At 41.4% G+C, this 288358-nt stretch overlaps 2 protein-coding genes, 1 non-coding gene and 5 pseudogenes across 27 annotated transcripts; 4 read left to right on the top strand and 4 right to left on the bottom strand.

Annotated features, from left to right (window-relative positions):
- Positions 12172 to 12816, top strand: Gm18242 (predicted gene, 18242; annotated as a pseudogene).
- On the top strand, positions 45461 to 46669 carry Gm4930 (predicted gene 4930; annotated as a pseudogene).
- On the bottom strand, positions 70535 to 71742 carry Gm7719 (predicted gene 7719; annotated as a pseudogene).
- Positions 141728 to 163034, top strand: Fbxo33 (F-box protein 33). 2 transcript variants are annotated; one of them, NM_001033156.4, is made up of 4 exons: positions 144206 to 144829; positions 157598 to 157708; positions 158693 to 159378; positions 161010 to 163034. In NM_001033156.4, the coding sequence occupies exons 1-4, from the start codon at positions 144210 to 144212 to the stop codon at positions 161279 to 161281; spliced, it is 1689 nt and encodes a 562-aa protein (NP_001028328.2). In that variant the 5' UTR covers positions 144206 to 144209; the 3' UTR covers positions 161282 to 163034. The 2 variants fall into 2 exon arrangements, with proteins under 2 accessions (XP_017170672.1, NP_001028328.2); XM_017315183.2 differs by lacking the exons at positions 157598 to 157708; positions 158693 to 159378; positions 161010 to 163034 and adding an exon at positions 147086 to 149883 and having other exon boundaries at positions 141728 to 144829.
- Positions 163035 to 173468: 10434 nt separating this feature from the next.
- On the bottom strand, positions 173469 to 268107 carry Mia2 (MIA SH3 domain ER export factor 2). Of its 24 annotated transcripts, none has more exons than NM_001329047.2 (30): positions 267775 to 268098; positions 262085 to 262218; positions 259128 to 259214; positions 254638 to 255853; positions 244133 to 244315; positions 243882 to 243982; positions 227494 to 227625; positions 226087 to 226108; positions 225903 to 225991; positions 218919 to 218990; positions 217327 to 217353; positions 216732 to 216842; positions 215766 to 215837; positions 214121 to 214225; positions 209211 to 209333; positions 205322 to 205436; positions 204052 to 204098; positions 203423 to 203513; positions 200670 to 200808; positions 194654 to 194755; positions 193371 to 193431; positions 192697 to 192732; positions 191097 to 191164; positions 189501 to 189583; positions 187230 to 187358; positions 183681 to 183839; positions 179386 to 179502; positions 177902 to 177960; positions 175144 to 175378; positions 173469 to 174053 (listed from the first exon to the last, which is right to left on the bottom strand). In NM_001329047.2, exons 1-30 carry the CDS (start codon positions 267887 to 267889, stop codon positions 173890 to 173892), a joined length of 4194 nt encoding a protein of 1397 aa, NP_001315976.1. In that variant the 5' UTR covers positions 267890 to 268098; the 3' UTR covers positions 173469 to 173889. The 24 variants fall into 24 exon arrangements, with proteins under 24 accessions (NP_001315976.1, NP_001355768.1, NP_666146.3 ...); NM_001368839.1 differs by having other exon boundaries at positions 254638 to 255850; XM_030246785.1 differs by lacking the exon at positions 187230 to 187358 and having other exon boundaries at positions 173513 to 174053; positions 267775 to 268107.
- Gm24233 lies at positions 229496 to 229617 on the bottom strand. The gene has a single exon (XR_003950369.1). It is a non-coding gene; the product is annotated as a small nucleolar RNA SNORA26 (small nucleolar RNA).
- Rpl21-ps3 (ribosomal protein L21, pseudogene 3) lies at positions 269113 to 269662 on the top strand (annotated as a pseudogene).
- Positions 281747 to 282696, bottom strand: Gm5786 (predicted pseudogene 5786; annotated as a pseudogene).

Below are 288358 nucleotides of genomic sequence, written 5' to 3'. Positions count from 1 at the left end.
CTGAAACTCAGGAGAGATTTGGTCTCACAGGTCTGCTGATAGAGGCTAACAGAATCACGAGAGAAACAAGCTCTAACCAGAAACAACTATAACAACTAGCTCCAGAGAATACCAGATGGCAAAAGGCAAACGTAAGAAGTCTACTAACAGAAATCAAGACCACTCACCATCATCAAAACGCAGCACTCCCACCCCACCTAGTCCTGAGCACCCCAACAAAACCGAAAAGCTAGACCCGGATTTAAAAGCATATCTCATGATGATGGTAGAGGACATCAAGAAGGACTTTAATAACTCACTTAAAGAAATACAGGAGAACACTGCTAAAGAGTTACAAGTCCTTAAAGAAAAACAGGAAAACACAATCAAACAGGTAGAAGTCCTTAAAGAAAAACAAGAAAACACATCCAAACATGTGATGGAAATGAACAAAACCATACTAGACCTAATAAGGGAAGTAGACACAATAAAGAAAACCCAAAGTGAAGCAACGCTGTAGATAGAAAACCTAGGAAAGAAATCTGGAATCATAGTTGCGAGCATCAGCAACAGAATACAAGAGATGGAAGAGAGAATCTCAGGTGCAGAAGATTCCATAGAGAACATTGGCACAACAATCAAAGAAAATACAAAATGCAAAAGGATCCTAACTCAAAACATCCAGGAAATCCAGGACACAATGAGAAGACCAAACCTACGGATAATAGGAGTTGATGAGAATGAAGATTTTCAACTTAAAGGGCCAGCAAATATCTTCAACAAAATTATAGAAGAAAACTTCCCAAACATAAAGAAAGAGATGCCCATGAACATACAAGAAGCCTACAGAACTCCAAATAGATGGAACCAGAAAAGAAATTCCTCCCAACACATAATAATCAGAACAACAAATGCACTAAATAAAGAGAGAATATTAAAATCAGTAAGGGAAAAGGGTCAAGTAACATTTAAAGGCAGGCCTATCAAAATTACACCAGACTTTTCACCAGAGATTATGAAAGCCAGAAAATTCAGGACAGATGTTATACAGACACTAAGAGAACACAAATTCCAGCCCAGGCTACTATACCCAGCCAAACTTTCAATTACTATAGATGGAGAAACCAAAGTATTCCACGACAAAACCAAATTCACACAATATCTCTCCACGAATCCAGCCCTTCAAAGGATAATAACAGGAAAAAAATAATACAAGGACAGCAACCAAGCCCTAGAAAAAGCAAGAAAGTAATCCCTCAACAAACCTAAAAGAAGACAGCCACAAGAACAGAATGCCAACTCTAACAACAAAAATAATAGGAAGCAACAATTACTTTTCCTTAATATCTCTGAATATCAATGGACTCAACTCCCCAATAAAAAGACATAGACTAACAGACTGGCTACACAAACAGGATCCAATATTTTGCTGCTTACAGGAAACCCATCTCAGGGAAAAAGACAGACACTACCTCAGACTAAAAGGCTGGAAAACAATTTTCCAAGCAAATGGTATGAAGAAACAAGCTGGAGTAGCCAGATATATATCTAATAAAATTGACTTCCAACCCAAAGTTATCAAAAAAGACAAGGAGGGACATTTCATACTCATCAAAGGTATATCTGCCAAGAAGAACTCTCAATTCTGAATATCTATGCTCCAAATGCAAGGGCAGCCACATTCATTAAAGAAACATTAGTAAAGCTCAAAGCACACATTGCACCTCACACAATAATAGTGGGAGACTTCAACATACCACTTTCATCAATGGACAGATCATGGAAACAGAAACTAAACAGGGACACAGTGAAACTAACAGAAGTTATGAAACAAATGTATTTAACAGATATCTACAGAACATTTTATCCTAAAACAAAAGGATATACCTTCTTCTCGGCACCTCATGGTACCTTCTCCAAAATTGACCATAAAATTGGTCACAAAACAGCCCTCAACGGATACAAAACTATTGAAATTGTCCCATGCATGCTATCAGATCACCATGGACTGAGGCTGATCTTGAATAACAACATAAATAATAGAAAGCCAACATTCACATGGAAACTGAACAGCACTCTTCTCAATGATACCTTGGTCAAGGAAGGAATAAAGAAAGAAATTAAAGACTTTTTAGAGTTTAATAAAAGTAAAGCCACAACATAGTCAAACTTATGGGACACAATGAAAGCATTTCTAAGAGGAAAACGCATAGCTCTGAGTGCCTCCAATAAGAAACTAGAAAGAGCACACCCTAGCAGCTTGACAACACACCTAAGAGCTCAGAGTACCCCCAATGGAGGAGCTAGAGAAAGTACCTAAGGAGGGAAAGGGATCTGCAACCCTATAGGTGGAACAACAATATGAACTAACGAGTACCCCCTGGAGCTCGTGTCTCTAGGTGCATATGTATCAAAAGATGGCCTAGTGGAAAGAGAGGCCCATTGGTCTTGCAAACTTTATATGCCTAAGTACAGGAAAACACGACGGTCAAGAAGTGGGAGTGGGGGGGGGGTGAGGAGAGTGGGGGGGAGAATGGGGGACTTTTGGGATAGAATTGGAAATATAAATGAAGAAAATACCTAATAAAAAAGAAAGAAAAAATATTTTTGATATGTTCATATTTAAACCTTACTAAATATTTTCCATGACTGAAAAGAAAAAGAAACTAGAGAGAGCACACACTAGCAGCTTAACAACACACCTAAAAGCTCTAGAACAAAAGGAAGCAAATTTACCCAAGAGGAATAGAAGGCAGGAAATAATCAAACTCAGGGGCAAAATCAACCAAGTGGAAGCAAGAACAATTCAAAGAATCAACCAAACAAGGAGGTGGTTCTTTGAGATAGATAAGCCCTTAGCCAGACTCACTAGAGGGCACAGGGACAACATCCTAATTAACAAAATCAGAAATGAAAAGGGAGACATAACAACAGATCCTGAAGAAATCCAAAACACCATCAGATCCTTCTAAAAAAGGCTATACTCAACAAAACTGGAGAACCTGGATGAACTGGACAAGTTTCTAGACAGATACCAGGTACCAAAGTTAAATCAAGATCAAGTTAATGATCTAAACAGTCCTATATCTCCTAAAGAAATAGAAGCAGTCATTACCGGTCTCCCAACCAAAAAAAAGCCCAGGACCAGATGGGTTTAGTGCAGAGTTCTATCAGACCTTCAAAGAAGATCTAATCCCAGTTCTTCACAAACTATTCCACAAAATAGAAACAGAGGTACTCTACCCAACTCATTCTGTGAAGCCACAATTACTCTGATAAAAAAGACCCAACAAAGATAGAGAACTTCAGACCAATTTCCCTTATGAATATCGATGCAAAAATACTCAATAAAGTTCTTGCTACCGAATCCCAGAACGCATCAAAACAATTATCCATCCTGAACAAGTAGGTTTCATCCCAGGGATGCAGAGATGGCTCAATATACGGAAATCCAGCAGCATACTCCAGTATATAAACAAACTCAAAGACAAAAACCACATGATCATCTTGTTAGATGCGGAGAAAGCACTTGACAAGATCCAACACCCATTCATGATAAAAGTCTTGGAAAGATCAGGAATTCAAGGCCCATACCTAACCATGATAAAAGCAATCTACAGGAAACCAGTAGCCAACATCAAAGTAAATAGTGAGAAGCTGGAAGGAATCCCACTAAAATCAGGGACTAGACAAGGCTGCCCACTTTCTCCCTACCTTTTCAACATAGTACTTGAAGTATTAGCCAGAGCAATTCGACAACAAAAGGAGATCAAGGGGATACAAATTGGAAAGGAAGAAGTCAAAATATCACTTTTTGCAGATGATATGATAGTATATATAAGTGACCCTAAAAATTCCACCAGAGAACTCCTAAGCCTGAAAAACAGCTTCAATGAGGTAGCTGGATATAAAATTAACTCAAACAAGTCAATGACCTTTCTGTACACAAAAAATAAATAGGCTGAGAAAGAATTAGAGAAACAACACTCTTTTCAATAGTCACAAATAATATAAAATACCTTGGCGTGACTCTAACTAAGGAAGTGAAAGATCTGTATGATAAGAACTTCAAGTCTGTAAAGAAAGAAATTAAAGAAGATCTCAGAAGATGGAAAGATCTCCTATGCTCATTGATTGGCAGGATCAATATTGTAAAAATGGCTATCTTGTCAGCATCCAAACACTGACACCATTGCATACACTAGCAAGATTTTATCGAAAGGACCCAGATGTAGCTGTCTCTTGTGAGACTATGCCGGGGCCTAGCAAACACAGAAGTGGATGCTCACAGTGAGCTAATGGATGGATCACAGGGCTCCCAATGGAGGAGCTAGAGAAAGTACCCAAGGAGCTAAAGGGATCTGCAACCCTATAGGCGGAACAACATTATGAACTAACCAGTACCCCGGAGCTCTTGACTCTAGCTGCATATGTATCAAAAGATGGCCTAGTCGGCCATCACTGGAAAGAGAGGCCCATTGGACACGCAAACTTTATATGCCCCAGTACAGGGGAACGCCAGGGCCAAAAAGGGGGAGTGGGTGGGTAGGGGATTGGGGGTGGGTGGGTATGGGGGACTTTTGGTATAGCATTGGAAATGTAAATGAGCTAAATACCTAATAAAAAATGGAAAAAAAAAGGGAAAAAATGGCTATCTTGCCAAAAGCAATCTACAGATTCAATGCAATCCCCATCAAAATTCCAACTCAATTCTTCAACAAATTAGAAAGGGCATTCGGCAGATTCATCTGGAATAACAAAAAACCTAGGATAGCAAAAACTCTTCTCAAGGATAAAAGAACCTCTGGTGGAATCACCATACCTGACCTAAAGCTATACTACAGAGCAATTATGATAAAAACTGCATGGTACTGGTATAGTGACAGACAAGTAGACCAATGGAACAGAATTGAAGACCCAGAGATGAACCCACACACCTATGGTCACTTGATCTTTGACAAGGGAGCTAAAACCATCCAGTGGAAAAAAGACAGCATTTTCAACAAATGGTGCTGGCACAACTGGCGGTTATCATGTAGAAGAATGCAAATTGATCCATTCCTATCTCCTTGTACTAAGGTCAAATCTAAGTGGATTAAGGAACTCCACATAAAACCAGAGACACTGAAACTTATAGAGGAGAAAGTGGGGAAAAGCCTCGAAGATATGGGCACAGGGAAAAAATTCCTGAATAGAACAGCAATGGCTTGTGCTGTAAGATCGAGGATTGACAAATGGGACCTAATGAAACTCCAAAGCTTCTGCAAGGCAAAAGACACTGTCAATAAGACAAAAAGACCACCAACAGATTGGGAAAGGATCTTTACCTATCTTAAATCAGATAGGGGACTAAAATCCAATATATATAAAGAACTCAAGAGGGTGGACTCCAGAAAATCAAACAACCCCCTTAAAAGATGGGGCTCAGAGCTGAACAAAGAATTCTCACCCAAGGAATACCGAAAGGCTGAGAAACACCTGAGAAAATGTTCAACATCCTTAATCATCAGAGAAATGCAAATCAAAACAACCCTGAGATTCCATCTCACACCAGTCAGAATGGCTAAGATCAAAAATTCAGGTGACAGCAGATGCTGGCGAGGATGTGGAGAAAGAGGAACACTCCTCCATTGTTGGTGGGATTGCAAGCTTGTACAACCACTCTGGAAATCAGTCTGGTGGTTCCTCAGAAAATTGGACATAGTACTACAGCAGGATTCTGCAATACCTCTCCTGGGCCTATATCCAGAAGATGTTCCAACTGGTAAAAAGACACATGCTCCACTATGTTCATAGCAGCCTTATTTATAATAGCCAGAAGCTGGAAAGAACCCAGATGCCCCTCAACAGAGGAATGGATACAGAAAATGTGGTACATCTACACAATGGAGTACTACTCTGCTATTAAAACGAATGAATTTATGAAATTCCTAGGCAAATGGATGGACCTAGAGGGCATCATCCTGAGTGAGGTAACCCAATCACAAAGGAACTTGCACAATATGTACTCACTGATAAGTGGATATTAGCCCAGAAACTTAGGATACCCAAGATTAAGATACAATTTGCTAAACACATGAAACTGAAGAAGAACAAAGACCAAAGTGTGGACACTTTGCCCCTTCTTAGAATTGGGAACAAAACACCCATGGAAGGAGTTACAGAGACACAGTTTGGAGCTGTGATGAAAGGATGGACCATCTAGAGACTGCCATATCCAGGAATCCATCCCATAATCAGCTTCCAAACTCTGACACCATTGCACACACTAGCAAGATTTTGCTGAAAGGACCCAGATATAGCTGTCTCTTGTGAGACTATTCAAGGGCCTAGCAAACACAGAAGTGGATGCTCACAGTCAGCTATTGGGTGGATCACAGGGCCCCCAATGGAGGAGCTAGAGAAAGTACCCAAGGAGCTAAAGGGATCTGCAACCCTATAGGTGGAACAACATTATGAACTAACCAGTACCCCGGAACTCTTGTCTCTAGCTACATATGTATCAAAAGATGGCCTAGTCAGCCATCACTGGAAAGAGAGGCCCATTGGACTTGCAAACTTTATATGCCCCAGTACAGGGGATCGCCAGTGCCAAAAAGTGGGAGTGGGGGGGAGGGGAGTGGCGGGGGGGAGGGTATGGGGGACTTTTGGGATACTATCTCAATGTAAATGAGGAAAATACCTAATAAAAACATTTTTAAAAAATCATTGCACAAAAGCAAACTGTAACAGAACTGTTGACTAACTATTCTTCTTTTGAAACTTAAACCTAACTAAACATTTCCCATCTATCTTTCTCACCACAAGTTCATTGTAACCCCAACACAATAATTCTTTCATCATTGATTAACAAAGCTTAAACAAGCCAGTCTATATAGCAAGTTTTTTCCTGTGTTTATTGACAACAATTTGTATTTACCAAGAAAGAGATCATCATCTACCTTGTATCTTATTTTTAAAGTCTTATTCAACTAAACTGGCTATCTATCCTATATTCTTCTACTCATTATACATTACTTATTCTTTATTCATAATCCTGTCGTTTCATGGTGCACACCAAAACCTGTGGCCACATCCCTAGAACTGAGACCCAACCTAGAATGAAGTGTGTGTGTGTGTGTGTGTGTGTGTGTGTGTGTGTGTGTGTGTGTGTGTGGTTTTTTTTTAATCATTAACTTATTCTATTTTTTTTTCTTCCAAGTGCAATTACATTCTTGTAACACATGAAAGCTCACTGTACTTCTTTTCTAACCTATGTAGTTCTCACTATTCTACAAGGAAGGAGGCACATTCTGCTCTTAATTCCAACTTTATTATATCTTCCTGGCAAAATAACTTAAACTCTCAATCCACTTCTTTAACTTCCTAAAACTATTTAAAACATATCAGGAAATCTGTAGAATCATTAATTAATCTAAACAACAGTATATTATGACAATTTATCTACATAATGATCTGCAGGAAAGTTGCCCACAAGAGAGGGCTATCTCCCAAGAAGCAATCACACCAGACTATAGGCAATAAGGGACTCCCCTCGACCAATCACACCATGCAGGAATACAGCATACAGGATACAGGAGGAATACAGCAATGAAGAACATGAGAAGGCACAGTAGCAGCAAGAAGCAGTCCAGAGATGAAGCCCCAGAGCTGTGCCTTTCCAAGTTAAATCCATCACAGCTATACAAAATGGCAGATTGTCTCCAGGAATCTCACTGGCCCACAGCAGTTCCTCCTACATGACATCCCAGTACTTAGTGTTAGAATAATTGCTTCATGTGTTCCAGGCCTTATGTTCTATCCCCAACCCCCAACACTCACACACACACACACATACACAGAGAGGGAGGGGGATGATAGGTAGGTACCTATATATGTAAATAGATGGTAGATAGCTTACTCTTATTCTAAGGAAATACATACTAAAATATTGACATATAGTAGGCAATTAACTCTATAACTTACACTCAAATGGTGTAGAGGGAGAATGTGTGTGTGTGTGTGTGTGTGTGTGTGTGAGAGAGAGAGAGAGAGAGAGAGAGAGAGAGAGAGAGAGATCCTTAAAAAGTTTTTTCTTGCTCTCTCCACCAGCCGAGCAAGATGCCCAAAGGAAAGAAGGCCAAGGGGAAGAAGGTGGCCCCGGCTCCCACCGTCATCAAGAAACAGGAGGACAAAAAGGTGGTCAATCCTTTGTTTGAGAAAAGGCCCAAAAACTTCAGCATTGGGCAAGATATTCAGCCCAGAAGAGATGTAACTTCGTCAAATGGCCCTGCTACATCAGGCTGCAGCGGCAAAGAGCCATCCTCTATAAGCGGCTCAAAGTACCTCCTGCCACTAACCAGTTCACCCAGGCCCTGGACAGGCAAACAGCTACTCAACTGCTTAAGCTTGCCCACAAGTACAGGCCAGAGACAAAGCAAGAGAAGAAGCAAAGGCTACTGGCCCGCGCTGAGAAGAAAGCTGCTAGCAAAGGGGATGTCCCAACTAAGAGACCACCTGTCCTCCGAGCAGCAGTCAAATACAGTCACCACCTTGGTGGATAACAAGAAGGCTCAGCTGGTGGTGATGGCCCATGACATAGACCCCATTGAGCTGGTGGTTTTCTTGCCTGCCCTGTGTTGAAAGATGGGGTTGCCCTACCCCATCATCAAGGGAAAGACCAGGCTGGAGTGCCTGCTCCACATGAAGACATGCCCCACTGTTATCTTCACACAGGTTAACTTGGAAGACAAGGCGCTCTGGTTAAGCTGCTGAAAGCTATTAGGACCAATTATAATGACAGATATGACGAGATCTGTTGCCACTGGGAAGGCAACGTCCTGGGTCCTAAGTCTGTGGCTCGCATTGCCAAGCTGGAAAAGGTAAAGGCTAAAAAACTGGACACTAAACTGTTAAATGTATACTAACTTTTCTGTACATAAATATAATTATAAAATTGACTTCCAAAAGAAAAGTTTTTCCTTTAACTTAGAATTATTTCCAAATAAATCCTATGAAAAATACTAATTATAGGGTAGATTATGCCAGAAGATTCAGACTTTATTGTTCAAATTTGCATAAAAATTATAACAAAGGAACAAAGAAAACTAATAATAATGCAAGATAGTCTCAAACCCAGCGTTGGGACTGAAGATAGATGAAAGACAGATAAAAAGAAGCTGTGCCTAAGAGCACAGTCACATAGTCTCTGAGAATGAAGCCAACCACGAAAAGTGTTCCAAAGAACAGTGGGGTTTGCACACTTTGTAAGTTAAGCTGATATCAATTTAGGTCACCAATTCTATAGTCAAGACTATTAGAAAACACATTGGATTGTGTTATGTGATGGATAAAAGGAAATAATGGAACAAAAAAGATTAGATGCTGTAGGAAATGGGAGGACATGGTAGAGATAGGTGTGGATATTTGATACTAAAGACATTTTTAAAATGCCATATGGAAAACAACTATTTCAGAAGTTTTCTAAAACACAGACATACACACAGATATAAAGAGTTTAAAGAGAGTTACCCTATATCAGGGTGATAATGCCCCTACTAGACACCACAAGCTAACAAATAAAAAGCCTAGTGCCAGGAGTGGTTAGCTCCTTTGGTATTGTTGGCTAGTGAAATTCCAAAGGCCCCACAAATATTACAGGCTATTGATAATGCTCTTGGTTATCCTCCAGAATGTGCTGGCTACCCTCCAGCATATGATAATGATAACACACTGTTGCTAAAGATGCAATATACTTGAGTCGTCGAACATGGAGAAATCAAACTAGGATACACCTAGAAACTTTATCCCTACTAGCTAGCAATCACAGTGCTGGAAAAGAAAAGCAATCATCAGATGCGACCCCTGTAGGCTACAATGACGACCAGCCTGTCAAGACTATGTCACTGGTACAACAGTGACATAGGCACCATGGAAGGAACAGTCACTTCCTGATTGGGTTTAAGGCCCAATTCACAAGATGAACCCTATACCTGATACTATTATGAGGCAAAGAACCTGTATGTAGACAGGTCATAGGCCCTAAGAGTCTATTGCTATTCTTCTGCTAAATGGACATAGCATTAAGCCAATCATAATAATAACTTATCGCTATACCTATCAAGCAAAATGTCTCTGAATGAAAATAAAAAAGCTATCAAATGCTTTTTAAAGAGTAAAGTATATTCAGTAAGTCAGAAAACTTGGAAGTCAAAGTCAAGATGTGTAAAGTAGCCATGTGTCTATATAATTAGGTTATCTCCTATTCCAGAACATATAGTCAAATGACATCTCAAAATTCTTGACAGAGTCTTCAGATATTTAAATCTATAAGGCACGCAATAAGAGACTACGACATTCTTCTTACAGTTCATGAGAAATCAAGTGCAGAGTGTAAGTGGAAGATACGGATTTTTTTAATGAGACAGTAGAGTTCTGACCTAATTAACAACCAGGAAGAAAAGGAACAGAATATGAAGTGCTTACTCGGTCATGCTGACTAGAATCCTAGTCACCATCCCACAGTTCATGTGAGTCTTTTCCAAATGCGTTTCTCATACTGAAGGCTGTCCCAAGTCCATCATTCGTAACACTATTAGCCAAATCCTAGCGAACAGCTCCATCCGAGAGCCTTGAAAATGGAACCTCATGAAGATGAATAAACATGTCAGGAGAGAGAAGAGCTTCGGTCTGAAGGGATGGCAGGAAACGGTGGCAGATGGTAAAGCCATTCTTTGACATGGAGAACTGGAAAGCACGTGCCTGCACTGTGGGAAGTAGAGCACATGTCTCACTTTATTCCCAGTTTAAAGGTGGAACGTAAATTAGTATGACCTTTTAAAGTCATTGGCTCACTAACAACTTCGACATTTGTACTCACAGCATCTGTTACAAGCCATTCATTCTTTCCGTTACTGTTCTGTGCACAAATAACTATGTTATCTTGCTCAGCAAAGTTGATTCAGTCTGAATGAGACTCAAAGCTATCATGCCCCAAGTTGTAAAATACTTTCTGAGGAAAAATGTCTTAGTTAACTCATTAAAAAAAAATTAACTAAACAAAATGATTTTTCAAAAATAGTGGTAAATTAAGGATACTATCAGGAATACAGAAACTGAGTTTGTTGCTAGTATACCTGCCACACAAAAAAATACTAAAAGGAAGTTGACAAGTAACTCAGAAGCTACATGGTAAATACTTGGAAAGTGAAAGAATTCATTCCTATGAACTCTATTCATATGATCATATTCATATGGCCAGTGTGTACCTTGTTCAGTTTAATGAATTATCCAAAAGGGAATAGTAGAAAACATTATTTAAGATGATTGTTTCATTAATTATTTCATATTTGTAATGTATATTTCAAGTATCTTTAGGCAACTACTATTTTTGGAACCTTAAGTTCTAAAGCAAACCAACTGTTATATATAAATTATGTCCCCCAAAAATTCATATGTTGTTGACTGAGTCATCTCTCCAGTTCCCAGATACAACAATCTTTTAAGGCCTATAGAAAGCAACTAAATACTACCCAATGCCTCTGGGTGTGACCATATTTGAAGGTAATCTTCAAAGAGATTTTTCATCTACATTGAGCCTATAGGGTGAGGACCCGGATCCAGGATGGTCACAGAAGAGGAAGAGATGGGGTAAGATATCTATAGGAAGAAAAGACGTAGGAAAGATCTTGCAAGAGAACAGCCAACTACCAGCTAAGGAGAAAGGACACAGGAAAAGTCAAACCCACCTTGTATTAATATACAAAACTTAAGAAGAAATAAATTTCTGTTGTTTAAATCAGAGCCTCTTAAACTTTTTCTCTTCCTGACATGTGTATATGCCTGTGAGGGTGGTGGTGAATACGTGTATACTCATATTCATATGTATATGTATATATGTGTAGGTAGGGGTGTGTCTGTGTGTCTGTGTGTCTGTGTGTCTGTGTGTGTGTGTGTGCGTGTGAAGGCCAGGAATTGATATCAGTTATCTTTTTAGATCATTCTCCACCTTATATATTGAGCAGGGCCTCTTACTTGAATTCAGCTAGCTTTTAAGACGTTTCTCCTCAGTGCTATAATTACAGGCAGCCAGGCCATCATGCTCACGTGACATTTCCATGAATGATGGGGATCCAAACCCTTGTCCTCAGGCTGAACCATCTCCCTGATCCTGTTCATGATAAATTTTTGATCAAGAAATATTTATTCAAAGACACAAGAATTCACACTGGAGAGAAACCCTATCTATGTAAGCAATATGGGAGAGCCTTCATTACTTCTACTAACCTTCAAATACATGAACAAATTCACACTGGGGAAAACGTTATGTATGTAAAGAGTGTGGGAACGCCTTCACCCATTTGATTCAACTGCAAAAGCATGAAGTAATTCACAGTGGTGTGAATCCCTATGTTTGTAAGTAGTGTGGGAAAAGCTTTACTGCCTCCAGTTCCCTAAAAACACATGAAAGAATTCACACTGGTAAGAAGCCCTATATGTGGGAATACTGTGGGAAAACCTTCTAGTACTCTTAAAAAAAAAAAAAAACATGGAAGATTTCACACTGGAGAGAGACTCTATGTGTGCAAGCAATCTGAGAAAGCTTTTGTTATTCTTTATATTTTCAAAGGCACAAACAAATCCACAGAAAAGAGAGAGCCTAAGAATGTAAGCAATGTGGGAAAGCCTTTCATTATGCTTCTATGTTGAAATACATAAATGAATCCACAGCAGCAAGAGATCTTATGTACGTAAGCAGTATGGGAACGGCTTCTTGACATCATACCATTAGCAAAAATATGCCCCAATTTATAGAACAGATAGGATGTTTGTAAGTAACTTGAGAAAGTCTTCTCTTCGACTGGAGAGATGGCTCAGCCGTTGAGAGCACTGACTGCTTTTCCAGTTTTCAGTTCAATTCCCAGCAACTATACGGTGGCTCACAACCATCTGTAATGGGATCCGATGACCTCTTCTGGTGTGTCTAAAGACAGCAACAGTGTATTCATATACATAAAATAAATAAAATTTTTAAGAAAAAGAAAAAAAAGAAAAGAAGCTATTCTTTTGAATCTATGTAGCAACTAGTAATAGAAAATCCCAGATAATACATTGAAGCAGACACACTGGAGAAAAGCCTTTAGGGGAAAAAAAAGCTGCAAGCAACGAGATATAAAGTCTTCTGAGTTCTTTTCATTGTGGAGAAGATGTGACATAGTTCACACTGGAGGAAAACTTTATGCACACTATGGGGAAAGCCGTTAGCTCTCTTGGGGCTAAAAAGTCACTGAAGTTAGTAATATTTCAGAGAGCAATCCTTCATATGCAGGAAACCTTCCAAACTTTTCAATTACCCCAGGTTTTTTTCACACACATGAATGTACTCATTGTAGGGTATTTCAAAAATATAGAATTTGTGAAGTCTCCCTCATCACTTTCTTAGTTCTTAAAAGACCAAATCATGAGGACTCATGTGTGGAAAGCATGTGTGAACATTTCTTGGTTCTACTCAAAAATTAAGAAATGAGGTTTGGGAAACAACTTTGATTAAAAGTGACAGTTGGGTTCAATTGCACACATGTCCAAACAATCCACATCAAATGATTTTTCTGGTACAGAAATAACAAAACACGGGATCATATCAAGTGTAAGAGACTCCAAATACTGGAGAAGTTCCTTGAAAATTTCTCAGGTTTTGAAGTGGCCACCTCCTGTAACCAGGCAGGATCCCCAGTGGAGGGAAAAGGACACCAACCCACCCACAACTTTTGACCCAAAATTTGTCCTGCCTACAAGAAATGCAGGGACAAAGATGGAGTAGAGATAAAGGGGATGGCCAACCAATAACAGGCCCAACTTGAGACCCATCTCATGGGCAAGCACCAATCCCTTACACTATTAATAATACTGTTATGCTTGCAGAAAGGAGCCTAGCATAACTGTCCTCTGAGAGGCTCCAACCAGCAGCTGACTAAAACGGGATACAGAGACCCATAGCCAAACATTAGATGGAGCTCAAGGAGTCTTTTAGAAGAGTTCAGGTAGAATTGAGTGAGGTGGAGGGGGTCACAGACACCACAGGAACACCAGCAGAGTCAACTAACCTGGACCTTTGGGAGCTCCCAGAGACTGAGCCACCAACCAAAAAGCATACATGGGCCAAACCTAAAGCTCCCCACACATATGTAGCAGACATGTAGCTTGGTCTTTATGTGGGCTCCCCAACATAGAGGGGACCTGTCCCTAAAGCTGTTTGTTGCCTGTCTGTGGATCCCATTCCCCTAACTGAGCTGCCTTATTTGGCATCATTGAGAGAGGATTCACCTAGCCCTGCAGAGGCTTGATGTGCCAGGGTGATAAGATACCCAGGAGGTCCTCTGCCCTCTCAGATGAGATGGAAAGGAGGAGGAACTGTGTGAGGGTGTCTTAGATAGAGTTTTACTGCTGTGAACAGACACCATAACCAAGGCAAGTCTTATAAAGAATAACATATATTTGGGGCTGGCTTACAGGTTCAGAGGTTCAGTCCATTATCATCAAGAAGGGAACATGGCAGCATCTAGGCAGGCATGGTGCAGGCAGAGCTGAGAGTTCTACATCTTCATTTGAAGGCTGCTAGTGGAAGACTGATTTCCAGGCAACTGGGATGAGGGTCTTAAGCCCATGCCCTCAGTGACAAACCTACTCCAACAAGACCACCCCTGTTAATAGTGCCATTCACTGGCCCAAGCATATACAAACCATCACAGAGGGGGACCTGGAGGAAATGAGGAGTGATATGGATGTAATGTGAATGAATGAATGAATGAATGAATGAGTAAGTAAAGGAGGAAACTTCCTCAGGCTCATTCTGATAAATGCCAGCAAGATGAAGAACTGGACCCTGTTTGGCTGGTGCATGTTTGTTTTGCATTATCCAGAAAACACACATTGTGAGCGAAATGTCATATTTGTTGTTACAAGTTGACCTGGAACCAGTCATCTCCTGGCTTTAGCTTTCTCGGTGTATTTTTCTCGGTGTATCCGTGTAAGGAGTCTGCCTTCACATCCAGCATCGGTAAATTACTTTCTAAGGTCCATCTCTGGTGCCCTGATTTCCAATTTTTACTGTAGAAAGTTAGCACTGATCCACGTAGGTGATGTGAAAGGATTACTTAACCCAGGAAGTGAAAACTACAACCCTGAGATTCCACCTCACACCAGTGAGAATGGCTAAGATCAAAAATTCAGGTGACAGCAGATGCTGGCGAGGATGTGGAGAAAGAGGAACACTCCTCCATTGTTGGTGGGATTGCAGGCTTGTACAACCACTCTGGAAATCAGTCTGGCGGTTCCTCAGAAAATTGGACATAGTACTACCGGAGGATCCAGCAATACCTCTCCTGGGCATATATCCAGAAGAAGCCCCAACTGGTAAGAAGGACACATGCTCCACTATGTTCATAGCAGCCTTATTTATAATAGCCAGAAACTGGAAAGAACCCAGATGCCCCTCAACAGAGGAATGGATACAGAAAATGTGGTACATCTACACAATGGAGTACTACTCAGCTATTAAAAAGAATGAATTTATGAAATTCCTAGCCAAATGGATGGACCTGGAGAGCATCATCCTGAGTGAGGTAACACAATCACAAAGGAACTCACACAATATGTACTCACTGATAAGTGGATACTAGCCCAAAACCTAGGATACCCACGATATAAGATACAATTTCCTAAACACATGAAACTCAAGAAAAATGAAGACTGAAGTGTGGACACTATGCCCCTCCTTAGAAGTGGGAACAAAACACCCATGGAAGGAGTTACAGAAACAAAGTTTGGAGCTGAGATGAAAGGATGGACCATGTAGAGACTGCCATATCCAGGGATCCACCCCATAATCAGCATCCAAACGCTGACACCATTGCATATACTAGCAAGATTTTATCGAAAGGACCCAGATGTAGCTGTCTCTTGTGAGACTATGCCGGGGCCTAGCAAACACAGAAGTGGATGCTCACAGTCAGCTAATGGATGGATCACAGGGCTCCCAATGGAGGAGCTAGAGAAAGTATCCAAGGAGCTAAAGGGATCTTCAACCCTATAGGTGGAACAACATTATGAACTAACCAGTACCCCTGAGCTCTTGACTCTAGCTGCATATGTATCAAAAGATGGCCTAGTCGGCCATCACTGGAAAGAGAGGCCCATTGGACACGCAGACTTTGTGTGCCCCGGTACAGGGGAACGCCAGGGCCAAAGGGGGGGAGTGGGTGGGTAGGGGAGTGGGGGTGGGTGGGTAAGGGGGACTTTTGGTATAGCATTGGAAATGTAAATGAGCTAAATACCTAATAAAAAATGGAAAAAAAAAAAAAAAAAAGAAAAAAAAAAAGAAAAAAAAAAAAAAATAAAAGAAAATCACAAGAAAAAAGTAAAGTATAATAAAATAATTTTGTAAAATTTGCTGAGAAACTATATAAGTTTAATGAGTGTTTTTATATATGAGGTAGTTTTATCTTATGATTTTGTGTTTTACTTAACAGCCCATTTATATTCAAATATGCAAATATTCATTAACAGTATTTTGTTCCATCACTGTGATTAATGGGCCATTGAGTTATTTTTGAATATTGAGATTATTCTGCTGGTTTAATAGGGCAGGGTCTGATATTCTTGTGTGTAATTTCACTCTTTCTGCTTTTGTTGATGTTGGGCTTTGTTTTTGAGATAGGCTTTCACTGTGTCGCACTGGATAACCTACAATGTCTTGTGTAGAAAACGCTGATCTCGACTCCCCCAAGATCCATCTACCTATGTCCTGTGAATGGCCACCTCATTGCTTCTCATGAATAAAAAATACTTTCAGAATTGAAAAGAATTCTATGCAACTTGTCTTATGAGAGAATATGAAATAGTTATATAAATCATTTACTGATCTAAGTCATAAAGAAATTTACTTTAAAATAGTTCTTTGATGCACACATGCTCTTACCACTTATTGCACATAAAAGTAAAGTTACATACTGGTGAGATGGGTGGGCTTGTTCATCTAATATGACCCAAAGATACAGTAATATAACACCTACATATTGAAGAATTATAGTCTTCTTTCCATAATTAAACCTTTATGTTTCTGGAAGAGTAGTAAAAATGCTCCAGTTTATAATGTGAGCTGAAGCATTTGAGGATGTGTCTGTTGACTGCCGCATGGTGTGAAGACATGCTCAGTGCAAAGTCTATAAGCCATGTGTTGAGAACCACCGTGAAGTCACACAATACAACACAGGTGATTGCTTCTGGAAACACTTGAAATTCATTGCACATGCACTTTCCACTTAAGTCTTGGTGACTGTCTCCAGAAACCTTTTACTGTTTTCAGTGTTTTTATGATCCCCACATACTCACATTCAGTTACCCAACCCCACAATACCTACAAATCAAGAAACCAAAGCTACCTAGCCTAAGGCATTTTGCTCTGGCATTGCTTAGCAAACTAACATGCCCATAAATCAACCTTTAAAAACAATTTGAATTCTTATGAATCAGCAATAATGAATGTTCAAGATACTTTAATATTGAATCAAGTGCTTTGATTTTCCGGAAGTGGTCAGAGATCCCAAGTGAATGTAAGTGGTGTGCATAAGCAAAGCTCATAGTAAATAACAAAATGAATATTGGCATAAACTAATGCTTATCATTGTAATTATCAAAGGGGTCGGAAATCTTGGGTGTCTATCCTGAGGTAGAACAGAGTCTGGTATGAATAAAGCAGAAACGTTATTTAGCAGAAAAAGTTAAGTAAATTAAATACCATAATCTTTTTGTGTGTGTATGTGTGTGTATATGTTTGTGTGTAGACATGTGTGCACGTGAAAGCCAGGGGTTAATGGTGGGTATCTCCCTCTATCACTCTCCACCTTGTCTGGGGGACAAACTCTGGCTGGGTCAGCAAACCCTCAATGTCCTAACTCTACTTTCCCAGTGGTAGGGTTGCAGGTGTGCTGTCAGGATCAGCTGTTGAGGCACTGAGAATATGGACTCAGGTTCTCATGCTTGTGTAGCAGCCATTTGATTAACTGAGCCATCTCCCCAGTCCTCAGATACTACAGTCTTTTAAGAGTGATAGAGAACAACCAAATACAATCACCATCAACAACACAAAGGTTGTTAACATCCTTAGCCATCAAAACAATGCAAATCAAAATAGCTCTAAGATTCCATCTTACCCCTGTCAGAATGGCTAAATTCAAGTGACAGCTCATGTTGAGCAAGAAGAGAGCTCCTCCACTGCTGATGGGAGTGAAAACTTGTACAACCACTTTAAAAATCAATATGATGGTTTCTCAGAAAATTGGAAAACCATCTACCTCAAAACCCAGCTATACCACTCCTTGGCATATACCCAAAGGACACTCCATCCTACCACAGGGACAATTGCTCAACTATATTCATAGCAGATTTATTCATAATAGCCAGAAAGTGAAAACAACCTAGCTGTCCCTCAACTGAAGAATGAATAAAGAAAATGTGGCACATCTACACAATGGAATAGTACTCAGCTATTAAAAAACAAAAGCATGATGAAATTTAGACATGGAGGAAGAAGCAGATGGGACTAAGAAGAAGAGATAACTAATAAACCATGTGGCAGAACTTAGAATAGAATAAGTGGGTTAATAATTTATGAGCTAGTTGGGAACAAGCCTAGCTATAATAAATTCATAATAAATACACGTCTCCGAGCCATTATTCAGGAGCTGGTGGTCCCAAAGAAAGTCCATTAAAATGTAGGAGGAAGATGAAAGAGAGTGCTGAGAAAGGCAACTGGAATTGAGGTGCATTTCTGGGGCTAGGCAAAAACTAAGTGCAATGAAAACTCCCAGGAATCTATGAGGAAGGCCCTAGCTAACACTCCTAGTAATGGTGGATACAGAGCCTGAACCAGCCATCCCTTGTAACCAGGCAAGACTTCCAATGGAGGGATTGGAACACCAACCCAGCCACAAAACCTTCAACATACAATTTATCCTGCCTACAAGATGTGCTGTGGTAAAGTTGGCACAGAAATTAAGGAAGTGCCCGACCAATGACAACCTGAGACCCATACCACAAGGGGGAACCCACCTGACACTGCCTGGAGGGCCAGGACCAAGAGGCTGGAGAGCCCAGGGACCCACAACTGAACCAAACACAACTGGAAAAAAATAAAAATAAAGTCAATGAAATGATTCGCAGCACCCACACGGCAGCTCACAGTTCTCTGTAACTCCAGATCCAAAGCATCCGATATGCTCTTTACGATAAAGATTAAATTGATCAGAGAAAAATACATTGGATGTAATTATATGTTGTTTTTGAGTTTTTAATTCCCAGATTTAAAACAATTTCTCTAATCACCAAGTTTCTTGTAAGGGAAGAATCTGCTTGTCTTCTTCTTGTTGTTAATATGCAAAATATATTTACCAACAAATAAAATACTACTTTTACTACTCATTGCCAAGATGTTTCTGACAGTACTACAGCACTAACTGCCGCACGTGTTCGGCTTCACAGAATCCCACAGAATTGTGAGACAGTTCCCTGATCTGCTGCTGCTCCGTGTGATTTGCCAGATGCATGCACTCTTTAATGGTATGTTTAACTTTTAAAAAAGAAAAGAAAAAAAAAAGAGGCTGTGAGGAAAGTACATTTGTATGCTTTTGCATTTGTGCATCAACATCTTTTATGTTTTAAGTGAGTACTGCGTGAGAGACAGAACTTTCTGTTTGTTTCATAAATAACAGTGCATGTAAAAGGAAGTCTATTGCTATAATTTGGCCATATGCTGGTTGGAACCACATTACGCAGATTTAACAGGAATTTTATCTTGACAGGTGGTGTAGCTGTATATATAATCCCAGCACTCAGGAAGAATATCAAGAGGTCTAGGCCAGTCTGAGTTACATAGCAAGATGCTATCTTCAAAAACAAAGTAAAAAATATATATTTTATTTAAAGCAAGGAATCTTGTCTTAAACAATCTACATGTATATGTATTCTGTTTGTCTGTAGGTTGAACAAAAATGTTACAAAAATGTTGGTAAAACTAAGAAAGTTCTGCCTTTAGCATACTTACTCAGAATTGGCCTTATAAAAGTTTTTCTTCCATGGGGGTGCATGTGTGCACATGCCAACACAGACATATGGTAGGCAGAGGACAACTTGTAGAAGCTGATTGTTCCCTTTCATCAGTAGGTGGAAAGAATCTAACACAGGCACTCAGGCTTGGAGGCCAGGGTCTTTACCAGATGAGTCACCTTGGGGTTTCTAACCTAAAGAGTTCGGGATGGTTTTATTTCTCAAAGTTCTTTCCAAGACCTACTGACTCTATGTTGTAGAATGGGGTCTATAATGAAATCAAGGTACATTGCCCAAACCTTCTATGGAAAATATAGAAATTCCTATAGTGTTTCTCTAAGGAACCAGTTTTGTTCTCTCTACCTACCCCAGTGTATAACTCTCCTGTGCTTTAGTGATGGTGTTGTGTATCTCAGTCTAGCTCTCTGAATGCTCCATCAGTTCCCATGACTCCCTTTGAAATCTCTCTTGCTTAAATCATCTAGAGTTACTTTCTTCTCTGTAAAATTTAAAACATGGTTACATTTACAATGTTGGAAATGCTGTTTGTGAGACTTTAACTTTTAAAACGAACCTAAAACCAAACCCAAAATAAAATTTTTGTCACTGAATTGATTTTTAATGGCAGGACCCTGAAGGAGGTGTTGTAGGACATTGTACATTCAAAGATCTCTGTAAAAGGCAGTTTCCCAAAAAGAAAAATGACATTTACAGAATAGTGCCTAAATCTAGAAAGCCTTGTGTTAATAGAATAATACAAGCACAGAAAGTCAAACACTACATGTTGTCTCTGCAGAACTGCAGTTTAGGTGGGGGGAGGGAGGGTACAATGCCCACTTCTGGCTGCCTCAGGCACCAGGCATGCATGTGATACACAAACATATATACATGCAAAATACTTATACACATAAAACTAAATTCAATTACATTTTAAAGCCATAATGAAATCTGTTACTTTGTATGCTAACTTAATTAACAAATAATAAATAAGTAAATGAATACCAGCCAAACATATTGATAAATGTTGAACATTATCACCATGTGTGTTATATTCTCCATAATGTAGACAAAGAACTCTTCTAGAAGGAAGCAAAAGTCACATGTGCTGTAGAGATGGGGAGACACAAGTGATATCAGGAGTCCCCGGTTGGAAGGAGCTGTAGCTCTGTACCTTCCCAATGTTAAATTAACCTTTACTGAGTCTTCTCTATCTCATAAATCAGTAGTATCTCTTAACCACCTAACAGAGTTCCTACACACTGTCTCTCTTGGCCTTTCCTGGGAAGGAGATAACTTCTTAGTCAGGGTAGCTGAGTTTTGTCAAGTAGCAAGCACATGCACTATTTCCGAGAACCTCACCCTTCAGGACTTTTCCCTGATAAACACACACTCCGAGCAGGTGTGCTGCACTTTAACCATGCAATTACCTTGCTGCCGCACAGTTTCATGTCCTTGTGTTCCTCAAGTTGGAACTAGGTTTCTCCACAAACCATTTCACAAGCAAAAGCAAGAGTCAAGAAGCTAATGTCCTGATTCCTCATGATCAGGAGACACTGACTTACAGTTGAAAGAATAGTTAATAAGAGCATGAAAAGTTAAGGAAAGAAATCAGTCCTTTGAAAAGCTAAAACTAACATAATGTTTGAATTATATTAAAATGGGTATGAATTAGAGATAAGTAAATAAGTTAAAATTGTTCTAGTTGGAAAATAAAAGCTCTATTGGTTTTCTATTACTGCGCCAATTTCTTATCTGGCCATCTGTGGATCCCCCTCGGAGTCTCATTGTGCTGAACTTGAACTGCCAGCCAGAGCTGCAGTCTCATCTGAGATGGACTATTTCCCAGCCACTTAGCTATTGGCAGAAGTCATTCCCATGCAGTTGTGTGGCTAAAGCTGGCACTCTCCTGCTGCCAACCCCAGATTGCTCTCTTCTCCAGAAGTCATTCTTAGGTCCTTGTCATATGACCCTCTTCTTTCAAATCATAGAAGCTCAGTTCTTGAAGGCTAGTAGAACTTTTTCAGAAAAGTGCAGCCAGCCCCTCTTTGGAAAAGTTCGCCTGCAAAAAGCAAGTACATCCAAAATGATCAATCTTTCTTTAAGGGCCAGCTGATCAGTAACCGTGGCATTGGAATACTGCCCACATTATTCACAGATCCATTTATCCTCAAGAGGAAGGAATGACATACAGACCACAAGAATAACCAACAGAGATAAATGGAAGTGGGGGGAGAAATGGAGAAACAGGCACACTTCTTAAACATATATTTCATCTTCTTACAACCAAGAAGACAGTTAAGCATGACTTGCTTTTGAGGAATGTACTTGGTCAGAGAGGCAGACTGATACCTTCTATCAAGTTTTCATATAAAATTTTGTTAAGCATATTCATATTATTCTGATAAAACCAATTGAAAAACTGTAAGGGGCAAGTGAGGGCCTGAGGGAATGTGTAATTGCTCACCATGGGCACAGCCATGTTAAGGACCCCAAAACCTCAGCCCCATGAAAGGGGCAAAGCCATCTCCAGGTGAAGCTCAGAAGGATAACCAAAAGCCTTCCTCTGATCCAGTTGGGAATATTGATAGTGTATACAGAAAAATATCTACTGTAGCTTCTTTGGCTGGATGTTTACAGCCTGAAGACTGCTCCCTTATAGAGACTGTTCCTAGTAAGATTAGCTAAACCTGCCTCCTTAGTCAGCTGAACACCGTAAATCCCACCTCCCAGTTCGACTGTATATAATAAACACACTGGGCTTCCAGGGTGCTGCAGCTTCTCCATCAGGGAACACTAACCATGAATTCTAGCTGTTCTGTGTACTATGTCTGTCGTATCTTTAGTGTCAATTATTTCTTGATTCCATTTTTGCCGAGGGTCAGGTTCTGGGACCCAAGCTATGCAAGGATACAATACAAAGAAAAGCTGTTCTAGTAACTCTGCGTGGTGATCAACAAACCCTGTGATTTATTTACAGTTTGTGTGTCATCTAAAGCTCTGAACACCCCTAAGTTTTCATCCATTTCCCCTTAACTTCCTAACAAGTTTCTTCTGGGTTTCCTCCTATATCAGTTGAGATATTTTTTTCGTTTGTTTTTGTCTTACCTTCTACTCCACAAAAACTTATGCAATTATTGAATTTTTTAATTATGGGAGGTAATGAAAAGAATCACATGTTCCTAGATTTGTGACCCTGGTCTCTGAGGGTGAATGTTGGTAAACAAAGGGAAGCTGTACTGACTAAACTAACTGATTTAGCAAGTCTTAATAAAACTGGATTTTTTTTTTTAAAAAGGTTCACAGGCCTGAAAAAGATTCAGGCACCTGATTAATGTTTGCCTACACCAAGACTCTCAGTTGGACTCAGAGAATCCTTGATCAGGTGAAGGTAGGGAGGAACTTTCTGTGAAAGAAATAGTTGAGTCCTGGTACAACTGGAACAAAAGCATTTCAACTAGAAAATGCAATAGCAGAGGACTTGGGGAAAAAAGGACAGCCAGCATGATAAAGTGCTTTCTATCCATCAGGTAACAAAGAAAGGGAGTAGATCTCTCAAAGCTCTGCCAGAGTTTTTTGTTTTACTCTGAATAATAAAGGGAACCACTGTTTTTAAGCAGGAGACAAGAAGATAAAGTTGCACGCTTAAATCCTCTTCTTCATGCATGGTAGAGAGCGGGTAGCAGACATGGGAAGAAGTGGGGTGGGGATTCCCTAGGATGCTTCATAGTGATCCAGATGAGACGTATCAGAGGCTGGAACAAAGTGCCAGCCAGAGCCGGGGAAGGGGAGCTGCTACCTAAGGCCAACTCCTGGAAGGCTTTCACAGATAACCTTCTGGGTGTGATCCCGGGAATATATTGTCTATACAACAAAACTAAAATTACGTAAACTCCAAATGTCTTAACATTACACTGAATTGCCATTTCTTCAGGTTCAAATCTTCAAAGCAACAACATTACAGTGCTTAAAGGACACATTTTCATGGATTTTTTTAAGAGCCAGGCAGTATTTAGGTGATAAAAAGAGAGACTGCAATAGAGAAAATGAGATTGCAATACAGAGATGAACTCAATTCCAAATATATATCATGGAGGAGTTGAAGGTCTGTGGATAAAAAAATTACTGAGAGAAAGCATGGAGAGGGATAATCCTTATACAGACAACTTGAGAGGATTCCTGCAGAAAGCAGACAAAGCTAGAAAAATATCTCCTGGGAAGAATGGCAAACAATGAGTTTGACTGGATGTAGAGAGCCAACAGAGATTAAGGGTGAGAGAATCTTATAAAACTAACTTTAAAAGAATTTTGTGGAAATTATGATGTTCAAAGACAAACGTAGAAGCCCAAAGATCAATACTTACTAAGATAAGGGCTTGGACCTGGTAGCACACAACTCTAATGCAGGCACTTGTTATTAAGGTAGGAGACTGCCATAAGTTCAAGCCCAGCCTGGGCTATACAGTGAATTGTAGACTCACTGGGGTTATTGAGTGAGTCCCTGTCTCAAAGAAAGGAAGCATGGAAGAAGGGAAGAAGGGAGGGAGGGGAAAGAAGGAGAGGACATAGGGTTAAATGGGAGTGGTGGTTCACCACAGTAATCCTACCACTCAGGAGACTGAGCCAAGAGAACTACTATAGATTCAAGGCCAGTTTGGGCCACCCTGTGAGGCTATCTCTGATATAAAAAACAAATAAAAAGGGATCAGAGAAACATAACATAAGATTTAGTCAAGAGAAGAGTCTTTGTCAATAGACACATGAAAAATTCTACTCTTTTGTGTTTTAAGATCATGATCTCCAATATATAAAAAATTATCTATGTTTGTAAATAACTCCTTGAAAAATTTTGACTGTCATAAATATTGAATATTTCTGTAAATAGTTGAAAAGTTTGTTATTTAAAGTAATCCTCCTCAAATCATATTCCATTGTCTATAATGTCTGTCTAAGAAGAGGACATATAGACTAAAATATCTCATACTCTTTTTTTTCTTTTTTTCTCCTTTTACTGAAAATAGATTTTTTTTCCTTATATAATATCTCTTGATTAAGGTTTCTCTTCCCTCTACTCCTTCAAGCAACCCCTTCCTCCTCTCCAATCCAGATCTACTCCATTCTATCTCTCAGAAAACAAACAGGCTCTTAAAGGATAAGAATAGAATAGACCAGAATAATTTAAACCAAAACTAACATGTTGAAATCAGACAAATCAAGCAAACAGGAGGAAAAAGGTCTGTGGTGGTTTGAATATGCTTGGCCGATGGGAAATGACACTATTAGGAAGTGTAGATTTGTTGGAGTGGGTTGCGCCTTGTTGGAAGAAAGTGTGTCACTATGGGAGGTGAGCTTTCAGGTCCTATGCTCAAGCTCCACCCAGTGCAGATGAGAGCCTCTTCTTGGCGGCCTGCAGAAGAGAGTTTCTTCCTGGCTGCCTTCAGATCAAGAGGTAGAACTCTAAGTTCTCCAGCACCAAGTCTGCCTACACAATGCCATACTTCCCACCATAATGACAATGGACTGAACCTCTGAAACTGTAAGCCAGCCCCAATGAAATGTTTTTTTTTTTTCTATAAGAGTTGCCTTGGTCATAGTGTCTCATCACAGCAGTAAAACCCAAACTAAGACAAAATCCAAGAGAAGACACATGAATCAGAGACCCATTCGTTCATATACCCGAGTCACATAAAAACATTACACTGGAGCCATAATCTATATGCAGAAGACCCAGGTCAGAACTGTACAGGCCTTTGCATGCTACCTCAGTCTCTGTTTTCATATGCACTATGCTCATGTTGATTTAGAGAGTGTGTGTGTGTCCCCTACATCCCCTTTGGTTCTTATACTCTTTCAGCCGCCTCCACGGGACTTCTTGAGCTTTATCCAAATCATGATGTCCTTTGCAGTACAGAAGCTTTTCAGTTTCAGAAGGCCCCACATGTTAGTTAGTTATTGATCACAGTGCATATGCAAACAGTGTTCTGTTCAGAAAGTTTCCTGTGTCAGTGAGTTCAAGGGTGTTCCCCACTTTCTCTTCTATCTGGTTTTATGTTGAGGTCTTCAGTACATTTGGAGTTGAGTATTGTACAGGGTGAAAAGTATGGATCTATTTAGATTCTCTTACGTGTATCCATCTGGTTGGACTAGCACCATTTGTTAAATATGCTTGTCTTTTGTCTGGTGTATATTTGTTAGTGGTGACTTTATAAGTGTTTTGGTTTTCTTTTAACCCAGTTAGCTCCCAAATAATAGAGACAGGACTGTTTTTATTGATTTAACAGCTTTAAGACACAACAACTGAGCCATGTTGTTCTATCTCAAGCCTCTAACCTAATCTGGCTACCTCCCAGTCAAAATCCCTGAGATATTTGCATTTTACAGTTTTCTCTGCTCCAGCTGTTTTCTCATGATGTCTTCTGGTCCCTCTCCTTATGGCTGAATCCCCATTTCCCCTCTCTCTCCCTCCCCTTCCCCTAGCTGGAAGAAAATCCAGACCTGTTCTCTCCCCTACTCAGTCATTGGCTGATAAGTTTTTTTTTTCCTCTCTCTTTTTTTTAAAGTATAAATTCCATTTATTTTTCCAAGATGTTTTTCCTTCTGCCCTTATGAAGCCACCTCTTTACATGAGCTGTGGTGGAGGTTGTGGTGCAGTGCCAGCAGGTCTAAATCATGGTGAGAGTGTGATTCCTGATGACCTTGCTATGAATGGCACAACTCACACAGTAATGCAGATTGGCATAGAACTTGGGAAGCGCACAAGCGTCAAAGACACTTGCTTCAGCTATGTACCTGACAGCAGAGGCTTCTCCCTGGGGAGCCTGTTGGTGTTTTGTCAACTTAATACAAGTCCAGTATGTCTGGGAGGAAGGAACTTCAACTGAGAAAATGCTTTCATTAGATTACCCTGCAGGCAAGTCTATGGGGCATTTTCTTGGTTAATGATGAATGTGGGAGATGCTAGCCCATTGTGGGTGGTGGTCCTAAAGTGTATAAAAACAGAAACCGAACAAGCCATAATGAACAATCCAGTAAGCAGGATTCCTCCATGGTCTCTGCTTCCATTTCTGCTTCCAAATTTTAGCCTTAAATTCCTGCTATGACTTCCCTCGGTGATGAGTTTACCTGGAAGTATAATGATAAATAAATCCTTTTTTCTCTAAGTTGCTTTTGGTCACGGTCTCTATCACAACCATAGAAACTGTAAGCTACTTAACCAGATGATTGGCCAGCCCAACTGGAATGTTATGTCTCCACCTAGGCCAGAAATTGCATTTCTTGACCAGGAATAAATAGTTTTTCTTAAATGGGCTTTTAATGCCTCTGTAACATTACTCATTTTTTTTTCACAAAGATCATATAAATGAGGTAAATGCAACTATCAACGTTTAAAAATAGCCTATGTAGAAAAGTAATCAAAATATAATACAAACAGACCAAGATATATGCATAAAGTTCGAAAGAGATTTGTTATTTTCTTAAGACTTGAAAGCCTATTTATTATCAATTGCATAAAATGATTCATAGCTACTCATTATAATGTATATTTCAGTTTGTAATGAAGCATGCCACAATTATTTAAAGCTTTAATTGCCAAATACATTAACTAAAATGAATGGCAAGTGAGATCAATTATAAATGTGCGTCATAAGAATAATGTACCTTTTAATAAAGATGTCAAAAAAAAAAAAAAACTTGAGCAGCACTTGTTGCTCAGCTAGTACCATAGAAGATTGTGACAATGACAGAGGATCCAAGTAACATTGTTTGACCATCCATGTCAGTATGTTTAGAAAGTAACTCTTCAATAGGACTGTAGTGAATAAACATATTCTATAAAGATCTTTGTGGTCCTCCCTTTGGCTATCAGACTATTGAAATCATGACCCTCAAGGAGTTGAAATTTCCTCAGGAATCTCCTGTTAGGAGGAGGAAAAGGCTCAAGGCAGGTGTCAGCCAGAAGAGAAATTTTTCTCCCAGGAAGAAATTTCGCACAGTTGGCAACCTATCAAACATCATTAAGTGATACTAAAGCCAAGATAACAATGAGTCAGTGATGGGCAGGCCATACCAAGGCCATATCTGCTTCATTATGCATATCTGTTGCTCTATACTTAAGACTGGATTCCCTGTCCAAAAAGATAGACTTGATGGCATATGAAGTGTGGGGAAGTCATGACCTTTTTATTTGTTTTTTTGTTTGTTTGTTTTCCAATTAGAATGATTCTAGTTGTCCTTTCTCTGCTTTGCACTATCATTTGCCTCTTTCGTTGGCCTTCTGAGGACAGACAAATGGCTGTACCTCATCTATGAGACTCAAGGGACCCAGGCTCTGACTCTGATAACTCCAATAACAATTTTGAGAGTCAGCCACCTGCAGCAAGTCGACCAAAGTATGAGAGTAAAGACTGAATGTTCTCCAGCAGCTGCTGGGGTCACTTTATTCCAGGGGCTACTCATATCTTCCCATTTCAGCTGGCATCAGCTGTTTTCTAACCTCTATTTGGTAAAGCAGAGAAATAAATATTTGCATTTCTTCTGGACTCTCAAGAAATCTGATACTTGCACAGTTTCTCCCCAATCAAAGCACCTCAGGCTTTACCATCCATTTGTATTGTGAACCCCTTTGTCCAGATATTATTGTGGCATAGCTCATAGCCTATGCCCTAAAAAGATCAGGTTCAGCCATACATCCTTGATAAGCCAATTGAAATGCCCAAATTAATAGTTAAAGGCAGAAAGAAGAGATTTATTCAATGTGTCTACATTAGGAAGGGGGACAGATATCCAGAGACACCTCTCCCCTAAAAACCATCTTTAGGGTTTTGAAGCAAAGTTGATGTTTTAAATAGAGGGCCAGAGTTAAGAACAGCCAAGCGGTCCTAGTCAAGATGTGGTTCTACTCAGCACTAGCCCATCATGGTCTGTTCTGTAAGGTGGTCTAAAGTTGCAATCTCTTTTAGAGAGAGATTTCCCTTCGGGGTATCCCATATTTTAACCTTTCTTTTCTTGTGTCATGAGGTTCCTAGTGTAACTCCATAGTTTCAATAGCCAAAGTAAGAGACACAAGTGCCTCTTTTGAATATCTTTATCTGGCAGCAATAATTTGGCTCAATAGGTGTCTTAGTCAGGGTTTCTTTTTTTTTTTAATTAGGTATTTTCCTCATTTACATTTTCAGTGCTATCCCAAAAGTCCCCCATACCCACCCACTCCCCCTTTTTGGCCCTGGGGTTCCCCTTTACTGGGGCATATAAAGTTTGCAAGTCCAATGGGCCTCTCTTTGCAGTGATGGCCGACTAGGCCATCTTCTGATACATATGCAGCTACAACAAGAGCTCCAGGGTACTGGTTAGTTCATATTGTTGTTCCACCTATAGGGTTGCAGTTCCCTTTAGCTCCTTGGGTAATTTCTCTAGCTCCTCCATTGGGGGCCGTGTGACCCATCCAATAGCTGACTGTGATCATCCACTTCTGTGTTTGCTAGGCCCCGGCATAGTCTCACAAGAGACAGCTATATCTGGGTCCTTTCAGCAAAATCTTGCTAGTGTATGCAATGGTGTCAGCGTTTGGAAGCTGATTATGGGATGGATCCCTGCCAATCCTGAAAAAAAACATCATGACTAAGAAGCAAGTTGGGGAGAAAAGGGTTTATTCAGCTTACACTTCCACGTTGCTGTTCATCACCAAAGGAAGTCAGCACTGGAACTCAAGCAAGTCAGGAAGCAGGAGCTGATGCAGAGGCCATGGAAGGATGTTCTTTACTGGCTTGCTTCCCCTGGCTTGCTCAGCTTTCTTTCACATGGAACCCAAGACTACCAGCCCAGAGATGGTACCATCCACCATGGGCTCCCCCCCCTTGATCACTAATTGTGAAAATGCCTTACAGCTGGATCTCATGGAGGCATTTCCTCAAGGGAGGCTCCCTTTTCTGTGATAACTCCAGCTTGAGTCAAGTTGACACACAAGACCAACCAGTACAGTAGTTTTTTGTTTTTTGTTTTTTGTTTTTTGTTTTTTGTTTTTTGTTTTTTTTAGTTACATGAAGATGGGAGGAAGACATGATAGTATAGTGTTTAGGGGGAGGCTGAGGTGAGGGACTGGATATGACTATAATCAAAACACATTGTACACATGTACGAAATGCTCAAAAGATAATTTTTAAAGGATATCTTTATTCCTGCCATGTCAGTTACATTTTCCTATTTTCTCTTTCAATACCTCAATACTGAGGTAGAATATGTCTGTGTCTGAAACAAATATCATAAATAATGCAATAGGAGCCAAAGTTTGAATGCATTCGATTAATGGCAGGTAGCCATTCTTAAGTGCCATTTCTCTAAAACCTCTTTACGTTTGTTATTTTTCAAAAGGCTGGCACAAGCAATTCTATCTTGTTGGTTTAAAATGGGGGTCTTGTCATGAAGCTTAGGCTAGGAAAAATTTTTGATCCTCCCACTTTTGCTATCTGAGTGATGGGATTACCAGCAAGTACTACCATGACCAACATGAGTGCATTTCAATTCTGATGACTTCTCCCACTTCTCTCTGAACAATAATATATCTTTGGAAATATCAGTGATTAGTCATCTGACAGGTTTTTTTCTCTACCTTCCTTTGATGGTTTTTCTTAGTTGTCAACTTGACTACATCTGGAATTAACTAAAATCCAAGATGCTGGGTACACCTGTGAAAGATTTTTCTTAAATTAATCATTTGAAATGGGAAGACTTATCTTTAATCCAGATCTTTTGAGATGGTAAGAGCCACCTTTACTATGAGTCACATCTTCTGGTGGCAGCCTATATGGAGGTTATGGAAGAAGAAAGCATTGCTCTTTTTCTGCTTGCCTTTACTCTTGCTTGTAAGTTCAATTTCTCCAAATGAAACCTGTTTCTTCAAGATTCCAGCATATGCTAAAGTCTATCTGAGATGTCCAGCATTACAGTCCAACAACTACTAGATTCTTGGGCTTTTTGTTGGTAGACCACCATTGTTGGACTGGATAGACCACAGCCTGTAAGCAACCCTAATAAATCCCATAGATAGATAGATAGATAGATAGATAGATAGATAGATAGATAGATAGATAGGTGTGTGTGTTAGAGAGAGAGAGAGGAAGAGGGAGAGGGGGAGAGAGAGAGAGAGAGATTTTCTATAAGTCCATGTTCTATTCTTTTAATGAACCTTCCAGATAAAGTATGTACTGATCTGTGTGAGTCATGTTGAGGGAGTAAGTGACAGATGTCAAGGAATTACTACCAATGAACCCTTTATGGCCAATTCAAGCAACTAGAAGATATAGAAGGAATGGCTCTTAGGTTAAATATTCTGCCTGTGATTCATTCTGTATTTCTGGTGAGAGGAGCCCCAATCTCTCAAAAATATTGTTCAGTTTCCTTTTTCAGGAGCTGTATTTCTTCAGAAAGTTAACAGACGATAGTTTGTCATAAGGTTTTATAAAAATACAGCTATCAATAGCAAATGCCTTGATGGAGTGTTAACAGACAATAGTTACAAAGCTTTAAAAAAACACAACAAATAGAGTAAACATATTTCAAAAATTAAGTATTTGTTTACAGACTTACCAACATTCAATATCTTTCAATTTTCAGGAGGCCCAGAGTTAGGGCCTGTCTAATTGCTTTGCTGAAGAGGAGAATCATAATACAATTAGGAATACACAAAGTTAATATTTGAAAACATTGAACGTCATTAGCAGTTCTATTTTAGAAGGCACCATCTCTGTAAAGTGTTTTCTCAAGCTTTGTATCTAAGAAGGCATATAGATAGATAGATAGATAGATAGATAGATAGATAGATAGATAGATGTGTGTGTGTATATATATATGAATGTATGTATTGTCACACAAAAAAATTGTACAAAACATATATTATAAAATAGGTTTCTACTGTTGATGCAAAATTCAGAATTCTTGGCACAGTAAGATAATACAGTTTCAGCACTAACAAGAAATTTTTTCAATTAAATCTCTTATAAAATATGGAACAGTGCTATTATAAATAGATTATACTCAACATTACCTCATAAATACAATAACAAAATATCTATTTTATCAAAGCAAACAAATATATACCAGGGTTTCAAATAGCAACTTATCCAGATGGAAGATTTTTTTTCTCCAGGTGCCCTTTAAATCTAAAAGACATGAAGAGGTGAGCATTATACCACAGATTTATTGGAACCTCTTTATAAAGAGAGGGAAGACTTTCCAAACACCTATCATTATCCATCTTAAGTAGGTCCCACTGGTTTCAGGAGTCAGTAGCTAAGAACATTTAAGAAGCCTGGCATGTTGGCACACACCTTTAATCCCAGCACTTGGGAGGCAGAGGTAGGTGGATTTCTGAGTTCGAGGCCAGCCTGCTCTACAAAGTGAGTTCCAGGACAGCCAGGGCTAAACAGAGAAACCCTGTCTCGAAAAACCAAAAAAAGAAAAAAAGAAAAGGAAAACTTAAGAAACTAACAAAGTCAAAGCAATGTAAAAACATGCCACCATTTGAATCTGCTGTTCCTTTAAAAGAGCAAAGGTAGGTACAGCTGTGTGTATGGGAGGAGCCTTCTTGTTAGCTTTCCATAGTCCACAGTCTCCATGAGTTGTCTTTTTTTCTTCATTCAAGATGCTGTCCTGGAGATGTGTTGCATATTCAATGAGGTGAGTACAAGCTATTCAGCAGGGCACAGAGCCAACCAGAGCTGTGCTCTAGCCTGCTATGCCAGTTTAAATGCAGTCACTGTTATCCCCACTCGTTCAACCACCCCAGCTGCTGAGAAAAACCCGTCCCAAGTGGAAGCATTTGCTGCTTTCTTGGTATGCATTCACCTTGGCATGTATTGACAGAATTTTGCACATAGCTTTTTGTTTTGTTTTGTTTTTGGAGACAGGGTTTCTCTGTGTAGCCCTGGTTGTCCTGGACCTCACTCTGTGAACCAGGCTGTCCTCGAACTCAGAAATTCACCTGCCTCTGCCTCCTAAGTGCTAGGATTAAAGGCGTGCGCCACCACTGTCCGGCAACACAACTGCCTTGTATTTTTCCCATTTCTTCAATTGGCAAATACTATATAAATCACACAAACTATTATTTTTTAAACTAATTATTCATGTTTATCTATTATACAGCTTAAGAAGCAAGAATCTGAACAGTCAACTATCTCAGCCTCCATTCATTCTGAATGGACTATGGTACAGTTAATGGGTGCCTAGAAAAGAAAAAGCAAATGGAAGATGTGTTTTGGGACAATCATTATCCACAGTTTGAATTTTTTAAAAGCTCAGATTGGATCTAATTTTTAAGACTTTTACAAAGATCAAAGGGTTAACAAAAAGTACTGTGGGGTTTTTTTTCATATACCAATAATCAGTTGAAGTTTGTGATAATTTTAATGAAAAAGGCCCCCATAGGCCCATAGACACATAGGGTGGTCTTTAAGGTTTTAGATATTCACATCTGGCCCAGTATCACTATCTCTTCCTACTACCTGCAGATCCAGATGTAGAACTCTCAGACACCTCTCCAAAACCATGTTTTCCTCTATGCTGCTGTTTCCCACCATGCTTCCCACTCTGGTAATAATGGACTAAACTTCCAAGCCTGCAAAGTAGCCCCAATTAAATGTTGTCCTTTATAAGACTGGCCATGGCCATTGTGTCTCTTCTCAGCATCAGAAACCCTAACTAAGACAAAATTTTTAAGTGATAAACTTTCTATAGTTTGGCAAAATCAATGCTTGCAAAACTGGTTGATTAGGGCCTGCCTTTATTCCTAGTACTTGGGAGACAAATACAGATGGACCTCTTTGAGTTCAAGGTCAACTTGGTCTATATAGGGAGTTCCAGACCAGCCATGGCTTTATAATAAAACCTTGTTTCCAAAAAAGGTAGGGACATGGCCTGGTGAAATGGCTCAGCAGTTAAGAGGACCCGAGTTCAGTTTCCAGCTCACAACCACCTGTAACTCCAGTTTCAGGAACTATACCATGTGCATCAAGTTCTCATGTAGTTCACATGCATTCACACAGTCTAAATAAGTAAATAAATAGATTTTAAAAGCACACACACACACAAAATGTGGACTAAAGGGACAGGTCAGGATTTGGGAGTGCTTGCTACTCTTGCGGAGAACCTGAGTTCAGTTCCCCACACCCACATGATGGCTCATAGCCATCTTTAGCTGCAATTTCAGGAGATCTGATACTCTTTTCTGGCTTCCACAGATACCAAGTTTATAATTAATTATACAAAAGAGTCATCACAGTCTGTCGCAATCCTAAATTGTTCAACAGACAAGTTTCAGTGCTCCAAAGAAATATAATTATTTTAACAAAAGAATAAAAACTGAATGTTGTCTCTGGATTTGAGTGGACACATGGCACTAGAATTTCTCTCCAGGATTATAGCATCATGTGTTATTTTCCCTTTTCTTGCTGTATCCACTTATAGAACTTCATTGTCAAGCTCTATACATTTCTTGAGTCAAAAATTCACCCTTTTCTATTTCTTCTTTGGATGCAAGAATCAAGTAAAATCCTAAGAAGATCTGCCTGACACTCTGAATTCTCTCTCAGAAGAGACTATTCCTCCAGGCAGCCTCACATAGACCGCTATCAGGGACCTGCCTGCCTCAAACTCCAACAAAAGGGTACTTGAGTTTCCTTCTGAAACCATTTTCAAACTCCTATATTAACAAGAGCTCAGAAAATGGAAGCCCAATTCCTAACAACATATTTAGATATTAAACGCCTAACCTCTATAGCATTATTTACATATATCATCTATTAGCAATTATGCCAAAAGCAAATTAGCTCCTTTTAACATTGACACATTATGGGTATTCTAAACAGACTAAGGTTCAGAAATCAAGTAAAAGTATCTCTACACATAGGCTGATACTAAAAGTGGAAGTTTGCCTAAGCAAAAAGCAGTATTTTTTATAAACGTGGTGCCTTAGATTTTTTTTCTGATAAAAATAAGTCTAAATAATCATTCTTCTGCTTCACCAAGAAAAGGCAAAACGGATTTGATGTTGTCTGAAGTTGGAAGATTAGAGAATGTCTCTCAGCCAGGTGTGATGGCCCATGCCTTTAATCCCAGCACTCAGGAAATAAAGGAAGGCAGATCTCTGGGAGTTCAAGGCCATCCTGGTCTACATAATGATTTCCAGGACAACCAGGGCTTCATGGTGAGTCCATCTCTCAAAATAACCAACAGAGAAAAAAGAAAAGGAAGGAAGGAAGGCAGAACGAAAGAAAGAAGGAAAGAAAATGGATGGAAGGACAGGAGGGAAGGGAGGGAGAGGGAGAGAGAGAGAAAAAAAATGGAAATGTCCCTGGAATGAAACTATCCCAGTAGTGGCCAGGATGTTCAATATTTTCTCTTCACATATGGTTAAATTTCTGCAGATAGCCCAAACTGTGCGTTTTGCTCACTTCATGGTTGTCATAAATGTTACTAAGCTTAGGGTCACAGTCTGTGCTCCAACAAGCTAGGTGAACCTAGCTGTCCTCAGTAAGCCATTAAGACAGCCAAATTCACAGTGAAAATCATCAGACAGAGGAGAGTCATCAAATGTGGTCACATCAGGAAGGAAAAAACAATGAGCTCTAGTATCCCCAAGTCCATCTTTGGGTTCTTAAGGTAAAGTTAAAATTCAAGTAGGAGACTAGAATTATTGATATCTAAGGAGCCCTGGTCAAGGTATGTTCACAGCTACATTGACCTATCATTGTCTCTTCTGTAAGGAATTCTAATAAGTTGTAAGTCTCTTTTAGGGGGGGAGGTTTCCCTGCTCTGGTTGGTCTAAGCTTTAGGCTTTCTCTTCTCTCATAATGAGATTCCTAGGAGAACTGCAGTCTCTTGGGGTCCACAGATCCCAAAATCTAATTACTAAGCCACGGCATCTCTTTAGAATATCTTCATCTGCTTAAGTACAATTTTTTATTTATTAATCATTTTATTTGTTTACATTTCAAATGTTATCCCCCTCATCAGTCTTCCTTCCATGAACTTCTCACCCCATCCCCATCCCCTTTGCCTCTAATAGGGTACTCTCTCACCCACCCACCCACTCCCACCTCAACCCTCTAGCATCCCCCTTCTTCTGGGCCATCAAGCCTCCACGGATCTAAGCACCTCCCCTCCCACTAATACCAGATGAGTCAGTCCTCTGCTACCTATGTAGCTGGAGCCATGAACCAGCTCAAGTATGTTCTTTGATTGGTGATTTAGTCCATGGGTGTTTTGAGGGGTCTGGTTAGTTGATTCTCTTGTTCTTCCATTTGTTGGCTGTGAGTATCTGCATCTGTCTTAGTCAGGTGCTGGCAGAGCCTCTCAGAGAGCAGCCATACCAGGCTCCTGTTTGCAAGTATATCTTGGCATCAACAACAGTGTCAGGGTTTGGTGTCTGCAGATGGAATGGATCAGATGGTGGGGAAGTCTCTGGGTGGCTTTTGAACTGTTTCAGTGACTATTATTTGGTGACTGGTCTTGTCTTTCAGAGTTCTTCTATGTTGTTTCAGTGCCTTGGAACTGTTTGGGATATTGTACCCTTTGTGCCATAGACTTGTCAACTTGCAAACTGTTTTGAAGAAATTGGAGTTCGATGTCTTCCCGAAGACAGAGAATGTAAATTGTGTTGGTCCTTTGAGGCTCTGTTGAGCCATTGTGGTTCTGTTGAATCTTTTGAGACATAGAAGTAAAGGTGTTGAGTAGATCTCCATTGTAACTGTATAACAAAATACACACACACTCATCACAGCACATCAAATTTGTGCTCTCTTGGTGTCTGTACTGGCTAGTTTTATGTCAACTTGACACAAGCTAAAGTTATCAGAAAGGAGGAAACTACAATTTAAAAAATATGCCTCCATAAATTCTAACTGTAGGGCATTTCCTTAGTAACTGATGTGGGAAGGACCAGTCCATGTAGTTGGTGCTATCTCTGGGATAGTGGTCCTGGGATCTATAAGAAAGCAGGCTGAGCAAGTCAAGAGGAGTAAGCCAGTAAACAGCACCCCTCCATGCTTCTGCATCAACTCCTGCCTCCAGACTCCTGCCTGTATAAGTTCCTGCCCTCACTGCTTTTGATGATGAGCAGTTATATGGAACTGTGAATGAAATAAACTCTTTCCTCCACAAATTGCTTTTGGTCATAGTGTTACATCACAGCAATAATAACCCTAACTAAGTTCCTGTAGGGAGAATTTTAGATGATTAGGTTTTTTTTATAAATGTTTGTGTGTTATTCTACTTCCAAGCAGCATAAGGCAAAACTAAATCCACCCCTAGAGTTCCTAAAAATAACTGATTAAAACCCTCTGGCTACTTCATTTTTTTTTCTATATTTCTTTTCTAAACTTATGTGCTGACGTCCAAGAAACATGGCAAACTAAAGACTGCCTCTGTGTGAGCTAGGGAAAGAATCAGAAGAAAGGTAGGCTTAACTTCACAGAGAAAATAAAAAGAAAGCTCCAGAAAGCCACAAAAGAACTGAAAAGATTCCAGAAAAGAACAGGGAAAGGATGGTATGACCCAGAGAAGTCAAAAATAGCTGCATCAACACAGCTCCTCAGTTGGGGTTCCAGGGGAACAGGGAGAGGGAACAAGCCACTTCCAACAGTGAATAGTATGAAGAAGGCTCAGCAGATGTCACAGCAGAGGAGAAAGAGGAATGGCAGAGGACACTAAAGCGTGGATTTCAGCAATGTGGAAATCAGGCCATGGAGCATGGAGACTCTAGCAATGAGGAGCACACCACAGGAGGCCAGCCTGACAACACAGTAGGTCTGAGAGAAGGGTTATACCTGAGAGCAATCTGATGAGTCCAAGAAACCACTGACCAATTTGAAGCAGAACTACACAGTCGCCCCAAGTGGTAGAAGCAAGCTTGTCAGAGAACAGTGGAGAGCTGCAGAATGCCATGTCAAGAAGACCCTTGATGCCAAGATGTACTTGCAGACAGAAACTTAGTATGGCTGTCCTCTGAGAGACTCTGCCAGCACCTGACTAAGACAGATGCAGACACTCACAGCCCAACTATTGGACTGAGCCCGGGGACCCCAATGGAAGAATTAGGGGAAGAGCTGAAGGAGCTGAAGGGGATTGCAACCCCATAAGAAGAACAATATGAACTAATCGGACACTTCAGAGCTCCCAGGGACTAAACCACCAACCAAAGAGTACACATGGAGGGACCCATGGCTCCAGCAAGATATGTAGCAAAGGACTGTTTTATCTGGCATCAATGGGAAGGGAGGCTTTTGATCCTGTGGAAGCTTAATGCCCCAATAAGTAAGGGGATGTTAGAGGGGTGACTCGGAAGTGGGTGGGTGGGTGGGTGGGTGGGAAAGCACCCTCTTAGAGGCAATGGGGAAGGGGATGGGATGGGAGATTCATTGAGGGGAGACTGATAATGGGTATAACATTTGAAATGTAAACAAATAAAATGATTAATAAATGAAAAAAATTTAAAAACAAAAAGACCCTTGCTGAGTTGGCAGCTCTGCACCCTGAGATTCTCTGTGATCTGCACTCTCAGGAAACTGAGAGCAAGGAGCATGTGTGTGTGTGTGTGTGTGTGTGTGTGTGTGTGTGTGTGTGTGTATGTGTGTGTGTGTGTTATGGTTATTTGTTTGCATGCTTTTTTCACTTTTTTTCTACTGTCCTTTTCCAACAGCATAGGCTGGCAAGAGTTGGAGGAATTTCTGTGTTTTAACATCCCAAGAGCTGGGACTAGCATATGTCACTTAACTATATCTCTACTTCTTCCTTTCCAGTCATCCTTCAGCGAAATCTGCCTCCATCTTCCTTCCTTGATCCCTACTGTCCCCTCCTCTTTCTCTCTGTCAACCCAATATTCACAACTTGTCTTACCTTGGGTTTTCTTTTCTTACTGCTGTCGTTTTCCTTCCACTCACCCAAATTAACTAATATGTTAGCACACACACACACACAGAAATTCATTGCTTCCTAGAATGTATGATGCTTAAGAAATGGCTGACCCCTTCCGGTCCAAGCAGCACCGGGTAGCTAGGGCGCACAGTCGGCTGACTACCTCCAGCTACCCACAACACCCGCCAAGTGATCTTAAGACTTCTGGTGAGTGGAACACAGCATCTGCTCCAATCCAATCGCGCGGGACTTGAGACTGCATTAGTCAGGGAAGCAAAAACCCCAGTCTGAGTAGGGGCACAAGCCCCTTTCGGTCTGAGCAGCACCGGGGTAGCTAGGGCGCACAGTCGGCCACCAGATACCCACAACACCAGCCACGCGATCATAAGAATTCTGAGGATTGGGATCTGCCCTGCATGGGAGCTCTTTGCCTGAGCATCAGCAGCAGACATCTCGGTTCCGGGACCCCGCCAAGTGTATCCTGCACAGACAGCTGGCCTATTTCCCGGCCAGAGGATAGGGATCTGCCCAGCATGGGAGCATTTTGCCTGAGCATCAGCAGCAGACATCTTGGTTCCGGGACCCTGCCGAGTGTACCCTGCACAGACATCTTGGTTCCAGGACCCCGCCAAGTGTATCCTGCACAGCTCCAGAGAATACCAGATGGCGAAAGGCAAACATAGGAATCCTACTAACAGAAATCAAGACCACTAACCATCATCAGAACGCAGCACTCCCACCCCACCTAGTCCTGGGCACCCCAACACAACCGAAAAGCTAGACCTGGATTTAAAAGCATATCTCATGATGATGGTAGAGGACATCAAGAAGAACTTTAATAACTCACTTAAAGAAATACAGGAGAACACTGCTAAAGAGTTACAAGTCCTTAAAGAAAAGCAGGAAAACACAACCAAACAGGTAGAAGTCCTTATAAGAAAAACAGGAAAACACATGCAAACAGGTGATGAAAATGAACAAAACCATACTAGACCTAAAAAGGGAAGTAGACACAATAAAGAAAACCCAAAGTGAGGCTGGAGATAGAAACCCTAGGAAAGAAATCTGGAACCATAAACTCGAGCATCAGCAACAGAATACAAGAAATGGAAGAGAGAATCTCAGGTGCAGAAGATTCCATAGAGAACATCGGCACAACAATCAAAGATACTACAAAATGCAAAAAGATCCTAACTCAAAACATCCAGTAAATCCAGGGCACAATGAGAAGACCAAACCTACGGATAATAGCAGTTGATGAGAATGAAGATTTATAACTTAAAGGGCCAGCAAATATATTCAACAAAATTATAGAAGAAAACTTCCCAAACCTAAAGAATGACATGCCCATGAACATACAAGAAGCCTACAGAACTCCAAATAGACTGGACCAGAAAAAGAAACTCCTCCGGACACATAATAATCAGAACAACGAATGCACTAAATAAAGAGAGAATATTAAAAGCAGTAAGGGAGAAAGGTCAAGTAACATATAAAGGCAGACCTATCAGAATTACACCAGACTTTTCACCAGAGACTCTGAAAGCCAGAAGAGCCTGGACAGATGTTATACAGACACTAAGAGAACACAAATGCCAGCCCAGGCTACTATACCCGGCCAAACTCTCAATTACCATAGATGGAGAAACCAAAGTATTCCACGACAAAACCAAATTCACACATTATCTTTCCACGAATCCAGCCCTTCAAAGGATAATAACAGAAAAGAAGCAATACAAGGACGGAAATCACGCCCTAAAACAAGCAAGAAAGTAATCCCTCAACAAACCAAAAAGAAGACAGCCACAAGAACAGAATGCCAACTCTAACAACAAAAATAAAAGGAAGCAACAATTACTTTTCCTTAATATCTCTTGATATCAATGGACTCAATTCCCCAATAAAAAGACATAGACTAACAGACTGGCTACACAAACAGGACCCAACATTCTGCTGCTTACAGGAAACCCATCTCAGGGAAAAAGACAGACACTACCTCAGAGTGAAAGGCTGGAAAACAATTTTCCAAGCAAATGGTCTGAAGAAACAAGCTGGAGTAGCCATTCTAATATCGGATAAAATCGACTTCCAACCCAAAGTTATCAAAAAAGACAAGGAGGGACACTTCATACTCATCAAAGGTAAAATCCTCCAAGAGGAACTCTCAATTCTGAATATCAACGCTCCAAATGCAAGGGCAGCCACATTCATTAAAGACACTTTAGTAAAGCTCAAAGCACACATTGCACCTCACACAATAATAGGGGGAGACTTCAACACACCACTTTCATCAATGGACAGATCGTGGAAACAGAAACTAAACAGGGACACAGTGAAACTAACAGAAGTTATGAAACAAATGGATCTGACAGATATCTACAGAACATTTTATCCTAAAACAAAAGGATATACCTTCTTCTCAGCACCTCATGGGACCTTCTCCAAAATTGACCATATAATTGGCCACAAAACAGGCCTCAACAGATACAAAAATATTGAAATTGTCCCATGTATCCTATCAGACCACCATGGCCTAAGGCTGATCTTCAATAACAACATAAATAATGGAAAGCCAACATTCACGTGGAAACTGAACAACACTCTTCTCAATGATACCTTGGTCAGGGAAGGAGTAAAGAAAGAAATTAAAGACTTTTTAGAGTTTAATGAAAATGAAGCCACAACATACCCAAAACTATGGGACACAACGAAAGCATTTCTAAGAGGAAAACTCATAGCTCTGAGTGCCTCCAAGAAGAAACGGGAGAGAGCACATACTAGCAGCTTGACAACACATCTAAAAGCTCTAGAAAAAAAGGAAGCAAATTCACCCAAGAGGAGTAGACGGCAGGAAATAATCAAACTCAGGGGTGAAATCAACCAAGTGGAAACAAGAAGAACTATTCAAAGAATTAACCAAACGAGGAGCTGTTTCTTTGAGAAAATCAACAAGATAGATAAACACTTAGCTAGACTCACTAGAGGGCACAGGGACAACATCCTAATTAACAAAATCAGAAATGAAAAGGGAGACATAACAACAGATCCTGAAGAAATCCAAAACACCATCAGATCTTTCTACAAAAGGCTATACTCAACAAAACTGGAAAACCTGGATGAAATGGACAAATTTCTAGACAGATACCAGGTACGAAAGTTAAATCAGGATCAAGTTAACGATCTAAACAGTCCTATATCCCCTAAGGAAATAGAAGCAGTCATTAATAGTCTCCCAAGCAAAAAAAGCCCAGGACCAGATGGGTTTAGTGCAGAGTTCTAACAGACCTTCAAAGAAGATCTAGTCCCAGTTTTGCACAAACTATTCCACAAAATAGAAGTAGAGGGAACTCTACCCAACTCATTCTATGAAGCCACTATTACTCTGATACCTAAACCACATAAAGATCCAACAAAGATAGAGAACTTCAGACCAATTTCCCTTATGAATATCGATGCAAAAATCCTCAATAAAATTCTTGCTAACCGAATCCAAGAACACATTAAAGCAATCATCCATCCTGACCAAGTAGGTTTTATTCCAGGGATGCAGGGATGATTTAATATACGAAAATCCATCAATGTAATCCATTATATAAACAAACTCAAAGACAAAAACCACATGATCATCTCGTTAGATGCGGAAAAAGCATTGGACAAGATCCAACACCCATTCATGATAAAAGTTCTGGAAAGATCAGGAATTCAAGGCCCATACCTAAACATGATAAAAGCAATCTACAGCAAACCGGTAGCCAACATCAAAGTAAATGGTGAGAAGCTGGATGCAATCCCACTAAAATCAGGGACTAGACAAGGCTGCCCACTCTCGCCCTACCTCTTCAACATAGTACTTGAAGTCCTAGCCAGAGCAATTCGACAACAAAAGGAGATCAAGGGGATACAAATTGGAAAAGAGGAAGTCAAAATATCACTTTTTGCAGATGATATGATAGTATATATAAGTGACCCTAAAAATTCCACCAGAGAACTCCTAAACCTGATAAACAGCTTCGGTGAAGTAGCTGGATATAAAATTAACTCAAACAAGTCAATGGCCTTTCTCTACACAAAGAATAAACAGGCTGAGAAAGAAATTAGGGAAACAACACCCTTCTCAATAGTCACAAATAATATAAAATATCTTGGCGTGACTCTAACTAAGGAAATGAAAGATCTGTATGATAAAAACTTCAAGTCCCTGAAGAAAGAAATTAAAGAAGATCTCAGAAGATGGAAAGATCTCCCATGCTCATGGATTGGCAGGATCAACATTGTAAAAATAGCTATCTTGCCAAAAGCAATCTACAGATTCAATGCAATCCCCATCAAAATTCCAACTCAATTCTTCAACGAATTAGAAAGAGCAATCTGCAAATTCATCTGGAATAACAAAAAACCTAGGATAGCAAAAGCTCTTCTCAAGGATAAAAGTACCTCAGGTGGAATCACCATGCCTGACCTAAAGCTTTACTACAGAGCAATTGTGATAAAAACTGCATGGTATTGGTATAGTGACAGACAAGTAGACCAATGGAACAGAATTGAAGACCCAGAAATGAACCCACACACCTATGGTCACTTCATCTTCGACAAGGGAGCTAAAACCATCCAGTGGAAAAAAGATAGCATTTTCAACAAATGGTGCTGGCACAACTGGTTGTTATCATGTAGAAGAATTCGAATCGACCCATTCCTCTCTCCTTGTACTAAGGTCAAATCTAAGTGGATTAAGGAACTCCACATAAAACCAGAGACACTGAAACTTATAGAGGAGAAAGTGGGGAAAAGTCTTGAAGATATGGGCACAGGGAAAAAATTCCTGAATAGAACAGCAATGGCTTGTGCTGTAAGATCGAGGATTGACAAATGGGACCTCATGAAACTGCAAAGCTTCTGCAAGGCAAAACACACCATCAATAAGACAAAAAGACCACCAACAGATTGGGAAAGGATCTTTACCTATCTTAAATCAGATAGGGGACTAAAATCCAATATATATAAAGAACTCAAGAGGGTGGACTCCAGAAAATCAAATAGCCCCCTTAAAAGATGGGGCTCAGAGCTGAACAAAGAATTCTCACCCGAGGAATACTGAAAGGCTGAGAAACACCTGAAAAATGTTCAACATCCTTAATCATCAGAGAAATGCAAATCAAAACAACCCTGAGATTCCATCTCACACCAGTCAGAATGGCTAAGATCAAAAATTCAGGTGACAACAGATGCTGGCGAGGATGTGGAGAAAGAGGAGCACTCCTCCATTGTTGGTGGGATTGCAAGCTTGTACAACTACTCTGGAAATCAGTCTGGTGGTTCCTCAGAAAATTGGACATAGTACTACCGGAGGATACAGCAATACCTCTCCTGGGCATATATCCAGAAGATGTCCAACCGGTAAGAAGGATACATGCTCCACTATGTTCATAGCAGCCTTATTTATAATAGCCAGAAGCTGGAAAGAACCCAGATGTCCCTCAACAGAGGAATGGATACAAAAAATGTGGTACATTTACACAATGGAGTACTACTCAGCTATTAAAAAGAATGAATTCACGAAATTCCTAAGCAAATGGTTGGACCTGGAGGGCATCATTCTGAGTGAGGTAACCCAATCACAAAAGAATTCAAATGAAATGTACTCACTGATAAGTGGATATTAACCCAGAAACTTAGTATAGCGAGATATAAGGTACAATATGTAAAACATATGAAACTGAAGAAGAACGAAGACCAAAGTGTGGACACTTTGCTCATTCTTAGAATTGGAAACAATCACCCATGGAAGGAGTTACAGAGACAAAGTTTGGAGCTGAGACAAAAGGTTGGTCCATCTAGAGACTGCCATATCCAGGGATCCATCCCATAATTAGCCTCCAAGCGATGACACCATTGCATACACTAGCAAGCCTTTGTTGCAAGGACCGTGATATAGCTGTCCCTTGTGAGACTAGGCAGGGGCCTAGCAAACACAGAAGTGGATGCTCACAGTCAACTATTGGATGGATCACAGGGCCCCCAATGGAGGAGCTAGAGAAAGTATCCAAGGAGCTAAAGAGATCTGCAACCCTATCGGAGGAACAACATTATGAACTAACCAGTACCCCAGAGCTCTTGACTCTAGCTGCATATGTATCAAAAGATGACCTAGTCGGCCATCACTGGAAAGAGAGGCCCATTGGTCAGGCAAACGTTATATGCCCCAGTACAGGGGAATGCCAGGGCCAAAAAATGGGAATGGGTGGGTAGGGGAGTGGCGGGGGGGGGGGGGGGACTTTTGGGATAGCATTGGAAATGTAATTGAAGAAAATACGTAATAAAAAAAGAAAAAAAAGAAAATTAAAATATATTATTTTAATATTGAAAAATAGCCCCATAGGCTCATTTATTTGAATGATTGGCACTACTTAAGAAGAATTAGGAGGTGTGGCCTTGTTAGAGTAGGTGTGGCCTTGTTGGAGTAGGTGTGGCCTTGTTGGAGGAAGTCTCTGGAGAGGATTCAAAAGCTCAAGCAGCTCAAGGGACTGTGCAATTCACTCTCAGCTGAGACACAGGATGGGGAGTAGCAAGCGGCAGAGATACGGGTCAGGCAACGCTTTGGTGTCCGTGGTGGTGAAGCAGGAGCGCCTGAGCCCCGAACCCAGCGCTCCAGCTGCTAGCCTGTCCACCGCCAAGCCCAATGCTAGTCGGTCCCCAGACAAAAAGAAAAGGAAGTCCTCCGGGAGAAGAAGCAAGTCCCCTCCAACTAAGAGAAGCCGGAGTCCCCACTACTCCATGGTCAAAGTGAAGCAGGAACGTGAGGACCATCCGCTGAGAGGACGAGAGGATCCACAACCCCGGGAGCCATCAGAACAGGAACACAGGAGAGCTAGGAACAGTGATGAGCGAGCCCGGCACCGGAGCCATTCCCGCCAAAGGAGGAGCTCTGATGAGAGGCCTGTCAGTGGACAGGGCCGGGATAGAGACAGCCAGAACCTGAAGGCTCAGGAAGAAGAGAGGGACTTTCATAATGCCAGGCGCCAGGAGCATCGCCAGCAGAATGGAAGTGCTGGCAGCGGTGAGGTTCAAGAAGAGGTGATCCCTCACCCTGCTGGTAACAGAAGCAAAGAGGTGCCCGTTAAAGAAAAACCATGCTTTGAACTTTCTGGGGCACTTCTTGAGGACACTAATACCTTCCAGGGTGTGGTTATTAAATACAATGAGCCCCCAGAAGCCCGGATCCCCAAAAAACGGTGGCGTCTCTACCCCTTTAAAAATGATGAGCTGCTTCCAGTCTTGTACATCCATCGGCAAAGTGCATACCTTCTGGGTAGACATCGACGCATCGCAGACATTCCCATTGACCATCCCTCTTGCTCAAAGCAACATGCTGTCTTCCAGTACCGGCTTGTGGAGTCCACCCGTGCTGATGGCACGGTTGATCGGAGTGTGAAGCCCTTCATCATTGATCTCTGCTCAGCCAACGGAACGTTCTTAAACAACAAGCGTATTGAGCCACAGAGATACTATGAACTGAAAGAAAGTGATGTACTTAAATTTGGATTCAGTAGCCGAGATTACGTCTTGCTTCATGAGTCTTCAGACATCTCTGAACTTGAAGAAGGAAGATGAGGGGGAGGAGGAGGAGAAGGAGGAAATGGTACCCCACAGCTGGCAGATGAGAGGCAGCCTCCAATATTAGAAACCATCCCTATTGGGGCTGGAGAGATGACTCAGTGGTTAAGAGCACTGACTGCTCTTCCAGAGGTCCCAAGTTAGTTCCCAGCAACCACATGGTGGCTCACAACCATCTGTAATGGGATCTGATGCCCTCTTCTGATGTGTCTGAAGACAGCTACAGTGTACTCATACATAAAATAAATAAATCTTTGTTTAAAAAAAAAAGAAAGAAATGGCTGACATTTTATTTGATTGTTACCATACTTTGACATTATGATGCTTCTTTGAGAGTGACTATTTTTACAAATAATATTCTAATAGTAGAGGAATATTGGAAAATGTGTCTGGTGCCCCAAGACTAGGTATGAAAGTCTATAACACCTTAGTCCCTCTTGGGCAATGCAACCACTTTCTTTGTTAGAAAAAGAGTAATTTAAAACAGAGAAGTAAATAAAAAATTAAACAATAAACAAAATAAACCAACAACCTAACTCCATATCTGAAAATTCCAATACAAACCACAAGAGCATGAAAGACCAAATGACTCCATCAAACCTTACTAAGCTGACAGTATCAGCCTACATTCAGAATGGATTGGATGTAATGCCAGACAAAAAAAATAAAGAATGATTATGTTTTTATGTTCAAAAAAAATCAAACAAAACACAAACTCCTGAATGGATTCTAAGAAAATACAGAAAATCATCTCAATGAATAAGAAAGTGAGTCTAAAATATGAAAAAGGAATTCAATAAAAATACTTTCTTGAGGGACACTGTCCCAATCACAAAACCTAAAATCTACAGTTTGTCCTGCCTGCAGAGTATGCTAGGACTGGAACCTAGCAGAATCATCATCAAAGAAGACAAGGAGACATCTGTCTTCCAGCAATTGACTAAAGCAGATTCAGAACCCCATAGCCAAACATTAGGTGGAGTTCTGGAGTCCTCAAAAGGAAGGAACAGAGGAACCAGAGGGGTCAGGGACATACCAGGAGAACTCGGCCCACAGAATCAACTGATCAGGACTCATGGGAACGTGCAGAGGTCAGGAAGACTGTAGGGATCTGTTCTAGGCCCTCTGTTATGGCTGAGGAGCTCCATGCTCTTATGGAAATCCTAACAGTGGGCTCAGAGCCTCTCCCTGACTCTTTCGCCTACTTGAGGGATCCTTTTCCTTCTACTGGGTTTTCCTCCTTGTCTATTCCTCATGTGGTACTATGTGTCTGGTCTTATTGTAGCTTATAACGCCTTGTTTGGTTGATGTCCCTGGGATAGGAGCTGGATCTCAGGTAGAGGGGAGGTATGCAAACAGGGCCGGGGACAACAGTAGATGTAATATATGATATAAGAATAAAAACAAAAATAGAATGCCCTCTTGAAGACTTCAGCAATAGAATGGACCAAGGATGGAAGAGAGTATTGAGCCTGGTAAGAAGTTACAGCAAAACTTTTCAGATACATGAGACACTATGACAAGAACAAAACTTTTTAGATATATGAAATACTATGAAAAGAACAATCTATAGGTCATGGGTAAAAAGAAAGGGTGTAACTCTAATGGCATAGAATATATTTTTAACATAACCATAGCAGAAATTTACCAAGAATTATGAAAGAAAATGCCAATTCATATATAGGAGGTGTTTTGAACATCACACATAGGAGACTACAAAAGAAGTTCCCATTGTTGAACTATACTAAGTCACTAAGTGTACAGATCAAAAGGAGGGAAAGATTTGAAAGCAGCCACAGAGGAATGCCAAATCACATATAAAGGTAGAACAATAAGAATTAGATTACTAGATTTCTCTCCAGAAACTATAAAATCAGGGAAGACTTGGAATGTATTTCAAGTTCTGAAAGACAAAAAACTGCCAATCCAGAATATGATACGCAGCAAAGCTATCTGTCATAATTGAAAGAGAAATAAAATTTCCATGACAAAAACCCTTAGAGCTGTTAAACATTTTTGGCAAAGTGGTAAGATTAAAAGCATCAATAAATAAAAATTGGTAGTTTATCTATATAACAATAAAAATAATGACAAGGAAATAGCTAAGGAAACTATCCCCTTGACAATGAACACAAACATATGCACTGATCTGTGGGTATAATGATATGTTATTAAGAGTCATTTTATTGCTATTTTCCTTTAACATAATAATAGCATTTGTCCCCTAGGCCTGTGGCCTGTCTGGTCTCAGGTTCTTGACCCCTTTACCAATGTAAAAAGTATGGGTTCCATTTCACAGAGTGGGCCTTAAACTCAATCAAAATGTGGTTGGTTGCTCCCATATATACTAGTCTTTTAAGTGACCACTGAATAAGCAAGTATTTTAATATAACTTTAGTATTTAATATTCTGTGTATTTATGACTAGAAATGTATAAAGTGATATGCCTGAACTTTGTGTTATGCAAAGGTTTGGAGAATTATAGACATGAGTTTAATACATACAAAATGCATGCAATGTGCCCAGTAAGGGGTCTGTTTTATGCAATATGCACTATATTTGGACTGTTAACATTTAAGACATTCAATGAAAATCTTTTAACATTACTGATTTTTTTTTTCGGTTTTGATTTTTCTGAGACAGGGTCTCTTTTTGTAGCACTGGCTGTCCTGTAACTCACTAGGTAGACGAAACTGACCTTGAACTTGTGAGATCCACTTGTGTTGCCGGATATTTGATCACATGTGAACCCCAAGATTGTGCCATTTACTGAAAAAAAAAAAAAACTGTTCCTAGTTGTGGTGTGGCTCAGCCCTCGGCACACACTGTTAATCCCTCTTCCTGGAATGCAGACATGCCCTTAGTATATACCTTTAATCTCAAACAATGAAGGTAAAGTTAGTTTGTAGAAGGAAGCACCCATGTTTGAAAGTGATGTCTAATTGAGTGGCAGACAAAGTGATGCATCAGAAAATGATTTAATAGAATAGGATCTGCCCAACTCTCACGAGAAGAGAAGAAAGGGAAGCTACTTAAGGGGCAGTGCAGAAAGCCGGGCAGTGGTGGCTCATGCCTTTAATCCCAGCACTCGGGAGGCAGAGGCAGGCGGATTTCTGAGTTCAAGGCCAGCCTGGTCTACAGAATGAGTTCCAGGACAGCCAGGGCTATACAGAAAAACCCTATTTCAAAAAAGGGGGGAGGCAGTGCAGAGAGAGAGAGGAGAGAGAGAGAGGAGAGAGAGAAAGAGAGGAGGGAGAGGAGGGAGAGGAGGAGGAAGAAGAAGAGGAGGCAGTTTTGCTGGGGCAGTTGTACAGAGACAAGTTAGAGAGAGAGAGAATAAGGTAGACAGACACAGGTGAAGATAGAATGAGCCAGAGAATGAGAAGGAATCGGAAAATTAGAACATATTGCCAAAATTAGTACAAGGCCAAGTAGAGCAATTTAGGAAAGGCTGAGAGAGAGAGAAGCTAGATTGAATCAGTCAGCTTGGAGAGAAGTGTGATCCAGAACAGCTGCATTAAACCGGACAACTAGAGGTCAGAAATTTAAAAAAAAAAAAAAAAAAAAAAAAAAAAAGGTGAGCTTATTCACCAGCAAGTCTAGGCTGAAAACATTCTAAGGCTAGATTAGATTGTACAGTGGCTAGAAGCTTCCAGGACTAAGCCTCAGTTGCAGACAGAGGCAGAAAGCCTCAGAGATGACAATTAACTCAGGTGAATAAAAGATACTTTTACATACATGCCTCCCTTTGTCTCCCAGTGTTGCAATAAAGGTATGCACCAGTATACCTGGCTTGTTCTCATTACTTTTAACCAGCACAATTCAGATGAAAATCTTGGCATCTGAGCAATCCTCCTGTTTGAAACCCTGGTCTATGTCTCTGTGTCTTGGTAAAATGTGTGACTTGAAATTGTATGGTGCATTTTTACATTGGAAGTGAGTGTGTTTGTTGTCACTAGCACAGTTCCTAACATGTACAAGAGCTCTGAAGTTCTGGTTTTGTCACCGATACAGATATGCTACTGGGATGTATGTGAAAAGTGGAAGCTGAGTTAATATAGTGGTCTAAATAGAAATGGTCCCCATAGACTCACAGGGAGTGGCATTATTAAGATAAGTCACATATCTTCATATGTGATACTTGAGGAGTAGGTGTGGTTTTGTTGGAGGAAGTGAGCACTGGGTGGACTTTGAGTTCCCAGATGTTCAAGCCACATTAAATGTGGCTCTCTCTTCCTGCTGCCTGCCAATCCGGATGTAGAACTCTCAGCTACCTATCTAGCACCATCTCTGCTACTATGCTTCCTGCCATGATGATAATGGACTAAACCTTTGACCTGTGAGCCAGCTCCAATTAAATGTTTTCCTTTATAAGATTTGACATGGTCATGGTGTCTCTTCATAGCAATAAAACCCTAAGACAGAGGTTGGTACCAGGAAATGGAATGGAGCTAATTCCTCTGATCTAGGAAACAAACAGATTAAAGAAAATCCTGTTCTTAACTGGAGTAAAAGGAGTGGTGACCTGAGGGAAAGATTCTACCCAGCCAAGCCTCCAAAGTACGAAAAGGAACTAAAGAAATGCTTAGAGCGAGGTATGGTGGTACACACCTTTAACCACAGCACTCCAGAGGCAAAGGTAGGCAGATTTCTGAGTTTGAGATCAACCTAATCTACAAAGATAGTTCCAGAACAGTCATAAATAGGCAGTAAAGGAAACCATAGAAAACAGAAAGCTGATAAAGGTATATTTCAGTGAGGGGAGTAATCTTCCAGCCCCAACAAGCAGCAGAATTTAGCAGCTTCAGCCTCATAATTCTGGATATAAAGTCATGGATAGATGAAAGGGATTATAAAACATTTCTCTGAGACTCAGGAAAGCCACTTAGGCCTAGAAAGGACATTGTGTAAAGCTATGAAGGTGAAGCCTGAAGTGCCTTGGAGACAACAAGATGTTGGAGATGCCAGAGCTGTGGGATACCTGCCCCAAAAAACTATTAATCAGTAGTGGAACCAGCCAAAGAGAAAGAACTGTGTTGTAGTCAACAAAGCTAAAAGAAGTTGGAAATCTGAAGAGCCCTTTGACATCAGTCATAGAAATACAGAGGTTGGAGTTTACTCAGCTGGTTTTTAGTCTTGCTTTGTTACAGTATTTCTTCACTATGCTCCTGAAAGACTCTGAGAGGAGCCCCTTGCTCAGGCCTCAGGACAATAGCAGACCCCCAAGAACTCACAAGAGACCAAGCTTGATGCAAACCACATGAGGCTTTATTCGGGGAAAGCCAGAGCTCTGGGGACGACTTATATCCCACACAAGGGTAGAGGAGTTGACCCCAAGGGGAAAGGGGTCCCAGTTTTTATAGGCCCTCAGGGGGGAAAGCAGAAGGGGGGAGTAGGGGATTTCCAGATCTAAACAATGTCTATTCTCAAGAAATGGGTATGGGAGGGGTACAAGGAAAGAGTCTGGTGCAGGTGTAGCAACTCCGGATTAGCCCAACTGTGGTTGCTGGGGAGATTTTCTGACTCTTTCTCAGCAACCAATATCACAAACACCTGGCAATGGGCTTCATCAGTGGGCACACACATGGGTTCAAGGAACGGTCAAAACATTGGCAGACACATGGGTTCAAGGAGTGGCCAGAGCATTGTGCACCTCTATTTTTCTAAATCAGTGAAGCTAGTTCTGCAAACAATGAAATCAATTTTGCCAATTTCAGGGCTTCTGTGGCCCTTTACATTCTGTCAGGATCTTTCACTCCCTTTCCACCATTTGGGGTGGTAATATATACCCTGTGCCATTATATGTGATCTGCTTTTTTATTATGATTTTATAGGAGATTACAGTTAAGAAATTGCATGAATCTCAGGTGAGACTTTGGACTTTGAATCAAGTGTTTGGGGCTGTTATAGATTATGAGGACTCTTGAATTGGACTAAGTGCATTTTGTATTATGATATGGCCAATGAATGTAATGTGGTTATTTGACTAAAAATGCCCCCCATAGGCCCATATGGAGTGGTTCTATTAGGAGGTGAGGCCTTGTTGAAGAAGTGATCACTGGAGATGGGCTTTGAGGTCTCATATGTGCAAGCCATGCTCAGTGTGTTGCTCTCTTCCTGCTGCCTGACAATCTGGATGTAGAACTCTTGACTGCTCTCTGACATCATGTCTGCCTGCACTTCCCACTACTATACTTCCCACTATGAGGATAATGGACTAAACCAATTAACTGTGAGCCAACCCCAATTAAATATTTTTCTTTATAAGATTTTTGGTGGTCTTGGTGTCTCTTCACAACAATAAAACCCTGAGAGTTAGTATATATAGAACTTCGTTGTCATTCTACTATATAATCAAGCTAACTACGTCTAGAGAGATGGCACAGGTTCCAGAGTTTGACTCCCAGAACCTGTTGGGAACAAAATAAAGGGAGGCCTGGGGTGGGAGGTGGGGGAAGGGAAAAGAGGCCCACACCCCACCAGAGTTTCCCTATTCCCTGTCAGTCAGGCATGGGAGGGCTGCTACCTACCCTATCCACTCATCCCTGGGTGAGCATTCCTCTATCCCACTCTTCAGGGGGTAGCCAAGGGGCAGCAATGCCTGGGGACACCAGAGCTACTTTGCTAGCGCCACCAGGGTTGTAGGAGAGAGGGATGAGGGAAGGAGTTCCCAACACTGACCAGAGTGCGCAGCAGGTCTTGAAGCAGAGACTCTCTATGGTTTAAGAGCTTTATTATAGAAAGCACAGAGAAAGAGAGAAGGTAGAGGGGGGAGGCTATAGAGAAAGAGAGAGAAAGAAGGAGAGAGGAAAGAAGAAGACAAAGAGGAAGGGAAGAGGAGAGAGAAGTGAGAGATTAGAGGACAAAGGAGAGAGCAAGGTGGGGGCTGAGCAACCCTTTTTATGGTCTTCACTGTTGCTAGGTAAATGGGGAGGAATTTAGCCTGAAGGTCAGAAGCTTGGGCCATTGCCTATGTGACTACTGACCATGCTTCTCTTGTGGGGGCTGTGGGAGGTGGTACCTTAGGCAGGGGCCAGAGTTCCAGGAGCATGAGGGAACGCCTACTGTGTCATGTAGGTGAATTATGACCATTGGGGTTCAGACCTCAGCTCGACTGGAGACCAGCCTGCAATTCCTCACAAGAACCTATATCCCATAGCTCAGAAAAGCCTATAACTTCAGCCCCAGTACTTGGCTCTGGCACCCTTGTCTGTGAATGTGTGTACACACACGCACAATTAAGATTTTTAATTAAACTATAAAATAAATCATCCTAATTTTAAATATCTCCTTTATGTATTGAATCTATCTCTGATCTATTCTATAAGCTTTCCTCTTTATTATTGATCATGTTATTTATTTACATTTCAAATGTTGTCCCCCTTCCCCTGTGCAATACCCCCATCCCATCACTCCTCCCCTTTGCCTCTAAGAGAGTACTCTCCCAACCACACACTCACTCCTACATCACCCTGACCTGCGGTCAGGTCTTAGCAATTCCTTCACCTGTTTGATTGTGTTTTCCTGTATTTGTTTAAGGAATTAATTTGTTTCCTCTTTAAGGGCTTCTACCTGTCTAACTGTGTTTTCCTGTATTTCTTTAAGTGAGTTATTTATATTCTCCTTAAAGGTCTCTATGATCTTCATGAGATGGGATTTTAGGTCACCGTCATGCTTTTCAGGTGTTTTGGGGTGTCATGGCTTGCTATGGTGGGAGAGCTGGATTCTGATGCTGTCAAAGTATATTGGCTTCTGTTGCTTATGATCTTGCACTTGCCTCTCGCCATCTGGTAATCTCTGGTGTTAGCTGGCCTGGGTGACTCTACGTGGAGCCTGCCTCCTGTGTCCTTGGGTTGCTGCAGATCTCCTGGGGGATCTGTGGCCCTAACTGCAGCCAATCATCCGGGAGAGTTGCAGACAGTTGCCCTGGTTACAGCAGATCTCCTGGGAGCCCTGCAGACTTCGGTGCTGAGACTAAGGGGGAGAGAGAGGGAGACAGGCTGATCTGCCCCCACACAGGTGCACACCGTAAAGGAAATGACTTTCCTGCATAGAGGAGGAGTCCCACTTCTGTTGGGCACCTGGGGGGGGGGCAGCGGGGGGGGGGAACGGGACTCCCAGCTCCTGCGGTTATTTGGGTGACTCTCCTACCTGTTGTCCTGGCTGCAGCAGATCTCCTGGGAGTCCTGCAGACTGTGTGGTGTTGAGATGGGGAGACAGGCTGATCTGCCCCCTCGAAGGTGCAGACCAGCTTCTATAAGCTTTCTAAGATTCAAAGTTAGGAGAAAACTTACTGGTACTCTCCAAACAAGAATTGTTAGTGGCACTTACCTATCCCAGGTCTGTGTATTCATGTGTTCCTAGTTGTACTGTGAGTATTCTCCTTAAAGCAAGGATAAGCTGCGTGCTGCAAGCAGCGCCTCCTAGCAAGTCAAAGGCATTGGGCATCACTCACTTAATAAATATCTCTGTAAGCATCTGTAAACAAGTACTTGTTTTTAAACAAATTTTCTTTAAATATTTGTTCTTGTTGGTTGTATTTTTGAAAAGCTTTATAACAACTTCCTATTAAGAGTCTGCAAAAGTACAGCTTCTAACAAAAGAACATGAGCAGTATTTTTTAAGTTGCTAGGACATCACCCACAAGGACGGTCAGAATGAAACCATAAAAATAGACTCCAAATAGATATAGCCTAAGAGCCATTGTTTCTAAACTTCTTAGTGGCTTAGAATTGGTAAAAAAGCAGTTACTGGCACTAACTCCTTTACATCTGTCACTTACCCCTAACAACAGGGCATCAAGGAAGACTGACTAGGACAGATCACATCCCAGAGGTGAGAGTTGAGACCAACCACCATGGGATTAATCAGAGATGTCTTCATCTAATACCGTTCAGAAACAACAGGGAAGTTGTCAGAATCTAAATGTCACATAGGACATGTTGACACTTGCCTTTAACCACAGCACTTGGGAAGTGAAAGCAGGAGATCTTGAGTTTGTGGCCAGACTGGGTTTCATAGTAAGACCCTGTCTCAAAACTAATAAGAAAAAAGTCACTTGTACCAGACCTTCCAAAAGCAACTGAAGCCAAGGAATTATGGAGAGATGGTTCATACACATAGTTGCCTAACTGCTGTGGGATGTCTACCAGAGAAGACTGCTTGAACATGAATGTAAGCCCATAATAAGATTGTTATTAGCCAGCCAGACACTGGACATTCCGGATTCCAGCGCCTTGCCTTTTTCCAGATACATATCATCAATATCATGTTCTGGGTTGACATAGTTCAGTTAGCAAGAACAGTTAGGCAGAAGCTGAACTACAGAAGCCAAAAGCAAGGTTAATACATTTAGAGACTTTCCTAAAACTATGGACTTTGAAGGATTAGGCCTTTGTTTTAGTTTTGGTAGGTGGTACTGTATAAATCCAGACTTTTACACCCTAAATGGTACTTTCATCATGGAGTCAGTCATCCTAATAGAGTCTGGTGCCCTGTTCCAGTAACACTGAATAATTGTCTTCTGCCTCCGCTCGTCTTTGTAATAGCAGCTTGCATTCCATTTGTATTTGTTGCAGACACAGGTGTATTTTACCTGAAGACTGATGTAAAAACTTATAGCACGAGGAATAAATTGTCACCAGGGTTGTTAAGGTCACAGTCTAGACAATGCTAAAAAGCTAGGTTCTCAGTAAGCCAATAAAAGAGACAAGGAATGTTGAAAAGCAGACAAAGGAAACTTATTTTGTATTCACACTAAGAAAATGAACAAACATAAACGTGAACACATACCCAAAGAACGGGGCTTACATTTAAGTAGAAGGCAGCAAGTATAGATGCTTAGCAGTCACATCCAAGGTGTTATCCTGACCATCACTGGCCCAGCATAGTCTTGGCTCCAGTCCCTTCTGCAGTGGTATGACAAATTATCAGGACTCTCTGAAATCTTTTCCTGGGAGACAAGTTCTTCCCCTGGCTAACTAGCATCAGGAGTTGGCCTTTTCATTTTCCCAGGTTGTAAATCCTAAGGAAATTCCAGTTTCTTGGGAACCATTGTTTAAATAGTCTTCTAGACAAGGGGAGGAGCTCAAGGGTCCCCTGAGGGCATCTTTATTTCTGCTTACAATGTTATAAACACTAACTTTCTTAAACAAACATCTATATAAACTTAAATGAGCAATGCAGATATTCCTTGGCCTCAAAATCCTTTTATCCTCTTACAATTACGGAAGAGGTAGGCAGGATATATATCCAGCTTCTTTCACAACTGCCTGTAACTCCAGCTCCAGGGAATCTGACACCTTCTTCTGGTGTCTGAGGGCACCGGAACTTGCAAGTTTGTATACCCACACATAACCATATACAAGTGTGTATAATTTAAGGAAAAAATAGGGCACAATTCCCTCCTCCTTATCCAGTATCTAGCCTGATTAGCCATCCATGCCTCCTTCTCAACCTGCCAATCTAGCCCTGATCCCTCAACCTACTCTGGCCTCCCCAATGACACTGCACATGATCTCCAGGCTTTGGGAGGGGCTCTATTTACCTATCCCTCAACCCACAGGACCTTCGCATGCAATATCAAACCTTTCTACTTATCTTAGCTTTAAAAATAAGATGGACTAAAATAATCCCATCAAATGGGACCAGAAAGTAAGCAGGCATCACTATCCTGATATGATTTAAAGAGACAAAATATACCACTCATTTAGAAAACTTCTCTTTGTAAAAGAGAGAGTCCATTACAGAAAACTACAACCAATCAACATTCGGAGTTGTAGAGTCCTGCTCTAAATTTTACGTCTGTAAAACACTACCATGCCTAAGGCTCACAGAACATTTCAGAAAAGGAGGCAGAAAGATTGTAAGAGCCAAAGAATCAGGGCTATATAGACCTCCCCACACATATCCACACATATGTAGCATATATGCAGCTTGAATAACTGGAGCGGGGGGGCTATCCCAAAAGCTGTTCCCTGTCCATGGGCTATGTTCTCGCTGGACTGCCTTGTCTGGCCTCAGTGGGAGAGGAAGCACCTAGCCTCACAAAGAATTGATGTGCCAGGGTAGGGGGGGACCCAGGGGAGCCCCCCACCAGCTCAGAGGAGAAGGGGAATGGAAATGAGAGGAAGGATTGTGGAAGGGGTGGCTGGGGGGGCAGTGAGCAGGATGCAAAGAAAATAAATAAAATAATAATAATAATAATAAAAACAACTAAAAATGAATCAGGGCTATGAGACTCTGTCTTCTAGAAATGTCAAAAGCTATACCCATAAAGTCTCACCAACATTACTGCATAAACATGAACTAACAAGAACAAATAGACAAGCTAAAGTAGGGAGGGGAATGCCCAAGAGGCCTCAATGCTACACAAGGAACTACGGCTTCTAAGGAATGCTGAGAGCAGCAGAAATGGTCTCCAGGGCAGAGAACACTAATTGTTTGTCCAACACCAAAGGGTCAAATGTGAGGAGATGCATACAAATGGCATTGTTCAAACTGAGCAGGTTGTATTTGGGATATATATGTATATACATATATACATGAATCAACAATTAAAAGAAAGATATAAATTTTAAAGAGAGTAAAGAGAAGTACATGTAAGCCTTTGAGGGAAGAAAAAGAAAGGAGAAATGGAGTACCTATATTATAAGCTCAAATGTAAAATAAATAAATGGAAAAAAATCTAAAACATATGGAAGTCCTCAAAAGAGCTTTATGTAAGATTTATCCAATATCCTAATACTGGAAATTTAAGCAAAAAAAAAGGAACTATGTATATAACTTTTAATTCATTCATTTATAATAAAAATAATAATAGCTGGGTGCGGTAGCACACGCCTTTAATCCCAGCACTTGGGAGGCAGTGGCAGGCGGATTTCTGAGTTTGAGGCCAGCCTGGTGTACAGAGTGAGTTCCAGGACAGCCAGGACTACACAGATAAACCCTGTCTCAAAAAAAACAAAATAATAATAATAATAATAATAATAATAATAATAATAATAATAATAAACAACTCACTGCATGTTAAAGTCAGAATGACTATGCCACATGTCATGTAGCTTCTGGCAATGAGTGCAGGATGGACAGGGAGTCTGCGTATTATAAAGATAGCCTTGATTTTTCAGACTTCCTGGAGAACCACTGTTTTATGAAATTTTGGGTTTGTCTACTAATATGAAAATGCAATTTTCAGATAGCAAAGTTTTGTTGCTGCGTAGTAACCAGACCACCATAGAATTTGCACGAACATACCAGACCAATGGTCAAAAAAAAAAAAACGAGGGCTGTAATTTCCAACCTGAATTGGCTCCCGGTGCTGACCCAGCAGCAGCACAGCATGGCTCTATTCACAGATGGGAGTAACATTTATGAAATGCAAATGGACAGCAGTGATTAGTTAACTGTGACAAGGCTCCGTTTTTACATTCAAATTAATGACTGTTGGATTCATTAGAGTTGATTACATATCAATACCACAATTAACGTACAATAGTGATAAACTGCTTCTGTCCATTTTGTGTTGCTTAAAATATCTTCTGTGTGCTCTGCTTCCCAAGGATGATAAAACTGGGATCTTGAAAAGCATTTGTTTAAGAATACTTTTCACTGCACTGCATCTGTGTGTATATACACAGATACCCAATACGTTTATGTGATCATATAAATATGCATAGATATTTTCACACATTTCCTAAATTCTTCAATTTGCATTTTCTTTCCTCTAGCCAGAATCAAAATATGATCACTTCTCTGATTTAAGGAATTTCAACATGAAACTATACTTGTTTTATATTTCCATGATAAACATTTGTCTACCATGGACCCTGTAGTGGCTATTCCTGGTTGTCAACTTGACAATATTTGGAATGAACTACAATCCGGAATTGGAAGGCTCACCAGTGACCCTTATCTGGAGGCTTGGAGATCCTTATCTGGATCTTGGTTTGAAGATCTTGAGCCATAGTGGCTATGGATTCCAGAAGATTGAATCTCCGAGTTAAGGAACACACCTTTAATCTGGGCTATGCCTTTCATCTGGGATTAAAGGTGTGGTGGAACACACCTTTAATCTGGGCTACACCTTTTGCTGGAGACAATATAAGGACATTGGAAGAAGGGAGTCTAGCTCTTGCTCTTGCTCCTGCTCCTTCGCCTGCTTGCTGCGTGAGACTGAGTAACTGCTAGATCCTTGGACTTCCATTCACAGCTGTGACTGAACGATTGTTGGGAATTGAGCTGCCGACTGTAAGTCATCAATAAATTCCTTTATTATCTAGAGACTATCCATAAGTTCTGTGACTCTAGAGAACCCTGACTAATACAGAAGTTGGTACCAGGAGTGGTTCTAGAGTAACAGAAGTACAAGGATGAATCTTTTAAAATTCTGGAATTGGCTTGTTGATCCACCAGCACTTTCAACTATTGAAACCTCTCCAGATTCTCTCCCTCCTGGGAGCTCAGAGAATTTTGAAGACCCATGGTTGAAACTATATTCCGAACTTAAAGAAGCTAATGCCCTTGATTTTCTTAATGAATTAGGTGATTCAGTGCACAAAGCTTTCTACAAGATGGGGAAAAAATCGAAAAATGATTTTACAGGCTGGCTGCTCTTAGTATCTGTGGAAAAAATGATGAATGAAAGGAAGGAGTTGTGTGATAAAATCGAAAGGCTCCAGACACAAGTAAACGATCTAAAAGTTGCTAAGTGTGTCCTTGAGGAGAATCTTCTCTCTTGTAGCAATAGAGCTCAAGTTGCAGAAAATCAAACAGAAACTCTCATTGTAAGGTTGGCTGAACTACAGCGAAAATTCAAGTCTCAGCCTCAGAGTGTGTCGACAGTTAAAGTAAGGGCTCTAATTGGCAAAGAATGGGATCCTACAACATGGGATGGGGATGTGTGGGAAGACCATGTTGAAGCTGAGAATTTTGAATCCTCAGATTCTCAAGGGTTTGCCCCACCTGAGGAAGTAGTACCCTCAGCCCCACCTCTTGAAATAATGCCTTCCCCACATGAGGAAATTAATTTTGCAGAGTCTGCTCACGGCCCACCAATAGTTTCTTCTAGACCTGTAACCAGACTCAAAGCAAAACAGGCTCCTAGAGGGGAGGTAGAAAGTGTAGTCCATGAGGAAATTCGCTACACTACTAAGGAGCTTAATGAGTTTGCTAATTCATTCAAGCAGAAACCTGGTGAATATGTGTGGGAATGGATTTTAAGGGTGTGGGATAAGGGTGGAAGGAACATAAAACTAGAGCAGGCTGAGTTTATTGACATGGGTCCTCTGAGTAGAGATTCTAGGTTTAATACGGAAGCTCGCATAGTTAAAAAAGGTGTCAAAAGTTTGTTTGAATGGTTGGCTGAGGTGTTTATCAAAAGATGGCCTACTGGAAATGACTTGGAGATGCCTGATATTCCGTGGCTTAGTGTTGATGAAGGGATTTTAAGACTTAGGGAAATTGCAATGCTAGAGTGGATATATTGTGTAAAGCATAATTGTCCACAATGGGAAGGTCCAGAAGATATGCCTTTCACCAGCTCTATAAGACGCAAATTGGTGAGAGGGGCACCAGCACATTTGAAGGGTTTTGTTCTTTCCCTTTTCCTTGTGCCAGATCTTAGCATTGGAGATGCTTCTGCTCAATTAGATGAATTAAATTCACTGGGTTTAGTTGGATTCCGAGGTAACAAGGGCCAGGTGGCAGCATTGAATCGCCCGAGACAAGGTGATTCTAGTTATTATAATGGACAGCGTAGACAAAAGAATGTTTATAATAACATACCCAGTAATGGTCAGCACAGGAGAGGTGAAATTTATAATGGCATGACTCGGTTGGACCTTTGGTACTGGCTAACCAATCATGGTGTTTCCAGGAATGAAATACATAGGAAGCCTACTGCATATTTGTTTGATCTGTATAAGCAGAAAAATTCTCAAACAAATGAAAGAAAGGCTACATTAGATCGTGGTAAACAGCCAAATGAAAGAAAGGCTACATTAGATCGTGGTAAACAGCAATCTCGGCCAGTGAGTCAATTTCCAGACTTGAGACAGTTTGCAGATCCAGAACCCCTTGAATGAAGGGGTGGCCAGGTTCCTCTGAGGAAGGATCTTGATAAGACACTCAAAGGTTTTGCTGTTACCCTTTCTCCAGTTCTTCCCCAGAGGGACCTACGGCCTTTTACAAGGGTAACTGTACACTGGGGAAAAGGAAATAATCAGACTTTTCGGGGTCTGCTGGATACTGGTTCTGAGTTGACACTGATCCCAGGGGATCCCAAGAAACATTGTGGCCCTCCAGTTAAAGTAGGGGCTTATGGAGGGCAGGTGATTAATGGAGTTTTGACTGATGTCCGACTCACAGTAGGTCCAGTAGGTCCCCGGACACATCCTGTGGTGATTTCCCCAGTTCCAGAATGTATAATTGGGATAGATATACTCAGAAATTGGCAGAATTCTCATATTGGTTCCCTGAACTGTAGAGTGAGGGCTATTATGGTTGGAAAGGCCAAATGGAAGCCTTTAGAGTTGCCTCTGCCAAAGAAAATAGTGAATCAAAAACAGTATCGTATTCCTGGAGGAATTGCAGAAATTACTGCCACTATCAAGAACTTGAAAGATGCAGGGGTGGTGGTTCCCACCACATCTCCATTTAACTCTCCTATCTGGCCAGTGCAGAAAACAGATGGATCATGGAGAATGACAGTTGATTACCGAAAACTAAATCAGGTAGTAACTCCAATTGCAGCTGCTGTACCAGATGTAGTTTCCTTACTTGAGCAAATTAACACATCTCCTGGCACCTGGTATGCGGCTATTGATCTGGCAAATGCCTTCTTCTCAGTACCTGTCCATAAGGACCACCAGAAGCAATTTGCTTTCAGTTGGCAAGGCCAACAGTATACCTTCACAGTTTTGCCTCAAGGATATATTAACTCTCCTGCCCTGTGTCATAATTTAGTTAGAAGGGATCTTGATCGTTTGGATCTTCCACAAAATATCACATTGGTGCACTATATTGATGACATTATGCTGATTGGACCAAGTGAGCAGGAAGTAGCAACCACTTTGGACTCATTGGTAACACATATGCGTATCAGAGGATGGGAAATAAATCCAACCAAAATTCAAGGACCATCTACCTCAGTGAAATTCTTAGGAGTCCAGTGGTGTGGGGCATGCAGAGATATTCCTTCTAAGGTGAAAGATAAGTTATTGCACCTGGCCCCTCCTACAACCAAGAAAGAAGCACAACGTTTAGTGGGTCTATTTGGATTCTGGAGACAACACATCCCTCACTTGGGTGTGTTACTTAGGCCTATTTACCAAGTGACTCGGAAAGCTGCTAGCTTTGTGTGGGGCCTGGAACAGGAGAAGGCCCTTCAACAGGTCCAGGCTGCTGTGCAGGCTGCTCTACCACTTGGACCATATGACCCAGCAGATCCGATGGTACTTGAGGTGTCTGTGGCTGATAGAGATGCTGTTTGGAGCCTCTGGCAGGCCCCTGTAGGTGAATCACAGAAAAGGCCTTTGGGATTTTGGAGCAAAGCTCTACCATCATCTGCAGACAACTATTCTCCCTTTGAAAAACAGCTCTTGGCCTGCTATTGGGCCTTAGTGGAAACTGAACGTCTGACAATAGGACACCAAGTCACTATGCGACCTGAACTACCCATCATGAGCTGGGTACTATCAGACCCTGCAAGTCATAAAGTGGGACGTGCACAGCAGCAGTCTATTATCAAATGGAAGTGGTATATACGTGATCGGGCCAGAGCAGGTCCTGAAGGCACAAGCAAGTTACATGAAGAAGTTGCTCAAATGCCTATGGTTTCTACTCCTGTTACAATGCCATCTGCTGCCAAGCATGCACCTATAGCCTCATGGGGTGTTCCCTATGATCAACTGACCGAAGAGGAGAAGACTAGAGCCTGGTTTACTGATGGCTCTGCACGTTATGCAGGCACCACCCAGAAGTGGACAGCTGCAGCATTACAACCCCTTTCTGGGACAACCTTGAAAGACACAGGTGAAGGGAAATCTTCACAGTGGGCAGAACTTCGGGCAGTACACATGGTATTACAGTTTGTTTGCAAGAAGAAATGGCCAGATGTACGATTATACACTGACTCATGGGCTGTAGCCAATGGATTGGCTGGATGGTCAGGGACTTGGAAAGATCACAATTGGAAAATTGGTGAGAAAGACATCTGGGGAAGAAGTATGTGGATAGATCTCTCCAAATGGGCAAAGGATGTGAAGATATTTGTGTCCCATGTAAATGCTCACCAAAAGGTGACTTCAGCTGAGGAGGAGTTCAATAATCAAGTGGATAAGATGACCCGTTCTGTGGACAATCAGCCTCTCTCCCCAGCCATCCCTGTCATTGCTCAATGGGCACATGAACAAAGTGGCCATGGTGGTCGAGATGGAGGTTATGCTTGGGCTCAGCAACATGGGCTTCCACTCACCAAGGCTGACCTGGCTACAGCTGCTGCTGATTGCCAGATCTGCCAACAGCAGAAACCAACACTGAGCCCCAGATATGGCACCATTCCTCGAGGTGACCAGCCAGCAACCTGGTGGCAGGTTGACTACATTGGACCACTTCCTTCATGGAAAGGACAGCGTTTTGTTCTTACTGGAGTAGATACTTATTCTGGTTATGGATTTGCCTTTCCTGCACGTAATGCCTCTGCCAAAACCACCATTCACGGATTGACAGAATGCCTCATCTATCGTCATGGTATTCCACACAGTATTGCTTCTGACCAAGGAACTCATTTCACAGCCAGAGAAGTACGACAGTGGGCTTACGATCATGGAATTCACTGGTCTTACCACATTCCCCATCATCCTGAAGCAGCTGGTCTGATAGAAAGATGGAATGGCCTTTTGAAGACGCAGTTACAGCGCCAATTAGGTGGTAACAGCTTGGAAGGCTGGGGCAGAGTTCTTCAGAAGGCAGTATATGCTTTGAATCAGCGCTCAATATATGGTACAGTTTCACCCATAGCCAGGATTCATGGGTCCAGGAATCAAGGGGTGGAAAACGGAATAGTTCCACTTACTATCACTCCTAGTGACCCTCTAGGAAAATTTTTGCTTCCTGTCCCCATAACTCTAGGTTCTGCTGGCTTAGAAGTTTTGGCTCCAGAGAGGGGAGTGCTCCTACCAGGAGCTACAACAAACATTTCATTGAACTGGAAGCTCAGACTTCCCCCTGGTCATTTTGGGCTTCTAATGCCCTTAAACCAACAGGCTAAAAAAGGAATAACAGTGTTAGGAGGGGTGATAGATCCAGATTACCATGGGGAAATTGGATTACCTCTTCACAATGGTGGTAAGCAAGATTATGTCTGGAGTGCAGGAGATCCCTTAGGGCGTCTCTTAGTACTACCATGTCCTGTGATTAAAGTCAATGGGAAACTACAACAGCCTAATCCAAGCAGGATGACAAAGGACGCAGACCCATCAGGAATGAAGGTATGGGTCAATCCTCCAGGAAAAGAGCCAAGACCTGCTGAGGTGCTGGCTGAAGGTGAAGGAAATACAGAATGGGTAGTAGAGGAAGGTAGTTATAAATACCAATTAAGGCCACGTAACCAGTTGCAGAAACGAGGATTATAAAGTAATATGAATGCCCATTGTAAATTTACTAATGCGTTTGCGATTGTACGAGGGATAGTTATATCATGTTAGGCGTATTTACAACCTTGTTATTGTTTCATGTGAACATGAGATATTATTTGTGTCAAGTTGACAAGGGGTGGATTGTAGTGGCTATTCCTGGTTGTCAACTTGACAATATTTGGAATGAACTACAATCCGGAATTGGAAGGCTCACCAGTGACCCTTATCTGGAGGCTTGGAGATCCTTATCTGGATCTTGGTTTGAAGATCTTGAGCCATAGTGGCTATGGATTCCAGAAGATTGAATCTCCGAGTTAAGGAACACACCTTTAATCTGGGCTATGCCTTTCATCTGGGATTAAAGGTGTGGTGGAACACACCTTTAATCTGGGCTACACCTTTTGCTGGAGACAATATAAGGACATTGGAAGAAGGGAGTCTAGCTCTTGCTCTTGCTCCTGCTCCTTCGCCTGCTTGCTGCGTGAGACTGAGTAACTGCTAGATCCTTGGACTTCCATTCACAGCTGTGACTGAACGATTGTTGGGAATTGAGCTGCCGACTGTAAGTCATCAATAAATTCCTTTATTATCTAGAGACTATCCATAAGTTCTGTGACTCTAGAGAACCCTGACTAATACAGACCCCCTACAACCCCATCCTAAAATATTACCCTAAAGGGCCTAGTCTAGACTCTGAAAAGGCTTCAAGTAGTCTAAACCCAACAGGAAGAAAACTGAATTAACAAGTCCAGAAAGTACTCATTCTAAAAAAGGTTGTAAGTACTTCAAGAGCAGAAATGTTTATCTATTTTCTTAACTGATGAATCTCAAGTACTAGTATAAAACATGGAACATAATGCCATGAAATAAAACCTTATTGAATTAATGAACAAACAATGAAGTATCTACCTTCTCATTGAAATGTATTATTCACATTTTGATACTGGAATCTCTGGCTGTCATGTGGATCACATGGAACAAACCACTTCGGTAATGCATTTGCCCAAATCTAGACTACCATGGCCCTGAAGCATTGAGTAACTAACGTTATTTCTCCTTTGAGATGGTAATATGTCTATAACACATTGTCATATTTCACACATAAATGAAATATGTGTGATGATTAATTTTACGTATCAAACTGACAAGGCTAAAGGATACCCAGTTAGCTGGTAAAATACTAGGCTGGGTGCCTGAGAGTGTTTCTAAAAGATATTGGCATTTAAACGAGTGGATTTAGTGAAGAAAGTCTTTTCTCAACAATGATAGGTACCATCAGATGTTAAAGACACTCCACACCTACCAATCCCAAAATCACACATACACACACACACACACACACACACACAGACACACACACACAAACACCTCCCACCTCATGCCTCTCCTATTCCACTTAGAACTAAACAGCAGGGGATGTGGGGATTAATTCATTTTCTCTGCTTGAGCTGAAACATCTTTCCTTCCCTGTCCTTACATGTGACCATTCCTAGTTCTCAGGCTTTTACATTCAGACCACCATCTATATCATCACTCCCCATGCCCCAGTTCTCAAGCCTTTGGGCTGGGACTGAATTATACTTTCCTACTTTTCTAGTTGCAGATGGGGAGTCATGGGATTTCTTGGCCTCCATTAATATATGAGCAAGTTCCAGAAACAAAAATCAATATATCTACAATGTATCTTATGTATTGCTTAATGATGTAGATACATTCCGAAAAGTTGTTAGGTGACTTTTTTTTCCCATAGATGAAGGCAGGTTCCTAGAAAGAAGCAGTACCTACAAAGGCTGACTGACTGATCAAACACTGACTGGTCAGTGTTTAGGCAGAGTTGAAATTGTGTCCTGTAAAATGTCCTGTAAAGAAGGCATCCTTTCTTGACCACAGAATAATCACAACTTCAAAGACTGTGTAAAGGATGGAATATTACAGGTTTAGAACCTAATTACAAATTATTCTGTGCTATTTTGGCTTCTCAATAACCATTTATATCCACCTCTGCATGTGACCTAACATCTTTATGAAGATGGAATCCTTTAAAATATACAAACAGACCACCTGGCTTGCACCAACCAAAGGCTAAAGATGGCATCAGATATCACCGAGGCCTATTGTTGAGATTCCCACCTTTCTCTATAACATGCCTTCCTAATGTTTCTCGTGGTATACTTAAAGGTATTTTTATTTCATGATTTTCTTTTTTCTGTTACTATAAAAAGTTTATAAGACTGTTATCACATTGTAACACAGAATTTGAGGTACATTGAATCTGTGTTTCTAGGCCACTCATATTCTGGCTACAGAAGAAATTATTTCTTGTCACTGTTGAGGTGAGAATTGTGATTTTGCATCAACAAAATATTGCAGAGCCATAGCCTAAGTATAAATTATCTGGACCATCTTTAGCACCTTTCCATGGCCATTCATTGTCTGCCTCTCTATGGGGCCTGATATCCTTGTAACTCCTGGGCAATTCCTTTAGAATATACAAAGCAACCCTATCTACCACCAACTCAAGCTAAAAATGGCATCAAATAGACTCTGAAACATACAGAAGAGATTTCCTCATGTTCTATAGCCCGCTTACCCACCCACCAAGGTGTTGATATCTCCATAGTTAACATTTGTTCACCTTCAATCCCCTACAACCTTGTTCTATGCCTTAACTTACAACTTTTTTGCTCTGCTAATATAATAAACTTCATTAAATTGCTAAACACATTGGAACATGAAATTTGGATCCAGAATAAACTATCTCTTGCTGCTTATACATCCTGCCTGACAGCAGTAAAGATATTCTTAAAAGACACTTATAGCTCTATCTTTGGCCATTACAGTATTGAAATGATGGCCAACAAATTTTACACATACTTATCAAATAATAACAAATAATGATTTTCTTTTGAGACAGATTTTTACTGTGTAGCCCTGCCTGTCCTGAAATTCACTCTGTAGACCAGGCTGTCAATGAACCTACAGAGATCCATCTGCCTCTGGCTCCCAAGTGCTGGGATTAAAGGTGTGCACCACTACAGCCTGGCAATGATTTTTTTAAATGATATCATGAACTTTGGCAGCACTGCCATCGAGAGAACTCTTCCCCCAAGTGTTACAGCTCAATAAAACAGCTACCCTCAAACGTCCATCAGTTAAATAGCTTCTGTGCTTTACTCCATGGGGGCAGGCACTATATAAACATTGAGGAGTAGAGTGGGATTTAGGGATAGATATCTCCTATTGGCTTAGTTTGAGATGTTAGTGATGCTCTATTTGCATGGAGATAGACTCTGGGTGTTATGCTATGTAACTGATTGTCATGGTCCTCTTAGTGGGGTGTCATGGTTACAAGTTCCAGAGTAGGTAGAAAATGGCTCCACTCCTACCATTCTCAATTCTGAGATTTACAGGGTCTGAGCTCACCCAACCTTAACAGTTCTTTTGTCTGGTAGCACAGTCCACTTGCCCCACACATCTCTGCCCCTTTGTGACAAATTAACAAATATTTTATTATGTTTTCATCACCAAGATTATTTATGGAGTTTCTAGCAAATATTGACAAGCTTTATAAAGTAGTAAAAATAAATGACTAAAATCATTGAATTTTTATAGTTACATGCATTTAAGACAACCTATTTGACATGTGTCTAAATTTAGGCTAATGGCAAGATGGAACCAAGTCCTGAAAAGATCAATAATCTTTGATTTAAATAAACATTATTCAAAATGATATGTTCAGACAAAGAAAGGTTCATAAAAAACTATAGAACACTACTGATTTCATTAATAAATACAGAAAAGTCAATAGCTCTGTACTTCAATTAATTTTTTAAATCACTAAAATTGAAAGGATACAGTAAGCAATTCAAAAATAACTTAGGTAAGTATTGGGGATTAAATGAGAATTTCCCCTCCCCATAGGCTCATGTATTTACATCCGTGGTCCTCAGTTGGTGTTGCTGTTTGGAGATGTTATAGAATCTTTAGAAGGCAGAGCCTTGACTGAAGAACTACATTAAAAGTGGGCTTTGAAGTTTTGCAACCTCATCTAACTTTCCAGTTTGGTCTCTCTGTGTACTCTGTGCAGTTGAAATGCAGTCAGCCAGCTTCCCTTTTCTATTGCTGGGCTGCTTCTTCCATTATGGACTCTCTATAGACCCATAAGCCAAAATAAACTCTTTCTTAAGAAATTCTAGTTGTGTGGTTTTTATCATAGCAACAGAAAAGCAACAAATACAGTGAGCTCTTAGATCATGTGCTGGTTAGTTTTGGTCATCTTGACACAAACTAGAGTCATCTGGGATGAGGGAACCTTTTTTGAGGGATTGCCTCCATCTCCACACCTATATTGGTATTAATCTGAATCATGCATAATATTGCCCTATAAATTAAACTATTATGAAGACATGCCTGAGCTAGATCAATTCCTGAGACCTTATAATTTAGACATTAAGAATTAAGCATTGCTAGTTTAGTAGTTCAAAGACAAACAACTTATAGACATACAGGAAGAGGCTCTGGATCACAAAGATGTGTTCCAAGAAAAGCACAGACAAGATTATATGCCATGACTTAGAAGAAATAAACTGTGTTAAGCAAACTAGATAGAATGCAAGAATGGTTGTTGAGGTGGGGTTGTTGTTGTTGTTGTTGTTGTTCTTCTTCTTCTTCTTCTTCTTCTTTTTCTTCTTCTTCTTCTTCTTCTTGTTAATATCTCTTTATGTTTCACTGGGCAATTTCAATAAATAGGCAGACTGCCTTTGGACCTCCATGTTTACACAGAACTGCTTCATTTGATGTCCTGACTTGACCAGCATCTCCAGCATCAGCAAAGTCCAAGGAAGGAGCTCTTTCTACATGGGCTTCTTCTCCATGAGACCTTCATATGATAACTCACATCTCACTTTGTAGATTTATAAATGATAAAGGCTGGAAGCAAATTTTAACCACACTGAAGATTTCCATCTTATATAGTAAAAGTCTCATACCAAAAAAACAATGTCCTCTCAGAGATTTTAAAATTGACCAACCCAAGCTAAGGTATTGTGATTGGCACTTACACTGCAGCTCTCAGAGGCAAACTCAGAACTTAGCCTGGAGATGCAGAGCTCAGAAATGTCAATTATATCAGTTCAACTTGTGAGTCCAGGCTGACATGAAACATTTTAATTTAAAGCCTGGTGGTTTTTATGAAGTAGATGGTCCCCAGGTGACTTTCCACGGGGCAGCAAGACACTGACCAAATTCTCATCAGTCCTCAGCCACATGAAAGGAATGAAGACAAAGCAGAAGATTTTCAAGAATCTAACCTCAATTATTAATGTCATTTGTTTTTGTGGGTGCAGCGAACTTTATTGATGGTATTCAAGAGAGTAGGAAGTGCTCCCTAGGTTCCTCCTGTTATTATGGGTTCTGGGATGGAAATTGTGAGGGAGATGTTCAGTGTCAGGGACCGAGTTGGGATAGGGACTCCTCAGCAACCGAGGACCTCTATCTTGTTCTCAGTATCCTTGTGGGGGGCGGGGGGAGGGGTAGTCCAGGGTTTCTTACTCCTTGAAGGCCATGTAGGCCATGAGGTCCATGACCCTGTTGTTGTATTCATTATCAGGCCAGGAAATGAGCTTTACAATGTTATCATTGAGAGCAATGGCAGCCCCGGCATCAAAGGTGGAAGAGTGGGAGTTGCTGTTGAAGTCGTAGGAGACAACCTGGTCCTCAGTGTAGCCCAGGATGCCCTTTACTGGGCCCTCAGATACCTCTGCTTCACCACCTTCTTGATGTCATTGTACTTGGCAGGTTTCTCCAGGCGGCATATCAGATCCACAATGGATACATTGTGGGTAGGAATATGGAAAGCCATGCCAGTGAGCTTCCTGTTCAGCTCTGGAATGACCTTGCAGTCTTAGCAGTACCAGTGGATGCAGGGATGCTGTTCTGGGCAGCCCCACACCCATCACACCACAGCTTTCCAGAGGGGCCATCCACAGTCTTCTGAGTGGCAGTGATGGTATGAACTGTGGTCATGAGCCTTTCCACAATGCCAAAGTTGTCATGGATGACTTTGACCAGTGGGGCTAAGAAGTTGGTGCAGGATGCATTGCTGACAATCTTGAGTTGTCACTTTTCTCCTGGTGGGGGCATTGGCAGAAGGGGCAAAAATGATTACCCTTTTGGCCCCACCCTTCAGGTGGGCCCCAGCCTTCTGCATGGTGGTGAAGATGCCAGTAGACTCTACAACATACTCAGCAATAGCATCACCCCATTTGATATTAGCAGGATCTCGCTCCTGGAAGATGGTGATGGGCTTCCCATTGATGACAAGCTTCCCATTCTCGGCCTTTACTGTGCCATTGAATTTGCCATGGGTGGAGTCATACTGGAACATGTAGATCATGTAGTTGAGGTCAGTGAATGGGGTCATTGGTGGCAACAAAGTCCACTTTGCCAAGTGCAGAGCAAAAGGCAGCCCTGGTAACCAGGCACCCTATACAGCCAAATCTGTTCACACCAACCTTCATCATTTTGTCTACAGGACGAGACTGCACAAGAAGATACAGCTGTCTCTGGAGCAGGTATGAGCAGAGAGCCATCTCAGTTAATTTCTATTTCTATTTATTTTATAATTAATCTGAGGAACACATGCCATTGCTATTCTCTGAAAAATAATAGTGTATACTACATAGCATATATAGTTAAAATATGACTTTAAACTATATAATTTTTCCAATCAATTTGGAAATTGTATCAGTGTAATTTCAATAAGGATGAAAAACTCATTTTAGCTGAGGCAGGATAAAAATACAGAGAAAATTATAGGGACATGAGACTGAAAGGAGTCCCTCACCACAGAGTCTGGCTGAAGCCTCTCTCCAGAAGAAAACAAGGATTCCAGCATAGGTAGTGACTGAAGAGTGCCTTTCTCCATTTCCCAATATATACCTGAGAGTTTTCTAAGAATTGCACCAGAAACTCTGTGGCATTGCCCTGGAGTCCTTGTGCTACCTATTAGGGCCTAGTTTACCTTACCAAACTATACTTCCATCCAAGAGACTTCTGAAGCTACCTCATAATCTCACATATTAAAAAAAAAAAAAAGATAGAGAAGAGGAATTTCAGCAATTCCTTGGGATGTAACTTGAGAGCCACCAAAATTGTGTATGTGGCCAATGCTAAGACAATTAAAGTCTATATTAAAATATCTTTAATAAAATCTCCAACTCCACTTCGTACTGGCTATCCTAAAATTCTTGTCTTTGTTGAAATCATCAGTCCTGAGTCGAGATGCCTAAAAGACTATAGGAATTTCTCAGGCTGCTGAGGGTGATAATGTAGAGCTGTGTCTCTGTCCCTTCACAGGTGACAGTCAATAGAACCAAGGGGATTCTATAGAAAACATTAACTAGATGTGTAAAGCCCTCTAACATTCCATGAATTTCATAACTACTGGAAATACCTACCCCCATTTGAGTTAGAAGAGTAAGGGAAAGGTTTTTAACACCTTAAAAAGTGAAGGAAAATCCATAGGGATTGAGACAGTGTTCCTAAAGAGGAAACACTGAAGAGTGTTGAGGTGCAAGCATTTAATGCCAGATCTCAGAAGCAGATGGATCTCTGTGGTTTCAGGTTCCACCATTCCTCCTAGGGTGTCCAGATACCACCGGTACCAGGGCTAGGAGTGGACAGTGCAAGAATCCTAAATGGGTGAGGTCCACAATTTGCCTCTTCTCTCCCTGGCATCAGATGCTGCTGCACACTAAGACAGAAGAGATAAAGTAGAATCTAGGATGAATGAGATCAGCAGAACTCTAGTGTTACAGCTCTTAGAAAAGGAGTAAAGAGGTTTGGGCGGCTACCACGGGGCCAGGGTCCTAGGTCCCTGCTGCAGTTGTGGCAACTGTGCTAATGTCGAGCCAGAGCTCTGATGCAAACCTCTGCAAGCAGCTGGAGCCTGAGGCCATTGTACCTGATAAACTTCTCTCTACATTTCCTGGAAAATTATCATCCTGGTTTCCAGATACCCAAGAAGGGAAGGAATCATGGCTGACTAGTAACATCACTGGGCTGAGGCTCATGGGAACACAAAGAAAGCTGGAAGTCCACAGGAAAGATCAAACTCCTTCTTTCTTCTACCTCCCAATGTCCCTCCTATACCTCCTGCTGGCAAAGTCTGATGTGACAAAATCCAGGATGGTGTCTACAGAGTTCGACCCCTAGAGCACAAAAAAAGTGGGGTGGGCAGGCTTAGAACCAAGTAACTTAATAATTGACATAACTATGTTAATTTCATTTTTTACTAAAAAGCATATTTGCATATAAAAAAATCGCTTGGTGTCATCAGTTCCAAAGACCTCACCTTACTTTTAATGTGCTTTAATAAGAAAAAGGATAACAGGGGCAGTTTGTTCTTTCATAACTCTCTCAACACCGAGTCTCATTTGATTCCTACAGAGCAGATGATCTCAAACACTGTATATTTCTTTGTTGATAGCTCTGCTTCACAGAAAATGGAACAACAAATAAAGAATTGCTATCCAAACTTAAGTCTAAGAGAAATTATGTGTCAAGAGCTTATGGAAGAACAAAAGTTCCATCTCTTCTTACCTTGGAATCCATGCATCAGGAGATGGTCTATGATTCACTAACGAATGATATCCCAGACTGGAATAGTATGTAAATTCAAAGAGTGTTTTATTCTGTAGAAATCCAGCATATTGGGGGTCTATCATCTACAAAGATGGAGAGACCCCAAAATGAGCTCACAGGGTCAATTTAAAGCACATTAGGGGAATTCCTGGGAGGGTTAAGTGGCCTCTATCTTACTCTTGGCTCTATCTCTAGGGGCATTCCAGAACCATTACTGTGGTCTGGAGGGATGGAAACTGTTGCTGATTAAATCTGGAAATGGCTGCTGACCCATTGTCCTTGCCTCAGAGCAGGTGGTGGGCAGCTTCTGAGGCCTGGACTTGCCTGGTTCTTGGAAACAGAGATTTAGGCCTACTCTCCTGAAGTGCCAATGTGAAGCCTGTCATTGAATCAGTCCAGCCTTCTCAACGGGATGCTGAATTGCTCCCCTCCCCACTTCCACTACCAGATATTTTTTAATATCCTTCAAGGACATCCTCACCTTTGAAGCTCCACTGATGTGAGGCCTTTGAGAACAGCAGAACCTGGCTTGGCTCCGATGGGAACTAGAGTGCCAGCCACTTTCCTAAGTCCGTTGTTTAGTGCCAAAGAAAAATGAGAACAAAGGAGTGAGCAACGTGACTGGATCAAACTGGAGCAAAGTGATCCTATTAGGAAAACAGTGAGGACAGCAAGGGGAAGGAGCCTCAAGAGAGGCTCTTTGTCTAGGGGCCTTTCGCTGGACTTGCAGTGGCAGGAGATAAGGAATGAGGCAATCTTTACTGAGGTTGGTTATTTTTCAAGAACATTTTGAGTCAAGCCCACACAGAGACCACATACACTTTGCTTGTACTCTCATTTGCCTTCCAATCATAGGTTAATTCACCATGGACCCTTACTTCCTGGGAGGAATTAACTCCTGTCTCAGCATCACAAAACATACCAGCTATTCTTCCCAATTCTCCCCAGTATCTACAATTCTTGGGCTCCTCCTCATCATACCCTAAGTCTACACTGGTACACCATGACCCACATCCATTAAAGGTTCCTGCATCCTGCTCAGGACTACCCTTTACACTTCAAGTCTTGGCACAATGTAGCTGATTGAATCCTACACATGAATGCACACTAATCCACTGTCTAACCTAGACCCCTAGCACGATCAGCTTCTCACAGTAACGCTGCTTTGGGAGTACCCTCAAAGCTTAGTCCTCATACAGAACTGAATGAGATCAACAAACATTTCTGTCATTTTGAACTCCAAAACTCAACTCCATCTAAATTCTCTAATGGTTTTGCTCATATTTCTTGTTACACTTCAGTAAAGATGCCTCTCTAGTCACTTTCCCAATCTATGAGCCCCTTCTTTTTAGCTGTGTCCCTGTAACTCTATTAGAACAGTGAGTGTGCACATACAAAAAAAGATGACAGTGGATCTCTGAGCTCTCCCACCCTGGGCTCTGTACATTTCTGTCAGGGGGTATCCTCTACTCTCTGAGCACAGGACAGCAACTGCTCACTGCTGAGTTCTCACCTCTCAGGCTTTTATCTCTCTTCCTACCTATCAGACTTCCTGCTGTCTGATCTTTCTATTCCTTGAATGTCGGTATTGCAAAAGGATCTATCATTAACTTTTCCTCTACAGTGTAATCTCCTTTTTAGATCTTTTTCTGCTCCATGACTCGTGAACTACTTGTCAGCAGTTACCAACTCTGGTTGTGTGTGTGTTAGAATCACATAAAAGGCTTTATAAAATATACAACCTACCCCCCAACACACACACACAATCAGTCAAGCCAATTTAAAAAGCTGTCTAGGATCCTCTCAATTAAATCAGAACCTCTGGATCTAGGCCTCTATTTTTTTTTAAAGCTCTTTGGGTTCAACTAATGTGAAAATAGATCACAGACTACTACTCAAAGTGAATGGATTGTAAATCTATGCTTTGAGTTCTCTCTTTTCTTCTGACCACATTTCCAAATTTGCTGGACATTTCTATTGAGTCCCACTAGTATTTTCACTTGAAACATCCAAAATTAAACTCATTACCTATGCAAATTACATTACACATCGTATTTCCTATGCAAACATATTGCTATCCTTCTGTAAATTTAATAATAGAATGATATTTCTTAGAACCTAGGATGGAGACATCAGAATAATTTGATTCCTCTTTCATCATTACTGTCAGCTTCTGTTCGTCCCTTCTCTGTTGCTGTGATAAAAATCCCAAGACAAGAAACATCTTATAGAAGAACATATTTCTTTTACATTTCCAGAGTTTCATAATGGTAAGAGAGGCATAACAGCCCGCCAGAACAAGAAGCTAGAAAATTACATCTCCATTCATCCAAAGGAAGCAGGGGGAAAAAACAGTGAACTCTCAAAGCCTGCCCCCAGTGATGAACATATTTGAGCAAGGCTGTAGCTTTGCTCAAACAGCACCACTAACTGGCGACCAAGTGTTTAAATACCTGACCCTGTGTGAACATTTCTCATTCAAGCCAAGACAACATCCAATCAAATGTTAAGAACTCCTGAGTATAGCTTCATGTCCAGTTCTCACTGCTACCAAGTTTCAATGATCTGACACTACTTCTCAATGGTTCTATTAGAATAGCCTCCAAATTAGCTCTAGTCCAATTTGTTCTGTAGCCCTGGAGACATGAGATACCCTAAAAAATAGTATTCATAGAGCATCCCACAGAGTTCTCATCCAGCCATTCTCCTGAGAGCATCCCAGGGTGCCCTACCATCTACAGAAGAAACACAAGTGATTTGGAATGATGTTCAAGGATCCAGCCATATTTTTCTCTTGTAACAGGCCCCAGACCTTAGCACAACTGACACCATGTTAGAGGCACCACTCTGACCTTAAAACCAAGCATGTAGGCCCCAACACCTGCCAAAACAGGAACAAAGACCTAATCTAAGATCTAGTCTACAGTTCCAAGTACCAGGGAAGACCCTAAATCTACTAACCTTACATGTTGGCTTCTGCAGTTCTGCTTCTTGCTAACTGAAATGTGACAACCAGGATGTGAGTTTGTGCATAAAAGACAAAGAACTGTTATGATCAGGGCTGCATGATTTGAGCAAGTTCCCCATGCAGATGCCAGCCTGTAATAAAGACTCTCTCTCTTTTTTTCTTTTTTTCAGCTTTAAGTGTGTCCATTTGTTTTGTTTGATTGGGTTTTTTTGGTTTTTTGAGACAGGGTTTCTCTATGTATCCCTGGCTGTCCTGGAACTCTGTAGACCAGGCTGTCCTGGAATTCAGATATCCTTCTGACTCTGCTGAGAGAAGCCAGAGGCCTCAAACCAGACCAACGGTTCATTGCAATAAATATTTGCAAGTAAAAACTATTGGAGCAAACTGGTATACATACAGTGTGATGCACTGCGACCCATCACAGCTTCTATGATGAGAGAGATGGTTTTGTTGTTGCTGCTGCTGCTGCTATTTTGTTTTGTTTTGTTTTGTTTTGTTTTGTTTTGTTTTGTTTTGTTTTGCAGGGGAAGGGGATTGCAAGGGTGGAAGGCAGATATGCAGGGACAGGGAGAAGAGTGGGATTGGGATTCACGATGTGAAATTCACAAAATCAATAAAAAGTTTAAAGGGGGGTGTGTGCATGGTGGGCTTACCTCGAAGTACATTTCTCAAAAGTCTGACAGCCTGAGTTCAATCCCTGGAACCTATTTAAAGGTAAAATGAGAGAACTGACTTCACACAGTCATCTTCTGACGCCCAACACATGAGCCATGGCACATGCACGCCCGAGCACATATAAAGATGATAGCTTAAAAATGTTTGAGTGCCGGGCGTGGTGCCGCACGCCTTTAATCCCAGCACTTGGGAGGCAGAGGCAGGCAGATTTCTGAGTTCGAGGCCAGCCTGGTCTACAGAGTGAGTTCCAGGACAGCCAGGTCTACACAGAGAAACCCTGTCTCAAAAAACCAAAAAAACAAAAACAAAAAAAAAAAGTTTGTAAACTACTACTCAATTTTCTATTTAAACTAGATTTACTTCTGAAGTTCCTCAGACAGAATCAGTCTCTCCCCTAACTGAAATGTTACCCTCTATATTCTTTATTTTCTACCTTGTAAATAACTGGATGTGTACTTCAACTCTAATAAATCGATATATATTTGATATATAGTATCAAATATAGTATATTTGACTCTGTGGTTTATGTATCTGCCCATTATAATCTTATTGTAGTAGTCAAATATTTCTTTTAAATCAAATAATGAAGAAAGTAGAAAAATCAGTCAAGGTATGCTGGCACAGACCTGTAGTTCTAGCACTTGGAAGAGGAGGAAAGAACATTATCACTGTTATTAGGGTCGAATCCTGGACTCTAATGACTCTGACAAGCTGGCTTGGCCATTTTTCTCAGTAATCCAGTTAATAGTGAATACCAGAGACAGAAGTTTTATTCAATGTAGTTATATGAAAAAGAAGAACAAAAGCCAAGTTGTTATGGGGAAACTATGCTGCTTCCGTCCGTGAAAGTGCTTCATCTCATTAATTAAGAATTTTAAATATGTGTACAGAAGGAAGCAACTAAATTTTTGTTAAAGAGCAGACAAAATGTAACTTCCTGCAGTCACTGAGAGACGGAAGATAGGAAAGAGAAAGAGAGAAACTCAGGTTTAGAATTTAGCTGGCACGTTCAGCAATGGAGATTAGCACAAAGGCAAACAGAGGGAGTTCCTGGTGGTTGCTTTAGAGAATGTGTAGGAAAGCCCAGAATGTCCAGAAAAGCACACCTGGCTTTGGCCAATATCTGAAAGAAACAGATGGAAAGAAGGAAAGAGAAAAGTTATGCTTTCTCAAGTTAGTGAGCAAACCTGTATGCCAAGTGCTTTCTGCAAGCCACTTCAGATATCTGCATCAAGGGCAAGGGCTTTCTGGGAAGGAAAGTATATTATCTCACTAAGGGAATAATTATTCCTCCACTCACCCCAACATGTCTTCAGATGAAGCAGATTTCCTGGTATAAAGAGGACAGAGTGCATTCCTGGCCAGGTGATTGACAGGCTCAGCTGTGTTAACTCTTAAAAGGAGGAGACCAAAGTATAGTTGTTTTTAAGTAGCTTGGGATGTCCGGTCCAATTTGGATTTTATTCTCTGACCAGGAAGAAGTGGCTTTGCCTTAATAAAGGCCAAGTCCCCCTACCTTTTAATAAGCTAAGTTAAATCCTAAGGAGGAACTTGCACTTCCAACCAGAAAAGGGTAGGAAAGGCCCATCCTCAATGGCCTCTTAGCCTCCTAATATCTGTCTAACTGCATAGCAAAGTGACCATCTTTGAGGTCGTGTCCTGAGGGCTAGGATTACATGGAGGGCAACAGGTATGCATAGCTAACAGTCCTGGTTCCCACTGGCACACCACTCTAGTGGTTTCAGTGTTGCCTGCCAGATTACCTAACAAGTTATCAACACTGTGTGAAATCTCTTGGGACTGGGAGAACCAGGGTCCTATGGTTTTCCTTCTCCTAGCATTAGAGTCCCAGGCAAATTCCAATTTCTTGGGTTTTGTTTCTCAATAGGCCGACAGCCTAAGGGAGGACACAGTGGCTGCTGTCAGGAGGGTTACAGGAAGACCAGGATTTCAAGGTCATTCTCCACTATGGGGTTAGTTTCTTGGGGGTGACAACACAAAAACAACTTAAATCAGGAAAGGTTTGCTTGTGCTCACTGTTCCATGGTCCAGTCCATCATGGCGGTGCAGTCATGGTAGCAGGAGCCTGAGGCAACTGATGACCTGTGTCTCCAGTAAAGACCCAGAGAGTGATTAATGCTGGCATTCAGCTCACATGCTCATTTTTATTCAGCCCAGGGCCTCAGCTCATAAAATGATGATATATACATTTAGGGTGAAATACTCTATTTCAGCTAATATACTCCATTACAGACATGCCCAGAAGTGATTCTAAATTCCATCAAGTTGACATGATTAACCATCATAGCTACATAGTGAGTTTTGACACTAGCTTGGGCTATAGGAGACCATATCCCCAAGTAAGGGAGAAGGGGTGGGGGAGGGGGAGGAAGGAGGGAGGGAAGGGAAGAAGGGAGGGAGAGAGGAAGGGAGAGAGTGAAGAAGGGAGGGAGGGAGACCATGTGGAAGTCCATGATTCATGCTGCCACCAGATGTTACGGTCATGTAAACGTCTTTTGCAAGGGGATCAATGACTGCAGACTCATAGTTGAAAGTGAGAAACATTGAAGGCTTCAGTGGAAACCCTCTAACCCCCCAAAAAAGAAACAGTCTAGACATGAAGTCATTGAAGAGAGGCATTAAAATGTGATAGGGATGCTGAAGTGTAGCTCTCCACAGTTGATGGCTTCCGGTGGAGGGGTAAGAGGGAGGACTCAGTTATCCTTAAGGGGCTGGCACTGGGAGTTTGACCAAGCTTTGATGAGACTATGGGCAATACAAATTGGACTTGGTGTGTGTTTTTTTTTCTTTTGGGGGGTGGGACATAAGGATGGGAGGGCAGGCCTGAGAGGAATGGGAGCAAGCATGATCCAGGCACATTGAGTGAAATTCCCAAATAATGCATAAAAATATTAAATTGTAAATTAAAAAAAAAGATGTGCACCACCATACCCAACAAGAATAAAAGAAAACTTTTTTAAATGACTATAATAGTAGTATTTAACTAATGAGGCTTATTATTTCTTTTTTATATTCTTTAAATTTTATAAAATTTTGTTACAATAAAAATGAGTATTATAAAAGTTGTTTGATATAAAACATCAATTGAACCGTCTTATGTAGATGTTTGTTTACAGCAATACTGAAAATCCATACGTTTTCTCAATATAAATTCTAAGTAACTCCAAATATATTAATTGTATGATATTTTAGAATAATATATCACTATTAATTTTTTAATGAACATAAATAGATAAAGTCTTTTTGTTTATTTATTTGTTTTGTTTTTAGTAGAGCTTAAAATCTTGGCTCTTACTGTGGTATAAACACAAAATAAGAACAGTTTTTGGACATTGGAGTTCATTGTAAAAAGACTGTACTTGAATGTCCCTCACATCACCAAAGGATTTTACCTCCATAGTAGATAAGAGTTGACAGTTCTGCTGTACCAAGGAATGAATTGTAGGCACCATTTTGGATACAGATTTCCTGCTACAGTCAAAGCTATTTGGCTTGAATGATTGTCATCATTCTCAGCCCACAGGGAATAGGTTACATTCATTTAAGAAATGGTGTGTGTATTAAGATGGTCTATCCATGAAGTCATTCATCAATTGTTTCAATGAACAATGGTTCTGCTTGGAGGGTGGCACAGACGTTAGGTGAGGGTAAGATTCTTGTTCATTGGCTGTGATGATTCTGAAAAGCATTCATCTCAGAATAAAAGTAACCTGTAAAGTTCTCCTCTTCAAAATTGATACAATAATTATAAATATCAAGCAAAGCCTTCAGTCTCACTCTTTGCTGTTCTCTTACAAGCCACCTCCCAAATTAATTGTCTACATTTCTTTTGACTGTATAAATAATTTTGAAATATGTAGACTGTTCTGAAAACCATAGTATAGTGTAAAAGCATCAAATAAACAACCCTACTAATAGAGAGTCTAAGATAGGAGAAGCATGATTTCAAGACCATTATGTGGCAGACAGCAAGACCCTGTCATGTACAAACAAGCAGAAAGTGTATATGGATTATATCATATTGGACATATTTCTCCCATTACCAAATTAGAGAGACCATGGGATGACAGCCAACAAATTTCTAATTCCTCATATTTTTGAATTTCAATCGATTAGGATATGTTGTAATATTAATTTTCATATTAAGAGATATTAAGGAAAAGGGGTTGTTACTTCCTGTTAATTTTCTTGTTAGAGGTGGAATTATGTTTGTGTGGGTTTGTTGAAAGATTACTTTCTTGCTTCTTCTAGGGTGTAGATTCACTCCTTGTGTTGGTGTTTTCCATCTATTATCCTTTGTAGGGCTGGATTTGTGGAAAGATATGTAAATTTGGTTTTGTCATGGAATGTCTTGTTTTCCCCATCTATGGTGATTTTTTGAAAGTTTTGCTGACTAGTCGGCCATCACTGGAAAGAGAGGCCCATTGGATACGCAAACTTTATATGCCCCAGTACAGGGGAACGCCAGGGCCAAAAAGGGGGAGTGGGCGGGTAGGGGAGTGGGAGTGGGTGGGTATGGGGGACTTTTGGTATAGCATTGGAAATGTAAATGAGCTAAATACCTAATAAAAAATGGAAAAAAATAGAGAATTACATATAACCATGATTATTTTTAATTAGCCCCAAAGAATGTATAATTTTATGAGAATAAAGTATAGTAACATTTAAAAAAAATAAAAATAAAACTGTCATTGTTATAGATCATAAAAAAAAAAAGAAAGTTTTGCTGAGTATTGTAGCCTGGGCTGGCATTTGTTTTCTCTTAGGGTCTGTATAACATATGTCCAGGTTCTTGTAGCTTTCATAGTCTCTGATGAGAATTCTGATAGGTCTGCCTTTATATGTTACTTGACCTTTTTCCCTTACTGCTTTTAAAATTCTTTCTTTGTTTAGTGCATTTGGTGTTTTGATTATTATTTGATGGGAGGAATTTCTTTTCTGGTCCAATCTATTTGGAATTCTGTAGGCTTCTTGTATGTTCATGGGCATCTCTTTCTTTAGGTTAGGGAAGTTTTCCTTCTATAATTTTGTTGAAGATATTTACTGATATTACTTTAAGTTGGGAATCTTTACTCTCTTCTATACCTGTTATCCTTAGGTTTGTTCTTCTCATTGTGTCCTGGATTTCCTGGATGTTTTGGGTTAGGAGCTTTTTGCTTTTTGTGTTTTCTTTGACTGTTATGTCAGTGTTTTCTATGGTATCTTCTGCACCTGAGATTCTCTCTTCTATCTCTTGTATTCTGTTGGTGATGCTTGCATCTATGACTCCTGATCTCTTTCCTAGGTTTTCTAACTCCAGGGTTGTCTCCCTTTGTGATTTCTTTATTGTTTCTAGTTCCATTTTTAGATCCTGGATGGTTTTGTTCCTTTCCTTCACCTCTTTGATTGTGTTTTACTGAAACTCTTTAAGGGATTTTTGTGTTTCCTCTTTAAGGGCTTCTTGCTGTTTACCTGTGTTCTCCTGTATTTCTTTAAGGGAGTTATGTCCTTTTTAATGTCCTCTATCATCACCATGAGAAGTGATTTTATATCTGAGTCTTGCTTTTCCAGTGTGTTGGAGTATCCAGGACTTGCTATGGTGGGAGAATAGGGTTCTGATGATGCCAAGTAACCTTGATTTCTGTTGCTTATGTTCTTACGCTTGCCTCCTGCCATCTGGTTATCTCTAGTGCTATGTCAGACTGGAGCCTGTCCTTCCTGTGATCCTGGTTGTGTCAGAACTCCTCGGAGTCAAGCTGTCTCTGAGATCCTGTGATTCTGGGATCCTGCAATCCTGAGATCCTGGGTGTGTCCTAGCTCCTGGTAGTCAAGATGCCTTTGGGACCTTGAGATCCTGGTGTGACCAAGCTCCTGGGATCCTGGGATCCTCTGATCCTAGGTGAGTTAGAGTGCCTGGGAGTGGAGCTGCCTCTGGGTGTTGTGGGGGCTGGCTGTGGAGTTTGTGCCCAAGATCTGCTCAGGGTGCCGGCCCAGACAGACTGGAAGGAACCAGTGCCACTGGTCTGGCGGAGTTCCTGCGTGCCTGGGTCCTGCTGGTCCCAGTTACTTCCAGTGTTGGGGACAGATGTTGTGTCCTCCTCACTTCTGATCTTCTGATCCTGGGCTCGTTGGAGTGCCTGGGAGTGGAGCTGTCTCTGGGTGTTGTGGGGCTGACAGCTGAGTTTGGGCTCAAGGTCTGCTTATTATTTATAAGACTTGAATGATATGTTTTATATAGTGAGACCATCACTGTGTTTCATGCAAGTGTTCTTAAGAAATGGTAGATGTTACCAGTAGATACCAGACGTGGTATACATTCTAACTCCTACTATGTGGGGCTAAAAAACTGAAGATTGCTTCCCACTTCCTAGCTCCCTTGGCTGGTATGGCTCGGCACTGTGGCAGTGTAATCTGGCAGAGCAGCAGCAGCAGCAGGGTCCCCCTAACTAGCTAGACTATTTTCTATTCTGCAAGAATGCAGAAGCTGGCAGGTGTCCTGCTGTCCTTTCTAACCTACCTCACCCTAACTGTGGTAAAGGCATAATCACTTGATAGTGGCTTTAAGAACCAGTCCTAGCTGTGGGCTAGGGGTACAGTGGGTAGAAGAGAGATGGCTCAGCAATTAAAAGCAGTTGCTGCTCTTACAGAGGACCTGGTTCAATTCTCAACAGCCATAACTCTAGGTTTAGCGGCTCTGGTACCCTCTTCTGATCCCTATGGGCTCCTACACACATATAATGGACATACATGCACTCAGCACACACACATACATATAAAACAAGTAAATTCTATTTATTTATTTACTTACTTACTTACTTATTTGCATCCCAAATGCTGCTTCCCCTCCCAGTCCCTCCCTCACAGAGTCCCTTCCTCCATCCCCTCTGCTCCTTCTCTTCTGAGTATCCCTCACCCTGAGACTTGACAGATTGGGCACATCCTCTCCCACTGAGACCAGACAAGAAGGCCATGAAGACATGAGCTGCCTGTCTGCTACATAAGTACTGGGGGCCTTGTTTCAGACCATGTATAATTTTTGGTTGGTGGCTTAGACTCTGAGAGCTCCCAGGGGTCCTGGTTTGTTGACTCTATTGGCCTACCTGTGGGGTTCTCACCCCCTTCTTGTACTTCAATCTTTTTCTTCACTCTGCCACAAGTGTTCCTGACTTCTGCCATCTGTTTGGCCATGGGTATCTGCATCTGCTTCAGTCTGCTACTGGTTAGAGCCTCTCAGGAGACAGTATATATTTTTTAGAAAGAATTAATCCCAGAAGTTCAACCTGGAATCTGTAAGCCTCTAAATATTCAATGATGAGTATTTACTTATACACTGTATTTAATTCCCCACAACTGAACACCAAGAAAAATGCTATTGTGACTATTCTTCTGAGGGAATTTTACAGCTGGATAGGTGACGATTGAGAGGTAGCTTGAACCTAAATATTTGAATTAAGGTAACTGTCATAGAAAAACACCAACCGAAGTGGTTATTCTGGGTGTTGAAATTTGGTGTCATAATTTAAATAAATGTATTTATCTATTGTGTGTATATGACTGTTTTGCCTGTGTGTATGTCTGTTCACCACATACATGCCTCCTGACTGAGGAATCCAGAAAAAGAAATCAATAGATTCTGTAGAACTGGAGCTATAAGTGACTGAACTACCATGTGAGTACAGGAAACTGAACCCAGGTCCTCTGCAAGAGCAGCAAGCACCCTTGACCACTCAGCCAGCTCCCCAGCTCCCTGATACCCTATTTTAAAACTTGCATAAAATCCTGGAGACTTAGCTTAATAAAGTATCATGCCACTGCCTTGCTAGATAGACTTTGTTATAAATATACATCTGGATTTTTTTCCTTACAAACATTTTCAAGGAATACTGTGTGTCTACATGCACTTACAGGCCCTGGATGGTCAAGTGCTGGGTCGGAACTCCACAAGCACAGGTGAGAGGACTCGGGCTTGATGCTGTTCTGTGTAAGTTAGCTGCTCTTTTTCCTCTCATCACTCTGCACGCTGGCGAAGTAATCAGGAGTGCGCCCTCCACCTTTAACCCAGTTTCAAGTCTCCAGTGGTACCCAACATATAGATCCTCTGTGCCCTCTCCATGGTTCTGACCTCAATCATCCTGTGATTATACAAGAGCCGTAAAATAGACTCGGTACATTTTTTTGTGACAGATTGTCTGGTGGCAGAAAATATTTATTGAGTGCCAGAGGCATAAAGCATGCCCAGTTTTTCAGGTACACACCAAAAATAAAAAATAAAAAGGGGGGGAGATATGGTTCTGCTCTTAACTCACGGGAGGCCATTCCACTTATGAGTGTTTCTGCTCGCTTGTAATGTCACAGGATCAAACAACAAAAAGGCAGGCATAGACCTTAATCTGAGATAGGTTTCTGCACCTATAACACAAAACCCACCTAAGTCATGTAATAAGTAAACACACACTCCAGAACCAGAAATGTCTACAATTCAGTGTGTAGAAAAATTAAGAATAAAATAAACTTTCTCTTTGACATTTTTCTCACAAAAAAAAAAAAAAAATTCTGACCTTGGATCCTTTGACCTTGCCAGAGGATCAGGAAACTATCCTATGAAAAACAGCTACAGCTCATATCTCCCGTCAGTCCAGGTAACTCAGGTGGACCCCCTTGTTAAAATGTATCTCAGTTGCTTGGGTGGGGGCCTCTAGGAGAAGGTGGGATTGTGGGGGATTAGATCTAACGAAAACTGTATATACATGAAGTGCTCAAAGAATAGACAAATAAAATTTATTAATTTATATTGAAAAGATTTATTTATTATATGTGAGTACACTGCAGCTGTCCTCAGACACACCAGAAGAGGGCATCAGATCTCATTATGAATGATTGTGAGCCACCATGTGGTTGCTGGGACTCAAACTCAGAACCTTCAGAAGAGCAGTCAGTGCTCCTGGAGTCAGCTCTCCAGCCCCCTAAAGCGTAGTCTTTAATGTCAAATGGTACACTTAAGGTTTGGATTTCTCCAAATGTAAATGTTACAAACAGCAGCTGGAGAGATGGCTTAGGGGTTACGAGTGCTCACTGGTCTTTCAGAGGATGCAGGCTTGGTTCCCAGTACCCAAATCAGGTGACTCAAAAGCACTGTAGTTCCAGGGATCTGGTATCCTCTGTCCTCTGTGGCACCTGCAGGAATATGTCACATATAAACTCACGAAGGTACACATACATACAAATAAAGACTAAAAAAAAAATTCTTGTACCAGCTTGCAATTCCACCAACAATGGAGGAGTGTTCCTCTTTCTCCATATCCTTGCCATCATCTGCTGTCACATGATTTTTTTTCCATTTTTATTAGGTATTTAGCTCTTTTACATTTCCAATGCTATGCCAAAAGTCCCCCATAGCCACCCACCCCCACTCCCCTACCCACCCACTCCCCCTTTTTGGCCCTGGCGTTGCCCTGTACTGGGGCATATAAAGTTTGCATGTCCAATGGGCCTCTCTTTCCAGTGATGGCCGACTAGGCCATCTTTTGATACATATGCAGCTAGAGTCAAGAGCTCCAGGGTACTGGTTAATTCATATTGTTGTTCCACCTATAGGGTTGTAGATCACTTTAGCTCCTTGGGTACTTTCTCTAGCTCCTCCATTGGGAGCCCTGTGATCCATCCATTAGCTGACTGTGAGCATCCACTTCTGTGTTTGCTAGACCCTGGCATAGTCTCACAAGAGACAGCTACATCTGGGTCCTTTCGATAAAATCTTGCTAGTGTATGCAATGGTGTCAACGTTTGGATGCTGATTATGGGGTGGATCCCTGGATATGGCAGTCTCTACATGGTTCATCCTTTTATCTCAGCTCCAAACTTTGTCTCTGTAACTCCTTCCAAGGATGTTTTGTTCCCACTTCTAAGGAGGGGCATAGTGTCCACACTTCAGTCTTCATTTTTCTTGAGTTTCATGTGTTTAGCAAATTGTATCTTATATCTTGGGTATCCTAGGTTTGGGGCTAATATCCACTTATCAGTGAGTACATATTGTGTGAGTTCCTTTGTGAATGTGTTACCTCACTCAGGATGATGCCCTCCAGGTCCATCCATTTGGCTAGGAATTTCATAAATTCATTCTTTTTAATAGCTGAGTAGTACTCCATTGTGTAGATGTACCACATTTTCTGTATCCATTCCTCTGTTGAGGGGCATCTGGGTTCTTTCCAGCTTCTGGCTATTATAAATAAGGCTGCTATGAACATAGTGGAACACCAGTTGGGGCATCTTCTGGATATATGCCCAGGAGAGGTATTGCTGGATCCTCCGGTAGTACTATGTCCAATTTTCTGAGGAACCGCCAGACTGATTTCCAGAGTGGTTGTACAAGCCTGCAATCCCACCAACAATGGAGGAGTGTGCTACGCTCTCTGGTCGAGTCAACTGGACAAACCGAGAGGCTTAAAAGTCACTCATGAGGCAAAAGAGTTTCAAGGAAGCTCTCCTCCTGGAGTCTAGCGTTCCCTACCCATACAGTAATTTTTCATTCCCGTGTTCCATTCCCGCGTTAGTCTAGTGTATGGATCCACGTGCTCTCTTTCAATATTTTCCTATCATAAGTGCCTTTTAAGATTGAATTCTGACATAGCTAAAGCCGTCCGCCAGTGTTCCAACAGTCCTAGTTTGTCCTTAGCAAGACCTTGGGCTTGGAATTCAGTACTGCCCCTGGTATTACACTATCTCTTTGAGTAAAAGTTAGGTCACTGCCCTTCACAGGAATTTACCATCACTAAGGAAGAAAGAAGTTTCTGACCGTAGGAGAAACCAGAATAGATATTTAGAATTATAGCTGAGTTACACCTATATACAGGAATTTACAATGGTTTAAGAAGTAGATCCGGCTGTGGTTTTAGAGTATTGCATTATTCATGAGATGGTTAGCTAGAACGGAACTCCCTAGTTAGAACCATGACTTGAGTGTGAAAGCCCTTGCCCTAGGAGTGAAAAGTTCTCACACCTGGCTTCTAAGACTATAGCTGACCTTAGATAGGGCTGACTCTGTCTCAGATATTTTATTGCCCAGTTCCTGCCACTCTTTGCTTTTCATTTCCTCTGTTCTGTGTAAGAGTCATTAAGCATCCGGTTACCTCATTTGTACCTTGTGGGTATGTCACCCAACTAACTTGTTGTCTTCTGCATAAAAAGTCTGATGTTCGATTTGAAAGATTACATTCAGATTCCACACAAACTCTCCTGCGTGTGTGTCTGTCTGTCATTCATCCACGCTTTGCCCACCCGTGTCGAGAGACCGGGTTCCACGCAGGCACAGGGACCCAGAAGGTCTTTGGCAGGAGTGTTCCTCTTTCTCCACATCCATGCCAGCATCTGCTGTCACCTGAATTTTTGATCTTAGCCATTCTGACTGGTGTGAGGTGGAATCTCAGGGTTGTTTTGATTTGCATTTCCCTGATGATTAAGGATGTTGAACATTTTTTCAGGTGCTTCTCTGCCATTCGGTATTCCTCAGGTGAAAATTCTTTGTTCATTTCTGAGCCCCATTTTTTAATGGGGTTATTTGATTTTCTGAAGTCCACCTTCTTGAGTTCTTTATATATGTTGGATATTAGTCCCCTATCTGATATAGGATAGGTAAAGATCCTTTCCCAATCTGTTGGTGGTCTTTTTGTCTTATTGACGGTGTCTTTTGCCTTGCAGAAACTTTGGAGTTTCATTAGGTCCCATTTGTCAATTCTCGATCTTACAGCACAAGCCATTGCTGTTCTGTTCAGGAATTTTTCCCCTGTGCCCATATCTTCAAGGCTTTTCCCCACTTTCTCCTCTATAAGTTTCAGTGTCTCTGGTTTTATGTGAAGTTCCTTGATACACTTAGATTTGACCTTAGTACAAGGAGATAAGTATGGATCGATTCGCATTCTTCTACATGATAACAACCAGTTGTGCCAGCACCAATTGTTGAAAATGCTGTCTTTCTTCCACTGGATGGTTTTAGCTCCCTTGTCGAAGATCAAGTGACCATAGGTGTGTGGGTTCATTTCTGGGTCTTCAATTCTATTCCATTGGTCTACTTGTCTGTCTCTATACCAGTACCATGCAGTTTTTATCACAATTGCTCTGTAGTAAAGCTTTAGGTCAGGCATGGTGATTCCACCAGAGGTTCTTTTATCCTTGAGAAGAGTTTTTGCTATCCTAGGTTTTTTGTTATTCCAGATGAATTTGCAAATTGCTCCTTCTAATTCGTTGAAGAATTGAGTTGGGATTTTGATGGGGATTGCATTGAATCTGTAGATTGCTTTTGGCAAGATAGCCATTTTTACAATGTTGATCCTGCCAATCCATGAGCATGGGAGATCTTTCCATCTTCTGAGATTTTCTTTAATTTCTTTCTTCAGAGACTTGAAGTTTTTATCATACAGATCTTTCACTTCCTTAGTTAGAGTCATGCCGAGATATTTTATATTATTTGTGACTATTGAGAAGGGTGTTGTTTCCCTAATTTCTTTCTCAGCCTGTTTATTCTTTGTGTAGAGAAAGGCCATTGACTTGTTGGAGTTTATTTTATATCCAGCTACTTCACTGAAGCTGTTTATCAGGTTTAGGAGTTCTCTGGTGGAATTTTTAGGGTCACTTATATATACTATCATATCATCTGCAGAAAGTGATATTTTGACTTCCTATTTTCCAATTTGTATCCCCTTGATCTCCTTTTGTTGTCGAATTACTCTGGCTAATACTTCAAGTACTATGTTGAAAAGGTAGGGAGAAAGTGGGCAGCCTTGTCTAGTCCCTGATTTTAGTGGGATTGCTTCCAGCTTCTCTCCATTTACTTTGATGTTGGCTACTGGTTTGCTGTAGATTGCTTTTATCATGTTTAGGTATGGGCCTTGAATTCCTGATCTTTCCAAAACTTTTATCATGAATGGGTGTTGTATCTTGTCAAATGCTTTTTCTGCATCTAACGAGATGATCATGTGGTTTTTGTCTTTGAGTTTGTTTATATAATGGATTACATTGATGGATTTCCGTATATTAAACCATCCCTGCATCCCTGGAATGAAACCTACTTGGTCAGGATGGATGATTGCTTTAATGTGTTCTTGGATTCGGTTAGCGAGAATTTTATTGAGTATTTTTGCATCGATATTCATAAGAGAAATTGGTCTGAAGTTCTCTATCTTTGTTGGATCTTTCTGTGGTTTAGGTATCAGAGTAATAGTGGCTTCATAAAATGAGTTGGGTAGAGTACCTTCTACTTCTATCTTGTGAAAAAGTTTGTGCAGAACTGGAATTAGATCTTCTTTGAAGGTCTGATAGAACTCTGCACTAAACCTGTCTGGTCCTGGGCTTTTTTTGGCTGGGAGACTATTAATAACTGCTTCTATTTCTTTAGGGATATGGGACTGTTTAGAAGGTCAACTTGATCCTGATTCAACTTTGGTACCTGGTATCTGTCCAGAAATTTGTCCCTTTCGTCCAGGTTTTCCAGTTTTGTTGAGTATAGCCTTTTGTAGAAGGATCTGATGGTGTGTTTTGGATTTCTTCAGGATCTGTTGTTATGTCTCCCTTTTCATTTCTGATTTTGTTCATTAGGATGTTGTCCCTGTGCCCTCTAGTGAGTCTAGCTAAGGGTTTATCTATCTTGTTGATTTTCTCAAAGAACCAACTCCTCGTTTGGTTAATTCTTTGAATAGTTCTTGTTTCCACTTGGTTGATTTCACCCCTGAGTTTGATTATTTCCTGCCGTCTACTCCTCTTGGGTGAATTTGCTTCCTTTTTTCTAGAGCTTTTAGATGTGTTGTCAAGCTGCTAGTATGTGCTCTCTCCCGTTTCTTCTTGGAGGCACTCAGAGCTATGAGTTTCCCTCTTAGAAATGCTTTCATTGTGTCCCAAAGGTTTGGGTACGTTGTGGCTTCATTTTCATTAAACTCTAAAAAGTCTTTAATTTCTTTCTTTACTCCTTCCTTGACCAAGGTATCATTGATAAGAGTGTTGTTCAGTTTCCATGTGAATGTTGGCTTCCCATTATTTATGTTGTTATTGAAGATCAGTCTTAGGCCATGGTGGTCTGATAGGATACATGGGACAATTTCACTATTTTTGTATCTGTTGAGGCCTGTTTTGTGACCAATTATATGGTCAATTTTGGAGAAGGTCCTGTGAGGTGCTGAGAAGAAGGTATATCCTTTTGTTTTAGGATGAAATTTTCTGTAGATATCTGTCAGGTCCATTTGTTTCATAACTTCTGTTAGTTTCACTGTGTCCCTGTTTAGTTTCTGTTTCCACAATCTGTCCATTGATGAAAGTGGTGTGTTGAAGTCTCCCACTATTATTGTGTGAGGTGCAATGTGTGCTTTGAGCTTTACTAAAGTGTCTTTAATGAATGTGGCTGCCCTTGCATTTGGAGCGTAGATATTCAGAATTGAGAGTTCCTCTTGGAGGATTTTACCTTTGATGAGTATGAAGTGTCCCTCCTTGTCTCTTTTGATAACTTTGGGTTGGAAGTCGATTTTATCCGATATTAGAATGGCTACTCCAGCTTGTTTCTTCATATCATTTGCTTGGAAAATTGTTTTCCAGCCTTTCACTCTGAGTTAGTGTCTGTCTTTTTCCCTGAGATGGGTTTCCTGTAAGCAGCAGAATGTTGGGTCCTGTTTGTGTAGCCAGTCTGTTAGTCTATGTCTTTTTTATTGAGGAATTGAGTCCATTGATATTAAGAGATATTAAGGAAAAGTAATTGTTGCTTCCTATTATTTTTGTTGTTAGAGTTGGCATTCTGTTCTTGTGGCTGTCTTCTTTTTGGTTTGTTGAGGGATTACTTTCTTGTTTGTTCTAGGGCGTGATTTCTGTCCTTGTATTGCTTCTTTTCTGTTATTATCCTTTGAAGGGCTGGATTTGTGGAAAGATATTGTGTGAATTTGGTTTTGTCGTGGAATACTTTGGTTTCTCCATCTATGGTAATTAAGAGTTTGGCCGGGTATAGTAGCCTGGGCTGGCATTTGTGTTCTCTTAGTGTCTGTATAACATCTGTCCAGGCTCTTCTGGCTTTCATAGTCTCTGGTGAAAAGTCTAGTGTAATTCTGATAGGCCTTCCTTTATATGTTACTTGACCTTTCTCCCTTACTGCTTTTAATATTCTATCTTTATTTAGTGCATTTGTTGTTCTGATTATTATGTGTCGGGAGGAATTTCTTTTCTGGTCCAGCCTATTTGGAGTTCTGTAGGCTTCTTGTATGTTCATGGGCATCTCTTTCTTTATGTTTGGGAAGTTTTCTTCAATTATTTTGTTGAAGATATTAGCTGGCCCTTTAAGTTGAAAATCTTCATTCTCATCAACTCCTATTATCCGTAGGTTTTGTCTTCTCATTGTGTCCTGTATTTCCTGGATGTTTTGAGTTAGGATCCTTTTGCATTTTGTATTTTCTTTGACTGTTGTGCCGATGTTCTCTATGGAATCTTCTGCACCTGAGATTCTCTCTTCCATTTCTTGTACTCTGTTGCTGATGCTCGCATCTATGGGTCCAGATCTCTTTCGTAGCGTTTCTATCTCCAGCGTTGCCTCACTTTGGGTTTTCTTTATTGTGTCTACTTCCCCTTTTAGTTCTAGTATGGTTTTGTTCAATTCCATCACCTGTTTGGATGTGTTTTCCTGTTTTTCTTTAAGGACGTCTACCTGTTTGGTTGTGTTTTCCTGCTTTTCTTTAAGGACCTGTAACTCTTTAGCAGTGCTCTCCTGTAATTCTTTAAGTGACTTATGAAAGTCCTTTTGATGTCCTCTATCATCATCATGAGAAATGTTTTTAAATCTGGGTCTAGATTTTCGGTTGTGTTGGGTGCCCAGGACTAGGTGGGGTGGGAGTGCTGCGTTCTGATGATGGTGAGTGGTCTTGATTTCTGTTAGTAGGATTCTTACGTTTGCCTTTCGCCATCTGGTAATCTCTGAAGCTAGCTGTTATAGTTGTCTCTGTTAAGAGCTTGTTCTTCAGGTGACCCTGTTAGCCTCTATAAGCAGACCTGGGAGGGTAGCTCTCTCCTTAGTTTGAGTGGGCAGAGTATTCTCTGCAGGCAAGCTCTCTTCTTGCAGGGAGGGTACCCAGATATCTGGTGTTCGAACCGGACTCCTGGCAGGAGTTGTGTTCCACTCACTAGAGGTCTTAGGATCCCGTGGGGAATCCTGTGTGGGCCCTTGCGGGTGTTGGGGGAGACTCCGCCGGCAAGGTACCTCGGGGCTCGAGTGGAGTGGAAGGGGCTTGTGCCCCAGGTCAGGCCCGGGTAGTCCGCTTCCCTATTTACCACAGTCTCAGGCTCCTCGCGATTGGATTGGAGCAGGGGCTGTGTTCCACTCACCAGAGGTCTTAGGATCCCGTGGGGAATCCTGTTGTCACATGATTTTTTATCTTAGCCATTCTGACTGATGTGAGGTGGAATCTCAGGGTTGTTTTGATTTGCATTTCCCTGATGATTAAGGATGTTGAACATTTTTTCAGGTGCTTCTCTGCCATTCGGTATTCCTCAGGAGAGAATTCTCTGTTTAGCTCTGTACCCCATTTTTTAACAGAGTTATTTGATTTTCTAGAGTCCAGCTTCTTGAGCTCTTTGTATATATTGGATATTAGTCCCCTATCAGATTTAGGATTGGTAAAAATCCTTTCCCAATCTGTTGGTGCCCTTTTTGTCTTATTGACAGTGTCTTTTGCCTTACAAAAGCTTTGCAGTTTTATGAGGTCCCATTTGTCAATTCTCGATCTTACAGCACAAGCCATTGCTGTTCTATTCAGGAATTTTTCCCCTGTGCCCATATCTTCAAGGCTTTTCCCCACTTTCTCCTCTATAAGTTTCAGTGTCTCTGGTTTTATGTGAAGTTCCTTGATCCACATAGACTTGACCTTAGTACAAAGAGATAAGAATGGATCATTTCGCATTCTTCTACATGATAACCACCAGTTGTGCCAGCACCATTTGTTGAAAATGCTGTCCTTTTTTCCACTGGATGATTTTCACTCCCTTGTCAAAGATCAAGTGACCATAGGTGTGTGGGTTCATTTCTGGGTCTTCAATTCTATTCCATTGATCTACCTGTCTGTCACCGTACCAGTACCATGCAGTTTTTTAACACAATTGCTCTGTAGTACAGCTTTAGGTCAGGCATGGTGATTCCACCAGAGGTTCTTTTATCCTTGAGAAGAGTTTTTGCTATCCTAGGTTTTTTGTTATTCCAGATGAATTTACAAATTGCCCTTTCTAATTCGTTGAAGAATTGAGTTGGAATTTTGATTGCATTGAATCTGTAGATTGCTTTCGGCAAGATTTTTACTATATTGATCCTGCCAATCCATGAGCATGGGAAATCTTTCTTGGTGGGATTGCAAGCTGGTACTACCACTCTGGAAATCAGTCTGGCAGTTCCTCAGAAAATTGGACATTGTAGTACTGGAAGATCCAGCAATTCCTCTCCTGGGCATATACCCAGAAGATGTTCCAACTTGTAATAAGGACACATGCTCCACTATGTTCATAGCAGCCTTATTTATAATAGCCAGAAGCTGGAAAGAACCCAGATGTCCCTCAACTGAGGAATGGATACAGAAAATGTGGTACATTTACACAATGGAGTACTACTCAGCAGTTAAAAACAATGAATTCATAAAATTCTTAGGCAAATAGATGCATCTGGAGGATATCATCCTGAGTGAGGTAACCCAATCACAAAAGAAGTCATGTGATATGTACTCACTGATAAGTGGATTTTAGCCCAGAAACTTAGAAAACCCAAGATACAATTTGCAAAACACAAGAAAATCAAGAAGCAGGAAGACGACCGTGTGGATACTTCTTTCCTCCTAAGACTAGGGAACAAAATACCCATGGAAGGAGTTACAGAGACAAAGTTGGGAGCTGAGACAAAAGGATGGACCATCCAGAGACTGCCATCTCATAATCAGCCACCAAACCGAGACACTATTGCATTATGCCAGCAAGATTTTGCTGAAAGGACCCTGATATAGCTGTCTCTGGTGAGGCTATGCCAGTGCCTGGCAAACACAGAAGTGGATGCTCACAGTCATCTATTGGATGGAACACATGGCCCCCAGTGGAGGAGCTAGAGAAAGTACCCAAGGAGCTGAAGGTGTCTGCAACCCTGTAGGTAGAACAACAATATGAACTAACCAGAGCTTGTGTCTTTAGCTGCATATGTAGCAGAAGATGGCCTAGTCAGCCATCATTGGGAAGAGAGGCCCCTTGGTCTTGCAAACTTTATATGCCCCAGTACAGGGCCAGAAAGGGGGAGTGGGTGGGTTGGGGAGCAGGGCAGGGGGAGGGTATAGGGGACTTTCAGGAAAGCATTTGAAATGTAAATGAAGAAAATATCTAATAAAAATTGAAAAAAAAATTTTTAAACTGAAAACAAAAAATAAATTTTAAAAAATAAAATAAAATAATAAAAACTGAAAACAGGAGTCAGGTGTGGTGGCACACGCCTTTAATGCCAGCACTTGGGAGGCAGAGGCAGGCAGATTTCTGAGTTTGAGGCCAGCCTGGTCTACAGAGTGAGTTCCAGGACAGCCAGGGCTATACAGAAAAACCCTGTCTCAAAAAAAAAAAAAAAAAAACAAAACAAAACAAAACAAACAAAAACAAAAACAAAACAAAAAACAGTCACTAAATGCCAGTAACTTGTGCACACTAAAGTCGTCTGGTAATAAGTATTTGATGATTGCAGTCTCCTTTCTAATACGTCAAAATTAGGCTACATGAGTGAGGCAAATATAGCACAATGCTAATAAGACTATAAAATCTAGGTGACCGACTCCATTTTCTTTCTTTAGATTGAAATTCTTCTGAATAAAGGATTGGGGCAAAGGAAAGATCCCCAGTAGCAGACAGTCACAATTTACAAATTGGCAGAAATCTTAAGATCACATTTAAGTCACACAGTCAAAGGACCATGAAGGAAAAGACAAATAAAGATGGCATCGATGATAGAGGTATACAAATAAGAGGGTTGCAGGTCTGCAAATGAATTTGGACTCATTTTTGAGGTGCACAGAAGATGTAGGGAAGTGTGCAGAACATTAATAAATGCTAACATCATAATTCAAAAACATACTTGCAGCCATTACCTGCAACCAGCACTTCAGTTGTGGATGAAGAGTGGGGAGTCTTTATTAAAGATTAACTGTTGGCATTTCTTCTAGATTCCACCCCACAGTTACCTGGCATCAGCCAAGTGTGCCTCGTAAAGAACATCCCTCTATGGCCTCTGCATCCGCTCCTGCTTTCTGACCTCCTTTGAGTTCCAGTCCTGACTTCCTTGGTGATGAACAGCAGTATGGAAGTGTAAGCTCAATAAACCCTTTCCTCCCCAACTTGCTTCTTGGTCATGATGTTTGTGCAGGAATAGAAACCCTGACTAAGGCAAATTGGATCTACTCACTATAAAGGGGGCTGCTTGCCCCTTCCTCACCCTCTCTTGCTCTTGCTCTTCCTTTCTTACCCTCTTCCCTCTCTGTCCCTTCTTCCCACCCCACCCCTTCATGGCCAGCCTCTCTCCTCTCTCTCTCTCTCCCTCCCTCCCTCCCCCTCTCCCCACCCCCACCCCCACACCCCGCTTGTCTCTACTACCCTCTCAACCTGCTACCCATGCCCTAAATAAACTCTATACTATACCTGGTGTGGCTGGTACCTTAGGGGAAAGGAATGCCTCAGCCTGGGCCCGCAGAGGTACCCCCTACACACACACACACACACACACACACACACACACACACACACACACACACCATACTGCGCCTCCACCAAACATCCCTGGCTTCTTCTTTTTTTCTTTTTTTTTTTTTTTTCTTTTTTATAAAACACAACATTAATTACATGGAAAACAGCCGGTTTGCTTGTGTTTCAAGGTAATAAACTAAGAGAGGAAGGACCATGCTACCTATGGGTCCTTCTGCCACAGAGCACCTTGGCTTTGGGAAGAGAAGCAGAAAAAGACAGAGAGGAAAGGAGAGAGGAGGGGACTGAGAAAAGACCAGGAAGAGAAAGGTGGGGTGAGGGAGGGGGTGGAAAAGAGGAATCTAAGTTCCTTGGTGGAGCAGAGGGATAGAGGAGACATCCAGAGAAAGACTGAAATGGAAGAGTGTAGTAAAACTCCATGGTGACAGGTGACTTAGGACCAGGATAGCAGAGGGGCTGCGGAGTCCATTAGAGGCTGCTTCTCGCTGCTATGAAATCGCTGCCGCTATCCTTTTCCCAAATCTGCACAGAAGGCATTTACACTCATGAATGTTTTATGTGAAAAGGCTTTTAGTGGACATCAAGCAGGGAGCTCAGTATGGTTTCTGGGTCAGAGCAGTGCAGAAATCTTGAGAAGGGCTTCAGAGTCCCCACAGGACTTGGAATAGGGGTGTCCGTGCCAGTCTTATGCGGCTCTCTTGGGGTCCAGGAAGAATGAGAAGCGGGGGAGGAATCAGACATCACCTTATTCGAGGAAAGGCTGATTTGTGCAGAGGAGAATTTCAAAAGCACTTTTTCTTATCCATCTTTAACCCAGAGGACCCTCGTTACCAGGTTTGGAATTTTCAGAAAAGACGGGCTCAGCTTTTTCCACGGGGTCACATTGCCACCTGCTGGTGTTTATAAAACAGTACTGCTGGTTAGAACCTTAAATTCTTCAGAAGACGCGTTTCCTCTAACTCATTCCTCCTTTCTATAGGAATACAGATTTGCCCGTTTGAGCATCATATGGTGATGTCTGATTCCTCCCCCCCGCTTCTCATTCTTCCTGGGACCCCAAGAGAGCCGCATAGAACTGGCATGGACACCCCATTCCAAGGCCTGCGGGGACTCTGAAGCCCTTCTCAAGATTTCTGCACTGCTCTGACCCAGAAACCATGCTAACAGCAATCTTTTTTCTTTAAATATATTTTAATAAAAATATAGTTTCGCCATTTCACCACTTCTCCCCTTCCCTATAGTCCTTCCAACCCCTCCCACACCTCGCTCCCTCTCAAATCGGTGGCTTTTTCCTTTGACCGTTATTGCTACATATATATTATATATTCACTCACAAACATGTAACTACACTCTGCTGAATCATTTTCTCTTGTTTATGTGTCTGTGACTTCAGCACTGAGCACTTTGTATTGAGAAACCAATTAGGTGGTTCTAACCCCTCCTCTCTTGGCAGTCATTAGATGACTACAGGTCTGTGTCTAGGAGTTGGACCCAATGAGACTTCCGCTACTTCCTTGCTGGCACATCTAATGGTATTGTCATTGTTCAGGCCCTGTTTAGGCAGCCATTTCTAGAAGACACAGTCTCACAGGAGAGTCTCTGGACCTTTGGGTCTTAAATTCTTTCTCCCCAAATTTCTCAATGTTCTTTTGACCTTAGATTCAGGATCTGTGGTGTAGATTTGTCAGTTGGAACTCAGCTCCCCAGTCCACTGGTCTCCGAGTTGTGTTCAGTTGTGTTTTTCTGCATTGATCTCCATGTGCTATAAAGAGAAGCATATTTGATGAGAGGCGAGAACTACACTTACCTATGGGCATAAGGATAAGTTTTAAGATCTAGTTGGAAATTAGGCTGGCCTAGTAAAGGGTCAATAGTAAGCTCTCTTCTAAGATCCATGACCTCACTCTCCATCCCGGGGTAGTTAGCTAGGTTTCTAATACAAGGAAATATTTCTCTCCCAGAAAGTACTATGCAAGCTGACAAAGAGGAGAAGAAATTAATAATCCTATCCAGTTCTGATGCCTATGAATTGCAGTGACCAGCAAGGCAGGAAGGCCCTAAAGGTGCAATGCTGACATGCATATGCTAGCCATAACCAACAACTGTGTGTAAGGCCCACTACAGCAATCTTTTTTTTCCTAAAAGTTTTATTTCATTTTGTTTTGTTTTATTTTGTTTTTTGTTTTGTTTTTTGAGACAGGGTCCCTCTATATAGACCTAGGTATCCTTGAACTCACTGTGTAATACAGGCTGGCCTCAAACTCACAGTAATGACTGCCTCTGTCTCCAAGACACATGCACCACCATACCTGGCTACTAACAGCTATATTAATATTAACACCTTGCCTTTCAGTATTCAGGAACCATTTAAACAGAAAAGCTGGGCTGGAGAGATGGCTCAGCGGTTAAGAGCACTGACTGCTCTTCCAAAGGTCCTGAGTTCAAATCCCAGCAACCACATGGTGGCTCACAACCATCTGTAATGAGATCTGACACCCTCTTCTGGAGTGTCTGAAGACAGCCTCAGTGTAGATACATATAATAAATGAATAAATAAATCTTTTTAAAAAAACAGAAAAGCTTCTTTCACAAGTGGGTTCTCATCCCTGGACAAGTGGCTCCACTGGTCACTGTTGGTCTTCCTTCATCCTCTGCTTAAGGACCACTGTAGGCCTTCCTCTATCCTCTGCTTAAGGACCACCGTGGGCCTTCCTCTATCCTCTGCTTAAGGACCACATGAACCTTCCTCCATCCTCTGCTTAAGGACTACATGGACCTTCCTCCATCCTCTGCTTAAGGCTCCTTTCAGTCCATGCAATATACTGTACTTACTTTATTACAATGCATGCCTCCCATAACTAGATCATAAACCCCTTAATATTTTAAGATATTGTACTTTTTCTGCATGTACATTCCCAACATCTCCACAAAACATGCATATGGAAGTTGACTAATAAAAAAAAATGAGTAACATTGAATCAAACAGCTTAAATCAGTTATGCAAACTTTCATATTAATAAAATGAATAAATAACCTTTTTATTTTCTGTTGAAAGTAGTTATAGTTTCGTCACAGTTTTCCCAGCCCCAAATCCTCCCAAATCCTTCTGACCTGCCCACCCACCCCATTTCAAACCTCTTCTCTCTCTCTCTCTCTCTTTCTCTCCCTCCCTCCCTCCCTCCCTCCCTCCCCAGCAAACATGCAAGAAAGCAAAATAAACAACAAAAAACAGGATAATAAAAGTCACCTTGTGTATGCAGTGGCTTTTGCCCAATACTACATTTTACAAAATCTATATATATAAATTCAGAATAAAGAACAAATATGGACTCCTCTTTGCTGCCTTTTTTCTATTAGCATAGAAGACTTTTGCACAAAGAATTTTGAATTCTTAAGTGTAGGTTCAATTCCTATTGTCGTAAAAATAAGAGGGTTTAAGCCTCTATAATTTACTCTATCAAAGTAACTCTTTTATCAGACATATTTCTATATGTATGGTGGGGTCCCAGCTAGGAAAATTGGTAGAGAGATGTGTCATATGCATAATGCTAGTGTTAGTGGCAAAAAGTTTTTTCATAGGAGATCTATGAGTTGATCATAGCGAAAGCTGGGGTATGATGCTCGAATTCATAAGAATGTTGATGATAATAGTAGGGTTTCTGTCATGAAATTAGTTGAATAAAGTTCTGGTAAGTTAATATAATGTAGTGGACCTAGGAAAATAATAGTTGTTAGGGCATTTATGAGAATAATATTAGTATACTCTGCTATAAAAAATAATGCGAATGGGCCGGCTGTGTGTGTGTGCTGGTTCAAGTGTAGTTGTGTGTGCATGCTTATAGAGGCCGGAACACAACCTTGGCTGTCACTCTTTAGACTTGTCTTCTTGGGTCTGAGGTTTGCTGAGTAAGCATGATTGTCTGGCCAGTGAGCCCTAGGAATCTACCTGCCTATCTCTTCCTCTTTGTCCCTGAGATTCTCAGGGACTGCTAGCATGCCAGCTTTTTTTTTTTTTTTCTGCATGGCTTCTGAGGGTAGAAATTTTGTAAAATGTAGTATTGGGCAAGAGCCACTGCATACACAAGGTGATTTTTATTATCCTGGTGCTTACAAGGCAAACCCTTTACCAACTGAATCATCTCTAGCTGCTATTAGCATATAGCTTATAAACTCTTAATTGTCACAAGATACTCTAAAACAAAATACTGATACAGTCTGATGTCAGCCTTCAGAGGAAATAGACTAAGCAGATCTAATTTATTTGATAATGCATTAGTATCATTAAGATTCAAATGAGTATTAGAGGTCCATTATTTGATTTATTCATATTATTTACATAATACCGGATCACAAATAGAGTCGAAGCTGTGATCTACTGAAATCTCCACGTTGATCCTAATGAATATTAGGGTCCCCAGACATCTCTTAAATATGATTACCCAGTATAAAAAAGACAGGTGACTCCAAACAAACCTCCTGCCTGCTTTAAACAACTAGGGCTAACATGTTCTCTTCCTCAGAGCCTCTGGAAAGGCACTTCCAGGAAGCAGAGCCATGCACAACAGTAAGAGCAAGGATGGTGGACAAGAAATGCAAGCGGTGGGAAGCCAAACTCTGTGAAGCAATATGTTAAGCAAGGCAGTGGTGACAGGGCTCTGCATAAGGAGCAGGCAAGCTGCAAATACTAGTGCAACTGAGCAAAACCTGAGTCCTTCATGTGCTTCCTATCTGCCGCAGACTCTGCGTTCCGTCCTTCCCATTTTCCTAAGGTGAATTTTAGCCATCCCCAGGTAGGTTCTGAGTCCTTAATGCATAACGCATCCCCTGCACTCTTCCTCCTTCCTCCTCTATATAAATGTAACACACCAATTTTGCTCTGTCTGAGGGGATAAAGTCATGTTCCTGGAGAGCCCACGGATATATCCTACTTTCTTCTCCCCTTTACCACCAACCTTCATTTAAAACACACACACACACACACACACACACACACACTCACTCAGAGACTACACACACACACACTCATATACTCTCATGTACACACATACTCATACACACACATGCACACACACACACACATTTTCATACACTCTCACATACACACACACTCACGCAATTCTGGTGCCACGATTCTTTTTTCCCTTCATGGCATAATTCTGTGAAATTTTCATTCTTCTGGGCTCCTATCACTTTCCCAAAGTTAATAACTTCAATTTACCATATTCAGCTAATTCTTGCTCAGTTTCTGGAGCTTGGGGAACAATGACTGCCTTGATTCACAGACATATCAGGTCCAAAACTTCACATTCTTCTTGAATTACAGCTTCCCTGGAGCCTGTTCTGCCTTCCACATTTAAAATAGAAGTAGATGTACAAACCAGCTGAACACTCATCTCATTCTCTCTTGACATGTTCTTCCCTAGAGAGTTCATTCATTATTTTTATCCTTCCTCCCTTCACTGATGTAGCAAAGACTGATTAGAGGCCACCGGTATGACAGGTACTTCCTTAGAGCTTGGGATTCTGCAGTGGATGAGTCTGACAACATCCCCATTATCAAAAGCTACCATCCTGGTGTGTGTATCTTTTAGAGGAAGGGTGGGAAATGACAGACTAAACAAATCAAAAGGAAAATAAGCAAAAAGTTATCAAAATAAGCTTTGCAACTGATCCTCGTCATTAGAAGGTAATAGAAAGTAGGCTTCCCCATAGCTGCCATCTATCAGCCCCAGAGCATCTAACTAGTAGGGAGCTTGCCAGTTGAACTTCCTGTGTAGAATAGGCTCCAAGACTCCAGGGAAGACCCCTGGCCTGAGCTGGCCCTACCTCATAGCCAGACTACACAGGGCTCTCAAAAGCCAGGGGGCCTTGAAAGTGAGGAATCATAACTGGGAGGGAAAAAAATCCTAGCAATTTAAATGCTGCAGGGAGAACAGCAACCAGCAAAAGACATCACCATGGCAACCAGAGGAGCCTTGGGACAATATGCAAAATTGAGAATCTTGCCTTCCTCCAGCCATAAAGACATAGAAACTGCCTTATGCCACAATCCCAGAGCTGTCTGAGGGACAGAAGCTATCTGAGAGTCTGAACAAGCACTAGGCATTCATGACAGGAAATGTTTACATTATCTTATGAGGCTAAATTTCAAAGCTGATTAAATGAGTTTCCTGGTATGCTTATACTGTTACTTTTTTTTTTTAATCTCCCATGTTTCCAACACTCTAGCAATTTGAAAGTTATAAGTGGCTTAGAGCAGCAGTAACAAATTTCCCCCACATGTAAGAGTTGTAAGACAAGAAGGCTTATGGTATGTGTCAATCTCTAATCCTGACCCATTTCTTAAGTTTCTTATCAACATTTCTAACAATCTGCTGGTTTAAAATGCATCTCTCCAATCTACAGAGACTGTCCCCTAAATTCTATGCCACAATTAAAATGATCTTTAGCCTTACATGATGGTATTCACCTGTAATCTCAACACTTCAGGAAGCTGAGGCAAAATAAAATGCATCCATGATCCGTTTAATCAAGTTAGAAACAATGTTAGAGTTTTCAAAATGTCACAAACCTGGCCTGGCATTACACAGAGATACTATTTACATACATTCTCACCAATACACTGCTAACTCAGGCCTTAATGCTGTTATAATTATAGGCTTCTTAACTTGAGGGTAGCCTGTGGAGGCAAATACAAAGTAAGAGGATCATTTTATCAAGTTCACATTCACCAGAGAGCATCCTCTAGGAAAAGGCACCAAGAACTTACTTAGAATATTAGCTAACTGACTTCATCCACTTCTATCATTTGTCATCAAAGTGCCAGCATAATGAACAATGTGGCCACGGTGGCAGGGATGAACTCTACGTGAGGATCCCTCCCCCCCTCCGGAAAGATGAACTAGCTCTTAGTACAGCAGATTAGCCATCCTATCATAAACAGAATCCAAAATTCACCGCCCCACATGACATATTCCTTCAAGGAGAACATACAGTTAGTGGGAAATGTATTTTACTGGACACTTTGCACTCTAGAAAAGGCAGTGGTTCATCTTGACAAAATATCAGTACATATTACAATATGAATTTGCCTTTACAGCCTACAGAGACTTAATCAACACGATCGCCTGGAAACTTACTGGCTCACTTTAACCATATCTCATATAACCTTGCCTCACATCAAGAAAGTCTATTGATAGCAAGGGGAATGTGAATACTTGAAGATGGGCCCCACTGGTCCCATCTCACTCTGCCATTCAGAAGATGTCAGCACGGCAGAGCAAAGAGAGCATCCTGACAACACGGTAAGGCACCTCCCAGGAGATGCCATATGAGAACACAGAGCCCTTATCCAACACAAAGTTATAACCCCAAGCAATAACCATAACATAGTGACTACTTCTACAACAGAGAAAATACACGCAGCCAGGAAATGAAAAGTAGAAGCAGGAGTGGCCCCAGAGCTGTCATTCTCAGAAACCCACATCATTCCTATTTCCTTCCCCATGAATGAATCCTGATCAATCCCACCAAAGAAAAGAGCCCATTAATATTTACCACTGTTACTTGATTATGTCAAGAACCAGAGCCAAGAAACCAGACAAGTGACTCGGTCACTATTTAGTCTTGATAACTAGCCTGATCGTTAGAAAGAGGTTCGGCTCTGTCACACAAGAGGACAGAAAAAATAAAAACATTTTTATCACCCAGATGATGAACATAGTGTTTGTCCCATGGGGATATGTACAAAAGGTATCTCATCACATACTTCTGCACATTAAAAAAATGTAATGGCTGGCCAGGAAACCATTAGACAAGTCTGGTCTCAAACTCACAGAGATCAACCTGCTTCTTTCTCCCAAACACTGGGGTTTTGCCCTGCTTTCACCTGATTTTGATAACAAATGAAGAAAGTTAACAGAGTCTTTGGGAAGCTAACAAGGGCCTCAGTGATCCAACATGTGAATGACCTGGACCAGTAAAGATAAAAGCAAAGATGAATTTACAGTCAGTAAACATAAATAACAAGTTCTATTCGTGTACTAAAAGAGATTGAAGTAAGTCCTTCGTAACTTCCACTTGTATTTCCAGAAAGAGACTGATAAGGCTTGAATATGGTTTGAGTACCCCCACCTCAAGGCTTCCTGTGTTAAAATCTAATCTCCATTATAAGATACTAAGGCTTTAGAAACTGGGTTGAAAAGATGGCCACTCAGTAGAGTTCTCGCTCATAAACATGAGGAATTGAGATAGATCCGTAGATCCCACATGAGTAATAAAAATGCCAGGCATGGTGGCATATGGTTTTTTAGTCCCAGATCAGGGTAGGCAGAGGCAGGTAGATCCCTAGGACTCACTGGCCATCTACTTATGAGCACACACACACACACACACAGAGAGAGAGAGAGAGAGAGAGAGAGAGAGAGAGAGAGAGACAGAGACAGAGAGAGACAGAGAGAGACAGAGAGAGACAGAGAGAGACAGAGAGACAGAGACAGAGACAGAAGAGAGAGAGAGAGGAGACAGAGACAGAGAGAGAGGCATCCGCACATGCACACACAAATGTTCACTTGAACACATGCTAAGTCCTGGTGTCTTTGTAGGAAGAGGGTGAAAGACTAGACAGTTACACATGTACACCTTGTCCCATGCTGCACGATCCCCTGTGTGACAGGATTCTGTCAACATGATGTAACCCTCTTGACCTTAAACTTCCAGAACTGTGAACCAAAATGAACCTCTTTTCTTTACAAATTACCTTGCCTCCAGTATTTCTTGGTAGCCATGGGAAACAAAGACAGATCAAGCAAAATCTCGGGGGATCTGTTCCCAGACAGAGTGAATATATTTTGTGAAACAGGTAGATAGTGGCAAGAGTGTATTGTCTAAGAGACTCTTCCTTGGTGGAAAAAAGTATTATTGTGAAAGCTCACAACTTATACTGATCCAGGTGTCTTCCATTAAAAGGAGTTTTCAGCCGGGCGATGGTGATGCACACCTTTAATCCCAGCACTCGGGAGGCAGAGGCAGGTGGATTTCTGAGTTCGAGGCCAGCCTGGTACAAAGTGAGTCCCAGGACAGCCAGGGCTACACAGAAAAACCCTGTCTCGGGGGGTTGGGGGGCAAGTGTTTCTAACAAGGAGTTTCCACACCAAAGTTTAAGTCCTCCTTTTTAGGGGAGGTCCACATCCTTGAGAGATATCAGAGCCTAGCCTCCTAGCCTCCATTCATTATAACTTGGGATGCTCATCCACAGATTCCCCCCATGGCCCATGTCACACTCAGTGTATTGCTTGCCAGTGCTGCCTTGCTATGCTCCTTGGCGGTGTTTTTCTCTGAAAAGTGAGCCCCAATAAATGCCCCGCATGCACGCTCTTGCTGCCCATTTGGCATGCCCCGTTGATCTTTGAGTGTGCTCTTGCTTTCTGTCACAGGAAAACAACGAGAGTCATCTTCTTGTCTTGCCCTGGAACAGGTCATTTCTAAAGGAGTTCCCCTGAGTTAAAAGAAAAATAATGGAAGGGAAATTGTTGAATGTAGGTGAAAGTCCTTTAATTTTTTTTTTCTTTGCTTGAAAGATTAGATTGAGGCATAAAGGAGTAAAGGAAAAAAACTTGACAATTTGCAATAAACATTTGCTGGTGGTACATCATTAACCAAAGACTGAAAACAGCTCAGCTCATTATTCACAGCTAGTTCCTCTTTGTATCTTCATATATTCTACACTAACTACTTAAGCCCATTTGATGGTTAGCCTATTTTATCAAAACTTCTGTGGTTCTGAATTACATATGCAAATAACATTGTCTCTAAGAGGTGACTGGTGGCTCAACCTAGTTATAGGATTCGGTGGTATAATTTTCTGGCCCACAGCACCATTATACCATCTCCATTGAGCCAGTACACTAGTCTCCAGAGCTGCACACAGCAAGTTCAATATCAGTCTAATTCTTTTAGCCTTTTGCAACTGTTGTGGACTATGTGAAGGAGAAGGAGGTGCCTGGTTGTAAGGCACCCAGTCACTTGGGACATAGATTCAAAAGGTATATCTTGTCCCTAGCCCCTTTCCTCGCTGGTTCTCTCTGCCTCCTCTATGCTATAAGGTGGGCTATTTTGCTCACCACATCTGCCAACCATGAAGTTCTGCTTCACCCTGCATGAGCTCAGAAGCAATGGAGCCAACTTACTGCAGCCTGAAACCATAAGTCACATAAATTCTTCCTCATTTAAATTGTTTTCTCAGGCATTTTGTTACCGAGACAAAAGTTGCTAACAGAAAGTAACTTACTGTTACTACATGGAACCCTAAAGTGTTGTCATTGACCTAGGAGTTTTAGATGAGTATACCTACTAAATGCTTTCTCCCACTAGGTGAAGGAGCAGGGTACCTGTCAGGAGCCATAATGAGACAAGCTAATAAATAGCAGGTGGTCATCCTGAAATGGCCTGTTTCAGATTATTATATAATCTGCGACAGGTGTGCCCTTATTAAGCAAGGCTGTAAGGGATTCATTTTAGGACATATTCCTGCTATTAATATGCTTTTCCTGTTATTATTAAACATATATAATAATCACTAATAGCACACCCCTTTGGAGTGGATCTCTGCAGATCTCTATAGTTATGCTATATAGATAAATAGATGACTTAAGTGTTTATGATGATCCTATAAGAATTCCTAAAATTATATCAGTGATTATTAAGCTCATTTATAGTGGGACTGCTACCAGGTCCTTTTCTGATAGTCGAAACTGTAATGAGAAGTCTGCCTGTCTCCCAAGTGTCACCAGTTAATTGCTCTTAGATAGTAACCAGACTTTCTCCTACTCAGAGCACATTCCAAGAGGTTGTAAAACAATCAACCAAAACTCATAAAAAGGGAACTAACAATTTATTATAGGTGCTAGGACAGAAGATAAAATATTGACTGGGTTTATCTATACAAAACTTCACTAATAACTTAGTTATGGTTTAAACCTTCAGTGAACCTGTGGAGCTGAGACAGGTGATAGATGTTTAGTCAGATAATTACTCCTAATGAATATGCATGTAAACATTCTCTGTTGTAAATTTCTATTTCAATTTATGATTTGATTTTCTGTGTGAACTTGTGCTGGACTTTTTAACATGGGATCATGTATTCTGAATGATGTTTAAGGGCTGCGGACAAAGAGAAGAGTCAGAGCTGAGAGACTGGGGTGAGAGGAATGGAGGTGAGAAGAGCTGAGCTGAGAGAGGAACTGAGCTGAGGAGAAGTTTTTAGACAGAACACTTTTTAGGTTAGAAGGAGAATGCAGAGTGGTATAACTTAGAAACTATAGGTAACATAAAATACTAAGAGAGCACTGTGCAGAATGCAGAGGGAAAGAGGAAAAAAGAAGATGCTGCAGAGAGCAGAAGGAGCGGCAGGCTTCTCCTTACCCTGGGACAGAGCAGATCCCATGGTAAGGACAAGGCAGGCTTAGTCTTATTAAAAGAAACAAAGCATTTTTTTCTGACAAATATGGGTTTAATTCATTTAGCATTAAAAGGGTAAAAGCCTTTTCTTTCTCTATGTAATAAAGATTGGAGCTCATTTTTCATCCAGAATGAGTGAGTTCTTTCCACACCAGTGCTTGGTCTTTTGCTCCATATGCATATGTTAGTATGGATGTGTGTGTAAGTATGTAATTGTGAGAATGCATGCAGGCTGGGCCCAACTGTAAATGAATCTGTATATGAACTTATGTGAGATTATGCATACCTGCTTATATAAAAGTTTTTCCTTCTGCAAATGTTATTCTCCTCTCCTGGTTCAATAGAAGTTTGTTGCGCCAAACCTCCCCCTACAACAAGCAAGAGGCATCTGGACAACAGGGAAAAGGCTCTAGCAATTAATCCTTTACTTAAACTCCTGCTGTTTTAGGCAGAGGTGCTAAGTGCCTAAGACTGCAGTCTCTGGCCTCAGGAACACAGAAGGCAGGTCAGCTACAATAGCATAGTAACTTAGATAAGTAAACTTTTTATTGTACAGCAACCCTAAATTTCTTGTAAGACAAAGTCTTACCCTAGAATCTCGTAAGACAGAGTCTTACCATCATCAGCCTACACTCTTCCCCCTCCACTTCCTCAAGAAGAACTGACAAGAAGAACTTCATCCACACTGGGATTGGTCCCCAGCAGGTGCCCTCCAAGCTACAGATCTGTACCTTCCTTTTAATGAGGGCTTTCTATTTTTTAATGTATGTGTGTGCATGTACACATATATGCACTTCTTTTGTGTTCTTAACCTTTAAGTGTTTCTTCCTTCTGAATTCTCCTACCTGTGGATTCAGATATGTTTCCAGACTGCATGTTTCTTAAGTTTATCTACAGTGACTGTTTGTTTTGGTTTTTTGAGACAGGGTTTCTCTGTGTGGCCTTGGCTGTCCTGGAACTCACTCTGTAGACCAGGCTGGCCTCGAACTCAGAAATTCGCCTGCCTCTGCCTCCCAAGTGCTGGGACTAAAGGCGTGCGCCACCACGCCCGGCTGACATTTTGATCTAGGTATAGACCTTTACGTTCAAAGAAAAAAAAAATATCTTTTTATAAAGTTTTTCACAAAACAAATCATAATACATATTTTAAAATAAACATTTAACAAGCCATAATCACTGATTATAATTCACTTAAATGAGTAAACAATTGGTAAATGACTTGAAAGATTTCTTGTTGCTTTTTCTTTGTTTTTGTTTTGAGGGTTGTTTTGTTTGAGGGGTTATTTTTTGTTTGTCAGTTCACTTGCTTGCTTGCTTTTTTTTTAATTTTTATTAATCCTTTATGAGTGTCACATCATACACCCCAGTTCTGTCATCTCCCCATCCCCTTATATCTGCCCTTTGCCCTTGAAGCCTCCCACCCAAAATAAAACACAAATAAACAAAAAAAAAAGTATAGAAAATATCTCATCGTGGAATCTGTAGTATGTCACAGTGTGTCCCACAGTATCTCTGTCCATGTGTCTTCACTTGCAAATGTTCATGACAAATGAGTCTTTAGTCTGATACGAGATCTCTGGCTTCTGTGACACCATCAATACTGGATCCTCACCAAGACTCCTTCCGGTTATCCTGTTGTTGCCCTATGTCGTGGAGATCCCGCAGCTTTGGAGCAGCAGGACTGGCCCTTTCACGAGCCCCAGACATTCGCAGATTATATAGATTTTGGGGTGGGCCACTTCAGAGCCCTAGATCTAGGACCTGGGTGGCAGTTGAGACGGTCAGCCCACCAGCTCTCCCTTATCCACATCACTGGAGCAAGCTCTCCAGCATTGCACTAGCTAGAGGCACAGACCTCTTACTCTCAAGCCCTCAGGTGGCTCAACCACACCCACGCCTCCAGAGCCAGCTCCACTGTACTCCCAGTCAAGGTGCAGGACCCACTTTACGGAGTGCTACAGCCCATGAGAGCTAGGTTTCCTGTTCTCATGACCCCTGGGGCCAATTCTCCCGAGCTCAGTAGGTGGCAAGGACACTGGGGAATGCATTACCCAACACCCATGCCACCACATGGAGCACAAATGGTGGGGCCACCTCTCCTGGACTCTCTCCCTCAAGGCTAACTCACCTGCACTCCTGCTACCAGGATCAGCTCCGCTATGGTGTCCAGATAAGGTGCTGCAGCTGGTGAGGGGCAGGGCTAGCTCTTCTGAGCTCATGACCCTGTGGGCAGCTTTCCTGACTGCTGAAGGTGTTGAGGAATGGGGGTGGGGGCATCACCTCTGCACCCATGCCAACCATGCAGACAAGAGGGAGGGCTCTCCCACACTCATGCCTCCAGGGCTGGCTCACCCACACCCCTGCCACCAGAACCAGCTCTCCAGAGCACTGCCCCAGTGAGGGGCAGGGGCAGTTATGCTCAGCCCGTGGATATCCACGTGGTCCCTGGTGGCTTCCCAAACCAAGGATGTCCCCATGTTCTCTAGTGGTATTATGAGCCATGCTCATTGACACTAACCCCCATCCATGGACTCAGACATGTATTGTATGAAATTCCCAAATAACCAATAAAAGTATCATGTTGGGGAAATAAATAAATAAATAAATAAGCCAAATGAGCCAAGAACAAATCACAAAATACCCAATCACAAAATAAGAGAATGGAAAGGTGATTTTTCAAAAAGTAATAATAATATACTCAAAGACCCTTAAACTTCAGTTCTACCTTTCTCCTTTTCAACACTGTATTTTATTTGTGTGTATACACACACACACACACATTTGTGCTAGTGCCCAAAGAGGCCAGAAGAGGGTGTTTAATCCCTAGAACCAGAGTTACAAGCAGTTTTGAGCCACCCCACACAGGTGCTGGCAACTATGTCTGATCTTGCCCAGGGGTATCTAGAGCTCTCAATCACTGAGCCATCTCTCCAGCCCCTTGGTTTGATTTTTTTGAGACACTCTTACAATCATTATGCTTCAGTGAAGAGATTACAGGCATGTGCCACTGGTTTAGAGATTACAATATGACTTAAAGTGATACATTACTTAAAGTATTCCTTGCCAAATTAAAAAAAGTGAAATACATCCAAATCCATTTAAAAAGCCAGTATAAACTTTATTACAAAAATTTAAGAAGAATAAACCTTAAAAATTCAATTACTTGTTTTAGTTTAGGTTTTTGTCAACTTGACACAAACCTAGACATATCTGGGAAGAGAAAATCTTACTTGAGAAAACGCCCACATAAGATCATCCTGTCGTCAAGTCTGTGGGATACTCTCTTGATTAACTGAGGTGGGAGGGTCCTGCCCACTGTGGGTGGTGCCCCACCCCTAAGGTGGTCCTGAGTGGTAGAAGGAAGCAGGCTGATCAAGCCTTGGGGAGCAAGCCACTCAGTCAATGGTTCTCACCTTCCTAATGCTAGAACCCTTTAACATAGTTCCTTGTGTTGTGGTGACTCCTAAGCACAAAATTATTTTTTAACCATAAAATCATAGCTGTAGTTTTGCTACTGTTATGAACTGTAATGAAACTTATCTGTGTCTTCCAGTGGTCTTAGGTCTTAGGTCTTAGTCCCAAAGGGTTGAGAACTACAGTTATCTGTGGTTATAAAGTTAAATAATTAGGATGCAGTTAGGTATTATACTGGCTTAGGAAAAGTGGTGGTAGTAGGTTCTCCTCTAAGACTATGAGGTCCCTAACCCTGGGTAGGTGGCTAGGTGTGGTTTCCCTTATATTGAGAAGGCCTTAAGTCCACTTAGAGAACTGTTGGTCACTGCCAGGACACTGTCACTTCTGCACCTTTGAGGATATCTTGCCATCCTGGTCATTCATAAGCATCCTCACATCAGCTATTTGTCTTACATACTCCAGACTCACCTGCTTGGATGGTACCTACAGTAGTCTGGTCCCTTTCATGTTAATTAACAATTAAGTAAATGCACTCACAGGCATGTCTGCAGGCTGCTTTGATAGAGGCAATTCTTCAATTGAGGTTCCCTCTTCCCAGGCTTGTCAAGTTGACAACCAAGATTAGCCATCCCACATGCTATTCCCTAAACATCTATTTTTAAGATTTATTTTTATTATTTTTAAGTGTGTGTATGTGTTTGTGCTGTGTGTTTGTGTGTGCGTGTGTGTGTGTGTGTGTGTGTGTGTGTGTGTGTACAAGAGTGCAGGTAACCACAGAAGCCAGAGGTGTTGGAGCTCACTGGACCTACAGGCACCTCGTGGTTATGAACCACCTGACCTGGGTTCTGGGAAACAAACTAGGGTCCTTTGAAAGAGCAAGGCATGCTCTTAACATCTGAGCCACCACTCCAGACCCTCCCTAAACATCCTCTCATGTCTGGGTGAGTAGGGACTTCCAGTCACCCTCTCTGTTTCCTGTTATGCCACAATTTCCTGACAAGACCATAGATTAGATCTTCCACAGCCTTTTCTTAATTTTAGAATTATCTTGCCATCTGGAGGAACTGGAAAATAGAAAGTTTTATTTTCAAACCCCACCAAGTCCTAGCTCCTTTATATTTAACGATTCCTTCTTTAGCTCATCCCTCTCTTCCTTAGCTCATCTCTTCCCTATATTTTTCTGTAAGCAGCAAGAAGTCAGACCCCTTACATTCTTTCCCTGGAAAGAACCTTACTGAAATTTATTATAGCCATGCCCTGTTTGTCACATCACCATGGTGGGAATGTCACTGAGCCTTCTGCTTTGGCATAGTCACCTGCTTTTCTCCAGCTCCTTCATACACTTCTCCACTTCATTCCAGTCCTCTCCAAAACCTCCCCAAGGGCTCTCAAGTTCCCAGCCTCCCTAAAGCAGCCTCACTTCTTACCACACTCTTCTACTGTCCAGTCTAGCCTTGGTCTGCCTCGAGTTTAAGTTTCCAACACAGAGCATTCCAATTTCAGATAAGGACATCTTTTTTCAGTTTCTGCAGCTACATGGAAATTTTCTTCCAAAATTTAATAGTTGCAGTAGTTACTTTTCACATCCTTGTGGTCAAAATGCCTGACAGAAACAACTTGGGGGGGGGGGGGAAAGGGGTGCAGGAGAGATGACTCAGCAGTTAAGAACATGTGCTGCTCTTTCAGAATACCAGGTTCTGTTCCCAGCACCTACACAATGGCTCACAACCACCAGTAACTCCAGTTCCAGGAGATCCAATGCCCTCTTCTAGTTTCTGTGGGCACCAGACATTCACATGGTACACAAACATGCAGGACCTCACAAATTTTTTTTTTTAAAATCCTTTTTAAGAGTTGAGAGAAGGGCTGGAGAGATGGCTCAGCAGTTAAGAGCACTGACTGCTCTTCCAGAGGTTCTGAGTTCAATTCCCATCAACCACATGGTAGCTCACAACCACCTCTAATGGAATCTGATGCCCTCTTCTGGTGTGTCTGAAGGGAGGGATAATGTACTCATATAAAATAAATAAATACATCTTTAAAAAAACAAAGAGTTGAGAGAAAGGTTTATTTGTTTAATGGTTTCATAAGGTCTGTTGTGGTGAGGGAAACACAGCAGACCGGCCACGGTGGTGGGTGACATGTAGAAGAGGCTTATTCACTTCACAACATGCAGGAAGCAGAGAAAGCAAGCTAGAGCCTCCAAGTGACCTGTTGCCACCTTCTAGGCTTCATCTACCAAATGTCAAATCACTTCTCCAAACAGTAAAATAGCTGGGGATCAAGTGTTCAGACCCATGAATCTGCAAAGGGCATTCCATATTCAAACCATGGCCATAGCTCAAAGAAGTCCTATTTACTTTGGTTGATGATCTGCAATTTCTTTACTCTTATGGTCCCAAAGTCCACGTCAGGACCAGATTTGTGACTGCAGCAGCCCTAGATCCCACAACAGGCTTAGAGCTTGGCCCACAGGGGCCCCAGAGTTTCTGGAGGGACTGAGATTTAAACTTGGATAGCCCAGAGTTTCCCAAAGGACTAGAGTTCTGACTCCAGCCCCAGCCACTACACAAAGATCAACATGTTAGTGGGGTTTGACTCCACAAGTTCCCTTGGTAATTCATGTGCACTTCTGCTCACAATCCCAGGGTCACCTAGCCAACATCGGATCGCCCCCACCATGGAGTCAGTGATGAGTGTCACCAGTCTCTACAGATGAACTTCACAAGACATTTCTGTGGGAAGACTGGCAGGAAACGAAACAACCAACTTGAGCAGAAGTTAAAACTGGAAGACAAATCAATTCCAGCAGATGCACAAAACATAAAAGAAACACAACTGCCCACCATTCTCATCCTTAACCTCTCAACTCCCCTCTAATGGTATTAGCTTATTGTTGGGTGTAACTTTTGCTACCCTGCCTTAACTCCACAATCGGACCATGCTACCAGCTCCCACACAGAGAATATTGGATCTGCAGATGAAAAACATAGGCACACACAGTTGTTTAATTTCAACTTGCCTTAATGTCACAGTTGCTAGGCACCCTCCCCCAGTCTACCTTGGCTAGTGTGCCCTTCCCAGAAGTCCCATCTCAGCACCTTAAATCTGCACTCAACATCAGTTGCTCAGCCACCTTCAGTTCCAGGTCAACACCTCCAACCTCCCACCTGTAGAATCAGCTCATGACCGCTCTGCCTGAGATACTACATATCTCACGCCCAACATCTTATATATCCTCTAATGGATAACCCATAGTTCATTCTTCCTTCACCTTCTATTTAACTTGTATTAGAGGGCTTTCCTAATCACCCTTCCCAAATAAGCAACTAATCTCCAAGCATCTACCATGTTCTGTTTCCTCCATACTGGGTACTTCCCATGCATTTGCTTTCTATCTGCTCTCGGTGGAGAAACACTCTGTGAAAGCAAAGATGTCTATTTGTTGAACATTCACTAACTCGTTGTCTTTAAAATGAGAGAGACAGAAGTTCTAAAAGCTAAAAAAGATGAATGGGATGTTGAACCACAAGGACACAGTCTTTCAAGCAAGGAACCCATAAATGCCCCTATGTCCATTCTGTGTTTATTGCTCTTGGAGTGTTCTTACTATAAACCCATTACCTACCTCCTTTTAAAATGATGGTTTTTATGATTAACGTACTACATTGCATGTTCGTGCTGTCTGCTGCAATAGTGTAATACACAATGCACTGATCAAATTCGTCATCCCCTTCCATCCTTGCCAGCACACATATACTTTCCCAATCTCTAGGAATTGCTTATGTTACATTGACTTTTTCAGCCCATATGAGAAAAAAAAGATGTGATACTATCATTCTCTGCCTGGTTTATTCCACCTGATATAATGTCTTCCAGGCCCCTCCATTTTGCGGTAAAGAACAGGATTCTCTTCTTTATGACTGGATAATCTTTCCTTGTGAGTATAGGTCTCAGAACTAAAGCACAAGTGTGAGCACAATCGCTCCTTCTCCTTGTATACTTATCACCGTTCATCAAACAGTTTCATACTTTATTCCATGTAATCTTCACAAAAACACAAGGAAATAGATGCCTTATCAGTCTTTTTTTTTTTTTCCGGATAAATTAGTAGAGTTCAAAAAGTTAAGTCACAGCCGGGCGTGGTGGCGCACGCCTTTAATCCCAGCACTTGGGAGGCAGAGGCAGGTGGATTTCTGAGTTCGAGGCTAGCCTTGTCTATAAAATGAGTTCCAGGACAGCCAGGGCTATACAGAGAAACCCTGTCTCAAAAAAAAAAAAAAAAAAAAGTTAAGTCACCCAGTGTTCTGACCACCACTTCTCTACCACTCCAGGTATTTTTAATTACCTGTGGAGTCGAAAACCCACACAGCTGCGTTCCAGGCCATACGTGCTAATTCATCCAATCTGAATGAGAATCTAGTACTGTTATATCCTACAAGGTTGGCAGAGGATCCTCATATACACACCAATAAACCATTCCTTCATTACAAAGTTCCACCAAATATCATTTTCTTGCTTGGAATGTTGTGATGGCATGCAAGGTGCTGTTTGGCATTCAAAGCCTTGAGCAATGGTCCCATGTTGTCTTTCCAGTCACTAAACAGAGACAAAGCTGGGCTGGGCTGCCCTGGCTCCTGGGCTATGTCCCTTCCTTCTGCTCCTGCAGTTCCGAGTGAGGTAATGCCCATTTCTCCCCCACCACTCAGCCCAGGATCACATTCCTCCAGGTGTCAAAGGGCAGATCAAAATCAGGACATCCAGAAACACTTGACATTAATTTCTCCTACCCTGTGTTTGAGGAACTAATGTCGCATCCACCAACTTGTAAACCCCTGTAGACCGGGGTCTCTGCTTATGCTGTCCTTCCAACCGTAACTGGCACCTGCATTATGTAACCAATACATGCAAAATTAAAATTCAGCTTGCTTGCACAGCTGAGTGGTAGAACACTACAGCTGCCCACCATGGTCTAGCAGGACTGATAAAAGCTCTCATTTACAAAGGGTTGTGAAGGCAGACTATGCTACCCAGCTGCCAGGTCAATATGTCATTCAGTCAACAAATTCTTACCTGTCAGGTCCTATGCTTGCATTGAACATTAAAAAAAAAAAAATGGCTTGCCCGCAGAGTCTCCTGACACCCGCAAGGACCCACACAGGATCCCCCACGGGATCTTAAGACCTCTGGTGAGTGGAACACAGCGTCTGCTCCAATCCAATCACTCGGGACCTGAGACTGCATTAACTAGGGAAGCAGATAACCCGGCCTGATCAGAGGCACAAGTCCCTTCCGGTCCACTCCAGCACCCGGGTTCCTTGCCCGCACAGTCTCTGGACACCCCCAAGGTCCTCACAGGACCCTCCATGGGATCATAAGACCTCTGGTAAGTGGAACACAATTTCTGCAAAGAGGCAGAATCGAACACCAGATATCTGGGCACCTTCCCTACAAGAGGAGAACTTGCCTGCAGAGAGTACTGTGACCACTGAAACTAAGGATAGGGCTAGTCTCCCAGGTCTGCTGATAGAGGCTAACATAAACACCTGAGGAACAAGCTCTAACAGAGACAACTATAACAACTAGCTTCAGAGATTACCAGATGGCAAAAGGCAAACGTAAGAATCCTACTAACAGAAATCAAGACCACACACCATTATCAGAACGCAGCACTCCCACCCCACCTAGTCCTGGGCACCCCAACACATCTGAAAAACTAGACCCAGATTTAAAAGCATATCTCATAATGATGGTAGAGGACATCAAGAAGGTCTTTAATAACTCACTTAAAGAAATACAGAAGAACACAGCTAAACAGGTAGAAGACCTTAAAGAGAAAACACAAAAATTCCTTAAAGAATTGCAGGAAAACACGACCAAACAGATGATGGAATTGAATAAAACCATCCAAGACATAAAAAGGGAAGTAGACACTATAAAGAAAACCCAAAGTGAGGCAATGCTGGAGATAGAAACCCTAGGAAAAAAATCTGGAACCATAGATGCGAGCATCAACAGAATACAAGAGATGGAAGAGAGAATCTCCGGTGCAGAAGATTCCATAGAGAACATCGGCACATCAAAGAAAATAAAACACAAAAAGATCCTAACTCAAAATATCCAGGAAATCCAGGACATAATGAGAAGACCAAACCTACGGATAATAGGAGTTGATGAGAATGAAGATTTTCAACTTAAAGGGCCAGCAAACATATTCAACAAAATTATAGAAGAAAACTTCCCAAACCTAAAGACTGACATGCCCATGAACATACAAGAAGCCTACAGAACTCCAAATAGACTGGACCAGAAAAGAAATTCCTCCCGAAACATAATAATCAGAACAACAAATGCACTAAATAAAGAGAGAATATTAAAAGCAGTAAGGGAGAAAGGTCAAGTAACATATAAAGGCAGGCCTATCAGAATTACAACAGACTTTTCACCAGAGACTATGAAAGCCAGAAGAGCCTGGACAAATGTTATACAGACACTAAGAGAACACAAATGCCAGCCCAGGCTACTATACCCGGCCAAACTCTAAATTACCATAGATGGAGAAACCAAAGTATCCCACGACAAAAACAAATTCACACATTATCTTTCCACGAATCCAGCCCTTCAAAGGATAATAACGAAAAAAAAAAACAATACAAGGACGGAAATCACGCCCTAGAAAAAGCAAGAAATTAATCCCTCAACAAACCAAAAAGAAGACAGCCACAAAAACAGAATGCCAACTCTAACAACAAAAATAATAGGAAGCAACAATTACTTTTCCTTAATATCTCTTAATATCAATGGACTCAATTCCCCAATAAAAAGACATAGACTAACAGACTGGCTACACAATCAGGACCCAACATTCTGCTGCTTACAGGAAACCCATCTCAGGGAAAAAGACAGACAATACCTCAGAGTAAAAGGCTGGGAAAAATCAATTTTCCAAGCAAACGGTCTGAAGAAACAAGCTGGAGTAGCCATTCTAATATCGAATAAAATCAACTTCCAACCCAAACTTATCAAAAAAGGCAAAGAGGGACACTTCATACTCATCAAAGGTAAAATCCTCCAAGAGAAACTCTCAATTCTGGATATCTACGCTCCAAATGCAAGGGCAGCCACATTCATTAAAGACACTTTAGTAAAGCTCAAAGCACACATTGCACCTCACACAATAATAGTGGGAGACTTCAACACACCACTTTCATCGATGGACAGATCGTGGAAACAGAAACTAAACAGGGACACAGTGAAACTAACAGAAGTTATGAAACAAATGGACTTAACAAATATCTACAGAACATTTTATCCTAAAACAAAAGAATATACCTTCTTCTCAGCACCTCACAGGACCTTCTCCAAAATTGACCATATAATTGGTCACAAAACAGGCCTCAACAGATACAAAAATATTGAAATTGTCCCATGCATCCTATCAGATCACCATGGACTAAGGCTGATCTTCAACAACAACATAAATAATGGAAAGCCAACATTCACGTGGAAACTGAACAAACTCTTCTCAATGATACCTAGGTAAAGGAAGGAACAAAGAAAGAAATTAAAGACTTTTTAGAGTTTAATGAAAATGAAGCCACAACATACCCAAAACTATGGGACACAATGAAAGCATTTCTAAGAGGGAAACTCATAGCTCTGAGTGCCTCCAAAAAGAAACTAGAGAGAGCACACACTAGCAACTTGACAACACATCTAAATGCTCTAGAAAAAAAGGAAGAAAATTCACCCAAGAGGAGTAGATGGCAGGAAATAATCAAACTCAGGGGCGAAATCAACCAAGTGGAAACAAGAAGAACTATTCAAAGAATTAACCAAACAAGGAGTTGTTTCTTTGAGAAAATCAACAAGATAGATAAACCCTTAGCCAGACTCATTAGAGGGCACAGGGACAGCATCCTAATTAACAAAATCAGAAATGAAAAGGGAGACATAACAACAGATCTTGAAGAAACCCAAAACACCATTAGATCCTTCTACAAAATGCTATACTCAACAAAACTGGAAAACCTGGACGAAATGGACACATTTTTAGACAGATACCAGGTACCAAAGTTAAATCAGAATCAAGTTAACGATCTAAACAGTCCCATATCCCCTAAAGAAATAGAAGCAGTCATTAATAGTCTCCCAGCCAAAAAAAAGCCCAGGACCAGATGGGTTTAGTGCAGAGTTCTATGAGACCTTCAAAGAAGATCTAATTCCAGTTCTGCACAAACTATTCCACAAAATAGAAGTAGAAGGTACTCTACCCAACTCATTCTATGAAGCCACAATTACTCTGATACCTAAACCACAGAAAGATCCAACAAAGATAGAGAACTTCAGACCAATTTCCCTTATGAATATAGATGCAAAAATACTCAATAAAATTCTCGCTAACCGAATCCAAGAACACATTAAAGCAATCATCCATCCTGACCAATAGGTTTTATTCCAGGGATGCAGGAATGGTTTAATATACGGAAATCCGTCAACGTAATCCATTATATAAACAAACTCAAACACAAAAACCACATGATCATCTCGTTAGATGCAGAAAAAGCATTCAACAAGATCCAACACCCATTCATGATAAAAGTCTTGGAAAGATCAGGAATTCACGGCCCATACCTAAACATGATAAAAGCAATCTACAACAAACCAGTAGCCAACATCAAAGTAAAAGGTGAGAAGCTGGAAGCAATCCCACTAAAATCAGGGACTAGACAAGGCTACCCACTTTCTCCCTACCTATTCAACGTAGTACTTGAAGTCCTAGCCAGAGCAATTCGACAACAAAAGGAGATCAAGGGGATACATATTGGAAAAGATGAAGTCAAAATATCACTTTTGCAGGTGATATGATAGTATATATAAGTGACCCTGAAAATTCCACCAGAGAACTCCTAAACCTGATAAACAGCTTCAGTGAAGTAGCTGGATATAAAATTAACTCAATCCAGTCAATGGCCTTTCTCTACACAAAGAATAAACAGGCTGAGAAAGAAATTAGAGAAACAACACCCTTCTCAATAGTCACAAATAATATAAAATACCTTGGCGTGACTCTAAGTAAGGAAGTGAAAGATCTGTATGATAAGAACTTCTAGTCCCTGAAGAAAGAAATTAAAGAAAATCTCAGAAGATGGAAAGATCTCCCATGCTCATGGATTGGCAGGATCAATATTGTAAAAATGGCTATCTTGCCAAAAGCAATCTACAGATTTAATGCAATCCCCATCAAAATTCCAACTCAATTCTTCAACGAATTAGAAAGAGCAATCTGCAAATTCATCTGGAATAACAAAAAACCTAGGATAGCAAAAACTCTTCTCAAGGATAAAAGAACCTCTGGTGGAATCACCATGACTGACCTAAAGCTTTACTACAGAGCAATTGTGATATAAACTGCATGGTACTGGTATAGTGACAGACAAGTAGAGCAATGGAATAGAATTGAAGACCCAGAAATGAACCCACATACCTATGGTCACTTGCTCTTCGACAAGGGAGCTAAAACCATCCAGTGGAAGAAAGACAGCATTTTCAACAAATGGTGCTGGCACAACTGGTGGTTATCATATAGAAGAATGCAAATCGATCCATTCCTATCTCCTTGTACTAAGGTCTAATCTAAGTGGATCAAGGAACTCCACATAAAACCAGAGACACTGAAACTTATAGAGGAGAAAGTGGGAAAAAGCCTTGAAGATATGGGCACAGGGGAAAAATTCCTGAATAGAACAGCAATGACTTGTGCTGTAAGATCGAGAATTGACAAATGGGACCTCATAAAACTGCAAAGCTTCTGCAAGGCAAAAGATACCGTCAATAAGACAAAAAGGCCGCCAATAGATTGGGAAAGGATCTTTACCTATCCTAAATCAGATAGGAGACTAATATCCAATATATATAAAGAACTCAAGAAGGTGGACTCCAGAAAATCAAATAACCCCATTAAAAAATGGGGCTCAGATCTAAACAAAGAATTCTCACCTGAGGAATACCGAATGGCTGAGAAGCACCTGAAAAAATGGCCAGTGTTGGACCCCAAATATGGGGACCCCCACTCTAGTCCAGGGACAGGAAGCACCCACGAACACAAGAATCCTCTCTTGTTGCAAGACTCACGAGGCTTTATTGGCAGAGCTCTGGGCCGACATGTACCTCACACAGGAGGCAGGGGAGTCGACCCTAAGGCTCAAAAGTTAGGGGTTTATATAGGAAAGGGGTGAGAGGGATAGAGGAAATTGGCGCAGTTACACACAATTGGGCGTTTAAACATCAGCAAGCAGTATGTGCGGGTCGGGACAGTAACTCTAAAGGAAGGGTGCTTATCTTTTCCCAGCGCCAAGGGGTAACAGACAGAGGGGAGGTTCCGACCAGGTGGTGCTGACTCAGACAAGATAGCCCTGCTTGTCCTCGAATTGAGGGGAGGTTCCAGCCAGATAGTGTCAACCCAAATAATGTAGCCCTATTTGTCCTTGAATACCTTTTCATCTTTACAGCCAAGATGTTCTTAGGAATGCCTTAACACAGCCCTGCCCTGGCCTGACTGGGGCTGCTCTGCTTTGTTCTCAGTCCCAGGCCTGGGCCGTGGGCTCCTAAACAAGTTACAATATTTCATCTTCTTTCAGTCAGCATCCTTAATCATCAGAGAAATGCAAATCAAAACAACCCTGAGATTCCACCTCACACCAGTCAGAATGGCTAAGATCAAAAATTCAGGTGACAGCAGATGCTGGCGAGGATGTGGAGAAAGAGGAACTCTCCTCCATTGTTGGTGGGATTGCAAGCTTGTACAACCACTCTGGAAATCAGTCTGGCGGTTCCTCAGAAAATTGGACATAGTACTACCGGAGGATCCCGCAATACCTCTCCTGGGCATATATCCAAAAGATGTCCCAACCGGTAAGAAGGACACACGCTCCACTATGTTCATAGCAGTGTTATTTATAATAGCCAGAAGCTGGAAAGAACCCAGATGCCCCTCAACAGAGGAATGGATACAAATAAATGTGGTACATTTACACAATGGAGTACTACTCAGCTATTAAAAAGAATGAATTTATGAAATTCCTAGGCAAATGGTTGGACCTGGCGGGCATCATCCTGAGTGAGGTAACACAATTACAAAAGAACTCAAATGATATGTACTCACTGATAAGTGGATATTAGCCCAGAAACTTAATATACCCGAGATATAAGATACAATTTGCAAAACACATGAAACTGAAGAAGAACGAAGACCAAAGTGTGGACACTTTGCCCCTTCTTAAAATTGGAAACAATCACCCATGGAAAGAGTTACAGAGACAAAGTTTGGAGCTGAGACAAAAGGATGGACCATCTAGAGACTGCCATATCCAGGGATCCATCCCATAATTAGCCTCCAAGCGATGACACCATTGCATACACTAGCAAGTGTTTGCTGGAAGGACCCTGATATAGCTGTCTCTTGTGAGACTAGGCCGGGGCCTAGCAAACACAGAAGTGGATGCTCACAGTCAGCTATTAGATGGATCACAGGGCCCCCAATGGAGGAGCTAGAGAAAGTATCCAAGGAGCTAAAGAGATCTGCAACCCTGCAGGTGCAACAATATTATGAACTAACCAGTACCCCGGAGCTCTTGACTCTAGCTGCATATGTATCAAAAGATGGCCTAGTCGGCCATCACTGGAAAGAGAGGCCCATTGGACACGCAAACTTTATATGCCCCAGTACAGGGGAATGCCAGGGCCAAAAAGTGGAAAAGGGTGGGTAGGGGAGTTGGGGGGGAGGGCAGTGGGGACTTTTGGGCTAGCATTGGAAATGTAATTGAAGAAAACACATAATAAAAAAATTTTTTAAATGACAACCAATCAACAACTATAAGTTGCAATAGGAAAGGGTCTCAGGGAGAGTTAGTTGTTTGTTTTTTAAAGTGCCGAGGAATAGATGTTTTATATGATCCTGAGAGAGGTGAATGAGTGGTACATGGCTGGAAAGGCTATCACTGGGAGCAGCCAGTGGGAGTTCCCCAGGCATTCTGTATTTCTAAGTCACAGCCATGCCTCAGAAGGAAAAAGGATTGACTATGCTGTCTAGGATATCTACCAAAACTGAGTGAGTGAGGCCTGCAGTTATGTGAAGAGATTGCTTGCTCCCCATAGCTTACTTAGTCTGCTTTTTTATAGAACCCAGGGATGGCACCACACACAGTGGGCTTGGGTCTTTCCCATCAGTCACTAATTAAGAAAAATGCCTTACAGCTGGATCTTATGGAGGCATTTCCTCAATTGAGGTTCTCTCTTTTTAGAGAACTATAGTTTGTGTGTCAAGTTGACATTAAGACTAGCCAGCACATCACCCATCAACCAGTGGAAAGGGTGGGCACAGAGTTAATGGAAAAACAGTTGAGTCCAATAATAAACATTTTGTTTTAGGTAATAGTTGATCATATCTGAGGATTTTTTAAATGCAGAATTGTGAGTCAAAAGCTAAGAAATATTGACTTATAAAAGTATTTTCCCCCACAGAGAGATAAATTGAAACAGGAAAAAGTGAGACTTCCAAACAAGAGTCATGAAGAAAACCATAGGAAACTTGTGAACGTACAGGTCAGGGGAAGAGAGAAGTGTGAATGATCATGATAGGGAAGATAGAAAGAAAGAAAGAAAATCAGGACAGCTCTAAGTACATACAACCATAAGAATTTACTCAGGTTTTAAGAATAATCAAGCTATCATCGCTCTCATATTTAATAATTTCTCAAATGTGTTCATTTAAGTCCTCGAAATCTGAGACGAAAATGAAAGAAAGCAACATTTCATTTCAATCTTTATTTTAAATTGTCAGACTGACATATTTTTCCAATAACCTCTGAGATGAAAATACAGCTTGTGTCCTTTTGCACATTTAATTGGAATTTGGATGAAAGATAAAGAATATGATGCAACAAGACTCTGTCACCCAGGAAACCAACTAATATCATGGAAAAATCGTGCAGCCTTCTTTATAAATATGCGTCAACCCTGCTTGTCATCTGGGCTAGTTCCATATATAAAAGGAACATCCAATCCATATTTATTTACACTGGTAGCAAATTGAATAAGTTAGAAAATAGAGAAATGGGTAACTTTACAATAATTCACGGAAGGGACAGCTTTTAAGGAATTAGTTTATGGAGGAGTAGGGAATGAGGATTTGGTATTTGGCGCGTGCCTCTCAGTTTCAGTTTGGGAAGATGCGCAAGTTTCTATAAATAGTGCCTGTACAGAGTGTCTGTATACCCAGTGCATGTGCGATAATTAAAATAGTAGTCTTATGTGTACTTTGTCACAGTTTAAAAAATTACTTCAATTAACAGTTTATAGTGTAAAATAAGAGCTAATTCCCAGGAACAATGACTATATCAATTTTATTTTAGTCCCAGGTCTCTGAATTCATGCCTGAAATTTAGTAATGAGGTGGGAAAAGTGGGTTAAGCCTAAGATGATATTGACAGGGGAAATAGAGAACAGGATAAAGACAATTCTTTTTTTTTTTTAATTGCTTTTATCAGTTATTCTCTATTGGTTTTGTTTTGTTTTGTTTTGTTTTGTTTTGTTTTGTTTTGTTTTGATGTCTAATTTGGTTTCTTATTAGGGACATGATTGGCAATAGCTAAATTTTAAAACTTTTTTTTCAACAAAATCTCAATTGTTCAATTTTACCAATGAAGACACAGGAGCCAGATGCTGGGGTGAAAGTCTGCGAGCTCAGAGAGGCAAAGAAAGCACCTTAGCTGACTTTCCTTCTCTCACACATCAGATCAAAAATCCTCCTTCCAACTAAATGTCCCTTCTACTTCCTGTGTGTCTCTCTATCCCTCCTCCTGACCCCCTCATATTCTCAATAACTTTTTCTCAATAATCCTATGTTCACTTCCTGTCAACTGGTTGCTTCTCTGTCTCTTGACCTATGGTTGACTTTTATTTTATTTAGTCCTTTTTAGAATATTCAAGCAAAGAGCTCTTAAAAGCAGGGTTTTCCAGTAAATAACATAATCTTGGGGTTCATAGTGAGATCAAATATCCTGCAACAAAGACAAAGATCAAACATGAAAATTTTAAGTGGCACTCACAATGACCAGATCTGTAAAGAGAGAATCAGCCATGAATGTTTGAGAAATGAAGTTTTGTTTTGTTTTTTTTCCCCCCTGACTTCATTTAAGCAGTTACCAAACAAGAAGGAAATGTTTGTGTCATCTGGTATCTGGTCAGCTTACTATCAATTTGATCTGTAACACTGCCTCTTTTTTTATGATCTTTTTCCTTTAAAATTTTTTATGTGTATGAGTCTCTTGCTTGTATGGATACATGTTTGTGAATTATGTGTGTACATATATCAGTGAAGTCTAGAAGTGGGCATCAGATCACCTGGAACTACAATTATAGATGGTTTTGAGCTGCCATGTGGGTGCTGGGAATTGAACTCAGGTCCTCTGGAAGAGGAACCAGTGCTCTTAACTGCTGAGCCTTCATCTGTCCAGCAGAGTAAAAATCCTCAGATATGATCTACTATTAACTAAAACAAAATGTTTATTATTGGACTCAACTGTTTTTTCATTAACTCTGTGCCCACCCTTTCCACTGATTGATGGGTGATGTGCTGGCTAGTCTTATGTCAACTTGACACTCAAACTGTAGTTCTCTAAAAAGAGAGAACCTCAATTGAGGAAATGCCTCCATAAGATCCAGCTGTAAGGCATTTTTCTTAATTAGTGATTGATGGGAAAGCCCAAAGCCCACTATGAGTGGTACCATTCCTGGGTTCTATCTAAAAAGCACACTGAGCAAGCCATGGGGAACAAACCAGTAAGCAGCACCCCTCCATAGCTTCTGTATCATCTCCTACCTCCAGGTTCCTGCCCCGTTTGAGTTCCTGTCCTGACTTCCTTTGATGATGAGCAACATGGATGTGCAAGCCAAATAAACCTTTTCCTCCACAACTTGCTTTATGGTGTTTTGTCACAGCAAAAGAAATCCTATCAAGGCCAGATGGATGAATGGATGAGTTGGTTGACTAATACTCGAGATAAGCTCAGAGCCTGGCACATACTAAGCATATGCTCTCTTACCACTGAGCTCCTGGGACCACCCCCTTTTATAACGCCACTTGTCATTATCCACACTTTACACTTCATGGCAACGCTCTTCTATTCAAAGGGCCACCAAATCCTTTTCTTGTCCATTTCCATAACATTTTGCAATGGTAAGTAAAAAGTTGCTTGCTACAGCCAGAAGATAATAGTAAAAGCAGCACTTAGGTAAGTTCTCAAAGCAGAGCCTCCCCTATAACTATTAAAGCAAAGGGCTTTTATTAGCGATCTCATACATAATCACATGATATAGAGGCACATCCCTCAGTACACACAGCTGGAAGTCATGCTAACCCCTATATAGATTTCTCAAAAATAGCAGGCAGAACTGTCCCATAGCGCTAAAATGGAACATCCCAATGATTATACGAGTAAATTTTACTGTAGATCACCAAGAAGGAATGAGTTTGGGAACTGTTTTAAAGAAGTTCTTTGAGGTTTTCTAAGGAAGGCCTTATCTGAAACAGAAAAACAATAAAGGACTGTTAATAGATTAACAGTAATTCTAAACTGTGACGCTGTTCTCTTCCCTCAGGGCATAAACATACATAATTGCCCATAAAAGTGCCTGCCTAGTCGCTACCACCATCCTCCCCACGACCTTTGCAGTGCCTGGAGGCTCATGTCTAGTCCATCGCAACAGTTATCTACCAACATAAAGTTTTCTCTTAAAAATATTTTATATATACTTATTTTAGGGTATGTATGAGTGTGCCTGAGTGTATATATGGGCACCACATGTGTTCATGAGATCTTGGAGGTCAAAAGAGGCATCAGATCCCCCAGAACTAGAATTGCAGACAGTTGTAAGCCACCATGTGGGTGCTGGGAACCAAAAGGAAATCTTCTGCAAGGGCAACGAGTGCTCCTAACTGCCTAAGTGCTCCTAGCTGCCTCTTCAGTCCAAGAAAATCATTATTTAACCCTTATAGCACTTTCTTACAATTCTTATGTGAAAGTTTATTTTAGATTATAGTTGATTTGTATCTCATCAATGTCTGTTTCATGCTTATTACCTTCCCTCCCCCCACAAAAGCCACATATCAGTAGTTGATACTCAATTTATTGTGTGTGTGTCAATAATAGTATTTTAACCATGTACTTTGTGCAACATTGCCAAGTTCTTTCATCATTAAGCAAATATTTGAGTGCTTATTACACATCAAGGACTCTTGACATTAAGGATATAGCAATCAACAAATACAAAGTTATGACCTCTGCTTGCCTGTATTCTAGTGAAACTGGGGAATGATAAATTGGCAAAATACATGGCGTTCTAGGTGATGACAACTGCAAAAGAAAAATGAGTGAATAAAGGAGACGAGGTTCGGGGGATATAGCCAGAGGTAGAGAGCTTGCCTAGGATGTACAAGCTCCTGGATTTGGTCTCCAGCACCTCAGACACTCAAAGCATGGGCTGTGTCAAGGGGAGGGGATAGATATTCTGGATAAGTTAGTACAGGTGGCATTTAAGTGAAAGCATGAATGAAGATTGCAGTAGATATGTGGGGGAAGAGGCTTCCAAGCAAATTGGCAATGAGGCTGAAGATGAGCTTTCATAAAAATCCATGTGGATATGTTCTCGGAAGCTGGCACAAGTTTGAGAAATGTGATGATTATCTCTTGATGTTCTGTAGGATGGCTAGACGTACCTGGTAAAAAGTTTTTGCCCTCCAGGCTGAAGAAGTTCTTTGATACTGTTTATTTTCTCTTCCATTCATCTGGTCTTAAACTATTTTATTCATTTCTTTCCACTGTCTGAGTTTTTAGAGATTTCTTTAAGAGATTTTTTCATTTATTCTTTATCAATCATATTGATAAAGGCTGGTTTAGGCCATTGTCTTGTACCTCAGCTGTGTTGCAATACTAGGGACTTAATGGAGACACTGTCCTGGCTGTTATTGATTGTCTTTGTATGCTGATATCTAGGCATCTGGCCTTGAGATTATCATTCTAGGTGCTGATATCTGATCTTGAATTTGTTGTGTGAGTGTTTGTTCCTTGGTTTCTGTTTCCTCTCTGGTTCTTAGGAGAATACGGTGGCTGTGTGTTGCCTGATATGGAATTCTTCTGAGATGCTGATAGATGTTGCCACTGTGGGTTCCAGGTAAAATGAGATTCTGGATAATGAGAGATGACACTTAGGAATGGGGATGGGCTAGGGGTGTGTGTGTGTGTGTACAACAAAAGAAGAAAACATATGCTAATGTATTGTCACATAAAATGACCATTGAGCTAGACTAGGGATAGAAAATACATATCATTCATATAACTAGTTTCTTTTTTTTTTTAACCACCATCACAGACATTACAAGTCAAACACAATAAGGAAAAAAACACCTCAAAATCTTCCTCAACACAGTACTATTGCTGGAAATTAGCAGCGACTTTCATCTGGGGTGCCTCATGTGACATGTCATTTGGGGCTCCTTCTTAGGATTTCTACTCTCCTTAATAAAATAATTTTAAAACAGATTCAGAAGGAAGCTTGAGGACAATCTTATTAAAGTTAAAAATAAAAGCTACAGAGATAGCTCAGCAGCTGCCTGGGGACTAAAGGAGGGAAAAGGGAAAACATGGCTTCTGAGCTAGGCATGAATGTTAACACTAGAATCGGACCAAATCACCATATGGCAGAAACGGAGGGTAGGAAGGGAAGTTTGGAAAGAGAGTGAGAAATGCCAGAGTGTCCAATAAAGTATACCCAGGATATGACAAGTATTTAAAAGAGAAAGAGGAAAAGAGCAATGAAAGATTAAATGTATGTTGGGAAAAGGAGCAAACAGAAGGGTTCAGTAAGTCCAAGTTTGTCTTCAGGGTATGCACGCAAACTTTGGGCTTAAATAGAAAAATAATTAGGGTGGGAGGGTGTACTGGCCTGCTTTGTGAGTCAACTTGACACAAGATGGAATTATCACAGAAAAAGGAGCTTCAGTTGGGGAAATGCCTCCATATGATCCAGCTGTAAGGCATTTTCTTAATTAGTGATCAAGGGGGAAGGGCCCATTGTGGGTGGTGCCATCCCTGGGCTGGTAGTCTTGAGTTTTATAAGAAAGCAAGCTGAGCGAGCCAGGAGAAGCAAGCCAGTAAGTAACATCCTTCCATGGTCTCTGTATCAGCTCCTGCCTCTAAGTTCCTGCCCAGTGTGAGTTCCAGTCCTGACTTCCTTTGGTAACAAACAGCAATGTGAAAGTGTAAGCTGAATAAACTCTTTCCTCCCCAACTGGCTTCTTGGTCATGATGTTTGTACAGGAATAGAAACCCTGACTAAGATAGAGGGGTAATACATAATTAAATAAACCTGGTCAAGGTGTGGTCCTCACTTTTACTATATTAACTTAGGTCCTGCAAGGTGGCACAGAAGAAGTTACTAATCACTGATATGCTCAAAGGAACTGGCTTAGTTTCTTTCCTGTTCCTGCAGCAGAAATGCCTTAAATTACAGTTCAAAGTATAGTTTATCATAGGGAGGAAGTCAAGGCAACAAGAGCTTGAAAAAGCTAATCATCGTATTGTCAGTCAAGGCAGAGCAAAGAATGCTTGCCAGTGCTCAGTTTGCTTCCTCCATTTTATATAGTCCAGGATTCAAGCTAGGGAATGATGCCACCCATAGTGGACAGGTCTTCCTACTTCAGTTAATGTAATTATGATAATTCACCCAGAGGCCCATCTCCAGGGATTCAAGGATCTGTCAAGTTGAAATTAATAGAACAACACAGGCACTAATCCAGTTTTGCCAAGATGATCTGCCCCGGGGTGTCCAGTTAAGTCCACTTTTCTTCAGTATAGAATTATAGGCATCTTTGCTTAAGCAATAACTGAGCCATAATACCTACTGTGAAAGATGGACTTCAGAGTGACTATAAGGCCTTACAGAATCAGTTCTTTGAATCAGAAAAAGCTCTTTGTTCTCTTAAATCTTTATTTCTCTGTCCATCTATCCAAAGAACCAAATAATGATCAAATGCTCTAAATTCAGCTCATTAGACAAAAACAGAAATATATGGATCAAAAGTATCCAATAAAGTCAATTAATGATTTGTGACCTATGTATGTCCCTAAGATAACCTGAGCAGATTCCCTCAGCAATTTCAACCTAAGACACAGAAGAAATCTGTTCATGAAATTAGAAACTGTAGCTAGGTCTTAAGAGAGTTGGAGTTGGACCAGCAGTTAAGAGTCCTGTGTAAAATAAATTAACTAAAATGTCTGAAGAGGAAACAGAAACTCTGGTACATGGTGAGATGGAGAGAGTGGTTGCTATGAACTTAAGTTAGTTACAAGCATGTGGATGTTCTCAAAGCTTCCTATTATATCTAGGAGAAAAAGAAAGAGAAGAGAATGAACACAGAGGGGAGGGAGGGAATAGTTTCAATATTTCAACTCATTTAGCAACCAAAGAAACCAAATTGAAGTCACTACTCCGAGACCTACCCTTGTTAATCATCAAATCATTGATTTTTAATTATGTATCAGAAACTCTTTGTGATTGAATAAAAGACCTTAAAATAATGATATTTGTATTTTAATTATATATAGTATATGTTTAATCAATAAAATATACCCCTGAAAGTATCTATCCTTCTCAGTAAAAGGCCCAAAATCAACATATTTTAAAATAGTCATACAAGATAAACTTTTTTTTCTTTTTCTTTAAATTTAGTGTGGAGGGTGGAGAAGTATCCCTGGAGTGAACTTAAATATAGGAGTAAGCTAGCAGACCCAGACAGAAGAATAAAAAGGCATGCCAACCCCAGGCTTCACAATTTGAGGAATTTGTAATTCAATGCCCTAACGACCAACTCTTGTCTCACACATCTGCAGAATATTTTTAATGTGAATTAAGCATCCATCAAGAGATTTCATCACTTTAAACATTGTTTTAATTACTCCTGAAAAACTATGAAACCTGGTGTGGTGGTTTGAATAAAAATGACCCCAACTGGCCCATAGGAAGTGGAATTATTAGGAGTCATAGCCTTGTTGGAGGATTTGTGTTATTGGAGACAGGCTTTGAGAGTGGCTCACTGTCTCCTCCTACTGCCTGCAGATGTAGAACTCTCGGTTACCTCTCTCCAGTACCATGTCTGCCTGCATGCCACCAGCTTCCTTCCATGACAATGGACTGAACCTCTGAACTGTAAGCCAGCCCCAGTGAAATGTTTTCCTTTATAAGAGTTGCCTTGGTCATGGTGCCTCTTCACAACAATATAAGCCCTAACTATGACACCTGAGAACACACAAGTTGTCTCACTGCCAGTAAAAGTCCCTTCCAGAGAACAACAGCTTCTCACCCTGTCTCACCACATAGGTTCCAGCTCTCTCGATGCTCCCAACCGGATTTTCTTGGGATATGAGATACCAATCCCTGTTTTGTTAATGTAGACCTTCCAATTTCCAAATGTATACAACCAACTTATAAATGGCTTACATAGGACAGGTTCAGATACATTCCAGCAACCAGCAATTCACTATTCTCAAACCAAAACACAAGCTATGGGTTTTTTTAATGAAAATGAGAATGGCTCCCGTATGTTCCTATCTTCAAATGCTTAGTCACTAGGGAGTGGAATTATTTGAGAAGGATTAGAAATGGCCATCTTGTTAGAGGAGGTGTGCCACTAAAAATGAGCTTTGAGCTTCTCTCTGTATGTATCTCTGTCTCTCTGTCTCTCTCTGTTTTTCTTCCTTCTCCCTCTCTCTCTCCCTGCTACCTGTGGGTATGTAAACCTTTCAGCTATTTCTTTATTCTCTAGTGCCATGTCCTTCTGCTTCCCGTCATGATAATCATAGAGTAACCCCCTGTCTTAGTCAGGGTTTCTATTCCTGCACAAACATCATGACCAAGAAGCAAGTTGGGGAGGAAAGGGTTTATTCAGCTTACACTTTTCACATTGCTGTTGATCACCAAAGGATTTCAGGACTGGAACTCAGGCAGGTCAGGAAGCAGGAGCTGATGCAGAGGCAATGGAGGGATGTTACTTACTGGCTTGCTTCCCCTGGCTTGCTCAGCCTGCTCTCTTATCGAACCAAGACTAACAGCCCAGAGATGGCACCACCCACAGTGGGCTAGGCCCTTTCCCTTTGATCACTAATTGGGAAAATGCCTTGCAGCTGGATCTCGTGGAGGCATTTCCCCAACTGAAGCTCCTTTCTCTGTGATAACTCCAGCCTGTATCAAGTTAAACCAAAACTAACCAATACACCCTCTAAAACTATAAGCAAGCCCTGAATCAAAAAGCTAAGAGTTAACCTGGTCACAGTTTTTCATCACAGCAATAGTAACCCTAAGACACCAACTACAGGTCATTTGTTCTGTTTAGCTAACCACTTTCTAAAAAGCAAGTTCTCTTCAATCCTTCATTTATTTTCCCTGTAATAGAATCCTACTAAGAACTGCTTCCATCTTACAGACTAAGGAAGAAAGAAATCATATTCAAGTTGTAAGATCTATTTTCACAGAAGACCCCGTGCATGTATGTCTTACACTTAAGCAGGATCTCACTATGTAGTCCTGGTTGGCCTGATGCTGACCTACACTGGCTTCAAACTTACAAAGTTCCCACCTGCTTCTACCTCCAAGTGCTAAAATTTTTTTTAATTATTTATTTACATTCCAAATATTGCCCATCTTCTTAGTTCCCCCTTCTTGAGTTCTTCACCCCATCCATCCTCCCCCTTTGCTTCTGAAAGGGTGCTCCCCTACACACCCATCCACCCCCACCTCACCCCTACTCGTATCTCTCTTCCCCAGGGCGTCAAGTTTTTTCAGGATTAAACACATCCTCATCCACTGAGGCCAGACAATGCAGCCACCTGCTACATATATTCAGGGGGCCATGGACCGGCTCATTTTATGCTGTTTGGTTGGTGGCTTAGTCTCTGAGAGCTCTGAGGATCTGAGTTAGTTGTTAGTGTTGTTCTTCCTATGGGGTTGAAATCCCCTTTAGTTCCTTCAGTCCTTCCCCTAATTCTTCCATAGGGGGTCCACAAATTCAGTCCAAGAGTTGGCTTGTGAGCATCTGCATTTGTCTCAGTCAGCTGCTGATAGAGCCTCTCAGAGGACAGCCAGGCTAGGCTCCTGTCTGCAAGTACAATATGGCATCAGTGATAGTGTCAGGGTTTGGTGCCTGCCCACGGGATGGATCCCAAGTTGGGGTGGTCACTGGATGGCCTTTCCCTCAGTCTCTGCTCCATTTTTGTCCCTGCATTTGTTTTAGACAGGAACAATTCTGGGTCAAAATTTTTGAAGACAGGTGGGTACATAAGCCTCAACTGGGTATATGCCTGGCTACCTCTGGGTAAACTTATCAATGCATGAAGAGATCATTTGGAAGAGAGTTACGCTGACTTCACCTGCCAGCATTATCTAAGATTATCTAAGACTTGCTCAGGGAAAGGATAACTTTTTCACAAAATGAATTTAAGAAACTGTTTTATCAGTAGCCCTAAGTATCATAAAATGAATTCTGTCACAGCCATTTTTATCTGTTATAAAATTGTCCATGATTCAGTATTATGAAAATTATATTTAGCTCAAAACAAGTTGCCAAATTTAAGCAATAATGGGGAGAAAATCCTAATTACCTAACGGCGGTGGGGGGGGAAGCACTAAACTTAGCATGTTTTAAAAAGCAGCATATAAAACCCCTGAATACTTAAATTTTCCTTTGGAAAGATAAAGACAAAACAACTAATACATCTCTACAAAAGAGTTATGAGAAAAAGCAGACCCACTGACTGTCAACAGGTAGGTAATTCAATCCAACCCATCTACCTGGATAAGGCGGCCCTAACAACCACTGGTTGCCTAGGATTCAAATCCAAATAAGCATGGTGGTTACCATGGTGATGATATGCCTCTTTTGGAACCTGGAACTCAGTAGTACTAGGTATTTCTGAGCTTCATAGCACCAGTGCCTCCTCCCACACTCTGAATCATAGCGCAGGCTTTAGAACTTCACGAAACCTGATTTCATACTGACTTCTGTAAGTCGACAGCGATCCTTTAGCAATATAATGAGTGCATAAATGTCAAAAAAAAATCCAGCTCACCTGATGCACTAAGTGCACACACTCAGTAGACAATTAAGTGTATTCCTTGATAAACTCTGTGGCACTGTTGGAAACTGCTGTCTTCTTACTGCAACATGACCGTATCTTACTAATTCATCTCTTAGCTTACAGCCATATGTAACAATATTCCTATCTCTAATAAGAAAGTAAAAATCCAGCCGGGCGTGGTGGTGGTGCACGCCTTTAATCCCAGCACTCGGGAGGCAGAGGCAGGCGGATTTCTGAGTTTGAGGCCAGCCTGGTCTACAGAGTGAGTTCCAGGACAGCCAGGGCTACACAGAGAAACCCTGTCTCAAAGAAAAAAGAAGAAGGAGGAGGAGGAGGAGGAGAAGGAGGTTTTGTTTTGTTTTTTCTAGACAGGTTTTCTTTGTGGAGCTCTGGCTGTCCTGGAACTCACTTTGTAGACCAGGCTGGCCTTGAACTCAGAAATCCACCTGCCTCTGCCTCCCAGGTGCTGGGATTAAAGGTGTGTGCCACCACTGTCCAGCAGGTGTGTGTTTTTTAGAGCCAAAGACCAGGGCTGCAGAAATCTCTTCCCAGATGAAAAAGCAAAGACCAAACAGGTTAAGCAACATGCTTAAAGTTCACTCCATTCCACCACAACAGGAAACTCAGAAAAAGAAGGCTGCAACTCAGTTTCACCTTTCCACTCATTTTTTGAGACTGCTCAAGGACATTTTTTTAAAAATGTACTCCTTGTTGATTGAATTTGTTCTGTCATACATATTTTAATTCATTGTTTTCTCTCTTTTTCTCCTTTTTTTTCTCCATAATTCCTCCCACTCTTCACGGATGCCCTTCCAAAATTCATATTTTTTTGGTTTGGTATTATGATCACTGTAGCCTGGTGGGCCCATTGCCTGTTATGCAACTGAAAGCAATAACTGTTCCTCCCCCAGAATCTATCAGTAGTCAAAAGTAGGCTAGGGAGAGAACTTAAAAATAAAATTTAAAAAACCTATAATTACATAGAAACATTTATTTGAAAGGGAATTCTGCAAGTACCAGAATTTGAGAAGCAATGATTGATTCAAACCTATAAAACATTCATGAATAAATTATAATATTGCAGAAAAACCAAATCCAAGAAAAATTCATCTGACATCTTCCAAGGCCTTACTTTTTTTAAATGGGCAATACGCATAATTAAGCATTTTCCTGTCTTTTCAGTGTGAGCTACTTTCAAGGTTGTAAACTGTTACTAATTTTGTCTTGTTTTTTTTTAATGTTACTAGTTTCTTAAATAAAGCTTAAGTCTACAGTGAAAGACCCTCGAGGGGAGACCCTCACTCAGACACTCAAGTCCCGGGACAGCCGCGTACCCAAGAAGACACTGAGACCATACATAAAATGTAGAAGGCAAGATTTAATAAAGCAGCGACATGAAAGCACACAGACCAGAGCTCTGGGGTCGAAATAAAGCAGCAACATGAAAGCACAGAGCTCTGGGGTCGAAACTCATACACCTAGCGGCACCTAGTGGTGTAGAGGAGAATCGACGGTCAGCAAAAATTTTTTACAGGCTTATATAGTAAAACTCAAAGGGGGAGAACTGGGCAGGGAAAGTACAAGTTTACATCACTAGGGAGTTCTGCCAAAGGAATCTACGTAACTAAGGAGTCATGTCCTATCAAGGAACCTACGTAACTAAGGAGTACCTGGTTCATTTTGAGGTTGTTCTAGGAGGCCTTTATCTCAAAAATGTTCTTGGAACAGTTTTTAGTTGGGAGGGTTCGAACTTTAGGGTGAGGAGTTTTGGGGTGAAAAGTTTAGGAGTGTTACAATCTCTAGATGGGAGGGGGTGGGCTCCGAGGTAAAAAATTCATGTTTTCACAAGAGGCCAGTAATTTTCTATTCTTCATTCCCCACTTCTTCTTGTAAGTAATTCTAATCTTAGAATTTCAGAAGTCTATATCTCTATGTGGAGAATACTGCATTTACTCTATCTTTAACATGGGAACAGAAACAGAATAAGGCGGATTAGTAAACAGAACTAGGCAGGGACCCTTTTAGTGAGGCTTGAGGGTCTCAGCATGACGCAGGTGTACGTAGATCAGATCTCTGGCTGGAACTGGTGAGTTGTCCTTGGGGTACCTGGCTCGTTTGCTGTAGCCAGTTGTGACCAGACTTCTTTCTGCACCACCTGCAAGCCTTTTAACTTAACATATAGATCATTATTATAACAACATAGGTTTAAACACATTATTTAAGACAGTGATGGGCATAGGAGCCCCATAAAGGATCTTAAAAAGAGTAAAATCGAATCAAGAGGGAGTGTTCTCAGTTCTAAATAGGGCAAGGGGAAGGAGCACCAAGTAAGTCTGTGCCAGTCTCTAGGATTAATTTTGTCAAGGTCTGTTTAGAGTTTTATTTATTATTTTTATCTGTCCTGAGTTCTGAGGTCTGTACACATAATACAATTTTTATTTGACCTCTAAATACTTGGCCACACCCTGGCTTACCTGGGCAACAAAGGCAGGACCATTATCTGACACTATTGCTTTTGGCACTCCGAACCTTGGAAAATTTTCTTTAACAATCTTCTTGATGACTATCTGATCAGTCTCAGTTTTACAAGGAAAAGCTTTTATCCATCTTGAGAACGTTCACAAAAACTAGAAGGTATTCATACACATATTTTTTCCAGTAAAGTCTATTTTTCAGTAGATGTCAGGTCTGTCTTTTCATGAGAGAACTAGTTTTCTTTCTTCAGTTTTTACTATTTTATACAGGGTTTCTTTTACCAGTCTTAATTTGTCTATAACTTGATAGTCTTCAGACTGTCAGGATCATTGCTCTTTAGGATGCCTGGGCGGTTAGATTTGCCATCTGATTTCTTTTAGCCACAGCATCTTAGGTCTTTTTCTGCAGATGTCAACAGCTCTCTTTGTCTGTATATATAGAGCTTGTATTAAAGCCACAAGTTTAGCTTTCTGGGCTGAAGTCCCTTTAGGGAGGCTGCTGGCCTAGATCACTTGTTTTCTGTCCACCACTGCACTGCTGTCCCCGCCTTCCGCTTACCCTTAACCTCGAGGCTACTGCCATCCGTGTACCAGCTCAAACTCTCAGGCCAAGGCTGATCTGATCCTTCAGATCATTTCGAGTATGAGTTCCTTCTGCCAGAATGTCAGCACAATGATGAGTAGGTGAAGTCTCAGGCAGTAGTGAGATCGAGGATAGCAGGGGGAGCGAAGGTCACTCGTTCAGTCAAAGCTCTGACAATGTGTCCATCGGTCAGGGGGACGGTTGGATAATGCTTTTAAGAGCGTTAGTCAGCCATCGGTCATGGGGGCTGAACCACACTTTCTAGGACATGTGCCAAGTTTTGTCTCAGAGTCAATTTATCTGCGTCCTTGACCAGAAGCCACTATGTGCAGACAAGCAGGCCATCTTACAGCCACCAGGTCTAATTTCTTACAAGTATGCCACAGGTCTTTTTCAGGGTCCCAATCTCTGAGTAAGAACTTTTTTGGCAATACCTTTGTTCTCAGTCACATCTAGGAGTCCCAAAGTTGGGGACAACATTAGGGCAGTCTCAAGAGCATCCAAGGCCATCTAAGATTGTTCCTTTTTTATATATACGAAGGGCTGTTTATCTCTTTAACTCAGCAAAACCTGGAATCCACAATCTGCAAAAGCCCGCAGTGCCCAGGAACTTTTTAGCTTGTTTTGCACTGGTCGGTGGAGGAATATGAAACACAGTCTCTTTTTTTAGCTGCTTCAACAGGTAGGCCACCGGACTCTTTTAAGGACTCAGCTTCTGTGTTAGCACCCCTTTTGTTATCTAAGGCATAACTTAAAAACAGTCGTCAGTCATCAGTCCAAGTCCGAACACAAAGAGACACAAAAGACACACACAGAAACCGTTTTTCAGGCAACCACTATAGAATCACAGTACCACAGAAATGACAAACACAAACAAGACTAATACAGGGCATCTTACATGCGATTTCCAGAGAAGCTTACTGTCACTATGACCAACCCAAATGGACCTGTCTCCATGGGAAGGCCCCAGAACCTGAGACCGGCCTAAAACCAAACCAAGATAATCAGTCAACTCCTTGGGACCAAAACCAGACCTGAAACCAGACAAACCAAAAACAAAACAGAATCAGAAGGTGGTCCAATGGAGGACACACAAGTGAACAAGACACACAGACATACAGACAGGGAGGGATCTCACTTTACCTCTGACATACAGTGTCTGTGTCTCATGACAAAAACCACAAACAAAAACAAGATAGCAACAGAGAAAAAGAAGACACCAGTATCTCTAAGCACACTCGTCCACGCCTGGACTTGTACAACCAGCCAAGCCAAATGCTATTTCCTGACGGGGTCAGATTCCACATCGACTCCCTTTCTCCTGAAAAACAATTTGCCTGACGGCGGCGATTAGTGACAAGTCAAAAGCACCCTTAGGTGGCCAGCCTACTCCAAACGTTGGCCACTCGGAGGCGCAAAAGGTCTGCCACTGACCCTTTCTGACCTCCACCGACTGGTTGTGGGCTCTGACCCGCACCTCCTTCCAATGCTCCAGAGTCAGAGAAAGGGGAGTGGACACAGATTGTCCCATTTCTAGAAAAACAGTAGTCACAACAAGAGCGGACACGAGACTAAGACAAAAAAGAAACCAGAAGAATCAGATGGCCTCTCCAAGGCCGGCCGATTGAGACCCTCTGCACGAGGTGGGACTCGAACCCACGATCCCGTGACCAGACGCGAGGCGGGACTCGAACCCACGGTCTCGCAACAAGGTGCGAGGTGGGACTCAAACCCACGATCTCGCAACAAAACGCGAGGTGGGACTCGAACCCACGATCTCGCAACTGGGCACGAGGTGGGACTCTAACCCACGATCTCGCAACCCCAAATGGTCTCTTGGCCTTCAAAGGGGTCCACCAGGCGTCCCTGATCCTCCCCTGTTCCTCCTGGGACGTCTCCCAGGGTGAACGGACGGTGGACACCTGGACACGTCTATCCTTATCCACCCCGCACTCCCTCTCGGAGCGCGGTCTCACTGAGCGTCCGCAAAACTGAAACTGCGATCGCACCAGACTTAGAAACAGAACACAGACATCAGAACACAGACATCAGACCAAAACAGAACAAAGAATCTTACCTCTAAGTGGGTCTAGGACCTCTGGGTGGTCGCGCTGTTTCCCGGCCAATGCACCAAATGAAAGACCCTCGAGGGGAGACCCTCACTCAGACACTCAAGTCCCGGGACAGCCGCGTACCCAAGAAGACACTGAGACCATACATAAAATGTAGAAGGCAAGATTTAATAAAGCAGCGACATGAAAGCACACAGACCAGAGCTCTGGGGTCGAAATAAAGCAGCAACATGAAAGCACAGAGCTCTGGGGTCGAAACTCATACACCTAGCGGCACCTAGTGGTGTAGAGGAGAATCGACGGTCAGCAAAAATTTTTTACAGGCTTATATAGTAAAACTCAAAGGGGGAGAACTGGGCAGGGAAAGTACAAGTTTACATCACTAGGGAGTTCTGCCAAAGGAATCTACGTAACTAAGGAGTCATGTCCTATCAAGGAACCTACGTAACTAAGGAGTACCTGGTTCATTTTGAGGTTGTTCTAGGAGGCCTTTATCTCAAAAATGTTCTTGGAACAGTTTTTAGTTGGGAGGGTTCGAACTTTAGGGTGAGGAGTTTTGGGGTGAAAAGTTTAGGAGTGTTACAATCTCTAGATGGGAGGGGGTGGGCTCCGAGGTAAAAAATTCATGTTTTCACAAGAGGCCAGTAATTTTCTATTCTTCAACAGAATAATGCAAACTAATAACTGTAGATGCAATGATGGAAAAGAAAGTTACTACCATTTGAACACTGATTTAGGCAAGAATCATGAATTGTTGTCAGACCTACTAAGTGTATGGCTAGAGGAAGAGGAGGACATTTAAGGAAAAAAGCAAAAATACTTCCCAGATTATTTAATGGAGGAAAATAAACTTTTAAATTACATAAAGAAATGCAAGTGTGGCCCTTAATTGGATCCTGGTTTGTACAAAGCATCTATAAAACCTATTTTGGGAAATAATTTAATTTAAATATGGAATGTTAGTAAATATTCAAATATTTTTGCCACCTGTGATGTAATTTGTTTTTATAGAGGTTGTATTAGTCAGAGTTCTCTAGAGTCACAGACCTTATATATATTCCATATATATGGAATTTATTGGGAAGACTTACAGACTACAGTGTAGCTAATCCAACAATGGCTAGCTGTGAATGGGAAGTCCAAGAATTTAGTAGCTGTTCAGTCCCACAAGGCTGGAAGTGTCTCAACTGGGTGTCTGTATATTCTGGAATTCCAAAGTAGGCTCCAAAGCCAGGGAAAAAATGAATGCGCTACAAGAGAAAGCACTCAGGCAAAGAGCAGAACCTTTCTTCTTCCAATCTTCCAAGTTATATAGACTTTCTTTCTTTTTTTTTTTTTTTTTTTAGTTTGGTTTTTCGAGACAGGGTTTCTCTGTGTAGCCCTGGCTGTCCTGGAACTCACTCTGTAGACCAGGCTGGCCTTGAACTCAGAAATCCACCTACCAAGTGCTACCTAGCCTTCCAAGTGCTAGGATTAAAGGTGTGTGCCACCACTGCCTGGCTAAAGATTGAGTTATTTATTTACCTCATGTATGTAAGTACACTGCAGCTATCTTCACACACACCAGAAAAGGGCATCGGATCCCATTACAGATGGTTGGGAACTACCATGTGGTTGCTGGGAATTGAACTCAGGTCGTCTGGAAGAGCAGGCAGTGCTCTTAACCATCTCTCCAGCCCCACATGTAGACTTCCAACAGAAGATGTGGCCCAGGTTAAAGGTGTGTCTTCCTGTCTCAAGATCCAAATCAGGCTTGTCTTTCACCTCAAAGGTCCCAACTAGAAGTAAATCTACCCACTTCAAACCAAGCAGAATATCTTTCACAAGTTTGCCCTCCATTTCTGGATTGTACTTCATTCCAGATATAGTCACACTGGCATCCAAGAATAGCCATAACAGAGGTGTAAACTAAAGTGGAGCTCCAGAAGTCTACGGCTCTCTTCAAAATACTTAAATGACTTTGAAACTGAAGTCCAAATCCAAGTCTTAATTCCCTGATTTACTGTTACCACTTAATGTTCATTGAATGCTTATAAAACGGTAATTACATAGAATTTTACAGACAAGGGTTCAAAGAAATGACCTACCTGGAATACATTTTTTATTCAAAGTACCAACTGAGCTGATGTAAATTTAGAGGTAAAAGAATACTATTATTGAGCCGGGCGTGGTGGCACATGCCTTTAATCCCAGTACTCGGGAAGCAGACGCAGGCGGATTTCCAAGTTCGAGGCCAGCCTGGTCTACAAAGTGAGTTCCAGGACAGCCAGAGCTATACAGAGAAACCCTGTCTCAAAAAACAAAAAACAAAAACCAAAAACAAAAACAAAAAAATACTATTATTGGTAGTTTACTAGGTTCGTGACACCAAACTGTATAAAAGAAATGTGACAGAAGGTCTGCTGTTACATCACAGAGCTAAAGATATCTAGACTAGCTAGTTTCTTAGTGTGGTTTGAAGCAGCAGACATAAAATTTCTTAACCACGCCGGGCGTGGTGGCACACGCCTTTAATCCCAGCACTCGGGAGGCAGAGGCAGGCAGATTTCTGAGTTCGAGGCCAGCCTGGTCTACAAAGTGAGTTCCAGGACAGCCAGGGCTACACAGAGAAACTGTCTCGAAAAACGAAAAGAAAAAAAAAATCTCTTAACCCTTTAGATATCGCTGCTTCCTACAATTTGACTGAGATACTTCGCATGCTGAGAACGTGAAGGGCTGTTTTTAAAATCCCTTTCTTTGGGGGCACCAAACTAAAGAAAAGCTCTCCTCTCCAACTTATTTGTAGGAGTATCAGAGACTATCAAAATAGCTACTTTATTTCATCCATGTTACTTTTGTATACAGGGGTGTGTTGTTACAGAAGTACAGTGGTACACTGAAGAGGTATCCACAGCTCTCTTCACAAACACTTCAATGACTTTAAGAAACTGAAAATTAAAACCTGTCTTAACTTCCTAATTTGATGTTACCACTAAGTGATCGTTAGCTATTAATAAAACATACTAATTATACAGAACTTTTGCAGACAAGGGTTCAGAGAGCATTTAAGTCTGGGTACCAGCCCTCAAGATGAAAATCGTTAGCCATTTTTTTCCTGCCCCTCTAAAGACGAAAGGTGGCGCTGCCGTCACTGGTTCAGCAATGGGGCGTGTGCGGCCTCCGCACGTCGGAAGAGGAAGGTCCGCGTGCCGCCACGATCCGCCTTTCCTGGGAAGCCGATTTTGTCCTGCTCTGAACAAGATGTAAAAAGAAGCCGGCGTGCGAGCCCTCGGGCGCCGCGACCTCAGCCCAGCGAATGAGAAAGCGTCGGGACTTAGCGCAGCACGCCGGGGTTCCGCCTCGAGCACGCTGCAAGGGCCAGACCTACCCGGCGAGGGACGCCCAGAGTGGCCCCGCCCCCACGCCTCTAGCCCCGCCCCGGGTCGCTGACGTCAACGGTCACGTGCCGCGCGATCCAGGCAACCAGGAGCTCCCCCGGTTCCGGAAGTCTCGCAAAGCCGCGCCAGGCTCCGCCCGTCGCCGTGACGTCACTCTCAGTCCCTACCACTACCGAGCCTCCGCGTCCGGGTACCGGGAGAACCACGGTTTCCTCGGAAGCAGCGCGGTCGCCTCCGCATCCCTGGTCCGTTCGAGAGAGGATTTCGAGGTCGTTGCCCGGGCCGGCCGGGGAGCACTTGCTTGCGGTACGGAAAGTCAGCGGCGTGCAGGCCTCCCCGCGCCAGCTTTTCCCCCCTCTCAGCCGGTCCGAGTGCACTTGGTTCCGCCGAGGCGCACGACGGTTCCGCCCCCTTCTTCCTTGTCATTGATGTTGTTGTTCTTGTCAGTGCCGCAACCCCGACCGCCGGGAGCGCGAACCCGAGCCGGGGCCGCCCGGTTGGTGCGGTGGCGGCGGCGGCAGCGGCTGCGGCTGCTGCAGCTGCGCCGGCTGCGGGGGCTGCTGCGAGGACTGCGCAGGCGGCCGGGGACGGGCGGCCGGCGGCCGAGCCGGATGGCTCTGTGCGGGCAGGCGGCCGGCGCCGCGTCGCTGCCCAGCGAGCTCATCGTGCACATCTTCTCCTTTCTGCCGGCGCCCGACCGGCTGCGGGCCTCGGCCTCCTGCTCGCACTGGCGGGAGTGCCTCTTCTACCCAGCGCTGTGGCCCCAGCTCCGCATCTGCCTCCGCGTCTCGCCCGCGGAGCAGCCGCGGCTAGAGTTCCTCATGCGCAAGTGCGGCTGGTTCGTGCGGGAGCTGCGGGTTGAGTTCGCCGCGGAGAATTATCTGAGCGGAGGCGGCGGCCCGGGCGACGGCGGTAGCGGCGGCGGCACCGACACGGGCACCGGAGGGGAAGACGGGGAGGCCCTGCAGCTCTCCTCCCGCTGGCTGGAAGTACTGCGCATCTACTTGGAGCTGGTGTTGTGCGTGCTGCTCAGCATCCGGAACAACAGGTAGGCTTGCGTGGGGACCGAGAGGGTCTGGCCTTCCGCTGGCCTTGGGAAAGATCCCGTGGGGTGTGCCGGCCGGCCTCAGGATGGCCTTGTGTAGGTGCAGCTATCCGTTCCTGACCAGACTATTTCCGGAGACAGAAGAGGTGATAACGGGACTCCTGGAGCGTCTCAGGCATGCTTTCATTCATCCGTTCTTGTCCATGGGCTAGAGCTGCTGGGCAATGCCATTATCTTATGCGTGGGAAAGTTGTGAGTTAAGGGTGAGGCCTGTACAAAAAAATAAGGTGGTTTTCTGATTCTGAATTTGACCATTGGTGATGGGTAATTAATTCATAGTGACGAGGTGAGTAAGTTTCCTTGCTGATGTCCATGATTACAAGAATTAACCTATAAGAATTCTTTAACAGTCCTTTTCTTACCTGAAATAGTTTTACTAGCCTGGGCCATGTCCAAAGACTGGGAGGAGTGCTAGTTAAAATCATTAGGGGAGGAAAATTGTCAGACTTGAAGCCGCATCCCATACACCATCAGGCTGGACTTACTCCCAGTGATTCACACAAAAGTAACGCTACCTAACTTGGGGTGGGATAAAGGAGCTGGGCATACTGTGGGGGTTAAGTATGAGACTCATTGTGCATCAGGACTTTAGTGTAATTCCACCTAGAGCTCATGGCCCATATTCGGACTCCAGCACAGAGTCCCTATGAAAGTCTAGTGCCTGCCAAACCATATTTATATTTTCTTTATCTGGATATTCATTCCAAACTTACAATGTCACTCTTAATTTGGAAGAAAAATAATTGCAGCAGTTTACAAATAATTATTAGTGATTGGACATTCCAACACTGCTAGGGTCAGGGCAGAAAATATTGTACTGTAGAGAGCAGAACTGGGTGCTTACTAGGTCAAGTGATGTACATGCTGTTGTGTGGCAGTTTTCCTCTAAGCAGTGTCCTTCCTTCCACAATCTATATCCCACCATCTTTATGTTAAATAGAGTTGAGAATAGATTGTGATTAATACTAAGTCATATGTGTCATACATATTTTCGTGATCTATAATTAAATCAAGAGTTTAAGCAGGGTGGTGGCAGCACACGCCTTTAAAGCTAGAGCTTGGGAGGCAAAGGCAGGAGGATCTCTGCCTTTGAGGACAACCTGGACTACAGAGTGAGTTCCAGGAAAGCCAGGGTTTCACAGAGAAACCCTGCTTCAAATAGGTTAAACTGTAAGTATTCTAGCCTCATTGTGTATGGAAGCCAGGCATGATACAGATCTGGAATCCCGGGACCTGGGAGCTAGAGGCAGGGAGCTTAAGTGAGTTCAAGGTCATCATCTTGTGCAGAGCAAGTTCAAGGCCAGCATGTGCTTTGTGAACTCCTGCCTCAAGAAACAAAACAAGACCTGGTGTGGTGGTGCACGTCTTTAATCCCAGAACTTGGGAGGCAGAGGCAGGTGAATTTCTGAGTTCGAGGCCAGCCTGGTCTACAGAGTTAGTGAGTTCTAGGACAGCCAGGGCCACACAGAGAAACCCTGTCTTAAAAAATCAAAAAAAAAGAAAAAAAATTATTTATGGGAACAAGGCTCCATTTTTTCCAGTGCCCTGTTTCCTAAGCTTTCACGTGAACCCATTCCACTTCCTTGCTTTGATTTTATCTGTTAAGATAACCAAAGCTAAAATTTTTCTTAATCAGGTTCGGGGCTTTCTCAAAGTTGAGCATAGCTAGAGACCAGCTGATTTGTTCTGTAATCAACCAGCCCTGAAAAAAAAAAAAAAAAAAAGTCGGGAGGGAGGGCATAGTGCCTTTGATTCAAGTAAGAACTTCTCAGTGCCTAGTTCTTTTTGGTATTTTAATCATCTATGGATGGATCTATAGCATATATACACAACAGTACTGTACCACATTTTGTCTTTAATTCTTTTTCTTTCATCCTTACCATTTAAGTTTCTATCCTAATGTAACTTGTTTGTGAAACCCTGTGTGTCTGCCCTTCTGAGTCTGCTTTCACTTCTGCTCACAGCTGTTGGTTGTCCACGAGAGAGTACACTGTGGTGCCTAGTAGCGTGTTCACTATGGACATTCGTATTTGTACTGATGTTGTCTCTTTTTAAATTAAATCATATTGGACTGGGGTGTGGCTTAGTTGATAGGTGCTTTTAACTATTAGTGACACTTGTGACTCTGTGATTAAAAACTACAACCCTAAAACAGTGTATTAACAATGTCACTTAGAAGTTTTTTTGTTGTTTTTCTAGTGTTGAAGTACAAGTGTGTTCAACCACTGCCAGTTTAAGTGCTGCTGGGAACTGAACCGAGTGCTTCCTGTACGCCAAAAACTTAATAACTAATAAGAAGTGTAAACATACATTCTTTTCATTTATAATGCTCTTGCTTTATGATTTCTGCCATTTTTTAAGCAGAAGTGTATCAGCCATTCCGCTTCCGGGCTTTGTGCTGAATTGCCTTACTCAATGCATAGTCATGCCCCACAGGAAAAGAGCTATGCTAACCTAGAGTTGTAGGGTATAATCAGTGGTACTGATCTTCTGAGAGAATAACAGTTGGCTTGTTTTGATTTGTCAGAGTGATTATGGCTGCCATACTGGTATTGAATGTGTTAAGAACAGATGATAATCAACAATAAAGAGTACCTCTTTGCCAATAAAACACAGGGTTTCAGAAATCTTTTTCTAAAGGAGGCCAAGACCTCCTGCTTGTCTGGAACTGCAGTAAGAGCTCATTAAAATGTTTTGGGGGGGTGGAGGGCGGTGATGGCATTTTTTTGTTTTTGCTTTTCAAGACCGGGTTTCTCTGTAGCCTTGACTGTCCTGGAATTTTCTGTAAACCATGCTGGCCTCAGACTCACAGAGATCCGCTTGTTTCTGCCTCCACAGTGCTGGGATTAAATGTGAGCCCCACCATCTGCAACTTAAATGGTATTAAATGGATTAACTTGACTCTGCCGTGGTTCTGTAAGACATTCTACCACATTCAAAACCAGTTCAGAACTACACTTGGAGCTTGTAGTCAAGGTGTTATAGTCTTGAAATGCTGTACTTCATACTTAAGAAAAATGAAAACTGTGTAAGTTATCAGTAAGATTTGGGATAATATGTAATAGCTTACTTACTAAAAAATACTCTCTTTAGGAGCATTCCCTGAATCTCGTGTGATTCCCGGACTCACCTAGGCAGGTGTAGTTTTTTAACAGTACATGTTGACATAATAATATTGTATAATTGATGTTTATCTTCTCTGTGTGCACATTGCATGTAAGCTTTTCTGAATTGGAACATTGCACCAGGCCAGAGAATATGTGGGGTTGGGTTTTCTTCTTTACAGTTCTAGGCTTTGCCTCTCCTTCCTAGTGTGTAGACTGGCTACTTTCTAGTTATATCTCCTTCATTATCCTGTGTCTTAGTCAGCTTTTCTTATTCCTATAACATATGTTTCAGTTAAATTAACTAATGAAAAGAAAGAGTTGTTAGACTTGGTGGTGTGTGTTTTTAATCTCAGCACTTGGCAAGTGGAGGCAGGTGGCTCTCTGTGAGATCGGGGCCAGCCTGGTCTGCAGAGTGAGTTCCAGGACAGCCAGGGCTACGTAAAGATAGCCTGTCAAAAAAAATAATAGTTTCAATTACTATTTTGAAGGTTTTAGTCTGTTGAGCTATTGTTGGCTCTAATATTGTTGTCTGCCCAGTATGATCCCACTAGCCACATAAGTTTATTGAGATTTTAAATTAAATAAATACTATTAAAATGTTGACTCATCCCACCTTACTCGTGTCAGCAACCCTAGTTAAATGCCCATGGTCATTTGCCCTGTTGCTTTTATCCCGACTTTTAAATTTTCCACCACCATCCAGAATGGATGTTCAAGCCTACTTTAACCATGGACTTTGAGAATAATCCACATCTAAATTTCAGCACTATCTCATTTTTTTTAAAAAAAAATTTTTTAAAGGTCCATTAATTCAACAAACTTGAGCCTTACTTTTCTTGAAAGAAAATGTCCTCCAGCACCTAACAAATACTGTATGAGATAGCTTTCATCTTGATGTGCTCACGGACTATTACGTACTTTAAATGGCTCGTTATAGAATAAATATACTATGTGGGGACTGACCAATTCATAGTGCCCAAGAAGTAGTGCTGATGGAGAAAATAGGTGAGTCTGTGCATTCCCAAACGACTCCATACCTTAAAATGATATGGTAATGGAGTTCCCCAAAGATAACTTTAAGGTCACTGTGAATAGGGACTAATCAAACTTCCCAGAAGAGCTCAATGAGAGTAAAATCTCAACCTTGCTTTAATCCTCGATATTCTTTCTTCTACTTGATCTAGTGTGCTGACCCCTGGGCTCATAGGATATGCCACCCACTGGGCTAAATTTGTTTTAACAAATTTGTTTTAAGCTTTACTGAGCTTTTTCATTTCCAAAGTTTCCATAAGGGAGGGGTAGTGTTGAGTGGTTTTTAGAATCTCCCTTGGCTGAATTTCTTATACAAGTTGTTGAAATTTTCATCCTAGTCTGGAATTGGCTTCCTTATGCCTTTTGAATCTTCTTTTCATTTTGAATATGTTTAAAACTAAGTGTTTTAATTCCTTAGTTTTTCAACCATTTTGGTATATTTGACTCAGTTATTGAGGAGTGAACTACTAAAGCATTTATATTGCCTTTATATTTCTTGTGTTTCTTCACTGCAAATTTGTACATCTATTGGGATCTGTGTCTTTTACATAGGGTCTTAATCGTCTTAATCAAAGATTTCTCTTGGGGTGTTAATCCTCAATGCTACTCAAAGGAGAGAAAGCAGACATAGTAACAACAATTCAGAAGCAGCCCAAAGAGTTAATTAAAAGCATAGAAAAATAAAAACAAGGCCAGGTGTGGCAATATCTTTAATCCCAGCACTCAGAGGCAGAGACAAGTCGACCTCTGTGAGTTCAAGGCCAGACTACTCTACATATCAAATTCGAGGACAGTCCAGGGCTTTATAGAGAGACCCTATCTCAAGCAAGAGTAAGGATGGAGGGAAGAAAAGAAAAAGAAGGAAAGATAGATAGATAGACAGACAGACATCAACTATGGTAAATGTCTTCTCATACCAGAGGTTCTCTTCTGTGCTAATGTGGGCATGGGCATGGAAAATGCCTGCAAAGCAGCAGAGCCAAGGCAGTCTGTGTTGACATGTCAGGGCACAGACACTTAAAGTGTTCAGTCATACCCAGCATGTTGGTCTCAGTCCCAGTGTAAAGGGCTTCAGTATTCTTGTGTGGTAGAACCCACACACTTTCCTCACATAGACTCGTGTCTATGAATTAGTATCCTGGACATAAGCAGTTCTCAGGACACACTCTTGACTCTCAGAGTTGTTACTTGATGGAAAGAGGAGACCTTTGGGGCTTGTGGATATAAAAATTCAGAGGCTATTGCTCTTATTGGAGGTGAAATTTGACTACAATAACTCTCATAAGACAGACCACAGATAACCTAGTTATTTCCTTGCCCAGCACTGATGGTGTGCAAATATCAGATCTCCCTTTTTAAGCTGTGTTGTGGGTTTTCCTTTAAATTTTTCAGTCGTGTATGTGTGAGTATTTTGTCTGCATGTATATCTATGCACCATGTGGCCAGAGAGGGTGTTGGAACCCCTGAAACTGGAGTTAACAGGCAACTGTCAGTCACCTTGTGGGTGCTGGGATCCAAACCCAGTGAGACCCTCCTCAGAAAAAGAAAGCTTTAGGGCTGGAGAATTGGCTCTTATGTGTCTGATATTTCCTAGTTCTGTCCATTCCCCTGCAAATTTCATGAAGTTGTTGGTTTTTAATAGCTGAGTAGTACTCCATTGTGTAAATGTTCCACATTTTCTGTATCCACTCCTCTGTTGAGGGACATCTGGCATGTTTCAGCTTCTGGCTTTTATAAATAGGGCAGCTAGAAACATAGTGAAGCAACTGTCCTTGTTATGTGTTTGGAGCATCTTTTGGGTATATGCCCAGGAGTGGTATAGCTGGGTCTATAGAACTATTTCCAGTTTTCTCAGAACAGCCAGATTGATTTCCAAAATGGCTTACCAGCTTGCAGTTCCACCAGCAATGGAGGAGTGTTCTTCTTTTTCCACATCCTGCTGTCACCTGCATTTTTGATCTGAGTCATTCTGATTGATGTGAGGTGGAATCTCAGGGTCATTTTGATTTCCATTTGCCTGATGACTAAGGATATTGAACATTTCTTTAAGTGCTTTTCAGGCACTGGAGATTGCTCAGTTGAGAATTCTCTGCTTATCTCTGTACCCCATTTTTAATAGGGTTATTTTATTCTCTGGAGTCTTAACTTCTTGAGTTCTTTGTATATATTGAATATTAGCCCTCTATTGGATGCAGGCTTGTTAAAGACCTTTTCTTGATCTGTAGGTTACTCTTACACGCATTCACGACCGGCCAGGAAGAACACAGCAAACCGTAATCTTCTGTGGCAAAGCTTTATTGCTTACATCTTCAGGAGCCAGAGAGCAAGAGAGAGCAAGAGTGCAAGAGAGAGCAAGAGAGAATGGCGAAACCCCGTCCCTTTTTAAGGAGAATTATCCTCCGCCTAGGACGTGTCACTTCCTGATTGGCTGCAGCCCATCGGCCGAGTTGTCGTCACGGGGAAGGCAGAGCACATGGAGTGGAGAACTACCCTTGGCACGTGCGCAGATTATTTGTTTACCACTTAGAACACAGGATGTCAGCGCCATCTTGCAACGGCGAATGTGAGGGCGGCTCCCCACAGGTTACCATTTTGTCCAGTTGACAGTGTCTTTTGTCTTACAGAAGATTTGCAATTTTTTAATTAGGTATTTATTTCATTTACATTTCCAATGCTATCCCAAAAGTCCCCCCACCCACTCCCCCACCAACCCACTCCCACTTCTTGGCCCTGGCGTTCCCCTGTACTGAGGCAGATAAAGTTTGCACGACCAATGGGCCTCTTTCCACTGATTGCCGACTAGGCCATCCTCTGATACATATGAAGCTAGAGACACGAGCTCTGGGGGGATACTGGGTAGTTCATATTGTTGTTCCACCTATAGGGTTGCAGATCCCTTTAGCTCCTTGGGTACTTTCTCTAGCTCCTCCATTGGGGGCCCTGTGATCCATCCAATAGCTGACTGTGGGCTTCCACTTCTGTGTTTGCTAGGCCCCGGCATAGTCTCACAAGAGACAGCTATATCTGGGTCCTTATGAGGTACCATTTGTCAATTGTTGAACTAAGAGCATAAGCCATTGGTGTTCTGTTCAGGAAAATTTCCCCTGTGCACATGTGTTCAAGGCTCTTCCCCACTTTTTCCTCTATTAAATTCAGCATATCTGGTTTTATGTGGAGGTCCTTGATCCACTTAGACTTGAGCTTTATACAAGGAGATAAGAATGGATTGATTTGCATTCTTCTACACACTAACTGCCAGTTGAGCCAGTTGATGAAAATGCTGTCTTGTTTCCACTGGATGGTTTCTCCTTTGTCAAAGATCAAGTGACCATAGGTGTGTGGGTTCATTTCTGGTTCTTCAATTCAATTCCATTGATCTACCTGCTTGTCACTGTACCAATACCATGCGGTTTGTATCACAATTGCTCTATAGTACAGCTTGAGGTCAGGGATGGTGATTCCACCAGAAGTTCTTTTATTGTTGAGAATAGTTCTTGCTATCCTGCATTTTTTGTTATTCCAAATAAATTTGTAAATTGCTCTTTCTAACTATGAAGAATTGAGTTGGGATTTTGATGGGGATTGCATTGAATTTGTAGATCTTGCTTTTACCAAGATGGCCATTTTTACTATATTAATCCTGCCAATCTACGAGCATGGGAGATCTTTCCATCTCAGTCTTCAATTTCTTTCTTCAGGGACTTGAAATTCTTATACAAACCTTTCACATGCTTGGTTAGAGTCACACCAAGATATTTTATATTATTAGTGACTATTGTGAAGGGTGTCGTTTCCCTGATTTCTTTTTCAGCCCATTTACCCTTTCAGTAGAGGAAGGCTACTGATTTGTTAGAGTTACTTTTATATCCAGCCACTTTGCTGAAGTTGTTTATCGGCTGTAAGAGCTTTCTGGTAGAATTTTGGGGGTCAATTATGTATACTATTATCTCATCTGCAAAGAGTGATATATTGAATTCCTCCTTCCCAATTTGTATCCCTTTGATCTCCTTTTGTTGTCTAATTGCTCTGGCTAGAACTTCAAGTATTATATTGAATAGGTAGGGAGAGAGTGGGCAGCCTTGTCTTGTCCCTGATTTAAATGAGATTGCTTTGAGTTTCTCTCCATTTAGCTTGATGTTGGCTACTGATTTGCTGTATGTTGCTTTTATTGTGTTTATGTATGGGCCTTGAACACTTAACATGAAGGATTGTTGTATTTTGTCAAAGGCTTTTTCAGCATCTAATGAGATGATCATGTGGGTTTTTTCTTTTAGTTTGTTTATAAAGTGGGTTACATTGCTAGATTTCCGTATATTGAGCCATCCCTGCATCCCTGGGATGAAACCTACTTGATCATAGTGAGTGATCGTTTTTGATGTGTTCTTGGATTCGGTTTGCAAGAATTTTATTGAGTGTTTTTGCATTGATATTCATAAGGGAAATTGAACTGAAGTTCTCTTTTGTTGTGTCTTTGGTTTAGATTATCAGAGTATTATCAGTATAACTATGTTTTCATAGAAAGAATTGGGTAGTGTTCCTTCTGTTTCTATTTTGTGGAATACTTTGAAGAGTATTGGTATTAGGTATTGGAAGGTCTGATAGAATTCTGCTGTAAAACCATTTGGCCCTGGGCATTTTTGGTTGGGAGACTTCTAATGACTGCTTCTGTTTCCTTAGGGGACTATAGGACTGTTTAGATGACTTATCTGATCCTGATTTAATTTTGGTACCTGGTATCTGTCTAGAAAATCATCGATTTCATCTAGATTTTACAGTTTTGTGGATCTGATGTTTTTCTTAATTTCTTCGTGTTATGTTTCCCTTTTCATTCCTGATTTTGGTAATTTGATTTTGGTAATTTCTCTGTGTCTTCTAGTTAGTTTGGCTAAGGATTTATCTATCTTGTTTTTTTTTTTCTCAAAGAACCAGCTCCTAGTTTTATTGATTCTTTCTATAGTCCTCTTTGTTTCTACTTGGTTGATTTCATTCCTGAGTTTGATTTATTTCCTGCTGTCTACTCCTCTTGTATTTGCTTCTTTTTGTTCTAGAGCTTTCAGGTGTGCTGTTAAGCTGCTAGTGTATGATCTCTCCAATGTCTTTAAGGGAGGCACTCAGGGCTATGAGTTTTCCTCTTAGCTCTGCTTTCATTGTGTCCCATAAGTTGGGATATGTTGTGCCTTCATTTTCATTAAATCCTTAAAAGTCTTTAATGTCTTTTTCCTATTTCTTCCCAGACCAAGTTATCATTGAATAGATAGTTGTTAAGCTTCCACATGTATTGGGGCTTTCTGTTGTTTTTGTTATTGAAGACTAGCCTTAGTCTATGGTGGTCCTGTACAATACATGGGATTAATTCAATGTTCTTGTGTCTGTTGGTGTTTGTTTATTTTGTGTCCAATTATATGGTCGATTTTTGAGAAGATACATGAGGTGCAGAGAAGAAGGTATATTGTTTTAGGATTAAATATTCTGTAGATATCTGTTAAATCCATTTGGTTCATATAAGTTCTATTAGTTTCACTGTGTCTCTGGTTACTTTCTGTTTCCATGATCTGTCAGTTGGTGAAAGTGGAGTGTTAAAGTCTCCTACTATTATTGCTGAGGCTCAATGTGTACTTTGAGCTTTAGTAAAGTTTCTTTTACAAATGTGGGTGCCCTTACATTTGGGGCATAGATGTTCAGAATTGAGAGTTTATCTTGGTGGATTTTTCCTTTGAATATGTACTGTCCTTCCCCATCTTTTTTGATAACTTTTGGCTAAAAATGTATTTTATTCGATGTTAGAATGGCTACTCCAGCTTATTTCTTTGGACCATTTGCTTGGAAAATTGTTTTCCAGCCCTTTACTCTGAGATAGTATCTGTCTTTGACACTAATGTGTGGTTCCTGTATGCAGCAAAATGCTGGGTCCTGTTTACATATGCAGTCTGTTAGCCTGTGTCTTTTTATTGGGGAATTGAGTCCATTGATGTTGATCTCCAGGGTTGTCTTCCTTTGTGTTTTCTTTAATGTTTCTATTTCCGTTTTTAGATCCTGGATAGTTTTGTTGAATTCCTTCACCTGTTTGATTGTGTTCTCCTGTATTTATTTAAGAGATTTATGTGTTTCCTCTTTGAGAGCTTCTACTTGTTTACCTGTGTTCTCCCATATTTCTTTCTCTTTTTTAAAAAAAGATTTTAAATTTTATGTATATGAGTGCTCAATTTGCATGCATGCCTGCATGACAGAAGAGGACATCTATATTCCATTATAAATGGTTGTATGTGACCATATAGTTGCTGGGAATTGAACTCAGGACAACCAGTGCTCTTCACCACTGAGCCATCTCTCCAGCGCTCTCCTGTATTTCTTTAAGGGAGTTTTTTTATGTCCTTCTTAAAGTTCTCTATTATCTTCATGAGATGAGAATTTATATCTGAATCTTGCTTTTCTGTTGTGTTGGGGTATCCAGGGCTTGCTGTGGTGAGAGAACTTGGTTCTGATGTTGTCAAGTGGAATTGGTTTCTATTGCTTATGTTCTTGCTCTTGCCTCTCGCTATCTGTTATCTCTAGTGTTAACTGGTTTCTCTGTCTCTGACTGGAGCCTGTCCCTCCCATGAACCTGTGAGTCTGTGATCCTATGATTTTATGATCCTGGCTGTGTCAGAGCTCCTGGGGGTCATGCTGCCTCTGGGTGTGGACTGAATGGGTGAGGATCCAGAGCAGAGAGAGACTCTGCTCCCTGCACAGGTGCAAACTGGAAGGAACACAGGTTACCTCTTTCTCATTTTAAAAAGTATAGTTGAAGAAATGTTTAATGATTAATTCTGCTATATGACCATCAAATTCAACATGTAGAACTATTTTTGGCAAAGAAATTCTACTCTGTCCACCATCTTTAGCCCTAAGGAAACAATGACCTAACCCTACTGTTCAATTGTTCTAGAATTTCATACAGATAGAATAATACAATAAATGTAATTGTTATATTTTTGCTTCATATACATGGTATAGTATATATATGAACTTTTTATTGTTTATTCCATTGTGTAGATGTCTTAATGATGTGTTTATTCACCAACTGGATAATATTTAAATTGTTTCTAATTTTATTTCTATTATGAATAAAGGTGCTGTGAGCTTTTGAATCTAATTCTTTATATAAATGTATGCTTTTATCTCTCTTGAATAAGTTCTTCCTGTTGGAATTATTAACCTGTATCTTAACTTTTTAGCAAATTGAACTATTTTAAGAGTGTATCATTTTTCACTCTCAGCAAAATGTACACACTTGGTGTGAGATCTAGTTGTTCCATATCTTTGCCCACACTTGGTGTTGTGAATCTTTGTAATTTTAGCTATTCCGGGGTAAAACCACATTCTTACTGTGGTTTTAACTTCCTCCTTGATAAATGATGAACGTCTTTCATATGCAATTCATCTTTCATCTGTGTTGGTTGCAATGTTCTTTCAAACTCGATATGTGTTTTATTGGCTTTGTTTTTGGCATGTTTTTCTTTTTCTGAGATAGACTGTCCTGTAACTCACTGTGGAGCACTTTGGTCTTGGGTTTGTGGTAGTTCCTCTTTAGCCTCCCATGTGCTGGAATTTCAAGCATGTACCACCACATCTGCTTAAAAGTCTTTTTTGAATCACAGTCTTTTAATTAAATACATGTTTTAAAAATAGTTCCTGTTATCTCTGTTTTGCCTTGGCAAAGGTAAACATCTCTTGCCTGTGTGCTTTACTGCCCCACACACTTATGGGCTTGTAATAGTCACAGTGGAAGTTGAATGGCAGAGGAAAACACTGGGATTGGTGACTCCTGGCAAAAATGGAAAGTGACATCATTTTACTTTATAGACTCTTATCCTCTGAGCACTTCCTTTTGACAAGTTTTGGTTGGTTTGGTTTGGTTTGGTTTGGTATTGGGGTGTGGGTGTGTTTTATGGGTTTTTGTTTTTGTTTTTCTGGTTTTTTTTTTTTTTGGTTGGTTAGTTGGTTTGGTTTGGTTTGGTTTGGGGTTGGAGTGTGGGGTTTGGGGGGTGTTTGTGTGTGGATGGGTTTTATGGTTTTTTTTGGTTGGTTGGTTTGAATTTTTTTGCTTCTCGAGACAGTTTCTGCCTGTAACAGCCCTGGTGGTTGTCCTAGGACTAGCTTTGAAGACCAGGCTGACCTTGAATGTGCAGCCTGCCTCTGCCTCACTAGTGTTGAGATCAAAGGTGTGGGCCACCTCCTCCGACTTACGGCTTGTTTGAGTTCTTACAATTGACATCTCTTATAACTTAAAGGGTTTCAGTTCCTAGTGTTGCACATTATTTGCATGAAGCCTGTAAGATCAGTATTTGGATTCAGTCACTGTGTTCCACAGTCAGTAAAGCCTGAGTACGAGTTTTTTATCAGGTCCAGCTTCTTTAACATGCATGCTGTTTCTTCATACTGTGTGGCTGAGCATGGATAGCAGTGTGAAGCTCATTTGGAGTCTAAGTGAGTCAGAAAGTGGAAGCTCCTCTAGAATGTCCTTCTACATATTTTAGTATGTATGTGTATCATTAAACATTTAAAAAATAATTTTAACCATTTTCTCCCATAGGAATCTCCAGAAGTTTAGTCTTTTTGGAGACATAAGTGTTGTACACCAGCAAGGAAGTTTGTCCAGCACGTACCTCAGCAGGGTAGACCCTGACGGCAAGAAGATTAAGCAGTAAGTCATACAGTAAGCTCTACAGAGGCTTGTGCTAATTAATTAGTCTAGCTCTTTTCTAGAAATCACAAGACACAATCAAGAATGGTTTTTGTTTTCAGAAAATATATGGGGCTTGGCAGTTAAGCACCTAACCCATAACCATGAAGAACCCATATGAATGCAGTATGGGCGTGGCAGACTACCTGTTCTAACCTTGAAAGACAGAGACCAGGAATCCCCAGAGCAAGCTGAGCAGCTGACTAGTCCTTTCAGCAAGCTCTGGTCTGATTGAGAGACCTTCAAATGCACGCGCGCACACACATTACAGAAGGAGGGAGGGAGGGAAGGAGTGTGCATGTGTTGGGGTAGACTATATGTCCTAGAAACGTCTTAACCATACGTTTTAGTAATAGTTATATGACACATGGCCTAACTCTTTTAGGATAAATCATATAGCTTGCTGGGTAATTATTGGGGTATAAATTCTTAATATTTCACTTGTGTTTGAGTGTTTTGCCTGAATATGTATATATGCACTACATTTATGTCTGGTTCCCACAAAGGTTGGAAGAGGGAGTTAGATCCCCTGGAAATAGAATTGCAGGTGTTACAAGCCACTGTGTGAGTGCTGGGAAATGAAACTGGATTCCCTGCAGAACAAAATCTCTTGCACACAGTCTCTTACTGCTACTTAGAGGTGTTAATTCTTCATTTGCCTTTGTTATAAAATAAGTCATATATATCAGTCTTCCATATTAGTATAAAAAATATTATTCTCCTAAGATAAGAAGCATTTCTACATGTTCTTATCTTAATAAATAAAATAAAATAATGTATCTTATTTATTATACTGTAATGTGAATTTTAATTGCATTTGTAGGTTTAGTTAATAGAAATCAATTATTGAGAAGAAATGTATCTCAACAGTGAATGCCATGTAAAGTCACCATTAAAAAATTGATGCTGAGTACTAGTGACAAAATTGTGACATTTTCCTTGTAGAATTCAACAACTGTTTGAAGAAATACTGAGCAATAGTAGGCAACTAAAATGGCTGTCCTGTGGGTTTATGCTGGAAATAGTAACCCCAACATCACTGTCGTCTCTGTCTAACCCAATTGCCAACACCATGGAACACCTGAGTTTACTGGACAACAACATTCCTGGCAATAGCACTCTGATCACTGCAGTGGAACTAGAGCGGTTTGTAAATCTACGCTCACTTGCCCTGGATTTCTGTGACTTTACAGCTGAAATGGCGAGAGTCTTGACCGATAGCAACCATGTGCCTTTGCAGCGACTGTCTCTTCTGGTCCACAATGCTTCAGTGATGCTCAAGTCATTAGACAACATGCCAAATGATGAGCACTGGAAAGCCCTGTCACGAAAGAGCTCCAGCCTTCGGGTCTATCTAATGGTTTTTGATATTAAAAGTGAAGACATGCTAAAGATTCTGAAACCCAGTATACCACTTGAGAGGGTTCACTTTGACAGCTACGTCACTTGTGTCTCAGGGGCTATTGTTGATCTTATATCCAGGCAGTATGACAAGTTCCTTACCCATTTTATATTGATGAATGATATGATTGACACATCTGGTTTTCCAGATCTTAGTGACAACCGAAACGAAGATCCATTGGTTTTGTTAGCATGGAGGTGCACAAAGCTCACCCTTTTGGCAATTCATGGTATGTGCTTTTGTTCACTCTAACTTATATTAACATCATTCCTGAAATAGCTTATGCTAGTAAATATCTTACAAGTAGAAAGCTGTATCCCGGCCCTGAGTACTCTGAGCACTCCTCAGAGTGCTTTTCTCCTGCTACTGCTAAGTAAATAGATTGTGTCCACCTGCTGTCATGGATATGTTTGTTCCAGTCTGAAGATCCTAAACTAAGCGCAGAAGGAGGGAAAGTATGGCTGGTATATGTACAGTCTCATCCTTTAGATTCTAGTGTCGGTATATTTACAATATTGTTGAAATAACTATTGTTTAGGTACATGTTTACTTCTTAGGCGTTCATCTTAGTGTGTGAACTGTTTTCATTTGAATGGAATTGCTATTCTGATAAGCTAAGAATATTTTACTTCGAAGACAGTTACAAAAATAATCTATAAAAATGACTTAGTCAAAATGGTATCACACATTGTCATGAGTTTGAGGGGCTACGTAAGTTCTAGCCCTGCCTAAGCTACAGAGTGAGTCCTTGTTTAAAAATAACAAAACAAGCAAGGAATATCTTAGGTTCTCTATGCTATCTCTTTCATTGTTTTAGAAACCATTTTTCTTAGCCTGCAGTTGTGATTTTCACATCTTCATAATTGGGCCATGCATTACAGATAGTAGCAAGAAACAGGTCCATATTAAAAGTAGTAAGGGGTTCTTGGGAGAAATGGTTCAGTGAACTAAATGCTTATTGTGCGAATGTAGGACCAGAGTTGAGATCCCACATAATAGCCATGCTTGGTGGCAACCTCAAACCCCATACTTGACCCTGGGTCCAACTGACTAGCTAGATGAGCCAGTTGAGTTCTGGCTCCATTTCAAGATCCTGGCTCAACGAATAAAGTATGGAGAACAAGCAGGGCAACACCCAGTATCATCTTGGGTCCTCCACAGGCAGGCCTATTCATGTGTACCCACACACATGTAAACACGCTTAAATGCATACACGCTTATACAGTACACACACAAAAAAATGTATGAAGTGAAACGGGGATCAGCAAACATCAAGTTATTTAAAAGTTAATTTAAACCAGCCATTTTATTACATTTTTTTTCTTTAAAGATGTTAGATAGGTAAAGCTTGCCTATCATCTGTCCCCCTTACCCTTTCCCAGACGGGACCTCTATCTGGAGTAGTTCCATGACTTCTGATAATGAACAGTTAACTTTAAAGTTTCAAGTGTCATAAACTTGTGACTATGACTGTGAGACACCATAGAGAATGATTTTACAGTGAAAAACTGCAGGCTATTGTATATTGTTGATACTTATGTTGAAAATGAAATTTATTCCTTGTGATACGTCATTATCCAAAGTTAAAGTTTTATTTATATATTTTAAATGTCTTCTGTTTTGCTGAGTAAAATACCAGAATAAGATTATACACCACTTAACAGGTCACAGTTGTGTGGTGTTCTTAGAGACAGTACACACTCCTAGATACTCGTGTTTCTTTATTCTCGTTGTGTTCTGAGGGAGAGCACATGGTAAGTGCAGATGGGAAGCTTCGCAGCAAGCACTTGCTGAGGAGAGACTGACTATCAGACAGGACGGAACAAGAGAGTGACAGACTTGCCTTTGCTTGTCTTTAAGGTTACACCGTGTGGGCGCACAACCTCATTGCCATTGCTCGTCTTCGGGGCTCTGACCTAAAAGTGCTTCAAGTCACCGAAGAAAGCATTGATTTTGACCAAGGTGAACTAGCCGACCAGGATGTGGATCCAGTACAGAACCTTATTGAGCAGGTATCACTGGGCCTTGGTCAGTCTTGGCACGCAGTCTTGGACATTGAATCACTCAGTGTCTTCACTGAACCAAATCGTCATTTTTACAGAGAGATGCAAAGCTTCAGCGAAGACATTTAGCTTTTTTAAAATATATAATTCCTGTGGCTACATATGCAAGTAGGGTCCCATTATGTTTTTTTTTTTCATTAGTGGAAACTAATCCTTTTGTGCTGTGTTTAATCAGTATTAGCTTTATAGAATTATAAATGTATATTCTACTTCTTGATCAAAGAACGTAGTTGGGTATTGGTTTTAGAAGTTCAAAGTGACACTGTATAGGGCTTTCACGGTTAATGGGATTGTTAGCAGACCTTAAGGACATACAGCCAATGATTATCTGAGGTTACTGGCTAACTGTTTTTCACTGAGTTACTCTGCCTTTTTGACATTTTTATTCTTTGTTTGTCAGAATCCAGAGCTCAGGAGCCAAATATTTTTATACATATATATATAAATATCCATAGCCTGGTGGATTTGTATGCAATGCACTGCATCTATGTATTCTGATAGCATCTCATTGATTTTTGTTTGAAATAGAAGGAAAGATAGTATCCCAAATGAGTTATCTTTAACAGAAAGCTGAGTTTAACTTTTATTACCTATATAATAATTGATATTGCCAATTACCATTCTGAATTTCATATAGTATAAGTTAGACATTGCTTAATCCTTTTTTAAATGTATTTACATAGACACGAACACTCAAATTGTTGGATTTTTAAAACTATATCTGACATAATTTTTTTCATCTGTTACATTAAAGTTAGCTTGTTTAGCCCAGATTTCAAAACAGTAGAGAAGAAAGGAGCCATATTCCAGGGAAACCTCTGAGGCTAAGTCAAAGCACAGAACTGTAAATGCACAGGCTTGCAAACCAACATTAGTCGTGAAATCCCTAACAAGTCACTGGATTCTCTCTGTCAGCGCAAGTGTCAGCTGCCAAAGAATAGATTTACATGAAGAAGTGCCCACATGCTGGCAGGGGCTGGCCAGCTGTGGCCAGCCAGATACTGCTAGATTGTAATATTTAAGGTCGAATTTCGACCTGTGGTACACAGCTGTGCTGTGGCTCAGTCAGCAACCTCAGAACTCTGAAAAAATAAAAAATAAAAAAAACATAAAAAAAAAAGAAAAAAAATGCACCTGTTTCACTGTGAATAGTGAATGTAAAGGAGAGAAAGGAAAACCAAAAGCTTGTTCCATCCAGGTATGAGCTGCTATGATACATGAAGAACATTCCATGAAGTATGTTTTAAAACCTTGTTATATCTGAGAGGCTTTAAAAGCCAATTTAACTGTTTCAGGGCAACCGCGGTACAGACGTGGTCTCTGTGAGACTTCCACCTGACCCAAGTTTTAAGTGGTACGAATGTTGTGCATTTAATGTTAAGGACAGTCTGCAATAATAAAGTGAGTAGCCAACGTGGGTGCCCAGCAGTGCTGAGACCTGGCTGCTCTATTGTAAGCTTTGGAAACACAATTTATGCAACAGATGTCCAGATATGATTCTATTTATGGAAAAAGTTTATATGTTTTACAAATGGTTTTACCATCTTATATTAAATGACCTTTTGACAGGTGTGCACTGTTTTGTCTCCAGTGAGCACATACCATGCGGATTTTATATGTACATCAGTAGTGTGAATCCACTGGCACAGTGTGTGTAAATGCCAGATGTGGTGAGATTTTATCTTGTATATGTGATCAGATAAAATAACTCCTGACAGAAACTGTAAGGAAACCAGCTGAATGTTTGACCTGATGACTGATGTTGTATGGTTTATGTTAAATGTATATTCTTTTAATCAATGAATAAAGCATTAAAAAGTGACTATTGTGATGAATTTTATTGTATATAAAATGCTCAAAGTGTCTATGTTTTTTGTTTTGTTTTGTTTTGTTTTTTTGTTTGTTTGTTTGGTTGGTTGGTTTTTTGAGACAGGGTTTCTCTGTATAGCCCTGGCTGTCCTGGAACTCACTCTGTAGACCAGGCTAGCCTCAAACTCAGAAATGCTCCGCCTCTGCCTCCCAAGTGCTGGGATTAAAGGTGCCATCACCGCCCAGCGTTTTGTTTTGTTTTGTTTTGTTTTGTTTTTTCGAGACAGGGTTTCTCTGTATAGCCCTGGCTGTCCTGGAACTCACTCTGTAGACCAGGCTAGCCTCAAACTCAGAAATGCTCCGCCTCTGCCTCCCGAGTGCTGGGATTAAAGGTGCCATCACCGCCCAGCGTTTTGTTTTGTTTTGTTTTGTTTTGTTTTGTTTTGTTTTTTTCGAGACAGGGTTTCTCTGTATAGCCCTGGCTGTCCTGGAACTCACTCTGTAGACCAGGCTGGCCTCAAACTCAGAAATCCGCCTGCCTCCGCCTCCTAAGTTCTGGGATTAAAGGTGTGCGCCGCCACCACCACGCCCTGGTGAGTGTCTATGTTTAAATAAAAAACTTAGGCTGCATAGTTTAGAGATTTTTATTTTCTTTCCCTTTTAGAAAAGGCAAGCTTAAAAACAGATACTAAGCCAAGCACTATGACACACCCCTATAATCCCAGCTCTTGAAAAGTGAAGATAGGAAGATCAAAAGTCAAGCTCAATGTCTTAGTTACTTTTCAGTTGCCCTAACAAAACTCCATGATCAAGGCATTTTATTAAAGAAACTGTTTCATTGGTCTCACGGTTTCAGAGGGTTAACGTCCATGACAGTGGAAAAAGTATGGCAGCAGGGACACCTGAGAATTCACATCTTGAAGCACAAGTTCGAGACAGCAGCATAGGGCAGGCAGCCAGAGAGTGACTTGGCTTGGCATGAACTTCTGAACCTCAGAGCCAGCACCCAACCGCAAACCCCCTTCAACAAGGCTAAACTTACCAGTTTTTCCAAACAGTCTACACAGCTAAGTATTCAAGTATGGGAGCCATTCTCATTCAAACCACCACACCCACCCTCAGTGACAGGCCATACCTCCTAATCCTTCCCAAACAGTTCTGTCAACTGAAGACCAAGTGTTCAAACCTGAGCCTAGTGAGGCCATTCTTACTCAAACCACTACAGTCACCTGCTGTGGCATAGTGAGTTTGAAGACAGTGTGGACTCCATGCTACCTGAGACCCATCAAAAGAAAATGCAAAGATACTGAAAAAATCCCATCGTCCTTGTGCGTTTAGTACACCTTACTGATACTGCAAACTTAAAGGCACTTATTTTTAACGTTACTTTATTAAATGCAAAAATGATTGCCCCTTTTAAATACTTGTTAAGTCCCTATATTGCTGTCTTAATATTGCTATCTTAATACAATCTCCATTCTTGCTCCTTGAAATGAACAGCCTTCATTCAAGGAAAAAGAAGATGGCTTCTTTCTTTTTTCCATCCTTTATTGTTGTGGGCACTGATTCCTCTTGGAGTCATCTAGTGTCTTTTGCGTCTGCCTTTGAATGACTCAGCATGTTTGTGTAAATGGACCCACCCGTGTGCAAAGGGAAGGACTTAGTAACGTACGATGACCAGCTTCCTGGGAAAGAGGCAAAGGCTGAGTTCTGACTCAACCTGCTTCAACACAAGCTCCTTCTGTTTCCATATCTTATCTCATGTTAAGTAATATGTTAAGTAAATATCATATGTTAAGTAAGAATGGGACTTAGTGATATATGCCTTTAATCCTAGCAGGCAGATCTCTGAGCTCCAGGCCAGCTGGGTCTACAGAGCTCCCAGGACAGACAGTGCTACACAGAGAAATGCTGTTTCAATAAACCAAAAGAAAGTAACAAAAATAGAGTAGGACTTGGTTATCTCATACTGGTCTCCCCTTTTTGAAAATCTCAGCTGCTTTTAGCTTAACAGCTTCTAGACAAATAAGATCTTTAAAATATAAATATTGACTGTTTGCAACATGGTGATCTAAACTGCCTTTTTACTGATCCAAAAATAAACCTTAATGATAAAGTGTTTCCCTCTCATGTGCAGGCATCAGTCACTAGCAGTTGCTTTAGGAAAGTTCCAAACGGGTGGTTTAAATTATAACATTGTGGAGATTGAAGAAAAACAATTCTGGTTAAAGGATACAGATAGACTTAGGTTAGGCCATGTACCACAGACTGTAGTTTTATATTTTTATTTATATATACGGTAATGTATGCTTCAAATTTGCTAACATTATACCTCAAATCTTTTTGATGTACACACAAATTAACATTGTGATACATTAATTAAGCTGATTGGGCTGATCATCTCATCTGTTAAAGTATGTACAAACTTTTTGTTTTTTCCAAACAGGGTGTCTTCCTGACTATCCTGGAACTCACTGTGTAGAGCAGGCTGGTCTCAAACTCACAGAGATCTGCCTGCCTCTGCTTCCAAAGTACTGGGATTAAGGGTATGTGCCAACACTTCCTGGCATATACAAACTTCTGACAGTCATGCCTCATTAAAGTTTAAAAGGCCCCTGCAGTTGAGAGTGCAGTTTAGAGTGCTGCTGTCATCCACGTAAGGGATTTGGTGCAGTCTACAAAAGATGCAGAAGTAAACACAAGACAGTAGATAGAGATGGGTGAGATCCTCCTCAACGATGCCACCCTGAAGAGCCATCCATACTTCCCTTTAGCTCGTAATTCGGATAAGCCTGTTAATAGTTCCTCAGTCTGCAGTCGATGAGAGCAGACAGGAGAGACTGGCCTAGGGTCATGCACCTACAAGCAAGCACACAGAGCTTATCAGCATGCCTGCACCAAGGCTGAAATAATGTGATGGTTAAATCAGTATATAAATATTGCATTGTATTTGTCTGTTACCTCTCCACCCCTGTGACTTTTAATACCCAATAGAAACAATGTAAGGAAAAAGTCGGACCCACCAAAGTACCTAAAGTACATTGTTGACTGTGTGTGAAGCACTGCTTTAGATGCTCGAGTAAGTATTCGGTTACTCAATTCTCACAGCAGCCCTGGACTTGCTATCATCTCATCTCCATTGAATGAGCAAACTGAAACTTAATGTTCTTGTCCAATTCCAAGGCCAATTAATGAGGACGAAGATGCAGGCGGTCAGATGGACCCCTACGTTTATCACCCCGTCCTACCACTCACTGTGTAGCCCTGGCTAGCCCTGAAACTTTGCTCTATAAACCAGGCTGGCCTCCAACTCCTAGAGATCAGCTTGCCTCTGCCTCCCTGGGAATAAACCTGCTAAGATGAAAGGTGTGTGTACCCCCCCACCCCACCCCCACTCCTGGCCCCTTCCTGCCACTCTCAAAGCCTGCAATTATACCCCTAGTAATTGTAGTAGTAGTAGTAGTACCCCTAGTAGTAGTGAGAAGAGTACAGATTTCCCACTTATGTAAGTGTTAAACCACCTCTGTGTTCATATGCCAGTGTATTCCAAGTGTCCTGGAGTGCATTATCTGTGCCTGGTGTGGTTGTGTCAGTCTACTGAACCGCAAAGCAAGAGAATGGCTGTAGGGGTATTAACTTAGGACTACTACAGAGTAGCTGTGGAGGCAGAGTGGAAAACGTAAATAGACTAGGCTTACAATTTTATTCCAGTTTTAATAAGAAAAGTCATGGTTGGTATGCAGTCTACCTACTGTTAAGCAGCTGTAAAATTAGACCAGCAATACCTTGTAGTTATATTTCTGCAAGCTAAGAATTCTGCTCACCTGTGATGATGTATTGTTGAAGGTTGTTTTCCAGTACTGAATAAAATGGAGTTCTGTACTTTGTGAGCACTTTCTTACAGAGACTTGTAAACCAGATAGGTGGAAGCTATTTATCAAAGGTTAGCTGACCAAGTTTGTTAACATACTCGCTGACCGCTCTTGTATTAAATAAACTATTTTGGCACCTGTAGGTCATTATGTGACACGTTTCTCCAAAATAAGGAGATTAAATTCTTTTGACTTAGTGTAGTCCTTGGAAAAAATGTTAATAACTAAACTGTAATTTTTATTAAAATACCACATAGAAAAATGAGAGTTTCAGATTTCTAAGTTAATGCAAAAATAAAACATGCTCTTATGGACATTATTTGAACATGTAAAGTTAACACGTTTAGTAATTTCAGAAATAATCAAGAGGGGACTTAAATGCCGAATCAGCCAAATGGGAATAGGCAATTGCTTCTGATGGGATTTAATGATCCTGAGAAGGGAGTCTATGTCTGGTACTGAAAGCCCAGTCAGAAGTCTGGCCTGGGAACACAGAGACCACAGACACTCTCGCCACGGGAGGGAGTTCAAGTCTGGTGCAGTAAACATGGTTGAAATCCCAAAGCCTAGAAATCAGCTGTTATTCTGCTGAATGGACCTCTGCCATATGGACACCAGATTGCCTTCCAAATAGTTATGTTTCTATCCATAGGGGAGCAGTGCTGTCCTCTGCTTAGACAAGCTCCCGTTTGCCATGGGTAGCAGTAACTACAGAGACTCGTAACTTGTCAAAGTGGTAAATGCTCAACCATTTACTGTCTCCAGAACATGGCTGTTCTACCTAATCCTGACCTGAACTGAACTCACTACAGGAGGTAGGAGAACTTTTCAGAGCTGATGATATATAACACAGTATAAATTCAAATGAGACTACACAGCATGCCATCTGTTAGAGTAGTCATGAAGTTGCAGGTCACGTGCAGCGACATTATTTATAATCTGGTTCATTGGAGATTTTTTTTCTTCTTTTTTTTTTTTTTTTTTTTTTTTTGGTTTTTCGAGACAGGGTTTCTCTGTGTAGCCCTGGCTGTCCTGGAACTCACTCTGTAGACCAGGCTGGCCTCAAACTCAGAAATCTGCCTGCCTCTGCCTCCCAAGTGCTGGGATTAAAGGTGTGTACCACCACGCCCGGCTTTTTTTCTTTTCTTTCCTTTTTGGAGATTTTTTTTTACAGCCTTTCAGCACGGCGTTTTTGAGTATTAAGCAGTGTAATCTTGCTGTTTTCAGACGTTTCTGATATTCTGGCACGTTTCCCTGTTACCTTTGCCTCATGCTCATAGATCTAGCTGGAGAGATGAAGGGCCTTTCGTTCATGCTGACCTACATCCTCTTGAGCTTCAGTGTTGGTTCTATAAACCAAATTACAAAGACCTGCTTCCTAAATCTAAAACAAAAATGAAAACACCAGCTGCAACTGCTTTACGGAGTTATTTTGAAGAAGTATGAAACATCAGATGCAAAAATCAGTTTCTCCTAACATTCAGAGGCCTAGAGGGGTCAGGAATCCTGGTTACCACTCCAGCCTCATGTTACATAAGCATCTGTCCGACAGTTAACCAGTGCCCCGTGACCTCTGAGCTCTGATAGGAAGAGGGCAACTTCCAAGCACTGCTTACTATTTGAATACAAAACAAATTCTCTAAGAATAAACATCTATTTGCTTTAACCAAGATATCGGCTTCACAGGTATGTGCATGAAGGAGTGTTACCTCATTTTTAGTACACTTATAACCCTAAGATCCTCCTATATATCTTTTTTCCAAATACTTTCTGTTCCCCACCCCACCCCACCCCCAAAAAAACACAACAAACAAAACTAATCACAAGGCTAGAGACTTGACTCGGCACTTGAGCGCTCCCACTGCTCTTGTAGCAAACTCCAGTTTGATTTCCAGCACCCTTATCAGGTGGCTCACAAATGACTACAACTCCAGTTCCGGAGGATCCAACACCTTCTGGCCTCTGCTAGCACCTACACACTATGGTGCACGTAAATCCACTCAAACAGATGTACATACGTTTAAAAAAAGTAACAGAGTAACAGTACTATCAGTCACTGCATGCATTTAACCGTCCTCTAGATAAGAGCCTTAGCTCTCTGCCCAGGCACTTACCCATTTATACATTCAAATACTGCCAGAAAAGCAAGAGACAACCTTAGGCCTGCTGAAATTTAAATTTAAAATAAAATTAAATACTGGTGTTTGACATTATACAGACTAAATACTGTGTAGCCTGAAGACGTGGCACCTAAGCTGAGGAGGACTTACAAAGGGAAGCAGGGCGAGGCACAGCCCAGGAGTGACCAGCTTCTGGTAATACAGTTCATGCCACTACACACTGGAAAGCTTTGAAATTCTTACACAAAGAAATACTCCCATTTCTCAAACGAGGCTGAATCACATTTCTGTCTTACAAGAGCCCCCCCCCCTTCTTCCCCTCACTGTAACACACAGTAAGTTTATGTTCTTCAGAGCTTGTTTTAGGGGGGCTCTCAAATTTAAAACAAAAACCAAACCAAAAAAAGAGAGAAAGTTTTCTAACACTCCTAGCAAGTTCTGTGAAAATAGCTGAGAAAAAAATATATATGTGTGGTTTATGTTGTGAAAACAAAGCCTTAAGTTGTTTCTTAACTTACAGTTAAGAAAGCTTACAGTGAACCTGGAACTACTTCTGCAGATACAACAATTATCAACAAAGTTCACAAAACAACTCTATAGCTTCCTAACCCTATGTGCCGCAGGATATTTGGTTACACTGTGAACCCTGGGACTGTGTTCCTTACTAAGAAAATAACGTTTCTGGTTGTGCTGTATCTCAGCCCTTAGCACACACCTTTAATCCCTCTGGCTGGAATACAGACTCACCTTTGCACACATCTTTAATCCCAATGAAGTTAGTTAGTTTGTAAAAGGAAGCACCCATGTTTGAAAGTGATGTCTAAGTGGCAAGCAAAGTGATGAATCAGCGAAAGATTTGACAGAACAGGATATTCCCAACTTTCAAGAAAGGAGGGGCAACTTAAGAGAGAACAGCACAGAGAAATAAAGGGGGAGAAGGCTATTTTACTGGCAGGGTTTTACACAGACAGGTCGCAGGGGGAACAGGCTCCACACAGGTGAAGACAGAATGAGCCAGAGAATGAGAAGGAGCCAGAAGATTTTTAACAGATTGCCAGAGTTAGTTTAAAGCCAAGCAGAGCAAAGTCAGAGGCTGAAAGAGAAGCCACATTGAATCAGTCAGCTTGGAGAGGAGTTTGAGCCACAACAGCTGAGTTGAACCAGCCAGCCAAAGATCAGAAAGAACTAGAAAGATGAATTTATCCAGCAGTAAGGCTTAGAAGCCAAAAACATTCTTGGCCTAGACAAGATTACACAGAGACTAGAAGCTTCTAGGACCAGCCCTGGATTAGCAGACTGAGGCAGTAAGCCTCCAAGATGACAATCACTATCAAGCAAATTAAAAGATACTTTTACACTTACCTACAAGTAAACTTTAAAAGTCTTTTCAACAAACCTACTACCAAAGAATGTAATTTTTTTCTGACCCAAATTCTAACAAATTCCTAAAAGTCAATACAAAACACAAGAAAGTGTATGCAAAAAGTATTACTCTTCATTTTTTTTTAACTTTTAATTTTTGTGTGTGTGTGTGTGTGTGTGTGTGTGTGTGTGTGTGTGTGTGTGTGCATGCATGCACACGCGTGCGTGTGTGTTCAAGGAGGCCAGAGGCATCAGATCCTGTGGAACTGCAGTTAGAGAAGGTTGTGGCTAAGCTGACATTGGGCCATGAGAGCCTAATTCATAACAGCTGAGCCATCTCTCCAGCGCTAGTTCCAAGAAAGGTTAGTTACAAGTGCCTTCACAAACTAATGTCACACAACATGGAGCTTATAAAGACTATGTAACAAAAACAATGTTAGATTACTTGTGTGAAAAATATATAATGATCTATACAAATATGTAATACGGACCTAAATTCACGGATCTATATTCAAAATACATTGGAAGGATGAAGGCCAAAAGGGACCATCACCTTAGGTGATGGAAAGGCCACTTCCTAGCAAATGCTTTGTTGTTTCAGCCATTGTCTACTCTTCTGCAAGGATTACATATGGCTTTTCTGTTTCGTTTTTAAAAGTAAGATTAATCAGAGAAAGTTACACATATGATTATACATTCACACTGGTCAAAATAATGCCCAGCTCAATTCCTTGAGCTTTGTCACTTCAATCAGCCTATGCGCAAAGGAAACTAAAATGTGTCACTGTTTTAGGCTCTTGATGCTTAAGAACAAACTTATAATTGGGCCAAAAATTATGTCACTGGGAGTCACAGAGAAGGAAACAGAAACGTAACGTGTGATTTACTACTGTGCTAAATTAACACTTAACATAAATTTTGATTTCTTGACTTGCAAATTTTAGGTTAAATGTGGAACAATTATCCATATATTTATATGCACAATAAATTTAATAGCATATGTGAAAATATAAATACATAGCTAACAGAAAGTAAGATACTGGTCCAGGGAGACAAAGAAGAAATGTAGGTTTAAACAGAGATTCAAAGATATTAAGCTTACAAAAGTATCAACAGTAGCCAGGCGTGGTGGCCCACACCTTTAATCCCAGCACTTGGGAGGCAGAGGCAGGCGGATTTCTGAGTTTAAGGCCAGCCTGGTCTACAAAGTGAGTTCCAGGACAGCCAGGGCTATACAGAGAAACCCTGTCTCGATACTGGACAGTAGAAGTGTGATGGAGAGGTGGGGAAAATGGAAGAGCAGTCGGTGCATGCACTGTGGAGGCAGAACTGGAGAGGTGGCAGGTGCAGGTTGACAGTGACAACTAAGGGATGTATGTTGTAAAATTCAAAATCGTACATTCTTACTCCACAGAAACAACACACAAACTGGTAAATATGCTCAATCAAGTTATAAAATGAGAATGAAGAGGGAGAAGTATGTGTTCTAAAACTCTAGGATCAGAATAGGGAAAGCAGGACAGTCCATGCAAAGCCTTTCTTCTCTCTGGTCCAGACAGCGGAAACAACATTAATGTTTCCAATAGCACATGGGAAATGTTCCAATCACGATTACACTGCTTTGCTGGAGAATGTTTAAAGTGCTGACCTTTGACACTGAAGGAGAAACCCAACTAAGCAAGTGAGAACCACAGCTGAGCCCACTCTCTCCTTTCCCTGGCCTTCGGAGACTAAGAACTCAAACGCAGAGCCTCTGAAGACAGCTGAACCTCAGCTCAAAAGTGCAGACACACTGCCTCAACACTGGCTACACCGTGCCAGCTCTCTCAACAATGCCCTCAGAAAACAGTCACCAGCCTACAAGATACAATGAGAGCCAGGTCTGGTGGCCCATGCCTCTATTCCCAGGATGCCTTTATCTGCAGCACTCGAGGACAAGAAGTAGGCATTATTTCTGAGTTCAAGGCCAAGTTCCACGACAGTCAGTGCTACACAGAAACCCTGTCTCAAACTCACTAATGAAATAGTTAAAACGAGAGAAAGACAAATCATATAGGAAAGCCAGTCAGTAGGGCCCGCATGGTGCAGGGTGGGGGGCTTGCTGTGTGAGCCTGACAGACCCAAGCCTCTCCAGAGCCTACAGCAGAAAGAGATTAACTTTCCAGTGGTCCTCTGACCATCGTCCATCTCTACGTGAGAGTGGATGCCTGAACACCGCCCTCCCCATGACCGTCATCCACCCCTGCATCAGAGTAGATGCCTGTACACCGCCCTCTGCACACATTGGGTTTTTTTGTTTTTTTTTTTTTTTTTTTGAGACAGGGTTTCTGTGTGTGGCCCTGGCTGTCCTGGAACTCACTCTGTAGACCAGGCTGGCCTCAAACTCAGAAATCTGCCTGCCTCTGCCTCCCAAGTGCTGAGATTAATGGCATGTGCCACCACTGCCCGGCTTGTTTTTAAACTAATAAAAAAGAAAACTACTCAGTGGACTAAGTTTAAAAAAAAAATGAAATTCAACATTAGACAGTATCTAGGCTTTTTTTAAAAAGTATCGATATTTAAGTTTGTTTGTTTAGTTTTTCAAGACAGGGTTTCTCTGTATAGCCCTGGCTGTCCTGGAACTCACTCTGTAGACCAGGCTGGCCTCGAACTCAGAAATCTGCCTGCCTCTGCCTCCCAAGTGCTGGGATTAAAGGCGTGCACCACCACCGCCCGGTTCATATCTAAGTTTTTAAAGTATATTAATTTGTTTTGGGTCATTCGTATCTAACTACAAGAACTAGGGTACATATTTTGTAAGATCATCAAATCAGAAAGACCACAAAACAATTTACTTATTTAAATATAATTTAGTGTGTACAGGCATTTTCTCTATATGCACCTCTTACACTAGATGCATACCTGGTGCATGTGGAGGTTCCACTGAATCCCCTGGAACTGGAGTTACAGAGGGTTGTAAACCAAACCCAAGTCACCTGGAAGAGCAGCCAGTGCTCTAACTCCTGAGCCACTCTCTCTCCAACCCCAAATGCTTTACTTTTGAGCCACTGAACTATTGGTACAGGTAAAAAGACTAACTTATGGAACCATGTTACAGGAAACTGGCTAGTTTTATTATTATTAATACCAAACAAGACTTTAAATCAATTAAAATTTTATTTGATTAAACATGAAGTTACTTTTACATTGCCTACAACCATGGTAAACACATCCCTGGTATAAAGACACAGCCTTTGAGTTTGAGATATCCCCAACTATAAGATTACATATATAAAACTACCATAATTATAGATGAGGTAATCAAAGTAAAATAGTTATACTATCTAGAATAAAATAAAATGGAAATAATTTACCCATAAGATTCATATTTAAATCATCTTTATTTACAAAATACTATCCTGAGAATTATAATTCCATTAAGCTTCAATTTGAGCAAAAATATAATCACATAAGTAACAGCAGTTACTTAAACTGAAAATGAGACGGAAATGACTGCCGGTAAGACGTAACGCTGTCAGGCCTCCTGTGTTTCTGGAGGGTCAGCTGCAGGCTCTTTTGAAGGCGGAATCAAGTCTGGGGGGAGCTCACTTCTACTTTCAGGATGTGGGGGTGGGGGGAAGAACCCAGCTCTGGGGGGAAGGTAAGGTGGAAAGCCCCTCGGTGCGTACACAGTTCTCCCTGTTCAAAGAGATTAGCAAAAGACATTGGAAGTTTAAACTGAGTACTGCACACTTGTTAACCTAGCAGCTCCAGGAGCTATTATGACATTCAAACACTCACGCCACAGTACTTGATCTCAAGAATTAATTTTGTCACTGAAAAAGGTACTTCATCAAAAACACAGGATTAATAAGAATATTACTAATTTCAGGTACGTTTGTCCTATCTTAGCAGCTACACAAGATTTTGATACACTCAAGACTTTAAGCTCTTGATATTCTACTAAAAATATTTCCTATAATACCAAGGACCACCTTAAAACTTCCCAAACAAAGTTCATCTTGATTCACCTTGAACTTGAAAACTAGTGATGAGAGTGACCTCACAGGACAACTAGGCTGGTTCTTGTCTAGGACTTAGGATTTACTGTGAAGAAACCTGGGTTCCAAATGGGAAAGTATGCTGTAAAAGCAATAAATTACTTTGATTTTAAAATGAAAGGGTATTAAGGAATTTCAGTAAGTTCAACAAATAACTAGAAATGAACATAGATTTTAAATAAATATGGTCACAGGAACTATTTATGAAAAAGTGTACAACATTTTAGTCAGTAATCTTAAAACTAAAATATAAGTAATAATTTAACTAATCACCACAATACATTTTTTTTGTTGTTGTTTTGTTTTTGTTTTTTGAGACAGGGTTTCTCTGTATAGCCCTGGCTGTCCTGGAACTCACTTTGTAGACCAGGCTGGCCTCGAACTCAGAAATCTTGCCTGTCTCTGCCTCCCAAGTGCTGGGACTAAAGGCGTGCACCACCACACCAGGCCACAATACATTTCTATCAAATGAATTACACATAATTTTAATCTTAAAACTGCTTGTAAATTGAGTGGTTTTCTGAACTATCACAATACAGTTAAAATGAAAACTTAGCTAAGGTGGATGGAGCCCTGGCTCCCTTTGATGCTGGACTGTAAGCTGTGAGCTATATAAACCCGTTCCTTCCCGCGAGGTGGTTCTGGATAGTGTATCACAGCAGCAGGGACCAAACTACAAGTAAAGCACAGATAAACTGTCATCTGCAGGGACTATTAAAAAAGCCTACCTGGGAACGGAGGAAGTGGTGGGCCAGGGAAGTCCCTTGGTGGAAAATAATCTCGAGGAGCTGCATAGATGCTTCCTGGAGGAGGTGGGGGGAAAGAGGGGCCCCTTCTCATGAACTGGCTCCTTGGATCCACTGGAAACAATGGGTCTCTGACTGGAGGAAAGGGTGGAGGGAAGAAGCCACGGCCAGCTGCTTCGCATTCAGCAGGGATAGGAGAATCAGGCACATTAGAGTTCTGGAACAGATGGACAAGCAGCAGTCAGTACAGTGGCTCGATTCACAGCTCCTTTCCTGAAGCCTTTAGGTGCCAATGCTGAACGTGGGCCACGGCACTCTAGAAAGCTGCACAACAGACTCCGTTTTCCATATCGGCATATGAGCTGCATGTTAACATGTATTAATAGTCTACCTAGCTCAAGTAAAACTCAAGTACAGTTCAAGCATATCAAAATGAACACTTAAAAAGATGAAAACACAGGCTGGAGAGGTGGCTCAGTTGTTAGGAGCACTGAGTGCTCTTCTAGAGGTCCTGAGTTCAATTCCCAGCAACCACATGGTGACTCACAGCCATCTGTAAAGAGATCGGATGCCCTCTTATGGTGTGTCTGAAGTCAGCTACAGTGTACTCATATACATAAATAAATCTTTTAAAAAAAAAAAAAGGATAAAAACACCGTTATCAAACACACATGTAAAAAGAAAATGTTGAGATACTGATATTTTGAAGATGAGGAGGGAAACAAAGGGGCGATCCGGTGTAGGGAGAACCAGCCAAGTGAACAGAAATTGGGGGTGCGGGGAGCATCTCTAGGACCCACTAGAGACCTGGGATAAAGGAGCTCCAGAGAGTCTATGTGGGTGACTCTAGCTGAGATTCTTAGCAGTGGGGGCCTGAAGTGACCAACTCCTGTAGTCAGGCAGGAACCCCAGTGGAGGGATAAGGACACCAACCCACCCACAAAACCTGACACAAAATGCGTCCTACCTATAAGAAGTGCATGGATAAACATGGAAAAAAGACTGAGGGAATGGCCAAACAATAACCCAACTTGAGACCCATCCCATGGGCAAGCACCAATCCCTGACATTATTAATGGTATCCTGTTATGCTTGCAGACAGGAACCTAGCATAACTGTCCTCTGAGAGGCTCCACTCAGCAGTGACCAAAACAAATGCAGAGTCTCACAGCCAAACATTAGACAGAGCTTGGGAAGTCTTGTGGAAGAGTTGGGGGAAGAATTGAGGGACCTAGAGGGGAAAGGGAATCCATAAGAAGACCAACAGAGTCAACTACCCTAGACCCGTGGGTGATCCCAGAAACTGAACCACCAACCAAAGAGCAGACAAGGGCTCGCCTTGGGCCTCCTCACACATGCAGATGTGCAGCTTGGTCTTCATGTGGGTCCCCCAAAACAGGAGTGGGAGCTTACCCTGACTCTCTTGCCTGCCTGTGGATCCTGTCCCCTCACTGAACTGTCTTGTCTGGTCTCAATGAGAGAGGATGTACCTGGTCCTGTAGTGACTTAAGGTACCAGTGTGGGTTGGTACCCAGTGGGGACCTCCACTTTCTTAGAGATGAAGGGGGGGGGGGCGGCTGCGTGTGGGGGAAGGGACTGGGAGAAGAGGGGGCCTGTGATCAGGATATAAAGTGAATAAACCAATGGGGAAAAAAGATACTGATATTTCCAAAATGACAAAAGTCAATATCATATTTTAAAACTAAAATATACTTTAAGATTCAAATAAGATTTCAAGGAAGAAATTCTAAGTGTGTTCAGCTAGTAAGTAAGGTGGCTTAAAAACCCATCTGAAAGTCATGTTTTGTTGTTTTTTAAACAGGGGAGCTGTAGGTTTCTTTTTTTTTTTTTTTTTTTTTTTTTTGGTTTTTCGAGACAGGGTTTCTCTGTGTAGTCCTGGCTGTCCTGGAACTCACTCTGTAGACCAGGCTGGCCTGGAACTCAGAAATCCGCCTGCCTCTGTCTCCCAAGTGCTGGGATTAAAGGCGTGCGCCACCACGCCCGGCATAGAGAATCTTTTTTTTTTTTTTTTAACGTTTCATTTACCATATGTGTATGGGTATTTTGCCTTCATGTATGTCAGCATACCATGCACAACCACGTACAATTCTTGGAGGATAACAATAGGACTTCTGATCCCCTGGGACTGGAGTTAAGCATGGTTGTGAGATACCAGGCAGTTGCTAGGAATCAAACCTAGGTCCTCTAGGAGAGCAGCCAGTGCTCTTAACCTGTAAGCCATTTCTCCAGTCCATGATCTGGCGTTTTCAAACAACATTGCCTTATGTAGTCCACACTGACTTTGACCTCATGATCCTCCTGCCTCAGCCTACCAACATGTCAGGATTACATGGCTTGTGATTTGTAATATTTTACCATAGGTAAAACAACAGCCAGAAAGGAAACAGTGTTAATCCTAAGTAGAAGTATGTTTTTATAACATATTGTTATGACAGGTAGAACAGTTCTAGCCTTATTCTAGCAAAACCAAGAAACTGGTTATGGGGCTGGAGAGATGGCTCAGCAGATAAGAGCACTGACTGCTCTTCAGAAGGTCCTGAGTTCAAATCCCAGCAACCACATGGTGGCTCACAACCATCCATAATGAGATTTCATGTACTCTTCTGGTGTGTCTGAAGACAGCTACAATGTACTTACATATACTATAATAAATAAATTAATAAATAAATAAAAGAAACTGGTTATGACACATGGGAAGAATTCAATTTTCAACACTTACACCAAGATTATCTTTGGTACCGTTTCCACTGGACTCCATTTCTGAGGGTACTGGCCCATCTAAGCAAAAACAAATAAAATAAAATAAATTAAACCAGAAAAAAAATTCCTGAGTTCTTTCTTCCATTCTTAGACTATTACAGAACCAGATGACAATGATATGTTCCCCTCCCCTTGCTGGCGCAGGAGAACAACTTGTCATGAGTATTCCATATTAGGGTCCCAAGAGCAGCCTGAGGCCTGTGAAATTCCAATGGAATTGCATTCTTTTGCAGTGTTGGGATGACCTTTCCAGCTAGTTCCTAAGCAATCTTACTCCAACAGCCTCCTAAGGGAACTTCTGAGGGGACAGCACCCCACTTCCTGACTTTGCTGTTTGCCCTCCTTCCCCTCAGTATACGATATATATTTTTGTTGTAAAAGTACCGTTCCTTATGGTACCCAGTGAATGCACAATGAAAACTTAATTTCTGAATTTTTGTTCTTCTTGATGTTGCGTGCTTTGTGCTACTGTAGATACACACACTTCCTACCATCAGTGGGTGCTTCAGTGGGAATAGAAGAGGTCTCAACAAACAGATCCAATCTACTGAATACCAAATGATTAAATGAGAACTGATTAAGAATATGAACCCAAATTATTTTTCTGGTAGTCTTTTATACATCCACTGTCATCTAGCCTCCTAATACACTTGACTACAGAACAGGGTATGTGTAAATGGACTGAAAACAATTAGACTCAGCTATGGAACAGAGACAAGTTTATACCACAGGGAAATACAATAAACCCTTACCATGGAACCCAAATTAACCTGCAACACATCTTTTTTTCTGCTTGTTATTTATTTTTTGTTTAATTTTATTTTTTTTACTTATTCATTTATATGACATGCCTGTAATGTGATACAAGGAAGGACTGAAAAGATGGCTCAGCTGCTCTTGCACAGGACCTGGGCTCAATTTCCAGCACCCATAGTGCAGCCCTCAACCATCTGTAATTCCAGTTCCGGGGATCTGATGGCTTGTTCTGGCCTCCACAGGCTTCAAGCATATACATGTGATGCACAGAAATAATTGCAGGCAAAACAGCATCACACATAACATCAAAATAAGTAAAGTCTTTTTCTTAAAAAAGGACAATAAGGGAGCTGGAGAGACGGCTCAGAGGTTAAGAGCACTGACTGCTCGTCCAGAGGTCCTGAGTTCAATTCCCAGCAACCACATGGTGGCTCACAACCATCTTTAATGGGAGTCTGATGTCCTCTTCTGATGACAGCTACAGTGTACTCATATAAAATAAATAAACCTTTAAAAAAGACAGTAAGAACTACAAACAGGAAATTCAGGAAAGATATTCTGGCCTTCAGAGCTCTCTGAGGTAACCACTCTCTTAGCCTCTCGGTTCAATTCACAGTCCTCTAGAGTTTCATCATACACAAGCATACATTCACCCACTCAGGCAAGCAGACACACAGTATTTCTTACCCACTTTATCCAAAGAGGGCATATTATAACTTCTGAGTTCTGCTGGTCCAGAGAGTCTACCAGAATTAGGATAAAACCGATCTTGCCTTTGTAGAGCTGGATCAGAATATGGTTGGCCTAGAAAATATTTTTTTAGAATATCTTCATTAATTACTTATGTTTACACATTAGACTTAAGACATTTCCTCTGCATCCAAAAATTAAAAACAAAAACTGTGAACCTATATTATGGATAAGCACTAGTCAACAATTTAAGAAAAGTAACCCTTGCATACTTTGACCCATTAGAATTTGAATATTTCAGCCAGGAAGTGGTGGCACATGCCTTTAATCCCAGCACTCAGGAAGCAGAGGCAGGCGGATTTCTGAGTTGGAGGCCAGCCTGGTCTACAGAGTGAGTTCCCGGACAGCCAGGGCTACACAGAGAAACCCTGTCTCGAAAAAACAAAAAAAACAAAAAAAAAAAGTATTTGATTTTTTCAATCACTGAGTATGTGTAGGTTAAATCTACACATGAAATGCTGAAACAAGACAGCTTACAATCTGTAGAGACAGAATGTACTCATTTCACCTTCAAATTATTGATAGTACCTCAAGGAAAGGAGGACAGTAACTCATGTCAAAGGAAATGCTGAGCAGACACTCGGGAGAAGGAGAGGCAGAGTAAGAAACTCAGCACCAGAGTCACGTTTGTCACCAACAGCAAAAAGCACTGCAGACACCATGTGTGCTCCAAGATTCACTAAGCTCAGCATTTCTGTTTTAGCATCCTGTTGGAGGATGGTTCTGTGCACTGTGTATTCAGATGCTGAGTTCTAGGCCCAGACATCTGGTTGCAGTCCAAAAAGATGGCATGGCCAAGTCTTAAAGTTATGCACAAATTGTTTTCTATCGCCTCTAATTGGTTAATAAAGAGCTAATCAGCCACTTAGCTGGTCAGGAGAGACAGGGTGGGACTTCTGATCCTCGTCAGGGTGTCCCAAAGGTGACCAGAGAGTAGAAAAGGAACACAAGAAAAAAAAAAAAAAAAGGAATAGAGATGGACCTGGGGGGTTCGCCATGACGTCTCGATGAGAGAGCAGCCACGGGACACACATAAGACAGAGCTAGGGCAAGGCCAGAGGGCGGATAACAGGGCATACTGCTGAGTGGTGGCAGCCTAGTTAGGTAGACAGCTCAGAACCTGGCCAGCTTCATGTTTGCAGCTTGTTAATAAAAAATAACAGGTCTTTTATGTCTTTTATTCAGGAGCTAAAATGGGCTACAATGGGCATAAACACACAGGGGCGAAAAGAATTCCCCCCAAAATTACATTGAGAGCATTTATTTCAGACTCAAGGAAGATGTGCTCAACTGGTAAGCAGAAGGTCACAGCTCAGATGAAGGGCATCTGCACACACACATTTGTGCACTAACTCTACAAAATGAGGGCCTCTGTGGTCACTCTCCTTCAGTCAGAAGGGTCATCTAGAATGGCAAAATGGAACTCTTAATTCCTAGTGGAACTCAGCACTCTGGAAGAAACAAGGAGTCTGTTTTAGTCTTGAAAGGTGATGGCAGACTTACTCAGAATGGTATGACGATATCAACTCCAGTCTCTGGAAACAAAGAAAGTGGGCTAAGCAGTTCTCAGTGTGTGCCTTATGTGTGTGTCTATGCCAACCTGACACAGCTAAAGTCGTCTGAGAGAAGGGAACTTCAGTCAAGAAAACACTTCCATAAGATCTGACCAAAGGCAAGCTGCAGGGCATTTTCTTAATTCTGTGATCAATGGAGGAGGGCCTAGCCCACTGTGGGTGGTGCCATCCCTGGGCAGGTGTCCTGGGGAGCAAGCCAGTAAGCAGCACCCCTCCATTGCCTCTGCATCAGCACCTGCCTCCAGGTTCCTGCCCTGTGTGAGCTCCCGTCCTGACTTCCTTCAGTGATGGACTATGATGTGGAAAACAAATGAATTCCTTCCTCCCCAAGGTGCTTTTGGTCATGGTGTTCATCACAGCAACAGGAACCTAACTAAGAAACTATCCTACTACAGACATCAACAAACTGCCGATTGCCTCAGTAGGCAGGGGTTCATAATACGAAGTCCTAGAACTCAGCTTTAGCTGTCAGTCCTCTTCTGATAACCACATGAGATAGCCTGAATCATCTCTCCTGCACAAAGCCAAGGAAACCACTGAGATGAAACAGTCAGTGGAGAAAATGGTATTTAATGAGCTCCCAAGAGTGATGTGACTAAGGAAAGTCCGAAAACTCATTTATACTACCTTACAGATCTTAGCAAAGAGCTAATAGAGCCTTATATCTAAACAGAATGTCCCCATTTTCTTCAAACATGGGATTAATTAGACAGAACAATTAAGTGGAGAAACCTGAAACAACTCACCTTTAATCAGGTCTCAAGAGAACACATTTGTGTTTTGCTCAAAATATCAGGAACTCAGACTTTATTCTTTAACAAAATATATACATTTTGCCCTCCACAAACAAAAGCAATCTGTTCCTTAAATCTGGGGCCTAATGTGTGTCAGGTATTAAACAATATATTGGTCTCAATATAGTATGTGCTTTTAGTTTAATTGTAATAGAAATCAGAAAATACAATGTGGCTGATTTTTTTAAACATTCATTTATTTTGTGTGTGTATGTATGTACATATGCCATGGCATGAGTGTGGAGACTCAAAAGACAGTTTTCAGGAGTCAGCTCTCCTTCTACCACGTGGGTTCCGAGGACTGAACCTGGGTTTTTAGGCTTGTCGGCAAGCACCCTAACCTCCTGAGCCACCTCACTGACCGTGTGGTTGGTATTTTAATAAAGGTATATGCAAGTAACAAGAAAAGCAGATTAGCAATCATAACGGGAGTAAAAATTCCATGGGGTCAAAAGGGCTTTACTAAACTTTGTTGCTTACTATAGCTAGATCAGAATTCCACAACAGGACAGAGAGAACTCAAACTGACCTAGAAACTTCTCCCCACAGGCTAGCTTTCATGGGGCCAGAAGACACTAAGAAAAGTCACCAAAGAAGCACGGATAACTTCTGCATGCTGCAGGAATGGCCTTCCCCGGAAGATACACCCACTGGCCAAATAGCGCCATGACTCTTTTGGGAATGACCAACCATTTCCTGATTGAACTTGAGGCCTGCTTTAGAGAAGGGAATCCATGCAAAGTACTGCTCAAAAGTTTGTGGTCATGGAAGGTCGCAGTCCCTAGAGGGGATCTACAGATGTTTTGTTAAATGGACAGGTATCAAAAAGAGGTTAAGCCAAACATGGTTCCAGTCACATGGCTCTCTGGTGGGGTAAGGGAAGCAGAAGCCTCATCCATTAGCCAGGCATCCCTGGTGAGAGGAGATTGGCCATCGTAAACTAGGACAGACCCACGGTGTTCACGGGACTCAAACAGAATGGCAGGTTCTGGTGAGAGAGAGATTCTTAAGCAGAAGGCAGCGATAGGGAAAGAACCCAATCCTGTTACTCTCTAATGATCTGGAGGGCTGGGCACTGTCTTGAGAGGGAACGTACATAAAACAGAGCTAACTTGGGGGACAGAGAACAGAGATCAACCACAAATCAAGAAGCCTGAATTCAACCAGCCACAACCAGTGTTAGAAAGCCCTAGAAAATAGCTGTGATAAGCTGAAAAGTGTATGCAGCAAGAGGCTCAGTGCAGGCCACAAGTGGCAGCCAAAAGCTCAGCCTCTGGGGCCCACAGTCAGCTCTTCACAGCCGCAATCTGAGAACCTGAAGCTCAGCTCTGTCCTTGGCATCCACAGATGCACCCTGTCTACAGACAAGCCACACCTGGGAGCTCTAGAAGGTCCTGCATCTGCACACGTCTCAGGAAGGTGACTGCTTCCCTCACTCCCAACAAGGAGACACCTGCCAGCCAGAACGCTAGTCACCTCAAAGAGTATCATCTGGGGAGTCTCAAGAAAGACTGGAGAACCTGCTCAGGATGCAGAAGGACCGCTGAGAGTTCAAGCAGCAGCAGCAGGAGAATTTCAACAACTATGTGAACATACATATTTTTTTAAATCTCAAGATATGTAACTAAATTCTGGGCAAGAAATGTTGGCTAAGATAACAATGAAGATTTTCCCTTTTTAGTATACATCCCCACATAACTAAAGATTTTCAAAAATAAGCATTATTACTTTTAAAAGCAACAAAAACAATTGGGAAAAGCTTCTTCTAATGTGAGCTGTCACCTCCTAATGTTCTCGTTTAAAGACTTACTCGTATTTCTAAAACATGTCATGATTTTTAAGATAGAACTGTTGTTTCACACACCTGGTGGCGGATGGGCTGTCATCCTTCGATCTTGTTCCCACGGAGGTGACAGGGACCTGTCGGAAGGTGCTCTGGGAGCATCAGATAATCTGTCATAGCTTGACTCTCCTCTTTCAGTGTTCATCTGATGGTCCAGAAGGTTCTCAGGGCCTCGTGAGCCTAATTAAAGAACATACAAATCTACCTTCTCTCAAGAAGTGTCACAGAAGACCTACTGTCAAATAAAATCAAGGCCCTTTTGAAAAGTAAATACTAATTCAAACAAAGCCCCTCTAGTACACACTTAGATTATAATTCTACCAAAGCCATTTCTAAGAAACAGGAAAACTAATTTTACAACGTACATAAACAAATGCTTCTGAGCTGGATGTATAGCTCAGAGATTAAAGTATTTGCTTAGCCAACACAAGGCTCCAGTAGCACAGATACATAAGGAAATAAATATCCAACAACACTTGCCTATAAAATGCATCTTTACGCATTATCACCATCAGCACTTTATAATTACATCCGGTGGTTAAATAAATAAATACTAAATCTGAAAAATAAGGCAGAGAAAGGAACTTGTGAAGACTTACAGTGAGCATAACGGCAGAAGTGAGCGAGACTCTGGTTCTGTAGCTCAGGCTTGCTCTGTGTCAGCTCTTAGGCTATCTCAGCACTCTGCTACCAACCAAGCACTTTCAGACAACTGCTTTGGAAGTGTGCTACACTAACAAACATTAAGAGGCCAAAACTTGTACCACAAGGTGTAATCCGAATTTCTATTTCTAACCTACTATGATTATACATTCTAGAAAATTCCTACATCTTTCCTTCTAGCTTGCTCCCCATCATTGGTTCATGAGAAGACTAGGAAGGGAGGACACTCAGGAGTCCACCGGGCTGAGCTCATCTCCACTGAAGCACACAGGCCTTCATGAGAGACTCAAAAGGCTCTCCTCAGCACTTGCTACCAGAGGACCAAAGTCACAGGCCAAGAGACTACCAGGTAGACATTGCAAACCTACAAATCCAAAAGCTTAAAGGGTTTTAAGAACAAGTTATATACAATTCACTCTCAAATTCAAATTTCAAGATACCAAGAGGAAGTAGAAAGATACACTCTTTCCTTTCACTGGTCATAGGAAATGTATTCCAAATCAAGATTTTAAGCCTGCAGGTTACTTACCAAGAACTTCTGTAGCTTTTTGAATAGACAGGAAACAACCTTGCGAATAATCTAAACATACTGTCACTTAAAAGCAATTAAATAGAAGAGGAAAGTACTTAAACAGGAGAGGAGAAAGGAAAAGTAATTTTTACTCTAATTTCAAACATGCATTTGACTACAAGCAATCCTTGACTTATGCAATTCAACTTCCAGTGAATTAGTTTAGCCAATTAAATCTAAATCCTATTTCTAGGGTACTGTGCTGAGGTATAGCTAGCTGCTACCCATGTGTGCTATGTAAAATTGGCTTTGTCTTAATGAACATTCTTCTCTTAATGAAATGTGATAACACTGTTCAGGAAATGTCACAAATCACAAAAGTGCAATGGCAAATATGCTATGTGGCTGCTTCAGCTGTGCTGCTATCGGTATGTGACATGACATGACGTACATTTCTTTAAGTTGATGGTGGTGGCACTGACTGACAGTCCTAAGCCCAAAGCTTACTGAAGGCATATAAATTCCAAAACAAACCCCCATTCTGGAGTGTTCACTACAACGCCCTAGAGCTCCATGTTTGTGGCACAGTCCCTTTACCTAGAAGTTTCCAGTTCACAGCCAACACAAGCCAAGCTCTTTCTGAGGTGAGCCATGGCTGGCACCCTATTCAGGAGCTGAGGCATGGAAACAGTGCTACATGGAGCAAACTGAGGGCCAAGGAGATAACAAAGAGGAACCAGGCTGCTTCGCCTGCGGCACTGAACACTGGGAGCCTGGGAAACTGTGTCCTCACTGACTAAAGCCAACTCCAAAGAATAAGGTTCTGAAATATGTGCAGTGGTGGTGTTGGTTTAGCAGAAGTGCCTGTTGCCTGGGAGACTCTGGAGATGCGTGGACTCAGTGTGAAATGGTACTGTGTTTTATAGTCTCATTTGTTTCTGCTTCAAATTTAGTTTGTTAAATCACTTACATAAATGGTTAGAGACATTCATTAGCAGTTCATGTACTTAATGTAGCTATGGAAATACAGAACAAACAAGGTGGAATGGGAACAATGCAGACAACACTGGCTTAGTCTCTCTCTCAAAGTGTAAGTAAAAGTTAGGTCTCCTGAAAAGGCCCCATCAAAATGCTGTAGAAAACAACACTTCTGACTTCCTTCACGATTCAAAAAGGAGGGTGGGACTTTCATGTTTTGATTTTCTACAATTAAAAAAATATGTTAATTTATATATAATATGTATAATATATATTATAAATATACATAAATTCTACATTCTGATCTTGTTTCATAAAAAATACATTTTATGCTGGTTATACTGCTATAGCTTATATATATCTTCCTCGTCTTTGTCTTCGTCTTCTTCTTCTTTTTTTTTTTTTTTTTTGGTTTGTAACTACAAACCTTCAGGGCTGAGCATCATAAATCTAAAATTTGCAATATAAGATGCTTCAAAATTCACTTTTTAAGTACACCCAAAGAGTACTCAGAGAAATGGTGAGCTCTCTGAGATTTCTGTACTTTCAGAGTTGGGATGGCCACTCACACTACACTGCTTGTTAAGAGTTGGGACAGCCACCTGCACTGACTGCATGCCAGACTTGGGATGGCCACCTGCATTACACTGTGTACCAGAGTTGGGATGGCCACTGTGGTGATTTGAATATGTTTGGCCCAGGGAGTGACACTATTAGGAGGTGTGGCCTTATTGGAGTAGGTGTGGCCTTGTGGGAGGAAGTATGTCACTCATTGTAGGGGTGGCCTTTCAGGCCCTCTTCCTAGCTGCTTAGAAGATAGTCTTCTCCTAGTTGCCTTTGGAACAAGATGTAGAACTCTCAGCTCCTCTTGTACCATGCCTGAATGGATGCTGCCATGCTTCCTGCCTTGATAATAGACCGAACCTCTGAACCTATAAGCCAGCCCCAATTAAATGCTGTCCTTTTTAAGAGTTGTTTTGGTCATAGTATCTCTTCACAAAAATGGAAACTCTAACCAAGACAGCCTCCTGCACTACACTGCAGTCAGAGTTGGGATGGTCACCTGCACTACACTGTGCAAGAGAAAAAGAGAATGAGGTGCTATAGAGTTTTGTTTTTGTTTGCTTTTTGAAGCAGAATCTTACTATGCAGCTTTGAATAGCCTGGAAAGTACTATGTACACCAGGCTGGCCTCAGACTAACAGAGATCCGCCTGCTTCTGCCTCCCAACTGCTGGGATTAAAATCTGGTCAAATATTCTCTCTCCAGTTTAAAAAAAAAAAAAGCATATCTCTGATAAGTGCAAGGAATGCCTGTATTTGCCAAATGACTATTTGTAGACTTTAAAGGTAAGTTGAGATGAAAATATAAAGGAAGGAAGGAATTTAAGAGTAGTAAAAATGTTTAAACAAATATACCTCTTCCTCCTCCCCCTGGAAGCAAAGGTGAGAGTCTTAGTGGACCCTCCAACAAAGTTGGAGGAGAGAGAAAAGCTCTCGTTTCAGATGGAGGTCGGCCCAATGGTGAGGGACCATATGGGGAGTGCTCTGGAATAAGTAAAACAGCAGATATAAATGCATATCCAGTTAGCTGTACCGAAACATTAGAAACCCATTCAGCAACTGTCCTCAGGTTACCCTACTGTCAGCTTAAGTCTAATCTGTGCCCTGAACACTACACAGGATTAAATAAAATAGGGAGCCTGGTGCTTTTAAAGCTTTTCAACAAATTAGGTATTAGTCAATTAAAAACATTAGATTGTATATATGAATACGCAGAATTTGAATTCTGCCACCTTTATACTTATATATACAGCTAAATAGTATTCTAGTGTTTTCAAAGGTTTTGTTTTATTTTTAACTTTGCACATACGTGTCTGTCTATGTGTGGGTATGTACATGTAAGTAGAAATAGTCTACAAGGCCAGAGGCAGTGGATCCCTGGAGCACAAGTGAACAGGGACCATGAGCCAGTTGAGGAGGGTGCTGGGAAACGAACGCAAGTCCTCTGGAAGAGCAGTACATGCTCTTAACAGCTGAGTCATCTCTTCAGCCCTGAGGGAGTTATGATTTGCAAAACGTGAAGGTATTTCTGTCTGTGTTGAATGTCATGATTTTTATCTGTGCAATGCTGAAGGCAAGCTACAAGCTCCCAGAGCAATATGTGGTTAAAGAAATGCACTTTTCAGAACACATGGTACATAAAAACCAACCAACAGACAAGTCCCAAAGAAAACAAAAACATTAGCTTATTGTAAGTAACACCACAGGCTAAACACGGATGCTAGCGGTGCTGAGGAGTTACAGAAAGATTTAGGGAACATCAAGTTGGTGTGCTTTGTTTGTTTTGTTTTTCTGTTTTGTTTTTTAAGACAGTCTCATTATGTGGCACTAGAACTGGATATGTAGACCAGATTGGCCTCAGCCTCAGAGATTAGCTGGTCCTTTCCTCAGAGTACTAGTATTAAAGGAGTCTGCCACTACAGCCAGATGGCTGGGGATTCTGATACTCCTTCCCAATATTTCAAATGGGAAGAGCTATAATGTGCAAGTGCAAGACTTATGTCAGAGCCAGACAGGCCATGTTCAACCAGGAAACACTTTAGTAAAAGTCAGAATTTGAAAGTAAATACATAAAATACTCCAAAGAATCAGAGTCGCTTTTGTATCCCTATAAATAAAAGACTCAGTTACATGCCATCACGCATGCAGTAAGTTTCTCTGTATTTCAGATGACCAAGAGCTTAATCACTGCCAACTTGTGGTTACGCTTCTAATGGTCACAAAACAGCAACAAAAAATGAACGTAAACATCAAGAAACCCACACTTCAAACACAGTAAGTCTTATAAAGTGCACCTGTCACCCAAATCGTTCATAGAAAGATCCCAGCACGGTTTACCTCTCCTCAGACACCTACCCTGGGTTGCACTAAAATCCCTTGTAGACTTGTCCCACTCCAAACTTTCCTACTACTTAAAATCTACACTAATCTGATATTTTAGCATGTAAGACATAGTTACATTTTAATGAAAGTTGACTCTCAAAATTTGATGACTTCCAAGGTTATTAAAAGTAGATTCCACCTATAAAGATTTCTTTTCATAACTACAGGAGCTTAATTCCACTTCAACTGTGCAAATGTTTAACTCAATAATAAACGGGCTGAGATACCAACTGCATCTTTAAAGGGCTAACCCTCCCTGGGATAATTACAGTAATGACACTTTAGCCTAAGGTTGCCCTGCCTTTTAAGTTACTACCTCAGGCATTTCTTGAAGAGCTATGCTAATTCTCACTTTAATCAAGCACATTTCCAAGTATTATTAATATGTAAACAGTCAAAATGCTATTCCACTTAAGTATTTCTCATTCATTGTCTCAAAAATTAGCTACTGGTAATTTTTATTAAGAGCACTGGGCTTTTCAAGGAGTTGACAACACTAAATATCTGTCCTGAGATCTACTGAAAAGGGGAGGTACCAATCATTTTCATTATTGTTAGCAAAACAAAACCCAGAAACTTAAGATTTAATGAAATAGTTTCAAATAGAAAGCTGGCTACAAATTACAAAGTACTGTTAACTGAAAATGTTAACTTACACTAATGTACACTATATATGCTATATATATATATATTAAAGATATATAATATGTATTTCAAACAAGGGGTTTAAAAAAAAAAGACTACCTCTGCCAAATGCTGTGTTTGGAACATCAAGTGCATAAGGATCTTTTTCTAAAAGTTCAAATTTAAACTCTGTTTCAGTTAATCTGCAAATAAAGAACAAACATCTCTAGTTACTCATCCAAAAGAAACACATTTTAACCAAAGGCCTCTTCCAAACCAGCTGCTCTCACAAACTCAACATCTGCAGAGAGAGAGGGCCTCACGTGCTCTGCCCAGATGCCTGCCACAACCGCACACTGACTTGGGGTGACTGGCTTCTTGTCGGAGCACTGACCTTTGGAACTATTGGCTCTTTAAAATTAGACTGGTAGCGATAGCTCAAAGAGTCTACATTCTAAAGTAGGAGAACCATTCAAGATGAACCAATGCAAATATATCATTTTATAACAAAGGAAACTGAGGCGGGGAGTTTAACTGACCCATTGTAAATGAAAAGGCCACACTGCAGCACAGAACCCCGCCCCTGAGTTACCTATACTGCCCTTGGGAAATTGGAAATCCCATTAAGTGACTCTACTACTTTATTTCTAAACTTTGTATCTTTAAATGTCATATTTTTAAACAAATGTTATTAGTACCTGAACCTTACACCTAGAATAATACAACTGTCTGACTTTAATTTCTGAGTTACAAGCCAGCAGGTGCTAGTTTTTACTGATGCTGTAAGTACAGTTGGCAGGCCAGCCCAACACTCACTGCTGCCAGCCTGAGAAGAGCATTTACCTGTCCCTTTTATTCTTTCTTTCACTGTTCCTTCTGTACAACATTGACTCCCAACAACAGCAACCCGCGGGCTGAGACAATAAGCACTTTATCCTCCCACAGTGAAGAACAAGAAGTTCTAAGCTTCACTGTGCGGGAGAGACACACCCTCTCTTTCACACACTCTCTTTTCTGTCCACTCATACTGGTTTAATTTTTTTTATCAGATATTTCCTTTACTTACATTTTAAACATTATCTCCTTTCTCGGTCGCTCCCACCTCCAAAAACCTCTTATTCCATCCCCTCCTCCCCCTGCTTCTGTGAGGGTGCTCCCCCACCCACCCCTGCCTCCTTGCCCTGGCATTCCCCTATACTGGGGCATCAAGCCTTCACAGGACCAAGGGCCTCTCCTCCCGACAAGGCCCGCCTCTGCTACATGTGGGCTGGAGCCAGGGTTTCCTCCGTGTACTCTTTGGTTGGTGGTTTAGGCCCTGGGAGCTCTTTAATTTTTTTTTTTTTTCAAGACAGGGTTTCTCTGTGTAGCCCTGGCTGTCCTGGACCTCACTCTGTAGACCAGGCTGGCCTGGAACTCAGAAATCCGCCTGCCTCTGCCTCCCAAGTGCTGGGATTAAAGGCGTGCGCCACCACCGCCCAGCAATTTAAGTTACACTTTTTACAGTGTAACTTGTAAAAGCTTCTTTAAAGTGCCACTGTAGTAGCCTAAAAAAGCATTTCAAACAAACAAAAAATAAATAAAACTTTTCACCTAGTAAAACTAGATATTTCATAAGAGATTCTGTGGGAACTACAATTTTTTATTTATTTTTATATAAATATTATATAATGAAGAAACTATTTCTAGCTTTTAAAGTATTCCCACAAAGACACTTACTTTTGTCTGTTGTGGGCATTTTCTTTTCTTAAATCATTGAGATTTCTTTCAAGAGTCCGAGCTGCCAGCTTGAAGAAAAATAATACACTTGAAATTTTATCTAAATAAACTTAAATCTAAGAGCAACAGAAATATCAGCATGATAGCATATAATATCATAACTGGAAATAGATATGAATCTGTATCTATTAAACTCAATGTAAAACATTTTAAATTTGGGGAAATAATTCAATAGAGGAATGAGTTTCATGCCAGTCAAAAGCATGAATCTGGACTCTAACAGGTACTTGTTAATGAATATTGCTGTCTAGATAAAAATCAGGGCCTAGAATTATTTGATGATGTACATATCCAATCATAAGAAGCATGCTGGCAGACAAGCTTAGGAAAGTCAATGGAAACACATGGTCATTATGTCCATAATTCTGGGAAACTACAAACACTTTCACAGAATGTCAACAGCGGTCATGTTTCTAATAACTAAATACAATCAATGTGTACCGCACATCTATTAAGTACAGAACAATGTACAAATACTATGTGTGTGTGTATATGTACGTGTGTGTGTGTTTGAGTGTGTGTGTGTGTGTGTGTGTGTGTGTGTGTGTGTGTGTGTGTGGTGTGTGTGTGTGTGGTGTGTGTGTGTGTTTGTTTTTCTGTGTTGGTAGTCTATTTATTAACAAAGGCTAAATATATGGTGTTCTACATACTTTTCAACCATTCTATGGACTCTACAGTTTAGCCACAGAATATATACAATATTAAATGGATCAAATGCAAAAAGTGGCTTACCATGCAAAGGTAGAAAAATAGCTAATAGTCTATAACCATCAACCACTCTACTTTCAATTTTGCTTTGACTTAAAACTGTAAAACATACATTAGAATTGACAGTAGCTAATGAACAAACTAAGCATTCACAGAAAACAAAGCTTAAATATATTTTAGTACTATCAACAAAGATTTTTATGTAAATTATTTTCCAATATGCAATCATAAAATCAATTTTGAACAAAAACGATTACACCAATAATGTTTCACCAATAACAACATTAGCCAGTAAAATGTAACAATTCACTGAACTGTTTTTAAATGTTATTTAGTTTTATAAGTGCACGTACTCTGGTTGATGTGACATAAGTGGAATTACTAGAATGATGATCCGTTTGCTGTGTGTGCATGCACATGAGTGGAGGTGTACCAAGGGAACAGAAGAGGGCATCGGATCTCCTGAAACTAACATTATGGGCACTTGTGAACCAGCTGACATGCTCTGAAAAACCAAATGTAGGTCAAGTCCTCAGAAGGGCAGCAGTGCTGAGCCATCTCTCCAAGCCCCAGGGTGCCATTAAAAGGAATTTATAATTTATGTGATTTTTATTACTAAGTGCATTCAGGAAGAAAACTACAAAGTGAAAGATAATCACTTCTCAGTGCATCCTGTGGTCTCTAATACTATTTTCATCACTGGTGAAATTAATGAAATTAATAAGAAGTGATCATTTTTAAAATACTGTCTGTAGTTTTCCTTAATCTAAAATGACTAGTATATTTTCTAAAAGGAATTTGACAAATTGCTTTAGGAGGACTTAAAACTTACCCAATTATCATGTGCTTTTTTTTCATGAGAAATAACCTAAAAAATAAAGTTATTAAAAAAATTTAAACAAATAAAAAAACATTCATTCCCACACTAAAATTTAGTGCACAAGCTATAAACTCAAGCTTCCCCAACAACGCTGGAGAAGCAGTTCAAGTATCTGAAAATCCACTTACGTGCATACACACCTACTCTACGGAACTCTTAAACAAGTTAGCCGCAATATATATACAATATTAAATGGATCAAATGCAAAAAGTGGCTTACCATGCAAAGGTAGAAAAATAGCTAATAGTCTATAACCATCAACCACTTACAAGTAAAAGAAATTCTACTTTCAATTTTGCTTTGACTTAAAACTGTGAAGCATACATTAGAATTAAAACTGAATATACGTTTTTGTAATGCCAACAAACCACATGTGATAACTTGAGTTCCCAAGGAGCAGATAAGGAGTCCTGTATGCAGCTGCAAAGGCGACAGACATTTATTTGTACTATATAACCCTCATTCCCAAAGGTTTGTAATTTTGATTTTAAATCTTTAGCTCCCTGGAACTGTATCACAGGCTCCTCAACTCCTCAGGAGGAAGAGAAGCTGTAGTCCCGCATCAGTTCTAGAGAGTCAAACTTTTCATTGTGTACAATGAAGCTGAAGTCACACACATAACATACCTGCCCCTGGTAAGAATGAATTGTTCTCTCCAGCTCTTCTTCAAGATCCTTGGCACGCTGCCTATAATGAACAAGCAATTACTCCACTATGGTAACAATCCAATAAGGAACGAGAGCACATGACTACAAAAGTATAAATGGGGTGGTAGTAGGGGGGAGGCCGGCCTCAAACTCAGATTCAATTGCTTCTGCCTCCTGAGTGCTAGGATCAAAGGCACACACCACCACCAAAGCAGGTTTCCTGCCTTAGTTTTTAACCTCAAGTAAGCCGTATGAGTACCACTGCTTGGGTGTGGTTAAAACAAAGTCACACAAGATTTATACAACAAACAAGGTCTCACCTGGCCTTGAGTAAATTTATAATTTCCTCCCTTTCCACCCCAAGTGCTGGAGCCACAGGCACATGCCACCATCCTGGCCCTCAGGTTTTCATTCATTTTCAGGAGATAAAATCCTGAGAGGTTAACTCAGGTGCGAACTATTTCTCTGTTAGACAAAATGCAAACTGACTCTTCCTGGCGTAAAGAGAAGTCCTACTATGATTCAGAGAGCCGCTTTGCTTGCCTCTTTCTGACAGACATCCTATTTCCTTAGATCCACTGAAGACTGAACCGAAAACTACAGCTAAGCACTGGCTCGAATGCCACGCGTGCCCGGCTTGTTTCATGGCATGCTTACTGAATATTACTGTGTACACTCTTCTCATTTGAGCAAAGCCATCTGAGCTTGAACTAACTGCTCTCTCCGTTTTCCTTCTGCAAGACAGGGTCTCATGTAGGCCAAGCTAGCTTCAAACTCACTATTTAGCCAAGGTTGGCCTTGATCTTGTGATCATTCTGTCCCACCTCCCAGGTGCTGGGACTGCAGAGCAGGATAATGCGCATATACCACCACAGTGGCATTAATAACTATTTACAAACTTCCTGACATTCACATAAAATGTCTATGTTCAATGTGAGTCTTAAGCATCAAATCCCTGAAAAGAAAAATTTCCCTTCTATTTTCTGAATATCTGCAAAATACAAATAAATCTCAATGAAAAGTAATGAAAATATATATATAAGCCATTTCGCTGCTGCTGCTGGTGCATGCATGTAGTACCAGCACTTGGGAGGCAGAGAAAGGTCAATCTCTGAGGTCGAGGCCAGCCTGGTCTATATAATGAATTCCAGGACAGGCAGGGCTATACAGAGAAATCCTGTCTCAAACACACACACACACACCATCATTTTAGTTACTGTTTCCTGCTACTGAGTTTCCCAACAAGAATGTGTGCTTCATACCTGCAGGTCTCCAGCTCCTCGGTCGCATGGCTGATTTTCTCATCTACTTTGGAAAGTTTTTCTTCTTTCTCTAATCGGTAATTTTCTTCTACTGTTAATTTCCTTAAAACAAAGAGTACAACCAAAAGTTATCAAATGAGATGAGGAAAGACACTTCATATTCATCAAAGAAAAAAATCCACCAAGAGGAAGGTCCAATTCTGAACATCTATGCCCTAAATGCAAGGGCCCCCAATTTGTAATAGACATTATTCCAAAGCACAAAACACACACTGAACCTCACACATTAACAGTAGGAGATTTCAACACCCCATTCTCACCAATAGACAGGTCATCAAAACAGAAACAGAGACACAGTGGAATTAACAGAAGTGATGAACCAAATGGATTTAACAGATATCTACAGAACATTTAACCCCAGAACAAGAGAATATGCCTTCTTCTCAGACCTCATGGAACCTTCCCCCAAAATTGACCATATAATCAGACATAAAACAAACCTCAACAGATACAAGGAGACTGAAATAATCCCATGCACCCTATCAGATCACTACAGACTAAGGCTGGGCCTCAGTGACATCAAAACAAAACAAAAACAAAAAAAACAAAAAAAACCAGAAAGACTACTTACTCATAGAAAGTAAATAACTCTCTACTCAATGGTAATTTGTTCAGAGAAGTAAAGAAAGAATTCAAAGACTTTATAAAATTCAATGAAAATGAAGATACAACATACCCAAACTTATGGAACACAATGAAAGCAGTGTTAAGAAAATTCATAGCACTAAGTACCTTCATAAAGAAACGGGAGAGATCCCATACAAGCAACAGCACACCTGAGAGCTCTACAACACAAAGAAGCAAACACACCCACGAGGAATAGACAGCCAGAATCTTCAAACTCAAGGCTGAAATCAACTAGTTAGAAACAAAGAGATGATACAACGAATAAACAAAACCAAGAGCTGATGATTTGAAAGAATCAAGAAGATAGATAAACCCTTAGCCTAATTAAGTAAAGGGCACAGGGACAATATCCAAATTAACAAAATCAGAAATGAAACGGGAGACCTCACAACAGAAACTGAGGAAATCCAAAAAGTCATGCGATCCCACGACTGAAGCCTGTGCTCAGCAGCACTGGAGCATCAGAGGAGATGGGGGACTTCACCTAAAATGGGAAGAGAATGGATGGAAGAGAATGGGATGGAGCATCAGAGGAGGTGGGGGACTTCACCTAGGATGGGAAGAAGAGAAACTATGGGAAGGGAGAGTGGAGGGAGGGCAAGACTGGAATGGAAATGAATAAAATAATTTTAAAACAAACAAAAAACAAGATACATCCCACAAAGCAGTTGCCATACACTACTGCAAAGGTCACATGCAAAAGGACCTGTGTATTTCTGACATAAAATTTAGCATTATAAACCCAAGATCATATTTTGCTCATTACGGTGCTAATACTATTAACAGTATCGAGTTTTATCCCATATAAATATTAATAAAAACTTATGAGTGTACCACCTATCAAGATTTTCTGTAATAAAGGATTCTGTTTGTTAATAAGAAGCTAACACTGGGCTGGAGAAATGGGTCAGAGGTTAAGAGCAGTGACTGCTTTTCCAGAGGTCCTGAGTTCAATTCCCAGCAACAACATGGTAGCTCACAACCATCTGTAATGAGATCTGATGCCCTCTTCTGGTGTGTCTGAAGACAGCTAGAGTGTACTCATATAAATAAAATAATAAATCTTAAAAAAAAAAAAAAGAAGAAGAAGCTAACAACTAATAAGCTGTGGCTTTTTGTTTTTTATTTTTGCTGTTGTTTGTTTTTTAAGACAGGGTCTCACAATGTAACCCTGGCTGGCCTGGAACTGTGTCACTGTGTAGACCACGCTAGCTTCTTAATTCACAAAGACAGGTCTGTCTCTGCTTCCTGGGGGTGAGGATTAAAGGTCTACCCAGTAACAGCAGCCCCCATATTTTTAATTGGTAGTAAAAAGGAAGGATTTGGTTCCAGGCCTTATAATTATGCTAATAGAATAAAGAACACCAACATAGAAGGGACTATTTTTCCTGTGACACAAAAAGGAAAATGCAGTACAAAGAACCTAATATAGTCATATTCTATGTATATATCAACAGATCTCTGAGAAATGCACCAAGAAGCCATTGCCTTGCTCTGTGGACCTCAGAGTGTACTTATACAACCCAAGATGGCTAACAATCAGTGGATGGCAGTGTCGTAAAAGGCTCATCCTATCTATAATTCATAGCTGACCAACATGTCATTATGCGTCACATGACCACCACTGGGTGCAGGCCTTGGGAGCATATAGCCTCTCTTGCAGTACTTGCAGTATTCTCTGTCCTCTTCAAGCTTAGGGTGTGACCTCTCAGCTTCCACGTTCCCTCACCACTACAGGCTCTCCCTTCTACCAGCTGCCTTAATCACAGTATTCTCGTTTGCTGTGTTTTGTTTAGTGTTTTCAGTCATAGTGTTTTTTCACAGCAACAGAAAAGTAACTAGTACAGCCTTAAAGTTAAAAATGGCATCGTCAAAGTAATTCCCATTGGTGGAACTTTAATGAATCACAGATTTAGAGCCAGGCAGTGGTGGCGCACACCTTTAATGCCAGCACTTGGGAGGCAGAGGCAGGTGGATTTCTGAGTTTGAGGCTAGCCTGGTCTACAAAGTGAGTTCCAGGACAGCCAGGGCTACACAGAGAAACCCTGTCTTGAAAAACCAAAAAAAAAAAAAAGAATTACGGATTTAAAGCAGTGCACCAACTCCTAGGTTCTAATATTTCACTTCTTTCTGACATTAACTTTAAAAGTACACATGAAAGTCATGAAAAACATCAAGAAAATACATTTGTAAAATCACATCAGAACTGATGTATCCCAAAAAGCAATTGCCATACACTACTGCAAATGTCACATGCAAAAAGGGCCTGTGTATTTAAACCTGAATCTAAAAAAAGAAATCTAGAAAATTATTGAGCCAATATTATATCCTATACAGGCAAGAATCAAATCTAGTATTTTAAGAGTTCTACCAACGTCCTCTCTCCGACCTTGATGAACCAGTGGTGTAATTCAATTTGAGTAGTGAGTATCTTCAGAAAAGAATATATAATATTTGGGGATACAGAAGTTGTGCTAGTTAGTTTTTTGTTAACTTCTCACAAACTGTAGACATTTGGGAAAAGGAATCTCAATTGAGAAAATACTTCCACAAGACTAAGCTGTAGCCAAGCCTGGGGGGCATTTGCTTGACCAATGATTGATGGGTCCATGTGAATTGAGTGTAGTTCAGGGGTTGGAAGTGAATGGGAGTAACCAACAATCCAGCAGTCATCTCTCAATACAGCATTAATATTCTCTACTACTTTTCAAATACATAGCGTGGATTTTTGTTACCTGAGCTCATTCTATTCTAAGTGACCATAAATTGTTAATTAGCAAATACTGGGGCCACCTTTCCTGGGGATAATGCTAGCTTACTGTTCTGTTAACCTCTCTTCACAAAACTTACCAACTAGACAACGCACACTTTGTTTTACATACAGATACTTTATTTAAAACTTGCCAGGGGTGAGAGAGATAGCTCAGTGCTTAAGAACACTCACTGCTCTTGTGTAAGCCCAGGTTGTTCCCAGCACCCACATATCGGCTCACAAACATCTGTAACTATAGCTTCAAGGGACCCAATGCCAATGTCTGCCCTTGGAGGACACTAGGCACACATGTGCCACATAGACAAACACGTAGGAACTCACACATACACAGAAAATAGAAATAAATATTAATGGGCTAGATAGATAGCTCAGCAAGTTAAGAAAGAGCCCACACTATTCTTGCAGAGGACGTGAGTTTAGTTTCCAAACCCACATCTAGTGGCTCATAACTGTGTGTATCTATAGTTCCAGGGGGAATCCAACCCTTCTGGCCTCTGCAGACACTAGCACTCATGTGCACAGACCCACACACATCTGCAAAATTTAAAATAATGCACTCTAAAAAAACTACTACAGTGGTGGCAAGCGTCTATAATCTAGGCACTCGGGAGTGAAAGCGGGAAGATCAGCAGTTGAATGTCATCATCAACTACACCAATGTCAAGCCAGCATGTCATCACCTGAAAGCCTCACAAAATAAAAGGTTTTATATTATGCTGTCGATTTCCTGACATTAAACTCACAGACAACAGCACTGTAAGTTATGCCCAAACAAAATTTATCTGATACACGGTATTTCCTGCACAAAATCCATCGTGGCCTTCTTATCATCAGGAACACTCAACAGCATGTGCCTGGGTCTGTATGAACAGTTAAGTCACCACATAAATGGCTCTCAAAGGCTGTGGCGCTCAGCAACTGCAAGGGTACTTCTTTACAGACTGAGAAGTGAAAGAAGTCGCTCCTCAGCTGGGAGACTGGAATCCTTTATAACTCTCAGCATATTCATCAAAGGCCACGAAAGCTCTGTAGGAACAGGCTTTTTAAGGTTACAAACAAATTTTATCAACAGACCAACTTTACATCGAGAACGTATGAAGGATAAGGAATCCTAACTCTCATTAACTTCCTAAAGAAAATGAAAGTCTGCTAGGTTTCCTAATGAGAAATCTAGGCTATAATTTGTACTTGAAAATCTGCAGTCTCCAGATCAGTACCTCAAGGGTCTTCTCTACCTCCACCTGGGCATCATTATGCATAAGTACAGCCTGGCATCAATAGGTAAGCGCACTGAGGATACACATCTATATGTTCAACAAATACTGACAGGAGACCTACCATTTTCCTCCCAGTTTAGGCACTGGGAATATATATAAAAATATGGTATTTCTCACAGTTGAAATTTATTAGCAGGTGGTGGACACACTTGATGTTCAGGTATTTCTTTAGTTAGGGCAGCCAAGGAAGCGTTTTAAGGTAACAGCTGAACTGAGACCCAAATAAAGCAAAGGATCAAACCATACAAACACAGATGGAGAACACCAACCACTGAAAGCAAAAGCAGCATGCACAAAAGACACAGCTGTGCTTGACACACCAAAACTCAAGAAAGCCAGTGTCCACAGAGAGCAACAAAGAAGAGAAACAGAATAAGCTGCAGAGACAGCTAGAAGGCAAGTTACAGCAGGCAGTGATAGACAAGATGAAGTTTTGCATTCAATCTATTTAAATGTACTTAGGGGGATCTAAGAAGGACAAGGTATGGAACCATAATTCATGTTTTCAGTTATTCTGTGATCGCAGAGAAAAGAAAGCACAGGAAGTTAAGGTGTAAAGATAACATTCATGAGGCCACTGTGACACCAACTACTGCCAATGGTGCTTTAACCAGAGCAGTGGCAGAGGGGAATTGCCACCATGCTAAGGATAAAAAGGCTAACAAGATGAATATGGCATACAAAGGCAGCATGTTAGACACCTGAGCAGCTACCTTGAACACAAGGCAAATGACACTGTCATTTATTAACTAGGACAAGGAACACTGAGCAAGACTAATTGCACAGGAGCAAGGAATCAGTTTTACACGCATCAGGCAGTTCCATCCAAAGAGATCACTCGCATTCCAAGCCCATTTACCAGTGTTAGTTTAAGGCAATAATCTGAAAACTGTGTACTAGACATTAAGGAAGATTCTGTGATAGCTTGGAAATTCAAACATCACTTACACTTTCTTCCATGAAGAAAAATTGGTTTCAAGATCAAGTAATTTTCTTAAAAGTGAATAGTGCAATATAGCTGATAACTTCCAATAATCATAGCGTAAATGCCATGAATATATAACACTTACTTTAGAGCAGCAGTTTTAAGCATGTGAATTAGGAGCCCTTTGGGGGTGCACCTCAGAGATTTACATTACAATTCATAGCAGTAGCAAACTTACAGTTGTAAAGTAGGAACAGAATAACTGGATGGTTGGGGTCAGCACACCGTGGGAACTCTATAAAGGCCACAGCCCTGGGAAGGCTGAGAATCACTACTTATAGCCATTTCACTTACCTGTGAAGTTTCATTTCATTTTCTTGGTACAGCTCGGTTATCACTTTCAGTTTCTGCTGAAGTTTCTGGCTCTCACTTTCAAACTCTGTCTTTTCTGACTGCAAAGATGCTTGTTTAGACTCAAGACTTTTGATATGCTCTAAAGAAATTATTGAAAAGTCATAAGGGAACAAAACTAAGGAAATTTCATAAAAATAAAACCTTATTAAAAATAGACAAGATCAGACATTGCCCTGGGTGATATGGCTGTAGACAATCACTTAAAACAAAACAACAACCCAAACGTCCTCCAGCAACAATGGAAAACCTGTAGGATGCTTTCTTTGCCGAATTGCTTTTCACTATCTAACTGAGATGCTGCACACACTATTTTAAAGACTTAATACTATTAGTATGAAGATCACCACAATCTTCAGCATTCTAATTCTGGCATTTGATTCTCAGTCTGAGTTAGTAGCTCCTGAAGGAAGGCTATGAGGACGAGAGTTTCAAAGGCAAGCATTTCCACTCAGCATTCCCTGTTTCATGTGCTATCTGTTCTAACTAATGAAACAGCACCTCAGTTACACTCGAGCTCAGGCTGGTGGAGACAGCTGAGTGGCAGAGCACGTGCCTAGAATGCACAAAGCCGTGGTGTGCATAAATACCCAGCCCTACTATTTAAGGCAAAATTTTACATATGCTGTAATTCAAGCTAGCTGATAACAAATGCTCATTTCCAGTTTCATGAGAGACCATGTCTCAAACGAGATGGAGACGGGAAAGAATAACAATGACTTTTAACTTTATTTCAACAGCTAAGCTACCTTAAAGAGTGACCATGAGGACATGGCAGAGAGCCACATGGGCCTGAGGACCAGAGTTTTGGTCCCCGGTACCCACAGGAAAGCAGGGTAGCAAAGCAAGCCTGTAAGCCTTATTACTATTACTGCGCTAGGAGGCAGAGCAGGACCCCTGGGGCTCACTGGTCGGCTGTTCTAGACAAATTAGCAAGTTTCAGGATTGGAGGAGACCCTTTCTTCAACAAACAAGGAGAGCAGCCAAAGAAAACACTGTGCATCAATCTTTGTCCTACACACACACACACACAAATACAGACATATAAGAACACACGCAAAAATGAAAAGGCCAAAGTAACTATATATTCCATATAAACCAGCACACCACTACGTTTTTGATATAATTACTTCAGCTCTGAACATCTCTCATATTAAGGGACCACGATGAGAACCTCAGTTCTAATCTCTTCTAAGATCATTTTCCAAAACATGTGTGAATGTATTAGGTTTAAAACTGTAACAACCATGGAAAAGCTTAATAATTAAATGTAATGGTATGTAGTTTTTCTAAAACACCAGTTAATTAAACATACATACCAAAAAAACAGTTTATGTAAATACACAGATAGTAAATGGTACATGTACAGGAAACATCTATACCAGAAAAAAACATATGTCCATCTATGCTGTCAGCCAATTCGAAAAACAGTCACTTAGGAAAGAAATCCATGTTGTATATTCTCTCTTCTATAAATGAGTCACACAATACCAAAGAAATCTTACCCAAAAACACAAATTCTTTTACTTTTATCTACTGTAGTTCATTTGTCTCATACTTTATTTTTCTTAAAAAATTTTTTAAACTTAGTGCAGTGGTGAGGGGTAGAGGGACATGCCTACATGGTCAAGGAGTCAAAGGTCAGAAGTCAACTAGCAAGGGTCAGGGGTCAGTTCTCTCCTTCCACTGGGAACTGACCTCAGGTCGTCAGGCTCAGCAGAGAGGACTTTACCCTTTGAGCTGTCTCCCCATCCCTCATATTTTCTTTTATGAGGGTACTGTACAGGCTAAGCATGGTACTCATGAGCCTATATATACCCTATCATATGGGAAGTTCAGAGAGCAGCGTCAGGACTCCAAGACAGCCTGGGGTTACATAAAAACAACAACTCCAAAAGAAAGACTGTTGTAAATTATTTCAGTGAGGCAGAGACTAGGGGGAGAGATGACTAGAAGGAAATGTTCGTATGCAACAAAAACCAATTAGTGCAAGTCTTTATGCTTACAGAGCTCTGCTTTTCCAGAAACAAATGAAAACTCCTGCTCAGTGGAAACAAGGAAGAAATAGCCCAGCATTTAGTCAGCCATTGCTCCAGCTGCCCAGAGCTTTTCTCTTAGTTCTCAGCATATTCTGTCTCACACAGAGCAGTCAGACCTGTTAGGGCTTTATAATGTTTAATTAATATTGGAAGAGCATTCAACACAGGTTCCTCGCTGTCCTGGAATCAAGTTGATACTTTTTAACAACTAAAACTATACCAAACATATGACACATGTGGTGGTTTGAATGAAAATGGTTCCACAGGCCCTCAAGCCCATAGAGAGTGGCACTTTTAGGAGCTGTGGCCTTGTTAGAGTAAGTGTGTCACTGAGGGTGGGCTTTGGGGTTTCAAATGCTCAAGCCAGTCCCAGTCTCAGTCTCTTCCGCTGCCTGACAATTCAGAAGTAGAATTCTTGGCTCTTTCTCCAGCACCATGTCTATGTGTGTACTGCCATGCTTCCCATCATCATCACAGTGAATCAAACCTCTGAACTCTTAAGCCAGCCCCAATTCACTGCTTTCCTTTGTAAGAGTTGCCGTGGTCGTAGTGTCCCTTTCACAGGGATCAAACACTGACAAGGACACCCTGCAAGACCCCAGAAGCCATCCATCCTCCCAGCCTCTTCAGGAGACACACTCAGTGAGAAGTCCTTACCTGTAAGGTCTTCTTTTACTTGATCCACTTCAGATAACTGAGTGTAAACTTGATTTCGTTCTCCTTCCAAGGCTTTTAAAGAAGCATTTAACTTTAAAGAAGGAATGAAGAAAAAGCAATAGTCAATCACACAATGCACACACGTCTCCCGATACACCCCACATGGCTCTACAGCTGTTTTCACTCAAGGTGACGTAAGCAACCTTCACACTGCACTCTCTGGACTTCTCATACAGATTACCCGAGGACAGGTGGAAGGAATAAACCAGAAGGAAACAAAGCTATTATTTACTTCATAAAATAGGACATGGAGCTATCTATCGGGGTAAGAAAATAATAAAACCAAAAGAAAAACAACACACAAAGGGAACTATGAGATAAATAAACATTTTTAAAGTATTTTTAACTGAAGGAATTACTGTAGAACTTGAAATTTTCTAAATTCTAAAATTATGTGTATTTCTGAAGTTAATATAAAAGCAATTATTTTAATAAAGAAAATCCTAATTTCTCAGATAACCTTATATGGAAAAAAGTAAAACCAATCTTTAAATTAGTTACTAAGGAAATGTAGATTTACCCCCTGTTCCAGGGCCTCTTCCCCATCTTTGTGTCTATATCATACAAACCTTAGCTGCATAAATCAGCTTCTTCAAAGCGCCCTTTGGCTGATTATCTAAGAAAAACGAAACCGTCATTACTGAACACATCCGATGGCTTCATCATCCCCTCAGCTGAGCTCACAAGCCCTCCCTCTTCTTGCCACAATAAACAACCTGGAGCTGAGCTTAGCCCTGCCTGCAATCCCAACACTCCAAAGGCTGGGACAGGAGGATTACCATGAGTCTGAGGCCAGCCTGGGCTACAAAGTTAATTCCAGGCCAACTTGAGTTACAGTGAGACACTGTCTCAGAAAAACATTAGCTAAAACAAAAATAGCAGTTTGTGTAAGGTAGAGTGACCTACTTTCAGGAAACTACACCTTAAAAGCAATCAAAGTACTAAGTACAGAGTCCCAGTAAGAACTCAATATTCACCTTAACATTGGCCACAGACTTAACTACCTGTGGATTCTTAAGATATTACAGCATCCAACGTACTAGTGAAATAATAGCTCCTAATAAAGTAATATGAAGCATAAATTCTATTAAAAAACTATTTCTTACATGGTAAGGTATACAAGAAAAAGTACAAATATAACTTCATTATATTTCTACTATCTCTGTTTTGGCAGCAGCCTGTGTAAAATACAGGCTGTAAACTCCACTCTCACCAGCTCAAATAGCTACATTTTCTACTAAATCTTTCTTCACTTCCTCAGAGTTGGTGCCTCCTGCGTTGTACTGGGTGTCATACATCGCTCCATTAAAACAACTTTAAACTACACAGCTATTACGTGTCATTCTGAGCAGCATGAGGAAGTCTCACTGTCTTACCACTTTCTTCCTGAGACGTGGCCCAGGACACGGTTCATTTCTCACTTTGCAGGCATCTCAATCAGACAATCTGTTCCAGCACTGGGAGTTCCAAGGCTTCATAACAGTTATTGTCGTAACTATCCTGTTTTGTTATTGCTGCTCCATGCCTCGGACTGTGGCTATGTAGTAAATTATATTTCTAACGGTTTATAAGGTCAGGAGAGGGCGGGGCACAGCACCCAGAGGTTTCATCAACTAGGCCTCTACTAGACAACCTGAAAACTAGCCTCTGTGAAGACTACTTTATACAACAGGTTGGGAAGCCAAAAGACAGGACTAGAAAGAGTTACTAGAAAATCTAGCCATGAGGTGGTGAGAGCAGACGGCACTTCGGACAGCTGAACACCATGTACCAAGGAGGAGTGTACAAGGAGCACAGCGCACATGCGCAATGCAGGAAGCAGGAAGCCAGTCACCATACCTAAGGCAGCAGTGTTTTCTAGGCCACTCTTCATGTCCAAGTCCAGATTCCCATCATCTGCTTCTCCAAGCACAGCAGCCCAATCCTTCATCTTTAGCAGGCTCGTGACCAGAGTCTGGACAGTGAACACAGAAGAACAGAAGGTAAGAACCTGCCAACAGCTTTACAAGTTAGCAATGTACCGAGGTCGATCAATCAATCCCAGGCCAAAGAAATGGCTCAGCAGATAAAGGCATCTGCCCCTAGTGATGACCGTTTGAACCCAGGACCCACATGGAAGGAGAGAACTGACTCCTAAAAGCTCCTCTGAACTCTACATATATCCCCCACACATATGCATAAATAAAGTCAAATCGTTAATTAAATTTTTTAAATCAATCCACATAAATAAGTCCTTATGTGCTCTAATTTTCTACCTGCCATTAAGATATGCTAATAGTTGTTGGGTTTTGTTTTGTTTTGTTTTTTAACTACAACATTTATTGATATTAAACCTTAAAAAATAAGGAACAAAACTTGCCAAGCATGATATTACATCTTTAATCCCAGCACTTGGAAGGCAGAGGCAGGCAGATCTCTGAGAGCTCTGGGACAGCCTTATCTACAAGGTGACTAGTCTGTTTAGCTAGGGCTATATAGTTTGACTTTGTATGAAAGAAAGAGGGGAGGGAGGGAGGGAGGGAAGGAGGGCAGAGTGGAGGGAGAGAGAGAAAGAAAACTACTTCCTAAGTCAACAGTATTTTACAACGGCTCATGCTTGCTAACCGTCCTTTATGACTACAAACAGTGAGATCTTTTCTCCTGTGCACATCCCATGCCCGTGAGTATGCAGGTGCATTTGCAGCGGCACAAGCATGAGGGGAGAGGAGGGGTCAAGTGTCTCTTCTGTCAGGACCGCTCACAGAACCACAACTCCACTCGAGAGGCTTCGCCGCTCCGCAAGCTCTAGGATGCACCGTGCTGCCCCAGTGCTGGGCTCACACAGAGCCATGCTTGTCTCCTACGTGGGTGCTTAGAACTCAAGCTCAGGTCCTCATGCCGGCATAGCAAGTACACCAACCCTCTGAGAATCTCCCCAGCCCCTAAAATATTTTCTTCATTTCTTATCTCTTTACTCTTCTGGCAGATCTCAGTTCATTTCCCAGCACCCACATCAGGCATCTCTCAACCATGACTAGCTCCAGTCGCACCAGATCAAATGCCCTCTTCTAACCTCCTTAGGCATCCACACATGTGGCACTCACATTCTGACATACACACACAAATACAAATTTTTTTTTAATTGGTTTTTTTTTTTTTTTTTTTTTTTTTTTTTGGGTTTTCGAGACAGGGTTTCTCTGTGTAGCCCTGGCTGTCCTCGAACTCAGAAATCCACCTGCCTCTGCCTCCCAAGTACTGGGATTAAAGGTGAGCGCCACCACCGCCCGGCTTAATTAAGTTTTATTTTTAAGAGTGGCCATTAACATATGGAGATAAAAGTTGTGTGGTATCAAATCTCTACAAGACCTATAAAAAAAGATCACGGCCCTTCATGGACACTGTACTCGCATGCATATACCTATATACAGGCACATACAAATATATCCAACTGAAAAGAACTAAACATCTCTGGCTAGAGAGATGGCTCAGCAGTTGAGGGCAGGTATTCCTCTTGCAGAAGGCCCAAATTCAATCCCCAGCACCGCTTCCGTTCGCTCACAACGACCGCCTCTAATCTCCAAGAACACTAAAACTCATTTGTACACACATACAAAAAGATATCAACATAATTAAAAACAAAATTAGCCACAAACTTTGATTTATTCAACTAAATAACTAGCTAGAGAGTTCAACTGAGACATACACACACATACACATACAAACACACTATAAAGTAATTTCAACAGAGCACTGGAATTTCTCCAACAGTAATTTGGATTCCGTTTTTGTTTTTTGAGAGTTTCAGCATGAAACCCTGGCTGGCCTGCAGCACTCTTTTTTTTTAATCTTCTGGAATAAGGAACAGTTTCTAGTAACATAGGTAGCACTGCCTCCAAGCCTAACGGCCAAGGTCAGGGATGACGTCCAGGAAACAAAGCAACTCCGCACTGTGTAGTTCTCTGAGGTCCACCTAAAACTACTTGCCAATCAATCTCTATCCTTTCTTTGAGGTTTTGGGCACAAATAAAATGTTCTACGTGTCTGCACAGTGCTCAGGGCTCCCATCCCATCCCTGCTGTTTAGGAAGGGTTCTAAGCTTCTTCAGTAGACTGTTCAGAGCGGGGAATGACAGTCAGCCTCAGCATCCACAGGGCACAATTATGTGACTGCTTAAATTCATAGAGTTAGAAAAGTTACAGAGTCAACTATGCAGCAAAATGTGAAGAAAACGAAACCTAGAGTCTCTTGAAAACACTTTTTCAATTATTTTTCACATTGGCTTATTTAGGTAGGGAGCGACATTACGTGCCATGGCATGTACAGAAGGTCTACTTATGAGCTACTAAAGAGGACAACGTATGCGTCAATTCTCTTTCCACACTGTGAGCACTAAGGATCAAATAAGTTCAGGCTGCCAAGATTGGACAGCAAGCGATTGTACAGCAAATGATTCTACCCACTGCGTAATCTCCATGGCCTATGGAAAGTCAATCACTGTATTCCTACAGTTAAGAGTGAAGTTCCAACTAGTTATGTGTGTGATCCGAAGCCGCATGTATGCACCTGTTCCTATGTATAGCATCAGGGACACATGCCACAACAACCCCTTGGGGTCAGTCCTTTCCTTTCCACCTTGTTTGAGACAGTCACTCCACTGCCACGTGGAAGCCAGCTAGCTGGCCGCAGGTTTATGGAAAGACGCTAGACTCTGCCTCCACCTCTCTACTGCACAGCACAGGCATTAGATACTGTGCTACTGTATCCGGCTTTTACCTGAGTCCTGGGAATCTGAACTCACAACATCAGGCTTATAAAATACAAGCCTTTATCCAGTGAGTCACCTCCCCAAACCAAATTTCAATTAAGAAGTTTTTATATAAGCGCATGCTCTCCCCCTGAGGCCAGTCCAGGCTGTCCTCTGCTATATATGTGCCAGGGGCCTCAGACCAGCCCATGAATACTCCTAGGGGTCTGGGTTAGGTGAGACTATAGGGTCACCCTCCCCTTCAGCTTCTTCAATCCTTCCCCTAATTCAACCACAGGAGTCCCTGACTTCAGTCCAATGGTTGGGTGTTAAGTATCTGCTTCTGTCTCACTCAGCTGCTGGTAGGGTTTCTCTGAGGACAGCCATGCCGGCTTCCACCTGTAAGCACACCATAGCATCAGTAGTAGTGTCAGGCCTTGGTGCTTCCCTCATAAGATGGATCCCAAGTTGGGTGAGTCATTGGACATCCTTTCCTTCAGTCTCCATTTTTGTCCCTTAAGTTCTTTTAGACAGGAACAATTCTGGGTCAGGAATCTTGAGACCCCAGAGAAGAGGGAAGCCTGGTGGGGTGGGGGAAACACCCTCTCGAAGGCAAGGGGGAGAAAGAATGGGATGAGGCTGGGTGGACTGATGACTGGAATATAAATAAATACCATTTTTCTAAAAAAGTTTTTATATAGATGAAATTAACAGCAACTAGTAGAGATACTAAGAATACTCAGCCAATTCATAAAAATTATAAACCCAATTTCTCAAAGTCTTTTCAACATCTTCTTAGCAGCAGATGTCAGCATACCAAGGGAAAAAAAAATTTATATTATTTTCCTCTTTAGTGATAAATACCAAGCTAAAATCCTGGAGGGACACAGTCAGGGAACTGACAAATCTATTCATCTTCAAAAAGCAAGTGAATGGTGACAAGAGACACACGACAGCAGTACAAGCTGATGCGGCCAAGCAGCCCCCAGAGTGAAGGGCCGTTACCTCAATCTGACTCTCCTTCTCACTCAGAGCTTGTTCCGCCTGTGCTCTGGACTCTTCCAATGCCACTTTCTGTTTATCGAGATCATTCACTTGTTCTTTCATCATTTCAGTTTCCTGTAAAAGCTGATATGAAAACAGTAACAAAAGATGTAAAAGTCAGCATAATGTTTAGGTGCGTTTATCATTAGATATTAAGAAGGCAGGACTGCTACTTTTAAAAGGAAGCCAGATATGGCTCCCATTTACAAAGAGACTTTTTTGTTTGGTTGTTTGGTTTTGGTTTTTTGAGACAGGGTTTCTCTGTGTAGCCCTAGCTGTCCTAGAACTTGCTCTGTAGACCAGGCTGGCCTCAAGTTCACAGAGATGAACCTGCCTCAACCTACCAAGTCCTGAGATTAAAGGTGCGCATCACCATCACACCACCTATAAAGAACTTTCACAACAGAAAAGTTTTTTGAGACAGGGTTTCTCTGTGTAGCCCTGGCTGTCCTGGAACTCACTCTGTAGACCAGGCTGGCCTCGAACTCAGAAATCCACCTGCCTCTGCCTCCCGAGTACTGGGATTAAAGGTAAATTTTTATCCAATAAGAGGTCTTTAACACATACTTATCTGCTGTATCCAGCCAGTCAAGTCTTTTTATCATTGAACCCCACAGAACATGCCGCATCTCTCACTTACCTTAAGGATATTCTTTTAGCCACCAGGATGTTTTGTCCTGAAGATGGGTAACCTTTAAAGACTACTATCTAGAACAGATAGTCTACAGATAATTTCAGCTTGAACTCCAATGTGAGTTCCAGTCTAGCCTGGGCTACATGATAAGATTTTTACAGAATTTAGGGTGGGGTACTTTGAATTAAAGCATGGAAAATTCACAACTGGCATCATCACCATGTTCTCTAAAATCTAAGATGATCGATCAAAGATGGAAAAGGAAAAGACATCAACCCAGGAAGGGAAAAAAAAGTGGAGGAGGAGGAAGAGGAGGAAGAGGAAGAAGAGGAAGGAGGAGAACGAGGAGAGAAGAAGAGGAGGAGGAGGGAGACGAAGAGAAGGAAGAAGAGATGAAGGCAAGAAAACTAGAGAAATAGAAAGAAGGCAGAGACATAATTGTGATAGAAGAATCCATAGGCAATAGAAGAAACCTAAGCAGAAAAGGTAAAAACTAAGACAATGTGACACAACCCAGAAAGGCTCATGCTGTTATTACTGAAGGCAGTAATAACAGCAGGATGAGTGGAAACTACAAGGGGAGAAGTGGGGGACTGAAGAGACCGCTGAGCAGTTAAAAGTACTTGGTACTTAGGGGAGCAGGGCGGGGGGAGGGTATAGGGAACTTTTGGAATAGCATTTGAAATGTATATAAAGAAAATATCTAATTTTTAAAAAGTGAGATTTAAAAAAAAAAAAAAAGTACTTGGCACTGCTCTCGGAGAGGATCCACACTCAGTCCCAGCACCTGCACTGGTCCTATGGTCCCTTCTCCCTCCCTCCCTCCCTCCCTGTTTCTGTATTCTCCTAGAACATGCATAGACACATCCTCTCCTTTTCTGCCATCCATCTATCTATCTTGATTTTAGACACACACACACACACACACACACACACACACACACAGAGTCAAAAACACTTATTCTTTGGAAATATGGAACTTGAGATTCTGGGATAACTTGACCAGATAGGAAAGTAGGAGTAACATACAGAAGATGTAAGAGCTGAGGCAGAAGCCGACTTGCTGAGCAGTGAGAGATACTGCTTCTCCTGACCTCACTGAGCTGCAGACTGCTAGAAAAAGCTAACTCCTCCCAAAGGGAAACTGATGCAGAATTACTTCTATGGAAACAATCTTCAGATACCAATAACTAGGGAGCATCAAAGAAGCACCTTAACCATATCACAATACAGAAAAAGAAACACCAGGGACACTCTCAAATCTCCCCATTGAATTCAGACTGCTTCATAATTAAATAAACAGCCATGAATATCTGAAAATAAAGTGAGCCTTTGAGGTAAAACAGAAAATAACGCACAAGAAACGAGGCAACATAAAGAACATCAATGTCCTCAACCACGAGACAGGAGAGAAGCAGAGATAAACTCAACACCTTGGATCCCAGTGCTTGGGGGCAGAGACAGGAGGATCTCTGTAAGGTCAGGTGTACGGATTGAGTTCCAGAGCAGCCAAGGCTACAAAGAGAGACCCTGGGGTGAGGGAGGGGCATTAAGTATTAAGTTTGTGAAGCAAAAAGAGCAGAAACAAAAAAGGCAAAGAAGCCCCCACAGAGTGGAAAGAGAAGACCACACAGCAAGGCCAAACTCTATGAAAAAGAAAAGGCAGCAAGAGGAGCGTCATCACGGTAGCAGCAATGTGAACGGCGGCCGGAGCTGGAGCAACTGTGCAGGTGGAGACCACGCGCTCTTCCCCAAGGGGTCCTGAGCTGTTCCCCACATCCACACCAGGCTGCTCACAACGGCTTAGAACTCTAACTCCAGAGGATCCAACACCCTCTCCTGGCCTCTGAGGACACCTTAACCATGACCACAAAGACACACACATACATGTAATTAAAATAATAATGAATTAAAAATGAAATCTTTTTTTAAAAGTGAAAGATAAGAATTTTCAGCTATAAACCTCTTCGAAATTACTTCCAAGTGCTTCTTTATCTGAAAGCTTAATCAAAACAACTACAAAAAAGCAAGTCTTTGATACAGGAAACAGAACATTTAAAACAAGAAAAAACAAGACTTCTTAGCAGCTGAGTGAAGTGAGCCTCAGAACAACAGAAGCCCAGTCGATCTACAGAACACCTCAACAGGCCAAGAGGATCTACGTTTCCAAGAAGCAGCCTCACGAAGACAATGAGGGGAAGAGAGATGGCTCAGGGTTTGAGAGTGACTATTGCTCTTGCCCAGGGCCAAAGCAGGGTTCCCCTCACATGTATCAGTTGGCTTGTAACTGCCTACAAATCAACTTCTGTGAGGGATCTGATGCCTCTGGTCTCCAAAGGCCCTGCACATGTACACATCTATCTACACTCAAGACATACACAGCAGCATAGAGAAGGAGAGAGACAGCAGCAGACATACACAGGAGCATAGAGAAGAAGAGAGACAGCAGCAGACATACACAGGAGCGTAGAGAAGAAGACAGACAGCAGCAAACATACACAGGAGCATAGAGAAGAAGACAGACAGCAGCAAACATACACAGGAGCATAGAGAAGAGAGACAGTAGCAGACATACACAGGAGCATACAGAAGGAGAGAGACAGCAGCAGACATACACAGGAGCATAGAGAAGGAGAGAAGACAGACAGCAGCAGACATACACAGGAGCATAGAGAAGGAGACAGACAGCAGCAGACATACACAGGAGCATAGAGAAGGAGACAGACAGCAGCAGACATACACAGGAGCATAGAGAAGGAGACAGACAGCAGCAGACATACACAGGAGCGTAGAGAAGAGGACAGACAGCAGCAGACATACACAGGAGCGTAGAGAAGAGGAAGAGACAACAGCAGACACAGTAGTACATGCCTATAAAGCCAGCAGTTAGGAGGCTGAATATCACACAGTGAGTTCTAGGCCACCCTAAACTACACTAGGAGACTGTCTCCAAAAAAAAAGGGGGACAAGTTTAAATGAACCAATTAGCCAAAGCAGTCAGCGTCATGACATTTCCACCTCTCAAAGACCATAGAGGAAAAAATTACAAATATGAATTACAGAAAACCAAGCAATTATTAACAATAGGAAAAATAAAACGTTGGTCAACACAGAATATATAATCAAGTCTCAGCAAGTGGCTCAGAGAGACTATTATTTAGAGAATCTTTTCACGCTACTACACTGGGGAGATGGGTAAAAGCACTTGCCATCAAGCATCGAGACCTGAGTTCAATTCCCCAGAACTCACATAAAGTCCAGAGGGATAGCTCAATACCTATAATCCTCGTGTTCCTACGGAGAGATGGAAGGCAGACAGGTGAATCCCTACAAGCTTGCAGACTAGCTACCAAGACATACACAAAAGAAAAAGGACAGAGACTCTGTCTCAAACAAGGCGAAGGCAAGGACCAACACCAAGGCATAACACAATCTCACAAAACACACACACATACACACCATATGCATATCAATAGAAAGGAAGGAAGGGAAAGAGTAAACAAGAGACAGAAAGGAAGGGAGGGGGCTGGGGGAGAGATGCTCAGCAGTTAAGAGCACTGGCTGCTCTTCCAGAGGTCCTGAGTTCAAATCCCAGCAACCACATGGCAGCTAACAGCTGTCTGTAATCCAGCTCCAAGTGATTGGTTTGGACCCTTGCACAGACATACATGCAGGCAAAACACCAGTGCACATAAAATAAAAATAAATAAATAAATAAGAAGAAAGGAAGGGAGGGAGGGAGGGAGGGAGACAGAGAGCGAGAGAAAGATAGGTGAGGGAGACAGACAGACAAGACAAGACAAAATTTCCATGCCAAAAATGGTTTTGGGAGAACAGAACAGAGGGATAGCTGTAGGAGTGCCTGAGGGCGGGGGCGGTAAGAATGAAAGTTAAATTTTCACCTTATGTGCCCCAGAACTCCTCCTTCCTTTAGGCCCCAAACTGGTAATACATTAACTCTTACTAGTATTCTCTACTGAGGGTTGGTGTTAACTGCTGTTTCCTGCGGTTATCAGAATGCTCACTGCCTTGGCTTATTTCTTTCATGGGGGAAGACAAAGACAGAAAGAAATACTTTTCAACCCTTTACCAGAGATACAAAGTATGCATGGGAAACTGCCCTGTCCTGTCCTTGAGCTCTTCAGCGAATGCCCCTCGTGAATGTAACTCCATTGATCAGTTGTGAGTTTGCCCAGAACATTCAAAATCTATAGTCAGCATCTAAAAGGCTACACACCTGTTTCTGGCTTTCCTGAAGCTGAGAATTTTCATTCAAGGCATCTTTTATTGCTCCCTTGAGTCGCTCTTCATTGATTTCAAATATTCTAAAGGTTGTTTTGGCCTAAGCAAAACAAATACACAGTTTATAACAATTCAACACAACACCTCAGGTTTATACATTCTCCACAGAACACAGAACTTAAGCAAAGGCCAAAACATGTCACTATTAACAGAAGAGGCACATGATGAAGCAAACAAGGCTGGCGGAGACCCAGGACCCAGTCCTAGCCCTACCACTCACTCATCTTGTAGCTCTGGGCAAATTATTGAACTTTCTTATACTGTGCAGTCAATTCTCGTAACTACTGAAGTAGAGACAGGAAAGTCCAATCATTATACTGCTTTATTGATCTATTTAGCTTGTGCTGTCTATATGCTAAGCATGACTTCACTTGCTACCTGGAGAAAGGGCCGAAATAATGGGTCATTGCCCTTAACAACCTGCTGACTGTCAGGTACTCTTCTGTGGAGTCTTGCTTGCCTGCTGCCCCACCTTGTGTTTTTAGAGCATAAAATGAGAACACAGACTAGAGTCAGCATAGCAGCCTTTCGGCTCTCCTGGCTTCTGGTGACATCTCTCTTCTATCTTCACGGGTGTTGGAGTGCTTAGTCCAGAAAAAGAGCCACAATAGTACTTATTCTCTGTCCCCTCTCCGACACTTTATATTGTAGGAGACAATTTGTGTTTACCATTAAATGTTATGCGACTTCAAGATTGTTCCGATTTGGCCGTAGTTTAAAGCTATCCAGTGAAAAATGAATTTCACTGAAGTAACTTTAAAAAAAAAAAAAAAAACACACATAAGATTCCCCTTATCTCAAATACTAATATAATGTTTTATTGTCTAATGTGATGGCTACTTTTGTCGTTGTTTGGTTTTGTTTTTCCAAGACAGGGTTTCTATGTGTAGTCCTGCTGTCCTGGAATTTGCTCTGTAGACCAGGCTGGCCTTGAACTCTCAAGTGCTGGGATTAAAGGTGTGCACCACCACAGCCTGGCATGATGGCTATCCTTGATTATAAACTCAGCTTTATCTGGAACTAACTAAAACTCAAGCAGGCTGGGTACACCTGTGAGGGACTTTTCTTAATTAAATCCTTTGAAGTGGAAGAACCTCCTTTAAGACAGATCTTAGAGCAACTTTCTCAGGGTCTTCTGAGGTGCAAAGATCCACCTTTACTAAAGGCCAAATCTTCTGGAGGCAGCTTACACACAAGGCACTCAGGAAGGGGGCTTCTGCTCTGTCTGCTTGTTCTCACGCTCTCACTGCAAGTGCATTCCTTCCTCACCGCCATTAGAGCCTGGTCCTGTACGGTCCCCATGTACACTGAAGACCAGATAGATATCCGTCCTCACTGAATGAACAACTACTGGATTCTTGGTCATTTCATTGGTAGACTGCCATTGTTGCTGGACCACAACCTGTAAGCCATTCATTCTAAGAACTCCCCTTAGAGACATGGATGGATGAAGAGAGAGAGATGACCTATTAGTTCTGTTCGTCTAGAAAACTCTGACTAATATAACCTAATAATAAAAATATCATGAAAATGTAAATGTTTTCCAAAAGTAACAGACCAATTAGAGTAATTCAACTTACTTCAGCTACTTGCGATTTGAGAGATTTTGATTCATCTTCTAGGGACTGTATCCTTTTTGAAATATCAGCCATCTGGAAAGAGAGTGTCAGTCTGTAAGTATTTAATAAGTCCCATTAGCTTCAACACAACATGTATTTGTTAGGCGTACTGTTACATTAACATCAATAAAAGTGAGACCTCAGATGCGGGTGCACAGTCAGCTTGCTTGCTATCTGCTCAAAAGGAGTTTACACATCATGTAATAACACGTTTCTCAATCTCACACATCTTTCATGTTCAAGATGAGTGCACTAATGTCATATGTAAATCATCTCACACACAGCAAGATTTTCCTTACACCAGAATTTAAATTAGAAAGTTATGTTTTTAACAAATTTCTAACTTTAAAAAAATATACTTCTCTAAGTATATGATTACTCAAGTAATATAGTTTATGTTACTTTCACAGCAAATATGGAAAATTTCTATACCAATGTGCAAGAGAGGCAAGTGTACACACTTATCATCCCAGCAGGTGGGAGGCAGAGGCAAGAAGGTCTTGCGCTAGAGGTAGCCTGAGCTACACAGTTACAGACTGGGCTACAGTCTAGCACCCTGTCTGAACAAATGAAAACAGCACACACACACACACACACACATATGCAAAAAAGATCTATGGTATCATGTAAAGAGTTAGAGCTAACATCTAGGCCTTCTAGATTCTATGTTTAAACACATGCGTGAGTTTTTTATTTTGGTTTTTTGTTTTTTTTTTTTTTTTTTGCTTTAGACATATTTGTTTGTTTGGTTTGAGAGTTTGATTTATGCAGCCCCGGCCAGCTTGGAACTCCTGCCTCTTCCTCCTGAGTGCTGGGAGTACAGGCTTGTGTCGCTATGGCTGGCACGCATGTGGTATTTTCAATATCACATACATGCATAAGATTCAATAACCTTTTCATAATTCTGTTGACACACACAAGACTCACCAGCTCGTCTTGTTCAGAATGTTTAGCTCGCTCTTCTTCCAGCTTTTCCTCTAGGAGTAGTATTTCATCTTCAAGTTTAGATTTGGATTGTTCCAGATTTTCATAGGTGGCCTAAAATAGAAAGCCAACTTTAACAGCCAGACAAAACAATTTTTAGTTAGAGTAAAAATCAGTGAGTATAATCAAACAGGTTTATGACATTTTCTCTCTAATATTAAGATAAGAGCAGGACTAGCAGTTGCCAGCAACTTCCCTAAGAGCGTAAGCATTTCAGGCTCCCATCAGCTAACCAGAGCGAGAAACTCAGGCGACCCCTAAAGGAATTAATACAGCTGCATTCCAATAAAACTTTTATTTTAAAAAAACAGGTGAGGAATCCACTAAGCACAGCCTGTCAACCCAGTCCTAAAGCATGTTTAAAAGCATGTTACGGGGAAATGGCAAGTTCAAGTTAATATAAAAAATAATTAGCTTAAAAATCAAAGCTGCATCATCATATTTTCCATTGAATGACATATTTTTGTAATCTTTTTTATTTAAAATGATTAGTTATTAGATTGGTCTAATTGAATTTTAAGTACTTTAATTAACATACCTCTGATATTTGTGATCCTTCAACAAACTTGTTAAAAAGAACAAAACCAAAATGTGTTACAGTAGTATAAAAGGCTGTTTACCTACAATCTCCCCAAATCTGCCTATTTCACCATAGGACTTGTGATTTCAATCAAAATTATTCTATTGGTTTGATTTTTACCTCAAAGTCAACTGTCAAGCTTTGTAAAACTTGTATGACATTATAGTTTGTGTCCAATTACAATTACACTCCTACAAATGTTTTCAACTACTTAAAATTAACAGAGTATTTTCTAAGATATTCAATTTGGCCAAATCTCAACTCATCTGACTTGTAATTTACATAAACCTGTTGTCATAACAACAAACTGCTGTGTTTATATTACCTGTAACACCAAGCCTGAATAATGTTTGTCTTTGTTACCCAGTAACAATTTTTCTGTTACCATGCATGCAAAACTACTTTTTAAAACTCTTTATGTGTTTTGGCTTTTGACTGGTTTTTGGTGGTGTTTTTTGTCTCTTTGTTTAGTACACACTTGACAATCCTCCAGCATTAGCCTCCCAAGTGTCAGAGTGGCAGGTGTCCCTCAGACCTGCCTAAATTTCTTTCATTCTATAAATTAATGCATTCTCATTGGGATAGCACTTATAACAGAGGCTCAGCAAAGAATGCAGAGCAACTAAAAATGTTCTTGAGGATATTCATAAGTAACAAATAAAGAAAAAAAATGTAAGGAATGTATTTGGAGTCTTTAACTTCTTGTAGATTCTACAAGCGAATTCTAAATCACAAGACACAGACTTTCCACTGAGGACAGACAATGACGGACTTGCCACACTGGATGAACACATAAGCCAAAGAAAGGCACAAGGTCTGTTTTCTATTGTCTCATCAGCATGGGCAGGCTCTTCTACCATGCAGGCTCACAACTCACTTTTTACAGCACTCCCATCTGGAGCTCACTCCATCACATCCTAATCTGCCTGCTGGGCTGAAAACTTTCATCAGGTTAACTATGTGTCTCTTCTAAGCTCCCCACTCAGTGACATCATGTGAGTGACTGAAACTTGTGAGGGAGTATTTATAACACAAAACTCAGGAAATGGTCTGGAGACAGGGATTAAACATTTACCAGCATGCCACTATTTACAATGTAAACCTCTGGTCTAATCCTAGTTAATGCCTACTACCATGGGATGACAAAAAGATAACACAGTCACAACTCACACAATTTATTGTCTCCTGCTATGCTTAAATTTGTGAAAGAGTCCTACGTCTCCTTCCTGAAGCAAGCAATGTCAAAAAGGAGCCATCTCTTCAATGCACTTGAGTACAGAATAAAGGATTTCCTCCTATAAACTGTTAGATTCTGACTATGTATCCCTCAACACAAGCTAGTAATAAGAGTGCAAAGTGTCTTGTTTTTAAATGTTTTATGGTACCTACAAATGTTCTACTTCCTCCAATTTTTCTGTAAGCTTTAAGATCCTGATACACCATTTCATATTTCTCAGAGATAATTATTTTTGAGAAGATAACATATTTTTAAAGTTTGCTATTTAATAAGAACCTTTTCCCTAGCTTTTAAACCATATTTTGTTTTTTACCTCCAAACTTTGTGCTTCTGTTGACTCCTTCTCAAAGCTGGCCTCCTTTAAAGATGACTCTAAGCCTTCATACTGAATGAAACAAGGCAACACGTAAGTAAAAACTACACACTGTACCCCAAAGTGTATCTCAACAGATGCCTGTGAAGCAAACTCTGAGCTTAGTTCTGCCATCTAACCACTGTGACAAGCAAAGCCAGAACCCCACCAAGTCACAACCACCAGGTTGGGCAACATATGAAGAACTTGACCTGTGACTAGCAAAGTTGACCCAAGTCTGCTGGGGTAAAAACTCTAACATCAAGAATAGACTAAAGAGTGTCCAGAGATGTGAGTTGTCTGTCATCCCCTGAACAAGTTAGCAGCTTCTCCAGCCTTTTCAGTAGACTGGTGTGCAGTAATTGGCCACCAGACATTTATATCATATGACAAGTAAGACAAGTAAGGAAGATAAAATTTTTAAAAGACAGAATAATCAAGGGATGAAAACTAGGAATAATTAAATATAAAACATCACAAGATTAAAGTAAGGACTACACTGCTTCCAATCAAGCATCCTGCTGAACAACATCTAGATTACACACCAAAAGACAGAATCTGTCTGAAGGCCTCAGAGAACTACTTAAACAGTAAAGATATATGGGAGAAGAGAGACCTGCAGAAAGGCAAGCCCAGTGGTTCACACTTTCTCCGTATGAAAGAGGTTCACTCACTGAGGCAAGGAACTAGACAAGGATTTTAGGAGAATCAGAAACCACAGAGAACAATGCATATACTTCAGGACCTGCTAAGTCTGATGGCTATAGGCCAGAATCCTATGATTGTTTGAATATTTCAAAAAGGATCGTTTTGGTAACTACTGCAAAATTCTAAGTACTTTTCTAACAAGTGGAACTTGATTATATGCCTAATCATGTGGGCTTTCCCCCAGGCACAGTCAATGTGATCCATCAATTCACCAGGCCACAAGAACATACATCAAGAGAACGCTGAACAAAATTCAGCATCCTTTTTTCTCCAAGACTTGCACAGATTTATGTATAAGAGGTCAGTCCCTCATTATGATAAAGGTCATTTATGAAAAATCCAGCCAACACACCCAATGGGGAGGAGCCAAGAGCAGGGTAAGGGCATCCCCTCCCCCAACAGCTGTCTAACACAGTGTTGGAAGTCCTACTGAGACCAGTTAGACATTATCTCTATTTGCAGATAGCATGTGAGATGGCTATCTTGGTTATCAACCTGACTACTGTAATCAACTAACACCCAAGCAGCTAGGTGCCCTTGATTTGACTGGATCATCTGAGATGGAAAGACCGGCCTAAACCTAGACCATAGCTTCTGGTGAAAGCTCACATTTAAAAGGGGCACGGGAAAAGGAAGCATTTGCTTTTTGCCTGCTCACCCTCGCTGTCCCTGGCAAGTTCGTCTGTCCTGCCGCTGAGGCCCTCCTTGATGGGATTAGAACCTACTACGTCTTCAGGATCCCAAAGTACACGAAAAAACTCAGTCATCTGGCCGGGAGGCCTAAACAGCTATCAGATTCTGAGCTTTTCTGATGAGAGATAGCTATTGTTGGACTAGCAGGACCACAGCCTGTAAACCACTCTACGAAGATCCCCTCTCAAAAAAAAATATATATATGTATATATATATTCATTTTATTAATTCTGTTCCTCTAGAGAACCCTAACTAATATAGCCTGTTAAATGTAGAGAAACCTCTAGGACTGCCCTCAAAACTGCAAGTCCAACAAATGAATTCAATAAAGCAGCAGATAGTCCACGACAAATAATGAACCAGCGCAAAAAGATACCAACCGCCTCGATTCACAGCGGTAGGTTAGAAGTGATGTTTGGGAGGCCAGGAATCTGGGTACAAGAAAGTCAGGATAATAATACAGGGGAACAAGAGCCAGAGACAGGAGAAATAAGACTACTTGGAGTTTCTTGCGTACCCACATCCAGTCACACCGGACAGCAGCACTGAATCCTGCCAGGGAGGTGCCCATTAAAGAGTGCAAGCAGACATCCAAACCCAAGGCTGGACTCAGTGGGGAGAGTGGACCACAACACACCAAACAGTGACAGGGAATCTAAGCGAAAGCCTTCCAAGGCCCACTCTTCTGCCTCCCTGCCACTGTGCAGAGAAGCAGGATTCGGACTCAGGACAGACCATGGCAAGTGCTAGCTTGGAGGCTGACTCTACCAGCAGAAGAGACCAGCTCAGCAGATTACAGACATAAAAGTGTCAAAGATGGGGCACAGGACCCTGTAGAACGTCAATGAGCCTCAGTCTCCAGCCCCTGCTACTGTCCCACGAAACAAGGGATTCCTTGGAACCGGGAAAGAGCCTGAAAAACTTAGAACAGCATACAGATCCAGAGCATAGTCTGCGGAGACAGCAGAAGCTAAGGGATTCCCAACACCCCAGCCCAGGCACACCAGCGAGGAGCTGGGCAAATCTCAGAAGACGTGGGTAGTACTGGTGTGCTGGAGGAGCACTGACCAAGGACATGACACCACCATTTCATTTGATTCATTAGTGTTATTAATCTGAAATTTTAATTTTTCAATTATTTATGCATAATTCTTAATTTTTTTACTATGACCACTTTTATAATCTAGGTATTTGGTTCGTATGTGGGAACTGGCATCTCGATGGGAAAGGCTCTTGTCCTTCTTTTCCTCTAAACCAAATACTCAATATTTTCTCTATTTCTTTTCATACCTCTGCTACATACGCTGTTCTGTTCCAATATTCCCCTCTGCCCCACTCCCCAGTCCCCTCTCATTCATTTCTTAAACACTGGTACACAATATTTTCTCTGTTGCTTTTCATACCTCTAATACCTTTAATCCCAGCAATTCAGAGGCAGAGGCAAGCAGATCTCTTTCACTTCCAAACCAGCCAGCCAGAGCTACATAGTGAGTCCCTATCTCAAAACAGAACATGCACAGAACCTTTCAGAAGGTTCGGGTATTTACTGAGGAGTGCTGTGTCTGTATTTGCTTTGGTAGAAGTGGCTACCTTCCACAGAGGTTGTATCATTGTGCATTTCTACTACAGGGTGAGTGTTCCAGCTTCTCTGTGTCCTTCTAAGGGTGTGCTGTGCTTCTGTTAGCACCCTGGCTGAGTAGTGTCATGGTCTTCACCAGCCTCTGCTTGGAGGCTAATGATACTGAGTATCTTTAAAGTTTATCTTCTTCTTTGCAGGAAAGTTTATTCAGTTTGTTTACTGTTGCACATATATTTGTTTTTGAGACAGCCTTACCAGTATCCCAGGCTGCCCTTGAATTCTCCATCCTGCTTTATCACTCTAAATGCAGGCATTATAGGTATGTGCTGCCAGCTTCATACATCCTAGATACAGAGCCCTTACTTGATACATGATAACAAATACTGTACTTGTCTCCTTTCATTCTTTCTTTCTCCTTTGAAACAGTCTCCTATTATAGCCCATGTTGTCCTTGAACTTGTAGCTAGCTCTCTTTCTGCCCCAGCCTCCTGAGTTCTGGGATTATTGGCACAAGTTACCATCGGTAGCTGTCTTCCCCTCCCTCCCCCAAATCTCGCTCCCTCAAGAGCTCGCTAGCTCTCTCTCTCTCTCTCTTTCTCCTCTCTGTTTGGTTTTTTGGGATTTGTTTGTTTGTCTGTTGAGACAGGGTTTCTTTGCATCTTTGTGAAAGACAGCCCTGGCTGTCCCTCATTTACTTTTTCATTTGGGCTTGGTATTAGCTTGCTAGGACAGGAGAATCTCTCTCAGTACAAGCCCAATCTGGTCTACAAAGTGAGTTCCAGGACAGCCAAGGCTACACGGAAAATCTCTGTCTTGGAAAAAAGAAAAGAAAAGAAAAGAGGGGAGGGGAGGGGAGGGGAGGGGAGGGGAGGGGAGGGGAGGGGAGGGGAGGGGAATAAAATGTCTAGAAAAGCATCCTATAGAGACAGAAAGCATGTAAGTAACCAGAACTATGTATAAAGCAGGAAAACTGGGTGAAGAGTAGAAACAAAAATTTAGACTTTCTTTGGGGTAATAAAAATGTTCAAAAGCTGACTGCTATCATAGATATCCAAATCTGTGAGTGTAACAAAAGTCATTCATCTATTTACTTTGGAAAGGGCATGAAATTTTACCATGAAGCCTAAAATAATCTCAAACTTGTAATCCTACAGTAATCAAATTTGTAATGCTTTCAAAATGCTGGGCTCATGGTCATGTATGACCTCAGCTGACTCACCTAGAAACTTCCCATGGGCGCGGCAACTGTGATGTAGAAACTGCATCCCAGCATCACTTCTAAGCTACCGCTGTGAATCGAGGCGGTTGGTATCTTTTTGCGCTGGTTCATTATTTGTCATGGACTATCTGCTGCTTTATTGAATTCATTTGTTGAGCTTGTAGTTTTGGGGGCAGTCGTAGAGGTTTCTCTACATTTAACAGGCTATATTAGTTAGGGTTCTCTAGAGCTCAGAGGCTTCGGGGCTAATGGAATCCTAAGACTTGGAAGGTGGAGGCAGGAGGATCCTTAAGTTCAAGGTTATTCTCAGCTGCAAAGAGTGTGAGGCCAGCCTGGGTTACATGAGACCTTGCCTTAACAAAAATGGGAAGGGAGAGCTATAGAGGTGGGCCAGTGGTTAAGAGCATGTATTACTCTTGCAGAGGACCTGAGTTTGGTTCCCAGCAACTACATTTCGTGGCTCAGTTTCCTGTAACTCAAGCTCCAGGGACACCTTCTAGACTCTGAACTCACATGTACACACACACACACACAGAAACGTAATTAGAAATAAAATAAAAGAAGATATCTGGGAGTAAATCTAAGGAAAAAAAACTGTTACAAGCCTCAAAGATAATGTACTTTTAAAAATGAAGGAGGGGCTGGAGAGATGGCTCATTGGTTAAGAGCACTGGCTGCTCTTCCATAGAACCCCAGCACTCACACAGCAGCTCACAGCTGTCTGTGACTCTAGTCCCAAGAGATCTGATACCTTCTTCTGGATCCTGCAGGCACAACATGCACATATGACACAGACATACATGCAGGCAAAACACCCATAACATAAAATATAATAAAAGAAAATGTTTACTCTGTGTGATAGTTTGCATATGCTTGGCCAGGGAATGGCAGGATTAGAAGTTGTGGCCCTGCTGGAGTAGGTGTGTCACTGTGGGTGTGGCTTATAAGTCTCTCATTCTAGCTGCTTGGAAGCCAGCATTCTGCTAGCAGCCTCCAGATGGAGATGTAGAACTCTCAGCTCCTCCTGCACCATGCGTGCCTAGACGCTGCCATGTTCCTGCCTTGATGATAATTGACTGAACCTCTGAACATGTAAGCCAGACCCAATTAAATGTTCTTTTTAAGAGTTGTTTTGGTCATGGTGTCTGTTCACAACAGTAAAACCCTAACTAAGACACTCTGAAACTGGGCATGGTGACACACTCAAGTGAGATCACTTATGAATTTGAGGCTAGCTTAGTCTACAGAGCTAGTTCAGGGCTACACAAAGACAGCCCATCTCTTAAGTCTCAACACCTCCAAATGTGTCTGTTATTTGAAGACAAAGCCTTTAAATGGTAACTGGTTAAGGTAAGGCAGTTAAGATGAGCCTAACCTAAAATGACTGGTATCTAAGAGAGCATCAGAACAGAGGGAGACACAGCAAGCAAGCAGTTCTATCAACGGGACAAGGGACAGGCCACAGGTGAAGCAAAGCCCGCCTACACCTCAATCTTGGATTCCTGTTTCCAGAACTGTAACGGAGTTCACTTCTGCTTGTAAAGTGGCATTTGGTCATAGCAGGCCTAGCAAGCTAACACAAAGCCCAAGTGAACGAAGTAAATAAAGTCTCTACATGATAACAAGTAAGGATATCTTTACATCCTTGATAGGAAAAATCTCTTTAAGCAGGAAGCAAAAAACAAGAACCAGACAAATTATACCATATTAATTCTAAACCTGTCATCTTAGACACCAAACAAAATAGAAATGTAAGTCCCAGAAGATATTTGCAATCCATATAGCTAACAAAACTTATATATAATAGATACAAATTTTTTGTTTGTTATTTTATATTTTCTTTTTCAGAGCTGAGGACTGAACCCAGGGCCTTGCACTTGCTGGGCAAGTGTTCTACCACTGAGCTAAATCCCAATATAAACCAACCCCAATATAAAATGTTAAAAACAAAACAAAAACCCTGCTTCTGTATGACATAAAGGAGAAAAGGTGTGTCTTTAAAAGGGTGGAAATGGGCCAGCAAGATGGCTCAGTAAGTAGTTAAGGAGCTTGCTACCAAAACTGACTATCTGACTTCAATCTCTGGGACCCAGATGGGAAAAGGAGAGAAGTGACTATCCACGAATCCTATGACCAACCATGCATGCACACACGCACAGGCATGAGTAGACAACCATGCATGCACACACGCACAGGCATGAGTAGACAACCATGCATGCACACACGCACAGGCATGAGTAGACAACCATGCATGCACACACGCACAGGCATGAGTAGACAACCATGCATGCACACACGCACAGGCATGAGTAGACAACCATGCATGCACACACGCACAGGCATGAGTAGACAACCATGCATGCACACACGCACAGGCATGAGTAGACAACCATGCATGCACACATGCACAGGCATGAGTAGACAACCATGCATGCACACACGCACAGGCATGAGTAGACAACCATGCATGCACACATGCACAGGCATGAGTAGACACAACAATAACAATGTAAGTTTTTAACAGTGAAAAAGACTTAAAAAGGCAACTTCACAAAAAGAATATCTAAATGACCAACAAACAAATCAAGGTGCTGCACTTTGTTAGTCTGGGAAGCGATGGCTGAGACAGAGGTGAGGAGCCCCAGAACTCAGCTCTGAGCCAGCGCTCTGGAGGCAGTAAGTAACCCATGGAGAACCACTAAGTTCCAGACCCTCCCAACCACCATTACTCTCAGACATGCCTTACCTCCTTTTGAACAATGCTGACTTTGTCAAGCAGTTTACATTTTTCTTCAATTAGTGCAGAAAGCTCAAGAGCAAGTTTCTTTTCTCTCCCTAAGAAAGAAAAAGAAAATTACTGTGACTAAACTATTATAAGTTTTTAAATTATATACAGTGATAAACTCTCAAATAGAAAAAGAACAACTTACCCACATAAAATCGGCTTCGAATCTGAAACAAATGTTTAACAAAAGAATATTAAAACAAATATACCTTTGAATAAATCTAGTTGACTTCTACTCCTAACTTCTGAGGTAACAACTTCTTATGGCCTTCCTGTGAGTAAATTACCCAGAGGCATTTTATTTCTGATGAAAGCACTGCTACACAGTAGGTCTCCCAAAGGCTCTGAAGCAGCCACAGTCTAAAGACACCTGTTACTTCACACACATACTATTAAGACTCCTAATGTTAATAGCCAAAATAAAACAGTCTAAGAAATACCATGGGCTCTAGACACAGACCGACTCTACAAAACCCCGGAGCCTTTTTCTCCCTTAAGCTTCAGCGCTCAGTGAAGGAAGGATAAATCCACTTGTGACAGACAGCCCCGGGGCTAGGGCAAAAGGACCAAGAGAAACAAACAAAAGGAAGACTTACACCACCTAGAAAAGATAGAGAGACAGGGAAGAGAAGATCAAAAGGACACGATATCCTGGGATGTGTACAAACAGGAGATGTAGGAAAGGCAACATGGGGTGGAGGGACGCTTTCTGGAGGGCACAGGAAAACCATGAAGAAATCAGAAATGGAGTCAGAAGCACAAGGACCAACATCTAAAAAGAAGCCTCAGAAAGAAAAGGAGATGGTTGGACTCCCTCATAGAAAGAAAAAACAAAAAAACAAACAAAAAAAAAAAACAAAACGTAACTATGGGAATAAGCAATATAGGATCTAGGGTCTGGGACAGGGGTGTGTCTACACATCACAGCAGCAAGGGGGGTGCGCATGTGGTGGAATTAGCCATCTGATTATTAACTGAATGAGTGGCCATGTTTTTTATTCTAAATTGGGAGGTAGATACATCTGCCTGATGAAGGGGAGGAGCAGGGGGAGGGGGAGGAGGAGGAAGAGGAAGGAGAAGGAAGAAGGGTGGGGTTTTGGTACTAGTGTGTACTACCCCTACAAAGAATCCTTTAAGAGTCCTTACAAATAAAAACATTTCTCTGAATCTATATTCAGTTTCTAATAACCACATATTACCCAGAACACTATGGTCTAACTTATTTCTCTGAAATAACAATTAAGTTTCTCAATGCGCTATTTAGTCTAAAGACAAAATGAGGGCTGGAGACATGGTTCGGTGCTTAAGAGCACATGTTACTCTTGTAGAGGTCCAGGGTTCAACTCCCAACACCCACAGTAGTCACAGCCATCTGTAACTGTAGTCTCAGGGGATCCAATGGCCTCTTGTCACCTCCGTGTGTACCAGGCACACATGTGATACAGATACACATATGCAGGCAAAACATTCATACACATAAAATAAACCTTAAAAAAAAAAAGCTTGAAAACACCCAGAGTGAAAACTCTCCTAGCATGCAGTGGTTACTTACTGATCGGAAGCCTCGCCACAGAAACAAGACCACGGCAAGCAGTCCAACGGAAAGCACACATACTGCCAATTCCAACGAAAAACCACTGGGATTAAAGTCTGCTCTCATATCTTCAGGCAATGCTGCCACAACCTTCAAGACAAAGGGAGATAAGCCCATAACCAAGTATCTTCCACAGTACTATTACTATTACAAAGACAGGTACAGGCGGCTGAGGTCAGCTCTATGAATATGAAGCAGGCTACCATCTAATACGAGGTATTTCTGCCTCTGACCACTTTCTTCTGGCAACTTACAATTGCTCTCACTGGGTGAAGAGCAACAGTGTGGTGAAACAAGGAATTATGAAGAGGTTGCTCAGAGCTTAACTCAGGAAGGTACAAGGATACGGAGAATGCCAAGAAAAGATTATCAGTCAGTGACCGGAGGAGGGGAGTGGCGGGTGTTTCTTGACTCCAAACTCCTATTTTATCTATACGCATGGAGGGAAAAGTGGCTTTCATTTGCCTGATATAACTGTCATCTCCGAGTCTTACTCCCTCCGTCTGCTAACATAGGCCTAGTCCTGGAAGCTTCTAGCCTCTGTACAATCATATCTAGGCCTAGAATGTTTTCAGCCTCTGAGACTTGTTGAATAAGCTCACCCCTTCCTAGTTCTTTCTGATCTCTGGCTTTCTGGTTCAACTCAGCCATTCTGGCTCAAACTCCTCTCCAAGATGACTGATTCAATATAACTTCTCTCTCCACCTCTGACTGAATTGTTCTGTTTGGCCTCAAACTAACTTTAGCGATACATTCTAATTTTCTGGCTCCTTCTTTTTCTGGCTTGTTCTGTCCTCACGGGTATCTAGTTTGTTCTCTCTATCAACAAGCTCTCTCTGTACAACTGTCCTGGTAAAACTGCCTTCTTCCCCTTTTTTCTCTTTGTCCTGCTTTCTCTTAAGCAGCTTCTCTCTCCTCGCTCTTCCTGTGAGAGCTGGGCAGATCCTATTCTGTCAAATCTTTCTCTGGTTCTTCACTTTGTCTGCCACTCAATTAGACATCACTTTCAAACATGGGTGCTTCCTTCTACAAACTAACTTTATCTTCGTTGTTTAGGATAAAAGATGTACGCTAAGGGTGAGTCTGTATTCCAGCCAGAGAGATTGAAGGTGTGTGCTAAGGCTGAGCTGAATTATAACTCGAAAGAGATTTTTGTTTTTTTCAGTAAATTGAAAGTAAATTGATCACAAGTTTCACAGTGTGATCAAATATCCTGCAATACAGCTGGGCATGGTGGCGCACGCCTTTAATCCCAGCACTCGGGAGGCAGAGGCAGGTGGATTTCTGAGTTTGAGGCCAGCCTGGTCTACAGAGTGAGTTCCAGGACAGCCAGGGCTACACAGAGAAACCCTGTCTCGAGAAAACAAAAAAATCCTGCAATACATTGGGTTTGACAAAAAATTTCTCTACAGGGAGACACACAGCTCTGCAGTTTGCTGGGTGGGAACAGGGAGAGTAGTCATAAAACAACGGATGGAGCTTTGACTGTGAGATTTGAATCCTTCCCTCCTATCTCTCCTTGAGTTAAAATAATGCAGGTTTGATCACAAGGCCAGATAATCAGTAGAAACAGCTGTTCCCACCATCTCTTTCCCCCACCCCCTTAAAGCCCCTTACAGTATAGGCCTCACTACATTCCTTCTGAAAGGCTCTTCTACGCCATACCACTTAAGGCTCTTTGAGAAAGAACTCAAGAAATGATCAGGCTTGATTCTCTTCAGCCGTCAGCACAGACCAGGTAGACCCTCCACAGCCATCTTCCTCTGGGAGCCTGACAAACACACACACACACACACACACACAACCCCTCTAATAGTTACTCTTTTTAAAATCTATTTTTAGCTATTGTGTCTACACAGACTTCCTCCAAGTTGCTATCTAGTTTATTAACATAATGTTACAAAAAGCATGTAATATTATGTCTTTTTTTAATCCCTGTATCTTTATCCTTCTTTTTTTCAGCTGTGACTCCAGACAGGATCCAGAGAGGAGGTGTGGAGCCTCTTCTCTGGGTTTGATGGAGAGTTCCTTTACCCTTCTGTGTTAGCCTCTTAAAGTACAGTGTCAACCTTAAAAGGGCACAGGAAAGGGTGAAAAGTCTTTATCCTACTCTGTCTCTCTTCTTTACTTCAGACAGCACTGCAGAAAAATGTGGTCTCATACCCCCAAGCAATGGTAACAGCATCTGCCTCTAGGATCCCGAGGACAGATACTCAAGAGAAGGCAAGTATTGCCATCATCCCTCCCCACGGACTAGGACTGTAACCGACTGTATAACGGAGACCGCTTCACACTGCTCCTGAAACACTCTTGCACACCATGCAGCTCAAGGCTTGCAGCTGATTACATAGTTCGCCTCTTCCTGGGTGAGCTCAAAAAACTTCCTCCCTCAGTGGCCCCAGATTCTAACTGGTCAAAAACAAGTGGCGTGACAACTGTGATATCTGATTTAAAAAAAAAAAACAAAAAACTTTAAGACAAAAACTGTTACTAAGAAAAAGGATGACCGCAAAAGCTAGCTCATTCTTAAGATAAAGGTCATATTTTACCCAACAAGAGAACCACAAAATGAAATAAAGGAAAAAAAAAAAAAAACCAAAACAGATAATTCGTCAATAGTCGTTAGGGATTTCAAGATCTCACTTTCAATGAGTCAGCATAAAGACAGAAGACTTGAAACAACACTACAAACCAACCAGACCTTACATACTAACAAAATCCCACAAAACAATAGCAGAAAACACGTTCTCAGCTGTACACACAAGGGTCTTCACAACCAAGCCATACATCAAGCTAAAATAAAGCTCCATATACTTTTAAAATGTAAAATCACACAGCCGAGCCCAGAGAGATGAGTGAACAGTGAAGTGCATTTACTGCTACTGCAAAGGACCAGAGATCACAAGGTTCCCAAAATCCACGGCAGGCCATTCCCAACCACCTACCTGTGACTCCAGCTCCAGGGTATCTGATGCCCTCTTCTGGCCTCCTCGGCCACCTAAACTCACATGTGCGCGCTCACTGAACCTAGAGCTCACCTACTGTTTGCTAAGCTGGTGAGCAGTGACCCCCTGGGATTCCCCTGCACACACCTCCAACCAGTGCTAGAGTTAGAGGTCCCCGAAGCCTAGCACTGTGTATGCAGGCTCCAACTCCAGGTATCTCCTCGGGGCACTAATTGTTGATTTCAATGAAGGAAGAGGTATTGATTGAAAATTCTCTCTCATCTACAATATATGATTCTCTTCCCATAAACCCCATCTCAATAACTACTGGCACAGCCAGAAATTTAGGAGTATTCTAGATTTTCTCCACTACCCACCCCTCTCCACAACTAATCGAGAAGTTATACCCATTTCAGCTCTTCCTAGTTCCCCATTTAGGACCAAACTTCTGTATCCCTGCCTCAGTCATTTCTCATTTCCTGTTTTGAGTTTTGTTCCCTGACATCTAGGCTACATGCATACTACTACCAAGAAAATCTATAGTAGCCAAAATACTGAAAAGCCTTCAAGGGCTCTACTGTACCCCACAGCAGTCCTTGGGACCCACCTGTCTACAGCATGCATCATTTCACGTCCCATCCTTGGCTCACTTTATCCTCTGAGCAGCAGAGTATGTTATTTGCTCAGCCTCTTAAGACTTTCCCAACCTCCAAGAATATGCATACAATCTCTCCGTCTCCTTGCTTAGTATGTGTGCTACTATGGACTAGTTGTGTGTCTTCTTTCCTTTAAAAGACAGCTGGATGCCAGTGGCAAAATCCTTAGTTCATTTAGAACCTCCACAGAACTTTTTCATTCATGGGCGGGTGCCCTCACTACACTACACTTGGATAAATAAAAGAAACACCTTCATGTCAACACTACTTTAAGTTCACAAAACAAGAAGATAACCCGAATTGGTTAATCAGAACAGCTGCAATATTTAAATGGTCTTAAAAAAAATACAATGCAGTTTTCTAAAACTCTGTATGTGTGTGGGGGGGGGGGGGTGTCTCGAAATATTATCAACAACAACAAAACACCTACAAACACTAAAGGAAAAAAACCTTTGCCACCTGATTACAAAATAAAACAGGAAAAAAAAATGTACTTTAGCTCCTGAGCGCTCACTATCTCTAGAGTTTACAAGAACACCTTTTACATTAACAACGCGAAAAGAGGTAGAACGCTATGGTTAAAGCATTTCAGAAGGGCATTCTTTACTGGGGGAAAATAATGCAGAATTAAAATCTCAGTTCCGGCCCCAGCTTAGGCGTCCGCTTGAGACAAGAAGTTTCATCACTAAGAAACTCCAGTTTCCGGCAGTCAGAAGAACCACGTGTAACTGACCCCCTGTTCAAAATAAATGACGTCCGACTTTGGGGTCGGGAACAAAAACACGCTCTCCTTTGGGACGTCCACAATGCCTTCCCAATCCCGGGGCCCCTTTTCCCCCCGCGGCGAGCAGCGGCCGAGTACAGGCCGGGCGAGCGCGCTGGAGCTCCGGCTTCCCTGCCGCAGCTGCTCGGCCGCCCCGGGCCCACGGCTCCCGAGCCAGAACTCACCCAGCGCAGCTGCTCCAGAACCCGCCGCGCGCAACCCGCCGCCGCCCCAGGCCCGGCCATCTCCGCGCCCACGGGCGGAGGCCTCGCAGCCGGCCCGCCGGCCAGCAGCAGGCCCGACGCGATCGGGGCAGCGCTGGGAACGCGAACGCACTAGCGGCCGGCGCATACCACTGCGGCCCTGCGGGGGGAGCCCGCGTCGCACCCCCACCACCCCGGCCTTGGTCTCGCCGGCGCGGCGGAGACGCCCCTTCTACTGCACGAGCTCCGCGGCCACGTCCGCGCTCGACCTTAAAGGGCCCACGCACCGCTCCCCGGCCTCCAACTTCGGAGCACGAGGAGCCGGAGCGTGCGGCTGCCGCCTTCCACCCCGGGACCTAAGGCTCAGTCCCGGGGTGAAAAAAGTCCCGCCACCCGAGCTCCCAACGCGCCCACGTCCACGAGCAGACGCCACGAGCGTCTAGAGCCTGAGCCCCACACTGTCGTACCCCGGGGGACCCCTCAGTCACAGAGACGCCGGCCTCCGCCATAATTGTGGCCAGAAAAATGGCCCGCGACGCACGAGCCCACGCGTCCTGCTTTGCGAGTCCGCACTTCGGACTCTGGACACGAAGGCGTCCGGGTCAACTGTGTGGTCTGGTCAGAGTTTAACCTGTCCTGGGCGAGCACACGTCGGTCCTCGTCGGGCCAGCCTTCGGGTTCGCTCGCTCGCCGGGGTCCACCTGGTGGGCGCTGGCCAGGCGCCCCAGTCTGAAACTGCATTAGCCCTAGGGACCGGGGTGCCAGATGGAGCCCGTGTGCACTCCTGCTCGACCCGAGGAGTTCGCACAAAAGAACTAAATGTAGCAGCTTGTCCTCTAAATTTAGGGCCCTATTTTTAGAGCCATTGCACGAAGTCCTGAGAGAGAGGGTTTGAAACGTAAGGTTTAAAAGATAACCTGTCTTCTATGTCTTCTTTACCTACATGATCATTCTTATCCAAACTATCTAACGCAAGTCTTCAGAGAAGAAACTCAAAAAGCAGCAGCCTCCCAAGAGAACTTGATAAAAATCATAAACCTTTGTAAATTTCCCTTACAGTAAACACATCTCTTTCGTGCCACAAGCACTCACACACAAAATCAGAAACAGCCACGGTTGCAGCCAGTGACTACTAAGACCAAACTGAGGCCTAAGTTCTTTGCCACATCACCCTAGGGAGTTTCAGAAACTGCTTCTATCAGGAGATAGCAGAAGTTGCTCAATCCTCCTGTTTTGAGGTAGTGCCCAACTTCTGCACATGTTGGACTGTGTTGAAATCAGCTTATGTGAATATGAAAGTCAGGAAAGAAGTGTGCTTAAGTTTTTTTAGAAATTTCAGAGATGTTTAAGGTTCCGTTAGGATACTATATTAAATACAAATTTTACAGTGGGTCTTAGCATACTTAACAGGCTCTACAATCTTATTGGGCTGTTAAGATTTGTAAACAGAAAACATTTGCTTTGCTCAGTCTGTCTTCCTTATGTTAATCTATGGCCCTTTCCAAAGGTCAATAGTTATCATCACAAATGCTAAAAGCATAAATGAGACAAGTGAAGTTCTAAAAGAAAGAAAAAAAAAAGAAAAAAAAAAAAAACCAAGCACACCTAAAGCAAACAAATAGTAAACTTGACAATCAGTGCAATTCCCAAGTCTAACTTGTGACTGCATTACTGGCGAGTAGACACTTACCTCCTCACCCAGACCTTCCAATTCCATGTCCTAGGACATTCATGTTAAAACACCCGGACATGTAACTAAAGCTCTCCTGACTACTTCAGATCCTTGAGAAAGAGTCCAGATTTTAATACCTTCTGCACTCCCGTTTCCACACAGAGTGTGATCCTGTTTTGACGCTGTAACAGAGGGGTACTATAGGTGGAGCTGTGACTACCAACCCGTAATCCAATTTCAGGGACCTCATAACTTGTTAAATGTATGTGTGCACACATGCCTGCACATATGCATTTTTTTCAAATATCGTACATATTACACATTAAAATCCACAATCGGAAAGGAAAATCCTAAGATTGCAACCGCTGAAACACTGAAAATTTTATTCTAGTCTATTCATAGTGAGTTCATAATTTCTACCAAGGGAACGATATTCAAAGACGGTTTTCCATAAGAAAGCATGAGGTTTTATTATCTTATAAAGGGCCTTCTTTCAAGGAAATAAACAGCAAATGTTATTAGTGTTCATAACTATGGAAAAATATCCAGGGACACTAGACACTTGCTAACCAGAACACCTAGTCCACGGACTAGAAACCAGTTTCCCTCATGAAGGCCCTATGTCAACGCTGTAAGGACTAGCCACTCCCACTTAGGTAGGCACTGGTGTTACACACATAAGCACTCCTCTCTGGGAGGAAAATCAACAAGTTGTGCCACATTGCTATTCTCTGAGTCTTCGGTGTAAGAGTTCTCAGAACGTATTGAATCAGGAGCTACCTGTTGAACAGGAGCTGGGCAGTTTCCGAGCTGATTACTAATGAAGCATTCAGGGGAAGAGAAGATGGGTGCTAGAACTTCGTGAGGCTCCTCCGCTATAAGATAAAGTTGCTAAGAAGCTGTGGGTGCTTCTAGTTCCCAAGTGAGACCAGGAAGAAGCCTCTACACATAATCTACCTGAAATACGAATTACTTACAACAGTCACCTCAGATATTAGAGAAGAAGAAAAAAGAACCCCTTTCACTCAAAATTAACTGGAAAATTGCTCCAAATTTTGTTTGTTTGTTTGTTTGTTTACTGAAGCTTTTCAGATCTATGCCATACGTGCGTCAAAGCTGTGCCCAGATTGCTAGATTTCAGGTGTGTTAGAAACTCTTCAGAACATCTAGTCCAATGATTATGGGCTGACGGCCCGAGAGAAGGCAAGCTGTCGGAGTGCACAGAGTGTACTTAAACCGTACAAGTCTGCGTTCCTCTGCTGTGTCAGGTTGAGCCCCAGTTCACCGCACTAGAGACGTCTAGACTGCAATCTTTCAGTGTTCAAGGGAATCCGAAATTTTTAAATGAACTCACATTTTAGAAATTGACAGTTGGCCTGAGGTGGGGAGGGGAAGAGTGTGTGTGTGTGTGTGTGTGTGTGTGTGTGTGTACTGTTTCTTGTTACCATTGTTTTCAGTGCTGGGGAATTAAACCCATAGACTTCTCCTCCACTGAGCTACATCACCAGCCCAACAATACCTTTTGCGGGGGTTGTTTGTTTGTTTGTTTGTTTGTTTGAGACAGGGTTTCCATATGTAGTCCCAACTGTCCTAGAACTTGCTCTGTAGACCAGGCTGACCTCAAACTCAGAGAGTTCCACCTGCCTCTGTCTCCTGGATGCTGGGGCTTATAGGTGTGCATCACCACCACCCAGGCAAAGAGTATTTCAACAGAAAACTGAAGACTTCATTCTGACTAGCTATTAACATTAGTACTAATTTTTCTCCTAACCTGACTGACATTTATAATCATCTTTAAGACTGAGTCATACCAAAATAAAAAATAAAAAAAAAAGTAATGATCTTTCTGGATCTTTTTATTTTATAATACCTATTTTGTATAACCTAACAAAGAAAATTAAATGAGAAGGGGCTTCTTAAAGAACATGATGAAGTCAGGCATGGTCGCTCATGCCTGTAATACCAGCACGTAGAGGATGAGGCGGGGGATCTGACAGAGCCACAGTTTGAGAACAGCCTGTGGTACAAAGAGCACTCCAGCCCAGCTGAGACCCTGTCTCAAAAAAGACAGGAAGGAAGGAAGGCAAAAGGAAGGAGGAAGAAGGAAAAGGAAGGTAGGTTCTAGGAAGTGGTAGCATATGGCTTTAGTCCCTGCACTCAGAAAGCAGAGTCAGGTGGATCTCTGAGTTTGAGACCACCCTGGTCTACAGAGCAAGTGGACAACCAGGGCTACACAGAGAAACCCTGCCTCAAAAACTGAAAAACAAAGCCGGGCGTGGTGGCACACGCCTTTAATCCCAGCACTCGGGAGGCAGAGGCAGGCAATATTTCTGAGTTCAAGGCCAGCCTGGTCTACAAAGTGAGTTCCAGGACAGCCAGGGCTATACAGAGAAACCCTGTCTCGAAAAACAAAAAACAAAAAACAAAAAAACAAAAACAAAAACAAAAAAAAAAGAAAAGAAAGAAAGAAAAACAAAACAAAAAGAAGAGAAAGAATGAAAGGAAGGAAGGGAGGGAGGGAGGAAGGGAGGAAGGAAGGAAGGAAGGAAGGAAGGAAGGAAGGAAGGAAGGAAGGAAGAAGTTAAGGAAGAAAAAAAAAAGGAAATATATTAGGTAGTTTCCAAAAAAGTTGTTCAGTTAGTGGTACTACCATATACTTAGCTAGCTACAAACATTGTAACTATCTTACTTTTCTCTTTAATTCTTGCTAAAACAAATCAATTACTACATCCAATGACCCCTATCTACAAGTTAGACCCCTATCCAAATGGTTCCTCCACTCATTTCAACCACTACCACCATATGTTGGGCCAGAGGTTTAAAAGTGTGACTAGTGGACCAAGTAGAGCTCATACACTCTTTTGGCAGACCTATACAGCATTGTTCGTTTTTAGGTAGAGTCCCAGTGTGTAGCCTTGGCTGGCCTGGAACTCCGTAATTCATAGAACTCACAGAGATCCTTTCACCTCTACATCCCAAGTGCTGTGATCAAAGACCACACCAAGCTGGCATTTTTTGTTTGTTTGTTTTGTTTTGTTTTGTTTTTTTGAGACAGGGTTTCTCTGTGTAGCCCTGGCTGTCCTGGAACTCACTCTGTAGACCAGGCTGGTCTTGAACTCAGAAATCTGCCTGCCTCTGTTTCCCAAGTGCTAGGATTAAAGGTGTGTGCCACCACTGCCAGCTGGCATTATTTTTAAGATGAGTATTTGCCAGCATTAAAAAATGAGACAAAGGCCAGGCATGGGAGCAGATATCTCTAATCCCAGTACTTGGGAGGCAGGGGTGAGTGGATTTCTAGGAGTTTCAGGCCAACCTGATCTGCATAGTACATTCTAGGACAGCCAGAGATATGTAATCTTAATCTGATTCTCATGTACCTATGAAATCTTCCCTATTCCGCCAAGATGAACCACCTATGTATAGTTCACAAAAAAGTCATGTTCCCTTCTACTTCATGAGTGTTAAAAATGTTATCTCCACTACAGTATGTCCATCTTTTCTTGCTTTTGCTAACTCTAATTTTCATTCAGTATTAGGTCAAATATGCTCCCCTCTAGGACACGTTTAGCCTCCTTTGCCCACACTTTCTACCTAAGCCACCTCCTGGGCAGACCCTGTGGTAGGGCCCTCTGACTCTTATACTCCAATATTACAATAGTTCTTTTTCCTACCTACATTTTCCAATGAGCTCCCAGAAAGCAACCTACAAAGTAAATGAGCAGATAAAATGCCTCCTCTATTATCTTGGAGGTAACAGTAAAGAAGTTTGCAAAAGATTTCTTGTGTGCAAAATGCTAAAGTGAGGCTATATCTCACTTAGTAATAAGTTTCTGCTGTTGTTTTGTTTGTTGTTTTGTTTTGTTTTGTTGAGACAGGGTTTCTCTGTGTAGCCCTGGTAGTCCTGAAACTCAATCTATAGACCCGACTGGCCTCAAACTCACAAAGTTATGTCTGCCTCTGCCTCCCAAGTGTTGGGATTAAAGGTGTGTGCCACCACCACAAGGCTAACATTTTTAAGACACATTTATTTTTATTTTATGAGAGTATTTTGCCTGCAAATATGTGTGTGCCTGGTGCTGGCACTAGAAGAGGGTGCTGGATCCTCTGCACCTGGAGTTACAGGTGATTGTGGTTAAGGCCTAGGTGAAATGTTAAGGCCTTGGTAACTCTTAACTGTCTTGCCTGCCATCTTGTGCTGTTACTAAGGTCATAAGGAAACTTTCTCATGCCCAAGTTGATTGTACATTCTGTTATATTCCGTGCTCTTGAACTTCACAGCATAAGTCAGTTAGAACTCCTTTGTATAGTTACCCACAATAAGCTTGGACCGGAACCAACCACCCAGCAGCACTTCCTGCACCTGTGAATAAGCTTTTAAGGTATATGCTTTTATAAGCTGCTCCTGGGATGGATCCCAACATAAAAGAAACACCTGCACCAATGTAAGAAACCATTTGGAACAAGACTTTCATCTTGAGTAGGGGTTGAGTAAAATTTAAGTTCCCAAGACCTCCCTGGGAACTGACATCCTACTCGGCAGAAGGAGGCATGTGCATGGCTAACTGACATCCTGGTTGACAAGTTAAGGCATGGATGTTAGACAAGACAAGTACCCTGCCATAGTTGAATACCCCAACAATGGGAGCAGTATAACAAAGACATGTCCCTAAGGAAATCCCCTATCACTAAATCACGATTGGTGCAATAACTTGGCACAGATGTTTGTGGACTGTAGGCTTAAAAGCCCTGTGGGATCTTAACTGAAGGCCATGATTCAGCTCCCAAGTCTGACCTATAGCCCTGATCGATCAGTCTTGGGGTGTATACTCAATAAACTCTCCCTGTCTGACTGAGATCTGTGTTCATGTGGTTTGTGAGGCAGCTCCTGAAACCCAACAATTGTAACTTGTGGGTGCCAAGAACTGAACCCAGGTCCCCTGCAAGAACAGCAAGTGCTTTTAACCACTGAGCCATCTCTCTAGTGCCCCCTCTCTTTATTGAGATGGAGTTTCATTGTGTGGCACCAGCAACTCCAACTCAATCCTCTTGCCTCTACTTCTCAGATGCTGGTACTGCAGGAGTATACCACATCTAGCTGATAATCACATTAGCAACAAGTGAGAAATGTGAGCAGAACTTGGAGCTTTTGCTATAGTGAAGTTAAGTATTACAGTACTATTTGTTTTCTTATTCTTTTTTTTTTTACATTTTTTATTAGGTATTTAGCTCATTTACATTTCCAATGCTATACCAAAAGTTCCCCATAGCCACCCACCCCCACTCCCCTACCTACCCACTCCCCCTTTTTGGCCCTGGCGTTCCCCTGTACTGGGGCATATAAAGTTTGCATGTCCAATGGGCCTCTCTTTCCAGTGATGGCCGACTAGGCCATCTTTTGATACATATGCAGCTAGGGTCAAGAGCTCCGGGGTACTGGTTAGTTCATAATGTTGTTCCACCTATAAGGTTGCAGATCCCTTTAGCTCCTTGGCTACTTTCTCTAGCTCCTCCATTGGGAGCCCTGTGATCTATCCATTAGCTGACTGTGAGCATCCACTTCTGTGTTTGCTAGGCCCTGGCATAGTCTCACAAGAGACAGCTACATCTGGGTCCTTTCAATAAAATCTTGCTAGTGTATGCAATGGTGTCAGCATTTGGATGCTGATTATGGGGTGGATCCCTGGATATGGCAGTATCTACATGGTCCATCCTTTCATCTCAGCTCCAAACTTTGTCTCTGTAACTCCTTCCATGGGTGTTTTGTTCCCAATTCTAAGGAGGGGCATAGTGTCCACACTTCAGTCTTCATTCTTCTTGAGTTTCATGTGTTTAGCAAATTGTATCTTATATCTTGGGTATCCTAGGTTTTGGGCTAATATCCACTTATCAGTGAGTACATATTGTGTGAGTTCCTTTGTGAATGTGTTACCTCACTCAGGATGATGCCCTCCAGGTCCATCCATTTGGCTAGGAATTTCATAAATTCATTCTTTTTAATAGCTGAGTAGTACTCCATTGTGTAGATGTACCACATTTTCTGTATCCATTCCTCTGTTGAGGGGCATCTGGGTTCTTTCCAGCTTCTGGCTATTATAAATAAGGCTGCTATGAACATAGTTGAGCATGTGTCCTTCTTACCTGTTGGGGCATCTTCTGGATATATGCCCAGGAGAGGTATTGCTGGGTCCTCTGGTAGTACTATGTCCAATTTTCTGAGGAACCGCCAGACTGATTTCCAGAGTGGTTGTACAAGCCTGCAATCCCACCAACAATGGAGGAGTGTTCCTCTTTCTCCACATCCACGCCAACATCTGCTGTCACCTGAATTTTTTATCTTAGCCATTCTGACTGGTGTGAGGTGGAATCTCAGGGTTGTTTTGATTTGCATTTCCCTGATGATTAAGGATGTTGAACATTTTTTCAGGTGCTTCTCTGCCATTCGGTATTCCTCAGGTGAGAATTCTTTGTTCAGTTCTGAGCCCCATTTTTTTAATGGGGTTATTTCATTTTCTGAAGTCCACCTTCTTGAGTTCTTTATATATGTTGGATATTAGTCCCCTATCTGATTTAGGATAGGTAAAAATCCTTTCCCAATCTGTTGGTGGTCTTTTTGTCTTATTGACGATGTCTTTTGCCTTGCAGAAACTTTGGAGTTTCATTAGGTCCCATTTGTCAATTCTCGATCTTACAGCACAAGCCATTGCTGTTCTGTTCAGGAATTTTTCCCCTGTGCCCATATCTTCAAGGCTTTTCCCCACTTTCTCCTCTATAAGTTTCAGTGTCTCTGGTTTTATGTGAAGTTCCTTGATCCACTTAGATTTGACCTTAGTACAAGGAGATAAGTATGGATCGATTCGCATTCTTCTACACGATAACAACCAGTTGTGCCAGCACCAATTGTTGAAAATGCTGTCTTTCTTCCACTGGATGGTTTTAGCTCCCTTGTCGAAGATCAAGTGACAATAGGTGTGTGGGTTCATTTCTGGGTCTTCAATTCTGTTCCATTGGTCTACTTGTCTGTCACTATACCAGTACCATGCAGTTTTTATAACAATTGCTCTGTAGTAAAGCTTTAGGTCAGGCATGGTGATTCCACCAGAGGTTCTTTTATCCTTGAGAAGAGTTTTTGCTATCCTAGGTTTTTTGTTATTCCAGATGAATTTGCAAATTGCTCCTTCTAATTCCTTCAAGAATTGAGTTGGAATTTTGATGGGGATTGCATTGAATCTGTAGATTGCTTTTGGCAAGATAGCCATTTTTACAATGTTGATCCTGCCAATCCATGAGCATGGGAGATCTTTCCATCTTCTGACATCTTCTTTAATTTCTTTCTTCAGAGATTTGAAGTTTTTATCATACAGATCTTTCACTTCCTTAGTTAGAGTCACGCCAAGATATTTTATATTATTTGTGACTATTGAGAAGGGTGTTGTTTCCCTAATTTCTTTCTCAGCCTGTTTATTCTTTGTATAGAGAAAGGCCATTGACTTGTTTGAGTTAATTTTATATCCAGCTACTTCACCGAAGCTGTTTATCAGGTTTAGGAGTTCTCTGGTAGAATTTTTAGGGTCACTTATATATACTATCATATCATCTTCAAAACGTGATATTTTGACTTCCTCTTTTCCAATTTGTATCCCCTTGATCTCCTTTTGTTGTCAAATTGCTCTGGCTAATACTTCAAGTACTATGTTGAAAAGGTAGGGAGAAAGTGGGCAGCCTTGTCTAGTCCCTGATTTTAGTGGGATTGCTTCCAGCTTCTCTCTATTTACTTTGATGTTGGCTACTGGTTTGCTGTAGATTGCTTTTATTATGTTTAGGTATGGGCCTTGAATTCCTGATCTTTCCAGAACTTTTATCATGAATGGGTGTTGGATCTTGTCAAATGCTTTTTCTGCATCTAACAAGATGATCATGTGGTTTTTGTCTTTGAGTTTGTTTATATAATGGATTACATTGATGGATTTTCATATATTAAACCATCCCTGCATCCCTGGAATAAAACCTACTTGGTCAGGATGGATGATTGCTTTAATGTGTTCTTGGATTCGGTTAGCGAGAATTTTATTGAGGATTTTTGCATCGATATTCATAAGAGAAATTGGTCTGAAGTTCTCTATCTTTGTTGGGTCTTTCTGTGGTTTAGGTATCAGAGTAATAGTGGCTTCATAAAATGAGTTGGGTAGAGTACCTTCTACTTCTATTTTGTGAAATAGTTTGTGCAGAACTGGAATTAGATCTTCTTTGAAGGTCTGATAGAACTCTGCACTAAACCTGTCTGGTCCTGGGCTTTTTTTGGCTGGGAGACTATTAATAACTGCTTCTATTTCTTTAGGTGATATGGGACTGTTTAGAAGGTCAACTTGATCCTGATTCAACTTTGGTACCTGGTATCTGTCCAGAAATTTGTCCATTTCGTCCAGGTTTTCCAGTTTTGTTGAGTATAGCCTTTTGTAGAAGGATCTGATGGTGTTTTGGATTTCTTCAGGATCTGTTGTTATGTCTCCCTTTTCATTTCTGATTTTGTTAATTAGGATTTTGTCCCTGTGCCCTTTAGTGAGTCTAGCTAAGGGTTTATCTATCTTGTTGATTTTCTCAAAGAACCAACTTGTTTTCTTATTCTTATTATACCACTTCATTTGGCACTAACAATTTGCTCAAGAATCTTTAAGTCATAGTATTAACTCATTTAGTATAATTTTCCCAAAGGAACAGAAACTAAAATTCAAGATTAAAAAAAAAAAATCCTTGGAGTATGGGGTATAGCACACACCCTTAATTCCAGCACTCAAGAGACGAGGCAGAGGCAGAGGCAGAGGCAGAGGCAGAGGCAGAGGCAGAGGCAGAGGCAGAGGCAGAGGCAGAGGCAGAGGCAGAGGCAGAGGCAGAGGCAGAGGCAGAGGCAGAGGCAGAGGTAGAGGCAGAGGCAGAGGCAGGTAGCTCTCTGAGTTGGAGGCCAGCCTGGATTACAGAGTGAGTTCCAGGACAGCCAGGACTATACAGAAACAAAAACAAAAAACAAAAAAATAAAAAAACAAAAAAACAAAAAAACAAAAAAAAAAAAGAAAAAGAAAAAGAAAAAGAAAAAAAAAGAAATGACTTAGAATGATTCTTACCTATATATACCTCACAGTGCTTCACTTTCCATGAAATTGTATGTATGAGTTCTTTGATAAAGTGGATGTTGTTAGGATTTTGTTGTGGTTTGTTTATTTTGTTTTCTTTCTTTTTTAAAAAAGATTTATTTATTTATTTATTTATTATGTATAAGTACACTAGCTGTCTTCAGACACACCAGAAGAAGGTGTCAGATCTTATTATGGGTGGTTGTGATTATGTGGTTGCCGGGATTTGAACTCAGGACCTCTGAAGAGCAGTCAGTCCTCTTAACCACTGAGCCATGTCTTCAACCCTAGTTTTGTATTCTAACACAGGGTTTCATAATAAATAAATAAATAAATAAATCTTTTTTAAAAAAGAAAGAAAACAAAATAAACAAACCACAACAAAATCCTAACAACATCCACTTTATCAAAGAACTCATACATACAATTTCATGGAAAGTGAAGCACTGTGAGGTATATATAGGTAAGAATCATTCTAAGTCATTTCTTTTTTTTTCTTTTTCTTTTTCTTTTTCTTTTTTTTTTTTTTTTGTTTTTTTGTTTTTTTGTTTTTTTATTTTTTTGTTTTTTGTTTTTGTTTCTGTATAGTCCTGGCTGTCCTGGAACTCACTCTATAGACCAGGCTGGCCTGGAACTCAGAAATCCGCCTGCCTCTGCCTCCCAAGTGCTGGGATTAATGGTGTACTCCACACCGCCCAGCATCTAAGTCATCTCTATACTAGGTAAAATTATTGCAAAAGATTTAAAAATCTATGGGGTGATTGAGATGTCTCATCTCTGAAAGGTGCTTGCTGGCAAGCCTAACAGATTTGATCCCTAAGACTCACATGGTGGAAGGAGAGAACAGACTCCAGGAAGTTGTCTTCTGACCTCTACATCTGTATCATGGCGCATGCGCGAGCACACGCACACAAGGAGAGAGAGACAGACGGACATACAGAGAGCACTAAGAATCTAAATGAAAATTTAAAATCCAACTTACACTTTCTAAAAGAATTTCAATTGGTGAAAGAGCAGAGCTCATGAAACCGTAGACATCAATTTGTAGTAAATACTTCAGAAGCTGAAAGTCTGCAGCATGCTCTGTTGTTTTAGAAATAGAAAATATTACCACATGATATCATTTCCTAATTTAATTTATTCTTCAGTTGGTGAATTGGAACAACAACGACAAAAAAAAAAAACAAAAAAAAACAAAAACAAAAAACAAAAAAAAAAAAAAACGTTTCTTACCTTTTGGAGAAACTAGCTGTGTATCAAGCAAGGCTCCTTCCGCAGACCCGTCTGTTTGTGCCACAGAGAGCTCTTCAGGGTCCGCCCAGGAATTTGAATCGTCCTCGTTCCTTTTAGAAGATGAGGGTTTGAAATGTACCCCTTCATGTTCTTCCATGGGTAACTCCACTTCAGAGTCTATATCTACGAATACATAAAGAGAAATGTCTTTTCTAACATACTTGCTTTGTCACTGGCTTCCTTTTGTTTTCTGAAGTTATATTGTTTGAGACACCATGGCTAGTATGACCCTTCACTTGAGAAAATGCACAAAACATTAACTGTGACCCGTACAAGTCCCCAAGGTAGTATGACAAATGACCACAGGCTTTTGTCTTAAGCTATAGAGTTCAGTCTGTTAGACTTTTGGAAGTCAAAATCTTAAAGCCATCTTTGCTGGACTGCGTGCCTTCTGGAAACTTGGAGGAAGATTCAAATGCTGGTCTTCTGTAGCTTCCAAAAGCCTCCCTCATTCCTCACTTGGTAGAACCACTTTCCATTCTCCAGCACGGATACATCCTGTCATCTCTTACTCACACTGTCCTGCTCGCTTAACCGTGAGGTGATAGTGCACCTAAAGAATAGCTTCTAAAGTCCTTCCTGCTTGTGAAATAACATGCTTACAGGCTGGAGGTTAAGACAGAGGCTTGGAAGGACCTTTACTCAGATGACCACATAGTGCTGGATACCTTGGCCAAGGAAGACTAAAACAGCAACAGCAACAACAACAACAGCAACAGAAACAACAACATTAAAAACCTGTACTCATTTAAGCAAGCAAACATATTTTTTTACTTTAAAAATGATGCCAAGCATGGTACCACAAGTCTGTAATCCCAACATTTCATAAATAAAGACAAAAGAGTCACAAATTCAACACCAGCCTGGGCGTCTTAGCCAGAACCAGGCTTAAAAAAATAAAGCCTGGACCTAATGTAACATCAACTTTCTCCTACTCTGCGAGCTCATGACTAAGAATAATAAAAAGGTCCCACTAAGATTCCATTCCTTGGGCTGACAGGATGACTCAGTGAGTGAAGATGCTTGTTGCCAAACATGATAAGCAGAGTTCAAGCCCCAAGATCCGCATGGCGGAAGACGAGAACCAGCTCCGGCAATTCGTCTTCTGGTTGTCACGCATACACCATGAAGCTTGCATACAAGTGCATACAGAGCCATACACTCGTATAAATAAAAATAAACATTTTTAAAATAATCAATCAATCAATCATTCCTGGGGTTGGAAAGATGGTTCAGTGGTTAAGCGCACTTGTTACCTTTCAGAGGACTCAGTTGCAACTCCCACCACCCACATCACAGCTTACAACCACCTGTAACTGAATTCCAGCAGACCCAGTACCAGCTTCTGGTGGTACACACACACACACACACACACACACACACACACACACACACACATATATATATATATATATATATATACATATATACACAGGCGCAAAACACTCACATAAGTAAAATAATAAAATTAATTTAAAAAAAAAGATTTCAGCCAGGTGCAGTGGTGCATGCCTCTGATTCCCACACTCAGGAAGCAAAGGCAGGCAGATCTCTGAGTTTGAGGCCACTCTGTGTGTGTGCACAGAGTGATTCCAAGACAAGACTACACAGAGAAACTCTGCCTGAAAAAAACAAAAAACAAAAAAAGATTCCTTTCCTGTTAGAAACATTTATCCAAAAAGATACAATATGTAGACATCACTCAATGAAAACGATTTTGCTTACTTTATCTGCTAGAAGAACCAGACAATCAGAATGACAAAAATTATTGACAGTAGCTGCAGGCTGCTTAATATCGGTTGCTAATTCTAATTAATAAATAGAACGAATGGTTACACCAAGAAAGGCCATACTAGAACTTACAGTGATTGATTTCCAAGTTCTAAACCTGATGGAACTTGATTTCGTGTATATAATAATGTAAACCATTAAATATAAAAGACCATGGCTCCAAGGAATAAACAAGAAAAAGATTGGCAGAGATAAAACCATGACACTCTGTAGTTCTGTGTTGGCTCTGTACATGGAAGATACTGACGTTATAAAAATATAAAAATAGCAAAGTATGAAACTCAGGCTGCCATGAGTTTGCACACACAGATGCCTCTTTTCGCTTTCAAGCCAAGTATAGCACAAGGCTGTGCTGAGAAACTAAGTTAAGAGCAATACTAAGCTGTATCTTATATTATCTTGGCTTTGAGCACTTCAGGCAAAGAAAAGCTCACACAAGATTACTGCTTCCTTTGGTGATTTCAGAAGGTTCACACACTACTTCAGCAAGATACAGTGTCAAATGACCGGAAACAATCTCAGGAAATTATGAAATTTATCACTACTTTTTTCCCCCTCAGATATTAATTAAATCTGTGTAAATAAAAATCTGTGTTATCAACCAAGCATGGCGGTGCAACCCGTATAATCAAGCACTCGTGATGATAAAGAAGGAGATGGTGAGTTCAAGGTCAGCCAACCCCTGCCTCAAAATTTAAAAACATAGGTTCCAGCAATGTGGCTGTCGAGGTAAAGGCTCTTGCTCCTAAGCCAGAAAGCCTGAGTCTGGTCCCTGGGACTCACACAGTGGAAAGAAAAAAAAAAAATCAATTTTCACAAATTATTTTCTGACCTCTAGATGTGTGCTGTAGCACACCTGTCCCCTGCCACACACACTCACAAACAGATACACACCAAATAAATAAACAAATGAAAAGAGACCATTTAAGCAGAAAGACTTGTGGTGAGTCCAAGGACAAGGACGTAGTGGAAGTGGATTTGATCAAGACATATTACATACAAGGGTAAAATTGTCAGCCTAAATTAAAAATCTTTTGAAAGCATGTTGTCTTTGGAATGGAAAGAACACTGAACACTCTTCCAGAGGATGAGATTCAATTCTCAGTATCCACGGGGCAGGCAGATCACAACAAATCCAATGCCCTCTCCTGGCCTCCTCAGGCACTAGGCATGTGTGTGATAGACGTAGATGCAGGCAAAAAATACTCATACGTAAAAATAAATTAATTTTTAAAAGCATGTTATCCAACTGATAACAATTTTTATAACTTCAGGGAATATTTCATATCTCAATGAAATAGTATTGATACAAATTTGTACAAAATATTCCTGAACTTTCTGTTTTTCTAATACTCTAAAAAAAAAAAAAAAAAAAAGACCAAGAGTTTCACTCCGTAGCCAGGCGTGGTGATGCACACCTTTAATTCCAGCACTTGGGAGGCAGACATAGGCAGATTTCTGAGTTCAAGACCAGCCTGGTCTCCAGAGTGAGTTCCAGGACAGCCAGGGCTACACAGAGAAACCCTGTCTCGAAACAAACAAACAAACAAACAAACAAGAGTTTCACTCTGTAGCCTTGAATTCTGGATCCTCTTCCCTCAACCTCTTAAGGATTAGGATTACAGACAAACGCCACCACACCTAATTCACAAATACATTCTTTAAATATCACAACATGCCTGAACTCAACTTCAAAATAAAAGCATAGGAGCACATCCATTGAAAAAACCTACATTTTTTTGAAAGAAAAATAGCAGAATTTATTGAAAAACAAAGACAAAAATAAATGAAAAAAAATAAAAGAAGATAGTGAATTGACTTATATTCTTATAAAAATTGCAGTTCTTGCCAAATTAAGCTGAGAATTCTACAGGAAACCTACATTTCAAAAATATTTATCTGACCAGAGAGATGACAGCTCGGTAGGCAAGAGCACTGTGATCAAGCCTGACAACCTGAGTTTCATCCCTGGAACAAACAGGCTACAAGGAGAAAAACAGCTCCAGAAAATTTTCCACTGACCCCCAAACAAGCACCATGGCGCACACAGACACACTCAGTAAAATAAGTTGCAGTGGAAGAATATCTAAAGAATGATGTCTTCCCCAACTCGTGGATACTTCATTCCTCCCTAGAATACGGAATAAAATATCCATGGAAGGAGTTGCAGAGACAAAGTTTGGATCTGAGACGAAAGGATGGACCATCCAGAGACTGCCCCACTTGGGGGTCCATCCCATAATCAGTCTCCAAATGATGACACCATCGCATATGCCAGCAAGATTTTGCTGAAAGGACCCTGATATAGCTGTCTCTTGTGAGGCTATGCCGGTGCCTGGCAAACAGAAAAGTGGAGGCTCACAGTCAGCTATTGGATAGAACACAGGGCCCCCAATGGAGGAGCTAGAGAAAGTACCCAAGGAGCTGAAAGGATCTGCAACCCTATATGTGGAACAACAATATGAACTAACCAGTACCCCTCGGAGCTCGTGTCCCTAGCTGCATATGTAGCAGAGGATGGCCTAGTTGGCCATCATTGGGAAGAGAGGCCCATCGGTCTAGCAAACTTTATATGCTCCAGTACAGGGAAAAGCCAGGGCCAAGAAGTGGGAGTGGGTGGGTACGGGAGCAGGGCTGGGAGGAGGGTATAGGGGACTTTTGGGATAGCATTTGAAATGTAGATGAAGAAAATATCTAATAAAAAATAATTCTAAAAAGAAAAAAAAAAAAAAGAATGGCGTCTTCCACAGAACTAACTTCTTTTTTTTTAAACCCATTTATTTATTTATTATATCTAAGTACACTGTAGCTGTCTTCAGATGCACCAGAAGAGGGTGTCAGATCTCAAATAGATGGTTGTGAGCCACCATGTGGTTGCTGGGATTTGAACTCAGGACCTTCGGAAGAGCGGTTGGTGCTCTTAACCGCTGAGCCATCTCTCCAGCCCCCAGAACTAACTTCTAAATTTCTGATTTCAAACACTCGTAGGTCAAAATTACTATGTTTATAATGGTGCACCATATACTTATATCCATGACAGATCCAAAGAGCCATCAGTTTATTCCAAGACGATCAGTGACTGGGTTAGCCAGTCAGATGACTCAGCAGGTAAAAGACGCTTACCTCGCAAACCTGACAACCTGAGTTCAAACCCCGGAGCCCTCAGTAAGAGAAGGAAAAGGACTCCCAACACTGTCCTCTAACCTCTACATATGAACCACGGCACGTTCACACACACACACACACACACACCACATGGCATGCACAGTAACAAATATATTTTTTTTTAAATAACAGAGCCTGAAAGATGGCTCAGAGGTGAAGAACATTTGTTACTTTTGTAAAGCATCCACGAGACAGTTCACAGCTATCTCAAACTCAAGTTCTACGGGATCCAACTTTCTCTTCTGGCCTTCTCTGGCACCAGGACCTCAAGTGGTGCACACATACACTCGTATAGACACTCATACACATACATTTTTTAAAATCTTTTTTTTAAAAGAAAAGAAAATTAATGCAATTTTCAAACAGAGTTTAAATGGATAGAATCAAATGAAAAATTTTTTTAATGTTTTAACTAGTCCTATAATGAAGAACTATATTTAAGAGAACTGTGGCGCACACCATTAATCCCAGCACTCTAGAGGCAGAGGCAGGAGGATTTCTGAGTTCGAGGCCAGCCTGGTCTACAAAGTGAGTTCCACGACAGCCAGGGCTACACAGAGAAACCTTGTCTCGAAAAACCAAAAAAAAAAAAAGGGAGAACTGTGGAATTTACTTCTTTTTCTTTTTTTTAAGATTTATTATTATTATTATTATTATTATTATTATTATTATTATTATTATTATTATTATATCTAAGTACACTGTAGCTGTCTTCAGATGCACCAGAAGAGGGTGTCAGATCTCAAATAGATGGTTGTGAGCCACCATGTGGTTGCTGGGATTTGAACTCAGGACCTTCGGAAGAGCGGTTGGTGCTCTTAACCGCTGAGCCATCTCTCCAGCCCCCAGAACTAACTTCTAAATTTCTGATTTCAAACACTCGTAGGTCAAAATTACTATGTTTATAATGGTGCACCATATACTTATATCCATGACAGATCCAAAGAGCCATCAGTTTATTCCAAGACGATCAGTGACTGGGTTAGCCAGTCAGATGACTCAGCAGGTAAAAGACGCTTACCTCGCAAACCTGACAACCTGAGTTCAAACCCCGGAGCCCTCAGTAAGAGAAGGAAAAGGACTCCCAACACTGTCCTCTAACCTCTACATATGAACCACGGCACGTTCACACACACACACACACACACACCACATGGCATGCACAGTAACAAATATATTTTTTTTTAAATAACAGAGCCTGAAAGATGGCTCAGAGGTGAAGAACATTTGTTACTTTTGTAAAGCATCCACGAGACAGTTCACAGCTATCTCAAACTCAAGTTCTACGGGATCCAACTTTCTCTTCTGGCCTTCTCTGGCACCAGGACCTCAAGTGGTGCACACATACACTCGTATAGACACTCATACACATACATTTTTTAAAATCTTTTTTTTAAAAGAAAAGAAAATTAATGCAATTTTCAAACAGAGTTTAAATGGATAGAATCAAATGAAAAATTTTTTTAATGTTTTAACTAGTCCTATAATGAAGAACTATATTTAAGAGAACTGTGGCGCACACCATTAATCCCAGCACTCTAGAGGCAGAGGCAGGAGGATTTCTGAGTTCGAGGCCAGCCTGGTCTACAAAGTGAGTTCCACGACAGCCAGGGCTACACAGAGAAACCTTGTCTCGAAAAACCAAAAAAAAAAAAAGGGAGAACTGTGGAATTTACTTCTTTTTCTTTTTTTTAAGATTTATTATTATTATTATTATTATTATTATTATTATTATTATTATTATTATATCTAAGTACACTGTAGCTGTCTTCAGATGCACCAGAAGAGGGTATCAGATCTCAAATAGATGGTTGTGAGCCACCATGTGGTTGCTGGGATTTGAACTCAGGACCTTCGGAAGAGCAATCGGTGCTCTTAACCACTGAGACATCTCTCTAGCCCCGGAATCTACTTCTTAAGTAATATGTAAGATAGAATTTTAAGTGTCAGTATGATCCTAGAACAAATAGAAAGTAGTAAATGAATTACTGTTTCATTTCTTTGTTTTTTGGTTTTCAAGGCAGGGTTTTCTCTGTGTAGCCTGGGCTATCCTAGAACTCACTATATAGACCAGGCTGGCCTTGCACTCGTCGAGGTCGACCTGCCTCTGCACTGCCTGGTGTGAATTATTTTTTGAGTGAAGGGGGGGGTTGTTGTTGGTTTTGTTTGTTTGTTTGTTTGTTGGTTTTGGTTTTTTCGAGACAGGGTTTCTCTGCGTATCCCTGGCTGTCCTGGAACTTACTCTGTAGACCAGGCTGGCTGTGAACTCAGAAATCCACCTGCCTGTGCCTCCCAAGTGCTGGTATCAAAGGCGTGCGCCACCACTCCTGGCTAGTTTTTTTTTTTTTTTTTCTTTAAATCTTGTATATTTCTAGATTTGATATGGCTTTGTTTTGATGTAGTCTCTTTTCTTTCCACAGCTCTGATCACCTTTCCTACAAATGCGTTTAGGGATCTAACAAGTTCAGACCAGGGAGTGTCCTTCTAGGAAGCCCTCAACAACCTAGGTCTTAATGTGCAATTATGCACCATTCTCATTTGGGAAGATAGTGGGACCTAAACATCCACATCATACCAGTTGCTGATATTGGACAATAGAATACTTGTATTTTGGAGAATATTGAAATATTAACAAATTGTTCTTGACATTCAGGAAAATCTATTGGTTCTAATGCAAATGTGTTTCCTTCTGACTTCTCAGCATTTGGGGCTAGATCTAAAGTTTTTCTGTCATTCTAGGGACCAGTTATTTCTGTATTATTGATCAATATTTTCTGAGGGTTTTAAAAAAATCTTTTCTTTTTAATTTTTATTTATGTATATGTATGTGTGCCTTCTTCTCTGTAAGTACAGGCAGTGTCCCAAGAGTCCAAAGGGGTGTCATAGCACCTGGAATTGGAGTTCCAATTGGAGCTATCCAGTGTAGGTGCTGTGAACTGAATTCAGGGCCCTAGAACAGTATCAGGTACTCTTAACCACTAAGCCATCTCTCCGATCCTTTTTCTGGGTTTCTGATCTATCCATCACAAGCAAACATAGAATCTGGCTGAGAGCTACATAATGCAGATCTTCACTTAATATACAACCCAGGAGGAGTCAGTTGTGGTGCGAGCCTTTAATCCAAGCACTTGGGACCCTGGTCTAAAAAGTGAGTCTGGGAGGAGGAAGAGGAGGAGGAAGAAGAGGGGAGGGAAGAGGAGGAGGGGAAGGGGAAAGGAATGAGGAATGGGAGGAGGAGGAAGAAGAGGAAGGAAGGGAAGAAGGAGAAACCCTACCAAAAAAATGTGAGGGGTGTTTTTTGTTCTGTGGTTGTTGTTGTTGTTTGCGTGCTTGCTTATTTGTTTGCCTTTTGAAACAGAGTTTCTGTGTGTAGTCCTGGCTATCCTGGAACTCACTGCATAGTCCAGGCTGGCCTCCTTCTCACAGAGATCCACCTGTCTCTGCCTCCGCCTCCAAGTGCTGAGATAAAAGGTGTGCAGCACCACAACTGGCTCAACCCAAGTGGTTTTAATCACAGGAGTGGCTAAAAGATGGGCATCTAAATAGAAGTGCTGATTCTGATATTCACCACTGTCCGGTCCTCTGGTGAACTCTTAGAAATAAGAAAATTAAAAATCTTTCACAATATTTGTGATTAATTTTTTTTAGTATCTTATTTTGATTTTATGTGTCTAAATTGTTGTTTGCTTGTGTATACATGCCATGTACATGGCTGGTACCTACAGAGGCCAAAACAGAGTACGGTATCCCCTGGAACTGGAGTTCTGGGTGATCGTGAGCCATCATGTGGATTGAGAATTGACCCAGAGAATCGTCAATCATTCTTAACCCCTGACCCTAACTCTACTTGAAATTCTCTAGGACATACTACACTTAGAGAAAACCTATGTCGTAGTACTTCTTAGGAAAACAAAATAAAATATAACTGCAGATAGAATAAAATATTATTTAAGAATCAAAACTAGCTGGGTGTGGTAAAGCTCGCTCTTAATCTCAGCACTGGAGGCAAAGGCAGGCATATCAGTGAGATCAAGGCAGGCCTCATTTACATAACAAGACCTTACCTCAAAAAAAAAAAAAAAAAAACTAGACTATTTAATTATTGAAGTTGCCTTTAGCTTAAGTCTCAAGGAAAATCATACACATATGGTCCTATCAGGAATGTCTATAAACTGAGTATCAAGTAAGTGAAATCCTTATCTGCCAGAATGAAAAGCCAACAGACACTGGATAAAATAAATTTATCAAAGTAATATGATATAAAGATCTTATTTAGAAAAATGAGAGAAAAAAACTAAATGGACTTCAAAAACAAAAGCAAAAAAAGAGAGGGCTGGAGAGCTGGCTCAGCGGTTAAGAGCACTGACTGCTTTTCCAGAGGTCCTGAGTTCAATTTGCAGCAACCACATGGTGGCTCACAACCATCTGTAATGGGATCTGATGTCCTCTTCTGGTGTGTCTGAAGACAATGACATCATATTCACATAAATAAAATAAATACATCCTTAAAAATATACATTAAGGGCTGGAGAGATGGCTCAGTGGTTAAGAGCACTGACTTTTCTGAAGGTCCTGAGTTCAAATCCCAGAAACCACATGGTGGCTTACAACTATCCATAGTAAGATCTGATGCCCTTTTCTGGTGTGTCTGAAGACAGCTACAGTGTACTTACATATAATAAATAAATCAATCTAATGTGTATATATATATGTATATATATATGTGTGTGTGTGTATGTATATATATATATGTATATATGTGTATATATATGTATATATATGTGTATATGTGTATATATATGTGTGTGTGTATATATATACTTTTTTTAAAAGAAACTAAGACCAGTGGAACAAAGGTGAGAATAAAGATAGAACAGAAATTGCTTTCACCTAAAAAAGGCTTTGACTATATTTATACTTTTAATTCTATTCACATACTATAGTTCTCTGATAATGAAAATATATTGTGACTATCTTAAAATTTTGACATAACATTAAGGCATTGCTAATCATTCTTTTCCTTAGGTTTTAGTTTATAAGTTCCAGAGTAAAGCAAACAATTGATAAGAACAGTTGCTGTTGGCTAAGACATGGGCTCTTTTTCTTTTTAGAGAGTGTATGCATGTGGGTGTGTGTGAGTGTATGCACGTGGAGGCCAGAGGTGACATCTTGTGTCTGCCTCGGTTGTTCTCCTCTTTACTGAAGCAGGGTCTCTCAGTGAACTTGGAGTTGCACAGTTCCAGCTTGGCTAGCTAGCCAGCTTTGCCCCTGTAGTCCTGTCTGTGCCTTCTGGTTGCTGAGGTCACAAGCAGCCACCATGCCTGCCCAGTGCTTTATGTGTTTGGGGGGAATCCCAAGTCATCCTCATGTCTCCTCGGGTGCTGAATCCCCTGAGCCATCTCCCAGTGCCAGCACGAAATCTTCATCTGATTTGGACTTAGAAAAATAAATGATCTTAACAAGTGCATTAATAAGTCTTTCATACTAACCTGACAGAACGTATCTGCTCGCCAGCATCACGGGGTCTTTCATGCTACCTGTGGGAGAATTTTCAGTGGAAAGTTCTTCAATTTTGTCATTTTCTACTATATCATCTTGATCCAGCATCTTTTTGGAAAATGGTAATTCTGTGTCCTCTGGGAGACTCTGGAAGCCCCAAGGATTATCAAAGAACTTCTTCAGATACTGCATGGAACCAGACTCGTCTGTCTTCTCCAAGACGCTTTCTGTACCTGCCTGGTCTTCGGTTTCCACAGTTACTATTTTCCTTTCTTGTTCCTTTTCAGGGTCAAAGTCACTTCCTATAGGATGTTTGAGGTTATCTACCTCACCATCTTCATTTTCTCCTTTGTCTGAAACAATGTTGTCTTCGTCGGCATTTGTAAAGCCTAGCATACCAAATCCATAGTAAAACCAGCTTGGACTGAGAACCGAGCTATCATTAATGACTGCATCTTCCTTGTCTGTTGAGATTTCTCTGCATGGAGCCGGGACTTCTTCATCTGGTGGAACAGAGCTGGGAATATCTTGTAATGGTGGATTGCTTTCTTTGGACAATAACTCAAGTCCTGCCTCCTCATTTCCAAAACCTAAATAACTTGTAAGGCCCTCACCAAACCAGCCAGAAGCTTGGGGTTTGAGGATACTCTCCGTCTCAGATTCTAGCTCATACTCTTCGTCCGGCACTGAACTGAATTCTAATGTCTCTGATTTTGGCTCTTGCTCAAGTTCCACTTGGGGTTCGCCACTGTGTAATTTCTCCAGGTCACTCTCCTCTTCTAGTGCTAATTCTTGTGTAGGTTCAGTATCTGATTCGAAAACCTTCTCTTCAGCTTCTTCTGTCCCCAGGCCAAACCATCCTTGCCTTTCTGGCTTACTGAGGGATGGCAAGTCTTGGTCAGAGTCTGCAGTGTAATCCTGCTCCCCTCCACCCTGGCTTCCAGCCCCTTCCCAGGCCTTCCACTCACTGGAGAATCGGAAATCATCAGGAGCTTCGGATGCTGGAATTTGGTCCTCCAACAAAGTCCCTTCAGCAGCTGCATATAAGTCAGGTTCTGGCTGAAAATCACCCTCATATATATTATAGTTTTGGTCTTCATCTTTTTCATATGGGTACATATGTTCTTCATCATCTTCACTGTTTAATTCACTCTGTTCACTTCCAAATATGTAGCCTTCTCCAAGAAGACAAAGAAAGTCAGACTCCTAAAAGACAATAATAATAATAATAATAATAATAATAATAATAATAATAATAATCGTAAATGTCTCTCCCTGAATATTTTAAGATGGAGGACTATAGCCAGGTGTGTTGGTTCACACCTAAAATCCCAGCATTTTGGAGACTGCATAGGGAGGATTGTAAATTTGAGACTAGCTCGTCTATATAGAAAGACTGGAAAGATGGCTCAGCAGTTAAGCGCACTTGCTGCTCCACCAAACAACTTGAGCTCACTCACTGCCTAAAACATCAGTTTCAGAGGATCCAACACCCTCTTTCTGCCTCCCAGAGCAACTGTATACATGTGGCATGCATGTTTACAGATACACACAGAGATGTGTAAATAAAAATAAGTGGTTTTTTAAAAAAAAATACTTTATATCAAAAAATAAAATAAAGTAAAAGGGTGACTATAATTTTCCCAGAAATACACAATTAGCTTAACCCCAGGGCACAAAGTAAAATCAGGCCTCTGAGTCTCAGTTAAATGCACCACGACTTACCTCTAAGGGTTAATGCTAGAGACTTAAAATTCTTATAGTATGCTTCATCTGTCATCAAGTATTTGAGAGGTGTCGATTACTGGTAATTTGAGTATATTCCACAAATAAGTTGGGATGAGAAAGTATGCATGTAGTAGCTTACACCTCCTGAGAGTATCCTAGATGAATGGATGCATCTATGCGGTAATTGGTAATCTGAGAGCATGGGCTGGATAGCTTAAGTGTTTTCCCCCAAAAGCATATACTGGAAATTTCATGCAGAAGTCTTAGGAGATGGACCATTACGGTCAGTGATTAGGCCATGAGGTCAGTGTGGATGGATAAAAGCTGTTGTTACTCAGTTTATAGACATTCCTGATAGGACCATATGTGTATGATTTTCCTTGAGACCTAAGCTAAAGGCAACTTCAATAACTAAATAGTCTAGTTTTTTTTTTTTTTTGAGGTAAGGTCTTGTTATGTAAATGAGGCCTGCCTTGATCTCACTGATATGCCTGCAGTGGATTTGTCTAAACTCATCAAATTAAATGCAGTTACTTTGTGTCTTTTTTTTGTAAGCCAATTATTAATCTATATCGATTGGGGTGATGGTATAATTAGTTTTCGATTTAAGAAACAAAACAGGAGCCAGCGAGAGAACACAGCCAGTGAGAGAGCTTGCCAAAAAGCATGATGTCCTAAGTTTGATTCCTGGAGCTTAGACAAATCCACTGCTGTTGCTATCACTACAGTCTAGGGCAGCAGTTCTCAGCCTGTGCGTCATGACCCCTTTGGGGTCCGAACAAATACTTTTATAGGTTAGATATCAGATATCCTGCATATCAGATGTTTGCATTATGATTCATCACAGTAGCAAAATTACTGTTATGAAGTAACAATGAAATAATTTTATGATTGGGGAGGGGTTACTACAACATGAGAAACTGTATTTCAAAGGTCATAGCATTAGGAAGGTTAGAAGCAGTGATCTAGGAAGATACTCCGAAAGTTTCGAGAGGCACTAATGTTTTAAGCTAGGACTTAAAGGGTAAGAGGAAACTAGGTAGGTAAAAGTGGTGCGGGGTGTTCTCCCACAGGAGAAACCCATCAAGTCTCTGGGTTAGTAAAGAGTTGCCACATCTAAGAACAGTCCAAAAGCCAGTCTGTCCAGGAGTGTGTGTGTTATGAAAGAAGAGTGACACGGGACAGGAAGAGCCACAAGATCAGGACCTGTGAGGCCAGGACGGACTGAGTCTAGGCTGTACGCCAGGTTCAATAAAAATTAACAAAAGGAATGACCTGGCCTGATCTTCTGGGTTTGTTTTTATAAGATCCACTGCTGTTTGCAGGATGGGCTTGCGAGGAGCAACATGGGATCGAGGTACTATATAGAGGGCTACTATATCCCAGTCAAGAAGCCTGGCTTCGATGCCTGGCTGCTGACATGGCTCCGTGAGCATTTACTCTACAGGCCTGGGACTGTTGCTCCGATCCCTACAAGGATGGAGGGAGAGAACTGACTCCACAAACCTGTCCTCTGACCTACACAGGCTCACCTCTTACCCTCAGGGTGCACGCTAATGCACAATGATAATTCCATAGGATTGTGAAAAAAGGAGATGGATGGTCATGCCTAGGATACGGTCTACAAGAGTGAAACTGCAGAGAAGAGAATGTGCTACAGATAAAGTACAGAGAAGTGACAGGGCCAACTACCCTGCAGCAAGTGAACAACTAATCCCAGGGCCAACAGACAAGTGTGTGGAAGCAAACAGTTCCATATCATGATGACCTTGCTTGCGGTAAAACCTGGAATCTGAATTAAAGCATCAAGTCAAATTCATACATTAAAATATCACTTTCTGATGCCTTTTTATCTTTTTATTATCAAGCTCAACATCATCTGGAATTTATTCAGAATTCCAATAGCAGTAGGGCAGAGGCCAGCGGGGCACACATGTGCGTGAACACACACACAAGTAAAAAGGAAAATTTAAAAAAAAAAAAAGAATTCCAAAAGCCAATGGCTAGAGAGATGGTTCAGGGGTTAAAAGCAATAGCTGTTCTTCCAAAAGACCTAGATTCAATTTTCAGTACTCACAGGGCTACTCACAACAGTCTATAACTCCAGTTCCAGGGAATAGGATACACTCTTTTGGCCTCTGCAGACATCAGGCATGCATGTGGCACACAGACATACATACAGACAAACACTCATACACATAAAATCATAACATTAATTGATTTAAAAAAATAAAACAGTGGCCAAAGTGTTTGTACAGAGTGAGACCTGGGAAGGAGAAATAACCTATGGTCCGAGTAGGACAACAGTATCAGTGACTGTAACTGATAATAGCTGCCACGTCTGTTCTGTGGCCTTTGTTCGCTCTTTTGTTCCTCTGTCCCTTGGAGGTTGTGCTACGTCATGTGCACTCACGACTCCTAGTTTTCAGGTGATAAAATTTAAGCATGCCTACAGCCTCAGTAAGTGGTTGAGTCCAGCTTTAAACTTACACTTCCTCCAGAATTCACACTTTTAACCACTGTACTCTTTTGCCTGTTACTTGTTCTGAAAGGAAAGTCTTTAATGGTCATCAAGTCTGTTTTATCTCATTGTATTCACATACCCAAACGATGCCAAGGACAAGCTCTTAATAACTGTCCTTTGTGGTTCACTGAGTGAGGTACACAACCAGTGAACATTTATATCAAGGAAACCATTTTTTTGTCAAGAACTTTTAAACTCAACTAAATTGCTGAAAATGAATTTACTCACTTTAGTTGGCATTTCGACTTCTTCAGATATGAACACCTCTTCAATCTCGACTGCATCTCTGGGAAAAAATCCAAAGTCTTTTCCTTTCTATCAAAACAAAGAACAAAGATTTTAAGAGAAAAGTGAATGAGGCAAGAATAGCTATTGGGCCTCATTTTGTCCTGTGACCTTGGCTTTTAGCTATATTAAATCACAAAACATTAATTGGCTATCAAAAATGCCATCTAAAAATCATGAGTGGAGACTGGGGATATAGTTAGGTGATAGAGTTCTTGCTTAGGTTCTGGGTTCATGCCCCGGTGACAAACTAAACCTACAACAATAACAAGAACAGGAGTGAGGCCCCATTGTTGTGTTATATACTCCTGTTATTCTCGTGTGTGTGTGTGTGTGTGTGTGTGTGTGTGTGTGTGTGTGTGTGTGTGTATTTCAAGACAAGGTTTCTGTTTATAGCCTTGGCTGTCCTGAAACTCACTGTGTAGACCTGACTGGCATCAATACTCACAGAGATCTGCCTGTCTCTGCCTCCCAAGTGCTGGGATTAAAGGTGTGTGCCACCACTGTCTGGCAAGATTTATATATTTCTATTTTATGTGTATGGGTGTTTTTTCTGTAGTGCCTGTGGAGACCTGAAGAAACTGTCAGATGGCCTAGACCTGGAATGACAGACAGTTGTGAACTGTCATGTGGTTACTGGGAACCAGGTCTTCTGGCAGTGTAGCACATGCTCTTCACCGCTGGACCACTGTTCCAGCCCATCCCCCACCCTCACCCCCGTGCTCTAGGACCTTCCTTGCCTAGGTTATGCAGATTTACATGTTTAGATGTGAGATATCAAAAAGGAACAACTCAGGTGACAATTCAGGAAGACAGAACGATTGCAAACTCTGAGGTGTCAAGATGTCACATTCAAGAAAGGAATTTAGACTCCCGGAAGTGGCAGATAGATTTCTCAAGGTAGTTAAGGTCCATGTGTCCCCAAGAGAGCATGCAGTTCCTTTTGGCTTTTCTGGGCTAACCTAGTAACAGATTCTCTTGACCCAGTTCAAGCACATGTAGGATGTCCCCCCTCCCCCCTGTGAGTGAGGTCAGCATCCAACCACTCAGAGCCCCTCCTTCTTATTCCTATTAAAGTTTCACAAACATTTTCTGTCTTCTGAGCCAACACCATCACATATTAAATATGATTTTTCTAGCTCTCCAGTTAGTCTTCATTTACAACTATTTGGAAATAGTCTATGAGTCCACAGTGTGAGTTCTTCAACAGTTACGAGCACAGACTAACCATCTCTATTTCTGCTTAGACAAAAAGCAGAGAAGCAAATAGACTAATCACTTAAGGTACCAAATGCTAATGGCAGCTGAGACTTTCCCCAAGACTTTATCCATTAAACACTGTTTTGTGTAGAATTATTATTTTCATACTTAGTAAACAAATAAATCAAAATTGTTTTCTTTGTTTCTCATGACATATACTCTGTCATTTTCTTATACCTGTGTCAGATTTCTGTGATGCATTCAAAACAGAGACCGGTATTTTAAAACCATCATAAGCAATAAGGAGAAGTCAAATCTGGCATGGGAAAGGTTTAGTTACACATCCCCTGGTGGGAAGAGGACAGTTTCAAATGCAGTGTGTGCCTTCAGATGGGTACTGTTGTATGCCAGCGACATCAACACTCAGGAGGATGGGGCATTGTACCGGCTAATTTTGTGTCAACTTGACACAAGCTGGAGTTATCGCAGAGAAAGGAGCTTCAGTTGGGGAAATGCCTCCATGAGATCCAGCTGTAAGGCATTTTCTCAATTAGTGATCAAGGAGGAGGTCCCCTTGTGGGTGGTGCCATCTCTGGGCTGGTAGTCTTGGTTCTTTAAGAGAGCAGGCTGAGCAAGCCAGGAGAAGCAAGCCAGTAAAGAACACCCCTCCATGGCCTCTGCATCAGCTCCTGCTTCCTGACCTGCTTGAGTTCCAGTCCTGACTTCTTTCAGTGATGAACAGCAATGTGGAAATGTAAGCTGAATAAACCCCTTTCCTCCCCAATTTGCTTCGTGGTCATAATGTTTTGTCCAGGAATAGAAACCCTGACTAAGAGAGACATTCAGACTCATCCTCGGCTACAGACATTGGGAGTTTAACAATGACCTGAGCTATGTGAAACTGTCTCAAAAACGAAGCTGTTCATTCAGACAGTGAGCACAGAGGCTACACTATGGAAGATCCTGATGTACACACAGCATGAGAACGATGTGAGAGTCTATCAGCTTGGAAGTAAACTCATCTATCAAAGCATGCCATCGTTACAAAGCATAGTACACACCAGAGATATAAATCTTTTCAACTGAAAACATGAATTATTATCCCAAGAGATAGTTTGGGCTTCTTTTACTTTGGCCAAATAAAAGGATCAACCAGTTAATATTTTATTTTCCATGAAAAGTTTATACACCTCTCTTCCCTACCGTACCAACCTTTCTGCTGACGTGTCTGTCCAACACACCTCAGCCCTCTCTCTGTTCAGGCAGACATGCTTTGGAATCTGATAAAACACCTTCCCAGTCTCTCTCAAACTCAGTCACTAATAGCACAGAGATGCTGAGGTTGCCATAACATTTGTCAGCATGCCTTCTAAATAATAATGTCCTCTACGCTGAAAATTATGTGGGTTGTGTAAAAAATAATTGCAAGGCCCTCCTTTAGTCCTCATCTCAGGGTCAAAAACCTCTTCTATAGAAATTGTCGAGCAATCACTAAATGTCTGTAACGTGCTATGTAGATCAGGCTGGCTTTGTGCTCAGACACCCTGAGGGCTTGGATTAAAGGCATGCATGTGATCACTTTTTTTGTTTGCTTAAATATGATGAGTTGAAGTTGTTAAATAAGAGTTCCTTTAACAGCACGTATCCTTGTCTGCGTTGGACATTTATTCTGCGTTTAGTTCTTAAAACTAAATACTTACGCTTCCTGCCCACAAATCTTCTCTGTCTCCTCCAAGTTTAACATAAACAGATATCTCTTCTCCCGTAGTGAAGTTCAGGTACCGACAGTCGGGTCCTGTGTAATCTCTCAGGGCTAAGACTCGGCTGATCAAAGCTGTATAGACACATACAGGAAAGCTCACACTTTAAAATGTCACTGCTTCTCGTTTACTTATTGATAGTAAGTCTTGCTATGTATCCCAGGCTGAACATAACCTTAAAATCTTCCTGCTTCAGCTTCTCCTGCTGCTGAGATTATAGATATATACCACCATAATATTTGACTTCTCCATCCATTTTGCTTTCCTTCAATCCATCCTTTAAGTTTTGAAGTAAGAGGTGGGCCTGATGGCTCACACTTGTAGTCACCAGCACTCATGAAGATGAGGAGAATGTCAGGAGTTTGATATATTTCAATAATATTAATAATAATAGTTTGAAATCCTCGTTTGTCAATATTGGTTATGTTCTCAAAAACTAATATAGGCCAGGCATTGGTGGCATACACCTTTAATCCCAGCACTTGGGAGGCAGAGGCAGGCAAATTTCTGAGCTCAAGACCAGCCTGGTCTATAGAGTGAGTTCCAGGACAGCCAGGACTACACAGAAAAACTCTGTCTCAAAAAACAAACAACACAGGCTGGAGAGATGGCTCACCAACTGCTATTCTGAAGGTCCTGAGTTCAAATACCAGCAACCACATGGGGCTCACAACCACCTGTAATGAGATCTGACGCCCTCTTTTGGTACATCTGAAGACAGCTACAGTGTACTTAGATATAATAATAAATAAATCTGGGGCTGGTGAGATGGCTCAGTGGTTAAGAGCGCCAACTGCTCTTCTGAAGGTCCTGAGTTCAAATCCCAGCAACCACATGGTGGCTCACAACCATCCGTAATGAAATCTGATGCCCTCTTCTGGAGTATCTGAGGACAGCTACAGTGTACTTACTTATATATGTAAATATAATAAATAAATAAATCTTTAAAAAACAAACAAAAACAAAAAAGAAAGAAAGGAAGGAAGGAAAACTAAAATATACTTTATACTATATACAAATTCAAGCCCAAATGTTTTTGGCATATGAAGATTATTCATAACCTGAGCCCACTTACCTATTGTTTTAGAGATCTTTTTATTTATTTCATGTACGTGACTACACTGTTGCTGTCTTCAGACACACCAGAAGAGAGCATAGGATCCCATTACAGATAGCCCTGTATAGTCCTAGCTGTCCTAGAACTCACTTTGTAGACCAGGCTGGCCTCGAACTCAGAAATCCGCCTGCCTGTGCCTCCCGAGTGCAGGCATGTGCCACCATGCCCGGCCCAGTCAGTGCTCTTAACTGCTGAGCCATCTTCCAGCCCCACTTACCTAATTTTTAAGTTTAAATTTGTGTGTGTGTGTGTGTGTGTGTGTGTGTGTGTGTGTGTACATGTAGTACACATTTCAGAGTACAACTAACTTTTGGGAGTCAGTTCTCACCTTCTGTCCTGTGAGTCCTGGTTATCAAACTCAGGTTGTCAGGTTTGGCAGCAAGTGCCTGTACCCTCTGACTCCTCTCACAGGCTCTCCCTTTATTTTATTTTACATTTCGAAGATGTTTTTATATTATTTTTACTTTATGTATTTGAGTGATTTGCTTGCGTGTATGTATGTGCACTGTATGTCAGCCTGGTGCCCATTAAGTCCAGAGAGGGTAGTAGATCCTCTGGAACTCGTGGTTGTTAGCTGCCCTGTGGGTACTGGGAACTGAACCTAGACCCTCTGAAAAAGCAGTAAGCACTCTTAAAGGCAGGTCCCTCTCTCTGAAGGCCCTGTCCTTCCCTATTTTAAGCAACCTCTCCTTTGCACAGATTCAAGGCTGGAACACACTCCAGCTTGCAAATCTCTTGTTCTCGGAGTAAGTCACTACTGTTCTTGGGTGTGTAGGAGACTCTGGCTTTCTTTCTGTTTCCAAATTATATTTATATTCTGTTGAATCCTCAATGCATATCTATAGGGTAAATCACCCCACTTCATTCTAACGATTGAGTCTTTAGTTGAGGTTCAAAGGGTGGGTCATACAGCTCTGGTTGCCTAGCTCTGCCCTGAGATTTTTTTTTTTTTCTGCAACATCATGGTCCTTATCCTAAGCTTCTATTTCTATTCTTCCTCTCTTCATGTTTAACTCATGTGTTGCTTCCTGTCTAGTCTGAACTCTGGCATTATCTGTCATTATTACAATTTCATCACCTTCTTCCTCCTTGATTTGTTTTGTTGTTATTAAATAAGATGACTATTCCTACAGAAAAAGAAACTGCTTTCATTTCACTTTATTACTTTATTTTTTAAAGATTTATTTATTATTAATATAAGTACACTGTAGCTGTCTTCAGCTACAGTGAACCAGCCCCCACAAAGTATTTTAAAAGTAATAAAATAGACTGGGCTGGTGAGATGGCTCAATGGGTAAGGGCACCGACTGTTCTTCCGAAGGTCCTGAGTTCAAATCCCAGTAACCACATGGTGGCTCACAACCATCTGTAATGAGATCTGATGCCCTCTTCTGGTGCGTCTGAAGACAGCTACAGTGCACTTACATATAATAAATAAATAAATAAATCTTTTTAAAAAAATAATAAAATAAAATACATTGTGTTAGAACACATACCCCTAGAGACATTGTAGGCCCTCAGTAACTGAGTAAACTATGTATGATTGATTTAGCCTTTGATGCCTAAAGTAACATGCATATCATATAAATATTATAGTGCTAATGTGTAAAACATAAAATCATACTGATTAAATCCTTGAATAAGAGTCAAAATTGCATTGTAAGTTACTCCAAATCTGAATTTCTGTTGGACTCTAAGGCTATTAAAGTGCTGATAATAACGCAAAGTGGGAAAGCAAAGTACCATGGTAACAAATTCTCAATACACTGAATGACTTTTCTGAAAGGTTAAGAAAAAATGATTACTCATAAAAAATAGCACTTGTGAAATGTTTACATTTAAACTAGTCATATTTGGTATTTTTAGAAACGATGTCTTCTGGACCATGACAGGCTTACAGACTCACAGAAGCTGTGGTTGCCTACCAAAGACGTCTACAAGCTCAAGCCATTGACATTCCAGCACAGAGCAGGGAGGGGGCTCACAGCCACCACAGCTATCGGAGGAGCTACTGAATTCATGGCTCCCAACGGGGGAGAATCATTTTTCTCCACACTCACACAGTACTTCAAAACTATCTGAAACTCTAATTCCAGGGGCTTCCAAAATGCCCTCTTCTGGCCTCTGCCAGCACCAAGCATGCACATGGCATGCAGACATACATGCAGACAAAATACTCAAATATAACAGCACTTGGGAGGCAGAAGCAGGCAGATCTCTGAGTTCAAGGCCAGCCTGGTTTATAGAGTGAGTTCAAGGACAGCAGGGTTGCACAAAGAAACTGGGGGGAGGCGGGGAGGGAGAACACTCACATATAAAATAAAATGAATACATTTTTTAAAATAACTTTTTAAAAAATCTTTTTAAATCTATGAATTAGGAGAGAAGATGCTGTACGACCTGCAGGTTGGAAGTGGGATATAGAAAGACATGATCAAAGCACATTTCAATGTATGAAATGACCAAAGAATGAGTAAAAAAAAATACTATTAAAATATAAAAAGCAGTATTAGAGGGAAAATTAAAGGATCTTTGCTATAAAATACCATGTAGTTGGCAGAGCATACTCTGGTATATGCCTTTAATCCCAGCACGGGAGCCAGGGGCAGGTTGATCTCTATGAGATGAAGGCCAGCCTGGTTTACAGAGGGACAGTTAAAGAAAGAAAGGAAGGAAGGGGGGAGGAGGGAGGGAGGAAGGGAGGAAGGGAGGAAGGGAGGGAGGGAGGGAGGGAGGAAGGGAGGAAGGAAGGAAAGAAGGAAGGAAGGAAGGAAGGAAGGGAGGGAGGGAGGGAGGGAGGGAGGAAGGAAGGAAGGAAGGAAGGAAGTAAGGAAGGAAGGAAGGAAGGAAGGAAAGATAAACGCACATGGTTTTTACTTATAAAAATATTTCTGCTGGGCAGTGGTGACACATGCCTTTAATCCCAGCACTTGTGAGGCAGAGGCAAGTGGATTTCTGAGTTCGAGGCCAGCCTGGTCTACAGAGTGAGTTCCAGGACAGCCAGGGCTACACAGAGAAACCCTGTCTCGAAAACAAAACAAACAAACAAAAAAACAAAAAACAAAAACAAAACAAAACAAAAATTCCTGGGGCTGGAGAAGTGACTCAGCAGATGGGAACACTGGCTGCTCCTCTAGAGGACCTGCATCCAATTCCCAGCACCCACATTGTGACTCATTGTCATTTGTGGCTCTAGTCTAGTCTAGTCAGAATGCTCTCTGGCCTCTGGGGCACCAGGCACACACCCAATGCCTTTACATGCGTGGAGGCATACACTAATACACACAAAACAGAGGTAAATAAATCATTAAATATACTTGCATGTCTTAGACATTTTTGTGTCACATATTGCATTTTAATTTACATTTTGCAAAATTAGACATAATTTTCATCTTGAAAAGATAGGAATTTTTTCAGGAACTCTAAGATGAGGATATCTTTTTTCCTGTTGTCCTTTTGAGACAAAGAACTCATTGTGTAGATCAAGCTGGCCTGGAACTAGAGCTCTGCCTACTTCTGCCTCCTGGTGCCATTATACTTGGCAGAATAAAATTATTTTGCAGTTATGTAGATACCAAAAAATTAAGTTCTTGGGGCTGGGGACATGACGAAGTGGTTAAGAGCCTCTAATCCTCTTGCAGACCCACGTTCAGTTCCCAGCACTATGTGGAAGCTCGTAACTGTCTGTAATTCAAGTTCCAGGGAATCCAATGCCCTCTTCTGGGTTCTATGAGCACTAGGCACATATGTGGTGTATGTATATGTATGTATGTGTGTGTATATATATATATATATATATATATACATACATGCAAAATACCCATATATATAAAATAAAAATAAACAAAGTAGAAATTAATGTCTCTTCATAGAGACTTAAGAAAGTTTCATATTAAATGTTATACATCATACACACACATTGAAACACTTATTTTAGCATTTTTACATAATAAACTGACACAAATGATTAGCATTTGATAAAATTTGGACATCTAAACAGTTTTCAAAATGATGGTTTGAAGTAAAAACATTTTGGGGGAAACTCATGAGAATCGGAAAGTTCTGATTGTGAAATAGAAACTAACCCATATGAGCTTCATCGACAGTGAGTTAACAAACTGCCCGATGGCTTTCCAAACAACTCAATTATCTTTAAAACAAAACAAAACAAAACAAAACAAAACAAAACAAAACAAAAATGGCTAAAAAGCTGGTTATTTAGTTTTTGACACACGAATTAATACTATCTCTACCATAGTTCTATCAGTGTAATTTTTGTCTTTATGCTTATGTTAACATATAAATTATTAAATTTATTAAATGTGTAAAATTTATAATTATGCTGCCACAAAATGCTTTGCTTCTAGAATTCCCTTTTTCGCCTGAAGCTATACTTTATAATTCAAATAGCCATCAATACTACTAACATTGACTTTTTGCCCCACAAGTTCACCGTGAGATTTAATGTGATTTTAGAACTCAGTGTAAGAGAGAATAAGAAAAGCGAACTTACTTTCACATTCCAAGTCACCACACTTCTTAAGGTGTGCCAGCAACTTTGTACCCTCCAGACACTTGGCCAGAGAAACAACCAAAAGAAGGATTCTTTGAACACTGACTTCCGCCATGCCTAAACAAGCCACCAAGGATCCTGGACAAGCGTTAGAATGTTAGGCGGCAGGCATGCCAGAAAAACAGCCCATGCGACGCTCCCTTCCGTAGCGCAAGAGGAAAAAGCTGTGTATTCTTCAATCCCTTCGTAGCTACATTTTCCCGATGGGGCGCTGGCCCAGCTTCAGAAATTAACACTCTCTGGTCTCAGTCTGCAGAGTCAGGTAGCCGGATGATACCGAAGGGCTTAATAATTAACAGGGGTTTTAGCCGGACCAATGTGTTATAAAGTAGCCCATGTGAAACTGACTCACTTAAAGGCACCCTGTGCTCGGTCTGACGGTTCTTAAGCCTCCAAAGAAGGTACCTCAATCTCTGCCACAGTCTTCAGGCAGATGAGTCAATGAGTACAAACCAAATATTTACTACATGCAGGTTCTACCTTCAAAAGAGAAGGTATAGAGCCAGAAAATAGCTCAGTTAATAAGTACTCTTATCATGAAGCCTGATAACCTGAGTTTAATATTACCCAGGACCCACTTGGTAAAAGGACAGACTTGATTCCAGAAGTGGCAGTCTGATCTACACTCATTCACACACACACACACACACACACACACACACACACACACACACACACTCACACCGACTGACAGAAAGGGTATATGTGTAAATGATAAATGTAATTTTAAAAGTTAAACGCATAATCAAAAATGAATTTATTGTTTTTGGGGGAAAAAACTTCAAATACATTAACCAGAAACAATTGCCATACCTGTGACATTAAAAAGAAGATGTATAGTTATATAAAAAGCATTATCAATTTATGTCAAAAGTATGATTTTGAAATATGATGAAATTATCAGAAAAGCTATTCCTTTGGGTATGTTAAAAAATCTTCAGTGTTGTTATGAAGTCACAGTTAGAATAATAGTTAAAACATAATAACTATTACTATGATCCACATATTATTTGAAGTGCCTAGATAATGTGAGTAGTTCTTGATGTGATCTCAACTTTACACCAGCTCTCTGGGACCGGTGACATTATCACCTTAATATTTGCACATAAGCCACAGTAGACACAGGCTAAGCTATCCAATATCATGAAGTGAGTGAAGAATAAATCTAAACGTAGGTGCTGTGGTAGAGCAACACACAAGCTACTGTGTGTTTTTAAGTCATCTCTTGTGAGAAAACAGAAATAGAGAGTTATTCCACACATTAAAAATTAAACGTGGCTTTCGGCCGCCGCAGCCATCTTCCAGTAACTCGCCAAAATGACGAACATAAAGGGAAAGAGGAGAGGCACCCGGTACATGTTCTCTAGGCCTTTTAGGAAACATGACGTTGTTCCTTTGGCCACATACATGCGAATCTACAAGAAGGGTGATATTGTAGACATCAAGGGAATGGGCACTGTTCAAAAAGGAATGCCCCATAAGTGCTACCGCGGCAAAACCGGAAGAGTCTACAATGTCACCCAGCATGCCGTGGGCATCATTGTAAACAAGCAAGTTAAGGGCAAAGTTCTGGCCAAGAGGATCAATGTGCGGATTGAGCACATCAAGCACTCAAAGAGCAGGGACAGCTTCCTGAAGTGGGTGAAGGAGAACGACCAGAAGAAAAAGGAAGCCAAAGAGAAGGGCACCTGGGGGCAGCTGAAGTGTCAGCCTGCACCACCCAGAGAAGCACACTTTGTGAGGACTAACGGAAAAGAGCCTGAGCTGTTGGAGCCCATTCCATACGAATTCATGGCCTAATGTACACAAAGAAATAAAATACCAGCACAAAAAAAAAAAAAAATTAAACGTGTATTTCTAAAAGTGGAGGGAAAGTGAGATGAGAAAATTCTGAAAATGTTTCCCTGAAGAGTGGAAATGTGATTTCAGGATGTATTCTCCTTTAGAGATTTCCTTAGTAAAAGCCAATAAGCATCTGTCATTTAAAAATAAGTTGTGAAAATCATTTTGTCATTTGAATGTTGCTATTGCTTTAAAAGGGTCAAAGTCCTATATTGGGAAATTCTGTTTAAGGGAACTAGATCTGAAGGTCCTTGGGTCCCAAGGTAGCACATTCCACTTCAGTGCCAGACAGAAATAAAACAAATATTCAACACACCTGTAAGCTAAAGTAAAGGAGCTTTGCTTTCAAACTCGTAACAGAGCAGTACACTGCCTGCTGGTTTGTTTATCAGTAGGAAGTCTGTTCTCTCCCAGATCGAGATTTTGCATCTCCCAAAAGAATACAGTGCAACATGAACTTGCACTTGAGGGTTAAGTGACTTGCCACAGAGCATTCCATAGTTGTACACACACACACACACACACACACACACACACACACACACACACACACAGTGTAGATCAGTTTCTTGAATACATTCATGAGTCTGCAATATAATTGGTGATGACATTTAAATAGAAATCAGACCCCTAAGAAGGACATTAATAACTCACTTAAAGAATGATAGGAAAACACAGATAAACAGGTGATGGAATTGAACAAAACCATCCAGGATCTAAAAATGGAGGTAGAAACAATAAAAAAAAAAAAAAACACAAAGGGAGACAACTCTGGATATAGAAATCCTAGGAAAGAAATCAGGAACCATAGATGCGAGCATCAGCAACAGAATACAAGAGATGGAAGACAGAATCTCAGGTATAGAAGATTCCATAGAGAACATGGACACAACAATCAAAGAAAATGCAAAATGCAAAAAGATCCTAACTCAAAACATCTAGGAAATCCAGGACACATTGAGAAGACCAAACCTAAGGATAATAGGAGTGGATGAGAATGAAGATTTTCAACTTAAAGGGCCAGCAAATATATTCAACAAAATTATAGAAGAAAACTTCCCTAACCTAAAGAAAGAGATGCCCATGAACATAAAAGAAGCCAACAGAACTCCAAATAGACTGGATCAGAAAAGACATTCCTCACGACACATAATAATCAGAACAACAAATGCACTAAATAAGTATAGAATATTAAAAGCAGTAAGGAAAAAATATCAAGTAATATAGAAAGGCAGACCTATCAGAATTACACCAGACTTCTCACCAGAGACTATGAAAACCAGAAGATCCAGGACAGATGTCATATAGACCCTAAGAGAACACAAACGCCAGCCCAGGCTACTATACCCAGCAAAACTCTCAATTACCATAGATGGAGAAACCAAAGTATTCCATGACAAAACCAAATTCACACAATATCCACAAATCCAGCCCTTCCAAGGATAATAAAGGGAAAGCATCAACACAAGGACGGAAATTACACCCTAGAAAAAGCAAGAAAGTAATCCTTCAACAAACCTAAAAGAGGGCTGGTGAGATGGCTCAGCAGGTAAGAGCACTGACTGCTCTTCCAAAGGTCCTGAGTTTAAATCCCAGCAACCACATGGTGGCTTACAACCATCTGTAACAAGACTAGATGCCCTCTTCTGGTGTGTCTGAAGACAACTACAGTGTACTTACATATATTAAATAAATAAATCTTAAAAAAAAAAAAAACCTAAAAGAAGACAGCCCCAAGAACAGAATCCCAACTCTAACAACAAAGATAGCAGAAAGCAACAATTACTTTTCCTTAATATCTCTTAATATCAATGGACTCAATTCCCCCAATAAAAAGACATAGACTAGCAGACTGGCTACATAAACAGGACCCAACTTTTTGCTGTTTACAGGAAACGCACCTCAGGGAAAAAGACAGACACTACCTCAGAGTAAAAGGCTGGGAAAAATCAATTTTCCAAGCAAACGGTCTGAAGAAACAAGCTGGAGTAGCCATTCTAATATCTAATAAAATCGACTTCCAACCCAAAGTTATCAAAAAAGGCAAGGAGGGACACTTCATGCCCATCAAAGGTAAAATCTTCCAAGAGGAACTCTCAATTCTGAACATCCATGCTCCAAATGCAAGGGCATCCACATTCATTAAAGAAACTATAGTAAAGCTCAAAGCATACATTGCATCTCACACAATAATAGTGGGAGACTTCAACACCGCACTCTCATCAATGGACAGATCCTGGAAACAGAAACTAAACAAAGACACATTGAAACTAACAGAAGTTATGAAACAAATGGATAAAACAGATATCTATAGAACCTTTTATCCTAAAACAAAAGGATATACCTTCTTCTCAGCACCTCATTAGAACCTTCTCCAAAATTGGCCATATAATTGGTCACAAAACAGGTTTCAACAGATACAAAAATAATGGAATTATCCCATGCATCCTATCAGACTAAGGCTGATCTTCAATAACAACATAAATAATGGAAAGCCAGCATTCACGGGGAAGCTGAACAACACTCTACTCAATGATACCTTGGTCAAGGAAGAAATAAAGAAAAAATTAAAGACTTTTTAGAGTTCAATGAAAATGAAGCCACAACATACCCAAACTTATGGGACACAATGAAAGCATTTCTAAGAGGGAAACTCATAGCTCTGAGTGCCTCCAAAAAGAAACTAGAGAGAGCACACACTAGCAGCTTGACAACACACCTAAAAGCTCTAGAACAAAAGGAAGCAAATTCATCCAAGAGGAGTAGACGGCAAAAAAATCATCAAACTCAGGGCTGAAATCAACCAAGTGGAAACAAGAAGAATTATTCAAACAATCAACCAAAGGAGGAGCTGGTTCTTTGAGAAAATCAACAAGATAGATAAACCCTAAGCCAGACTCACTAGAGGGCACAGGGACAGTATCTTAATTAACAAAATCAGAAATGAAAAGGGGGACATAACAACAGAACATGAGGAAATCCAAAACATCATCATATCCTACTACTAAAGGCTATACTCAACAAAACTGGAAAACCTGGATGAAATGGACAAATTTCTAGATAGATACCAGGTAGCAAAGTTAAATCAGGAACAGATTAATGATCTAAACAGTCCCATATCCCCTAAAGAAATAGAAGTAGTCATTAATAGTCTCCCAACCAAAAAAAAAAAAAACAAAAACAAAAACAAAAAAACAACAACAACAAAAAAAAAAAAAACCCCAGGACCAGACGGGTTTAGTGCAGAGTTCTATCAGACCTTCAAAGAAGACCTAATTCCAATTTTCCTCAAACTATTCCCCAAAATAGAAACAGAAGGTACTCTACCCAATTCATTCTATGAAGACACTATTACTCTGATACCTAAACCACATAAAGACCCAACAAAGAAAGAGAACTTCAGACTAATTTCCCTTATGAATATCGATGCAAAAATACTCAATATAATTCTCGCTAACTGAATCCAAGAACACATCAAAATGATCATCCATCATGATCAAGTAGTCTTCATTCGAGGGATTCGGGATGGTTTAATATACAAAAATCGATCAACGTAATCCACTATATAAACAAACTCAAAGACAAAAACCACATGATCATCTCTTTAGATGCTGAGAAAGCATTTGACAAAATCCAGCACCCATTCATGATAAAAGTCTTGGAGAGATCAGGAATTCAAGGCCCATACCTAAATGTGATAAAAGCAATATACAGCAAACCAGTAGCCAACATCTAACTAAATGGAGAGAAACTTGAAGCAATTCCACTAAAATCAGGGTCTACACAAGGCTGCCAACTTTTTCCCTACCTATTAAATATAGTACTTGAAGTCCTAGCCAGAGCAATTCGACAACAAAAGGAAATCAAGGGGATACAAATTAGAAAGGAAGAAGTCAAAATATCACTATTTGCAGATGATATTATAGTATATATATGTGACCCTAAAAACTCCACCAGAGAACTCCTAAACCTGATAAACAGCTTCAGTGCAGTAGCTGGATATAAAATTAACTCAAATCAGTGGCCTTTCTCTATACAAAAGATAAACAGGCTGAGAAAGAAATTAGGGAAACAACACCCTTCACAATAGTCACAAATAATATAAAATACCTGGGTGTGACTCTAACTAAGGAAATGAAAGATCTGTATGATAAGTACTTCAAGTCTCTGAAGAAAGAAATTGAAGAAGATCTCAGAAGATGGAAAGATCTTCCATGCTCATGGATTGTCAGGATTAATATAGTAAAAATGGCTATCTTGCCTAAAGCAATCTGCAGATTTAATGCAATCTCCATCAAAATCTGAACTCAATTCTTCACAGAGTTAGAAAGGTCAATTTGCAAATTCATCTGGAACAACAAAAAACCTAGAATAGCAAAAACTATTCTCAACGATAAAGAACCTCTGGTGGAATCACCATGCTTGACCTTAAGCTGCACTACAGAGAAATCATGATAAAAGCTGCATGGTACTGGTACAGCGACAGACAGGTAGATCAGTGGAACAGAATTGAAGACCCAGAAATGAACCCACACACCTGTGGTTACTTGATCTTTGACAAGGGAGCTAAAACCATCCAGTGGAAAAAAGACAGCCTTTTCAACAAAAGGTGCTGGCACAACTGGCAGTTATCATGTAGAAGAATGTGAATTGATTCATTCTTATCTTCTTGTACAAAGCTCAAGTCTAAGTGGATCAAAGAACTCCACATAAAACCAGAGACACAGGCCGGGCATGGTGGCTCATGCCTTTAATCCATTCGGGAGGCAGAGGCAAGCGGATTTCTGAGTTTGAGGACAGCCTGCTCTACAAAGTGAGTTCCAGGACAGCCAGGACTATACAGAGAAACCCTGTCTCGAAAAACAATAAATAAATAAATAAATAAATAAATAAATAAATAAATAAATAAATAAATAAATAAATAAAATGTGGTTAAAAAAAATAGAGACACTGAAACTTATAGAGGAGAAAGTGGGGAAAAGCCTCCATGATATGGGCACAGGGGAAAAATTCCTGAGCAGAACACCAATGGGTTGTGCTTTAAGAATCGACAAATGGAACCTCTGCAAATCAAAACAATCCTGAGATTCCACCTCACACCAGTCAGAATGGCTAAGATCAAAAACTCAGGTGACAGCAGAGGCTTGCAAGAATGTAGAGAAAGAGGAACACTCCTCTGTTGGAGTTGCAAGCTGGTACAACCACTATGGAAGTCAGTCTGGCGGTTCTTCAGAAAATTGTACTACTGGAACATAGTACTACTGGAAGGTCCTGCAATACCTCTCCTGGGCATATACCCAGAAGATGTTCCAACTTCTCATAAGGACACATGCTCCACTATGTTCACAGCAGCCTTATTTATAATAGCCAGAAGCTGGAAAGAACCCAGATGTCCCTCAACAGAGGAATGGATACAGAAAATGTGGTATGTTTACACAATGGAGTACTACTCAGCAATTAAAAACAATGAATTTATGAAATTCTTAGGCAAATAGATGCATCTGGAGGATATCATCCTGAGTGAGGTAACTCAATCACAAAAGAAGTCACTTGATATGCACTCACTGACAAGCGGTTATTAGCCCAGTAACTTAGAATACCCAAGATACAATTTGCAAAACACATGAAACTCAAGAAGAAGGAAGACCAAAGTGTGGATACTTCGTTCCTTCTTAGAATGGGGAACAAAATACCCATGGAAGGAGTTACAGAGACAAAATTCGGAGTTGAGACGGAAGGAAAGACCATCCAGAGACTGCCCCACTGGGGGATCCATCCCATATACAACCACCAAACCAGAAAGATTTTGCTGTCAGGACCCTGATATAGCTGTCTCTTGTGAGGCTATGCCAGTACCTGGCAAATACAGAAATGGATGCTCACAGTCATCTATTGGATGGAATACAGGAACCCTAATGGAGGAGCAGACAAAGTACCCAAGGAGCTGAAGGGGTCTGCAGCCCTATAGGAGGAACAACAATATGAACTAACCAGTACCATGAGAGTTTGTGTCTCTAGTTTCATATGGAGCAGAGGATGGTCTAGTTGGCCATCAATTGGAGGAGAGGTCCTGGGTCTTGTGAAGATCATATGCCCCAGTACAGGGGAATGCCAGGGCCAAGAAGCAGGAGTGGGTGGGTTGGGGAGCAGGGCGAGGGGAGAGTATAGGGGACTTTCAGGATAGCATTTGAAATGCAAATGAAGAAAATATCTAATAATAACAATAATAAAAAGAAACCAGCCCCTCGGGACCAGATAAAACTCGTGACTTTAATCTTGGTACTTCGAGGAGGCAAGATTTCTGTGAATTCCAAGTTAATCTGGTCTGCACAGAGAGCTCCAGATCACCAGAGAGAGGCCCTGTGTCAGAGAGGAGAGGGGGAGAGGGGGAGAGGGAGGAGAGGGAGGAGAGGGAGGAGAGGGAGAGGGAGGGAGAGGGAGAGGGAGAGGGAGGGAGAGGGAGAGGGAGAGGGAGGGAGAGACAGAGAGGGAGACAGAGACAGTGGTATGTACTGCTCTTGCAGAGGATTCAGGTTGAGTTTCCAGTATCCATAGGGATCCATCACCTCTGGCCTCTGAGGACATCTCAGAGGTACCTCCCTCCACACTCAGGAGGCATTGATAGGCAGATCTCTGTGAGTTCGAGGCCAGCCTGGTCTACAAAGGGAGTTCCAGGACAGCCAGGGCTACACAGAGAAACCATGTCAAATAAATAAATAAATAAATAAATAAATAAACAAACAAACGAAAAATAAAATCTTCAAAATCAAAACCAATAATAAATTGGGAACACTTAAGCAATTTTAAGTATCATTGTTTTTATATTCACTACTAAAGACTTCATTAGTTAAATCCAGAATTAATGATGTTTTAAATTAACAGTGAGCAGGTGGGTGAGATGGCTCACTCGGTGAATGAGGTGTGTCCTGCAAACCAAATCTGATGGACTGAGTTTACATAGGTGAAAGAAAAGAACTGACCCCATACAGTCTGACCTCCACACATGTGCCATGACATGTGTACACATCATGAAAGCATATGTGGATGTGGGCTTGTATGAACACCAGACCTTAACAATCAGAGGTGATTCCCAGGTCCCACAGGGTGGAAGGAGAGATCCAATTCTACTAAATTATCCTCTGACCTATTGCACTCACATATACACACTGTAAATGTAAATGTTGCTTTTATATCCTCAGATGAAGTGATGTGATCAGAGCTGTACCCAGGCTTGGGCTGAACCTAGAGGGTTTCTTTCTCTGTTCTATTGCATGGCCTAGGCTAGGAAACTTCTAGTCTCCAGACAGTCTTCCAGGCTCCATCTGCTAACCTAGGCCTAGCATGTTTCAGCCTCTGAGAGTTACTGCTGAATAACCTCAGCCTTGCTAGTTCTTTATGAACTCTGGCTGGCTGGTTCAGATCAGTTTTTTTGGGCTCAAAACTCCTCTCCAACACCACGACCTGAACTGTACTGACTGTGTGAACTGAACAGAGTAGAACTGCATGAGTGAATGAATTTAACTGCATTGGACTGAACTGCACCAGGCTGTGCTGAATTAAACAGACCTGACCTGAATTCTGCTGCATTGCCTAAAATTAACTGGACCGTGCCCCCGTCTCCCCTCTGCAAGGCTCTCCTGAGTCACCTCTCTTTCCTGTCTCTTCTCCTGAGAGTGAGTTGGGCGTGCCCTGTCTCTGACTCACTCTGTCACATCTTTCTCTGATTTGTCATGTCATCTGGCCCCCAAGTAGACATCACTAGTTTGGGGGGATTTTTGTTGTTTTTTGTTTGTTTGTTTGTTTGTTTGTTTTTTCGAGACAGGGTTTCTCTGTATAGCCCTGGCTGTCCTGGAACTCACTCTGTAGACCAGGCTGGCCTCGAACTCAGAAATCTGCCTGCCTCTGCCTCCCGAGTGCTGGGATTAAAGGGGTGCGCCACCACTGCCCCAGCCCAACATCGCTGTTTTAGGATTAAAGGTGTGTACTAAAGGATTCTCTGCATTCCAGTCAGATCACACAGACCTACAAGGATGTGATCTGAGCCATGTTGCTAGATTAAAATAGAGAGAGAGAGAGAGGCAGACAGACAGATAAGCCAACAAGATGGCTCCTGCTATAACCCTAAAGACCTGAATTTGATCCCTGAAACCCACATAGAGTAAGAGAGAGCCAATTTCTCTTTCAAGTTGTCTTCTGACTACCACACGCACACATTAGCTCCAGGGTATGTGTACACACAGAGAAGGACACACACACAAATAAATGAAGTGAAAAATAATTTAACAATTCCAAGTAAAGCCAGGCAGTGGTGATAGGTGCCTTTAATCTCAGTAGAGGCAGGCAGATCTGAGGCCAGCCTGGCCTGCAGAGAGGATGGTCAGGGCCACACAAAGAAATCCTGTCTTGGGAAAAAAAACAAAAAAACTCTAAGTAAAAAAAAAAAAAGAACAATAAGAGCCAAGCAAAGTTTAAATTTGTCTATTGAATGCCACAGAAAAGATGTAAGCAGAGAAAACGTTCAGAGGGAGATGTCTGGTAACTGTGTGCACCTATGCTTGTCTCCTACTGCAGTTGCTGAACTCCATTTCTGCTGAGATTGTGATTTAAAGAAACCAGAAAATGTAGAATAATGTTGATTAATGATCTCCAACAGTGCCAAGTGAAGAGGCATAACATGGAGAGGACAAGAGGATTTAATTTAAGAAACTACTATAAATAACAGCTATATCAGCTTAGTCAGATATGGCCTAACCACTGATGCAGTATGTAGATTAAATATATCTATATGCACTTACAAAGCCAACACTGAAGAAGATGTCATGGTAACAAAATGCAGTCATCGGAAGGAAGAGAACTGGCTGTACATGTCTAAAGATTCTAAAGACTGAATCATCAAAGACACACATCATAGCCGGGTGGTGGTAGCCCATGCCTTTAATCCCAGCACTTGGAAGGCAGAGGCAGGTGAATTTCTGAGTTTGAGGCCAGCCTGATCTACAGAGTGAGTTCCAGGACAGCCAGGACTATACAGAGAATCCTGTCTCAAAAAACAAACAAACAAACAAAAAACCCAAAAACAAAACAAAAAACTCCTTTAACTAGCTGCCTGTCACTCTGGCAACTTATAAAGTAAGTTCAGTTAAGAGCTCCTCAGAGTTAGCAGAACTCAATAAACCAGTAGGGTTTTACCAAGGTCCAGGCATGCGAACAGAGCTTCTGTATAAAGTCCCCATAGTAGGCAGGCACAAGAGAAAAGGGTCAAGAAGGACTTAGAGAGAAGCTGGCCATGGAAGACTAGAGACTCGTCTCCTTTCCTCCAGGTCAGACTTTTCGCCCAGCTTCCTTGAGTCCAGTCAGCTGACAGTCTCCAGCAGGGGGCTAAGTCAAAGTCTGCCTTGTCTACAGGAAGTCTCCTTAGCCAAGATTCCCACCTCCCCGCCAGGTCTTCTACAGCACCTAGGGATAAAAGGGGCGTAAAGGGCAGGGTCATTCTGCATCCAGACCTTCCTGTTGACTAAGCCATGACAGTTTGTCCTCTGTGTTTTCCTGCTTTCTTCTCCTTCCTTTTGAGGAAATGAATGCCTTGAGCCCCAGACTCCACCTCAGCATCTGCTTCCAGAAAGCATAGTCTCGGAACCCCTATGACACAGACAAAGAAGGCCAGGCAGTGCAGCCTTTAATCCTAGCACCTGGGAGGCAGAGGCAGGCGGATTTCTGAGTTCGAGGCCAGCCTGGTCTACAGAGTGAGTTCCAGGACAGCCAGAGCTACACAGAGGAACCCTGTCTCAAAAACAAACAAACAAACAAACAAACAAACCCCAAGACAGACAAAGAGAGACAATAGTAAACACACACATTTTACTTTATCTTTGGTGCTAGTCACTCCATGACTTCCTTGCGTGTTTTGTGTTGCTCTAGTACAAAGTATAATTCTACTCACCTTTTTATGTTTCGTTTCTATAAGTAGGAGTTCTTCCAGGAAACAAATGGACATGCAGATCTAAGGGCTGATATGTGGAGGTGATTCTGAAGGGACAGCTCACAAAGGTATAGGCTGGGTTAAAGGGAAGCAACAGGATGGGGCTGGCGAGATGGCTCAGTGGTTAAGAGCACTGACTACTCTTCCGAAGGTCCTGAGTTCAAATCCCAGCAACCACATAGTGGCTCACAACCACCTGTAATGAGATCTGACACCCTCTTCTGGGGTGTCTGAAGACAGCTACAGTGTACTTATGTGTGATAATAAATAAGTCTTTAAAACAAAACAAAAAAAGGAGGCAAGCAACAGGGATGTAACATCCTCAGGGTGGAATTGTGGCTTGATGGGGAGAGCTAAGGACAGGCTGCCCTGCAGGAACTTGAAGCCTTCAGTGAAGCTCGATGGACAGAGCCTTGTTCTTCTGTCCTGACAGTGCTACCCACTGACCCAAACTGGCAGAGGACAGCAAAGAGAGGAGGAAGCCTTTGAAGCAGCTGTAGAAGTCTGTGTCCTGGAGGCATAGAGCACAGTGACAAATTGATGAGTGGATTAAAAGGAACAAAGAAAACACAATATACATCCATGATTCCTGATTCCTTTACCATGGGCTCTCCAGACCCAGGACAGCCTTGAATGGTAGCTAGTGTTTTTTTTTTTTTAAGTGTGCATATGTGCATGAGTGTGTATATGTATGTGTGAGGGCATGCATTTAGAAGTCAGGACAACTTTAGGAACTTCTCTCCTTGCACCATGGATTTCTGGGATCGAATCCGATGTTAGTTTTGTGCGGCAAGTTTCTTTACCCGCCTGAATCATCTAACTGATCCATTACCTCATCTTTAGCAGTGCCTTCCAATATTAACATATTTTTAATTTGCAAAATCTGTTATTTCATGTGTAAGGCATTTTGCAACCATGTATGAGTCTGTGTAACACGTGTGTGCCTGGTGCCTGTGGAGGCTAGATCAGAACTCCAGTTCTGGGGATCTGATACCCTCTTCTGGCCTCTATGGGAATCAGGCGCTACATGGTACACATATGTACCTGTAGGTAAACACTCATATACATGAAATAAAAACAGAAATTTCATTGTATCTGAGTTATATAGTGAATTCTTAACTTTACCTCTTCTGTTCACAAGGTATGTGAGTCCTTTAGCTAAGTTGAAAGATACTTATTGCATAAGATCGCTGAAAGCAAAATGAATATATCTTCGTTTCTTAATCCTGGCAAGATTAAACTCCAATAAAGAGTACCTTTGAGCCCTTGAGTTAGTTCAAAGTTGAGAATGCTCCAACAAGTATCTTTTGAGGCTTTTTGTCCACAGGCAAGAGCCCGGTCAACCCCACAAGTCCGACACAGCATACCTACTTGCTTAAATATATTATTTCTCCTAAAGTAATTTTTCATAACCCCATTCTTCTCCTCAAACACTACCAGGCAATGTACCTGCTCTTCTGTCCTCGCCTTCCAACTTGGCTCCTAAACGGCAGTGGGAAGGCAGTGCTGCGGGAGTTAGAAAGGAAAGCACCTAGGTACGTACGTGCCACAAACCTGTGCTTCCCACCTCCGGGAAGACTGAGGCACGTGTTTTACTTGAGACTTCAACCTTTTAAAAATGAAAAACAATGGCCGGGCATGGTGGCGCACGCCTTTAATCCCAGCACTCGGGAGGCAGAGGCAGGCGGATTTCTGAGTTCGAGGCCAGCCTGGTCTACAGAGTGAATTCCAGGACAGCCAGGGCTACACAGAGAAACCCTGTCTAGAAAAACCAAACCAAACCAAACCAAAGAGAGAGAGAGAGAGAGAAGAGAAGAAAAGAGAAGAAAAGAAAAACAACGGAGGACACATAGGCTCCAGTGAGGGCTGAAGCGGGGCTCCAAGATGTGCTTGCTGGCTTCTCAGCATACATAGTCTTTGAGAATAGAAGGTACTGGGAATTAATTGGATCAAGTAGAGGGTGCCCTTATTTAAGTACTGAAGCAAACCACTATCTACAAGATAACACTAGTCAACTATGTTATTACATACAAACCTAGCTGGGGTTTTTTGGTGTTTGTTTTTTAAAGATTCACTCTTTTTTTTTTTTTTATCAGCAGACTTAATTCTTTTATTTTTCTCATATAAAAACCCTTATGTGGTAGCCACAGCTGGAGCCTGGGTCCTCTGAACAGAGACTCTGGTGTGGGTTTTCACAAGATGATCCGTGAATTCCTGATAAGGAGACTTGGTGAAGACAGTCTCTTTCCAGAGGTCGGGGGTCAGGTAGCTGTAAGTCTTGGAGATGGCATAAGAGGTGGCCTTAGCAAAGTTGCCCAGGGTGGCAGTGCAGCCTCTGGCTGAAGTGTAGCAGTCATCTATACTGGCCATCATCAGGAGCTTCTTGGGCACAGGAGCAGAGACAATGCCAGTGCCTCTGGGGGCGGGGATGAGACGCACCAGCACAGAGCCACAGCGGCCTGTCACCTTGCATGGAACAGTGTGGGGCTTGCCAATCTTGTTCCCCCAGTAGCCTCTCCGCACAGGGACGATGGAAAGCTTGGCCAAGATGATAGCCCCTCGGATGGCAGTGGCAACCTCCTTGGAGCACTTAACACCAAGACCAACGTGACCATTGTAGTCCCCAATAGCGACTAAAGCCTTGAACCTGGTCCGCTGGCCAGCCCGAGTCTGCTTCTGCACTGGCATGATTTTCAGAACCTCATCCTTTAGGGACGCACCCAGGAAGAAATCAATGATCTCAGACTCCTTAATGGGCAGGGAGAACAGGTAGATCTCCTCCAAGGACTTGATCTTCATGTCCTTAACCAGACGGCCCAGCTTGGTGACAGGGATCCACTCCTTGTCTTCAGCTTTACCTCCACGAGCCCCGCGGCCTCGACCACGGCCACGGCCTCGGCCACGACCACGGCCCCTAAGACCGCTGCCGAATCCTCCACGGAAGCCGCCGCGGCCTCCTAATCCTGGGCCCCCGGGTCCTCCGGGCCCTCCCGCTGCACCGGCGTCATCCGCCATTTGGTGTTTTCCCGAAGAAGAAGAAGCAAGATTCACTCTTATTATTTGTGATTATGTGTACATGTGTGTAGAACAGGGCTGGGGAAGTGTATAAGCACTCCAGTACGTGTGCCTACAGAGGCCAGAGAAACTGGATCCTGCCGAAGCTGGAGTTAAAGGTGGTTGTGAGGCACGAAGCTGCCTGACACAGGTTCAAAAACAGTGCCTGCTCTTAACCCTGAACCATCTCTCCAGCGCCATACAAGCCTTCTTATTAAAAATAAACAAGCAAAGCAAGCAAACAGTCTGAACATGGGGCACAGGCCGGCAGCTATTCAACTCAGGCTGGAGTGTGAGGCAGGAGAGCAGATTCCAGGCCAACCTGAACTACACAGCAGCAGGACACTGTTGTGAAAATCAGAAGAGAAGAACCCATGTGTTGCACTTAGCCCAGCCTGGTGGAGCATTCTTGTTTTCCCAGCATGTTAGGTAGGAGGCAAGAGTGCTAGGGCATCAAGGCTACCCTCAGCAATATAGTGAGTCTGACGGAATTTAGGTTACAGAGCTGTCTCAAGTTAAAAATAAAAACTAAAAACAAATAAATAAAATAAGGCTTTGTTAACAAAATTAGCTTTGGGGCTGGTGAGATGGCTTGGTGGTTAAGAGTGCCGACTGCTCTTCCAAAGGTCCTGAGTTCAAATCCCAGCAATCACATGGTGGCTCACAACCATCCGTAACAAAATCTGATGCCCTCTTCTGGAGTGTCTGAAGACAGTGTACTTACATATAATAAATAAATAAATAAATAAATAAATAAATAAATAAATAAATAAATAATATTTAAAACAAAACAAAATTAGCTTTGATCTAGTATAGGAAAAATGTAAAGAGTCAGAACTGGATTTGTTTTGTGTTGGTTACATTCCTGTTGCTATGATAAAATCACTGTGATTAAGGCAACTTACAGAAGAGTTTATTTTGGCTTACAACAGCAGATAGAGTCCATCATGAGGGGAAGACATGGTAGGCAGGGCGGCAGGAACAGAAACTTGGGAGTCCTTATCTTCCACTCCACGGCAAACAGGAAACAGAAAAGCAAACTGGAACTGAATTTCTTTTTTCTTTTTTTAAGATTTATTTATTTTTTACTTACATGAGTCTTTGAACTTGCAATCCTCCAGCCTCAGCCTCCTGAGTAATGTTTGGTCTAAATATCCAGTTCCCAATAAAGTACTTAACTACAGCCTCACAGAGCTATGGCAAGACTGGGTACTCCTTTCAATAACGATTTGTGAATTATCATCCTGGAGAGCACATGAACTATTTCCAAATATAATTTTTGTTTGTTTGCTTGCTTGCTTGCTTTGAGACAAGGTCTCATTCTTAGCTCAGACCAGCCTAGATCTTACTATATAGCCCAGGCTATCTTGGGACTGCTTTAGCCTCCCAAGTGCTGGCATTACAGCCATGAGCCACCATATTTCCATATTTTTGGACCAGGTACATTTTATGAAATGTTTATCTGCTGATTGATGGATATGAATACATTGCAAATCTCAATGAATACATAGAACTGGACATAAACGTACCTATGTGGCTTCCATAATTAAACAACTCCTAAAACATTGTTATTACACCAGGCATTTTAATTGAAGCACTCAGGAGTCAGAGTCAGGCAGACAGCTGTGAGTTCAATGCAAACCTGATCTACATAGCCAGTTCCAGGCTAGCCAAGGCTACATAGAAAGATTCTGTCTCCAAAAAACATAATTATTGATTTGAACTAAAGTACAGTGAGATATGTTATAGTAATAAATAATCCACAAAACCTCTTTAATTTAAGACAAAAAAAAAAAAAGCTTATCTTTGGACTGGAGAGATGGCTCAGCTGTTAGGAGCACTGACTGCTCTTCCAGAGGTCCTGAGTTTAATTTCCAGCAACCACATGGTGACTCACAACCATCTGTAATGGGATCTGATGCCCTCTTCTGGTGTGTCTGAAGACATCTACAGTGTACTCATACACATAAAAGAAAGAAATATTTCCTTAAAAAAGCTTATTTTTATTCCCCAAGTTAATCAGGGTGTTTGTGGTAACTTTTTGGGGGGGGGGGGTTTGAGACAGGGTTTCTCTGTGTAGCCTTGGCTGTCCTGGAACTCACTTTGTAGACCAGGCTGGCCTTGAACTCAGAGATCTACTTGCCTGCCTCTGCCTCCCAATTGCTGGGATTAAAGGCGTGCGCCACCATGCCCGGCCCTGTGGTAACTTTCTTCTAGGTAGTAACCCAGAGATCACAAATATATCCATTTTGTGAGTTTGCATCCTAGATCATGTGGCCTCTGAAATCATCACAAAAGTGGAAGAGAAAATGAAAAAAGCCTTGTATGAACTTCCATGGTCCAGCCTGAGAACATATCCTCTTTACCCATCGACACTGCAGAACCAAATCACATGGCCACAGCTAACTTCCAGGAAGGGAGAGGTGAGTGCCCAGGAAAGAAAAAGACTCAGCCTTATTTAAGCTAGCTTCTCTCCCTGCACCTCTGCAGGATGCTTTCCAGCAGATTCGCATTGCTAGTTCTACACCAGTCCTACTGAAGTATGCAGAGCACTTGATTGCCTCAGAATTTCACTAACAGTTATGTCAGGGGACAGTGCTACACACCTTTACTCCCAGTACTTGGGAGGCAGAGGCAGACAGATCTCTGGGTTCAAGGCCAGCCTGGTCTCTAAAGTGAATTCCAGAAAAGTAAGGGCTACACAGAGGAACCCAGTCTTGGAAAACAAAAACAAACAAACAAAAACAAGTAAATTTTAAAATGATAAATAAATAAACATTACAGTGTAATTTTGTTCACATTGGTTACAACTCTGAATCAAGAGTCCTAAGCCTAGATACCGTGTAGGACGGACGCTCTGTTCCACCCTGCCTGCTCAGAGCTGAGTCATATGCTTTCAGTTTCAGCAGAAGTCAAGTCTGATGGATCTTCAGGAAAGCTTAAGAGTTCCAAAGGTTAAATGACTAAACAGAAAATTATCCTGCAACCCCACCCTAAAAACAGGTCAGAAAGGACTAAGGACAACATGCTTGACATCTAGAAAAAGTAACTTTGCATTTGTTCCAGGGTATAGAATTATCAAACTATCAAGTTTTAAGTTAGCATCGTGAAGTTGGCAAGATGTCTCAATGGATAAAAAGTGCTTGCTGTCAAGTCTAAGGACCCGAGTTCAATTCCCAGGGTCAGATGGTAGAAGGCGAGGACCAATCCCCCAAAGTTGTCCTCTGACCTTTACACATGCTCCATAGCACACAGACCCATACACACACGAAATGAATAAACATTTAAAAGCAAGGTAGAGAATGATAAAGGGAGACACCTGAAGTCAATCTCTTGCCTTCACGTGTATATACATCCCCCACACACATGTACATGCATGAGTACACACATACACTGGCATGTGCACACACACACACACAAACACACAGACTTTCAAAATTATTCTCGGCTACATAGTGAGTTCGAGGCCAGCCTGAGATTCACAAAAAGTGAGATCCTAAAGGGGGGAGGGTCTGTGTCTGCATTTATGTATCTGCACTCATGCATGACTGTTGTCCACAGAAGCTAGAAGCCAGCATCAGATCCCTTGAAACTAGAGAGTTACAGGTGGTTTTGAGCCACCATGTAGGTAGGTACTAGGAACAGAATCTAAGGTCCTCTACAAGAGCAGCAGGCACTCCTAACTACTCAGCTTTCCCCACAGCCCCAAAGATTGTTTCTTATTTATACTAGAGTGATAAACATGAAGTTAGCATTAAACAGCTAACCTTTGACTAAGCCATCGAGAATCTGATGACACATCCAGGTTTCTGTGCCAATGACAGAAGAGACTGGGGAACTACAAGACCATGCCTATGGCTCTCTGTGAGTTCGTGTCTATATATAAGTAAATAAACTAGGCACGCAATGAAAGCAGAAAGCTCTAATACCAAATTCATGCAAACTCTGAGGAACTTAGTAAGAATGAAGAAAACCATCAAAGGTTTCCCATGGTCTATAGTTGACAGGATGCATGAAGAACTGAATCTCTTTCTGTTAAAATTGGTCCAACACTCTAAAGATGTTAATTATTTGTGGGAAAACTCTGAAAATTAAGGGCAAAATCCACCATGACCAGATAGACTCTGGGCTTAATGCAATATGGAAGACTCCCTTCATTAGCAGGGCTTGTCCTTCTCTGACCTTGTCTGGGGGATTCTTAGCCCCTACATAGAATTTCAGTAGCCTCAATTAGATTACAGGGCCAATTTCCTTTTTCCTGAGAAAACCTGTTCAGGCAGCACCTGAGATGGCTGAAATACTTCCCCAATGCTAATGAGGCATTCCAAGTACCTAAACCCCCAGCCAATGGCCTTTGCCTATCCTGGATGTTCCTATCCTCAATCTCCCCAAAACAAGCCTTGAAGCATCTTAAGTAAAGTTGATCTGCCTCCTGATAGCTGTATGGTGCAGTCATTCACCGTACATAGTCACAGAGCTTCCATTTCCCTTTGACATCTCTGTTCTCACTGCCCATGTGGACTGAGTTGACTGTTGATCCACGAGAACAGTGAGACCCACAATTATTCACAAGTAAAAATTAAAAGTTAATACAAGCACAACTAAAGTTAACAGTGAGTAGTGGTGGCACAGGCCTTTAATTCCAGCACCTGGAAGGTAGAGGCAGGCAGATCTCTTGAGTTAGAGGCCAGCCTGGACTATAGAGTGAGTTCCAGGGTAGCTAGAGAAATCCTGTCTAAAACAACCAAAATAAATAAAAATAAATCTTTTGGGCTCTTGGGAAATTATTCTAAAGTTTGCATGAAAGCTAAATGTAAGGACTAGAGAGATGGCCTAGCAGTTAAAATATGTACTCTGCTAGGTGTGGTGGCACACGCCTTTAATCCCAGCTCTCGGGAGGCAGAGGCAGGTGGATTTCTGAGTTCGAGGCCAGCCTGGTCTACAAAGTGAGTTCCAGGACAGCCAGGGCTATACAGAGAAACCCTGTCTCGAAACAAACAAACAAACAAACCTCAATTCAAGGTGGATCAATACTGAAGACTAGAAATTAACACCTAGAGTTCTACATAGCACAGTAGGGCTACTGTGGTTGTATTATTACATAATTCTATTATTACAAAAGCTAAGTTTGTTCCCTACATGTTTGAGATAACTTTTAAACCAACGACCCTGAACCATACTTAACCCTTCTGCCTCATTCTGTTTAGGCATCACAAGCATATATTATCATATCTAGTCCTATCTAGTATGGGGATCAAATGCAGTGCTTATATATGCAGGCAAGCCCTCTACCTGGGAGTGGCATCCCCAAGCCCTGTGTTTTTAAGAAGTTTACTTTTACATTATGTGTGTAATGTGTGCAATGTGCACGAGGGCAGGTGCTCAGAGCCCAGAAGCACCGGTCCACCTGGAGCCAGAATTACAGGCAGTCAGAAGCCATGGAGCCTGATCCTCTGGAAAAGCAGTATACACTCTTAACTGTAGAGACATCTCTCCAGCACCTCTAAGATCTTTTTAGTCTTCTACACCTCAAGAACTAAATAAACACCTCATTGGAAGGGTATGAAACCAATCTCCTCTACATTTAGTAAGAATTATCTATAAGTTTCCAATTTGCCTCAACTATCTCTAGGTGCTTTCATTTTAGGT

The sequence above is a fragment of the Mus musculus genome, chromosome 12, assembly GCF_000001635.26.
Source record: "Mus musculus strain C57BL/6J chromosome 12, GRCm38.p6 C57BL/6J".
Classification (NCBI taxonomy): Eukaryota; Metazoa; Chordata; class Mammalia; order Rodentia; family Muridae; genus Mus; species Mus musculus.
Note: the sequence above shows the minus strand (reverse complement) of the source record. Positions and strands in the feature narration are given on the sequence as shown.

Excerpts from the sequence above, each read along its gene's own strand:
- Fbxo33 (NM_001033156.4), top strand. The coding sequence starts at position 144,210 with ATGTTGTTGTTCTTGTCAGTGCCGCAACCCCGACCGCCGGGAGCGCGA. Across the intron at positions 144,830-157,597 it reads CTCAGCATCCGGAACAACAG|GAATCTCCAGAAGTTTAGTC; the intron begins GTAGGCTTGCGT and ends TTTCTCCCATAG. Across the intron at positions 159,379-161,009 it reads CACCCTTTTGGCAATTCATG|GTTACACCGTGTGGGCGCAC; the intron begins GTATGTGCTTTT and ends CTTGTCTTTAAG.
- Mia2 (NM_001329047.2), bottom strand. The coding sequence starts at position 267,889 with ATGGCGGAAGTCAGTGTTCAAAGAATCCTTCTTTTGGTTGTTTCTCTG. Across the intron at positions 214,226-215,765 it reads TCAAATCGCAAGTAGCTGAA|GCCAAAACAACCTTTAGAAT; the intron begins GTAAGTTGAATT and ends TGTTTTGCTTAG. Across the intron at positions 189,584-191,096 it reads AATGCCCACAACAGACAAAA|ATTAACTGAAACAGAGTTTA; the intron begins GTAAGTGTCTTT and ends CTTTATTTGCAG.